Genomic DNA, 282,506 nt, shown 5'->3' with positions numbered 1-282,506 from the left:
CTTCTTTTTGGGACACAATTCAACCCATAACAGTGGATAAAATCATCCCTCTTGTTTTACAAACAAGACCTGAGGCTCCAAGAGGGTGTCCAAGGGCCCCTAACAGGCAAGCCTGGCCTGACACCCAGTCCCGTGCCTGCAGTGGATGCGGGTGGCTCGGCCAACATGAGGCGGAGCAGCTCCAGGTCCCCCAGGAAAGTCTGGTTTCTGAGGCTTAGTGGGCAGCTCCCCAGGGAAATGGCGGGAAACTGAGATCTCTTAGGAGTGGCTGAGGACTTCTGAGGTTGGCTCCTTCTACAAGGACAGACACTCACCTGAATCCTCGATATAACTGAAATTTTGGAAGGGGAGGCAGAGGCCCAGGAGGCCCAGTCACAGCATGCAGGCCTGTCCTACCCTGGGCTCCCCCCCTCCCCCGTTTACCTGTGCCCGGTCCCTCTGCCCACCAGGGCTAGGTGACCCTAGGCTGGCTGTCAGAGGAGGCTGGAGGCAGAAAGTGCTGCCCTGCCTGACAGAGGGGTGACGGGCACTGGCAAATTTTGGCTCTTCTCTTACTTGGACAAAGGAGGGCAGAAGCTAGAGGGAGTAAGCCTGTGGCTTTGGAGGTGCCAGGTCTGGGCTCTGGTTCTGGTTGTTTCCTCTCTCCTCTTGGATCCTCAGTTTCGTTACCTGTGAAGTGGGGTGACAACACCTGCTTCCTGGTGGAGTGGTGGAGATGAGGTCTTACCTAACTGGCCCCTTGGAAGCACTCAGCAAATGGCGGGTTGACCCGCTTCCCCTGAAAGAAAGCCAGAGTCTGCCAAAAATAGGGAGATTGGTAAATGACAGTGAAAGGAATGGATTGCATTTGTGGGAAGAGAGCATGGCAGGGCTGTAGATGGTGAACTGAAAGGTGAGGGCCGCCCTCCGGCCTGACCAGGAAAATGTGCCCAAGGATTCAGGTGGAGACCTAGGGGGCTGCCTGAGGCCGGAGCTGCATTGCTGAGGCAGTGTTGTCTGCTCACCCAGTGTGGCCGTGACGTAAGGGGCTGGGGCCCTGGCTCTTGGAGCGCCCATGGAAGTGTTGCCAGGCCCCACAGCCTTCATGGCAGGGATGGGCTTGGGTCTTCCCTGCCTCCCTAGAATGTTCCAGGAATGAGAAATGGCCCAGCCCTGCCTGAGCCTACATCCAGGCTCACTTCCTGTCCCGAAACAGCTAGGGGAGGCCCAGAGAAGCCCTGGCCTTATCATCCTGGTTCTGTTGTTCATGTCCCCGGTGCCCTCTAAGCCTTAGGCAGGGAGGTGAGGAGCTGGGTTCGGGGAAGCAGGGGGCCTGGCCCCTGGAGCCATCTGGAGGGCCGGAGCCAGAATTCCAACTGGAGCAACAGACCCCCCCCGCCCCCCCCCCCCCGCCCCCGGCCGCCATGCAATTCTCACAAGAAACCCTGTGCTGGGAGCTCGGTCCTCCAAGTGTTTGGATTAGTGTAGGCGTGGCTCCCTGTCTCTCTGTGTGGCCAAGCTGCAATCTCCTCCTGCAGGGCCACCGGGGCTCCACAGCCTGCGGCTTCAAGCTGCCATGGGCCTCTCAGTTTGGATTTCGGGGTATGTGTGCAGACGGTTGTCAGTGCACAGGGCAGGAAAGCCAGGCCTGCTCTTGAGGAGTGGGCCCACTAGGCGCCAATTAGCCGGGTGTTTGGAGACCTGTGACCTCCCGCCTGCCTGGTGATAGGGCTGTGGGATCTGCTCCCAGACCCCAATCTGCCCTCGCCCAGACAACTGCTGGAGTCCCACGCCCCACAGAAGCCTCCAGAAGGCCAGGGATTCTGTCTCCCAGCTCTTGGCCCTGTAGGGAAAGGGGCCTGCTGCTAACTTTCTGAGCAAGTCGCTGTGCCATCTGGGCCTTCGGCGGGGGGGGTCCTCTCAGAAGGGAGGGGGTTGGGGGAGCACAATGTCACACATGGCGTTAGGTTATGGCATGGTTAAATCCAGCCCCCGCCTTGAATTCGGGTTTTTTTTTCCTTCTCTACAACACCATGCCTTTGGCCGAAGGGTGGTTTCTAGGAGCCACATGTGAAACGTGATATGTTTCCAGGGAAAATTCACCCACCGTCCAGCCATTTTCACTCTAGTATGAATTAGCTCCTAAGACCAACTTGGACACAGAGCCGGGAGGGTCATTTTGATGAGGGAATCAGGGCAGGCTGGAAGCCACCCTGTGGTGCAGCTGGACGTCCCGAGGCTCCCTGGGGAAGAAGGCCCAGGAGAAGGAGGTAGGGCCTCAGTTTGGGAGATGACTTGGGAAAGAGGGGGAAGCCCTGGGGGATGAATACTGTGGATGACGAAAGCAGCTTCAGAACTTTCATCCCAGGCTAATGGGGAGCCAAGGAAGGTGTTAAGCAAGTTGGTGCCAGCAGCATACAGAAGTGTGTAATAGGGTGGGGGGGGGTGGCGAGAGGGAGGGAGGGAGGCCAGGCGGGGGCAGGGTCCTGAGTCCTTCAGTGTCCATGAACTGGCCGATAAGTGCTGAGGGGCAGGGGTGGGGTTGGCTGTCTCTGTCCAGAGGGCTGTCTTCCCCTGGGTCACCCGTTAAAGAGCGCTCTGCCTTTAGCTACAGCAGCAATTTGATGGGTTGGTGGCCCTGTCCACAGGGAAACACACCGAACCTCAAGGGCTCTGTATTGGGCTGGAGGGCTGGACCCTGGCTGCCCCTGGGCCCCCAGAAGCTTGCTCCTGGACAGCAGCTTCGTGGGACTACCAGAGGCTCCTGAGAATAGGGCTTTGGGATCAAGTAGGTGTTGGGGGCCCCGCCTGGATAAGCCCATTGTTACTCAGGCCATGTGAGTCTTTAGCCAGCCTGCACCTGACACCCCACCAAACAGAGTACAAGACTCCGGGACCCCCTTTGGGCAGCAATGACCTATGTCTGCCTCGAGAGCCTGTGTATAGAGGAGGAAGGGGAGGCCCGGTCACTTCCCGGGTCCAGAGAGGACAGCAGGTGGCTGGAAGGGGACTAAGGCACGTTGGGGTTATTTAGGGTGCTGAGTTGTGGCCCTTTCTGTGTGTGCTCTTCACCTCATCCTCGAGCTAGGCTATGACTTGAGGGCCATGGTGACGCCCATTTGACAGGCCTGGATGCCGAGGCCCCATCCCTCACTCTCTGCACCCCTCCAGATGCTCCCTGGCTCCGCTCCCTGGCCGGCTCATCCCGCATGGAGGGGGTGTGGAGCCGTGCCTCTCTCCCCCTCCCCAGCCCCAGGGCTACCTGGGCTTCGAGCCTCTCCTCTTTCTCATTGCTGGCCTGTTACTCTATCTTAGGAGTTGCTGGGTCCCCTGAGAGCCATCCTGCTTGCAGCTCCCCACCCCCCGCCCCCGCCCTCCGCACTCTGGCTCAACCCTCATTTCTCTCTCTTCCTTCAGTAGCCCCCTGGGGGTCTTTGCTTAGAGAAATTTCCCGAGGGATCTGAATGCCTTGCCGGTCAAGTTCCCAGGCCCCGGCACCTGAGCCTGCAGCTCCCACAGGTCCCGCGTGCAGGGCCGTGGGTCCAGGCCAGCCTGGCGGAGGCCATGGGCTGGGTGCTGGATCCATGTCCTCTAGCTGCTCTGGCTCAGCCACAGCCTTCTGAGGGCTGCAGTCGCCCCATGTGATGGAGCACACCCCTCGCCTGTGCATACCGTTTGCTCCCTGACCTTACCTACCGCCCTCTTCCTGCCTCCCACCTTCCTCCCTCCTTCCCGTCCCCAGGCTCCAGGCCAGCCCCTGCACGGACTGTATGGTATGGGACACATAGGGGACCTTTTGCAGACTTACCTGGGTGACGGTTGGCCCAGCTCCCAGGTAATGGGAGCGGCCACAGGTAATGTGTGTGTTGGCACTGAAGCTGACCCTGTCTGGGGTCTGCACCCCCAGAGTGTGGCAGCAGGTAAAGGTGCAGTGTGGAGGATCCCAGGGGGGTGGCCTAGCCCTGGCCTTGGGTGCCCCATCTGTGGGAAGAAGCCTCTGTGGCCCACGCCCTGCTTGTCACCCCTCCCCTCCCTGGCTCAGGCGGTGTGCTGCTTGCCTGTGTCACTTGTCCCCTAGGCCTGGGGGGCAGACGGGTGGAGCCTTGGATTGCGCGCCTCCAGGATTGCACTGCACACGTATTGATAGACATCCTCGCTGCGTGTCCCCATCACTTGTGGTCGCCAGGGCTGAGGGCTGGGGGGGCTCAAGGCGCATTGCCCCCTGCCTCCCCCAAACCTCTCCCTACTGCCTGGGGGGAGCGGGCCAGGCTGGCACGGAAACCGCCTGGTATTCCCCTCTCTCTCTGGCACTTCGGAAAGTGAATTCTTTGGGCTATGGTTTCTGAGTGGTTTTGGCTCACAGGTACCCAGTGGCTCAGTCCTGCTGAGGAGTCCCCGCCAGCTGCTATGAGCCCAGAGGGTGGACAGCCTGGCAGCCCTGGCATTGGTTGGCGATCGCTGCCTGCCTTGCTCCCTGAGCACCCTCCCCGGCAGCCACCCATTTCCCAAATGGGCTTCCTGGCCAGGATGCCTTCTGCTGAAGCCAGACCGGGAGACGCTCCTCCTTGTCCTGGGCTGCCCATGGGGCTGCTCCGGGCTTGCAGTTTGGGCTCAGATCAGGGGATTGGCTACCTCCTGCTGCCTGGTCTCTGAAGCACCCAGGGCAGCTCTACTCGAGGTTCATGCTCTGGGCTGCAGGGAGGTGTGAGCAGCACCTGGAACAGAGCAGACTGTAGGGACCAGGGACACGGCCCTCGCTTGGCTTCCAGACTTGGTCAGAAGCTGGTGGCACCAGCCCAGTCCTGTCCCTGCCAGGTTTCTTCCCGCCCACCCACCAGGGCATGGGTGCAGGCTTTGGAGTCAGTGAACGTGGGCATGTCACTCTGCCACTTCTTACCTCCAATCTTGGCAGCGACAGCCCCTCTGGAGGTCTGAGTTTCCTCCCGGTCTCTCACCAGGCGTTCACTGATATCTGTCTCAGCAGGCGTTCACTGATACCCGCGGAGTACCTGGCATGGCTCTAGCTCAGCTCTCCTGCTCTGTCTAGCCTCCCACGGCTTCTCGCCTCTCCCCAAGGCCTCAGCTCAGGCCCTCTCTCGCCCGGAAGGTTTTCCTGCCCCGAGACAGGCCGACGCGCCCCTGTGTCCCCCCCACCCTATACTTGGCACCTTGCAACAGCCTGGCTTGGTGTGGCTGTGGGTTGGCGGGAGGGGGGTGCTGATTCATGCTTTGTGGCCCCTTTAGCACCCAGCCCAAGTCTGCAAGTTGTCATGGGCTCCCAGGCGTTTGCTAAGTAAGCGATGATGGTCTGGGGAGGGAGTGCAGGGCGGGGACTACAGGGAAGGCATCAATCTCTGTTCCTGGAGCTCCTGGGGGGAAGCTGAAGCCCCACACAATAGGGAACAGGTCCCGCCTCTGGCCATGTGCCTCCCTCTGGTGAGGCAGGGATGGGGTGCTGGGGGACCTGTCCTCCCTCACAACAACCCCGGGAGGGACATGGTGACTGCCCGTTGTACCAATGACGAGACAGGCTCAGAGGACTCGATGACTTGCCCGTGGTGGACAGAGCTGGGCTGGAACCTGGTCTTTAAGCATCACCATGCTGAGGCCTGCGCCTCTTGGTACCTGGGGTTCATCCCCACAGGACTCCTTACACCCTCAGCACTGCTATTACCACGAACAACACTCCTGGGTGAGCTAAGAGACCGGCCCTGTGACCAGGTCCCCAGCCCCCAAGTGTACCACCAGCCTGGCCAACCTCACACAGCCTGGCTCCTGAAGACTCTGCTGCCCCGTAATTAGCTCCCCAGGGAGTGGGCACCCTGCTCTTCTATGCGGGCCCGCAGTCTGGGCGAGGTGAGCACTAACTATCTCCTCCAGGAGGAACTCAAGAGGAGGGCAGCGGTAAGGAGGGGACAGCTGGGTCACATACTGACACAGGGGTTTCCACGGCTCTCCACGGGCACCCCTACACCCATGGCTTTGCATGTTCACGTGCACACATGCAGAGGTAATGTGTGATGCCCTGACACATACATGCAGACACATACACACGTGCAGCACACCCTGGGCACAGCGAGCAGGGCAGGCACGCAGTTGCACACACACACAGTCACAAGTCTATGCAGCCCTACTGGGGCCAGGGCTGGAGGGGGAGGGACGGGTTGATGCCTACCCCCCCACCAGCAGCTGGCTCTCCTCCAGCGATTCTTGCATTTGTTTGCAGCCTTTATATCGCAAAGGCTTTCAAAACACTTTAGGGTTGTTTACTGAGCTGTGCGAGAACATTTTGTCTCTTCTCCAAAGCATCCTTCCAGAAGGATCACGAATGTGCCTGTCAGCTGGCTGGCCGACTGTGAGCTGTGCCAGCTGCAGCCCCCAGCTTCTTAAAGGGCCAACGGGCTCGCCCTTGGAGCAGGGAAGTGGACGAGGTACTTGGCTAGAGGCCTGCCGGTCAGCCTTGCACCAGCCACCCCAATGGCATTCTTCTCCTGCCCCCAACACAGGTCCCCGGTGAAGGGTTAAAGGGTTGGTGATGGGAACCAATACAGATGGGACTCAAAGGAGCCCCCTCCTCTGCAAACACTGAGTAAGACGGCTTAGAAGATGGCCCAGTTCGCTATCTGGTAACCTAGATCTGACACGGTATGCCCTGCCAGGGCCTCCCACCTGCACTCTCTCAGCCATGCCCGCCACAACCCTGTGGCCTCTTTGAGGGCAGAGCCTATCTGCCTCCTCTGGGGACTGGGAGCCACAGTCAGCAGGGGCCAGGTGCCTGTCTCCACAGGGCGGCCAGGGCCCACCCCACAGCAGGGTCTCCAGCAGGAGGTATTGGAGTAAGTGCTTGGGAAGAGCCCCCAGGTTTGATCCTAAAGGGACAGTTCTGGCCCCTTCCATGAGCATGCTGAGTCCTGCTTTTGAACAAAGGGTGGAGCAGCTCTGTGGAGTGGGTGTCCCACTCAGTGCCCCTCAGGCTGTCGGCAATTTGCAAAAGTGGCCTTGGCTTGGTTCTCTCACAGCCTCTCGAACTCTCTTCCCCCATCCCCAAACTCCCTCCAGGTTCTGGTCTTTAGGCCAACCACCCTCTGTCTGACACCCAGAGCCACCAATCAGCAAGCCCAGTGAGCCCTCCAGGAGTTTCCCTTCTTCTCATCAACATGCCCCCTGGGTCCTGCTCCCTACTGAGTTCGTTGGTGGGTGCAGCTCAAGACAGGTGGCTTGAAGCAAACGTAGGTTGACCCCAGCTGGCTCTTCTAAGGTCTGAAGAGGTTTGCCAGGAATGAACCCATATCCCCAGAAGTTAGGAGGGAGAAAGACAAGCAAAACCAACTTGAGGGCAGGGCAACAGGGGCAGAGGGACTGTGTGGTTAGCCTGACTGCAGCATTCAGCTTCCTGGCAGCCAGGGCAAAAAGGGAAACAAGACCAAAGGGGGCTCTCATAGGCTCTGCCAGTTGTTCAGGAAAGAGGTGTTTTAGGACATAGATGGCCAACAAAGCCAGGAGCTGCTTAGCCTTTATCAAACAAAGCCTTAAGTGATAGCACTGGGTGTGGCTCAGCTGGAAGCTGCTCAGACCAAGCAGAACCTGTCCCCCGTCCATTGTCCTCAGAGTGCTGGGTGTGGCTCAAGCCGGTCAAATCCAGTATACTAGCCTACCTGCCAAAGAAAAAAATGCAATTTGTCTAACTGTGCCTGTGCACCATGATGACCTATGTAGTCCATGAGGTTTGTATGCACGTCCTTGTGAGAGATGGTATAAAAGGTTCTGCCTCCCTTTGTTCCAGGAGCTTGATTTGTAGTAAAACCTCCTTGCTCCTTGCCTGCCCGCTTGCAAAAAACATTCTTCCTCCTTCCTGACTTCGCTGAGTCTTTATTGACGAGAAGCCGCACGGAGTAGCACCTGCTTTGGGTTATGACATCATTTATAAACCCAGGCCTAAAGGGGCACTGTTGTCTGGGGGGAGATGTAGCCAAGATTCTTCTCGGGGCTTCTGCTAAAAGCAGTTGTGTGTGGTGCCCCCGAGGGCTCAAGCTGTGGGTATTGCCATTTTAGCAGGAAAGGAAGCTCTGGGAAGGCCAAGCCTTAGCAAGGAGTGAGTCAGCGGTGGGACTCCATGCAGAGCTGAGGGCCAGGGGCTCTGACGACACAGAGCCTGGGGTCTACTGGACCTGTATGGATGTTTGTCCTGGGCGTGCAAGCAGATCCCCAGCGGTGGGTGCGGCTCTGACTGGGGTGGGGGGTGAGGGCAGGAACTGCCAGCATCTCCCTGCAAGGTGTGTGCCCTCAGCGTCACTTGGCAGCCTGGGCACCCATTCCTGGGTGGCTCTGGACAAGTTCCACCCTCTCTGGGCCTCAGTACCCTCTACCCCAACCTGTAAAATATGAAGTCTGGGACCCCTTCTTACCGTGCCAGGGGGATCCTGGGGGACAGGGCTTGGCCTGCCAATGCTCCTGCAGCCCCGCCTCACCTCTCCATGGCCTGGAACATGGGGCTGTGGGCCGAGCTGGGCTTCCAGGGTGGCCTATGCAAAAGGCCTTCCCAGCCTAGGCTGTGACACCCGGGGACCAGAGGCCCAGACACCAGATGGGCTGGAACCAGTTCCTGGAGGCAGGAGGCCCACAGACACCCCTGCCGCAGCCTCCCCCCTGCAGATGGAAAGTGTAACGTTTACCACTCACCCGGTCCACCTCCGTGACCCCACCCTGGGAGCCCCACTTGTCGGTGGGCCTGGCCCGCAGCGCCGTCATGGGGACAAAAGGCCACACTTTGTCTCCTTGGAGGCGCCGGTCCCCAGGCTCAGGCATAGCCGCCTGCCTCTCCCAGCTCCTGTTCTCCTCTCATTTCCTGGCCGTAATGTTTTCAGAATATTCCATCGCGTTTGCCTGCCGCCACCCGTTACAGCTCCTTTTCTGTCCACTTGGAGCATATGCTTCCTTTTAAAATCACCCAGCAGCTTCGTATTGGAAAAACAACAGCAGCGTGTGCTTGGGGCAGGCAGGCCCCAGCTGGTCCCAGGATGCTTCCGACCCCTCCGTCTCCCAGGTCAGGGGCAGGGTCTGGCCTGGCCTGGGTCCCCCGGTGGCTCCCAGCTCTGGCCTGGCCCTCAGGGGATCGGGGGATGCCCGGGACAGAGGCGGAGGGTCAGTCCTGCCCACTTGCCCACCCAGCCTGTCTCTGTGCCCAGGGCCCCGGGTCTCCTGCCTCCAAGGTGTTCCACTTCCCGGAAAGCCCTCTTGGCTCTCTCCTTATTGAGAGCAGGGCTGCCTCTCTGGCCCCAGGGGCCCTGATTACTTGGACGGCTTCGATACTTAAGGACAGAACATTAGCACAAGGGGACGAGGGGACGAAAATGCCACAAGCCCACCCATCTGTTGCTTTGTGTGAAGCCAGGGCAAGGGGGTGGGGCATGGTCAGGAGGCCTCAGGCTGGAGTCAGTCATGGGCTTTGTGCTGACACACCCCAGGTAACTCCTGCAATGCTCTGTGGCTTCTCTGTGCCTCAGTTTCCCTGGGTGTGAAATGGAGCTGGTGGTCTGCAGCTCGGGGGCTGGGGCGGTTCTGTGGGATGAGGCCCATAATTGTCTCACGCGAGGGGGCAAGAGCAATGAAAGCCATGGGGACCTTGGAAGCACCCCCTGCAGCTATCCTCAGTACCCTCCACTGGTGAGGCCCAGCTGTGAGGAGCGTTTCGGGGTCTAAGCCACACACGGCTGCTAAAGCCTCTGGTTTTGGTTCTTAAGCCAGCTCCGAGAGGCGGGTGCTGCCAACCCTGCCGGAATGAGCACACGCTGACTCCAGCACCTCGAGGGCTCATCTGGCTGATGGCCTTGGTGGTGGCTCCTGCATGTGCCTAGTGGCAGGAGCTGTGCTGTGGCCTGGTAGCCTGGGTCTTCCCAGCACACTCTGCTGTGGCCAGGTAGGCTGGGTCTCCCTGGCACTGTCTGCAAACGATTACTCCCCAGCCGTGCCAGTGGCGTCTCACCAGCTCCAGCTGGTGTGTTTACTTTTGTTGCTATGGCAATGTTGGGGGGCGGTGCTCCAGGGGACCCAGCCAGCTTGGCTGTGGTCCCCCCAGGCCTCTCCTCCCTACCCACCACCTTTCACTGGGGTGGGATCCAGGCCAGGTGAGTGCCTGTGGGGATGAGGTGTGGATGTCAGGGTTAGACCCGGCCCTGTTCCGGGCCTCTCTGCCTCCTGCTCTTTGGCCACACATCACCCCGGTATGCTGTCACCCCGGTCTTTTCCCCAGTTCCCTCCTACTCGGTCCTGCCCACTGGCCTTTTGGAGGCCCCCCCCAACATTCCTCACCTGAGCCCTGGACCAGGGACTCCAGCAGGGTGCCATCCTGGCCTGGGCAGAGGCAGCAGGCAACATGGTTTCCAGCTGGCTGCGGTGCCGGCGCTGCTCGTCTGGGCTGGCAAGGCGTGGGGGGGGGGGGGGGCGGGGGCCGAAGGTCTGAGGGGCAGGTCCACTCTGCGATGCCAGGACAGCAGTTCCAAGTGAGTCACCCGCCCCTGTGTGGGTGATGAGGACGGACAGGTTTGTGATGAGCTGTGGGAGCCGGGACTGTCAGTAATGCACCCGCTTGAGGGAAAAATACGCCCAACCTTTCACCACCTGCTTTGTTTGCAGCCCACTGGGCGGCTCCAGCAACTGACCAGCAGGTAAACTGAGGCCGGGAATTGCTGGGCAGCCTAAGCGAACTTCGGGCAGATGCTGGGAGGCAGCGCTGGGCCACAGACGCCCGGCACTGGAGGGGCTGAGGCTCCTGGGGCCACCTCTCAGGGTGAGTCATTAGATGTGGAGTCGGCCAAGCTGGCTGCACCCTCTCCCCCACCAAACTGCTGAGTCCCTGGACGTGTCTCGGGGAGCTCTGAACGGGACCTGGCGCCAGCCATGTGTCTGTCCTCCACACGTTTCCCTGTATCTTCATCTCCACAGGCTGCTCCCGCCTGGTTCTGATTTACCGCACAAAGCTCATCCAAACGGGCTGTGCCCAGGCCTGGCGGGCCTCCCCAAGCCTTTTATCTGGGAAACAGGAAGCTGCGAATTTTGCCAGAAGAAAAATAATGGATCAGCCTCGGGCCAGAGCTCCCTTGAAGCTGACCTCTGATTCAAACGGCCTCAGGATTGGGTTCAGGGCCTCTCCCTGTCTCCCAGAAGAGGCGGGTGGGGGCAGAAGCCTGGTTTTTGGTGGTGGGGCCTCTGAGGCCTTGACCGCTGCCGCTCTGGGCTGGGTTCCTGGCTGGGGTGGCCACTGGCACACCCTGAGCCTCAGTTTCCTCACCTGTAGGAGGCGTGTGGACATTTGATGCGCCGGGCAGACCACTGCCCAACCCCAAACTTGATGAAAGGCCAGGACTCTCCTGCCTGGAGGTCCCACCTCCTTTGGCGACGTGTCCGTCTGTCAGCCTGGGTGTCCGCGTGTGCTGTCCTGAGCGGGCCACAGGCGGGGCTCAGTAGGCTCGGCACACAGGTGTGGAGGGAAAGGGCCAGTCTCGAGGCTGAGTGCCGAGGCTGGAACTGGGTGACTGTGAAGGGAAGCCTGGGTGGACCTGTGGGATGAGATCTCATTGGATCAGTGCAGCTGTGCTGCAGGCAGAGACTATTATGGTTTCTGTTACAGATGATGAGGAAACCGAGGCTTGCACAGGGCGCAGAGGCGGGCCCCAGCCCCAGCACACAAGCACACTCTTGTTTCTAGAGAGTTCAGTCACGGAAAAGGAGCCTGTGACCATGTGATCGTGGCAGGGAGGGCTGGGATCACCCCCTAGTGGGGCTGGGGGGCTTTCACCATGGTGGGAGGGGAGGCTTTGTGGAATTCTGCTGACCTTAGCTGTGACCTTGGAGAGCCCTTTGGATGGATTTCCATGGAGGACGAGGGGATCCTGCTTTCTCTTGCTTCTCCTGTGGGCTTCTGAAGTGAGTGGGCATAGGTTTACCTCCTGGGTATGATCTGCAGAAGGTACAGCAGGGGCAAAGGTGTGGAGGCTTGGGGATACCACCAGAGGTGTTTTCAGGAGGGGTAAGAGAGTCCGCTGGTGAGATCCACAAGGCCAGCTCTGTGCACCTGCTGGGCTGAGTTCCAGAATCTTGACTTCCTCCTAGGGCAGTGGGGAGCCACAGAAGACTGCAGACAGGGGAGTGGCAGGGCCAGCTGTTTGTGCCAGACTCTCTGCCCCTGCCCAGTCCCCCTGCCCCCTGGCCCTTCCTGGGTGAGGATGGCAGGTGCTGGCAACAAATGTCCACAGGGGCCTCCAAGAGCCCCCCGAGCTCATGAAATGAGAGGCAGAAGTTCAGGGAGGCCCCACTCTGCCATGCTGGCCTCCTCTGTCCTGGAAGAGTGGGGAAGGGTACCTGAACCATCCACAGGGAAGACGGGGATTGGGCTCCCCTCTCTGCCACTTGCTGGCTGTGTGACTCTGGGCAAGTTCACTTCCATCCCCGGACCTGATACACACACAGAGGCATGTACTCATGATCATATGTGGGCATGTGCATGCATGCACGCACACACACATGCACACGCGTACATGTGCACGCACACACACTGGCATGCAAATGATCAGGGGGCCTGATCCAGCCAAGACCCACCTCGGCGTGGTGCCAAGGGAGGACGCTGAGACTGCCACGGCCCCGTTGGTCAGTTGTTTTTGGATTTCTCCAAGCTGGCTTGTTTCTGATGTTTGTGTGGTGGTTAGAAACTGGGTGTTCTGTGGGGGAGCTGGCGCTCTCCCGTCTGGGTGGGCAGAGCTGGGAACCAGCACGGCCGGTGGAAACTCTTTAAGTTGTGCATGACCCATGCGAATGAACCAGGCTCCAGGGAGTGTCTGAGTTTAATTAGCCCACAACCAAGAGGGATTTCAATCAAGGGAAAACTCGGTTCTAATGAGGCCAACAGCTTGGGTTTGATTTCCCACATGCCATTCAATTCAGAGAAGGTTAATTAGGTACCTTCCGTGTGCTCAACGCTGACTGACTTGGCATTCTTCCAAGAGCGCTGGTTCCGTAGGGAGACCACTACCAAGGGGCTCCATCTTCTGAAGGGTTCAGTGTGGAATGGGGGAGAAACGTGATGGATACCACCTGGCCAGGTGACCAAAGTCAACGTCACTGGTGCTGAGTCATGCACTTTTGATATGGAGTGGTGAAAAATGAGCTGGTATTGGCCATTTTGAGTCAGATACCCATATGGTCTACTACGCCAGGAACGCAAATAGAAGAGGGATGGCATCACATTCATCATCAAAAAGAACATTTCAAGATCTATCCTGAAGTACACTCTCAGTGATAGGATAACATGCACACGCCTAGAAGGAAGACCAGTTAATAAGACTATTATTCATATTTACCCACCAACGGCTAAGGCCAAACATGAAGAAATTGAAGATTTTTACCAACCTCTGCAGTCTGAAATTGATCAAACAATCAGGATGCATTGATAATTACTGGTGATTGGAATGTGAAAACTGGAAACAAAGAAGAAAGATCAGTATTTGGAAAATACAGCCTTGGTGATAGGAATGCTGCTGGAGATCACATGATGGAATTCTGCAAGACTGATGACTTCATTGCAAATATCTTTTTTTCAACAACATAAACAGCAACTACACACGTGGACCTCATTGGATGGAATACACAGGAATCAAATCAACTACATCTGTGGAAAGAAACAATGGAGAAGCTCAATATCATTAGCCAGAGTAAGGCCAGGGGCCGACTGAGGAACAGACCATCAATATGCAATCAATACGCAAGTTCAAGCTGAAGCTGAAGGAAATCGTAACAAGTCCACGAGAGCCAAAGCACGACCTTGAGTATATCCCACCTGAATTTAGAGACCATCTCAAGAATAGATTTGACGCATTGAACACTAATGACCGAAGACCAGACCAGTTGTGGAATAACATCAAGGGCTTCACACATGTAGAAAGCAAAAAGTCATTAAAAAGACAAGAAATAAAGAAATGACCAAAATGGATGTTAGAAGAGACTCTGAAAGTTGCTTTTGAACACAGAGTAGCTAAAGAAAAGGGAAGAAATAATCGCATAAAAGGGCGAACAGAAGATCTCAACAGGTGGCTCGAGAAGACAAAGTAAAGTATTATAATGAAATGTGCAAAGACCTGGAGTTAGAATACCAAAGGGAAGAATACGCTTGGGATTTCTCAAGCTGAAAGAACTGAAGAAAAAACTCAAGCCTCAAGTTGCAATATTGAAGGAGCCCTGCTGACGCAGTGATTAAGAGCTTGGCTCCTAACTAAAAGGTCGGCAGTTTGAATCCACAAGCCACAGCTTGGAAACTCGCATGGGGCAGTTCTACTCTGTCCTATAGGGTTAATATGAGTTGGAATCAACTCGACAGCAACAAGTTTATGGTCGAAATATTTGTCTTAGTCATCTAGTGCTGCTATCACAGAAATACCACAAGTGGATGACTTTAACAAAGAGAAATTTGTTCTCTCACAGTCTAGGAGGCTAGACATCCAAATTCAGGGTAGCAGCTCCAGGGGAAGGCTTTCTCTGTCTGTCAGCTCTGGGGGAAGGTCCTTATCATTAATCTTCCCCGATCAAGGAGCTTCTCAAGCACAGGGACCCTGGGTCCAAAGTATGCACTCTGCTCCCCATGCTGCTTTCTTGATGGTGTGAGGTTCTCTTGTCTCTCTGTTGGCTTCTCTTTTATATTTCAAAAGAGATTGACTGAAGTCATAACCTAATCTTGTAGATGGAGTCCTGCCTTATTAACATAACTGCCGATAATCCCACCTCATTAACATCCTAGAGGTAGGATTTACAACCCATAGGAAAATCACATCAGATGACAAAATGGTAGAATATCACACACTACTTGGAATCATGGACTAGCCAAGTTGGTACACATTTTTGGGGGAACATAATTCAATCCATAACAATATTAAACGATGAAGGAAGCATCAAAAGAAGATGGAAGGAATACACAAAGTCACTGTACCAAAAGGAATTATTCCGTGTCAAACATTTCAGGAGGTAGCATATGACCAAGAACTAATGGTACTGAAGAAGTCCAAGCTGCATTGAAGGCATTGGTGAAAAACCAGTCTCCAGGAATTGATGGAATACCAGCTGAGATGTTTCAACAAAGGGCTGCAGCACTGGAAGTGCTCACTCACCTATGCCAAGAAATTTGAAAGACAGCTACCTGGCCAAGCGACTGGAAGATATCCGTATTTTTTGTTTGTTTTATTTTGTTTCTTCACTCCTGTTATAATTTTTTTTTAATTGTACTTTACATGAAGGTTTGCAGAACAAACTCATTTCTCATTAAATAGTACAAACATTGTTCTATGATGTTGGTTAACAACCCCACGACATGTCAGCAGTCTCCCTTCTCAACACTGGGTTCCCTGTTACAAGCTTTCCTCTTCCCTCCTGCCTTCCAGTCCCTGGCCCAGGGCTGGTGTGCCCCTTTAGTCTTGTTTTGTTCCATGGGCCTATGCAATCTTTGGCTGAAGGGTGAACCTCAGTAGTGACCTCATTACTGAGCTGAAAGGGTATCCGGGGCCCAAACTCCTAGGGTTTCTCCAGTCTCTGTCAGGACAGCAAGTCTGGTCTTTCTTTTCGAGTTACAATTTTGTTCTACATTTTTCTCCAGCTCTGTCCAGGACCCTCTGTTGTGATCCCTGTCAGAGCAGTTAGTGGTGGTAGCTGGGTACCATCTAGTTTTACAGGACTGAGTCTGGTGAAGGCCGTGGTAGATGTGGTCCATTAGTCCTTTGGACTAATCTTGCCCTTGTATCTTTAGTTTTCTGCATTCATCCTTGCTCCGGAAAGGATGAGACCAGCGGAGTACCCTAGATGGCTGCTCACAGGCTTTTAAGACCCTAGACATTACTCACCGAAGTAGAATATAGAACATATGCTTTATAAACTGTTAGGGCAGTTGAGATATATGTTCCCCTAGATCATGGTCCTCACAGCCCTCAGCCCAACAATTCGGTCCTTCAGGAAGTTTGGATGTATCTATGGAGCTACCATGACCTTGTCTTGTACAGGTTGTGCTCGCTTCCCCAGTATTGTGTACTGCCTTACCCTTCACCTTTGTTTCCTCTTAACTATTGTTTATTAAGTGTTTTTCCACCCCCACCTCTTCCCTCCCTCTAGTCATCAAAGACTGTTTCTTTTTGTATGAAAACCTTTTCATGAGTTTTTACGGTAGTGGCCTCATACAATTATTGTCCTTTAGTGGTTGACTTATTTCACTCAGCATAATGTCCTCCAGATTCATCCATATTATGAGATGCTTCACAGATTCATCATTGTTCTTTATCGTTGTGTAATATTCTATTGTGTGTATGTACCACAGTTTGTTTATCCATTCATCTGTTGAAGGGCATCTAGGTTGTTTCAGTCTTTTTGTTATTGTGAGCAATGCTGCAATGAACATGGGTGTGCATATGTGTATTCATATTTCTCTAGGATATATTCCTAGGAGTGGGATTGCTGGATCATATGGTATTTCTATTTCTAGCTTTCTGAGGAAGCGCCATATCATTTTCCAAAATGGTTGTACCATTTTGCATTCCTTCCAGCAGTGCCTAAGAGTTCTGACCTCCCTGCGGCCTTTCCAACATGTGTTATTTACTGTTTTATCAATTTGTTCCGGTAATGCCAGGTGAGGTGTTATCTCATTGTGGTTTTGATTTGCATTTCTCTAATGGCTAGAGATCATGAGCATTTCCTCATGTGTCTGTTAGCTGCTTGAAAGTCTTCTTTGGGGAAGTGTCTATTCATTTCCTTTGCCCATTTTTTAATTGGATTATTTGTCTTTTTGTTTTAGAGGTGTTGGATTTTCTTGTAGATTTTAGAGATGAGACCTTTGATTTGTAATAGGCCAAAAAATTTTTCCTAGTCTGTAGGTTCTCTTTTTACTCTTTTGGTGAAGTCTTTTCATAAGCATAAGTGTTTAATTTTTAGAAGATCCCAGTAATCTAGCTTATCCTCTGGAGCTTGTATGTTGTTGGTTGTGGTTTGTATCCTGTTCATGCCCTGTATTAGGGTTTCTAGTGTTGATTCTATTTTTCTTCTATGAATTTCGTAATTTTTGGCTTTATATTTAGATCTTTGATTCACTTTGAGTAAGTTTTTGTATATTGTTTGAGATATGGCCCTGTTTCATTTTTTTGCAGACGGACATCCAGTTTTGCCAGCACCATTTGTTAAAAAGACTGTCTTTTCTCCATTTGATGGACTTTGGGCCCTTGTCAAAGATCAGATAACCATAGGTGGATAGATTTACATCTGGGTTCTAAATTCTGTTCCATTGTTCAGTGTGTCTGTCGTTGTACCAGTACCAGACTGTTTTGACTACCATAGATGTATAGTAGGTTTTGAGGTCAGGTAGTGCGAGTCCTTCTGCTTTATTCTTCTTCTTCGATAGTGCTTTATTTATCCAGGGCTTCTTCCCTTTCCATATAAAGTTAATGATAAGTTTTTCCATCTCTTCAAAGAGTTGTTTTGGTATTTGGATTGGTATTGCATTGTATTTGTAAATTGCTTTGGGTAGAATTGTCATTTTCACAATGTTGAGTCTACCTATCCATGAGCATAGTATGTTTTTCCATTTTTGTAGATTTCTTTTGGTTTCTTGCAGTAGTGTTTTGTAGTTTTCTTTATATAGGTCTTTTATACCCCTGTTGAGGTTTATTCCCAAGTATTTCCCCCCATGTCTGTCAGTTTGTCATACTGTGGGGGCTCGTATGTTGCTGTGATGCTGGAAGCTATGCCACTGGTATTCAGATACCAGCAGGGTCACCCATGGAGGACAGGTATCAGCTGAGCTTCCAGACTAAGACAGGCTAGGAAGAAGGACCTGGCAGTCTACTTCTGAAAAGCATCAGCCAGTGAAAACCTTATGAATAGCAGTGGAACATTGTCTGATATATTGCTGGAAGACGAGCCCCCCAGGTTGGAAGGCACTCAAAAGATGACTGGAGAAGAGCTGCCTCCTCAAAGTAGAGGCGACCTTAATGACGTGGATGGAGTAAAGCTTTCGGGACCTTCATGTGCTGATGTGGCATGACTCAAAATGAGAAGAAACAGCTGCAAACATCCATTAATACATTAATAATCGGAACCTGGAATGTACAAAGTATGAATCTAGGAAAATTGGAAATCGTCAAAAATGAAATGGAACACATAAACATTGATATCCTAGGCATTAGTGAGCTGAGATGGACTGGTATTGGCCTTTTTGAATTGGACAATCATATAGTCTACTATGCTGGGAATGACAACTCGAAGAGGAATGGTGTTGCATTTATTGTCAAAAAGAATATTTCAAGATCTATTCAGAAACACAACGCTGTCAGTGATAGGATAATATCCATATGCCTACAAGGAAGACCAGTTAATACGACTATTATTCCAATTTATGCACCAACCACTAGGGCCAAAGATGTAGAAATAGAAGATTTTTATCAGCTGCTGCAGTCTGAAATCGATCGAACATGCAATCAAGATGCATTGATAATTACTGGCAACTGGAACGTGAAAGTTGGAAGCAAAGAAGAAGGATCAGTAGTTGGAAAATACGGCCTTGGTGATAGAAACAATGCCGGAGATCGAATGATAGAATTTTGCAAGACCAACAACTTCTTCATTGCAAATACCTTCTTTCACCAACATAAACGGCTACTATTTTTTTTTTTATACACATGGACCTCGCCAGATGGAACACACAGAAATCAAATTGACTACATCTGTGAAAAGAGATGATGGAAAAGCTCAATATCATCAGTCAGAACAAGGCCAGGGGCTGACTGTGGAAGCGACCATCAATTGCTCATATGCAAGTTAAAGCTGAAACTGAAGAAAATCGAAGCAAGTCCACGAGGGCCAAAATATGAACTTGAATACATCCCACATGAATTTAGAGAGCATCTCAAGAATAGATTTGATGCGTTGAACACTAGTGAAGGAAGACCAGATGAATTGTGGAATTACATCAAGGACCATCATCCATGAAGAAAGCAAGAGGTCACTGAAAAGACAGGAAAGAAAGAAAAGACCAAGATGGATGTCAGAGGAGACTCTGAAACTTGCTCTTGAATGTCAAGCAGCTAAATAAAGCAAAAGGAAGAAATGATGAAGTAAAAGAACTGAACAGAAGATTTCAAAAAGCGTCTCGAGAAGACAAAGTAAAGTATTATAATGACATGTGCAAAGAGCTGGAGATGGAAAACCAAAAGGGAAGAACACGCTCGACATTTCTCAAGCTGAAATAACTGAAGGGAAAATTCAAGCCTCCAGTTGCAATAGTGAAGGATTCTATGGGGAAAATATTAAATGACGCAGGAAGCTTCAAAAGAAGATGGAAGGAATACACAGAGTCATTATACCAAAAAGAATTAGTCAATGTTCAACCATTTCAAGAGGTGGCATATGATCAGGAACAGATGGTACTGAAGGAAGAAGTCCAAACTGCTCTGAAGGCATTGGTGAAAAACAAGGTTCCAGGAACTGATGGAATTATCAAATGCGATGTTTCAACAAACAGATGCAGTGCTGGAGGTGCTCACTCGTCTATGCCAAGAAATATGGAAGACAGCTTCCTGGCCAACTGACTGGAAGAGATCTATATTGATGCCTATTCCCAAGAAAGGTGATCCAACCGAATGTGGAAATTATAGAACAACATCATTAATATCACACGCAAGCAAAATTTTGCTGAAGATCATTCAAAAACAGCTGCCACAGTGTATTGAAAGGGAACTGCCAGAAATTCAGGCTGGTTTCAGAAGAGGACGCGGAACCAGGGATATCATTGCTGATGTCAGATGGATCCTGGCTGAACGCAGAGAATACCAGAAGGATGTTTACCTGTGTTTTAATGACCATGCAAAGGCTTTCGACTGTGTGGATCATAACAAACTATGGATAACATTGCCAAGAATGGGAATTCCAGAACACTTAATTGTGCTCATGAGGAACCTTTACATAGATCAAGAGGCAGTTGTTCGGACAGAACAAGGGGATACTGATTGGTTTAAAGTCAGGAAAGGTGTGCGTCAGGACTGTATTCTTTCATCATACCAATTCAATCGGTATGCTGAGCAAATAATCCGAGAAACTGGACTATATAAAGAAAGGGGCATCAGGATCGGAGGAAGGCTTATTAACAACCTGCGTTATGCAGATGACACAACCTTGCGTGCTGAAAGTGAAGAGGACTTGAAGCACTTACTGATGAAGATCAAAGACCTCAGCCTTCAGTATGGGTTACACCTCAACATAAAGAAAACAAAATGCTCACAACTGGACCAATGAGCAACATTATGATAAATGGAGAAAAGATTGAAGTTGTTAAGGATTTCATTTTACTTGGATCCACAATCAACAGCTATGGAAGCAGCAGTCAAGAAATCAAAAGACGCATTGCATTGGGCAAATCTCCTGCAAAGGTCTTCTTCAAAGTGTTGAAGAGCAAAGATGGCACCTTGAAGACTAAGGTGCACCTGACCCAAGTCATGGTATTTTCAACCACATCATATGCATGTGAAAGCTGGACAATGAATAAGGAAGACCAAAGAATTGATGCCTTTGAATAGTGGTGTTGGCGAAGAGTATTGAATATACCATGGAATGCCAAAACAACAAACAAATCTGTCTTAGAAGAAGTACAACCAGAACGCTCCTTAGAAGCAAGGATGGCGAGACTGCGTCTTACATACTTGGACATGTCAGGAGGGATCAGTCCCTGGAGAAGGACATCATGCTTGGCAGAGTACAGGGTCAGCGGAAAAGAGGAACACCCTCACGAGGTGGATTGACACAGTGACTGCAACAATGAGCTCAAGCATAACATTTGTAAGGATGGTGCAGGACCGGGAAGTGTTTCATTCTGTTGTGCATAGGGTCGCTATGAGTTGGAACCGACTTGACGGCATCTAACAACAACAGCAACATTTTATTTTTTTAGGGGCTCTTATAAATGGTTTTGTTTTCTTGATTTCTTTTTCATTGTTCTCTTTATTGGTGTATAAATGGTATTGTTTTCTTGATTTCTTTTTCATTGCTCTCTTTATTGGTGTATAGGAATCCAACTGACTTTTGTGTGTTTATCTTGCATCCTGCTACCCTGCTGAATCTTTCTATTAGTTCCAGTAGTTTTCTTGTGGAGTATTTTGGATTTTCTATGTATAAGATCATAACGTTTGCAAATACAGAGAGTTTAACTTTTTCATTACCAATTTGGATGCCCTTTATTTCTGTTTCTTGCCTTATTGCTCTAGCTAGGGCTTCCAACACAATGTTAAATAGGAGTGGTGATAAAGGGCATCCTTGTTTTGTTCCTTTTCTCAAGGGGAATATTTTCAGCCTCTCTCCATTAAGAATGATGTTGGCTGTTGGTTTTGCATATATGCCTTTTATTATCTTGAGAAATTTTCCTTCTATACCTATTTTATGGAGAGTTTTGGAAGAGTCCATATTTGTGCTCATTCCAAAGAAAGGTGATGAAACACAATTTGAAAATTATCCAAGAATATCATCACTAGCACATGCAAGTAAAATTCTGCTGAAGATAATTCAAAAACTGTTGCACCAGTATATCAACAGGGAGCTGCCCGAAATTCAAGCTGGATTCAGAAGAGGATGTGGAATGAAGGATATCATTGCTGATGTCAGGTGGATCTTGACTGAAAGCAAATACCAGAAAGAGGTTTACCTGTGTTTTATTGACTATGCAAAGACATTCCACTGTGCAAATCACAACAAATTATGGATAATATTGGGAAGAATGGAAATTCCAGATCATTTAATTGTGCTCATGCAAACTTCTATATAGACCAAGAGGCAGGTGTTTGAACAGAACAAGAGGATACTGAGTGATTTACAATCAGAAAAGGTGTGTCAGGGTTGTATCCTTTAACCATATTTATTCCATCTGTATGCTGAGCAAGTAATCTGAGAAGCTGGACCATACAAAGAATATGCTATCAGGATTGGAGGAAGACTCAAACAACCTGCGATACGCAGATGACACAACCTTGCTTGCTGAAAGTGAAGAGGCCTCGAAGCACTTGCTGATGAAGATCAAAGACCACAGCCTTCAGTACAGATTACACCTCAACATAAAGAACACAAAAATCCTCACAATTGGACCAATGAGCAACATCATGATGAATGGAGAAAATGTTGAAGTTGTAAAGGATTTCATTTTATTTGGATTCACAATCAATGCCCATGGAACCGTTGTGAAGATGGTGCAGGACTAGGCAGTGTTTTGTTCTGTTGTACTTTGGGTCAGTATGAGTTGGAACCAACTTGACTACGCCTAACAACAATAAGAATGGATCAATATTGGTTTGTTAGTTGTGACAAATGTACCATAAAAAACCAAGGTAAAATGTTACAGTAGGGGACACTGAGTGCAGGGTACATGGGAACTGCCTGTACTGTTAACAAAAAAGGGGTTCCAGATCCAAGAACATGGGGGATACTGCAGCCCTGTGTCCCTTGAATAAACCACGACACAGCTCAAAGCTCAGAGATTCTGCAGCCAGGACCCAGGTGTCTTAGCTCTCTAGGGCAGCTATAACAGAAATACCACAAGTGGATGGCTTTAACTTAGAGAAATTAATTTTCTTACAGTTTAGGAGGCTAGAAGTCCAAATTCAGGGCGCAGGCTCTAGGGGAAGGCTTTCTTTCTCTGTTGGCTCTGAGGGGAGGTCCTTTTCTCTTCAGTTTGTTTCCTGGTTCCTTGGCAATCTCCACGGGGCTTGGCATTTATCTCTCCCTCCTCTGCTTCCGAAACAAACAAACAAACAGACAGACAAACAAACAAACACCTGTTGCCATTGAGTCCAAGTCACAGCGGCCCTATAGGACAGAGCAGACCTGCCCCATAGGGTTTCCAGTGAGCAGCTGGTGGATTCAAACTGCTCCCCTTTTTTAAACAGCAGAGCTCTCAGCCCGTGCTGCTTCACCAGGCTTCCTACTCTCTGCCTGATCAGTTTGGATGATATTCTAAAGGCGATCTGCTTAAGACACACCCTACACAGATATGGCCTCATTAACATAATAAAGAAAACCCTATTCCCAAATGGGATTACATCCAAAAACAAACAAACAAAAAACAAACCAAACCTGTTGCCCTGGAGTTGATTCTGACTCATCCAAAAGTATAAAAAACCTGTTGTCATCCAGTCGATTTTGAGTCATAGCGACCCTATAGGACAGAGTAGAACCGCCCCATAGGGTTTCCAAGGAGTGCCTGGTGGATTTGAATTGCCATCCTTTTGATCAGCAGCTGTAGCGCTTAACCACTATGCCACCAGGGTTTCCTTCCACAAGCATAGGGGTAAGGAATTACTACCCATATTTTTGGGGGGCACAATTCAATTAATAACACCAAGTTAACTAGGTGTTATGGATTGAATCGTGTCCCCCAATAATGTGTGTTATAAATTCTAACCTCTATGCCCATGGTTATAATCCCATTTGGGAATGAGTTTTCTGTTATGTTAATGAGGCAGGGTTAGTGTAGGGTATATTTTAAGATGAAACAAGAGATTAAACATAAATTTCTCTGTGTTAAAGCCAGCCACTTGTGGTATTTCTGTTATAGCAGCACTAGATAACTGAGACAGACCTTGGTACTGGAAGAGTGGGGTGCTGCTTTAACAGATACCTAAATTGTGGAAGTTGTTTTTGATTTGGGTAATGGGTAGAGGCTGGAGGAGTTTTAAGGTGCTTAATAGTAAAAGTATAGATTGCCTTGAAGAAACTCTTGGTGGAACTATGGACGTCCAAGGCAATTCTCATGAGGGCTCAGAAGGAAGTGAGGAGACCTATAGAGAAAATCTCTGACATCTTAGAGAATACATATGGTGCCAGCAACAGCATGTGGCTAGAAGTGTGGACGTTAAATGTGCCTCTTGTGCGGCTTTAAAAGGAGATGATGAACACGTGACTGGACAATGGAGGAAGGGCCGTGCTTTTTATGCAGTGGCGAAGAACTTGTCTGAATTCTGTTCAAACATTTGGTGAAAGGCAGAACTTGTAAGTGATGAACTTGGATATCTGGCTGAGGATATTTCTAAGAAAGATCTTAAAGGAGCCATATGGTTTCTCTTTGCCATTCATAGTAAAATTCGAGAGGAAAGAGATGGACTTAAATATGAACTGTGCAAAATGAAAACAGAGCTTAACGATTTGGAAAAAAAAATTTTTTTTAATAATTTTTGTTGTGCTTTAAGTGAAAGTTTACGAATCAAGTCAGTCTGTCCCATATAAGCTTATATACACCTTACTACATACTCCCATTTACTCTCCCCCTAATGAGTCGGCCCGCTCCCTCCTTCCAGTCTCTCCTTTCATGACCGTTTTGCCAGTTTCTAACCCTCTCTACCCTCCCATCTCCCCTCCAGACAGGAGATGCCAACACAGTCTCAAGTGTCCACCCGATACAAGTAGCTCCCCTGGAAAATTCTTCTGTACAAACTGAGCACACATGTCCTAGAATGTTCATCAAGGACGTGACTATGCAATCTTTTGTTAAACAGATTAAGCCTGTGACTGTTAGGTCTAGCCAACAACCATAGCAGAAAACTCATCAGCTTAGACTGAAGGGGACAGAGAAATAATGAATGGAAAGAACACTATTTGCCTCTTGGAATTCTACAGACAGGAAACAGGCTAAAAGAGCTACAGCTGTGGTGCTACGAGAAAAAAAAAAAAGAAAAAGAAGGACCAACACTGGGGCAGCTCAGAGACCAGCAGAACTGTTGGAAGGAGAATGGGAAACAGGGCCTTCTGTGTTTCAAAGGGTGGGGCCACAGTCTCCTGGGTTTCAAAGAGTCAGATCTTCACTAACTTGGTTCAGGAGTGTGGGAATGTCATTCAGCTCAGCCAAGAGGTTGGGGCCATTGCCAAACCTGAGGGGGTGGGATTGCCATGCCCAAGGGGGCAGAAGGGTGGGGCCTGCCAGGGCCAAAGTGGTGGGGTTGCCACTCAGATGGACTAGGAGAATAGCCTAAATCCAAGTTACCATCCCAGTGGGCTTGGAAGGTAGAGCCAAAGCCCAGGGCCAAGGGGCCTCCACCCCAAATCCAGAGGGTGTGGCCAACAAAAAGTCTGGAGGGGTGCAGCCATTGCCCAGATGGTCTCAGAGAATAGAGGATTATTTTCAAGACTTGAGAATTAATGCAATTTGTTCTGCTGGGTCTTGGACTTGCTTGGTGCTTGCTATCCCTTCTTTCCCTCTAATTTCTCCCATTTGTAATGGAAACTTCTACCTTGTGCCTGTTCTACCATTGTACTTTGGAAGCGGATAACTTGTATTCTGGATTTCACAGGTTCTCAGATGAAGAGGAATTTTGCCCCAGGGTGTAATACACCTAAAGTCTCACCCGTGTGTGATCTAGATGGTTCAGAAGGTGAGATTTTGGACTGGGAGTGGATTTAAGACTTTTGTTTATCTGGAAATGCCATAATTTCATCACCATATTTGAGAGACAGTTTTGCTGGATATGTAATTCTTGGTTGGCATTTTTTTTTTCCTTCAAGGCTTTATATGTTATCCCATTGCCGTCTTGCCTGCGTGGTTTCTGCTGAGCATTGCAAGCTTATTCTTATTGACACTCCTTTGTAGATGACTTTTCGTTTATCCCTAGCTGCTCTTAAAATTCTCTCCTTATCTTTGGTTTTGGCAAATTTGATTATAATAAGTCTCGGTGACTTTCTTTTGGGATCTACCTTGTGTGGGGTTCGATGAGCATCTTGGGTAGATATTTTCTCATCTTTCACAATACCACGGAAGTTTTCTGCCAATATATCTTCAACAATTCTCTCTGTATTTTCTGTCCGCCCCCCCTTTCTGGTACTTCAGTCACTTGTATGTTATTCCTCTTGATAGAGTCCCACATAATTCTTGGGGTTTCTTCATTTTTTTTTAAAAATAATTTTTATCGTGCTCTAAGTGAAAGTTTACAAATCAAGTCAGTCTGTCCCATATAAGCTTATATACACCATACTACATACTTCCATTTACTCTCCCCCTAATGAGTGGGCCCGCTCCCTCCTTCCAGTCTCTCCTTTCATGACCGTTTTGCCAGTTTCTAACCCTCTCTACCCTCCCATCTCCCCTCCAGACAGGAGATGCCAACACAGTCTCAAGTGTCCATCTGATACAAGTAGCTCACTCTTCATCAGCATCTCTCTCCAACCCATTGTCCAGTCCATTCCATGTCCGATGAGTTGTCTTCGGGAATGGTTCCTGTCCTGGGCCAACAGAAGGTTTGGGGACCATGACCGCCGGGATTCTTCTAGTCTCAGTCAGACCATTAAGTCTGGTCTTTTTATGAGAATTTGGGGTCTGCATCCCACTGTTCTCCTGCTCCCTCAGGGGTTCTCTGTTGTGCTCCCTGTCAGGGCAGTCATTGGTTGTGGCCGGGCACCATCTAGTTCTTCTGGTCTCAGGATGATGTAAGTCTCTAGTTCTAGGCCCTTTGTGTCTCTTGGGCTCATAGTTATCGTGTGACCTTGGTGTTCTTCATTCTCCTTTGATCCAGGTGGGTTGAGACCAATTGATACATCTTAGATGGCCACTTGTTAGCATTTAAGACCCCAGATGCCACACTTCAAAGTGGGATGCAGAATGTTTTCTTAATAGAATTTATTTTGCCAATTGACTTAGAAGTCCCCTTAAGCCATAGTCCCCAAACTCCTGCCCTCGCTCTGCTGACCTTCGAAGCATTCATTTTATCCCGGAAACTTCTTTGCTTTTGGTCCAGTCCAGTTGAGCTGACCTTCCCTGTTTTGAGTATTGTCCTTGCCTTCACCTAAAGTAGTTCTTCTCTACTATCTAATCAGTAAATAACCCTCTCCCACCCTACCTCCCTCCGCCCGCTCGTAACCGCAAAAGAATGTGTTGTTCTCAGTTTGTACTATTTCTCAAGATCTTATAATAGTGGTCTTATACAATATTCGTCCTTTTGCATCTGACTAATTTCACTCAGCATAATGCCTTCCAGGTTCCTCCATGTTATGAAATGTTTCACAGATTCGTCACTGTTCTTTATCGATGTGTAGTATTCCATTGTGTAAATATACCGTAATTTATTTAACCGTTCATCTACTGATGGACACCTTGGTTGCTTCCAGCTTTTTGCTATTGTAAACAGTGCTGCAATAAACATGGGTGTGCATATATCTGTTCGTGTAAAGGCTCTCATTTCTCTAGGGTATATTCCCAGGAGTGGGATTTCTGGGTTGTATGGTAGTTCTAACTTTTTAAGAAGATGCCAGATAGATTTCCAAAGTGGTTGTACCATTTTACATTCCCACCAGCAGTGTATAAGAGTTCCAATCTCCCTGTAGCCTCTCCAACATTTATTATTTTGTGTTTTTTAGATTAATGCCAGCCTTGTTGGTGTGAGATGGAATCTCCTCGTAGTTTTAATTTGCATTTCTCTAATGGCTAATGATTGAGAGCATTTTCTCATGTATCTGTTAGCTACCTGAATATCATCTCTAGTGAAGTGCGTGTTCATATCTTTTGCCCAATTTTTGATTGGGTTGTTTGTCTTTTTGTGGTTGAGTTTTAACAGAGTCATATAGATTTTAGAGATCAGGCGCTGGTCGGAGATGTCATAGCTGAAAATTTTTTCCCAATCTGTAGGTGGTCTTTTTACTCTTTTGGTGAAGTCTTTAGATGAGCATAGGTGTTTGATTTTTAGGAGCTCCCAGTTATCGGGTTTCTCTTTGTCATTTTTGGTAATGTTTTGTATTCTGTTTATGCCTTGTATTAGGGCTCCTAACGTTGTCCCTATTTTTTCTTCCATGATCTTTATCGTTTCAGTCTTTATGTTTAGGTCTTTGATCCACTTGAAGTTAGTTTTTGTGCATGGTGTGAGGTATGGGTCCTGTTTCATTTTTTTGCAAATGGATATCCAGTTATGCCGGCACCATTTGTTAAAAAGACTATCTTTTCCTCAATTAACTGACACTGGGCCTTTGTCAAATATCAGCTGCTCATATGTGGATGGATTTATATCTGGGTTCTCAATTCTGTTCCATTGGTCTATGTGCCTGTTATTGTACCAGTACCAGGCTCTTTTGACTACTGTGGCTGTATAATATGTTCTAAAATCAGGTAGAGTGAGGCCTCCCATTTTCTTCTTTTTCAGTAATGCTTTACTTATCCGGGGCTTCTTTCTTTTCCGTATGAAGTTGGTGATTTGTTTCTCCATCACCTTAAAAAATGTCATCGGACTTTGGATTGGAAGTGCATTGTATGTATAGATGGTTTTTGTAGAATAGACATTTTTACTATGTTAAGTCTTCCTATCCATGAGCAAGGTATGTTTTTCCACTTATGTAGGTCCCTTTTAGTTTCTTGCACTAGTACTTTGTAGTTTTCTTTGTATAGGTCTTTTACATCTTTGGTAAGATTGATTCCTAAGTATTTTATCTTCTTGGGGGCTACTGTGAATGGTATTGATTTGGTGATTTCCTCTTCGATGTTCTTTTTGTTGATGTAGAGGAATCCAAGTGATTTTTGTATGTTTATCTTGTAACCTGAGACTCTGCCGAACTCTTCTATTAGCTTCAGTAGTTTTCTGGAGGATTCCGTAGGGTTTTCTGTGTATGAGATCACGTCATCTGCAAATAGAGATAATTTTACTTCTTCCTTGCCAATCCAGATGCCCTTTATTTCTTTGTCTAGCCTCATTGCTCTGGCTAGGACCTCTAGCACAATGTTGAATAAGAGCGGTGATAAAGGGCATCCTTGTCTGGTTCCCGTTCTCAAGAGAAATGCTTTCAGGCTCTCTCCGTTTAGAATGATGTTGGCTGTTGACTTTGTATAGATGCCCTTTATTATGTTGAGGAATTTTCCTTCAATTCCTATTTTGCTGAGATTTTTTATCATGAGTGGGTGTTGGACTTTGTTAAATGCCTTTTCTGCATCAATTGATAAGATCATGTGGTTTTTGTCTTTTGTTTTATTTATATGGTGAATTACATTAATGGTTTTTCTGATATTGAACCAAGCTTGCATACATGGTATAAATCTCACTTGGTCGTGGTGGATTATTTTTCTGATATGTTGTTGAATTTTGTTGGCTAGAATTTTGTTGAGGATTTTTGCATCTATGTTCATGAGGGATATAGGTCTGTAATTTTCTTTTTTTGTGGTGTCTTTACCTGGTTTTGGTGTCAGTGATATCGTGGCTTCATAGAATGAATTAGGTAGTATTCCATCATTTTCTATGCTTTGAAATACATTTAGTAGTAGTGGTGCTAACTCTTCTCTGAAAGTTTGGTAGAAGTTTGCAGTGAAGCTGTCCGGGCCAGGGCTTTTTTTTGCTGGGAGTTTTTTGATTACCTTTTCAATCTCTATTTTTATTATGGGTCTATTCAGTTGTTCTACTTCTGATTGTGTTAGTTTAGGTAGGTAGTGTTTTTCTAGGAATTCATCTATTTCTCCTAGGTTTGCAAATTTGTTAGAGTACAATTTTTCATAATAATTTGATATGATTCTTTTAATTTCAGTTGGGTCTGTTGTGATATGGCCCATCTCGCTTCTTATTTGGGTTGTTTCCTTTCCTGTATTTCTTTAGTCAGTCTGGCCAATGGTTTATCAATTTTGTTAATTTTTTCAAAGAACCAGCTTTTGGCTTTGTTAATTCTTTCAATTGTTTTTCTGTTCTCTAATTCATTTAGTTCAGCTTTAATTTTTATTATTTGTTTTCTTCTGGTGCCTGATGGATTCTTTTGTTGCTCTTTTTCTATTCAAGTTTAGGGATATTTCTCTGATTTTGTCTCTTTCTTCTTTATGTATGTGTGCATTTATCGATATAAATTGACCTCTGAGCGCTGCTTTCCTGTGTCCCAGAGGTTTTGATAGGTAGTGTTTTCACCTCGTTGCATTCTATGAATTTCTTTATTCCCTCCTTAATGTCTTCTATAACCCAGTCTTTTTTGAGCAGGGTATTGTTCAGTTTCCAAGTATTTGATTTCTTTTCCCTGATTTTTCTGTTATTGATTCCCACTTTTATGGCCTTGTGGTCTGAAAAGATGCTTTGTAATATTTCAATGTTTTGGATTCTGCAAAGGTTTGTTTTATGACCTAGTATTTGATCTATTCTAGAGAATATTCCGCATGCATTAGAAAAAAAAGTATACTTTGCAGCTGTTGGGTGGAGTGTTCTGTATAAGTCTATGAGGTCAAGTTGGTTGATTGTAGCAATAGGTCTTCTTTGTCTCTATTGAGCTTCTTACTGGAAGTCCTATCCTTCTCTGAAAGTGGTGTGTTGAAGTCTCCTACTATAATTGTGCAGGTGTCTATGTCACTTTTCAGTTCTGTTAAAGTTTGTTTTATGTATCTTGCAGCCCTGTCATTGGGTGCATAAATATTTAATATGGTTATATCTTCCTGGTAAATTGTCCCTTTATTCATTATGTAGTGTCCTCCTTTATCCTTTGTGGTGGATTTAACTTTAAAGTCTATTTTGTCAGAAATTAATATTGCTACTCCTGCTCTTTTTTGATTGTTGTTTGCTTGATATATTTTTTTCCATCCTTTGAGTTTTAGTTTGTTTGTGTCTCTAAGTCTAAGGTGTGTCTCTTGTAGGCAGCATATAGACGGATCGTGTTTCTTTATCCAGTCTGAGACTCTTTGTCTCTTTATTGGTTCATTTAGTCCATTCACATTCAGCGTAATTATAGCTGTGTTTAGTGCTGTCATTTTGATGCCTTTTTGTGTGTGTTGTTGACAATTTCATTTTTCCACTTACTTTTTTGTGCTGAGACTTTTTCTTTGTAAATTGTGTGTTCCTCATTTTCATAGTAGTTGAATTCATATTTGCTGAGTCATTGTGTTTTTCTTGGTTTTTATTTTGAGTCATGGAATTGTTAGACCTCTTTGTGGTTACCTTAATATTTGTCTCTATTTTCCTAAGTAAAAACCTAACTTGTATCGTCCTATATCGCCTTGTTTTCCTTTCCATATGGCAGTTCTATGCCTCCTGTATTTAGTCCCTGTTTTTGATTATTGTGATCTTTTACATAATGACTTCAATGATTCCCTGTTTTGAGCATTTTTGTCTTTTTAAAATTAATCTTAATTTGTTTTTGTGATTTCCCTATTTGAGTTGATATCAGGATGTTCTGTTCTGTGACCTTGTGTTGTGTTGGTATCTGATATTATTGGTTTTCTGACCAAACAATTTCCTTTAGTATTTCTTGTAGCTTTGGTTTGGTTTTTGCGAATTCTCTAAGCTTGTGTTTATCTGTAAATGTTTTAATTTCACCTTCATATTTGAGAGAGAGTTTTGCTGGATATATGATCCTTGGCTGGCAGTTTTTCTCCTTCAGTGCTTATATATGTCATCCCATTGCCTTCTTGACTGCATGGTTTCTGCTGAGTAGTCTGAACTTATTCTTATTGATTCTCTTTGTCGGAGACCTTTCTTTTATCCCTGGCTGCTTTAAAAATTTCTCTTTATCTTTGGTTTTGGCAAGTTTGATGATAATATGCCTTGGTTATTTTCTTTTTGGATCAATCTTATATGGGATTCGATGAGCATCTTGGATAGATATCCTTTCGTCTTTCATGATGCCAGGGAAGTTTTCTGCCAACAGATCTTCAACTATTCTCTCTGTATTTTCTGTTATCCCTCCCTGTTCTGGAACTCCAATCACACGCAAGTTATGCTTCTTGATAGAGTCCCACATGATTCTCAGGGTTTCTTCATTTTTTAAAATTCTTTTATCTGATTTTTCTTCAACTACATTGTTGTCAATTGCCTTATCCTCCACCTCCCCCACTCTGCATTCCAGTTCCTCGATTATGCCCCTCTGACTTCCTACTGAGTTGTCTAATTCTGTAATTTTACTGTTAATCTTTTGGATTTCTGAATGCTGTCTCTCTATGGATTCTTGCAGCTTATTAATTTTTCCACTATGTTCTTGAATAATCTTTTTGATTTCTTCAACTGCTTTATCAGTGTGTTCCTTGGCTTTTTCTGTAGATTGCTTTATTTCACATCTGAGGTCACCCCTGACGTTGTGAAGCATTCTGTAAATTTGTTTTTTATATTCTGCACCTGGCAATTCCAGGATTGTATCTTCATTTGGGAAAGATTTTGATTCTTTAATTTGGGGATTTGTAGAAGCAATCATGGTCTGCTTCTTTATGTGGTTTGATATCGACTGCTGTCTCCGAGCCATCTATAAGATATTGTAATGATTTATTTTATATTTGCTCACTGAGTCTTATCTTGTTTTGTTTTCTTTCAATATATGTAGATGGGCTACTAGATTGCGCTGTCTTGATTGTTGTAGCCTTTGAATCACTTACGTCCTATTACCAGCTGGTTTGGGCTGTTACCAGATATATAAGACTAAGAGTCCATTCACTATTCTTGAGTAGAATCTGATTTGGGGTCAACAATTGTGTGGTGTAGACTGTCACCTATTCACTTAGAGGTGTAGTGGTGATAGTTGTGTGCACCAGATTCTAGTAGCAGCACGGGGTCACACTCCGGGGGAGGCAGAATGCTGACAGTCTTCCCCCAAGTGCCAGTGAGGTAGGTGTGTCTCTATTCCTAAAGCACTTTGGTGGGTGGGCTCTGCAGCTGTACCTTAGGCACCCAATGCATGTACTTCTACAGATTGGTAGGTGTCACTATCCTCAGACCCCTATGGCAGGAGGTTAGATGGTGTGGGTGGAGCTTCAGTCCTCAGTTCCCTGTTGTGGGTCAGTGAGGGCTCTGTTTAATAGGTAGAGATATCCGACCTGGAAAAGTTGTCTTTCCAGTAATCCGCTAAAACAATTACAGTCAGATCACTATCAGAATTGCCTTTGCATTATAATAGCCACCTTGTTCCCTGTAGGGATTCTTCATTTTTAAAAATTCTTTTATCTGATTTTTCCTCAAATAAGTTGGTGTCAAGTGTTTTATCTTCAGTCTCACTAATTCTGATTTCCATTGCCTCAATTCTGCTCCTATGACTCTATTGTGTTGTCTAATTCTGAAATTTTATTGTTAATCTTCTGATTCTGTTTGCTGTCTATGGATTCTTGGAGCCTGATAAATTTGTCATTGTGTTCTTCCATGATCTTCTTAAGTTCCTCTATTGCTTTGTCTGTGTGTTCCTTGGCTTGCTCTAGGGTTTGCCTGATCTCTTGAAGAGTTCTGTATATTATTCTTTTGTATTCTACCTCTGGTAATTCCAGGAAGTTCTCTTCCTCTGGAAGATTTCTTGATTCTTTGTTTTGGGAGCTTACTGAAGCCATCATGGCCTGCCTCTTTATGTGATTTGATATTGACTGTTGTCTTTGAGCCATCAATAAGTTATTATATTTATTTATTTTATGTTTGCTTACCGTGTCCTGGCTTCTTGTTTTGTTTTGATATGCCCAACTAGGGTGAGCCAGTTTAATTATTTGTGCTTTTGAAGCTCTAATGTCCTGTCACCAGCTGGTTAGATTTGTTACTAGGTATGTTTATGTGAGCACAGGAGTCTATTTACTTTTCTTGTATGGATTCAGCTCAGGTGTCCAGATAGTTGGTCACCAAGTGTGTGGTGCAGGTTCTCACCTACAGTACTAGATGGGCAGGGGTGATGGGAGTAGGGACAAGTATCTGGCTGTAGTAGGGGGTCATGTGTTGCACAAGGCAGGGAGTTGATGGCTGCCCCTGAGTGTCTGGGAGGAAAGCATGTCCCTGTTCCCTACAACGTGTAGGGGGGTGGGTTTTACAGCTGGACTACGGGCACCCAATGTTGTTGGCACAATGACTGGGAGGCATCACTTGTCCTTTGACCCTTTCCGAAGGTGGCTAGGGGCATGGGTGGAGCCACCAGTCCTCAGGCCCCTGATGTGAGTAGGTGAGGACCTTGCTTAATGGGCAGAGTGGTGTCAAATGTCACATACCTGCCACTCCACCATATAGCTGATGCAGTGAAGTTAGGCTTCAGGTATCTACCCTGTTGTACTGTGCTAATGAGAGCCTATGCCATTGAAATGGGCCCACACAGGTCTATTCAGGGGTGAAAGTCATTCAAAGTCCACGGACTCCTTAAGCTTGTGCCTAGGCAAAGGAGCTATATCTGCCCTGAGTTTCTGGCTTAGGTGAGCTAGCAGATTATTTTTTCCTGTTTGTTAATTTGTCTCCCCGTCCAGGCCAGGAGAATGGATCAGGGTGTTTGACGGACCCTACTTCCAGCTCAGGGGAAGTGGCAATTGGCAATCACTGATGGTGGCCCAGGACCTGGCACAAAACAGGGAGGGAGCAGGGAGAGCGGTTCTTCCCAAACAGGGTGTTTTTTGATCCACATGGTAAGTCAGATGCATGTACTTATCTTTTACTGATTGAGGGCTGCTTTTTGCTGTTTCTGGAGAGTTTGCAGATTTTCCGCCACTCGGTCTCTCCGGATGTGGAAAATGAGTCCAGAATGCCACTGCTTGCCTCATTGCGCTCATCAGCCAATCCAGCCTGCAGGGTGCCAGTTCCCACCAGGTCAGATCTGGCAACGCCTTGCTGCTTCTGAACTGTTTCTACCTTCCCCTGCCACTCAGTCTGATTCCTCAACTTGCCTTTGATGTTCACTGCTTCTAGATTGTCATATATAATCGATTCACTTGTCTTTTTGGGTCTTTGTTGTAAGAGGGACTACTGGAAGCATCTGACTAATCTGCATTCTTGGCCCCACCTCAGATTTAAGATTTTTGGGATGATGCGATGGGCTGAATGCTTTTTGCGTGTGGCAAGAACATGAAATTTGTGGGCCAAAGGGTAGAATGTTATGAATTGAATTGTGTTCCTCCAAAATACGTGTTGTAAATCCTTACCTCTATTCGACTCGTTGGCACTGGGTTTGGTTTTTTGGTTTTTTATGTCTGTGGTTATAATCCCATTTAGGAATGGGATGTTATGTTAATTAGGCAGGATTAGTATAGGGTATATCTTGAATCAATCTCTTTTGAGATGTAAAAGGAGAGCAAACAAGGGAGCAGAGAGAGAGAGATGGGGTACGATAGATGCTAAGACCCATGGAGATCTCCAAGGAACTAGGAAGTAGAGGCTGAAAGACAATAACCTTCCCCCAGAGCTGACAGAGTAGCAGGCCTTCTCCTAGAGCCAGCATTCTGAACTCAGACTTCTAGTCCCCTAAACTGTGGGAAATAAATTTCTGTTTGTTGAAGCCGTCCACTTGTGGTGTTTCTGTTCTAGCATCACTAGATGACTAAGACATTGGGTAACCCATGGTTTCCCCCATTTCATTTGACTGCTGAGTGAATACAAGCCTATAAAAGCCCGTTTTCTGAGCAACACCACTGAGAAGCCCTGAGCATTTGTGATAGGTTCCCCGCCCCAGCCCAATACTTCCCAGTGGGAAAAGGGACAAGCAGCCCCCACCAGATTCAGGTCAAGATACCCTGCCCTCGTATGCACCCCAGGCTTGCTGGGCTCATTCTTCTGTGCTTGCTGGGTTCAGCCAGGGAGGGCTGAAGTTAAGCACAAGCCAGACTTGAATTTGAATGTCAGCTGTGACCTTGACATGTGACTGAGCCATGCTCAGGACTTAGTGTCTTATATCCATCAGCTAATTGAGTCCTCTCGACCATCTGACAGACATGCAAAGTCACAGTGCTGGTGGCAGGTCTGGGAATCACAGCCGGGTCTTGCCAACTCAAAAGCCCAGGTTCTTACACAATTCCTGATGCCCCAGTTGTCGTGCAAGGATGGCTGTAAGAGTGTTTTGTGCAAAGGTGGACTGCAGGAACAACATGGCAGATGGAATGAAGCACCTGGTGGGCAACATGTCAGTGTGTTAACACGGCCCTGTGCAGGTTGGGCCCCTGGGAGCCTTTCACTCTACAAGTCACACACTTACGTCTTGCTGAAGTTTATATATATAAACACACTTGTTTTCATTTTTCTTTATGTTATCATTCCCCCTTTCACCACCACCCCGCCAGCCCCTGTTAACCACTAATCTACTTTTGTCTCTATGCATTTGCCTATTCTGGACATTTCATATAAATAGGACCATACAATATTTGTTCTTTTGTGTATGACTTATTTCATTCACTATCATGTTTTCAAGGTTCACCCACGTGTACTATGGGTCAGAACTTCATCTGTCTTTACAGCTGAGTAGTGTTCCATTGTGCAGATGTACCAGGTTATGCCTATTCATTCGTCTGTTGATGGGCAGCTGGGCTGTTTCTTACCTTTCGGCAATTGTGAATTGTGGTGCAATGAATACTGGTGTACAGGTTTCTGTGGGAGTCCCTGCTTGGAAGTCTTTTAGGTATTATTTATTTATAGTTTTCACAAGGAGCATACATTTTCGTTAAAGTCAGGAAAGGTAGTTCCATTGGCAGGGAGAGTTTTGAGTCAGCTTAAGACAGTTTTTTTTTTTTTTAAAGGGGCAGCCTCTCCAGGCCCAGCTCTCTTGCAGAGGTATCCTCCCTTTCCCTGCCCCTCTCTGGAGGAGGCGGGTTTCAGAAATCCATTTCCTGTGGAATTTCTGTTCTTTGGAAGAACCTTGAAACCCATCAAGGGCACCTTTGTTCTTCTAGAATTGCTGCCTGAGTGCTCTCTGGAGGATAATCGTGAGGAGAGAGAGGAGGCATGCCTGTCTGTGAGGGAAAAGCAGCACCCACCTTGAGAAGTCAGTTTGAGACTCAGCATGCCTCCATTCTCACACTGCTCCTGACTGTCCTGAGTGCTTTCAAATGTCACATCTCCAAGGGCATTGGATGCCCCAGCGGTATGGTAGGCAAGTATTAGGCTCCTCTTTTAGGGCCAAGGAAGCATCGGTCCAGCCAGGGGAAGTGAGAGGCAGCATGGGAGGAGAGTGTGCCCAGCCTGGGAGTTGGGAGGCCTGGGTTCTAATCTTTGCTCTGCTGCAAATGTACCAGGAGATCTCAGGTGAGAATATTAGCATTGAGGGGTCTTAGAGAGCACCCAGTTGTCACCAGAGTCCACCAGGGAGCTGGAGAGAATTTACTATGGGAAACTCATCCAAAAGGTGCTGGAAGAGCTGAAAGGCCAAACAGGGAGAGGAGGGAGGAGTGAGAACATTCCCTACAATGAGCCAGTAGGACACAGTGGCTCCGGGATTAAGACACGTTCCTGTTGTTAGGTATCATCTAGTCGGCTCCAAGTCATAGTGGCCCTATTGGGGATTAAGACATGTCCAGGTTCAAATCCCTACAGTGTCATTTCTCAGCTGTGCCCCAGGCCCCACACCTGGCAGCATAGCCACCTCCTAGACTAGCTGTGAGGAATAAATAAAAAATGTATAAAGAACCTAGCAGGTATTGGGTGATGTGCAAGCCATAGCTGTTATTACTGCTATTATTGCTGTCATTAGAGACACAGAAGTTGGCTGCCTGGGCTAGCCTCAGCTCTATGCACTAATTTTGCTGGCATCCTCTTCTCTGTGATGTCTTCAAGATTAATGGATTAATGGGGGCAAAAAAACCAAAAACTAAACTGTTGCTGTTGAGTTGATTCTGACTCACAATGACCCTATAGGACAGAGTAGAACTGCCCTATAGGGTTTCCAAGGCTGTAATCTTTACAGAAGCAGACCACCACAACTTTCTTCCATGGAGCAGCTGGTGGGTTTGAATGGCTGACCTTTCAGTTAACAGGTGGGTGTTTTGACCACTGCACCACCAGGGTTCTATTTAGACTATATAGTGCTGAACATATGGGCAGTATTGAAAATATCACTCAATGACTATTGTTTCTGTCTGTGATGGAGTGGCTTCCTGCAGATCAGCAGGTAGAAAAGCTATGTAAAATACTGAAATGCTCTTTGAAGACACTGGAGAGCAGTTGAGTCAATCAGGACTCAAGGGGCTGAGATCTCACAAGAAGGAGAAGTGCAGAGAGATGAGCTGACATCTGCTGCCTGCTTCTCCTTTGAGGAATCTGCCAACTCCTGATGCAAGACCAAAACCAAACCAAACCCAACCCAGTGCCATTGAGTCAATTCTGACTCATTGTGACCCTATAGGACAGAGTAGAACTGGCCCATAGAGTTTCCAAGGAGCGCCTGGTGGATTTGAACTGCCACCCTTTGGTTAGCAGCTATAGCACTTAACCACTACACCACCAGGGTTTCCATGATGCTAGACCAGGGAGAGGATTGTGACTAAGAGGCACAGAAGCCAGCAGAGATCCTGGCAGCTTCATGGAGATGAAACTGGAGTTTGAGTTTATCAGGGAAGCCAAAAATCGAGGGTCAAAGATTCTGGAAAGAAGAGAGGGGCAGATAAGCGAGGCTGATACTCAGAAGTGTTTCATTTTAGGCATTTGGTAAATTAAATTGTGCAGAGCAGGAAGCTCAGAAGCATAGAAGAAAACCACTAAAGTCTCAGAAGTTTCACAATGCTGAGGAGGCAAAAAGTGGAGCTTATAAGAAGTCATAGAAAACACTCTAGGCTCTTAGCTGAGATCCCTGGGAGGTTACTCACTAGGAGACAATGGGTACCAAAGATATAATTAAGCCTTACAAATGTAATTCAGCCTGCAGTCAGCACAATCTTTCATTGGACTAAGGTAATCTTCTCCCACTGTATCTGCATGGCAGAAGAAAGGGTGAAACCTCTCTGGAGGGACATGACATTATCCAGACCCTCTACAATTTTTCCTATGTAACGTCCAACATTCAATCAAAATCACCAGGCATACCAAAAATTGGACCAAGAAGAAAAACAGAGAATAGAAACAGACCCACAGATTGTTGGTTGTTGTTAGGTACCACCTAGTCAGTTCTGACTCATAGCGACCCTATGAGCAACAGAACAAAACACTGCCCAGTCCTGCGCCATCCTCACAATTGTTACTACACTCGAGCGCATTGTTGCAGCCACCGTGTCAATCTGTCTTGTTCAGGGTCTTCCTCTTTTTTGCTGACATTCTACTTTACCAAGCATCATGTCCTTCTCCAGGGACTGATCCCTCCTGAAAGTATGTCCAGAGTATGTGAGATGTAGGCTCACCATCCTTGCTTCTACAGAGCATTCTGGTTGTACTTCTTTGAAGACAGTCCATGGTATATTCGATATTCTTCTCCAACACCACAATTCAAAGGCGTCACTTCTTCTTTGATCTTCCTTAGTCACTATCCAGCTTTTGCATGCATATGAGGCAATTGAAAACACCATGGCTTGGGTCAGGTGTACCTTAGCCCTCAACGTGACGTCTTTGGTTTTCAACACTTTAAAGAGGTCTTTTGCAGCTGATTGGCCCAATGCAACATGTTTTTGATTTCTTGGCTGCTGCTTCCATGGGTGTTGTTTATGGATCCAAGCAAAATAAAATCCTTGACAACCTCAATATTTTCTCTGTTTATCATGATGTTGCTTACTGGACAAGTTGTGAGAATTTTTGTTTTCTTTATGTTGAGGTGTAATCCACACTGAAGGCTGTGGTCTTCGATCTTCATCAGTAAGTGCTTCAAGGCCTCTTCACTTTCAGCAACTAAGGTCATGTCATCTGCATAACACAGGTTGTTAATGAGTCTTCCTCCAACGCTGATGCCCTATTCTTCTTCATATGGTCCAGCTTCTTAGATTATTTGCTAGCATACAGATTGAATAGGTATGGTAAAAGGATACAACCCTGACATGCACCTTTCCTGACTTTAAACCGTGCAGTATCCCCTTGTTCTGTTTGAACGACTGTCTCTTGATCCATGTACAGAGTCTTCATGAGTACAATTAAGTGTTCCGGAACTACCATTCTCCATAATATTATCCCTAATTTGTTATGATCCACACAGTTGAATGCCTTTGCATAGCCAGTAAGACACAGGTAAACATGTTTCTGGTATTCTCTGCTTTCAGCCAGGATCCATCTGACATTAGCAACGATGCCCCTGGTTCCACATTCTCTTCTGAACCCCGCTTGAATTTCTAGCATTTCCCTGTCAATATACTGCTGCAGCCCCTTTTGAATGACCTTCAGCAAAATTTTGCTCGCATATGATATTGTTTGATAATTTTTGCATTCGTTTGGATCAACTTTCTTGGGAATGAGCATAAACATGGATCTCTGCCAGTCGGTTGGCCAGGTAGCTGTCTTCCAAATTTCCTGGCATAGATGAGTGAGCATTTCCAGCACTGCAGTCATTTGTTGAAACATCTCAATTTGGTAATCCGTGAATTCCTGGAGCCTTGTTTTTTGCCAATGCCTTCAGTGCAGCTTGGACTTCTTAAACTTCAGATTGTTTAGTTGTTGGCATTATGGTAATAAGTCAAGGATGTGTGTTATAATCACTAGGATAACCACTAAAAGTGTTCTGAAAACCTGTATGACTAACAAGCTAATAGAGGAAAAACTAAATAGTAGAAAAACACGTGATGAGTCCTAAAGCATAAAGGAAATAGAGAAAACATGATATAAACCAGGTGGAACAAACATAGGAAGAAAGGTAAACAGTAGATACAAGCCCAAATATACAAGTAAATGTAGATGGACTAAACATTCCAATTAAAAGCAAAAGCTATCAAAATGAGTTTTAAAGTAAACCATTACATGCTGCATACAGAGACATGCCTGAAATATGTTGTTGTTGGGTGCTGCTGAGTTGGTTCTGACCCACAGCGACCCTATGTACAACAGAACGAAACACTGCCCGGTCCTGCACCTTTCTCACAATCATTGCTATGCTCGAGCCCATCTTGGCAACCACCGTGTCAGTCCATCTCATCTAGGGTCTTCCTTTTTTTCGCTGACTCTCTACTTTAGCAAGAATGAAGTCCTTCTCCAGGGACTGATCCCTCCTGATAACATGTCCAAAGTATGTGAGACAAAGTCTTGCCGTTCTTGCTTCTAAGGAGCATTCTGACTGTGCTTCTTCCAAGACAGTTTTGTTCGTTGTTCTGGCAGTAGTCCATGGTATAGTCAATATTCTTCACCAACATCGTAGTGCAAAGGTTTCAATTCTTCTTTAATCTTCCTTATTCGTTGTCCAGCTTTCGCATGCATATGAGGCAATTGAAAATACCATGGCTTGGGTCAAGTGCACCTTAGTCCTCAAACTGACATATCAAAACTTATGGGGTGCAGCTAAAGCTGTACTTTTCTTAGCCTTAAATACACACATCAAACAGAAAAAGAGGCAGAACATCGATTATCTAAATATTTGAAATGAATGCTGTGCTGCACTGCCCAAGCTCTGACTTGAGACCCAGGGACTTGTTTTCCAGCAGTTTGCAGTGTTGGCTGTTGATGCTCATAGCCGAGTACTTCTCCAGGAAATGTCCTCAGCTGAGGGGAGTCTTTATCCAAGTTCAAGCCTGTGTTCAGTGACTGGTCCGTGTGGGAGTACAGAGACCTGCCCCTAACTGCCCTAATTGGGGGTAGCTCTGAGGATTGCCCCAGCCCCAGAGCTTCCGTGACATCTACTGAGGCTTCACTGACTCTTCCCTCTGCGCAGTCCTGCATCCCAACTCCTTCACAGGTGTTGTCCCCAAGAGTTCTACCCTGTAAGCCTCCTGTATACAAATTTCCATCTCAGAGCCTGTTTTCTGGGGACCCTGACTAAAGACAGTTGGTACTGGAAGTGGCCTGGGTATGGAATTCTAAAGTTGATTTTGCAGCTGGTGGTAGCTGAAGTAGTGAAAGACCCCGGCATGTGATGGTGGTGCAGTAGTTAAAATGTTTTCTGGTGGGGAACTGGGATGGGATACTCCCAAGTCCATGATGCCTTTCATTCACATCTCTTGCTGTCACCAGTGCACGGGGGCTCCCTGACTCTCCCACTTGCAGACCTTTGGGAGGGACTGCTCCATCAGGTGCAACAAGTCAAGAGTTTGAAATTTTGGGGGGAATAGTAATTATCCAAGGAGCCCTGGTGGTACAGTGATTAAGTGCTCAGCTGCTAACCAGAAGGTCAGCGGTTCCAATCCAGTAGCTATACCAAGGGAGAAAGATGTGGCAGTCTGCTTCCGTAAAGATTTACAGCCTTGGAAACCCTATGGATCAGTTCTACTCTTTCCTATAAGGTCACTAGGAGTCAGGATTGACTCGATGGTGACAGGTTTTTTGTTGGTTTAGTAATTATCCTCCACCTGTCTGTCATTTTGTCGTATTGTGGTGGCTTTTGTGTTGCTATGATGCTGGAAGCTATGCCATTGGTATTTCAAATACCATCAGGGTCACCCATGGTGGGCAGGTTTCAGTGGAGCTTCCAAACCAAGACAGACTAGAAAGAAAGGCCTAGTGACCACTTCTGAAAATTAGCCAATGAAAACTCTATGGATCACAACAGAACATTGTCCAATACAGTGCTGGAAGCTGAGCCCCCTGGGCTGGAAGGCACTCAAAGTACACAATGGCTGCAACAACAGACTTGAGCATACCAACGATTGTAAAAATGGCAGGACCAATCATTGATGGTGTTCTGTTGTACATGGGATTGCCATGAGTTGGCGCCAAACTCGACAGCAACTGAGAGCAATAATTACGAGGGCCACAGAATTGGACGGCTATTGCTGGGCACTATCAGTGGATAGGAGAAAAGCCAATGAAGGGCTGAGGGTGATTCCTCACCAGTTTAAGATTAAGTGTTGAATGATGTAAGTGAACATGGTGGCATAAGGAGCTCCAAATTTTGCCCCTCCACAAAAGCAATGAAAAAAAATGGGCAAAAACTGTCAGAATAAACTTTTCTTAGAAACTCAAAAAATAGAGCTCTGGGAGTTAACTGAAGTCTGGCAGCGACCCAGGAAATGCTTATCTGAAAAAAAAATGACTGATTCTTGGTAAGAACAGTGAACTTTTGGTGTTTAATCTTACTCCAGTCCAGTCCTCTACTCCCTAGTTCAGCAGTAGCTGTGAAAATAATAGCTCACACTCCCAGTACCAAAGAGAGTAGATTGGGCCTCATTCTCAAATAATTTTAATAAATTATTTGTTCTGACCTGTCTGGTGGCACCCTAGAAGACCAGCTCAAAAGGTTTATCTTTACTTCACTTAACTGAGAACTATGGAGTCCTGGTGGAGAAGTGGTTAAAAGTGCTTGACTGCTAACTGATAGGTTGGTGGCTCAAACCTACCAGCTGCTCTGCAGGAGAAAAGATGGGACAATCTGCTTCTGTAAAGATTACAGCCTTGGATACCCTATAAGACAGTTCTACTCTGTCCTATAGGGTTGCTATGAGTCAGAAATGACTCCACAACCAAGGGTTTTTAACTCAGAACTGGCCTACAGCGTTTGTGGAAAACATTTACAAGGTAATGTCTTAAGTTGCTGCTGCCTCAGGCAATAGACAACAGTTGGGGTAAACAACAGACTAACCAAACAGCTTGGGAGGAAAGACTGAGGAATGAAATGTGCATAATGGCTTTGAAAATCTCCACCATATTCCTGGGTGTCTGGTAGGCCAAGTGTATGCTCACGGCTGTATGCATGCTCAGGAGAGATCCAAGAAGGGCCTAGATACTCACATCCTGCTGACTTTAAAACTCTAAAGAAGCAGGAATTGAAGGCTAAGGCAGAGTTTTAAACTGCCTGGCTGAGTGTTGAAGCGTGCTGCAACACAATACACACACTCAGAGCTGCTCTGCAAAGACTGGAAGATTTTTTCATTCCAGGTGTTTAAGGAAATCTCTTTCTAATAGTTAGCTGACCATGGAGACCTCAGAGGCCACAGGTGACAAAGAATACAGACTTTACAGAATTAGTGTGAAAAAGTCACTAAACAGACAAACAACACCAACTACAGTAATAATAATCTCTGTCCTCTCATTAGAGTGGGGCATAAGGGGCCAAGTAATAAATGGAGTCCTCACTGGATCCACTGGCTCATAGACCTGGCTGGTGGTCATTTCCCTGGTCCTTGGATAAATCATTGAAATGGACATATTTGGTAGTTGGCCAAACTTCCATATTGATATCTTTGATCTGTAGAGTAAGAGGTAACATTGTGGGGAAGGCCAAATGTAAGCTTCTGAAACTGCCCTATCCCTGCACCAAAATGGTAAATAAAAATGATTGCATCATGGGTGGGCTAAGGCAGAATCGCAGAGATTTGTACCATCTTTAAAGGCCTAAAGGAGGTAGAGTTACTAGTCTCCATCACAGTCACATGTAATGCACCAGTCTGGCCTCTCCAAACCCAGATGAATACTGGAGGATGAGAGTGGGATACTATAAACTCAACCAAGAAATTGCTCCAGTTGCAGCTGCTGGGCCAGATGTGGTGTATTTGCTAGAGCAGATTAACGCAGCTGCAGGTACTTGATACCTGGCTGGTGAATGTGTTCTTTTCTATCTCCACTTGGAAGAAAAGTTTAAAGCAGTTTGTATTTACCATGGGATGGACAACAGGATACATTTAGGTTCTTTCCCACAGAGCTATGTTAATTCTCTCACTCTCTTCTGTAATATCACCCAAATAGGGTGTGAATTTGCCAGATGGAACACAAGGGAATCAACTCCACTACATCTGTGGAAAGAGACCACGGAAAAGCTCAATATCATCAGTCAGAACAAGGCAGGGGCCGACTGTGGAAGAGATCATCAATTGCTCAGATGCAAGTTCAAACTGAAGCTGAACAAAATTATAACAAGTCCACGAGAGCCAAACGATGACATTGAGTGTGATCCATCAGAATTTAGAGACCATCTCAAGATTAGATCTGACCCATTGAACGCTAATGATCAAAGACCAGATGGGTTTTCGAATGACATCAAGGACATTATACATGAAGAAAGGAAGAGGTCATTAAAAAGACAGGAAAGAAAAGACCAAAATAGATGTCAGAAGAGACTCTGAAACTTGCTCTTGAACATCGAGCAGCTAAAGCAAAAGGAAGACATGATGAAGTAAAAGAGCTGAAGAAAGACCTGGAGATTGAAAACCAAAAGGGAAGAACACGCTCGACTTTTCTCAAGCTGAAAGAACTGAAGAAAAAAATCCAAGCTTCGAGATGCAATACTGAAGGATTCTATGGGAAAAATATGAAATGACGCGGGAAGCATCAAAAGAAGATGGAAGGGATACACAGAGTCACTATGCCAAAAAGAATTGGTCAACGTTCAACAATTTCAGGAGGTAGCATATGAACAGGAAACGATGGTATGGAAAGAAAAAGTCCAAGCTGCACTGAAGGCGTTGGCAAAAAACAAGGCTCCAGGAATTGATGGAATATCAATTGAGATGTTTCAAAAAATGGATGCAGCGCTGGAAGTGCTCACTTGTCTATGCCAAGAAATTTGGAAGACAGCTTCCTGGCCAACTGACTAGAAGAGATCCGTATTTATGCCTATTCCTGAGAAAGGTGATCCAACTGACTGCGAAAATTATCGAACAATATCAATACCACGTGCAAGTAAAAGTTTGCTGGAAATCATTCAAAATTGTCTGCAGCAGTATGTCAACAGGGGACTGTCAGAAATTCCAGCCACATTCAGAAGAGGACGTGGATGTCAGACAGATCACAGGTGAAAGCAGAGAATACCAGAAAGATGTTTCCCCGTGTTTTATTGACTATGCAAAGGCATTCGGCTATGTGGATTGTAACAAATTATGGATTATATTGCAGAAAATGAGAATTGCAGAACACTTAATTGTGCTCATGAGAAACCTGTACATAGTTCAAGAGGCAGTTTTTCGAACAGAACAAGGGGATACTGCATGGTTAAAAGTCAGGAAAGGTGTGTGTCAGGGTTGTACCCTTTCACTGTATGTATTCAATCTGTATGCTGAGCAAATAATCCAAGAAGCAGGACCATATGAAGAACAGGGCATCAGGATTGCAGGAAGACTCATTAACACCCTGCCTTATGCAGATGACACAACCTTCCTTGCTGAAAGTGAAGAGGATTTGAAGCACTTACTGATGAAGGTCAAAGACGGCAGCCTTCTTTATGGACTACACCTCAACATAAAGAAAACAAAATTCTCACAACTTTACCAACAAGCAACATCATGATAAACGGAGAAAAGATTGAAGTTGTCAATGATTTCACTTTACTTGGATCCACAATCAACACCCAAGACAGCAGCAGTCGAGAAATCAAAGGACAAATTGCATCAGGCAAATCTGCTCCAAAATATCTCTTTAAAGTGTTAAAAAGCAAAGATGTCATTTTAAGGACTAAGGTGGGCCTGACCCAAGCTATAGTATTTTCAATCATCTAATGTGCATGTTAAAGTTGAACAATGAATAAAGAAGACAGAATAAAAAGCGATGCCTTTAAATTATACTGTTTAAGAAGATTATTCAGTATACCATGGTCTATCAGAAGAACCCCCCATGTGTCTGTCAGTTTGTCGTACTGTGGGGGCTTGTGTGTTGCTGTGATGCTGGAAGCTATGCCACCGGTATTCAGATACCAGTAGGGTCACGCATGGAGGACAGGTTTCAGCTGAGCTTCCAGACTCAGACAGACTAGGAAGAAGGACCTGGCAGTCTACTTCTGAAAAGCATTAGCCAGTGAAAACCTTATGAATAGCAGTGGAACATTGTCTGATATGGTGCTGGAAGATGGGCCCCCCAGGTTGGAAGGCACTCAAAAGATGACTGGGGAAGAGCTGCCTCCTCAAAGTAGAGGCGACCTTAATGATGTGGATGGAGTAAAGCTTCCGGGACCTTCATTTGCTGATGTGGCATGACTCAAAATGAGAAGAAACAGCTGCAAACATCCATTAATACATTAATAATCGGAACCTGGAATGTACAAAGTATGAATCTAGGAAAATTGGAAATCGTCAAAAATGAAATGGAACACATAAACATTGATATCCTAGGCATTAGTGAGCTGAAATGGACTGGTATTGGCCTTTTTGAATTGGACAATCATATAGTCTACTATGCTGGGAATGACAACTCGAAGAGGAATGGTGTTGCATTCATCGTCAAAAAGAACATTTCAAGACCTATCCTGAAGTACAACGCTGTCAGTGATAGGATAATATCCATATGCCTACAAGGAAGACCAGTTAATACAACTATTATTCCAATTTATGCACCAACCACTAGGGCCAAAGATGAAGAAATAGAAGATTTTTATCAGCTGCTGCAGTCTGAAATCGATCGAACATGCAATCAAGATGCACTGATATTTACTGGTGACTGGAATGTGAAAGTTGGAAGCAAAGAAGAAGGATCAGTAGTTGGAAAATATGGCCTTGGTGATAGAAACAATGCCGGAGATCGAATGATAGAATTTTGCAAGACCAACAACTTCTTCATTGCAAATACCTTCTTTCACCAACATAAACGGCTACTATTTTTTTTTTATACACATGGACCTCGCCAGATGGAACACACAGAAATCAAATTGACTACATCTGTGGAAAGAGATGATGGAAAAGCTCAATATCATCAGTCAGAACAAGGCCAAGGTCCGACTGTGAAACAGACCATCAATTGCTCATATGCAAGTTCAAGCTGAAACTGAAGAAAATCAGAGCAAGTCCACGAGGACCAAAATATGACCTTGAGTACATCCCACCTGAATTCAGGGACCATCTCAAGAATAGATTTGACCCATTGAACACTGGTGACCGAAGACCAGATGAGTTGTGGAATGACATCAAGGACAGCATCCATGAAGAAGCAAGAGGTCACTGAAAAGACAGGAAAGAAAGAAAAGACCAAGGTGGGTGTCAGAGGAGACTCTGAAACTTGCTCTTGAATGTCAAGCAGCTAAATAAAGCAAAAGGAAGAAATGATGAAGTAAAAGAACTGAACAGAAGATTTCAAAGGGCGTCTCGAGAAGACAAAGTATTATAATGACATGTGCAAAGAGCTGGAGACGGAAAACCAAAACAGAAGAACACCCTCGGCGTTTATCAAGGTGAAAGAACTGAAGAAAAAATTCAAGCCTCGAGTTGCAATAGTGAAGGATTCCACGGGGAAAATATTAAGTGATGCAGGAAGCAACAAAAGAAGATGGAAGGAATACACAGGTAATTATACCAAAAAGAATTAGTCGATATTCAACCATTCCAAGAGGTGGCATATGATCAGGAACCGATGGTACTGAAGGAAGAAGTCCAACCTGCTCTGAAGACATTGGCGAAAAACAAGGCTCCAGGAATTGATGGAATACCAATTGAGATGTTTCAACAAACAGATGCAGCCCTGGAGGTGCTCAGTCGTCTATGCCAAGAAATATGGAAGACAGCTTCCTGGCCAACTGACTGGAAGAGATCCATATTTATGCCTATTCCCAAGAAAGGTGATCCAACCGAATGTGGAAATTATAGAACAATATCATTAATATCACATGCAAGCAAAATTTTGCTGAAGATCATTCAAAAACGGCTGCAGCAGTATATCGACAGGGAACTGCCAGAAATTCATGCCGGTTTCAGAAGAGGACGTGGAACCAGAGATATCATTGCTGATGTCAAATGGATCCTGGCTGAAAGCAGAGAATACCAGAAGGATGTTTACCTGTGTTTTATTGACTATGCAAAGGCATTTGACTATGTGGATCATAACAATTTATGGATAACACTGCGAAGAATGGGAATTCCAGAACACTTAATTGTGCTCATGAGGAACCTTTACATAGATCAAGAGGCAGTTGTTCAGACAGAACGAGGGGATACTGGTTGGTTTAAAGTCAGGAAAGGTGTGCATCAGGGTTGTATTCTTTCACCATACCTACTTAATCTGTATGCTGAACAAATAATACGAGAAGCTGGACTATATGAAGACGAACGGGGCACCAGGATTAGAGGAAGACTCTTTAACAACCTGCATTATGCAGATAACACAACCTCGCTTGCTGAAAGTGAAGAGGACTTGAAGCACTTACTAATGAAGATCAAAGACCACAGCCTTCAGCATGGATTGCAGCTCAACATAAAGAAAACAAAAATCCTCACGACAGGACCAATAGGCAACATCACGATAAACGGAGAAAAGATTGAAATTGTCAAGGATTTCATTTTACTTGGATCCACAATCAACACCCATGGAAGCAGCAGTCAAGAAATCAGAAGACGCATTGCACTGGGCAAATCTGCTGCAAAGGACCTCTTTAAAGTGTTGAAGAGCAAAGATGGCACCTAGAAGACTAAGGTGCTCCTGACCCAAGCCATGGTATTTTCACTCGCATCATATGCATGTGAAAGCTGGACAATGAATAAGGGAGACCGAAGAAGAGTTGACACCTTTGAATCGTGGTGTTGGCGAAGAATATTGAATATATCATGGACTGCCAAAAGAATGAACAAATCTGTCCTGGAAGAATTACAACCAGAAATGCTCCTTAGAAACAAGGATGGTGAGACTGCGTCTTACGTACTTTGGACATGTTGCCAGGAAGGGTCAGTCCCTGGAGAAGGACATCATGCTTGGCAGAGCACAAGGTCAGCGGAAAAGAGGAAGACCCTCAATGAGGTGGATTGACACAGTGGCTGCAACAATGAGCTCAAGCATAACAACGATTGTAAGGATGGTGCAGGACCGGGCAGTGTTTCATTCTGCTGTGCATAGGGTCCCTATGAGTCGGAACCAACTCGACGGCACCCAAGAACAACAACCACAACCAGAAGAACGAACAAATATATCTTGGAAGAAGTACAGGCAGAATGCTCCTTAGAAGCAATGATGGCAAAACTTCATCTCACATACTCTGGACATGTTATCAGGAGGGCTCAGTCTCTGGAGAAGGACATCATGCTTGGTAGAGTAGAGGGTCAGAGAAAAAGACGAAGACCTTGATGAGATGGATTCATATAGTGGCTGCAACAATGGGGTAAGCATAACAATAATTGTGAAGATGGTGCAGGACCGGGCAGTGTTTCCTTCTGTTGTACATAGGGTCACTATGAGTCAGAACCAACTTGACAGCACCTAACAACAGCAACAACAAGAGCACGTGGTTATTTCATAGAACATCATGCTGGTCCATTACATCAATGACATCGTGGTAACTGAGCCAAATGCCCAGGTGTGCAAAGCATATCGGAGGCTTTGAAGTAAGAAGAGTTACAGCTCTCACAGTGTGAAGCAGTCCTCTGTGGGTGAGAGGGGCACTTTGCCCCTAAGATAATCCCTGGGATCCGAATCCACATTGTGAACGTGTGCACAGTGGGGGGTGTGCAAAGACGAAGTCTATGTTAATTGGAGCAGAAAGGTTCATGTGCTCCTGTTTCTCCAGAGATGGGAGAAAAACTGTATGAAGATTCAGGGCCTATCACGTGATTGAAACTTTTAGGGGTCAAAGTGGCCTGGGACATGTCGGTGCATCCCCTCCAAATAAAGGACTGATGATTGTATCTTGGACCTCCAAGCAAAGTGCGTGGTAGGCCTCTTTGGGTTCTGGGTAGCATATTCCAAGCACCATCCCCAGATCCCCTAGGACTTCAACTGGAGCCCTGTTTGCCCTTCGTTAGTACCCCTGGCTGGAGCGGGTGCACTGGGGTTTCCCGACTCTCCCACTGGCAGACTTTCAGCTGGTCCTGATATTGGGAGCCCACCCATGTCCCCTTGACTCCTGGCTCCCAGACCCTGTGCCTCAGGGGCTCGTTGTACATCTCTGTTCTGGATTTTGAGGGCTAAGAACCGTGAACCTGGGCACGAAGGAGTAGAAGCAGAGACCACATTCTCGGTCTTTCCCGGCTTCTGCAATTAAAGCACAAACAAACAGCAGCGGGCTCCTGGCTTGCCATCTTCCTGCAGCAAATAAATAAATGGATTAGCCTCGCAGCTCTCAGGGCGGTTGACGCAGATTATATTTGTGCGTTGGGTGGAAGGGATTTTTCTGAACTTAATTATAATTTAAGTGTAAAATACGCTCCTTCTGCAGTTTTGTGTCTAGTGTGTAATTACTCCTCCACACTCTCCAAATCACACTCGTTACGACGCCTCTGTGTGCTGTGAGTGATTAATTTATAGGCTGGTAATAGGCTAAAACAATATTTAAAGTCGTTTTGCCCAGTGTAGCTTTTAAGGAGGGATGGAGATAATAATTATTTAAAGATCCATTTATCGCCCCTGAGTCGTTGTGGAATTGCTCCTGTCTGGCTCCTCCCAGGTGCATGCAGAGCCCTGGCTGGCTCTCCACCCCCTGGACCTCTTCATCCATTATCAGCTGTGCCAGCTCCTCGCCACCCTAATTTGGCTGCAGTGACACTAGGTAACGCATGGGCCCCTGGTTGGGAGTGGGATGCCTGCGAAAGATGGAAGCTTGGGGCTCCACTAGCGCCTCGTTAAGGAAGTTGGAGAGGGACTTATCGGTCACTCAGGAAGCCGAGGATTTGGAGGCCGAGTTGCAGGTGAAGTCATTTCGCTGCCTGCCCCAGGCCTGTGGGAGGGGCGAGGCATCAGGTGGAATACACAGCGATGGGCATGGAGGGTGGTCCCATGTACCTCGGGGAGGTAGCTCTGTTTTTATGGCTCTGATGTGGCCAGATGTGGCAGCAGACAGAGAACAGCCAGAGTCATCTCAGGAAATCCACACAGAACCGCTGGCCACTGTCACTGGCTTCTTTCTCTTCCGTAGGGTTGTGGTCATGAAGGGCAGAGACAGGTTGAGAAATGGGTTAGGAAACAGGGCAAAGAGGCAGAAGGGGGAGAGGTGGCTCTGAACGAACCCTGCTGGCAGGAGGGAAAGCTGGACTTCAGGGATAGCCAGCTGTCCTGCAAATGCCTGCTTGGTTCCTGGTGAAAGGCCCTAATCGCCCTGTTCGCTAGGCCTAGGGCCATCTTTGCGAGATGTGGGGGCTGAGGAGGGAGGCATTCCTTCTTGCTCAGGAAAGACCTGGGCTCTGCCCAGATGGGGTTGGGGCTGGATTCCAGCTTTGCCCCTTACCAGCAGGGCAACTTTGGGAATCTCACATAACCCCTCTGTGCTGTACCCTGGGTGATGTAAGTGGGGGTTCTAGCCTGTGTCCTGGGAATCCCAAAGGCCTTTGGGTGAGCTACAGGGTCCACAAGCCCCTGGACGTAACACGCACTCCTGAGGAGCACTCATGGGTTTCATCAGATTCTCAAAGGGCCCCGGAATCAAAGAATAAAGCATCTGTTAGTCTAGAGAAGCTGGATTGGTGTGGGCTGGGAGTCCGACTGCCCCCTGAGAGTGAAATGAAGGTGGGAATGAGATAGGTGCCGGCACCCTGAGATAATTCCTGGCATCTGAATCCGTAGTGTAAATGGCAGCGTGGTGGGAGTGCAGCAAAGACATGTGTTTATGTTGTTTGGAGCATAAAGGTTCATATACTGCTCTGTGCTTCCTGAAGGTCGTAACTTTTATTACTGCAAAATCATTATAAAATGACTGGGTGTGTCTGGTAATGTTTTTGGCCTTCATTTGATGTTTCTGTTGCCGTGATTTGGTTCACATTTCAATGAGTGAATAAATGGTTAAGGAAATGAATGAATGAATGGATCCTGGCATCCTATGTCATCCATAAGAGGTTTTTGTCTGGGGGCAACCAGAAATCTGAGGTTTTGGCATTTCTTGAAGGATGACCAGGTGCATAGCAGATTCTGTCACTAGAAGCAGGAAGTGGTGGATTCTGGGGAGAGAGACACAGCGAGAAAGGGTGAGAGAATTCTTCCTCCTTCCACTAGGAAGTCAGTCTGGTGGGAGAATGGTGGCCTGGGCCAGAGGGCAGTGCTCTTGCCTGTAGGTAAGAAGATTCCATGGGAAGACTCCAGCTCTGTGCTGTCTCTTCCTCCCACCCCACCTTGCTCCTGCCCTTGGCAGTGTGGTCAGCCCAGAGCCCCACAGCAGGAACGAGTGACTTGAGAAAAGTCACTTCCCTTTCCTGGATGTCAGTTTCCCCATCTGTAAAGTGGGGTGAATGAGATCATCTCTAACTTGTCTCTAAGATTGTCTCCTAACTCCGACATTCTAGAATCCTAGAGGAAGGGGGTGGTGGGCGTGGGGACAGGGTGGGGCAGAGCCGCTGGAGGCTTTAAGCAGGAAATGATGTGGTGTTTTAGCATCTGGCTGCCTGGGTGAACCAAGACCCCTAGATGCAATGCTAGCGTCTTGGGAGAAACGTGCAGGGATGTTCCTTTCACAGCGTCCCACCCCCGGGCCGCTGACCTACCATCCATGCGCCATCCCTCCTTCCCTTTGGGGTAATTTCTTCGGGCCCTGCCCAGAGAGGAGGGCTGGCTGCTAAAAATAGTGGTGGGCCGCATCAATGTGTCTTCTGCAAAGAGCCTCATAAAAGGGACCCAGACTGAAAATCAATTCTTTAAAGCTGAAATCAATAACAATAACTAATATTAATACTGATTATCCTTTCTTTATTGCACTTTGCAGTTGGGGATGAATTGTTTTTAAGGATTAGCAGAGGTGGCTCCACAGTGCTGCGTGGAGCCGCATTCCCAGGAAGGCAAGCCAGGAGGGAGCCTGGAGAGCCAGCCTCTGCAGCAGCCGGGCCCATGCTGGGTGGGATGGTCCATGAAGGGGCCTGGGCGGCTGGCAGCTGCTCCGTCACTGCTCGAGCTTCTCCAAGGCCTGATTTCCCGCTTCAGTCCCGAATACCTGGGTTCATTGGTTGCAAGCATTTGCAGCCCTGTGGTGGGAGGGAGCCCAAGTCCTCCTCCACTAGGAAGGGCTGCTGCCAGGGGAGGAGAGCCTGGACTGTCCCTGTCGGGCCTGTACATTCCTGGTGTTGGGTTTGGCCCCTGGGGTGGTACGGGCAGGCACCAAGGGCAGGTCCCTGCTTCCAGGGAGCCCCGAGTTTGCAGGGCAGGAGGACACCATGCCCCTACCCAGTATCCCCACCCAGTACCCCAAGCCCAGCACCCCAAGCCTGGCAGCCCAGGCTGAACTCGGCCTGCCCTTTGTGGGGTGCATCTCTGCTGGGACCGCCCAGGGCTTTGGTCAGAGTCTGAAGACATGGAAGCTTGGACTCAGGAAGGTGACATCACTGACGAGAGTGTCCGGTGTCAGCCCCTTGCTCAGGGCCCCCCCGCTTCACTGCCTTGAATCTGTTCCCCTCCCAGTGGACACACCGTGGACTCTCGTTTCCCAGAGGGCCACTGAGGCTGGGCAGGGGTGGGGTCCCCGAGCAGGCCAGGCAGGAACATGGGGCTCCTGTTGGACGGGAGCCTGGTGTGTGATTGGAGGAGTTGGGCCAGTCTCCGGGGTGGGGTGGTGACCTTGGTGGCAGTGCCCTGACCAACCAAGCAGACACATGGGCTGCAGACTGGGGGCCTGTCAGCTCTGACTCCTATTGTAAATACTGGCCTGGCAGGGGCAGGGTGGGAGAACTGAGGCATCTTTCCAGCTGGGCTACTGCCTCCCGGGCCACCTTGTGCCATGTGGCCTCACACCAGCCTGCTTCCCTAGCTTGGTGGGGTCGGGGGTGTGGTGGGGAGAAGGCCACCCTCTGCAGCACCCACATCAGTTGTCCCTACGTTAGAATCACCTGTGCCCCAGCAGACCTTGGTGGCCAGAGGGCAGGCCTGGGCCTCAGTTGCCCGGAAGTGTCCAGAGAGCTGGCACAGCGTCTGGCAGAGAGGAAGTCCACAGCAAAAACACTGCAGAGTTGAGCCAACATTCTCTCCACAGTTGTTTGGACCACAGCCTGGGGCCTGAACTGTGGGTGAGGTGGGGTCACGTGAAGGCTACAGAAAGCAGCAGGGCACCCCACCCCCCCAGGCCTCAAGACTTGGGGCTCCCTGCCCACAGTCTGGAGGCCTGAGTTCCCAGCCTGGCTCTGCTCCTGATAGGTGGTGATGTGTTTCCACTGTGTTCCAGGCTCCTGTTTCTGGGCCTGGTGTTCCCATCTGTGGAATGGGTACATGGGGCATGGTCCCCGGGGAGACAGCTCCAGGAGGACCTCTGAGGCTAAGGAGGCTTCCAGCCATGCCTCGCCCTCCCTGGAGGTGGCTCAGTCCTCCCATGGGCCACAGTCCCCATTCCTAGCCCACCGCATTCCCATGCCCAGCTTCTGCTCAGGCTTGTTCCCCAAGCTGCCCCTCAGCGGGCTGGCCCCCTGGGCTGTGTTTACCTGGCTGTCCAATGCCTGGACATGGGCAAACAGACTGAGGATAGACATGGGGTGAGAGATAAGGCCCGATTGATTGAATCAAAGGTTAAGGGGCTCGCCTTTTCCAACTCCCCTTCATTTATTTACTGTCTCTGGATGTTTATCTGCTCTTCTCTTTCAACATAGGTCAAAACCACAGGGCGTTTTGGAAGGCCCAGGATGGTGGTTCTGGCCATCCCAGGGCCTCAGCTCATCTGTGCGGCTGGAGAGGGTACAATTAAAAATATGGAAGTAAAATTAGTACGACCAGCAGTGATGCCTCACACTTGCCGCTTACTCTGTGCCAGGCTGGGCTTCTGCGTCACTCAGGCAGGTCTCTGAACACATTAGAATTCTGTTAGAGTTAGGATGATCTCCATTTTATAGACGAAGAACCCAGGCTCAGAGAGGCCCAGCGGCCTGGCCCAGGGCACACTTTTCGTAAAGCTTTGGGATGGGGGTTTTAATTCACATCTTCTGAGCCCGGAGTCCAGGCTCTTCAGGGGAACTCAGCACTGTCTCTGAATCTGGAGAGAATGGACGACAGCCGCTGGCAGCGCCCCTGGCAGGGGTGGCTGAGGTTGAGGGGACAGTCCTGGGGGCCCGTCCCATACTGGGCAGGGTGCAGCAGTGTGGGTGGGCTGTGCCAGGAGGCGCTGACTCATGTGCTCAGCGCAGTCCCTGCTGTGTGCTGGGCTCTTGGAGGACCCAGAGATGGTCACCGTGCTCCCAGGGGCTCCTGTCCAGCACCTAGAAAGCAGAGCTGTCACTGCCTGGGGCTTGTCCTGGGCTCTGGCAGGGCCTCCACCTGATGCCCTCTGGCTAGCTCCCATAGCCTTGCCCACTCACAGAAGCAGAGCCTGCGCTGCCTGAGGGGCTGGACCACCGAGGCCCTGTGCTGGCCCACAGGGGCTGGAGCTGGCTTTGGGGCTGCCCAACCGCTGAGCCTGGTCCTGCCCGGGCGGCAGCAGGGACAGCAACTGATTAACTGCCTTGAACAGGGCAGGCTCTGGTGGTGGGGTTTCGGACCCTCCGCTGAGCAGGCGCTGAGTCAGCAGCAGTGAGTGGGCAGGAGATGAGGTCTGAGAGGAGCTTCTAGAGTGCTAGGAGGACCAGTAGGGAGGGTGAACCCTGGGCTGCCCCACATTGTAGCTTGAGGCCCAGGAAACCCCACACCCAGTGCCCTGGGGGCCGAGAGGGCGCTGGAGGCTCGGTGCCGCCCGGCACACATCTTCACCTTCATCCTGTTTTCCCCATTGGTCAGGAGCCCAACTCCAGCCCTTGTGTGGGGGCAGACTTCAGCACCCAACACTGTGGGTGGCTTGATACTTCTCAGCCCGTTCTGGGGAGCCGAGACAGATTTAGCCTGGGATCTCCCTCTGGGTCTGCATCGCACCTACCGAAGCTCCCCTACCCTGACTGGGGGCTGCAGGGTGTGGACTAAGAGGCCAGGTTGGGGGTGCCCAGGCGCTTGAGTGCTGGAAGGACAGGGCCCTCATGTAGACACCGCCCCATCCCTGCCAAGGGGCAACCTGTGGTCAGGCGTGACCCTGAAGGCCCTGGACCCTGTCCCGCAACTGGCCCTCATGGAGGGGGAGGCAAGACCTGGACCAGAGTGTGTGGCCAGGACGAACGCCTGAGCAGGGTGGGGGGTGTATTTCAGAGAAGAGTGGGATTGAGGAAGGGTGGCGTGGGCCTCGGCCCCCAACACTCCTGCCTCACCAGAGAGCTGAGCGTTGGTGGGGTGCGGGTGGGCAGGGTTGGCCTTGGGTGGGCTTTCTGGGAAAGCCCCCACTGTACCCCCCACCCCCCTGCCACCTCTGAGAGCCATAAATCAGGAAGGCACTCTGGCGACTTTACCTCTCTAGAACTAGCGAGCTGAGGTCCCCACGGCCAGAGGGAACGTGGCAGCTTGGCCTTAGCTGGGGTCCAGTCGGCCCCTTTGAACGGCTTATTTGCGCCGTGAATGTTGTGTCATTAGCAGATGAAACAGCTCACGGAGTCAAACATTAACTGGAGCCCAGGGCACACGGTCAAGGTTGTGGCCCTTGGTCTTGGCTGGGGGTTCTCTTCCCAGTGAGCGTTGTTGAAAGGTGACAAACCAGGAGCTCTGTCCCCTTGGGGGGCTATAGTGGGCCCCAGGAATGGACCAGTCCTTGAAGAAACTCCCATATTCCTGGGGGAAGGGTAGTGGGAGCCTCTGGGGAGGGGCCCATGGGTAGGGTTTAGTGAAGGCTCTCTTCCCCAGGACCCCCGGGGACTGGCCTGGGCAGTGTGGAGAGGAGGGTGTGGGACTTGGCGGGCCTGGGACAGGGGTGGGAGAGTTGTCCTCAAGGCAGGCACAGGTCTGGCCCTCACAGAGGGGAGGAATGGCAGGAGAGGCAGCAAGTCCCCAGCCTAGAGGGACAAATGGTCAAGGACTGAGGGCCTTGGTGGGTAGGTCACAGAAGGGAGTGCTGGTCATTTGTTGGTCCATTCATTCATTCATTTAACAAACACTTCTTGAAAGCCTAATACTGCATCAGCCCTTGTGTCGGCTTTGTGGCGGGATTCCACAGTGAGCAGAATCCCCAGTCTAGACGAGGACAGACAATGACAGACTGGACGTGGTATGAAGAGCTTCCACGGAAACACGCAGGAGGCATTATCTTTGAGCTGGGCCTTGAGGGCAGGCAGAATGTGGATGTTCTCACAAGAAGGAAGGGCATTGCTTCTAGAACTTGCAGAAGTCGGGGGTAGGAAGCACGGAGTGCATCCAGGGGGCACCTGGGACAGGCTGGACAGGGCTCGACAGGAAGCCCCTCATGAGGTGGTGAGGGAAAGCACACTCATGGCGAAACCCCATGAACCGTCCTGTGGGTTAGGTCCTACCCATGGGGAATGCCCTGTACCCTGGCCATTTTTGTGTCTGTGTTTGTCCTCAACGGCAAGCACCAGGGCGGTGCATTTGTACCCTCTGGGAGAAGAGGACAGTAAGACACGCGGTGGGTGCTGAGTGAGTTCTGAATGGGCAAATGGATGGGGAGGGTGGGTGGGTGGATGGATGGGTGGATGGGTAGGTGGGTGGGAGGGTGGGTGGGTAGATGGGTAGGTGGGTGGGTGGGTGGATGGGTGGTTGGGCGGTTGGGTGGATGGATGGTAGGTGAGTGGATCTCAGTGTTTCCCCCACCTCACAGACCAGGGTTGGGTAAGACAGTGCAGGACACCGAATGCCCGGGGTCGTCCAGCACCCAGGCCTCAGAGCACCAGTGTCCTGGGCCTCCTGAGGCTGCACCAGGCTAGAGGGGTCCATCCAATAGGGGCTAAATTCAGCTGCCTTGGACCTGTGCTGCTGACTCGCCATGCATGTCTGAGTGGCGAGTCGATCCTGGTCAGAGGTCTCTCACGTGTGGCTGCTCCTCCTCGCTCTGTGAACTCCAGGCTCCTGCTCTCATTCTGCCCTCAAACCCTCTTCTGTCTAAACACAGAACATGCTCACCTTAAAAACCACGGAAACGCGAGGCAGGTGTTCCCTTCCCGCTTCTGCAAGTGGACCCTAGATAAACCTGTGGGTCCTCATTTCCAGGGGTGACCACACTCGCTCCCAGTCTGGCCGTGGAGAATAGGACTCTGTGTGTCCCTGAGAGCGGTGCCAGGTCGGTGGGAGTGCAGTGAGGGGAGCAGATCTGAAATCAGCACCCACAGTACTTCCTTTCAGAAGAGTATCCCAAGATGACCCAGCTTTGGGAGGTAGTGAGCACCCCCAAACTGGTGGTAACCAAGCAGAGATTAGCTGGCTGCCCCTCAGAAGAGTTGTGTCAGGTTGAAGGAGGATGTGAAATGACCTCTGACCACAGCCTCAGTATTGACCTCACCACCCAGAACCCTGTACTGCCCATGGCCCTGTAAGGATGGCAACAGAAACAGGCCTCCTGGGCATCCCTCGGGAAACCTGACCCTTGAGTGGCTTGAAAGATGAGAGGAGTCTGGGCTTGATGTTTTGAAGAAGTGGTTTTTTATCAGAAAACCCTGGGATTCTGGGGCCACAACCAATGAAACAGTATCTGTTGTTTCAGGGAGAGAAGAAAACTTGGGCTGATGGTTATTGAGATTTATGGCTTCCCCTGAGCCTAATTGCCTCAGAATCTTCTTAACAGTTGGGCTAAGTGGTGCTAAGAAGGACGGCAAGGCTGGTGGCAGCGCTGTCTCCCTCCCATTTCCCTCCCTCTCCTCCTCCCTCCCTCTTGCTCTTACTTCTCTCTCAACCCTCCCTCCTTCCCTCCCTCCCTCCCTCTCTTTTTCCTTGGCTACTCCCAGGGGCTAGCTGGGGATACAGCCCCCAGATGGGCTAGAGACCTCACCTATACCTGGCTAGCATCTACAACATTTGGAGGGGTCACTGGTGACTGAGAGGTTGCTGGGTAGACCCCGGGATGGGGACAATGTAGGGGTGCACCCCTCCCTGAGACTGCCTTCTGTTAAGAGCCAGATGGTGGTACAGGTGGGCCAGGGCAGGTGGGGCTGGGGGACCCAGCAGACCCACAGAGGCCCAGTGGTCATACCAGTGTCAGTCCTGACTGGTTTCCTCCAGGCAGGGCTGCTGGTGGCAGAGGCAGCTAGTCCAGGCTCTCCTGCAAGTACACTGGCTTGGAGGACCCTGCATGGGGTCCACTGGGGACTGGGGGAGGGGCATCTCAGAGGGCATCCTGACCATCCCCCAGGCCCACAGGGGAGCTGGCCTGGTTCTGGAACTCATTCCAGGTGAACAGGGACCCTGCTTCTCTGCGGAGCAGGGACAGCTCATGCATCCTGAACCCGCACGGCTGTCAGACCATGCTGGGGACCCGGCCTGACTCGCTGCTTCCCCAGCAACCCATGATGACCATGTGGCCTTGGGTAGCGTGTCCAGCCTTCACGCCCTCTAATATGGCCACAACAGGGACCCATGTGTTGCGGTCTGCAGGCACTGCCCTGCCTCTGGACTTGCAGGTTTTGTGGCCACACACCAAGAGCTGGCATGTTTGTCTCCCACGTACTTCTCAGATTGCCCCAGTGCCTTGGCCTTGCCAGGACTCCCCGCTCTGCCCTGAATCACCGTGGTGGCCCCACCCAGCAGCCCCAGGGACCTAAGTCACCCATCTGACCCTGCCACACTCTGTGGCTCCCCGGTACCTCAGGATGGATTGCTGACACCTTATCATGGCCCTCGGGCCTGCCGACTTGCCACCTGCAACCAGACCTCTCTCTCACTCACACTCACGCACATACTCACACACCATACACACATATACACTCGTGCACACACACTCATACACACTCTCACACATGTATCCACCACCTATACACACACTCACACTCTCACATACATACCCACCCACATGTACACATACTCACACACACAACTCTCATACACACATGCCCACACTCACACACCATGCAAACATATACACTCACACATACACTCACACATATACACACTCACATATTATATACACATATACGCTCACCACATGCGCGCGCGCACACACATACACTCAGCCTCCAGTTCCAGCCAGGCTGAGCTCTCGGCTCCTGGAGCACCCAGGTTTGCTCCATCTGCTCTTCTTCTACCAGGAATGCCCCACCTGTCCCTCAGCTTACCCATGTCACCTCCTCCAGGAAGCCTTCCTGGCAGCATCCCTCCATGTTCCCAACCCCAAGCACTGCCCATATCTCTGTCGACATTACCGTTTTTCCGTTGGTTGTGGGTACTCGTGCCCGGGACACAGCAGGCACTTAATCAACACTGACTGAATCACCGTTTAACTCAGGGGGCTGCCCTGGTTCTCAGCTGTCCCCAGGAAGAAGGTTTGATCTCCACTGGCATTTTGTAATATTTTAATAGTTTTATTAGATATAATTCACATACCATGCAATTTATCCGTTTAAAGTGTACAATTCAGTGTTTTTTGGTCAGTTGACAGGTGTGCAACATTACCACAATTGAATAATTTTAGAGCTTTTTTGTCCCCCGCAGAGGACCCCCATGCCCAGGTACAGTCGCTCCCCATTGCCCCATCCGGCCCCCGCCCCAGGCCGAGGAGCCACTAGTCTTTCTGTCTCCATGGCTGTGCCTGTTCTGGATATTTCTTAGGGGTGGAACCACACAGCTTGCGGTCTTCCGCGACTGGCTTCCTTCCCTTCACTCGATGCTTCCCAGGTCCATCTGTGTTGTGGCGTGTGTCGGCGTTCCCTTCCTCTTTGTTTGGAACAATGTCCCATCGTGTGGATGTGCACATTTTATTTCTCTGCTCATCACGGCTTGATGAACATTTGTGTTGTTTCCATTTTTTGGCTGTTGTAAATAGTGCCGCTCTGGATGTCTGTGTACAACTTTTTGTGTGGACATAGGCTTCGTTTCTCTTGGGCGTGTACTTAGAAGTGGAATTGCTGAGTTTTACAGTAACTACAGCCCTCAGTATGGACTACGCCTCCACATAAAGCAAACAAAAGTCCTCACAACTGGACCAATAAGCAACATCATGATAAGCGGGGAAAAGAAGGAAGTTGTCGAGAATTTCATTTCACTTGGATCCACAATCAAAGCCCATGGAAGAAGCAGCCGAGAAACCAAGCAAACATATTGCATCGGGCAAATCTGCTGCAAAAAACCCCTCTCAAGATGTCACTTTGAGGACTACAGTGCACCTGACCCAAGCCATGGTATTTTTAATCGCTTCGTGTGCATGCGAAAGCTGGGCAACGAATAAGGAAGACCAAAGAAGAATCAACGCCTTTGAATTATGGTGTTGGCAAAGAATACGGAAGATACCATGGACTGCCAGAAGACCGAACAGATCTGTCTTGGAAGAAGTACAGTCAGAATGTTCCTTAGAAGCAAGGATGGTGAGACTTTGTCTCATGTAGTTTGGACATGCTATCAGTCCCTGGAGAAGGGCATCGTGCTTGGTAAAGTAGAGGGTCAGCGAAAGAGAGGAAGACCCTCAGCAAGACGGATTGACACAGCGACTGCAACAATGGGCTCAAGCATAACAATTGTGAGGACGGCGCAGGACCGGGCAGTGTTTCGTTCTGCTGTACACAGGGTCGCTAGGAGTCAGAACCGACTCTACGGCACCTAACGACAACAGGGTGACTTTATGTTTCAGCTTTTGAGGAACTGCCAGACTCTCCCACAGCAGCTGCACCGTTTTACACTCCCACCAGCCGTGTATGAGGTTCCGACCTCTCCACGTCCTCACCCACACTTGGGTGGCAAAGTGGTCTCCGAGTGTGCTTTTGATTTACATTTCCCTGATGGCTAAGGATGCTGAGAATCTTTTCATGTGCTCGTTGACCCTTTCTATATCTTCCTGGGAGAAACAACTATTCAGATCCTTTGCCCGGTTTTAGTTGTGGTCTCCTCGCAAAGGAGTCTCCCCAGACCTGGTCTCTCTGGGCTCACTGGGATTCCTGGTCTAAGACTCAGCACCAGCCAGGACCCAGGGAAGCTGTGACTGTGGAGTTTGTCCCCAGGGTCTCTGCTCCCCCCACCCAGCTCCCTGTGGTCACCCGGACACTCACACTCATACACACTCACACACACACACACGCAGGACGTTTGACTCTATTTCTCCCTAGGTATAAAAAAAGTTCAGAAAATCCATTCCCGCCGAGATCCAGAAACAGCTGATGAGTAGAAGATGGAATCTGGAGACCCAAGTCCCCGTGGATTTCCTTGCCGTATAGCCCAATAACCAGGGTACCTCCCATTAACCACCGAGTGCCTTGGTTTCGGTGACTGGTGGATGGCAGCAGCTAAGCCTGTGAGGCCTTCCTCAGATTCAAGGTGCCAAGGAGTTAGTGGGGCACACCTTGCAGTAAGCCCAGGGGAGCACAGGAAGATGACCGATGCTGTCTCAGCCACTCCTTCCCTTTCCAGGGATAACTATGCCACAGGGGCGGAGCGGGCATGGATCTGACCACCCCCCTTCCAGGGGCATTTCCAGATCTGCCCCTTCTGGGTGCAGAGGGGTCCAGTGAGGAAGAGGTGGGGCAGACATGATCCAGTGGCTCCCAGGGGCCCCGAAGACCCTCCTGTTCATTCTCCACGGGGGCAGTGGAATGATCCTGGCGTTCCTGCCCAACAGGTGCCATGGGCAGGGCCGGTGGGTGGGGTACCTCACCTTCAGGGAGACAGAGGGGGAGGGCAAGGAAAGCCGAGGGATGGGTGGTCATGGGTGTCCTTAAAGGCTGAGTCACTGGTCTCTGAATCTTGGCCTGACCTGGTACTCCTGGGTCACTTCTCCTTGCTTAGGGAGGATAACAGTGACCAGACAACATGGACCATCTTCCTGCAGCGTCCCCTTCACAGCTGTGGGAAGGGAGCGGAGGGGGAGACTCAGGGCCCCAGAGTCAGTAAACCCAGTCCCTGCACCCGCCCCACTGGCTCACCTCCTGCCCACCGGCCTCCTTCCATTTCCGGAACCAGGCCAGGCTCAATCTGCCAACAGGGCTTTGCACATTCTGTTCCCTCCACCTGGAACACCTGCTCCATACTGTTTTGCACAAACACACTCATGTACACACTCTTGCACAAATAGTCATGTGTACACTCACGTACACACTCACACTCATGTACACACATCATATACAGACTTACATTCACATACATAGTCATGTACACACTCATGCCCACACACATAGTTATGCACACACTCATTTACACACTGTTGTGTACACACTCACACCCACTCATGTGCACACTCATGTATACTTAAGTCATGTGCACACTCATGTACACACGGTCATATACAGGCCCATTCACAGTCATGTACACACTCATGCACACACTCACACACGGTCATGTGCACATTCATGTACACACTCACTAATGTATAGACCCACTCATGTACACACACTCACGTACACACTTGTGCATATTCTCACTCATACAATGCTCACATACTCACACTCTCCTATACAGACTCACACTCACATATATTCTCACGTATGGTCATGCACACACTCACACTGACTCATGTACAGGCTCACACAAACTCATGTATATACATATACTTATGTACACACTCACTCACACACTCATACAGACTCACACTCACATATATACTCACGTGCACACATGTTCTCATGTACGCTCATGCATACACTTGTTCATTTACAGACTCACACGCATTCTCATATACACACATATACTCATGTACACACTCAGACTTATCCTCATGTGCACTCACACTCACATACATACTCATGCACACTCATCCATGTACACACTCTCACACACTTGCGTATACACATACCCATGCTTGTACACACTCACATGCTCAGTCATGTACACACACACTCATATGCAGACTCACACTCACATACATACTCATGAATATACAACAGTCATGCACACACTCACACTCACACTCACTCATGTAGACTCACACACATATTCATGTATATGCACATATTTATACACACACTCATACTCATGTAGACTATTACGTACACATGGATGTCCACACTCAGGTGCACACGCTCATGCACATGCACTCACACACAGACTCACGCTCACATACACACCCGTGTACACACTCACACCCAAATACGCTCAATACACTCATACCCAATACACACGCCACACAGTCACTCACACGCACACACCCACACACATTCACTCTCTGACTCTCTAAGACCCGTACACACTCACACAGAAACTCTCACACACACTTCTATAATTACAACACTCATATACATTTTCGTACACCTGCATGCTCACACACAAACTCACGCATCCTTCTCCCAGGGAGATCTCACCATCGTTCAGCTCTCAGCTCAGACGTGCTTCCTCCAGGAGAGCTTCTCTGCCTCCAGCACAAACCCTCGTCCTCCACTGTTCTGTGTGACTGGGGCGGCTTCCTTAGTTCCCCGGCCCCAGACTGGGCAGCCACACAGCCACATGTCACTTGTCTGCAGCTCACTCAGCTGGCAACCTCAGCCCTCTAGACACTCCCTCAAGGTGCAGGTGGCCACTGTCCCATTTGCGTCCATGGAGCCCCTGCGGCCCAGCTGGTGAGAGACCCCAGGCTATCACCAGTGGGTACTTCCTGGATGGCCTCCAGGTGCTTCCTAGCCTTCTGCTCGGAGCCCGGCAGGTGAAGGTGGGAACACTGTTGGGTGGCCGTGATTGGGCAGTGGCGGACCTCTAAGTTAAGTGCGGGCAGCTGGGGCCACCTGGTGCAGGACAGCTAGGACATGTGGAGACTTGGGGTGCCAGCGACACTGATCCGGGGTCCTCCAAACTCACAATCTCTGACTTCTTTCCCCACAAGGAGGTCCGGGATCTGGGAGGGAGATGGCAGAACACAGAGCTATGCACCAGCTGGGGGTGGACAGTGCTTCGGGCAGCTTCCTGAGGTGGTTGCCTGGGGGTACATAGGCCACTGTGAGCATGGGCCGAGTGGGAGGGGGTTAGCTCTGAATGCGTGGCCCCCAGGCAGCCAAACAGGGCTGAGACGGACAGACCTGGGGGGCAGCCCTTTGTGGTGGAGTTGCGCCTGAAGCTTGGGCAGGGGCCAGCTGGAGATCAGAGGCGCAGGCAGAGCAACGGATCCCGGGCAAGAGAGGGCAGTCAGTGCCAAGGCGGGGGACCTGGGCAGGGGCTGCATGTCCCCTATGCACAGGGAGCCCACGAGAGCCTACCCCCGCAGCACTCTTCGGCCCCCTCTGCCTCCGCTGACGCCCTCACTCCCAAGGGCCCAAGTGCAGAAAAGTACAGGCCACTTCCTCTTTCTATCAGCAGCCCAGCTCCCTGGCTTGCAAACATCGGGGAAAAATAAAAAATTCAACCCAGTGGTGCTGGACTGAAAACTCGCCATTCAGGTGAGCCTGGGTGCCCGCCGCGTGGTGTGCACGTGTTTGTGTACATATGTGCACGTGTGCGGAGCCCATACAATGCACACAATTGCCTCTAGAGAAATGGGGACATTCTTTAGAAAGTGGCTGCCTTGTTGAATTTCAATGGGCTGTCACAACAATGTCTGTTTAATTAGTGTGTTTTGAAGAGGAAATGAAGGAAAATTATAACTCAGATGAGAAAATGGTTTGGACGTGCTCAGCTGTTCTGGGTTCCGGAGGAGCTCCTGGGTGCGGTGGAGCCCGGGCCCACCATATCCAGGCCAGAGCCCAGGCTGCCAGGGGAGAAGAGCTGGGGAGTCCCAGGGCTTGGGATGAGGGGAAGGGTGGCAAGGTGGGCACAGGGATGCGGAGTGGAGGGCTGGAGCTGTCCTCCCTTGTGGGGGAGTAATCCGGGGAGCCTCAGGGCGGCGGTGCTGTGGCTCAGTAGAAGGGAGCAAGGGCCCAGCGAGGCCTGGGTTCAAATCCTGGCTTTGCCCTGTCCTCTGTCAGAACTCTCTGAGACCAGGTTGGTTTCTTTATTGGTAAAATTTGCAAAATGGCGGTGATGAGTGGGAAGCAAATAAAACGTTGGCCAAGAAAGGGCTTTATAAGGCATCAAGTCCTGGAGCAACTCCGAGTCTTGGCGAAGTCTCTCTCCAAGTGCAAACCCACTCCTCCCTTCTGTGGAGGTCCCTAGTCTGTGGGGGCAGGGCGTGGAGCCCAGCTCGCTGGGGGCTGGATTGTTCCAGGCCGGTTCTCTGGGGGATCTGCTGGTGCCTCCCAAGGCACCCACCCCCAACAATGGGCCCCAGGGCCGAGCCTCCCAGGAAGCACTCTGGGGAGGGAGGCTGAGTGGAAACCACATTGGTCTTGCTCTGGCCGGCAGGGTGGCGCCAGGCTTCTCACACCCAACAGACCCCAACTCTCCCCACCGGCTGTTCACCGGCCAGCCAGGCCCCTGGTGGTGCCTGGGGCCTCAGGCTATGCTGGGGGGATTGGGCTCCTCCCCAGCAGCCTCCCACTCGCCCGCCCCTGCCCCTCTGGCGCCGGCCTGGAGAAGCGTGCCAAAGGTCTGTGGGCAACTGTTGCCCAACGCACTCAGGAGTCCCGCTCGGGGGCCAGCGGGGGTGTGAGGAGAAGGGAAGGGTAGGCCTGTTTCCAGGAAAGCAGGGCGTCTCGCCAGGAGGGCGCAAGGCTGTCTGGTTCCAGGGCCCCCAGGAGCCCCTCCACCACACCGTCCGTCCCCTCCCTGCGTGCCGCCTGCCAGCCTGGCCAGGCCCTCTGGACTCCCGTTTAGTGTCAGAACTCTGGCCGCCCTGTGGAGACTCATGAGACCACATGCCAACAGGCTGGGGTGCAGTCCACATGCCACCAGGCTGGAGTGCAGTCACCAGTGGTTGGACTCCAAAGCTTTCGCCTGGCCCTATGCTGTAGGGTGGCATCCCTCTGTAGAGCCAGAGTTGGTGTGGGCAAGACCAAGGGGCCTGGGACATGGGAGACCCGGAGCGAACATCCCCCATGTGCCACAGCAGCCGGGATGCCATGGTTGGACACCCCCCCACCCCCATCATCTCTGCCAAGCGCTGTGTGCTGATGAGGTCCCCCAGCTGTGCTCCCAGCCCCTGGCTCTCTGCTCCCATTGTTGGGTGCCTGGGAGGGTTCCAGCTCTCTGCTGTCATGAATAGCGTTGTTATAACCATCTTGGCATAAGCGGCTTCTTCCCTCCCGATCACGTTATTTCCCTCTTGCAAGAGCTTTGGCACTTCCCCGACACATTCTCTGACGCAGCCAGGAGCCACGGGGCGGCCCTGAGGAGGAGAAGCTGGCGGCTGCCTGGGCTGAGCCTGTGTTGGGGGTAAGGGCTGCCACCTTCAGAAGAGTGTGTCCTCTGCAGAGCTCAGGCTTTCTGCTGTGCCCTGCACGCCCAGCACTTTGCACACATGCTCCTCAGTGTAACCAGCATCCCCCTTCACAAGTGAAGAAACTGAGGCTCCTGAGGCTCAAGAACAACACAGAGGTAGCAGGAGGGAACTGGATTTGGCCAGGTCTGCCTGACTGGAGGCTGGTCCTTGTGACCAACACCTTCCCAGGGACCCCTTCCCTGCTGTCCACTTCCTGTGCCCACTCCGGTCCCTTGGTTCCTTTCCTGAGAAGCGTGCCCTCATCTTCGACCACCACATGATCCATGCTTCCATCTGCTGTCTCTGCCCCCAGAAGGCATACTCAACCTGTGCCACCCCACCCCCATTACATAGACCCTTTTGGTGCTTGTGGGTGCCGCAGAGTCCAGTGTCTTCTGTGATTCCCCCAGAGCTCTGGGGTATGTGCTGCCAGCACCCTGGAGGTGGACCATGGCTGGGTCCTTGCTTTGCCTCCTGCCGTTGTCCTGCACAGGCCTCATATAGAGCTGGTCAGATGGGCAGACAAATGAATAGCTGGCTGGCTGACGAGTGGTAGGACGGGTCACGGAGCCTAGAAAGGGCTAAGGAAGCCTGGACCCCAAACCCTTGCCTCACGTCAGCAGGAGGACCTGCACAACGCTGGCCTTATGGGGATGGAATCTCGCATGTAGAACTGGGCACTGCAAATCCAGGCCCTCCACCCCTGGCCCCTGCTGCACCTGTGGCAGACAAGACTAATTGAGCAGGCCCCTGCTGCACCTTGGCAGACATAACTAATGGACTGGGCCCCTGCTGCACCCATGACGGATGTGACTAATAGAGAAGATGGCCTCTGCTGTGTCTGTGGCAGACATAACTAATTGAGCAGGCCCCTCCTGCTCTCATGGCAGACAAGACTAATCAACCAGACCCATGCTTATCATGGCAGACATGGCTAATTGACCAGGACTAGCTCTCCGACTCAGCCAGGAATGGTGGATTGCGGCTGGCACAGGAGGTGGACTCTGCCATCTCAGTTGTTAGCTGTTATTTAAAATGCAGTCACCAGGCAGCAGTGACCAGCTTTGCAGCCAACCCTCGTGACTCTGAGCTCAGCTCTGCCTCTTGGAGTTGTGTGGTTTTGGGCAGTTACTCAGCCTCTTGGAGGCTTGGGCCCCTCCTCCGTGAAATGCAGAGTCACAGGCCTACCTTTTTTAGGAAGGGTGGGAACTGCACAGTGCAGAGTGGGCCCTTTTACTGCGGTCGTGTGAACCCGTGGTGTGGGGCAGCCATGCCCTCTGTGCGCTGCTGAGCGCCAGCAGGGTGCAGGGCACAGGGCACGGCCCTACCACAGACACACTCTGGGCTGGAGCTGCCGCCTGCCCGCCACCCAGGACGGGGTCCTCCCAGGCCCGCCGTGGCTGCCTGCACGCCGCCTTGGCCTGCCAAGCTCCCGGCCACACACCGCCCTGGATTTTTCCTCCTGAAAGTCAACAGACCCATTTTAGCAAATGTGGAAGCCACAGAAAAGCAGAAAGACGTAAACACACTGTCCGAGGGGCCTCCCCGCCCCCAGGAGCTCTGCTACCCTTTGGGTTACAGGCACTGCCCAGATTATCAATGAGTTTCACTCCTAAATCTGTCTATAAGGTGAATTTGTATGTAAGTCAGAACAGTTAGCGACAGTTCATATCTGAAGTCAGTTAGTCAAACATGTGTCTTAGTATATAGTGTACAGAGTTCCTTTCTATCTGTGAAAAACGCTAGAGAAACACTCTCTCCCCCAGCCTGGTCTTGGGGCCCCGGGCCCTGCAGCAGCAGCTGTCCCTGCTCTGCCCCCTCCCCTTTCCTGGTCTGGTGAAAGGATGGGAAAGGAAGACAGGGGCCCACCAAAGACCGCCCTGCAGGGTCCCTCCTTACACCCTGAGCTGCCATAGCCTGAGGAGAAGGGCTGTGGGATAAAGGGTCAGCCCAGCCGAGGGGTGGTGGGATGGAGGGACAGGGGCAGAGGGGAGGGGCCAAGCAGGGCTGAAGGTCAGGGGCCAGGACCGACGACCCCAGGGTCAGGGGTCTGGGGGGCGAGCAGGGCCGAGGAATGGAAGCCGGGGATCAGGCCAGCACAAGTTTCCCAGGAAACTGACAAATTGATGTGCAATGCAAAGCAGCACCAGGTTATTAGGAACCACTGTATGTACCTGGAATTCTTAATACAATAGGCGTTACGTGGGTTGGCTCGTAACTACAGGTTGTACGGAAGTAGTAACGTGGGACTGCCTCTATTATTCCTTTCCAGCCCCTTCTATGTGTAATACCGGCGATAATGAGCCCTCTTTCTGCACCAGGTGCCACGACAGGGACCATAGGTACAAGGGCCCTCTCCATCCTCCTGTCACAGATGAGGAAACCAAGGCCCTAGAGGCCGAGTGATCCAGGTGGTGCAGCCAGTGAGCAGAGGCCCTGGTGTGAAAGGAACCCCCCGACCCTGGGCGCTGAACCCAGACCCAGGAGTGAGCTGGGTCCCCTGACCTTAGGCGCTGAGCCGAGGCCCCCTGTTCCTGATGCTGAGCTGAGGCCCTGGCCTGAGTGGGTCCCCAACTCCCGACTGAGGCTCTGAGCTCTGATGGACTGAACAAAGGTGTGCGAATAAGCAAGTGTGTGAAAACAGAGGAGAGTACAGGAAGTGTCCAGATGGTCCCGGATGTTCCCCGTTCCAGGGGACCGGGCCTGGGTGAGGCTGCAGAGGCTGGACAATGTTTGGAGTCCTGCCTTCCGGGCTGAAGTCCCTGCACTGTTGGGTGATATGGTAGTGCCACTGTGATTTTCAAGTCTGTGAGACCATTGCGAAAGACCGGTGCTGCGCTGTGCAAAGGCCACCCACCTCCCTGGCCGGCCACCACCCCAGCCACCACTGTCCACCGCCCTGGCCGCCCACCGTCTACCCAGAGGGCAGCTGGGCTTCATGAGGCCAGTTTGTTTCGGGCTTTCTCCTCCCGACCACAGCAGCAGGGTGGGTGTTTGCATCCAGTGGGACAGGGCAGGGCTCAGGAGCTCCCACATAAATTACCCCGAGGCGGCAGCCCACAGCGAGGCCGACGTTAGGCCGGGTGCCTCCCGCCTTCTCCCAAGCCCCCCTGGGCCTGCCTGCCCCCGCTCGATTAGCTGACAGCCGAGGAGGGGGCTGTCTTCCAGGTGGACATTTCTTAGAAAAATGACTTCATTATCACCCTTGCGACTTGGAGCTGGGGGAGGGATGTGTGTGGCCTGCCGGGGGCAGGTGGATGGATGTCACCTCCCGTCGCTCCTCAAACAGCTGGGCGGGGGCGGCAGAGAGGCTTGGTGCCCTGGCCGGCGGGGACCCCCACCCGCAGGCCTGACGGAGACAGATCTCTGGGACCAAGGAGCTGGAGGAGAAGATTACATTATGATAACAAATCACTCTGCTGATTGGAACTTAATTATGTCTCTTTTATCTTGGTGACAGTCACACACCTGGGCTCCAGGCTGAGTGGGGGAGGGGTGCAGCCCTGGGGACTAATGAGGTCGAGCCTCCCCACCCCCGCACCACAAAGCCAGGGGCGCTCCCCTCACCCTCTGCCCGTTGCGGGTGGGGGAGACACAAACGGGGCTTCTCCTGCGGAGAAAGGGGCCACTAGGACCTTAGGGAGACAGTGGGAATGGGGAGGTCTGTCTGGTGGACCTGCCCAGTCCTCCCCAAGTGGATCCAGGAAGTGTTGGCTGCCCTTGCCCAGACTGCCAGGAGAGTGAGGCTGTGCTGGGGCCCTACGCTGCAAAAGGCAGGTCCCTATCACCATAACGTACAGGGTGCCATCGCCAGCAGCGTGGTAATGAAGGGGTCATAGTGGGGACAGGGATGCCTCCGGCTGTTACCTTTGGGCTGGGAACTGGGCTCACATGGCTCAGTGAACCCCAGGGATGGGGCTGGCCCTGGAGAGGTGGGGGGCTGGTGGCTGGGGCCTCAGGGGAGCAGGGACAGGTCAATGGCCAAGTCCTGCTCCAATGGCAAAATCCTGATTAAAAAAAGAGGGGACTACCTCTTTTTTAGAGCAAACATACCCCTCGGGTTTTTCTGGAATGGCTTCGATTTTAGAAAGATTTTCCCAGGAACCGATGAAAGTCCAATATTCTGGAGTTACTGTGGGCTCCTGGGGCTACGTTTCCTTCTGGGTAAATTCATGTCCCTGTGTGTAAGTACTAACCTCCTGAGCTTCGGAGACCATTGGCCTAGGTCTGGATCCCAGCTCTTTCTTCTGCCAGCAGCAAGGCCTTGGGCAATCCCGGGTCTCAGTTTCCTCATCTGGAGAATGGGTGGTGAAGAAGGTCAGCTCCCAGGGCTGCCATGAGGCTGGACTATGTGACAAGCCTGCTTGGAGCCCTCCCCTCGGCCAGACATGACTCTAGGTGCTTTACAAATACTACCTCAGTCAAGCCTCATGAGGACCCAATGTGGAAACTGAGGCACAGGGAGGAGAAGCCACTTGCCCATGGCTGCTCAGCCCGAAGTGGCCAAGCCAGGATTCAAGCTCAGGGAGCCAGGCCCAGATGTCTGCTGTCCTGCCGGTAGGGCCTGGCTAAGTGCAGGTGCCCAACAGATCCAGCACCGTTACTGCCCCTATCATTTATAGGATGCTGGTTGCCCACCCAACTGTAAGCACTGTCTCTGTACCAGGCAAGACGTGGGATAAATGTTGAAAGGTGTACATTTGGGTTGGAGAATATGGTTCCCATGCCAGGCCCTGCTCTGGACTCTCTTGACCCTCTCGGGGCCCCCTATTGGGTTGGGGTTGCTCCAGGGGCTCCCTTGTTCCCTGTTAGAGCATCTGGGGCTTGGGGGTTGTCATTACGGGGGAGGCTGCCCAGGGTTCTGGGCTGGAGACCCCCGGCGCCAGCAGTCCCTCACCCTTCATCAGCTCCCAAAGACTGCCAATTTGCCGCCTGAGCCCATCCTTTGATGGAAGAGCTGGGGTCACCCCTCTGCAGAGTGAGCGGCGTTTCATAGACTGGCTGATGGCGCTGAGTCATCGGGCAAAGCCATCCATCAGCAAATGCAGATGGCAGGAAGGAGAGCCATGCCACTGCTTTGGGGACGGGAGGGGGCAGGGCGGTCTCTGTCTTCACCCACTTCCTGGCAGGAGCTGGATGGCTGCGGTGGGGGAAGTGGGGGAGGTAGGAGCTGTTCTGCTCCAGTGTCACCGTGGATGGGGCACACGTGTGTGAGGTTGTTGGTGTACACACCCGTATGTGCACCCCCTGCACCTCATAGCTGTGGTGTGCACAGGCTGGGGTGTGCTCAATCCTATGCACACATGTGCTTGCATGGCGCCGTGGAACACGACTGTTCATCCTCTGTACATGGATGTGGTCCCGTGCACACTCGAGTGTCTGCCTGTGGGCCATGGCACCGAGGTCACTGGGGGCACCCACTCTGGTGGGAACCCCGGATCTCTCATTTACTGTCCCTGGTGAGCCTGGTCCTCACATCTGAGAGTCGTGAAGACTCAGAGCCAAGCTCACCCGCTCGCTGTGAGGGTTAAGTGGACGCTCACAGGCTTCATCCTGAGTGGATGGAGCCACCACTCAGACCTGTGTGTGCACGTGGCCATTCGTGAGCGCCTCTGTTACTGGGCGGACGCGTGTTCCTATCTACACGCCTACACGCGTGTGCCCCAAGAGCTCCAAGATCATCCAATGAAAATAATGCTTTCAGAGTAGTAACGATTTTAATATTTCATAATAATAACGATTCTTGCTGGATGACCTTGGAGTTCTATTAGGAGAAAAAGAATCTTTTAAATCTTAAAGACTTCAAGCAAAATACAGGTTATAAGCTTATTTTAAGTCTCACTGTTTCCAGTTAGTGATATCATCATGCCTACTAAAGCTGTTGAAAGGAGCCCTGGTGGTACAATGATTAAGCAGTTGGCTGCTAATGGCAGGGTCAGCGGTTCAAACCCACCAGCGGTTCCATGGGAGAAAAGACCTGGCAATCTGCTTCCATAAGACGACAGCCTAGGAAACCCTATGGGGCAGTTCTGTTCTGTCATACAAGGTGGCTATGAGGTGGAATGGACCCAATGGCACACAACAACATGCGTACTCACACACGTTAGTGCGGGAGGGTGGCTGTTCAGGCACGGAAGTGTGCCCGGGAGCTCTGCTGGGTGGTGTGTGCACGCACTTTTGTGCTTGTGCATGCTTGTGTGTTCCCGTGGGGCTCATGCGTGCAGACAGGGGACCTGGGTCTCTATGTGGCCCCTGGGGACCTCTGCTTCCTGGCAGGATTGCTGCCCTCTGCTCCAGTAAGGCTGGCTGCACAGGCGCTGGGGCTGGGCTCGGGGATCCATGGGGTCCTGCCAGCCTTCACTGTTCCCACCAGCCTGTGGGGATGGAGATGCCAGTCTCTGACAGGGCACCTCGCTGAGATAAAGGATGTGACCCGGGTTTGCAAAGGCCTGGAGGCCACTGGAGAGGCTCTATCTCCGCCGAGCCCTTCAAACGCGGTGGGCGCAGATGTGAACACAATTGGGTGGACTGGGGCTGGGGGCCAGGGAGGGCTGGCAGCCCACGCGACCCCACACCCAGCGCTGCCTTCCGTGAGTGGTAAGGGGAGCCTTGCCAGCACCCGCACCATGTGTTTACCGTCCCACTTTGAGCTGCTAAATTTGTCCTGGCATACAAGGACTCTCAGTCTGGGGCAGAGGCTGTCCCGGAAGCTCCTCTAGGCCAGCCCCGCCACACAGGGGCCAGAGCTGGCACCCAGAGCCCCCTCCACCTGAGAGACCAGAGACCCCTCTGAAGAGAGGAGGTTGTGAGCAGCCTCCCAGAACCAGGGGGCCTGGGGTTAAATCCCGCCACTGGCATCAGCCGGGTGAGGGTGGAGGGTGGGTGAGGGATTTGGGCAAGTTTCGTCACCTCTCTGTGCCTCAGTTTCCCTACCCTGACTTTGAAGCCGGGGGACGGGCGTCAGTGGCCATGGCGTTGTGGGGCGTGGTGGAAGCTGCTGGGGTCTCTCTCCATGGGGCTGTTCCCCATCCCATCGTTGTCCCTGGATGGGTTTTCTCTGAACGTCCATTCAGACACAACCCCCCCAACCCAGTGCCGCCTGCCCCCCAAGCCCCGAGTGGAAGCAGGTGTGTTGGCTTTTGTGTACCAAGCACACCCCACGGCTGAAGCATGCCACTGCATTTCCAAATTTCTGTTTCAGCGAGAAAACTACAAGTGGCAATGAGTAGAGGGAATCTTTCCATTTCTAAAAGCCCAGCGGCCTGCACCCCTGGAGGCCCAGAGGAGTGATTTGAGTGCGGACGACGGGGCCTTTCCTCCTCTCCTGAGGGTGCAGCTTGGGGCTGCCTGGGGTGGCTGGACCAGTCGGCACCATCACAGAGTGACAAGGCCAGCTCTGGTGTGGGGTCTGGTGGAGTCACCCCTGACTTCCAGACCATTTGCTCCCTCCAGTGAGTTGACTCTGGCTGACAGAAGGGTGAGGCTGCCCCTCTCAGACCCTCTGCCTGGTCTGAGGGGCTGTTCTCAGCCCTTCCCGGCCTACGAAAAGCAGGTGCATCCATGGAGGGCCAGAGAGGGTGTCCGGGGCTGGGCAGGAGGCCATAGCTGGCCTCCCCTCTTGCAGCGTTTTGCCACCCTGGTCACAGCTGTAACTGAATCATTACACTGTGACAAGACAGGAGGCTGTCTGGCCCCAGACCCTAAACTCCCTGAAGGTAGGGCTGCGTCCGTCTGATGGTCTTTGTCCCCCAGCCCCATCTCCATGCCTGATGCTGAAACGACGGCAGTAAATACTGGCCTAGTGACTGGGGAGGTCTGATGACCCCCCACCTCGCAGCAAAGACGAGAGGTGAAGGGAGTTTATCCAATACGTGTGCTAGTAATGAGCTCAGGGCAATCTCTGGAACCCTAGCCCAGACTGGAAACGGAGCTTCCGATGATTCTCCGGGATACTTTTCACAGACACCTGATCCCTGAGCATCAGACGAAGGTTCCCACCCCGCCAGGTGGAGGTGGGCAGCGTGGGTGGACAGGCCTGGCTTCCATCCCTCAGCGGTGGCCGTACATCGGGCTGTGAGCTGTGTTGTCTCTGAGCCTCATACGGCCAGCTATGAAGTGAGGGGCCTGAGTCTTGTGCAAGCCATGGGTGTGAGTCTCAAACATGTCGTGTGCAGAGGCCAATGGAGGAGCAGATAGACAGAGGCGCTCTCTGGTCCCCTAGGGGCAGGGACTTGCCCTTGTGCCCAGTCCTTCTTTCTCTACAGCAGCCCCCAGGGCACCCCCACCTTGCAGCTCCAGGACCCCATGGAACAGAGTGGCTAGGGCTGGGCCTTGGGTGCGGGGAGGCAGAGGGGCCATGGGTCACTGAGCCCCCACCTCCCACACACTGACCCGGAGCTTGGCTGCTAAGCCAGTTCGCCTCCGGGATTAGAGATTCGTTTATTCTGTGGGTGAACAGCCCACCACCCACCTGTCAGTGTGTTGTACTGTGGAGATGTGTGTTGCTGTGATTTTGGAAGCTATGCTCCAGTATATCAAATACCAGCAAGGTTCCCCACCCCAGCAGAGCTTCCAGACTAAGGCAGGCTAGGAATAAAGGCCTGGTGATCTACGTCTGAAAATTAGCCACTGAAAATGCTATGGATCCAAAACCAAAAAAACCAAACCCAGTGTCGTCAAGTCAATTCCGACTCACAGCGACCCTATAGGACAGAGTACAACTGCCCCGTAGAGTTTCCAAGGAGCACCTGGTGGATTTGAACTGCCAGCCCTTTGGTCAGCAGCCGTAGCACTTAACCACTACACCGCTCCCCTGTGGATCACAACAGAATGTTGTTGGATGTAGTGCTGGGAGATGAGACCCCTAGGCTGAAAGGCACTCAGAATACACAGTGGCTGCAACAATGGACCCGGGCGTACCGATCGTGAAGACGGTGCAGGACCAAGCAATGTTTTGTTTGGTTGTATGAGGGTTGGTTGCCATGAGTCAAAGCTGAATCAGAGGCAACTAACACCACAAAGGCAACATGAACAGCATCTGTGAAGCAAGCATAAACACGGGCAGGGAGGAGAGTGAGTTGGGGAAGCACCTACTGGTCATGCTGGTACGGAGGAGGGCTAAGCCAGGCTGGGGACCCATGACCGCGGCTTGGCAGCCAGGTGTGGGAGGACACCCTCTCCCAAGGACAGCCACAGCCAGCAGGAACCTAGAACAGCACCTTTCCAGTATGGCGCCTTTCCAATATGGCGCCCAGCCAACCTCCTCCAGGGCTTGTCACCTACACATGGTCTGGTTCCAGAATGATGACAGCACACGGGCTGCCCACCATGCCCTCTCCTCCAAGGTTACAACACCTGTCGTTTTAAGGGCGCAGTTTAGCGTGAGTGGGTGCCACTGTTATGATGATGGAAACTCAACTGACTCCCAGAGTGACCCCAAACCCACGGGGCTAATGAGGCCTTGTCTGTTTCTCAGGAAGAAGCCTCTGACAGTGTTGTGTGTGCCTGGCCCCCAGCACGGCCCTGCCCTACCTGCCACCCCAGGCTCCAGCAGCTGACGTCCAGATGCATGGGAAGATGACACTGGGTGCAAAGCTACTTGGGTCCGGTCGCTGCCCTTGGTGGAGAGCCCTGTAACGTGATCCGCCGAGCCTCCGTCCTCATGAAACAAAACCTGCTCCCCTTCTGGTGCCCTTTCTCCCCAGCGCTGACCCTGCAATGTGTACCAGGTGCACCTCTACCCCTGCACAACCACAGGAGTGATTTTCTCATAAGGACGGTGCAGGGATTTGGGAGGGGCTTCCTGCCCCTGCTGTCCTGACTGCTCTGTGGATGTCCAGCAGGCCCCTGACGCAGTGCCTAGGAGGACATGACCTCATAGCACGCCTGGAGGAGATCACCGAGAGTGTGCAGACAGAAAACCCAAATGCACACACTGTGCCAATCAGGAGCTGGCCTGTCCACCTCGGGAAGGAGGCTTGTCTCCCCTCAGCAGCAGTGTCCTGCCAGTAAGAGAGTCCTCACAGCTCCCCTGGGGTCCCTGCCTCCACAGCCATCCCTACATCTCCACCTGGTCTCCAGAGCATCTTCCAGAAGTTCACACCAGACCATGTCTCCCTCCAAGCTCTTCCACGGCTCCCCAGTGCCCTTGGACTCTACAGAGTGACTGACCAGGCCCCGTGGGCCCTGCCCTGCCCCTCCTGTGCCTGCCCCCTACCCTGACTCTACCGACCAGCCCTACCCAACTACCTGCTGCTCACAATGGGCCTTGTCCTCTCCACAGCATAGGCTCTTCCTTCTGCCTACACAAACACACACGTTCTCCTGACCAGCCTCACCCAGCCTTCAGGCTCCGTGCAAGCCACATCTCCTCTGAGAAGCCTCCCCTGACCCCCCAGGCCAGCCAGGGCTCAGCTCTGAACCTTCACTGTCCCCAGTACATCAGGCTGTGACCCCCCGCCCCCTGCCGTGAGTCAGGCCCCACGAGGTTTCACGTTCACCCGAGAGGCACGTCTAGATACGGGAGGGACAGATGCACGGATCGAGCCCAGTGTCCGAGTGGAGAGGGCCCTACAAGGTCACGCACAAGGAGCTCAGGTGGCACCAGGCCTTGCCTCTCCATCCCGAGCGAGCCCTCTGTTTGAAGCTGGCCTCAAGTCTTGGAGACCACGTCCTTCAGGATGGGCAGGCCGGACACAGTTTGCTGGTCGTACTGAGTTAAGGCTAACTACCATAGGATGCTCTCATGGAAGATAAACACATTTCAGCACGAAGGCTGTGTCCGGGCCAAGAGGCCCCTGGCTTGCGATTAGCCAGTGAAATAGGTGCTTTGCCCACGCCTCTGCGGCCAGCCGCACCTCTGCCACGAGTGTGACCAGCAGCGCCTCCCATGGGTGTGGCCAGACTACAGGCCGGGGGGCCCTGGCACAGGTTTAGCACCCTGGAGTCCACAGCCTTGGGCCTGGAGACGGAGAATTCTCAGGGTGCCTGAGAAGGGACCATGGGACGGAATCCTAGCTCCCACTTTCTGCCAGCCCCTTGGCCTCTGGCTTCTGAGATACAGGCTCTTGCCCGTCTATACGCTTCACGTCTGGGCCAGGGGCACTTTTTCCTCTACCTGACAGCTGGACACCTGCTGCACTGTGCACACCTTCTTAGGGTATGCCTTTGAGCAGGGTCTTTTTTCCTCCTCCAGAGTGACTGCCCTGAGCCTGAGCCCTCACCCCCAATTCTGCAGGGCACAGCCTCCACCCCTCTGAGCTCTGTGCCCAGTGGCCTGGGGGTGACCAGGGGTCTCTACTCCCTGGTTCTGGGCTGAGTGATGGGACGGGGGGCGGCCAGGGCTTTGGGGGACGAGCTGAGGCTCTGGGGTCCTGGCCCAAGAATGGTTCTGGGCAGCAGCGGAGACTTTGCTTCTGAAGGGGGCCTCCCGGCCTTGCTTGCAGTGGGCACCCGGGCAGGGAGTCAGGGCACTGCTCTGGGGTTTGGCTTCCTAACACCCCATGTGGCTTCCCCTGCTGTAACGGGTGCCCCTGTTCCTCGTGCATCAGGGCGTCGGCTCTGTGGTTGCTCCCCCGCCCCTGTCACCGCACTGCAGGCTGGTGGTCCAGGGCCCCATCTCTGGGGCAGACACACCATGGGGGTATCACCTGTGGGCACTCCTGGGGCCAGCTGCTGGGACAGGACCTTTCCAAAGCTCCGTCCTTGGAACCAGCTAGATGCTTTTACTGGCAACCTGTCCTGCGTCCCAGATGCAGCCCCGGGCCTCATCTGCCCTGGCCCCAGACCGTCTGGGGCAGGCTTAGGTTGGTGTCCGAAATCATGCTGCTGTGGGTGCCCCAGCAACTGTAGGGTTTGAGGGTGCAGAGTTGTGGGGGAGGGGTCGAGTGGGGGCAGATGTGACCCATTGTTCCGGCTTCTTCTCACCAAACTCCTCCCTTGAGCTTCTGCAGTCCCTCCGAGAACAATGACCCCGAGGCTCCCTATTATCTTCCGTCCCCGAGGTCTTGGGGGAAAAGGCAAACAACGGCTTGAGCCACCTCATTTTTCTCCCCCTTCACTCCTGTCCCACGCTTTTCTGCCTTGAGAATGTGCATTAGCTGGCTCAGACCAAGACGGGAGACCCCCAAGTGCTGGGAGGGGCAGCCCTGCATCCCCGCCCCCACCAGCACCCCTCGGAGGAGCCAGGCAGGCAGGGCCCCCAGGAGGAGTGTGCCAAGGGCTGGCGGCGGGTGCAGGTCCGACTGTGCCCCGGTCACCCCTGCTCCGCCTCCTGGAGTCTCTTGCGAAGCCCAGTCTTCAGTACTCCCCGGGGCAGCACCCTCAGCCCAAAACCCAACTCCAGAGCACTCTGCTCTCGGCTGTGCCGCCCCTCCCAGTCGACATGGCCACGTGTGGGCTGAGGGGTCCAGCCCTGGAGGGAGGGCAGTGGGACCTCAGACTCAGCTCCCAGTCTGACTGGGGGACGAGACAGGGCCGACATGTGGCACACCCAACAAGGCCCTGTCCTTCCTTCCTCCCTCCCCCCCGCCCTTCTTTCCTCCCTTCCACCTTCTCTCTTTTGTTTTATTGTGGTAAAAATATATATAACAAAACGTTTGCCAATTCAACAGTTTTTACACGTACAATTCAGTCATGTTGATTACATTCATCATGTTGACCTGTTGCCGCCGAGTCCGTTCAGACTCACGGTGACCCTATAGGACAGCGTAGAACTGCCCTGTAGGATTTTCACTGCCCTGTAGGATTTTCAAGGAGTGGCTGGTGGATTTGAACTGCCGACCTTTTGGTTAGCAGCCAAATGCTTAACCACTGCACCACCAGGGCTCCCCGCCCCCGGTAACACTTCTGAGCTTTGGTCTCTGTTCTCGATATTTCATGTAAGCGGGATCGTTCAGAATTTGTCCTTCTGTGTCTGACTGACTTCACCGTGCTGCTCTTTCTTTATTTGATCACTTATTTGCCCCTCAATTCACCACTGTTTGCCCCTTGCTTTTCCCTCTGGCCTCCCTACTCACTGCCGCATGAACAGCAGCGAGCCTTGACCCAAGCGCTCCTCAGACTCCATCTCAACGATTTCTTCTGCAGTCCCGCGACATATACGCCATTATCCCCATTTTGCAGACAGGGAAACTGAGGAGCGACGATTCAACAGCCGGGCCAAGACCACGCAGCTGGTAATAGGCAGAGCCTCACCCCAGGCCCAGCAGCCTGGCTCGCTGTGAGTAGGGAAGGGCAGAGAGGCCTGGGAGCCGTATCAGGGATGGACAGTGAGGTCAGGGGAGCCTTTGGCCTGGCAACGGGCCCTCCCTCACCGACCCCTGGGAGTCTTGGGTGATGTCATGTGACCCACCTCTCATGGTGGAAACTGAGGCCCAGGGAGCCTTGAGAACCTGCTTGTGTCTTTGAATGTCGAGAAAGTGGGGACCAGAACTGGCAGCTCAGGTGTCTGGTCTCGGGTGAAGACAGCGATTCCGAAAATCCAAAGGGCATACTTTTCCTCCTGGGGTCAAGTCACAGATTGAAGTTCATCAAAATGTAAATGGAGGGATTGATATTTCCCCTGATGACAGGACTCTGCAGGTCGATGTCGCCCCCGATGACAGGACTCTGCTTTGGCTTGTTTCTCCTCCTGGGGTCTAAGCCACCTCAACCACGACTCAGGCTCCGTCGGCTGCCTTTTAGTCAGGAGGCTTTTCCAGAAAAAGACAGACAGCACAGTGCTGGTGTTAATATAGATCTTTATTATCTTTACTAATCAGTGTAATGGGCTCGTTATCGAAGTTGAAACGTTGCCCCACACTTAACCTAGAAAGCGCAAGTCCCACTCCTGGGCACAAGCTTGATGAAGTTACACTTTTTGAGGATTTACTTTTCGAGCTTGAGAGGGCTCTTGTTTTTCCTCCCAGATGCTTAAGAGTAAAATCCAGAGCGATTCCTCGGAAGCGCAGGGTCTGAAAACAAGTTGGGATCTCCTCTGTTCTGTAAAGCTCAAGGGACTTCCAGACTCTGCGGCTCGTTAAAACAGTAATTTCCCCCTCCGTTTACAAGAGTGTAGCTTGACTGGGTGTAATTTTAAACCTAAAGCACATTTGTGAAGACAGAGACCCCGGGACACCTCCAGCAGGGGCCGGGTTTGTCCACAGCGAGGTCCGACAGAGAGGCCTGCCCAAAGGACATCACTGGTGTCCAGAGGGCTTATGCCATCCTGGGACCTCAGCGAAATCTGGGCAAGTGCTCTCCCGCTGTGGGAACCTCCCGTGGGCTGGGGAGATCTCCCCCAGGAATACTGAGGTCAGCCAAAGAATAAAAAGCCAAAAGGGGGAGAGGTTGGCCAGCCAGGGGTGATGCTCTGCTCTCTGATGACATAAACAGCCAGGTGGAGCTCCCTCCTGGTGCTTTCAGGATTGGGGCTCAGGTGCTCCCCTGGCTCAGCCTCTGGAAGGGAGGCAGGTGGCAGGAGCAGGATGGGAGCTGCTGTCCGTCACGACCCTGGAATCCCAGGTTAAGGCTGGGACAGTCCTTCTTAGCCCAAACCTTCATTTTGTAGGTGGAGAGACTGAGGCCCAGCAATCCCTCAGCTCTCAGCCTTCAGTCCAGAACCATCTTCCCAAAGACGGTGGCATGAATGATGCCCAGACAGTTCCTACATTGATGGGTTCACCCAGAGACCCAGAATTTGGACTCTGGATTAGTTTTCTGTGGCTGCCATACCAAAGTACCACAAAGTAGGTCCCCTATAAGTACAGAAGTTTTTTCTCTCACGGTTCTGGAGGCTAAAAATCTGAATCCAGGGTGTTAGCAAGGCCATGCTCTCTTCAAGATTCTAGGGGGAGGTCCTTTCTGGTCTCTCCTGGTTTTTGGTGGACCCAGGTGTTCATTGGCTTGCAGCATGACTATACTTCTGCCTCCATCTTCACGTGGACACCTTCCCTCTCTGTCTGTCTCTGTGTCTGTCCTCCTATAATAGGACATCACTCATATTGGATCAGAACCCACCAGTGTGACCTCGTGTTTACTGAACTGATAACATTTGCAAAGACCCTATGTCTAAACAAGGTTACGTTCACAGGTCCAGGGGTTAGAATTTCCACATATCCTTCTGGACACAATTCAATCAATAATAGACACCACTCTTGATTTCAAACTGTCCTACGGGTTTGCAGCTGAGAATTGTATTAGTTATCTGTTGCTACATAAAGAATTACCCCCAGAGTTTAGCAGTTTAAAACAACTATAACTGTTCATTATCTTCTGCAGTTTTTGGGGGCCAGGAATTTGGGAGCAGCTTAGCTGGGCAGGTCTGGCTTGGAGTCTCTCAAGAGGTGGCAGTCGAGATGTCAGCTGGGGCGGTCATATGAAGGCTTAGTGGGACTGAAGACCTAGCTCTGAGGGGCTTGCATGCATTGCCGGCAAGTTGGTGCTGGCTGTTGGCAGGAGGCCTCTGTTCCTCTCCGAGTGGATCTCTCCACAGGGCTGCTTGAGCACCCTCACAACATGGTAGCTGGCTTTCCTCAGAGTGAGTGATCTGAGAGAGAGCAAGGTGGAAACCAATGTCTTTCATGGCCTAGCCTTAGAAGTCATGAAGCATCATTTCCCCAATATTCTATGGGTTACCCAGGTTAATCCTTTTCAGTGTGGGAGGGGGCCACACAAGGATGGGAACACCAGGAAGTGGGGATCATTAAGCACCATCTTGGAGTCTTTCTACCATCAGCATGAACTCATGAAGTTTACCGTTAAAATCAGAATCTTTCTGGAGCTGGAGGGTGCTGCCACTTCAACCCTTTGGTATTGCCATATTTAGTGGTTGCACATAAACTGATGGTAATTCCCTGTGATTACCCATGCTGCACTGAGTTGCGGGAGCATCTGCCTGCCCGGGGCACTATTTTTAAACCTGCCTAGCACTGTATCTTCAGCAGGCAAGACGACCACAAACCCAAGTCCCAATAACAAAAGCATCCCCCCACACACGTGTGCAGCAGACATGCAGCTCAACGAAGAGAGCCGGCTGCACCCTCGGTGCCCACCGAGAGGTGGCTCCATGATGGTCAAGACTGTTTACAAACAGTAGGAACAAGCTGGCTGTGCTGCAGGCCCTGTCCCTGCAGACCCCTCTTCCTTTCTGCCATGTGGCACGTGGCTCTGGCCCTGCAGGGTGGCCTGATGGGTGGAGTGGACAGCCCCCTGCCCTCCAGCTTCAGCGGGCAGAAGTAAGGCATGATAAGGGCATTCTTTCTCCAGCCCTTCTCTGCGAGGCCACTTTGGCTGGCCGCATCACAGCGTCCTTCATATGTCCCCAGCCCCCAGCATCCTCTCCTTGTCCCTTCAAGCCTAGGATGGTGACAGTCCCTTGTTTCTTGTCCTGGGTACTGCCCGCCCCCTTGAGGTTCCCCACACCCTGCCCACGCCTTTGCAAGGATCTCTTTTGTAAACATTCCGCAGATCACCCACACTTTGGGAACCCCAACTGGTCTGCACCTGAAGGAAAAAGGTCAAAGGACGGGTGACCAACTGACCTGCTCTTCTTGTAAATTAACGTCTGTCTGCAAGGTGGCACTGAGCCCTGACCAGTATTGTGGACAGTGGGAGTACGAAAAATGGTTCAAATACCCCGATAACGAGCACACGTAAATTGAACCACAAGAAGACACCCTCCCCCTGAAAAAAGCTCTTAAGAATGTCTTGAAAGGGCACGGACAGTCCCTTCCTGAGTCTCCAGGCCTTTCTGGTGCTGCCATACCGGCCCTCATCTTGACAGCTGGTGTCTGCTTAACACTGCAGGTACCTCAGACGCAATTAGCCCACTTCAGGGAAGGCGTCCTAAGGAAGGAACCCAAGACGCCCGAAGACGCTTGGATAAGGACACTGCTCAGAGGTACTCAATTCTTACAACTCGTCTGCTGGACTCCAACACAATCACTGTAATCAATACTTCAGGAGTATTTATTGAGACAGGAAAACGTCCACAATATAACTTCAAGTGAAAAAACAGAGGCGTTACTGTTAGCTGCCATTCAGTCGGCTCTGACTCATGCCACCCTTATGAACAACAGAATCAAATGTAGCTTGATCCTGCACCATCCCACAATCGCCAGAAACAGCAAAGTATAGTATGGTTCCAATTATTTTTAAAAAAGTGTAGATACAAAAAAGACTAGAAGGAAATAAAGCAAAGTATTAATAATGTTTATTGCTTCATGGTAGGATTATTGGGATTTTTATTTTGTCCCATCCTTTATCTTCCTACATTTTCCACACTTTCTCAAATGAGTTACTGTTTTAGTTTAAAAACAAAAGGCCTTAAAAATTCATTTAATGTAAGACAAAATGCCTCTCAGGCAGACTGTTTGGTGCTGTGGGGACAGGGCCTTGCCCATGTGTGCACTTCATTCTACAGTTTGCAAAAGGCTGTTCTTTGGTGTGGAAACCTTGGTGGCTTAGTGGTTAAGAGTTATGGCTGCTAACCAAAAGGTCAGCAGTTCAAATCCACCAGGTGCTCCTTGGAAACTCTATGGGGCAGTTCTACCCCGTCCTATAGGGTTTCTATGAGTCAGAATTGACTTGATGGCAATGGGTTTTCTTTCAGTTCCTCAGCGTGTTCAGTGGAGGAAGACCCCTCCGAGACTCCGAACATCCTGGTTGTGCCCCAGCTCTGGCCCACCTCACTGTGTATACTTTGGAAATTTCCTCTGTCCAGGTCCAGGTCATTCTATCTCCTCAGGTGAGAAGAGCTCCCCACTAAGCCGTATAGACTCTGCTCTGCATGATGAATCCGCCCAGCTGCACCGCAGAAGGAAGGCCTGGTGATGTACGTCCTTAAGATTACAGTGAAGAAAACCTGATAGAGCACAGTTCTACTGTGACACACATGGGGCTGTCCTGAGTCAAAATTGACTCGACGGCCATGGTTTGGTTTTGGGGTGAATGAAGCTTAGGTGTCTCATCCCTCATTTTAGGGACCCCCTTCTATGGCCCTGGAGCTCATTTCGTATTTGTAGTTTTGTATCCCTTTTCTTCACACGAGCCTGCAAACTGTGCACGCCTCCAAACCGAGGCAAACCCATTGCTGTCGAGTCGATTCCGACTCATAGTGATCTTATAGGACAGAGTGGAACTGCCTTGTAGGGTTTCCAAGGCTATAATCTCTATAGAAGCAGAATGCCAAATCTTTCTCCCACGGGCCGGCTGGTGGGTTCGAACTGCTGATCCTTCAGTTAGCAGTTGAGCGCTTTAACCACTGTGCCACCAGTGCTGCTTGTACATGCTTCAGAGCCCCCAACCTGGACCTGTGCTGACAAAAATGTCTGTCCCAAACTCCTGGTAGAGAATCCCAGGGTTGGGGGGCAGGCCCTCCAACCCTTGTCACCCCTTCCTCCTCTGCCCCCCACCCCCAGCTCTAGACCTTCCTGCCTGCAGCTCCTTCAGCGGAGCCTCAGGCTGCACCCCTTCCTTGGTGACCTCCTTGACCCCCCAGCCTGGGCGGTGTCGGTCCAGGTGGCCCGCTCCCTGCCAGAGCCCGGCCCCGAGGGACCCGGATCCCATCATCTGTTGCTGTCCTGCTGAGCCATCACCTCAAGAATGGGTCAGCCACCTGGTCAATGCGTGTCCCTGGCCCGGGTGTGGCGCCTGGCTCGTGGGATGTTCAGGCGCTTTTTCCTAAATGAATAGACTTCAGGGTAGGGGTGGAGAAAGCCAGCCTTCCCATCCGGGGAGCCCAGACAGGTCCCTTAGGCAGACAGCCTGTGGGGGACCTAATGGGGGGCGTGCCCCCAGGTGGAGAAATGCCTTGGCCCTGGCTCTCCCACCCCCTCTGGCTGGAGCTGGGTGTGGGCTCTGCAGGACAGGGAGTCCCTGCTTATTTCTTTCCTATTCACAAAGCAGCCTCCCCGACCTCCCAGCCGCCCTCCTCTCTGCCTGCACCAGGGAGGCCGCCTTACACCTGTGCTTGGAGCTCCCTCAGAGGCTGCCGGCCACCCTGGTCTTGGCGGAAGGGGCGTTTGTTGGGCCTGTTCCCCCACTGTCCCCGACGCCTGGCCGCCAAGATCACGTTCTGCAGCCCAGCCCCACAGCCAGATGGGCCTTGCTGTGTTACTTTTGGCTTTGTCCCCGTCAATACCACCCTATTAAAAGTTGAAAATACATTTTCCTCCTGCTGATACTTTTCCTTTTCATTTAGCAAACATTGATTTTTCCCTCCTGCAGACGGAATAGGAGTGAAATCACACACGTCTCTTTGGGGTGATTTAGTCATCGGAGCCAGAGGCAGGGGCAGACAGGCCCTCTTGTCACCTCATCCTTGGGTCGTTTCCTGACCTCAGCCGGTCATTTAGCCTCTCTCCTCCACTGCACTCCCCCTGGCTAGAAAAGGAGGCCCCGGTGCCCCTCGCCTGGGAAAGCAAGAGGCTCTGTCCACCAGCCAGAGGAGAAGGTTCAGATAAACGCTTTCATAGAAACGCAAGTTCAAGGTTGTGTCAGCATCAAACACCATGAAGTGGCAATTATCCAATAAACTTGATTAGTGTAGACAGCACCGCCAACATCTGCTCTGCATACCCCTTCCCATCGGCTTCCCGAGCTCAGTCAGCTGCCGCAGAAGGGAGAGAATGCTGGAAGCAAGAGATGGGGCCTCCAGTCCCTCTCAGATGTCCCTCTCTGAGCCTTGACATCCCTGACTCTGGCTTGGGCTGAACAAAGCTCCCCTCACAGGCCACAGCGAGGATCCACAGAGCCGCCTAGGTAAGAGCCCCTGGGGAGACTAAGGGAGAAAGCACTTAAAGGAAGAGCACAGGAGAAGGGGCGGGGCAGACCTGGACTTGAACCTAGGGTCTGATGCTTCTCTCAGAGCCTGCCTGGGCAAGTGCCTCAGTTCCTTCATCTGCTCCGTAGCAGGGTTCGGCACCTAAGTCAGAGAGACACAAGCACAGGGTTGGTTTTCTCTACAATAAAGGTGGTTGCCGTGATGGTGATGAGGGTGGTGATGATGGTGATGATGATGGTGATGGTGGTGATGATGGTGGTGGTGTTAATGATTGTCTTAGTCATCTAATGCTACTATAATAGAAATACCACAAATGGATGGCTTTAACAAACAGAAAAGTTATTCTCTCAGTTTAGGAGGCTAGAAGTCTAGATTCAGGTGCCGGCTCCGGGATAAGGCTTTCTTTCTTTGTTGGCTCTTGGTGAAGGTCCTTGTTATCAACCTTTCTCTGGTCTAGGAGCTTCTCAGCTGGGTCCAAAGGATGCTTTCTGCTCCTGGCTTTTCTTTCTTGGTGGTAAGAGGTCCCTGTCCTCCTGTCTGCTCGATCCTCTCCTTTATATCTCAAAAGAGATTGACTCAAGATACAACCTAATACGGTAGATTGAGTCCTGCCTCACTAACATAACTGCCTCTGGTCCTGCTTCATTAACATCATAGTGGCTGGGGTTTACAACACACAGGACAATCACATCAGATCACCAAACGGTGGACGATCGTACAATACTGGGAATCTTGGCCCAGCAAAGTTGACAAACAATTTTGCGGGACACAATTCAACCCATGACAATGATGGTAATGGTGGTGGTGACGATGGTAGTGATGATGGTGGTGGTGATGGTGGTGGTGATGGTGGTGGTGGTGGTGATGGTGGTGGTGGTGGTGGTAGTGATGATGGAGGTGGTGATGGTGATGATGGTGGTGGTGGTGGTGATGGTGGTGGTGGTGGTGGTAGTGATGATGGAGGTGGTGATGGTGATGATGGTGGTGGTGGTGGTGATGGTGGTGGTGGTGGTGGTAGTGATGATGGAGGTGGTGGTGGTGATGATGGTGGTGGTGGTGATGGTGATGACGATGGTGGTGGTGGTAGTGATGATGGTGGTGGTGATGGTGGTGGTGGTGGTGATGGTGATGACGATGGTGGTGGTGGTGGTGATGGTGGTGGTGGTGGGGTGATGATGATGGTGGTGGTGGTGGTGGTGGTGGTGATGATGATGGTGGTGGTGGTGGTGGTGATGATGGAGGTGGTGATGGTGATGGAGGTGGTGGTGGTGGTGATGATGATGGAGGTGGTGGTGATGGTGGTGGTGGTGGTGGTGATGATGGTGGTGGTGGTGGTGGTGATGATGATGATGGTGGTGGTGGTGAGGATGATGGTGGTGGTGGTGGTGATGATGGAGGTGGTGATGGTGATGGAGGTGGTGGTGGTGGTGATGATGATGGAGGTGGTGGTGATGATGGTGGTGGTGGTGGTGGTGATGATGATGGAGGTGGTGATGGTGATGATGATGGTGGTGGTGGTGGTGATGATGATGGTGGTGGTGGTGGTGATGATGATGGAGGTGGTGATGGTGATGATGGTGGTGGTGGTGGTGATGATGGTGGTGGTGGTGATGGTGATGATGATGGTGGTGGTGGTGGTGATGATGATGATGGTGGTGGTGGTGATGACGATGGTGGTGGTGGTGGTGATGGTGGTGGTGGTGGTGGTGATGATGATGGAGGTGGTGATGGTGATGATGATGGTGGTGGTGGTGGTGATGATGGTGGTGGTGGTGGTGATGATGATGGAGGTGGTGATGGTGATGATGGTGGTGGTGGTGATGGTGATGGTGGTGGTGGTGATGATGATGGAGGTGGTGATGGTGATGATGATGGTGGTGGTGGTGGTGATGGTGGTGGTGGTGATGGTGATGATGATGGTGGTGGTGGTGGTGATGATGATGATGGTGGTGGTGGTGATGACGATGGTGGTGGTGGTGGTGGTGATGGTGGTGGTGGTGATGATGATGGAGGTGGTGATGGTGATGATGGTGGTGGTGGTGGTGGTGATGATGATGGAGGTGGTGATGATGATGGTGGTGGTGGTGGTGATGATGGTGGTGGTGGTGGTGGTGATGATGATGGAGGTGGTGATGGTGATGATGATGGTGGTGATGGTGATGACGATGGTGGTGGTGGTGGTGATGATGATGGTGGTGGTGGTGGTGATGATGATGGAGGTGGTGATGGTGATGATGATGGTGGTGGTGGTGGTGATGATGATGGTGGTGGTGGTGGTGATGATGATGGAGGTGGTGGTGGTGATGATGATGGTGGTGGTGGTGGTGGTGGTGATGGTGGTGGTGGTGGTGGTGGTGATGGTGGTGGTGGTGGTGATGATGATGGAGGTGGTGGTGGTGATGATGATGGTGGTGGTGGTGGTGATGATGATGGAGGTGGTGGTGGTGATGATGATGGTGGTGGTGGTGGTGATGATGATGGTGGTGGTGGTGGTGATGATGATGGTGGTGGTGGTGGTGATGATGATGGAGGTGGTGGTGGTGATGATGATGGTGGTGGTGGTGGTGGTGGTGATGGTGGTGGTGGTGGTGGTGGTGATGGTGGTGGTGGTGGTGATGATGATGATGGAGGTGGTGGTGGTGATGATGATGGTGGTGGTGGTGGTGGTGGTGATGGTGGTGGTGGTGGTGGTGATGATGATGGAGGTGGTGATGGTGATGATGATGGTGGTGGTGGTGGTGATGATGGTGGTGGTGGTGATGGTGATGATGATGGTGGTGGTGGTGGTGATGATGATGGAGGTGGTGATGGTGATGATGATGGTGGTGGTGGTGGTGATGATGATGATGGTGGTGGTGGTGGTGATGGTGGTGGGGGTGGTGGTGATGATGATGGAGGTGGTGATGGTGATGATGATGGTGGTGGTGGTGGTGATGATGATGGAGGTGGTGATGGTGATGATGGTGGTGGTGGTGGTGATGATGATGATGGTGGTGGTGGTGATGACGATGGTGGTGGTGGTGGTGATGATGATGGTGGTGGTGGTGGTGATGATGATGGTGGTGGTGATGGTGATGACGATGGTGGTGGTGGTGGCAATGGTGAGGATGATGAAAATGGTGATGATGGTGGTGATGATGGTGCTGGTGAGGATGGTGATATTGGTGATAACACACCTTTCTCAGGGGCTCACTGCACGGCCAACCGAGGAAATAGAAAGGTTTTCCAGAATGGTCCCTCTCCCATCGAGAGATGGAGTCTATCTCTTCTTCCCTTAAACCTGGGCTGGCTTTGTGGCTTGCTTAACCAATAGAATACGGTGGACACGACGCCATATAACCTCCAAGGCCAATCAGAAGAAATCTTCAGCTCTGTTCCCCCTGGGCCCCTTGGAACATTGTGGGAGCCATGAACTGTCAGGTAAGAAGCCCGACTACCCCAATAGCACCATGCTGGAGAGGCCATGCTCTCCACACTCATGCCGTCTACCATTTGGGTGACAGTCCGAGCTGAACCCAGGAACCGGGCATGTGAGTGAGGCCATCGGAGACCTCCAGACCAGCCCAGCTGCCAACTGACCACCACTGAGTGAACCCCATCAATGCCACATGGCACGGAATTGTCCAGTTGGACCCCAAAGGAGTTCCTGACCCACATGATTGTGAAACATAATAAGACGATTGTTGCAAGCTGGTCAGTTTTGGGGGTGTTTGCTGTGCAGCCTTAGCCAACAATAGCAATACATCTGAACAGCGCTGACTCTCAGTGTGTCCCGGATGAACTTGGGTCTATGGGGGGCTGCCTGGCTAGTCATCATAGGCCTAAGCCTCTGCCTGGGCCCCGCCCTGCTTTGGGGTCCACTGGAAGCCATGGACTTTTCCTTTTGACTAAGAGCAATTCAGACCGCTTGCTTCTCAGCATGAGGGAAGGCAGGTGTGTTTTGAAGCTGGTGTGCAAATAGCTGGAAAAAGTCACAGAAGGAAGGTGGTGTATGGGCCTCTGGAGAGAGTCTCAAGAGGTACCCCAGGGGTCACGCAGGCACCCCAGTGGCCCTGACTTCACCTATTCACAGGACAGGGCCGGCCGGTGGTAGCATCCGGGCAGCCCTAATACTCCCCAACTGGGTGGGGGGTGCTGACCATAGCCAGCAACTTTCTCCTGCCAGGCCCTGCTAATGGGGAGCCACTGTGCAGTCCTGGTTTGAGGCCTTTGAGGCCTCCCTGAGGGGAACATGGAGCGGGCAGTGGAGAGGGAGCAGGGCAGCGCACCTGCTTCCTCCTGGTCCCAGGTCAGAGGACAGGAGGCTCCCATACCCCTGAGCACCAACTGTGTGCCCTTCCTTGCTCCCTGAGCCTCAGAAGTGATCTGGGGGCTTCCTCCCCCACTCACTTTAGAGAAAATGACTCTGGGCTCAAGTGTCAGGGACCGGCCAGAGTCACAATGCTGGGGCAGAACTTGAACCAGGTCCCCTGACTCCCAAACCCAGGCCCTATTACTTCATTGGGCTACCCCCAAGAATCTGAGGGGTTCATGGAAAAAGGGTGAGCGTGCTTTTCTGAACTTACTCCTCCTTGAAGGCCCCAGTTGCTGGCCATGGCCTGGGTTCCACTCCTTTAATCTTGGAATGAACTTCCAACTGGACCCTCCCCTCCTTTATCAGGGAAAAATCAGCTCCCCCATCATGGGTGAGGTTGAAAGTCTTCTCTGATCAGAAAAATGCAGCACAAATAGTTGATTTGGTTTGGATTTGGGGGCTCAGAGAGAAATACAGCCGTATGGTCAATGTGGGTGTGGGGAGCAGGGAGCCACAGCAGAACCCATTGTTTGCTGTTTGGGGGGTCATCTTTTCGGATCCTAGATGTCATGGGGTCCACGGCCCTGGCTACAGAGCTGGACCTGGAGGAGGTAGGGATGCTTATAATTTTAAGTTGTACATGTCATTCTATGGTCCATTTCACGTTAATTTCTGTCCATGATGTGAGGTGGGCGTGAATGGTATTTATTTATTTATTTTTCATACAGATATCCAGCTGATACGGCACCACTAGTTGGAATTCTTCCTTTCTTCATTGGATTGCCATGGACTTGTGTCGACAATCAGTTGACCATATATGTATGAGTCTATTTCTTGACTCTGTTCTGTTCCATTGATATACACACTTTAAAAAAAATTTTTTAAACAAATACCACAATGTCTTGATGTAGTTTTACAGAAAGATTTGAAATCAGGTAGGATAAGCCCTCCAACTTTTTTCTTCTTTTTAAGAATTCCTTTGGTTATCCTATAGGCCTGGTGGTGCAGTGGTTAAGAGCTCAACTGCTAACAAAAATGTTTGTTTGTTGTTTGAATCTACAAGCCGCTCCTTGGAAACCATATGGGGCAGCTCCACTTTGTCCTATAGGATCACTATGAGTCTGAATCGACTGGAAGGCAACAGGTTTGGTTTTCTGGTTTTGGTTATTCTAGGTCTCTTGCATTTCTACACAAATTTAGAATTCATTTGTAAATTTCTATTAAAAAGCCTATTGGAATTTTAATTGGGACTGTTGCCTCTGTGGGTCAATTTGAGGAAATTGTCAACTTCTCCAATATCCAATCTTCTAACTCAAGAAAAAATCTCATGAGCATAGTATATCTCTCCTTTTACTTAGATACTCTTTTTTTTTTTCTCAACACTGTTTTGTACTGTTCTGTATGGAGGTCTTAGATATATTTTGCTAGATTTATCGATTTATATTTTTGTGCTATTTTAAGTAGAATTTTCAAATTTTAATTATCCAATGCTTTTTGCTAGTATACGAGGGCAGTTGATTTTTTTTTTTATGTTAACCTTGTATCCTGTGATCTTGCTAAATTCATTTATTACTTCTGATAGTTGTTTTGTACAACCTCAGGGATTTTCTATGTAAATATTAATATCATCTGCAAATAGGGACAATTTTATTTCTTTTGCAATCTTTATGTCTTTTATTTCTTTTTCTTGGCTTGTAGCAATGTCTGGGACCATTGGTTTAGGAGTGGCGAGAGTGAACATCCTCGCCTTGATCCCGACTGCAAGGGGAAACAGTTCCGTTTTTCACTATTAATTATGATGTTGGCTGTAAGCTTTTTGTGGATTCCCTTTATCAGTTGGAGGAAGTTTCTTACTATTCCTACTTGTCCAAGAGTTTTTTTTCTTTTTTTCATCGTGAATGGGTATTGAATTTTGTCAAATGCTTTTTCTCAATCTTTTGAAATGATCATACAGTTTTTTGACTTTAATGTGTTCATATGATGGATTCTACAAATTGTTTTTAAAATGGTAAACCAATCTTGTGTTCCTGGGATAAACTCCATTTGGTCATAATGTATGACCGTTTTTCTATATTGTTAAACTCAGTTTATTAATATTTTGATGTTTTTACCAAAGATGTTATCCAGTACTTGATCAAAGATTTTATCAAATAATTGATCAAGGAGCTTATGAAATCTTTGATAAAGGATTTGAATGATTAATAGAATTCACCGGTGCAACCACCTGGGCCTGGATTTTTCTTTTTGGGAAGACTTTTGATAACAAATCCAGTTCTTTGGTGGCTTACACAGGGCTGATCAGATTTTCTATTCCTTCCGTGTCAAGTCAGGTAAGTTGTATTTTTCAAGAAATGTGTTCATTTCATCTTGCTTGTGCTCATCGTCACACAGCTAATTTGTGGACAAGCTGAAATCAACATGTGTCTTACCTTTTCCTAAAGCTGTGACCTTCCCAGACCAACGGGGCAGGCCCTCTGAGTGCCGGCAAAGCTGGTGGCAGCTGCGTGGCATCGGGGTCCTATTGCTTTAGTGGGAAGTGAGGGGGTGCTGGCGAGGACGGCTTTGTGGCGAGGGGGCTGGGCGCACGGCCTCTGGGGGAGTAGTTCTCACCTCCTCAGCACATGGACACCTTGGGGGTTCTCTGAGAGGGCCCTTTCCTTCTCCCCCCAGTCAAGTGGGAAGCAAAAGTGTGTCAGAGCGTACTCTGCGTGTGCTCTTTGGCTTAACAACCACCCTACGTGGGGGCTATAATTGGTATACATTTTACAGGTGAGGAATCTGAGGCTCCAAGACATACTGGGTGACCTGCCCCAGGACATATTGCCAAGCCACAAATGCCTCCATCACTTGGGGCTCCAAGCCACCCTACTGTGTCCTGGCAAATGCCAGTAACTGAACTACAGAGGTCTTCCCTTTGGGCTCCATTTGGGATAGTAGGGACCAGAGGGTGCTACCCTGGCTGGTTGGGGGCAACCTTGTGAGTGCTTTCTCATGACTTCTCAGTAGTCCCCAACAAAGGCCCCAGGGCTTCTCTGGGAGAACCAGCTGGGGCCGTAGACGGAATGCAGCCATGGTGCTTGTGGACATTTCAGAGCAGTGCCATCCCCTCAAGGGTCAAGGTTTACAGGAGACCAGGTTCTTGGTGGTGGGCAGCACCTCAGGGCCCTTGTGCGCAGGAGAGGCGATGAGACCCACCAGGTCTTGTGAAACTGCAGTGTGCTGACACTCTGCCATGGCGGCTCCCGGGCATCCTGGGCTGTGCCGGGGGTCGGGGATCCTTGTCTTAAAGTGGAGCAGAGAGGTCAAGGCCCCCGCTTGGCCCCATGGACTTGTGAAAAGCAGAGCTTTAATCAGACTGCTGGGCTCAGAGGCCCAGCAGTGTTGCCGGTGGGTCCAGCAGCTGGGCAGGGGCACAAGAGATGACTGACTGTCTGTCCAGGCAGCCTTTGCCCGTGAGTCCTGCTTAAAGAGGCTCGGTGTCTAGCTCAGCTGCACATCAAAGCCCTCCTGGAGCCACTGGGGCTGGTGGTCTCGGCAGAGGGGGTGTCAGCATTAATCCTCTTCAGACAGCTGAGGGGGTGACTCAGGAGTGACGGGGCAGGAGAAATCCTATTAGTCCTTTATTCCGCGCCCTCCGCGGGCCCTGTCAAGGGGCCTGCACAAAGGCACTGAGAGCTTCTGGAGGTCTCAGAGAGCTGCGGTCAGGGGGACAAACACGTGAGGGGCAGCCCCAGAGCACTAATCCCTACCCGGGGGGAGCTGAAGGGAGGCCAGCAGCTCACTTCACTACCAGTCCGCTGGAAGCCTGGGAGTCCTTGCAAGCTGGGTGGCCCTGGGCAAACCCTTCTCTCCTTCTAGGAGGGCTGAAGAGTCCCCTTGAGTAAGACTGGGGGGAGGGAGGAGGCCTCAAAAGTGTTGAGGGTGGCCTGGTGGCATCTCGAGTCTTGAAAGGGACAGATGCAGGGAGAGCCCAGCTTTGCTTCCCTTCCCCGGGACAATGGCCTGGGTGGGTGAGGCCACCAGCTCTCCTGGGGCTGAGGGCATCACAGGTGGGGGTGGGGTGGGTACATGCAGCATCCTGCCTCCTCTGCCCTTGAGGCCCAGCCAGCTTCGCCCTGGTCAGAACCCAGCTCCGGGCTCCGGACCAGCCTGCAGCTTCTAGCTGAGCCTTCGAGGGAAGCAAGCCCCTGGTTGCATCACTAAGCCTGTTTTCCTCCTGGGCAAAATGGGGCCATGACAGCACCCACTTCATGGTGTATGGATGGGAACGCCCTGAGCGGAGCCGTCGCTCTACGAAGGTCAGGGCCTCTGCTTACGGTCACCAAAGTGCGGGTCACTCTGGGCTCAGACCCTTCTTAGCAGGCATTCAAGCCCCTTCCAGACTTGCGCAACCCTGCTAGGGGGAGGCTCCTTCCCTACTCCCCGCCAAGCACCAAACCCTCCACGTGCCCACCCTGCAGCAGCCCCTCCCCTCCTGCCCATGACAGACCCTGGCCCTGCTTCCAGGCCACCTCCGAGGCCTCTGATACCTCCTCTGGAGGCCTTGGAACCCCCTTGGGTGTCTGACCCCACACTCCCACTTTCTCTTTGGTCCTGTGTTTAGGACTTTTGTGTCCTCTCTCCCTTTGAGTCTGGCTCCCCACGGAGACCGCAGGTTGGCATGGGGGACCTGGCACACAAGCATGTGTCCAACGCCTCTGCGCCACCTGGAGTAGAGGAGAGAGGGCCCGAGCTCGCTGTTCGCCCTCCACCCTTGGCTTGCAGGAGGTGCTGAGCGGTCTCAGCGTTTCAGGCTGCTGGGGTCTAGGGTGCCTCTGTGCTCAGCCCCTTGGATGATCACAGCCACTCTGCTGTCTTGGCCACGGACAGCCTCGAAGAAGAGCTAAGCCGCTTCTGCGTCAGCTTTTAAACCTACGTGTGAGCTCACTTGTCGAGCTGTGGGCCAAATGTTTTGACCATTTAGAAGCAACCTTCTGTGCTTGTGAAATTAAGTGTATTATTAATCTTGCCTGGCCCGGTGACAGAGGGCAGTCCAAATAAATATCCTAGCAGGGGAAGGAGGGCAGAGTGAGCTCATTTTTATGGGCTCAAATCGACGCAGGACATTTGGGAATGGCACTGAGGGATGGAGCCTGCCCAGGGAGGGTGGCTGGACACCAGGGGGCTGGGGGCACCGGGCTGCTTAGACAGGAGAGGAGAAGGCACTGGAGACATGGCCACTGTCACAGAGGGTGACACGAGGCAGAGGAGGGTAGGGGCCCCTGTGGGGGTCTTCCAAGCCAGGGAGGCAGGGCTGGCAGGGCTGTCTACAGGTCCCAAGGAGCCAGATTAGATGGGCTTCAGACAGGTCTTTTTTTTTTTTTTTTTTGTAAATTCTATCTATTTTGTTGTTGTTGAGAATATACATAGAAAAACATACACCAATTCAACAGTTTGTACAGGAACCATTTGGAAACCCTGGTGGCATAACAGTTAAGAGCTACAGCGCTAACAAAAAGGTTGGCAGTTCTAATCCACCAGCCGCTCCTTGGAAACCCTATGGGGCAGTTCTGCTCTGTCCTATAGGGTCGCTATGAGTCAGAATTGACTCAATAGCAGTGAGTTTTTTTTTTACGGGAACCATTCAGTGACATTGATTACATTCTCCGAGTTGTGCAACCACTCTCACTCCCCTTTTGTGTGTTGTTTCTACCCCATTAACTCCCTGCCCCCTAAGGTTCCCATCCAATGTTTTGAGTCGCTGTTGTCAATTTGATCCCGTACAGATAGTTCTTGAAAGAGATATGCTTAAGGCAGACCTTTTTTCACTAGTTAAGCTAAACTGTTGTTTGGTTTTAAGTAGCCTTCAGGGGATATTTTTAGTTTAAGGTTTCAAGATTATCTCAGGGACATGGTCTTGGGGCTCATCCACCCTCCATGACTTCAGAAAATCTAGACTCCATGAGCATTTGAAATTCTGTTCTGCATTTCCCCCCTTTTGGTCAGGATTCTTCTACTGAATCTTTGATCAAAATATTCAGTAATGGCAGCCAGGCACCATCCAGTTTTCCTGGTCTCATGGCAGAGGAGGCAGCTGCTCACGGAAGCAATTAGCCACACTTTCCATTTCCTTCTCCTATTCCTGACTCTCCTTCTTCCTCTGTTGTTCCAGGTGAATAGAGCTCAATTGTTGGGGCTTGGATGGCCACTTGCAAGCTTTTAAGACCCCGAGCACTGTGCAAAGAGCTAGAAGGTAGAACAGAAGCACTAAAGACGCTATTAGGCCAATTAACTGGGATGTCCCATGAAACCATGACCTTAACCCTCCAAACCAAGGAACCAAGTTCCGTGAGGTATTTGGTTGTATGTAAGCAGCCTCAGTGGCTACTCTTTTTAGACAGGCCTTTTTAAGCCCAATTTTGTTCTGATTGTAAAACTCATAAAGGCTCGTTACAGAAAGCAAGGAAAATCTCCTAGCGCTCACCACAGTCCCTAGTGAGGGAGGTGTTTCTGTCTGGATGTTTGTGTATACAGTTATAACTGGAATCCTCCCATATATAATTTTAGGCAGTGTATGTTGCTGGAGGTTGCATCCATGACTTATTTAACAGGATGTCCTTGATGGCTGAGGGTCCTGTTACCATTCTTTCCAGCTGTCAGGCAGCCTCGAGGAACACGTTTGCAGCTGGATCATTTTCTGAGTTTCTTTTTAGGGCCCGTCACTGGTGGGGATAATGAGCCGGGAGCAGCTCCGGTTTCCCCTGGGAGACACTCCTGGAATCACATGCCCTAGGGTAAGTGTTATCCTACAGAGGCAGAAACTGAGGTCAGGGAACAGTCAGCCACAAGCTGGAGATGCAGGTGTCTCCCTGGGCCTGAAACCCAGGAAGCCCCTGCTGTCAGGGTGTCAGGCTGTCAGGGGGTTAGTGTTCTGGCCAGCTAACGTTTCTCCGAATCCACAGAGCAGGGAGGACCAGCGCCGGGCTGCCGTGTGCCCCGAGCTCTGGGGCCATCCTGGCCACCAGCTCCTCAGAATTTGGGTCCTGGGCAGTGGCTGAGGTGGAGCACTGCTCTGTGCTGAGTGGAGGATGGGCGAGGACAGCCAAACTGTGGGTGCTCCGGGGACCCAGGTCCACCAGTCGTCCTGAGGCCTCGCCCTGGTCTGGGGTCGCCTCTGTGGCACACCAGCTTCACTGGCCCCTGGAGCCGCAGCTAGCACCAGGCCTGGTCGTCTCGCCAAGGGCTGCAGAACTGTGCCCCAGGCAGAGGCTGGCCTCTCTTGCTGGTGATGCGGGTTGGGGATGAGTGGCATTTTTCTGTCCAGTTCCCTCTGATGCAAGCCCCCAGGAGCACAAGGCAAACTCTTGGTACTTTTCCCATTCTTCAATGCAAACGACACCTCTTTATGGCCGCCATCAATAACTGCTCCCATCACCCCACTGCCACAGTCGCCACATATATATTTAAACCACATTGGAGGATGACAGAGATGGACGGATATTTTTAATCCCAACTGGCTATTATGGCTCATATCATGTCTGTCAAATAAATATTATGAATCCTTTCCCGTTATCTTTATGGGGCAAGTTGACTTCGCTGGTGCGGTTGGGGTGGGTGTCTCACCCCGCATATTTATCCCATTGTATGTATATGCATGCGAGCGGAGGGAGACAGCCGTGGCCATTGTCAATAATGCCCCCGATAAAGCACATTATCTTCCTGCTTGATAGGTGGCATCTGGAGAGGGCCATGGTGGAGAGAGCCCCAGGGAGCAGCCATATCCCTGGGCCCAGGCGAGATCTGTGCCCCAAGCTTGGTTTCTCAAACTTGGCCCTTCTCCTTGGTCCCTGGGATGCGTTAACATCTATTTCCCTGTTGTTATACTCTCGTTCGGTGCCAAAAGGCCCCAATGATTGGCTGGCTATTTTCTCTCCTTGCATAGAAGAACAGACAGAGATCCAGAAAGGGCCCTTGTTCAAAGACCAGATGAGAACTGGTGGCAAAGGCAGGCTATGGTCCCCACCTCCTGTTATCTGTCCCAGCCTCTGGCTGTCCAAGCCTGTCTCCTCCTTCTTCTCTCTGGACTCTTGTCTCACCAAGCGCCTCCTGGCCCCGGTGAGAAGCAGGGGGTGGTGCAGTTCACAGCAGCCAGGGGTCCAAGGCCGGTGGTTGCCCAGAGGCTTTCTGGAGGTTCTGACTGCCAGCCTGGGCCCTGGGCCTGGTGGTGGCATGCTGTGTGACCTGGGGCCAGTCACTGCCCCCTCACCTGTTTCTCTGTCAGTGACACGGGGGAAGCAAGAGTCTTCATCTGTAGGGTTGGTGTGGGGTCAGGGGAGCTGGTGCATGGCCAGCCTGGTCCCAGAGGCCCCAGGAAGCCTCAGTGTCCTCCTACCTTCCAACCCGGAACTCAGAACCACCCAGCACTCTGTTCAGCCTGCCACCTCCACCCTGCCAGTCAGGGCATCGTGGCGCCTTCCAGTGGCAGGCGTTTCTCAAGAGCATCTCTTCAGAGGCCCCTGGAGGGGACCCCCAGCTCTTGCCCTGGGGCTGCTCCACAATCCCAGCCCTTCTCCTTCAGCACTGGTCTGCTCAAACCGCCACTCAGCCTTGGGGTTTGGAAACAGGCTCCCCTTATGATGGTGGCCAGCTGTGGGCCTCCAGAGGGCCCAGTTTATAGGGAATCCCAACCTGATTCTTCCCTGGGAGCTGGTTTGGGGTGTACAGCCAGCGGGGACTTCTCTGAGGGCGGGGACTGCCCTCCTGACAGATGTTCTCAGGGGACCATGGGCCTGCTGTGGATGTTTTCGTGGAAGACCAGATCCAGGGGGGAGGCCTGTCCTCCCCTCTCCCCCTCCTCCCCTCCTTCCTTTCCCTTCTCCTCACTTTTCCCCTCTACTCTTCCCCATCCCCTTCCATCCTCTCCTCTCTCCTCCCTTCTCCCCTCCCCCTCCTCTCCTCTCCTCTTCCCTTCTTCCCCTCCCCTCCCCCTTCCTCTCCCCTCCTCTTCCCCTCCCTTTCTTCTCCTCCTCTCCACTAAAGGGGTGCCCAGTGGGGACCAGCAGCTTCTCTGAGGGAGGGAAAGGGGTGTGAGTGGGGGCTGGAAGCCCTGGGTCCCAGTTCGGCTCCACCTGGCCTCGCCTGTGACCTCAGGAGAGCCCCTGGCCTGTCTGGGTTCCCTCCTCCACCCCAGCTTGAGTCATCTGTCACCGCAGGTGGAAAGCATTACCCCTAAAGGAGCCACATAGGAGGGTGGGATTCAAGGTGAGAAGGGCCCTTTGGGCGTGGCGGTCAGGGTGGAGAGCCAGCCAGAGGGGCCACCCTACCCACAAGCACAGGCTGGGGTGCTCAAGCTGTGCCCTGACTGGTCAGGGCCCAGAGCCCTAAGACCCTGTGAGGCCCCGATTGCAACCAGCTTAGGGGAATCACCCTGCTGTGGGGAGGAACTGAAAGCTGCCGGTCGCCCCCTTGGCAGCCCTGGCCCTGTGCAGAGACGCCAGCCTCACAGCACACAGCCCAGCACAGACAGGTCTTTAAAAATATTATTCACCCAGCGATTCAGAGACTGTTTACAAGGCTGAGCCCAGACAGGCACATGGAATAGCCAAAGTACCTTAAAAAGCATCCTTCAGGAAAATTAAAAAAAAAGCCCCACACAAAAAATAAAACCTCTTAGGTCCCAGGTTGTAAATAGATGGATATTACTATAAAAATATTTCAGGCCCTCAAAGTGCATGGCTGGGAGGCTGAGGCATTTTTCCATGGTTAGTGTGGACCTTGCCAAACGTGGCAGGCACCGTCCTGGCAGTCTCCTGTGGGATCATTTGTACAAAAGAGCCCCAAATTGAGGGAAGGGTGACAAACAGTGGGCCACAGGAATGACAGGCATTGTTTTCCATCAAGGAGGCAGCATGTGTTTCCAAGGACCCCCATCCAGGAGCGGTGGAGAACACTGAGGACCTGTGGGCTCCAGGGCTTCAGGGCTCTGGCCCCAAGAGCTCGCCACTGCCCACGTGGTGTCTAGGAGCCCTGGGCAGAGGCATAGGCTGGGGGGCCCCGGTGGGAGCTCCTTGGGAAGTGAGGCCCCTCTTGTGCCCTTGAGGATGGAGCCCACGTGGACCCTTGCCTGTGTGCGGCTCCTGTCTCCAGGCACCACAGTGCCAAACACAGCCCTGGAGTTTTCCGCTGTGGCAAAGGGTGGGGCTGGGGCACAGAAAGGGAGGGAGCCCAGGCCCGGGCTGCCCATTGGCCAGAGGTGATGTTCAGGCGCTTTAGCCCAGCCTTCAAAGCCCCCAGGACTGGCTCCCTCACTGCTGCCCAATGCACTCTGACCTGCCAGCCAAGTGGTGCTTTCTGTGCCTTCCTCCAGCGTGCCTGGCACCAGCTACCTCCAGCCACATCTCTCTGTCCCGATGTTCACCTTGCCCCCACCTGATCAGCCCCCACACCATGCCCACCTCAAGTATGAGCTGTGCCAGGCTCCCTGGCTGGACGGGGCCTTGTCCCCCACCCTGTCCATGCAGGTCCTTTGTGCCCATCACACTCCACCTTGAACTGCAGGGGCTGGAGGGTGTCTTACCTCCCCACTCGGCCTAATTCACCACTATCCCATTCACCACTATCCCGTAATAATAGTAATGATAATGCTAGCAGCTGTCACCTCCGGAGCTCCACCTGCTGGGTACCAGACTTGCTGAGTATTACCTCAGGAGAAGGGTATGTAAACTGAGGCACAGGACAGGGAGCAACCTGGCCTAGGCCACTGGCCAGTGAGAGACAGAGCTGGGGGCTGGCTTCCTGGCCTACAGCCTTTGCGTACCAGGACTGCATTTCCACCTGAGCACCCGGCCCAGAGCACAGGGCCTGACCTAGGTAAGGGTTAGACATTTGTTGAGTGAATGAGTGATTCAGGACATTGGAGAGCAATGGTCATTCATGTTCTCACTTCTCTGTCCTGAGACCCAGCTCCATGAAGCATGGCTACCACAGCCCCCAGAACCCATAGGACGTGGCAAGACAGTGGCATTGCCCGATGGTCACTGTGTGCACGGGGTGACCCAGAGGTTCCAAAGACAGACCCTGGGGTTAAGAGACCTCACTGCCCTGTGACTGTTTGATCTTGTCATCTCTCTGAGGCTCACTTTCCCCACCGGTCAGTAGTCCATAGTGCCTGTTGTCCACGCGCTACCGGAGGATTCTGGGAGGGATTCGCCAGAGAATGATCCTTGGGGGAGCTCCTCTCCTGCTCAGTTGTGCTGCGAGGCCTCCCCCTGATGCAGGCCAGACAGACTGATCATCCCCCACAGCCAAGGGCACTGTCTAGGTCTGGGAGATGGCCTGAGCACTGGGCCTGGCTCCGGTGCCTGCCCAGTCAGTGGCTCTGTCCTGCCCCTGTGTGTGTCCACCCCAGCCCTAGCAGGAAGAAATCATTTTTAGAAGCGCAGCAGGGCCCACAGTGCAGTGGGAAGTGGGGGAGTGGGTTTGTTGTGGCTGGGATGACAGGCGACAGGGGCTGCTGCAAGGGGGAAGGCAGCCGCTGGGCCAGGCTGCCCTGGCGGGGGGGGGGGGGGGGGGGGCAGGCTTCCCTGGGGGGACCGAGTGGGGGGCTGTGCCTGGGGCTCCTGCGCCAAGTAGAGTGAGGTCCCCTCCCCCAGGACGTAACAATGATATCTATGGGTCTTCCTTCAGCCAGCCCTCTCTCTGCAATCTGTCCTGCTAACTCTGGGAGGCTGGCCCTGTTGCTCTCCCATTTCGTGGATGAGGCAAGTGAAGGCCAGAGGGTTACGAAGCTCACTGGAGGGCACGCCAGTAGGGGCGGTGCCCCAGGTGGTAAGGCTGTTTCCTCGAGGGCTCGGCTTATCTCCCCACAGTAGGGAAGGCAGCCCCAGGGTTGCCTTTTTCTCCATCAGCTCAGCTCAGACCTGGGGGGCCACTATTCAGCCTGTGTGCATGGTCTGCCCCTCCGCTCTCCAGCCGGAGTCTTTACACGTGAAACATGGGTTCTCGGGACGCAAGCCCCTGGGGTGGGCGAGGAGGCGCGCTGCGCTGGGCCTGGCACAGGGGAGGCTGGCGGGGTGGCTAGCTTACGCCCAAACCCCACTTCCAGTCCTGAGAGGCGGAGGAGGCCAAGCTGTCCCGGAGTGGAGTGCTTCCTTTCGTTTTTAAACAAACAAATCATGAATTAAAAAGTCAGTACGCAGAACTACCCAAGGTATAAAAATAGCCACCGGCCACAAACTCAATGCAAACACCAGCAGCTCCTCTCCATCCTCGTTCATGTGACAACGGGTCCATGCTGAGCTGCGGAGGGAACCCCTGCCCCATCAGAGGGCCGGTGGGTCCGTCCGTGGGCGCCGGGGGGCGTGGGGACAGGGATGGGGTGTCCGGGGCCTCTGCTTTCCCTTGGGCATGAAGGAGACTGTTGAAAACAGAAAACGGTGCCCGGCCCGGGAGGCCGCCCTTCGCGTCGGGCGCTTTGTCACTCCGCGAACTCAGGCTCCCCACTTGCCAAGCGGGTAGGGGTCGAGGGCCCGGGCCCGGGACCCCGCTCGGCGGCGGCCGGCGGCAGCAGGGCTTTGTGTGGCCGCAGCCAGGCCGCGGCGCGCTCGGCCCCTCGCCCGCTCTGTTCCGGCGGCCGGAGCCCCGCCCCGGCCCCGCCCCGCGCCTCCCGCCGCCCGGTCCCGGGAGCCGAGCCGCAAACTTGCGAGTTGCTGGTCGCGCGCACCGGGGCGCCGGCGGTCGCGGAGCGCGGGGCGGGCGCAGGCGGGCCGGGCTCTGGCGTCCAGGCTCCGGGTCCGAGCGGGCCGGGCCGAGGCGGCGGCGCTGCGCCGAGTCCCCGCCCGTCGCGGGCCCCCCGCCGCCCCCCCGCCGGCGCCGCAGCGGCGCGGTCGGCTCGGGGCGCGGGCGCGCGGCGGGGGCGCGCGGCGGGGGCGCGGCGCGCGCACGCGGAGTTTACATTGTTGGGCGACTTTTGCAACAACTCGCCGCGCTGCGGCCTCCGCGCGCCGCCCGCCGCCGCCGCCGGCTCCCCGCGCCTGGGCCCGGCCGGCCTCCGGGGCCGCCGCCTGGTCCCGCCGGCCGGGCATGAGCGAGCCGCAGCCATGGACACCAAGCATTTCCTGCCGCTCGGTGAGTGTCGCCGCGGGCGATCGCGGCGGGCGGACCCCGGACCCGCGCCCCTCCGCGAGGTGGCCGCGCCGGGCGGGGGCCGGGCCGGCAACTTTTCCGGCCGCGCGGCGTGGGGTGGGCGGCGGGCGGGCCGGAGCGGAGTTGTCGCGGGCTGGAGTGGGCGGCCTGGGGGTGGCAGGTTCACTCGGGACCAGGGGATCCCCCGTCCCCCCGACTCAATTCAGCCCGGGCCCCCCCGTCGGGCATCGCGCTCGGAGCACTCCCGCCGCCGGGGTGGCTGCCGCCTGCCCCGCGCCTCCCGGCCGGCCGCCCGCCCGCCCGCCGGCCCGCCCGCCGGGCACTTCCCTCCGGGCCGGCGGGCGTCCTGCTCCGGCCAGCGCGGGCCCGGCCAGCAGGAGGAGGAACTTCTGTCCTCGGAGCCTCCCCTGCGCCCTGGCCCCCGCGGGCCGCCTTGGGCCCTCGCTGGCCTCCGCAGCCACAGGCCCGGGCCCTGGCCCCTTGGGTGTGTATGCCCGCGGAGAAAACAGACCGGGACCCACCCCCCACCCCAGAGCCGCCCAAGCCGGGTGGGCAGGTCACCCAGGGGCCTGTAGGAACAGGACCATCTGATCTGGGAAGGCCCATCCCAGAAATGGGGCCCGCACTCCCACACCGGGGTGCTCCTTGGAGCTGAAGATACGTTTGGGAGGAGGACACACACAGGGATTGTATCCTAGCTGGCTGTCCTTCTCCCCTACTGCCCAGTGCCCACTGCCCCCAACTCCAGGCCCTCCTAGTTGGAGGAGGGGGCATGGCCCCACCGCACTGCCCTCCCCAGGGCTTCGGAGCCAGGGGAGGCGGGGAGTGGGGACTTTATAAACGAGCCTGGGAAGGATATTAATTTGGTGAAGGGGCTGCCGCCAGCCTGTCAGGCTGGGTGACAGATTCCTGCTGAATGGAAATTAAAACAGCTGATTATGAATGAAGGCCACAGCCCGTGGCCCCTCCGGCCTGCCCACCCCCTGCAGCTGGGGTGCAGTGTGGAAGAGGCCCCCTGGCCTAGGAGGCAAAGGACCAGAGCCAGCGTAGGGTTGCCCCACGGGATGTTGGGGAGAGGGTCTGAGGTCCCCAGGATCTGTTCAGGATAAGTGTGGAGGGGGCCTCCAAAGTTTGTCCTCCTGGAGGCAATTCACCCCGGAACTTTCTGTACTAATGGAGACCTCCTCACTGCAGCCCCCAAGGGTGGGCTCGCTTCCACCCATTTTGCAGATGAGAAAACTGGCTAGGAGGAAGTGTCTTGTCTGAGGTTCCAGGCTACAGAGTGGTGGATTTGGGGTTCGAACCCGCAGCTTGTGGGTGCCGGCGTCTGCATCAAGGAGAAAAGAAAGTTGAGTTGTTTGGAACCTACTGCTGCCAGCCTCACATGGGGGTGGCTGGGTCCCTGTGTGGGCATAGCCATCTCCTTCCCCCCATAAAAAGTCTGTGTGTGTGCACACCGTGTACACACACACACACTCTCTCACACACTCGGACTCAACTGGGCTTCCCCTGAAGATTCCCTTTGGGACAGCGTGCTCAGCTCTATCTCTTGGGCCCTTGTGATGTTGATCAGGGCCTGGCTGTACGCCGGCTGGGTGCTGGAATGGGACAGATGCCTGTCCTGACGCTGGAGGGACAGGGCTGGCTCTAGGAGCTGGTGCAGGCTGCTGCGTGGAGGGCAGGCCCAGGCCGCAGGGTGGCTGTGCCCAAGTGCCCAGGACAGGTGGGGCTGTGCCTCTGACCCAGTGCCCATGGGCCCCGGTAAGCACTCCCACCTTCTCCAGGCTCGAAGGCCTATGCTCACTCCCAACCCAACCCCGCCCGCCCGAGGCCTCCCAGGCAGCCCACGCCCCAGGCCTGAGCTCAAGTCATGGGCTCTGATTACATTTTATTTTTTTCTAAGCTTGTGACCAGCTCTGAAGTCCAGTGGAGTTGAAGGTTCTTTTAAGAGGCTACTTGCCTAAGCCCTTTTGTCAACACGGCCTAATCCTTTGTGGGGGGTGAGTGTCGGCACGCCGACTTGCCCAGGGCCCAGCTGGTGACCCACTGCAGATGTGGGGCTGCTGGAGGCCTCGACCGCCCCTTGCAGGTCGGCCCCTTCAAGGCCTCAGGCAGGAGGGCTTCCATGGCCTTGGCCGGCTGAGGCACCTTGCCCTCACTGCGACTCTCCCAGCTACCACCCACTGAGCGGCTCAGCGAGCCCAATGTACAGATCTGGAAGGAATTGAGGCCTGGTGGCTGCCCTGCTTCCTGCTCCACCGCCCAGAGTGGGCTATTGCTCCCGCACCGGCTGGGGGAAGGCCCCATCTGCTGGGCTGGCCAGCCTGCGCCTCAGAGTCCAAAGGTTCCAGGCCACACCAGACCCTCTCGGCTGTTGTGGCTGTCGGTCTGTGGGAGGATGGGTGGCCAGCAGCAAGGCCGGAGGCCTGCTGACCGCCCCACCGGGAGCTCTGGGGGCTCCTGGTAACATCAGAGCCCTCGGGACCCAAAATAGAGCACATTCCGGGGCCTCCCAAAATAACAGGGTCATGTGACTCGGAGGCAGGGCTTGGAGTCCAGCTTGGGCCTGACAAGGCAGTTCTCGTTTCTGCCCGGGCAGTGCCGACTGTTGGGCGTCTGTTTTGGTCAACTCCAAGGGGCTCTGTTTGTTGACTGAGGAAGCGTGAGGGTGAGAAAAACACCCTCAGATGCTGGCCTGGCCATGGCCTCGTTGCCTGCAGCCTGGGGCTGGCCGGCCGAGGTGCCTGGGCCGGAGTGGGCAGCCCTCAAGCCCTCTGTCCAGACATGGCTGGAGGAGCTGGGGCCCCAGCAAGGGCTGGCGGGTGTCTCAGAGCCCCTTGGGGTGTGTGGGGTGCAGGATTGGGTAAAGAGTCTGGTCGCGTGGGCCAGCTGCCTGGCCACTGGCAGTTCCTCCAGCTGTGCCTGTCCTTCAGGGCTTCGTCAGGGGGTCACTTCCTCCGGGGAGCACCCCCGCTAACACGCTGCCCCTCCTGCCCCGTTGGTGGTTCTGGTTGGTGGTCGTCTTGGTTCCGTCTCCTGGAAAGGGTGCTGTTGTGGAATTACGTGGCCCTCAGCGGCATAGAGGAGGTGTGCGGGAGGGGGTTCTGACTAGGAGAGGGCCCCTGGGGATCCAGTGGGACAGACTTCAGATGCGGGTGGCGTGGGCTGCCGCCTGGGAATTTCCCTTTCCAGATTGTGTGGGGTCTGGCCTCGGCTCCTTACACTCCAGGGCTGTGGCCTTGAATGGTGAGTTGAGCCGGTCTCTCGAGAGAAGAGAGCTCCTGTGCCTGGCTGTCCCCACAGGCTCAGGACAGAGGCCACCAAGCTGGCCCAGGGCCAGGCACCATCATCGAGGCTGGACCTTGCACGCCGAGACCTGCCCTGCTTCCCTTCTGTGCGGCGTGGATGCTCTCATTTGTAGCTGGTTTTGGTGGCCAGGGTTTCAGGTGGCCTATGAACTGGGCTGCTTCCATGGAGTGGCTGTTGGAAGGACAGGCATGGGGCTGGGGGCTGGATCTTTCCACCTAGGTTCTTTTGGCCAACTGAGCTCATAGGGAGCCTGGAGGCTGGGACTGGGGGAGGCGTCTGCTGGGGGTCGCCTTCCTCCAGACCTTTGTCTGGGCGCTCATCAGGCAAGTGGACTTGGCGGATGCCGGCCTGCTGGAGCATTTACATTTATAAGGAACAGCTCCGTCCTTCTCTCTCTCTCCCTTCTCCTGTCCACTCGGGCCCCTTTGTCACTTGTTCCCTCCCACCCACGCTCTCTGAATGACCCGGAGTCCCTGGGTGGGGGAAGGGGATACAGGACCTGCACCTTCCTGATTCGGCTGCCGGCTGTCCTATCCCAGCTGCCTCCGTGGCCTTGGCTGTCCATCTGTAAAATGGACTCACTCTGGTCCCTTCCGGTGTGTGGGGAGGCCACCTGTCTTGTGGGCGGCTGGGGTTCGTGGTGCTTCGTTCGTGGGGCGTGCCTCCAGACGGACGGAGCCGTGTGCTCCCTGTGCTTCCCAGCTGAGGTCAGGGTGGGTGCTGAGATTTCGAGCCAAAACGAGTGCTGGTGTTATATATGGGTGCGGGTGCAGGCACAAGAGCTGCCCACCACCCTCCGTTCCTTGGTATGAGGTGGTCACTCGCAGAGCCCTTCTTCGGTGCCTGTGAAAGCCCCGGGCCCCAGTGTCCTCTGACCCCACCTCCTCCAGCCCCTGCTTGGCACGGAGGTGGGGTGGCAGCGCTGCTGTATCCCCGAGGCCCAGTCCTGCCCCTCCTTGCCGTGGATACTCCCCCGGGACCCGCAGGAGGTGAGGGACAGGCGCTGGTACACCCAGCCGGGCGGGTGCGAGGTGTTCTGAGCAGTTGTGCCCCAGCGCCTCACAGACGGGGAAATTGCACCCTAGAGTTACAAAGCAATTGTCTAGCTCAGCAGCTGAATGAGCGTGAAATGGAGCAGAAAGCAGCAAAGTAAATTTGGCCCCAGCCGACGCAGGCAAGGGGGGGCTTGCACACGAGTGTGCAGGCTCTGGGTGTGCGCACACTTGCTTATGGACACGCGCACTCATGCCCATATACCCGATCACTACCTGCACACACACACGCACGTACACACACGCACGTGCACACACACATAGCACACTCACACATGCACACACATGCACGTGTACCTGCTCATACTTAATGCTCACCGCTCACACCGACACGTTCATACTCGGTGCGCACACACATGCACATGCGCGCGCACACACACACATGCTCCCATACTGGCACGCACACACTTGTACACGCTGATACACGTGCTCACATGCCTGCAGTAACACATGTACACACGCACACACAGCTTGCACATGTGCATCCTACACACGTGTATGAGGTCATGCATGCACACACGCACACACACAGACGTGCTCACGGGCACATACATGGCCTGCATGCACACATGTGCGCACACACACACACACAGACACACACAGCCCATGCACCACACCATGGTCTGGACATACCCAGTGCTCTGCCCCATGCCTTCCCAGCGTGTCTGGAACGAAGCCTGGACGAGTCCTCTGTGGATTGGCTCAGCCCCGAGGACACCTTTCATCCCCAGGGACCTCACTGAGCACCTCCTGGGCACCAGGCCTAGCTCCTGAGCCCTGTGGAGGTGGGGTGCGTGGAGGGTGGGCCCCAGGCTCCTTGCTGGGCTGAGGGAGGGAGGTTGCAACAGGTGGTTGCTGGGGAGGAGCTCTGCAGGTGGCAGGGAGGTGAGACAAAGGCCCTGCTGGTGGTGCAGGCAGGCAGGCCTGGGAAGTGGCTGGAGCAGCCAGGCCTGGGGAGCTGAGGCAGGAGAGGCCCGAGAGGCTGGGAGCTCTGCCTGCCGGCATCCCGCATCCGCATCCGTGTCGGAATCATGCCTCTGACCGCAGTGTAGAAGGGGGGTTGGAGATGGTGGGTGGGGCGCTGGATAGAGGAGGTGGGGAGACCCGTGGCGGGGATGGAGTAGCTTAGCTGTAGCCCTGTCTGGCCAGCTCACTTGTCCCAGAGGGGCCTTGGCTCCCTGACCTCGTCCAGTCCCAGATGATTGTACCAGCCCTCCGGTGCAGCAGGCTGGGCTGGAGCTCCCAACTGGAGTGGCTTCCTGGTTGGGGGCTAAGCTGGTCCCTGGGGTGCATAGGGGGCCCACTTTCCTTAGCCAGAGGCCCCTTGAGCAGGAGTGTGGGCCCCCCAGGCTCCTTGGCACACACCCTCTCACAGAGAGAGGCCGGCAGGTCTGCCCTGCCTGCCTTGGGGAGACACCCTGCACCCCACCCCCCGTTAACCCATCTCGGAGCTCAGGAATCTGAACAAACGGGCCACGTCTCCCCCCATCCTGGGCCCCGGATCTCTGTAGAAGGTGACAATGGGCAGTTCTGAGGTTGACTGGGCGAAGGTGCCGGGCCCACATCACCTGCCCAAGTGGGGGTGGGTGCGGGCATCCAATGGGCAGCAGGGCGCCAGGCCACTGTGGGCAGGGTGGGGCCCCCAAAAATCTTGGGCCATGGTGGGGACCTACCTTGGGGCTGGGGAAGGGGACAACGGAGCCCTTGAGGGTCCAGCAGGCAGTGCCTGACTGTAAGGCCACAAAGCTGGAGCTGCTGAGGGCCTCTGTGAGGAGCTGGGGTCTGCCCTGATTGAGATGGTTGCGTGTGTTGTTCACGGCTAGGCCTTTGGCTCTAAGCTGCTCTGAGTTGGCAGCTAGGGCTAGGGACTCAGAGGGGCCTGAGACCCTGCTTCTGGGGTGACACAGAGCCTGCCGCTGGCCCCCCTGTGTTCTGTTGGCCTGTCTGACAACGGTGATGTCCAGCTGGGCTTCTGTTTCCTTGCCCTGCCCTAGCACAGGGCTGATGGCAATGATCTCGGCAGAGGCTGGCCCCTGAGTCTGGAGCCTCCAGGGTAGCGGGCAGGCAGAGTGAGCTGGGCCCGGGCCAGGCGTGTGTCAAGCCTCCAGTGGCCGCAGGAAGCCCCGTGGAGTTCAAAGCTGGCTGGGTGAGGCTGTGGGGCTGTAATGAGGTTACTGATTCAACAGGCTTCCTGGTGCTGCCCAGGGCGAGGGAGGCCGGCAGCCGGGAGGGACCTGAGTGTCCCGTAATTGACCAATTTTGTGTAAGTGTCTGTGCTGGCCCAGGGCAGAGGTCAGGCGGTGACAGCCTAGTGGTAGAGCTGCTGCGCTCATGGCTCCTGGGGTATTCAGGGGTCTGAATTGACAGCCCTGGTGTTGCAGTGGTTAAGAGCTCGACCGCTAACCAAAAGGTGGGCAGTTCAAATCCACCAGCTGCTCCTTGGAAACCCTGTGGTGCAGTTCTCCTCTGTTTTCTAGGGTCGCTATGAGTTGAAATTGACTCAAGGGCAGTGGGTTTGGTGTTTGCTTTGGTACCAGGCCCCTTGCAGGTAGGCGCCCCTGCAGTGTGCTCATGCTGCGGTCTCTGCCTAGAAAGGCTGTACTCCAGCGCGCCCCCACCATCCTCTGCACCTGTCCGTAGTCTCGGATCCATGGCCACGGCCGCGGCCATGTCCTTCCGGGAGGCTGCTGTCCGACTGTCCCCGGTGGTCCCACATCCCCCTTTGTGCACAGTGTAGAGCATGGTGTTGTGGGGTGTGTGGGGATTCAGTGACTTGGAGCCGTGGTGGGCTTTGGGGCCGTCCTGGAGGAGCAGAGGTCGGTGGGTGTGCCTGCGGGGCCCCACCTTCTCTTGTTTCTGGGGCCCCTTTGGGCAGGGCCTAGGAGCAGAGCGCCAGACCCAGGTGCTGCTCAGTTAGGGAATGGGACAGGGGTGACTGTAGCTCTGTCGGTGGCCAGGCGGGTGCTGGTGTGTGCACACTTTAGAGGTGAGGACCAGGTGAGGAGAGGTGTCCCCAGGGACAGGCTGGCGAGGAGCAGCCCTGAGCTCAGCAAGGCTGGTGCGCCTTGGGCCTCTGCTTCCTGCTGGTGAGGTGCTCATCGGGAGAGCTGGAGGATCTTTTCAGCCCTCCTGGTGCCCAGCTTCATGGGGTCGAGCGATTGTCCAGGTGGCATTGGGCTGGACTCATCCGAGCCTCGCTGCTGCTCCTGGGGAGGAGATTTTACATTTGTGCTCTGGAGAGGGGGCTCGGGGGTATCCCCTGAGCTGCCTGCTCCTGTCCCACTCAGGCAGGTGGGTGAGCTGGCAGGTGGGCAGGCGGGCGGGAGGGTGGGCAGGCAGGCAGGCAGGCATGCCAGTGACCATCCACTTCTGCCCTTGCCAAGTGCAGCTGAGGGCCAGGTGCCGGGCTGGTCGAGGTCTGCTGTCTGAGTAGCTTGCTGTGTGGCCCCGGCAGGCCGCTTCCTCTCTTTGGGCCTCAATTTCCCTGGGCCTTTTTTGGCTCTCAGAGGTGTCTGCCTTTCCCTCTAGTGCCCTGGCCTTTTCGATTGGGGTGGTGACTGCCAGTGGTACACTGGACTGGGACAAGCTTCCCAGGAAATGCCTCTGTGCCCTCCCATGGCTACAGGGTCCATGGGGGCTGGGAAGCCATGCTCTGAGCCGGCCAGGGTGGGGTGTATGGCCACTTCAGTGGGCCTGGCTCTGGTTAGAACTGGGAGTGCTGTGGCCAGCTGCATGTGGGCTGAGGGGTGTCTTATGGGACATAGTGGACCTTGAGAATGGGGGTGGGGTGGGCAGAGCAGGCAACAGTGGGCTGTAGCTGAGTGGGGTCAGTCCCAGAGCTAGCTACCATTACAACCTAGCCAGTCTAGCCCCTTCTCTGCCACTTGCCCTTCCTGGAGTGCTCCGTGGCTCCCCAGTGCCCCCAGCATGAAGGCCAGGGTCCTGCCTAGTGTCCTGTCGCCCTGCAGCCCCCACCTCACTGCCCCCTTCCCCCAGCTTTCTCACGTCTAAAACTTGTTGGTGAGAGAGGCCACCTGTGTGACTGTGAGTACGAGCTCTGGGTCGGGGTCTTCACCTGCGTGGGCCCCAGTTGCCTCACCTGTAAATCGGGGGTCTGGTGGGGTCGGCCTTGTACAAAGGCTTCCTGCAGTAATCCGTGTGGGGCCTTAGCACGTGGCCAGCTTGCACGGCTTGGGGGTTCTGCTTTTAATTGTTTCAGATCTTTGGGGAGGACCTACAATGTGCCAGGCACCCACTGCTGCTGGGGGCTGGCCCGAATGTCTTGTTCCAACCTCAGGGCACTCTTAGCCTGTTGGGGAAGCTGCAGGTGACCAGGGCTGCTCCTCAGAGCGAGGGTGTATCAGAGGCAGGGGGTGTTTGGAAGCTCAAAGCAAGGAGGTGTAACTGCCTGGGAGTCAAAGGAGGTGATGTTGTAGTTGGGTTTTGAGGGATGAACAGAAGTGTGTTGGGTTGGATGTGGAAAGAGAATCAAGTAGAGAGAATGAGTGGACTGTCTTCAGGGAGTTCTGGCCGCAGTCAAGTGTATGGGGAGGGGATGCTCCAGGTGGGCACGGGGTGGGGTTCCTTCCTGGAGGGTTTAGAATCACTGGCTGCCGTGGCCAGGCTCCTGTGGCTTGCCCCTTTTTTGCTGGGCTACAGGTCTGGACTAGTGGGGACGTGTGAGCAGAAGCTGGGTTCAGCTGACCTGGGAGTGATTAACCCTGTGAGGGCTGAGGCTGTGAGTGGGCCTGCCTGTGACGTGGCGGCCCCAGCTCCTCTGAGCCAGTCCTGGAATGCCTGGTCTGGAGTGTGGGTGACCCTGCCTGGGCTGGTACAACAGCTCAGGGCCCCTGCTGCTGGGGTGGATGCACTGTTGGGTGACTTTCTGGGTAGAACCGCTGAGATTTCAGTATGGATTACACCTCAACATAAAGAAAACAAAAATCCTCACAACTGGACCAGTAAGCAAAATCCCTTGTGTCCCTGGTCCTGCCATGGTCTTGCCTCACCCTCCGTGGGCTGTTCACTTCCCCAGGAGCCTCCTTTGTATGCGCTGTGCTGATCCCTCACTGTCCTCTCCTCCTGGACTGGGGAAACAGCCCCGGCAGGGACCAGAGTCCATGGGGTGGTGCCACCACCCCACCCCACCCCCGGTTGGTGGACTTACCACCCAGGATCAAGGTCGGGGAGGAGGGCTGGGAGGGGGGCCGGGAGGGGGGCCTTAGTCACCGTTGCCCAGCCCTCGGGGCCTAGACGGTGGGGAGGCGGCCTAGGCCCTGGGGCGGGTGGTGCATCCTGGGTCCTAGTGGAGGACTGACTCCAGGAGGGGGTCTGGATCTTCCCTCTCCCCTCTCCTCCATCCCGAGTATTCACCTCATAAGGTGGGTCCCCGCAAGACTGTGCCCAGTAGCTCTGTCCTGGCTCTGCCACGTGGACTATGTGACTTTGGTGAGTTACTTCCTCTCGTTATCTTGGTTTCCTTGTTTGTGGAATGGAAGGTGGACATTGGACCTGGCTGGAGGTGGGAAGTGCAGCAGACTCGACCTGCAGCGATTCCCAGCACAGGGCCCAGGTGCCCCTCCCCCTGTAATCAGTGGCTGCAGGCTCCCAGGCCTTGTTTACTGCTGGCTCCCCAGCTCCAGGGAGCTCAGGCCCATAAGCAGAGTAAATGAATGCCCCCTTCTGACCACCCCCCTCCCCGCCCCTCAACTGCAGCAGTGCTGTGAAAGGTGGGCCTGTCCCTTGCAAAATTGACTTTGAAGTTATTATCATCCTTGAATTACCCTTCTTCAGGACCCCTCCTGATTTCAGAGGGCAGGGAAGTTCTGCTGTGTGTCTACTGGATGCTGACTACTGTGGGCCTGGACCCTGCCCTAAAGGAGTCCCTGGCCCAGCCCTCGCAGCTGGGGGCCCTGGGGTCCTCGGAGGGGGCTCCCATCTGAGGCTGAGAGCCCCGTCTGGCAGAGCCCCCACTGTAGGTGGGCCCTTGGTTTAGATGTGAACCTGGGTGAACCTGGGATTTCCCTGGCACTCAGGAAGGACTGATGCCTTTGAATTGTGTTGTTGGTGAAGAATATTGAATATACCATGGACTTTTGGGATACACTAAAAAAAAAAAAATCCCACCTGAATTTAGAGACCATCTGAAGAATAGATTTGATGCACGGAACTCTAGTGACCGCAGACCAGACGAGTTGTGGAATGACATCAAGGACATCATCTATGAAGAAAGCAAGAGGTCACTGAAAAGACAGGAAAGAAAGAAAAGACCAAGATGGATGTCAGAGGAGACTCTGCAACTTGCCCTTGAGCGTCGAGCAGCTAAAGCAAAAGAATTGATGAAGTAAAAGAACTGAACAGAAAATATCAAAGGGCCTCTCGAGAAGACAAAGTAAAGTATTATAATGACATGTGCAAAGAGCTGGAGATGGAAAACCAAAAGGGAAGAACACGCTCGGCGTTTCTCAAGGTGAAAGACCTGAAGGAAAAATTCAAGCCTCAAGTTGCAATAGTGAAGGATTCCATGGGGAAAATATTAAATGACACAGGAAGCATCAAAAGAAGATGGAAGGAATACACAGAGTCATTATATCATAAAGAATTAGTAGATGTTCAACTATTTCAAGAGGTGGCATATGATCAGGAACCGATGGTACGGAAGGAAGAAGTCCAAGCTGCTCTGAAGGCATTGGCGAAAAACAAGGCTCCAGGAATTGATGGAATATCAACTGAGATGTTTCAACAAATGGATGTAGCGCTGGCGGTGCTCACTCGTCTATGCCAAGAAATATGGGAGACAGCTTCCTGGCCAACTGACTGGAAGAGATCCATATTTATGCCTATTCCCAAGAACGGTGATCCAACCGAATGTGGAAATTATAGAACGATATCATTAATACCACACGCAAGCAAAATTTTGCTGAAGATCATTCAAAAACGGCTGCAGCAGTATATTGACAGGGAACTGCCAGAAATTCAGGCTGGTTTCAGAAGAGGACGTGGAACCAGGGATATCATTGCTGATGTCCGATGGGTCCTGGCTGAAAGCAGAGGATACCAGAAGGATGTTTACCTGTGTTTTATTGATTATGCAAAGGCATTCGACTGTGTGGATTATAACAAACTATGGATAACACTGCAAAGAATGGGAATTCCAGAACACTTAATTGTGCTCCTGAGGAACCTTTACATAGATCAAGAAGCAGTTGTTCATACAGAGCAAGGGGATACTGATTGGTTTAAAGTCAGAAAAGGTGTGCATCAGGGTTGTATTCTTTCACCATACCTATTTAATCTGTATGCTGAACAAATAATATGAGAAGCTGGACTATATGAAGAAGAACGGGGCATCAGGATTGGAGGAAGACTCATTAACAACCTGCATTATGCAGATGACACAACCTTGCTTGCTGGAAGTGAAGAGGAATTGAAGCACTTACTAATGAAGATCAAAGACCACAGCCTTCAGCATGGTTTACACCTCAACATAAAGGAAACAAAAATCCTCACAACTGCACCAATGAGCAACATCATGATAAACGGAGAAAAGATTGAAGTTGTCAAGGATTTCATTTTACTTGGATCCACAATCAACAGCCACGGAAGCAGCAGTCAAGAAATCAAAAGACGCATTGCATTGGGCAAATCTGCTGCAAAGGACGTCTTCACAGTGTTGAAGAACAAAGATGTCACCCTGAAGACTAAGGTGTGCCTGACCCAAGCCATGGTATTTTCAGTCGCATCATATGCATGTGAAAGCTGGACAATGAATAAGGAAGACGGAAGAAGAGTTGACGCCTTTGAATTGTGGTGTTGGCGAAGAATATTGAATATACCGTGGACTGCCAAAAGAACGAACAAATCTGTCTTGGAAGAAGTACGGCTAGAATGTTCCTTAGAGGCAAGGATGGCGAGACTGGGTCTTACATACTTTGGACATGTTGTCAGGAGGGATCAGTCCCTGGAGAAGGACATCATGCTTGGCAAAGTACAGAGTCAGCGGAAAAGAGGAAGACCCTCAACAAGGTGGACTGACACAGTGGCTGCAACAATGAGCTCAAGCATAACAACGATTGTTAAGGACGGAGCAGGACCTGGCAGTGTTTCGTTCTGTTGTGCACAGGGTCGCTATGAGTCGGAACTGACTCAATGGCACCTAACAACAACAACAACCATGGACTGCCTGAAGAATGAACAAGTCTGTGTTATAAGAAGTACAGCCAGGATGCTCCTTGGAGGCAAGGATGGAGAGACTACATCTCACATACTCTGGACATGTTATCAGGAGGGACCAGTCCCTGGATAATGGTATCGTGCTTGGTAAAGTAGAGGGTCAACGAGAAAGAGGAAGACCCTTGAGAAGATGGACTGACACAGTGGCTACAACAGTGGGCTCAAGCATGACAACGATTGTGAGGATGGTGCAGGACCGGGCGGTGTTTCATTCTGTTCTGCGTGGGGTCACTGTGAGTCAGAACCGACTTGACGGCACCTAACAACAACATCAAGGGTCCTCGGTTCAGAGAGGGGCCACCTTCAGGCCCCGAGTGGCCCCCCTGGCTGGACTTGTTTCCTCTTGCTGCTGTGTACATCGTGGTAGATCAGGACCAAGAGGTTCCGAGCAGACCTCCTGCGTACCTGCCATCCATCTGTCCATCTGACCCACCACGTGTGCACGTCCGTCTGGTCCTGACCGGCTACTGGGGAGGCAGACTAAGTGGGGCCCAGCTTCACAGAGTGGTGAGCAAGGTGCCTGGGGTTGGACAGACTGGGATGGAGGCCCAGGCTGCCACTTGCCATCTGCGTGACCTTGGACAAGATGTTTTTAAACCTCCCTGGGCCTCAGTGTTGTTATCTGTAGAGTGAGGCTATCCGTTTCCCATAGGGGGTGAAGCAGGCAGGCTTAAACAAGAGAATATAAGGGCACCTCACCCATAGTGAGCATGGGAAGGAAGGCTGACTAGTGACATCATCCCTGCCCCTGTCTGGTGTCGGTGACAGCGTAAGTGTGGTGTCAGGAGGCATTGGGAGCACAGAGGAAGTTTTTCTAGCTCTCTCTAGTCTGCAGTGGGCTGGGGATGTCTGAGTTGGGTTGTGAAGGATATGTAGGAGTTCACCTGGGAGAAGTCAGCATCCTCAGACTTGTGTCTCAGCTGTGCATCTTCAGAGCCTGGAAGGCAGAGCTCTCAAGTCCAAAGTCCTCTTGCCCCGCACAGAGTTGTGTGCCTTCCCCTGGGCGGGACAACCCCTGACTCCCAGGTACCCCTGTTGCTCAAAGCCTGTAGCAGCTGTGTTCCTGACCATATCTGAAGTGGGGCGGTTGCAGAACTTGACCCTAAGAGAAACACAGCAGTGGGTCTCGTTCAGCTCAGCCACTTTTGTTGTGCACCGCTGCGTGCTGACCCAGGAAGGTGCCAGGAGATGAGGGGCGAGGCTTAAGAAGTGCCCACTTTGCCAGAAGCTGCTTTAGGCCAGCCATCTGGGCTGGTGGTCCAGGGGGAGGGAGGGCAGTGGGTAGCATGAGGAGTGAGGCAGGAAGAGGGGCAGAGTGGGGACATAGGGATGGTGGGACTGGTCCACAGGTTTGTAGAGGAGCTCCTATCACAGGACCACCAGGGAAAGGGCATCTGGAGTGTCTGAGGAGGAGTGGGGGGCTGTGAGGCTGGAGCCTACCGCAGGAGGCTGAGGTCTCCTACTCCGAGGGGCTGGAGCCATCAGAGGGTCTGGCCTGGGAGGGTGTGTTGGACCTGCTTGGGAGGCTCTGCTGCCGAAGATGAAGTGGCTTTGGAGGGCAGGGTGGGAGTCCAGACTAGAAGTGGGGGCAATGGATTGGAGTGGGGGTGATATGGTGAGGGGTGTCCAGAGCCTTGCACTAAATTGGGGAAAACTGTGGAGGGAGCGGGTTTGAGGACAGTCAGGACCTGGGTTTGGGACGGGGTGAATCTGAGCTGCATCTGGTACCCACAGGGAAAGGCCAGTGGGCAGAGCCTGAGAAAGAGGCGGGGTCCTCTGGACTGGATTACGTGGGTTGGGGGTGTCTACTCAGGGATGGGACCCAGAGGGACGGAGACCAGGAGGGGGCTCTGGGGGCTTTCTCTCACCCGATCTCTCAGCCCTGGCTCATACTGCTGGGTGGGTTATGTCCCCTGCCCTGGTGGATGGTGACCCCGAGCACAGCGGGAAGTGTGCGCCTGGCCGCAGAGAAGGCGGGAAGAAGACCCTGGTCTCCTGGGGGCCCTTGACCTGCACCCTGAGGAGGGGGTGGCCCCTCTACTGTGGGGTGGGCGGCTATGAGACCCTTCATTGGCTCTGGCGGGCGCTGCAGATTGTCCCCTGTGCGTCCTCCGGCCCCACCAGCTGCTCCGTGATACTTCTGGGAGGGAGGATCCTGCCCCCTGCTGCAGCAAGGGGCTCCAGGTGGTAGCATGTCCCATCACCAGTGTGTCTGCTGTGATCGGGCCCACGCAGGACTGCTCCTTGGTGGTTATAGCTTGCCTGGCCCTGTGGCAGGGTGATGAGCTGGACCTGGGAGCGGGTGGCTTAGGGTATGGCATTGGGCTCCTTTGGCCTGGCTGGGGCAGCTCAGTGCCCACATCTGCACATGGGACCATGCTGGCCTGCCCCTGGGCAGGCGGCTTGGGGGCCCAGGACACTGCGTGTCCTCATAGTTCAGCTTCCGGCCTCCTCTGGGGCTCACTCCTCAGACTGGGAGGGGAATAGGTGTGTGGTCCCTCAGCCTGGGACCAGCCTCCTCTAGACCTATGCCATCTCCGCCGACGTGTTCTTGGCTGCCCTCAGCAGGCGAGGGCCGTGGTCTATAAAAAAAGAATGCTTTTGGAATTTACGGGCCTCCTCGTGCCTGGGGCGTGATCCCATCCAGTGGCTGCAGGACGTGTGGATGCTCTCAGTCCAGAATGGTCGGCTCCCAGCCCAGGTGAGGCACCTGGCCCCTCTGGCCCAGGCCAGTGCCCCAGGTCGCAGGGTCATCAACTGCAGGCAGCGCCTGCCCCCACTGCCATCGCTGGCCTCGTTACACGGGGAAGCTGCAGGCTCGCCTATCAGCAGTAGGCAATCTGGGCACTGAGCTCCCTGCCTGAAGCCGCCTGTGTGCCTTGTCTGCTGGTGAGCAGTAACTGTCTTGGTGCTGGTCAGGGCAGTGCCCTCGTGCCTGCTGGCGGGTGGAGTGCCTTCAGGATCCCGAGCTGGCCCTGGACGGGGCTGATAAGCTGTGGAGCTCCTTATTGGAGCCTTCCCCCCGCCTCCTGCCATCACGGAGGCTGGACCGCTTGTTCCACCCAACTCAGGGGCATGTGGGGCCAGGGGCCTGTCATGGCTTCAGGGAGCCAGCAGACCTCCGCGGGGCTCAGGGGGTTCAGGGGACCTCAGAGTGGACGGAGCCCTCCAGGACTGCAGAGATGGCCGCCCTGAGTCTCCCCCGTCCCCTGCTGACCCCTGCCCCTCTTGGCAGCCGGCTTGCCTACCACCCTCCCTCCCCATTTCCCTGGCCGCCTTCTGAGAACAAGGAGGTGATTGTTGTCACCATCATTGTCTCGCTCTGGACTCCCCTGCTGGGCTCGCAGCCCACGCCAGCCAGCAGCCTGGGGACTCTGGCCTACCGAGATCTGGGTCACCCACCCCCGGACCCAGTGTCTGGGTGGGTCCTGTGGAGGCACACCCTGTGGGTTGGGCCTGGAGCCCCAGCTCTGTCCTTGTGTCTTCCTCCCTGCCATTTGTCCCTTGTCCGTGGGACCCCACCTCGTGCTCACTGGTCCCTTTGCAGAGTCAGTGGGCTGGAGGGCACTCGGCAGAAAGACTGAGACCGCTGTGGTCTTGGGCTCTGTCCCTCCTTCCCTCCCTGGCTGCCTTCCTCAGGTACCTGGTGCCAGGCCCACATGGAGTGAAGGGACAGGCCAGTGTGCTCCCGCCACCGGGTTCTGAAGCTAGAGTGTGTGCCTGTGAGCGTGTGTCTCTGTGAGCGCCTGTGCACGTTTGTGTGGGTGTGTGTCTGTGTGCCCTCTGACCCCCACCCCTGCTGTCCAGGTTTGAGATTAGTCCTCACAGCCTGTGTGGCCTGGCTCCCTCAATTAGTGAAGGGCCCCAGGCAGAGAGGGGAAAGCCCTGGAGCTTGTGTGTGTGCGCATCCAAGGGAGTGCAGGAAGGTCAGTGTGTGTGTGTGTGTGCGTGCACGCAGGGGAGTCCAGGCAGGTCTGTGTGTGTGTGTGTGTGTGCAGGGGAGTCCAGGCAGGTCAGTGTGTGTGTGTGGGTGTGTGTACACATGGGAGTGCAGGCAGGTCATTGTGTGTGTGTGTATAGGGGAGTCCAGGCAGGTCAGAGTGTGTGTGTGTGTATAGGGGAGTTCAGGCAGGTCATTGTGTGTGTGTGTATAGGGGAGTCCAGGCAGGTCAGAGTGTGTGTGTGTGTGTGTATAGGGGAGTCCAGGCAGGTCAGAGTGTGTATGTATGTGTGTACTCAGGGGAGTGCAGGCAGGTCATTGTGTGTGTGTGTGTGTGTGTGTGTGTGTGTACAGGGGAGTTCAGGCAGGACAAAGGCTCGGTGTAAGAAAAGCAGCAGAGAAGGGTCAGTGTTGGCTGCAGTGCTCGACTTCCTGCTGAGTCCAGGAGGACCAAGAGTCATAGAGGCTGAGAGCAGGCGTGTGTTTTGGAAAGACCTCTGTCTGGAGAGGCTGGCTTGGGGCAGCCTGGTGCTGGGTCAGACCAGCGATAACACCCTAGAGCTCTCTGGCCGTCCCTCAGAGCCCACCCAAGTCCCTAGGGATAGGTGAGGGGATGCTGAATGTTTGACTCAGTAGAGGGACTGGAGAGGCCCAGGGGAGATGAGAGGCACTGAAATCAGACAGCATGGGCCCCTGGGTGCATGTACATGGCAAGTGTCTCCCTGTTCCCAGGCTCAGACTGGGTAGACATCATTAATCAACTGCAGCACTCAGATTACCTTTCAGCAGGTGCCCTGAGCAGACTCTACCTATTGATAAACGTTGAGCCACGTGTCAATCTGCAACAGGTGCCTTAGAGAATGAAGCCGGTAGTGGAGAAAGACCACCACGGAGGATGGGGAGGTGTGTGGCTGCACCCTGGCCCTCCAGCTGGGGCAGATGGGCTCCAGGAGCAGGGAGTCTCTCTTCTGTGGAGGTCTGTGCCCTGGGAGATTGAGGTGGTCCTGAAGCAGGGTCAGTCATGCACACTAGCACGAATGAGCCTAGCCTGAACCCGGAAAGGCCTAACAGGAGAGGATAGGAGGGAAGGCTTCATCTAATTGTGCAGATGGGGAAGTTGAGGTCTGAAGGGCACACAGCTAGTTGGGGCGATTTGGGAGTCAGGCTTGGTCTCTGGGCTCTAAGTCTGGTGCTCTGCCTCCTGATTTCTCATCTTTGGGGGAGCGGAGTGAGTGTGTGGACAGGAGGGCCGTGGAGAGGAGCCCAGCAGACAGACGTGGGTGCTAGGCTGGAATGGGGGCCCTTATCAGCCCCCGCTGGAGGGTCTTCAGTGGGGAAGATAGTGTCCCTGGAGTGGGTGGTGGCATAGTGCCGCACGCCCGCCATGCCCTCACTCTTTCTCGCTGTTGAGGAAACCGAGGCACAGAGGCCCTCTGTCCCTTGCTTGAGGTCCCACAGCTGGTTAGCGGCACAGGCAGGATTCGAACCCAGGCTCTTGGGGCTTTTCATTGAGAGGCTTCCTCCCATGCCTGGTGGCAGCTGGGGGAGGGGAGACACCCCTTGCTGGGAACGGACTGCAGCCCAGCCACCCTGCTGGCCAGGGAGATGCCTTGTTTCCTACACAAACATCCCCGCCTGCTGCAGTGTTTGTATTTTTATTTCCTATTTTTACTTCCCTGTTGGTTCCTTTTAGCAACTTTGGTTAGATAGGCCCCAGCCCTCCCATCTCCACCCAGCTGCCTGGCCGCGCACGAGGTCTCGGAGATGCGCGGCGTGGCGTCCTGGGGATGGGGATGGCTGGCATGCAGCCGGTGATGGGGAGCTCACTCCCTCCTGGGTAGTTGTGAAGGGCAGCCCCTCCTCATCCTCTGGGAGCATTCTGGGACCAGCCAAGGGGAGCGGGAGGAGGTGGTGGGGGGTGGGGGGCCATGGACAGTGACTCAGTTTCCTCACACCTGGTTCTTGGTGGAGAATGAGCACTGGGGTGGCTGTGACGAGGAGAGAGGATGACGGTGTGGGTGTGGGTGCTGGGTGGGGTGGGCCATGGACCTGTGGGTAAATAAATACACAGCGTTCATGCCTCGGACTGGCTGGGCAGGTGCTACGGGGCAGGGCTAGGCTTGTTCAAACCTTGTCCACTGCTGGCTCTGGCTCGACCTGCTGAGGGGCTGGCCACCATCTGCAGGGCCATTGAAGCCTACCGGGGTGGGGGTTGTTGGGAGAGCCTGCCCAGCCCAGGGTCTGCCCTTGGTGGGTGCTGCTGAGTGTGCGGGGCATGGAGACCCCACAGTGGGGGAGTGTCTCCTGAGGGCTCTTGGCCTGGCCTGGGGGGTCCTTGTTTGTGACGTGATCACAACCCAGGCCGTGTGTGGCATTTGGCCTGGAATGGGGTGTTGGACTGTGAGATCCAGGCTGGAGAAAGCTGCAGCCTGCTGTGGGCCTTGGGATCCAAGGGGTGGGCTTCAGGCCCAGGACTGAAAGCTGAGCACCCTTGAAGCCGGACCTGTACCCAGCCTGCTGCCCTTACCAGCCCTAGGGGAGGTTTTTGCCCCATCAGCAGCTGAGGAACAGGTTCAGCGAGGTGCAGCCAGACTCCAAGGTTACAAGCTGATGGGTGGTGGTGGGGCCAACCCCTCTTTTCCAGTAACTTCACTGTGAATAACCCTGCTTTTGCAGACAAGGAAACTGAGGCACAGGGAGCTGGAATAACTTTGCCAAAGCAGCACAGGGGCCCGGGCCAAGAGCCTGAGCTCCTGACCACTGTATTCTGCTACCTTTTCCAGGTTTGCAGTTGTTACAGCAAAGGGGAGCATGCTTCCTGCCCAGGCAATCCCAGCAGGCTTCCTGGAGCAGGTGGCATTGCTCTGGGCCTTGGTTGTTGTTGTTGTTGTTAGGTGCTATCAAGTTGGTTCTGACTCATAGGGACCCTATACACAACAGAACGAAACACTGCCTGGTTCTGCTCCATCCTTAACAATCGTTGTTATGCTTGAGCTCATTGTTGCAGCCACTGTGTCAATCCACCTCGTTCAGGGTCTTCCTCTTTTCCGCTGACTCTGTACTTTGCCAAGCATGATGTCCTTCTCCAGGGACTGATCCCTCCTGACAACATGTCCAAAGTATGTAAGACCCAGTCTCGCCATCCTTGCCTCTAAGGAGCATTCTGGTTGTACTTCTTCTGAGAGAGATTTGTTCATTCTTTTGGCAGTCCATGGTATATTCAATACTCTTCGCCAACACCACAATTCAAAGGCGTCAACTCTTCTTCCGTCTTCCTTATTCATTGTCCAGCATATGATGTGATCGAAAATACCATGGCTTGGGTCAGGCACACCTTAGTCTTCAGGGTGACATCTTTGTTCTTCAACACTGTGAAGACGTCCTTTGCAGCAGATTTGCCCAATGCAATGCGTCTTTTGATTTCTTGACTGCTGCTTCCATGGCTGTTGATTGTGGATCCAAGTAAAATGAAATCCTTGACAACTTCAATCTTTTCTCCATTTATCATGATGTTGCTCATTGGTGCAGTTGTGAGGATTTTTGTTTTCTTTATGTTGAGGCGTAATCCATACTGAAGGCTGTGGTCTTTGATCTTCATTAGTAAGTGCACTTACTGGGCCTTGGAGGCTGGGTAAATTCCTGTCAGGGATAAGGGGGAGAATACCATGGTGGTGGGTCGTGAGTGACGCCAGCTGCTTCCTGAGTCCTGAGTTGGGAGAGATGGGTGACAGTGGACCTGGAGGCCTCCAGAATAATCTGCAAGCGCCCCGTGTCCACACCATCAGGGGCGGTGTCTTTGGGCCGTGGACAGCCCACTGCCTACTGGGAGTGGCCTCAGGCTCTCTGGGGGCAACAGGACCTGGCCCTAGCTGTGTTGGGGGTGCGGGATGGTGCTGACTTCCTTTGACATTTCATATTTAAGTGCCTCTTATCGCTTAGCTGTTGGGCTAGGGAAAGCTCTAGAGCCTTGGCCTGTAGGAAGGGCTGAGGTGGGGTGTGAGCTTGAGGTCACATAGTGGGGAGCGTCCGGGCAGGGGTCAGGAGGCCGTGCAGTGGGGAAGGGCTGACCCTTTCCAAGAAGTTTGGAGGACACGGTGGTTGGTGAGCGGCCAGGTGGCAGGGGGTTAGGTGGCAAGGCCAGCCAGACTGAGGGCAGGAATCTGAGATCAGGCCTCTCAGGGATGGTGGGCAGGCAGGCTCTGTGTGGATGGGGTGCTCTAAGGGGATGGCCACCTGCTGTGAGCTGCCCGCCTGCCCTGGCTGGGCCTGGCTTCCTTCACATGTTGCTCTGGGCACTTCACCAATGGCCTTTGCCAAGCCTCTGCCTGGGGGAGTCTTGGGGCTGGTGGTGCCTGGGGAGAGAGGGCGGCTCCATCAAGGCCTCCCCTTTCCTTGTGCACTGGGCAGTGGAAGTGGCTACCCCTCCCTCTTCCAAGGGACACAGTGACACCCTGAGGGCCCTGCACAGAGCCATGGGGGTAATTGCCTGGACTGAATCCAGGCTAGGGCCTGGCTGTGCTGTGCTCTGTTCTCTCCTATCTCCCTGGCTAGCTTACGGCTGGCACCGAGGCAGTGACCCCTCAAGTCTGCTCAATACTATGGGTGAGTACAGCTCCGAGTCAGACCTGACCCCTCCCAGCTGGGGTGAGTGTTTGTGCCCTGCCACGGGTGCTGGCAGAACAAGGGCATAGTGCCTGAGGTGGTCCAGTGGGGACTTCCTTCAGACCACAGCGTGCCCAGAACCATGTGGTGGGGGGCTTACCTAGAAGCGCCCACTCTGGTCTGTGCTGAAAGCAACGGCGATGCCCAGAAGCAGCCCAGGAGACCTAGATAGAGGGTCCCTGGGTGCAGCCCAGTGGTCACTCAGGTGCACTGGGTGCCTGGGTTGGCAGAGCCGCCAACCTGGCTGCAGGGCTGAGAGGTCAAGCTGAGGCCCACCTGCTGGTGGGGAGTCCTGCCCGAGGGCGCTGAAGGTGGCTCCAGGTTCTGCCAGCCTCTCTCCTGTCCTGCTGCCGGCTGGCCTTTGTCCCAGCGTGAGTGATGCGGTGGGCAGCATGGGTGTGCTGGCGGTTTGTGCACTGTAGGCCTGGTACTGCCAGGTAATCCTCTCGGGGGCTGAGGTGGTGGGGGGAGCACCTCCTGCTTGGAGAGGCCGCACAGATGACAGGATCCCACTGACCTGTCTTGGGAGGCCCCAGGGCAGAGGGCATTTGGCCAGTGGGAGCTGCCTTGTCACTGCAGCCAGGGGCCCAGGATCCTGCAGCGCAGGATGAGGAGCCCCGTGGGCCTGGTTCCTCCACCAGCCAGGCCCCTCTAAGCCGTGTGACCTGCGGTGGGCGCTTCCTTCTCTGAGCGCCTCTTCTTCTCTGTGGGGGGGGGGTGTTGCCCTGGCTTCCTGGGTGCTGCTGAGGGGCAACTGAAATAGGATCTGACCTTTAGTTCTCGCCCGGGGCAGGGAAGAGCCGTAGCTGGGGTGTCCCTGTCTGTGGTGAGGAGACAGGTGTCTCGCTCTGGGTTGCTGTGGGCTCACAAGGGCCCATCAGCGCCCTGCATCTAGAACGTGGAGGGCTCCCAGAGTCGGCCTGGGCACCGCTCTGAGTGTGGAGAATGCCCATATGAGGGTCTGCTACCTTGGGAAGGGGGTCTCAGGGCAGCTGGTTCCAGAACCATTTGGACCCCAGGAAGCCAAGACTCGTGGCCGGTGCAACCTCGATGTCGACTTGGGGGCTTTCCTGAGTCCCCACCGTGTCACTCAGAGCAATCTCTGCCTGCCCAGTGATCGGGGCAGGCATGTGGGTGTGCCGTGTCAGGGACCCTGGTCTCGGGGACCGAGCCTGGGAGTAGCGTGACTCTGGTTCGCCTTTTTCTTCAAGCGAAGAGGATCTTTCGTAACTGTGGGAACAAGTGCTTCCTCCCCAAGCTGGGGTGGGGCAGGGTGGTCAGCACATGTGACATCCAGCACCCTGTCACCCTCCTGCCCGAGTCACCCATGGCCCATTGCCGACCCTCTGAGTGCTGTCTAGTGGGGCAGGCACTGCCCAGCCTTGTGTCCCCACCTAGCCCTCACTCACACCCTTCCAGGCCTGACTCAGTGCCCCTCCTGGAAGCCCCTCTTGAGGCCCAGCCAGCATCCCTCCGTGGGGGAGGTTCTCACATGTGGCCCTCGGGCTTGTCTGTGCAGCGTGGGCATGGACAAGCCCACCCCACCCTGCCCTGAGCTCAGTTTCCCCGGCCCTCAGCGTGCCCTTCCAGGGTGATGCTCGAGGGCGTGGTGGTTTATTTCGTCCCATGAAGGGGGTGTTCGCTGTGTGGGGCTGGCTGTTGTGTTCGGCCCAGGCTGGGCACTTGGTGGGGGCCGGGGGCCGTGGATGTGTGGGGGCGGTGGGCCCGACAACCCAGCTTCCTGCCTACGTGGTTGAAGGAAGGGGGCTGTGCTCCTGACTCAGCAGCCGCAGGCTGGGGGAAACCGGAGGTTTCTCGACAGAAACCCCAGCCCTGGCACCTGCCCGCAGCCCAGATTTTTCTTATGAAGGTGCCTGACTCTGGGTCCCCAATGGGCCTGTGGGGTGTGAGGGTGGCAGTGGGGCTGAGACAGGACTCCAGGCTCCTGGGCCTCTTCATACACTCCCCAAGGTACACGGCTAAAGACGGTTCCCCCTAATGTCCTCTGTGCTCCCCAGGACCACGGGTGGTCCTCTCAGCAGGTCTGTACTGCTCTCCTGCCAGCTGCCTGCACCCTGCTGGGCCCCAGTGGACGCCCCTTGGTGCCCTGGAGTACCAGTCACTACCCCCCGACCCCGGTCTGTGCTGTTCCTTACGGGCCAGCTCCCCATGTCTGCAGGTCTCGCCTGAACGCTGCCTTCCCTAGGAGGTGCCTCCAGGTTATGTCCCCTGTACCCTCATGTCCAGTGGGGGTGGTTTCTGGCTTGGGAGCCCTGGAACCCCCAGAATCCATGCTGAGGAGGGCCTGGTTCCCAGCTCCGTACAGTGTCAGACAAGTGAGTGTTGGGTGGCGGAGAAAGGGGGCTGGTAGCAACCCCATGGTGCCTGAAGCCTGCTCCCAGCCTCTGGCAATCGCTATGGGCAGGCAGTGGGGCGGGCGGGCAGGCAGAGGGGCGGGGGAGAGGTGGGTCACAAGGCCTGCACTTGAGCCGCGGTGTGGGCGTGACGGAACCACAGAGGGTGTTGAGAAAATGCAAGTGGGTGCGTCAGGAGGCGGGCACCTAACACTCTGCTTAGGGTAAAGTCTGGGGCAAGGGCTGTTCTCTGGGCCTCAGTCTCCCCACCTGTGAAATGGGGATAATGGCTCCCATGGGGCATTGTCTGGAGCTGATATTTGCACAGTGTGAGGTTGTACGGGTCTGGGTTGGGGGTCGTTAAGTGTATGCTGGCAAGGTGTTGAAAATTGAGATGAAGTTCAGAAGTGGGCTTTCATCTCCTCTCGGGGGCCAGAGGTGGGTTCCCTGCTCGGCCCTGGGGCACCCTGGCTCACCTTGCATCCTGGCACAGTCTACCACAGGCCCAGCCTCTCTCCCGCCAAGTCTTAACTCAGCAGCTGAAGCTAGCCCGGAACCTCCTTCCTGCCAACAGCACCTGCCTTCTCCCCTTCAGGGGTTTGTGGAACCCAGAGCTAAAAATGTCTGCGCCTGTTGTGGGGAGCAGCCTGAGGAACGGTGGAAGCCGAAGTTGATTGTGCCTCCTGCTCCTGCTCCCCTGGCTGCTGGTGTGGTGAAAGTGCAGAATGACTGGCCTCTGCCGCAGCCAGGTTCATTCATGCCTGAGTCTGGGTCGCTCCTGGCAGAGCCAGAGCAGAGCCGGTGCGCCATGGAGTCGCTGCCCTGCTGCTTCTGCTGTGATGCACCGTACCTAAGTGCCCCCTCTGGGAAGCCTGCCTAGGTTCCCCATTCAGAAGGGCCTCTCCCACGCCAGGACTCCGGTCCCTCAGCCGTCTTATGGTGTCTTATTCCACCTTTCTCACGAGGTGCTGCTCCCCACTTGGCCCATTGTGGGGCTCCATCCTTCCCCAGGAGGTGGGTTGGAAGAAGGGCTGCAGCCTGGGCAATGTCTGGGAATGGGACCATGCAGGTGACAACCTAAAGAGGCGTGACATTGTGGACCCGCAGGACCTCCTGCGGCCCCACCTCAGGGTGCTTGCTCTTTCTGTGTTCCACCCAGATCATGCTGCCCCCGTCCTTGGCTGTAGTCCCACCCTGCCCGGCCCCCCACCCCCTGTGGTCCCTGGGTGAAGTTGGAGTCCTGGCTGGCCACTGCGCCAGCTCGGCTCACCAGGACCAGCCCTTTGGATGATCTCCTTCCTGTTGCTGGGTGCCGGGTCCACCCCCCACCCCTGCAGGGCCTGAGCACGTGCTGTTCCCCTGTCTGGACACCCTTCCTGCTCCTCCCAGTGCCCCTCCCACTGCCTGGGCCTTAGCGGGGCCACCTGCACACTGGCTTCCTGGCCTCGCCTTCATCTGTCGCCACCCTGTCCCCACTGTCTGCTGGCTTCCCCCCAGGGCCCGGGTGGGAGGAGCACCCTGGGCAGGAGAACCCCTGTCAGGAGGGCCCTGGGTGGCCACTGTGGACGTGGAAGGCAGGTGGGCTGGGGGACCTTGATGTTCACCTTGGACAGTGTGGGGTGGCCTTGTGAAGAGGAGGGAGAGAAATGGTTAAGGAACTGAGGGAAGTCCTAACGTTTCTATTTTTCCCGTGTGATTTAATAAAAATGTAAATCGTTGGGTGGAGGATGCTCACCTTCTGGGTGTTGACCGAGATTAATTGTGACCCTCGGTGGTTAGCCTGCCTTTGTCTCCGAGCCCCTGTGCCGCTGAGGATGCCAGATGCTGGGAAGACACCGGGCCCCTTGGCCTGGGTGGGTGGTCGGAACTTTGAGGGCAGCCCAGCTGGTGCGGAAGCAGGCTTCCGCTCTGACCTGCTGTGCCCCCCACATCCGGAGGTGTGCAGTAGCTGAGCCAGGATGGCCTGGGACCTGCGCTGATGGCGGTCAGATCCTGGGTATGTGGAGGGCTGGCCAGGGCAGTCAAGAAAACCCTCCCTGCAGGGTGACATCAACGCTGAGGTTAGGGGTGAGAAGGAGCCTGCCAGGCAGAGACGTCGAGCGGGGACATTCCTGGCTGAGCGAACAGCATGTGCAAAGGCCCTGAGGTGGGAGTTAGCTCGCCGAGGTGAGGGTCAGTGCAGAGCCAGGCGTTGGGTTCTGGCAGCAAGGGGCGTGGTGTGGTTGGTGCTGGTGAGCAGAAGGCAGCCTGTCCTCACAGGGACTTGGGCCTTTGGTTTGGGCCTGGATGGAGAGCTGGTTGTGGGGTGGGAGCGAGGCACAGAGGGGAGTGGAAAGTTCTGGGCAGCAGGCACATTGGGAGGCCTGCGTGGGGAGAGCGGCTCGGAGACTGGGGGAGCTGTGCACTTGACCCTGGGTGTGGGGAGGTGGGGGTCTCCAGGGGGTGGAGCACGGATGTGTGGTCAGAGCCTGGAACATTCCAGGGGCGGCATGTGCAGCTGGACCAGGGATTAAAGGGCCGGAACAGGCACTTGCTGTATCCTGGTGTACAGTACCAGAGCCTTGCTGGGTGCCGAGGGTCAGCTGATGGCTGTAGGCTCTAGGGATGGAGCCCCAACTTTGCTCCCTGACCTTGCACCCTGTCCCTGCAGTCCTGCAGGGTTCCATTGCCATTACGCCACTGCAGATCAGTGGTTGTCAGAGGGATGGGGCTGCCTGCAGGGGGCTGCCTGTGCCAGCTGCTGCGGACTTGGTGGGTGGAGGTCACCGTCCCCCCCATGGCAGTCACAGCCCCCAGGCAGAGCTGGCTTCTGTGTGTGGTACCCAGACACCGGGCTCACCCTGCCCTGGGAACCCCAAAGGATCCATGCTGACTCTGAGCCTGAGTGGAGCCAAGGTGTCTCGTGGCAGGCACGGAGGCTCCCAAGGAGGCGGCGGCATGTCTAAGGCCCAGTTCTGTCACCAGCGATGACTGCAGTGCCCTGTGAGGTGTTGGAGATGGCATGGCGTACACCCAGGAGGAGGCCGTGATACCTCTGGTCCTGGCGGCGGGAGGAGGATCCCACTGCAGGAGGAGGGGTCCTGGAGAGGTCCAGGCCGGGTGTCATGGGGGCCCTCCGCATTGCACCCCAGCCTTTGCTGGATGCCTGCGTGTGGTGGGTGGCCCTACTTAGGGAAGCCCTGGGTGGTTGCCTTGGCCTGGGTGGGGACGCAGCTGGGCTTGGTGGGTGGGGCAGGAAGGCATTCCCAGAGGGGGCAGGGACAGGCTCTGGGAAGCTGCCAAGAGGGGGGCACCCTGGAGTGAGGAGTCTGGCTGTCGGGTGGATGAAGGAAGGGAGTGCCTGGGTTGTGAGTCGGGGGCTTCAGTGTGTGGGCTGGGACCCACCCTTGTGGCCCTGGGTGCCCAGATGCTGGCCATGTGGGTATTGCTCCTTTGGCCGATGTCTGCCAAGTGTTCTGAGGCCCCAGTGGTTCTTGCCTTTTGGGCAAGGCTGGCTCCCTGGTGGTGGTGAGGGGCAGTGGGGGCTAGGGCAGGAGGCTCCTGGCCCCGTGGAAGTTCATGGTGTTTAGGGAGCATGAATGGACTTGGACCCTAGCATCTAAGTGGGCTCAGGCAGGCAGGCGCAGTGGCTTTCCCTCAGGTGGCCCCGGAGACCCCCACGTGGGCTGGGCCATCTGTGCACCCTACAAGTCTCATGGGGCTCGGGGTCTTCGTTCCCACAGAGGCTGTCTGGGTTGCATCAGCTCTGTGCACCCGGTTTCCCAGAGTACGACCCCTCGGGGTGGTGTTCACCTGGGGGGCTGCTCCGAGGAGGGTCAGTGTGGCTTGCAGGGTGGGTGGGCAGGGGGCGGGCACAGGCTGCCCATGATGGGAACACTGTCCCACAGCACACAGCACCCGCTCTCCCTCAAACCCTCGACCCCTCGGGGTGGTGTTCACCTGGGGGCCTGCTCCGAGGAGGGTCAGTGTGGCTTGCAGGGTGGGTGGGCAGGGGGCGGGCACAGGCTGCCCATGATGGGAACACTGTCCCACAGCACACAGCACCCGCTCTCCCTCAACCCCTCGACCCCTCCTGTCCATCCCAGCCGGGCCACCGTTCCCCATTCCCTGTGCCTGGGCTCCCCACTGGCCTGCCCTGGACCCCTGATTCCTGCCTCTGACCAGAGCACACACAGGCCCAGTACTGGGAAGACTGGGTCCACCAGATGGCTGGGCGGGCGCATCTGCCCAGTGAGGCCAGGAGACATCGTGCCGATTGCTGCTTTGATGAAGCGACCTGTCTGAGAGCCGCTGGGCAGCTGGTCAGTGTCACGCTCGCCTGGCAGGATGCTGTAAGCTGGGCTGCGTACTGCGCACTGTCCTGGGGGAGCTGAGGGGGAGCTGGCAGGGGAAGGTCAGGGCCTCAGGGGGCTCTGGGAGGGGCGAGGGGGGACGGATGGAGGAAGGGCAGGGCCTCAGGGCCCCTGGGGGGCTGGCACCAGAGGAGGGGCGTGATCACAGCAGCATGGGAGGACCCAAGCTTACGCCCTGCCCCTCTGCTTACCTGCTGCGCACTCTTGGGGCATCCTTTGCCCCTCCAAGCCTCAGTTTCCCCATCTGTGGAGGAGGTGGTTGCTGTCCCTGTCGGGTTGGTGGCTCAGGACACAAGGTGCAGCAATCATGTCAGGCAGTGTCAGGGCTGTGGGACTCCCCTGGGGAGGGGTCCCGTGCTCCCTCTCAGAGGCCACATGCTGTGTGCCCAGCCCCTGAGCATGTCACTACCTGGTCAGGAGAGAGGGTAGGCACCTGCCCAGTGAGGAGCCGCGTGCCCACCACCCACTGCCCAGGGTTCCCATCCATGGCTGGCTGGGCCTTCCTGGGGTCTTCCTCTAGCCCTCCCGTGATACTCTCACCTGTAGGGAGCTTTGGTTCTTTGCCAGGGGGTGGGCCAGGCTGCGCTCCTCACTGCCAGCCCATCGCATGCGGCCACATTTGAGGAGGGGGAGCTCAGAGGTCAGGGCCTGCATCCAAACCCCTCTGCCAGTTTAGCTGCAGGCCTTCGTGACCAGGCACCCCCTCACCCAGGCTCATCTTTGTCTGCACCCAGAAGTGGCAGCAGCCCCCTGTCGAGCGCGATGGCCTGTCTCACACACCCCTGCCACGCCGTGGTGAGCCTAGGTGAGGGTGGGCAGGTGCCGGGGTGGCTGGAGTCCAGTTCGGGTAGGCCATGGGGGTCCTGTCTCCTTGCCCGTTCACTGTGGGAGTTTGGGCAGCAGTTCCTCCTATGAGTCTCAATGTCCCGCTTTGTAAAAGAGGGGCACCGACTTGGTACAAATGCCCCATTGTGCTCCTGTGTTGGTATTAGAGGGCTGGGCCCTGTGAGTACTTTGCTCAGGAAATTAAGATGCGGCTGCCTGGTTCTCCTGGGGGTGGGCTTGGCCCTGGTGGTCAGGATAGATGGCAATACTGGGGCCCAGCGGGAAGTTGCTGGGTGACCTTGGGTGAGCGTCTGAGCCTGCCGTGTCCCGCTCTGTGGAGGGCATTGGTGAGGTCGCCCTCAGAAGGCCCCTGTGCCTGCAGTGGGGTCTGTGATGCGGCTGGCGGGGAGGAGCAGGGGTGGGGGGTGGGAAAAGCCGTAACTGAGGGCAGGGGTGGGTGATGGTCTAGGGGAAGGCAGGTCCCAGCCCAGCCCCCTAACGAGTGCTCCTCCAGACTGTCCTGGCTTTATCACCCCAAAGCTGGTGTCTTCCTCTTGGGGAGCCCCTGGAGTGGGCAGGGATCCTACCTTGGGAAATGCAATCCTTCCCAGCCTGTGAATATTTCATCAGCGGATTAAAAATTGAAGTTGACCGTCCCTGCTGCTGGGGTGGGGGGAGGCTACGGCTCTGTTTCAGGCTCGTTTGCGTGTTTTTCTTGATAATGGAACCATGTCAACTAGAAAACGATGTTGCTGCTTAAAATGCCATTCCGGGCCCTCTCTAATTAAGGCCTGGATGTAATAACGAATCTGTGGCTGAGAATGAATTTTTAGCCATCAGAAGGAGAGGTGCCTGGCGCGCAGCAGGGTCTGTGGGTGGGTGTGGGGGTCTGCAAGAGCTGTATGGAGGCCACGCAGCGGCTGCGGCTCTGGCCAGATGCTGGCGTGTGTGTGTGTATGCGTGCATGAGTGTGTGTATGCCTGGTGCATGTGTTCGTGCATATGAGTGTGTGTCTGTGTGCATGTGTGTGTGTCAGGGGGTATGCATATCGGGTGGAGAGGGCTATGTGTATGTGTGTGTATTGGGTGAGTCGTGGTACCTGTGTGTTGGGGCGAGGAGGGTCTGGTGTGAGTGTGAGTGTGTGTGTGTCACAGCTGGGCTGGAGTTTGAGACCTGCCCTGTTGTTCAGGACTCTCCGAGTCGGCTTGGCCCTGATGTGGGGACTTGAGGCCCCTGTGCCCATCTGCCTGCCTCATGGGAGGGAGGCGGGAGCGAGCTCACATGGCCAGCCTGGGGACAGGGCCCAGGAGCCATGTCTTAGGTGCTCTGAGGGACCTGCAGAAGCCAGTTGCAGGCAGGGGAAGGTTCTGGGCTCTGGAGGTGAGGAACCAGGTCTTCAGAGACACATAGTAGGCATCGGGGCTGCAGACGGGGCTAGGCTGCTGGCGAGGGTAGGGGTGGGCAGCTGACGCAGGGCCCAGGCAGAGGGAGAGCTGGGCCTGGAGCCATTGGCAGTGGGGAGTGGATGGCACGCAGGGAGAGCCCTGGGAAGGATGCTGGGCCACGTTCCTCCCCGGGGCTCCCACTCCCGCTCTGGGACAGTCAACATGGAGCTTGGCACTGTGGTCCTGCCTGGCCCTGCCCAGCAGTGGGCAGGAGTGGCCGAGTGCCAGAGCAGCAAACTGGGTGAGGACAAGTGTCTGGACCACCCAGGCTTGTGGCTGCACTCCCACTTTGCAGCGCTTCTTTTCCTTGGGTGGCTGGAGCGACCCACAGGTACAGACGACCCTGGGCAGCCTTCCCGGCCCACATTCCGCCAGCCTGCTAGCACTGGGCCCCCCCCAGGCAGCAGCCCCCTGCCCCATGGTTAGCAGGGGTGGGGGTGATGGCATGTGTGGAGCACCAGTGTGGTGGGAGTTGGCTCATTCGATACCTGTCAGGCCACCTCCTGCGCACATGATGTTTGCCCCAGCTCAGGCCTGCCCCAGGCTTACCTCATATAAACAAACCTTCACCCGCTTTCAGTGTTGGACTCATTCTTGCTGGGGGCCTGGGGAGGGACAGCCAGTCACTCCCTGTGGGGATGCCGAGGGCCCAGTGGCTGCTCTCTGGGGTGGAGGTGCAGGCTGACCCCCCAGGTGCTTTTGGGATGGTTGCCTTCTTCCCACCCTCCTTGGCATGCAGCAGTGAGTCTCAGCCTGATCCTGCTCCTGCCTCCTCTCCCTTGGGGACCCACAGCTGAGCCCTGGAGCCCGGGTGCCTGCCAGAGGCAAGGAGGCTGTGCCTGGCAGGCCCTGTGCGTTTTGTTGGAGCTCAGCGACCCAGTCGAGGAGAGGGTAAACACCTTCCCCTGTGGACACAGTGTGGGCCCATCCCCTAGGGTCCTCTCGGTCTCTGGAGTTGGGGTGCCCAGTCCTCCTTGGAGCTGGAAGGAAGGAGCAAGAGCTCCCAGGTGGCTGAGGGTGCAGCCCACAAATGAAGGTTCTGGGGTCTGAGGAAAAGCTGAAATCTTACTTTCAAAATGAGAGCAAACACCAAACTGGGCTGCCCAGCCGGGAGGAGGCCTGTTTATTTTCTTAAATGGATTGGGAGTGCTGTCGGCATGGCTCACAGTGATCTGCAGAAGATGGGATTTTTGACAGCCTGAGGTGCGGGAGGCCCGGGCCAGCGTGTGCGATGTAGTGAAATCACAGGTGGGCCTGAGCTTTGTGTGTGTGTGTGTGCGCACATGGGTGTGCACGCGTGTGTGTACATGTGCGAGTGTGAGCATGTATGCACAAGTGCGCCCTGTGCATCTGCGGGTGTCTGTGTGTGCATGCATGTGTGTACATGTGTGAGTGTGTACATGTGTGCATCTGTGAGCATGTGTTGTGCGTGTGGGTGACTGTGCACACGTGTGTGTACTTATGTGCATGTGTGTGTATAATGTGCCTGCATATGGTTGCATGTGTACTTGGGTATCTGTATGTCCTCAGTGCGTCCAGGCGGACCTTCCAGTCCCTCCTGAAGATGGTGGCCCACAGTAGGGGGTAAGGCTGTCACCAGTCAGCCGGCCCCTCCCCGCCTTCTCCCCAGGCTTTGGGAATGGCAAGGGAGCTGCTTACACGTGAATCCCCTTTTGGGCCATTTGGAACATGACTCATTTACAGGTCTGAGGTGCACCTGCTTGGTAGGCCACACCATCTGCGGTCTCCCCACATATTCCTGACCATTGTGTTGCGGGGATGACTTCATACCTACCCACGAGCCTTGCTGGGATGAGCACAGAAAACTCCGTCTACTCTTGGAGGCCGTGACCCCAAGGTGCTAGCGGGAGTAGGGCTGGGCAGAGCGAGAGGGTGATGTTTCAGAGATCGGGGGCCTGGGTGCTTGGGCCTCTTCTCACTGGGGAGGGACAGGAGACCACAAGGTCCCTGGCAAAGGGCTGGGGGACAAGTGTTCAGACCATAGAATCACCATTTGGCCCATGCCTGGCGTCTCAGTCACTTGGTGCTGCTGTAACAGAGATACTACAGGTGGGCGGCTTTAACAAACAGACATTAATTTTCTCAAGGTTTAGGTGGCTTGTTGCTGTTAGGTGCCGCCTAGTCAGTTCTGACTCATAGTGCCCTACCTACAACAGGACGAAACACTGCTTGGTCCTGCACCATTCCCACAATCTTGGCTATGCTTGAGCCCATGGTTGCAGTCAGCGTGTCAACCTATCTCATTGAGGGTCTTCCTCTCCTTTGCTGCCCCTCTGCTTTACCAGGCATGATGTCCTGGTTCCTGGTTCTTTGTGTGAGACGAAGTCTCACCATCCTTGTTTCTAAGGCGCAACCAAGACAGATCTGTTCTTTCTTCTGGCAGTCCATGGTAGACTCAATGTTCACCAACACCGTAATTCAAATACATCACTTCTTCCGTCTTCCTTATTCATTGTGCAGCTTTCATGTGCATATGATGTGACTGAAAACGCCATGGCTTGGGTCAGGCGCACCTTTGTCCTCAAAGGGACGCCTTTGCTCTTCACTTTGAAGAGGTCCTTTGCAGCAGATTTGTCCAATGCTCTTCGTCTTTTGATTTCTTGACTGCTGCTTCCCTGAGTGTTGATCGTGGATCCAAGTAAAATGAAATCCTTGACAACTTCAATCTTTTCTCCATTTATCATGATGTTGCTCATTGGTCCAGCTGTGAGGATTTTTGTTTTCTTTCTGTTGAGGTGTGATCCACACTGAAGGCTGTGGTCTTTGATCTTCATCAGTAAGGGCTTCAAGCCTTTTCACAAGCAGGGTTGTGTCATCTGCATATCGAAGGCTGCTAATGATCTTCCTCCAATCCTAGTGCCAAGTTCTTCTTCGTGTAGTCCAGCGTCTCGGATTATCTGCTCAGCATAGGAAGCTGAAAGTCTAAGTTCAGGGCGCTGGCTCTGGAGGAAGTCTCTCTCTCTGTCAGCTCTGGAGGAAGGTCCTTGTCTCTTCAGCTTCCGCTTCCTGCTTCCTTGGAGATCTCCATGTGTCTTGGCATCCATTCTATCCTGCCTTCGCTTGTCCACTTGCATGTTTAAAAACCTCTTTTATATCTCAAGAGAGATGGACTGAAGACATACCCTGCACTAACCCTGCCTGATTAACATAACAAAGATAACCCGTCCCCAAATGGGATTATAGCCACAGGCATAGAGACTGAGATTTGCAGCACATTTGGGGGGACACAGCTCATAATACATGGGAAAGCCCTGAGCTTTACCCCCCTCTGCTTGCCTGTGCCCACGGACTGGCTGTGGCTGCTGGAGCTCCTTGTGAGAAGTGTGGGCACCTCAGAGAGAAGGATACGAAGATGGACGGGGATGCCTGCAGGCGGATGGTGGGCCACGGTGGGTGTGTCGTCCACCACGGAGCTGTTTCTGCTTCTGCACCCAGCATTTAACGTCGGGCTGTGTCTGTCTCCAGCACAGTTCCTGCAGTGTCCAACCCACCGCTGCATCTGGTATCCTGGCTCCCTGCCTTGCACAGGTGTGGTGTGGAGGGGGCTCAGGCCTTGTGGAGTGGACAGACTCACCTGGGATGTAGCGCAGTTGTGCCTTGACCTCCACCCAGGGGCAGGTTAGGATCTTTTGGGGAGCGGTTAGAACTCGGTACCCAGGCCACACGCGGCCTGTCACCCCAGCACCTTCTCATCGCTCCCTGGGTCATTCTGATGTGCATTCGGGGTACGGCCACCACACACATCGCGTACGCTCTGGCATGTTCTTTCCAGCGGCTTCTCTCATGTCTCTGCTGCATCGGCTTTTCCTGTGTCTGGGGTCTGAATGTTTGGAAGCTCTGCTGTTGCTAGAAAGCCCCAGACCCGGGCACCCCTCCCTCCCGGGCCCAGGTACCTGTGTTCCTCAGATGTGAGTATCGGAGTCCCTGATGGCCCCTGAGACCTGATCTTGCCTTGCCCCACAGACCTTGCCCTTCCAGGGCTGGGCTCTCGGTGGGCACGGGGATGTAGCAGCTGAGTAGCCACCAGGAAGTCTTCTGTCTGGGGCTGTGGGAGCTGGCTCCAGAGTGCTGGGGGTCTGACTGGCTCTCCTGTTCCTGGGGACTGCATGAGGGGCCCTCTGTTCTAGAAGGGTCTGGGACAGGTGGTTCCAGAGGGATCATGTCTCTTGCCTGCCCAGGTCTGCCTCTAGGGCTCAGGGCTGGCCCACGCCTCTGAAAAGGCTTGGCTGGCTTCCTTCCTTTGGGACCTGGAAAGGTGAACTGTGTGTCCTCCCTTCCACCCATGGGGGCCGGGTGAAGCCTTCTGGGGAAGCTGCCCCACCTTAGCCTCATGTCCCAGACTCCCATGGGGCCAGGCCGCAGCCCGAGGAGGGGAGGGGACAGTGCCAGGGAGGAGCCAAGATGTCCTGAGCCCTCCTGGGCCCCTTGCCCTGCCTCACCAATTCTTGGGTTCCACCCAGGGTGTGGGGACAGGGGACTTTCAGGGGGAGGACTTGTCCGTCTTTCTCCTCAACCTTGTTCTCACCTGTGGGAGGCCTGAGTCCCAGGGTTGGATGGTGGATCCACTGGGCCTGTGTGAGGGGAACCTGTGTGCCAGAGAGGGGCATGGGCACCTGGGATGTGAGAGGGTCTCCTGGGCCGGGGAGGGGTGCAGACCCCAGGGATGTGTGTGAGGGTCTCTGCGTAGGTGGCTCACCCCTGGGAAGGCGTTGGGTCTGACTTGGGGGCCGGAAGCTCCCCCCAGCGTTAGTGACTGCACAGATCATTCCCATGTCAGAGGGTTGTCAGCAGACCCCCTGGGCCCCTTCTGGCCTCCCCATGCCCCTCAGGAGTTCTGGGGTGTGAAGTGAGAAGGTGCATGGCAGGGGCCCACCTGGCACACAGTGAGTCTCAGTTGCTTATTTTTTGGTTAATCTTTTTTCTCTCAGGCCAAACCTCTCAGGGTGGGGCCAGGAGGACTCAGGCCCAGACCGTGGCAGGGAGGAAGGGTGCCCCATGGGGAGGGGGCTGTGTGCAGAGAGGTGTTCAAAGCCAGCGAGGCCCAGGCTAAGTGCCGGGGGGAGGCGGGGAGCTGCCCGGCCTGCCGAGTGTGGGGGCCCTCGCTCCTTCGCCAAGCTTTCTGCAGCCGGGACCTTGTGGGGGCTTGCTTGCAACACCATGCAGGCAGGTAGGGGCCGGCCCATTGTGCAACTAGCAGTACTGGGAATTCCCCCCAGGCCCCGGGCCTGCCCTGCCCTAGGAGTCTGCATTTTTTTGGAAAGCTTCCTAGCACCTGGCCCCAGGGGAGTGGAGGCCTCAGGAGGCAGGTGCGCAGAGACCCTGCGTCTCCCAGGCTGAGGCAGGCTGCCCTCCTTGCCTCCCCCTGCAAGGCTGTGCCCCCACAGGAGACAGCAGAGAGGAAGTAGAAGTCACAGCCCAGGGGGCTTGCTCTAGCCGGGCCCTGCCGAGAGCTCTGGTTGTGGGGCTTGGCTGGCTTCCTTCCTTTGGGACCTGGAAAGGTGAACCGTGTGTCCTCCCTTCCACCCATGGGGGCCGGGTGAAGCCTTCTGGGGAAGCTGCCCCACCTTAGCCTCATATCCCAGGCTCCCATGGGGCCAGGCCGCAGCCCGAGGAGGGGAGGGGACAGTGCCAGGCCTTCCATAGCGACCCTCACTGGGGGCAGTGCCCAGTGCTGGGCTTTGGGCAAGTTACCAAGCCCCGCTCTGAGCCTTGGCTCCTGCTGAGTGGAGTCAGAGTCTTCATCTCTGTGAGCTTTGTACAGGTGCACCATACCTGGTCACAGCAGGGTATGCCAGTGGGTGCTGGGGTCCTGTGCTGGCCTAGGGCTGGAACCAGGACTACGTTCTCTCTGGAGGCCATCTGGCCCTGGGAGCCTCGCTTATTCCACACGGAAGGAGGCCCTGTTTTCTGAGCACCTATGTGTGCCGGCACAGCAGTGATTGTCCTGGTCAGGGGCCCTTTGGGCAGGTGTCTCAGGGGGCAGCAGGGGAAGGATGGTCTGGGGAGAAGGTATTGCTCAGCTGGCCTGTGCTCCCCAGCAGTAGGAAAGGAAAACTTTTCTTGGAGCCTCACCCTGCCCCCAGGCCTCCTCAGCCCCTGCGTGCACAGAGGGTGTCTCTCTGGGGCCCGGCCTTCTCTCCCTTTCAGTCCCCCACCCCCATGCCGACTGCCCCCGGGAAACCTCGGGGTCCCTGAGCGGGGCTTGGAACGCAGGCGCAGGCACGGTCAGGGCAGAAGGAAAGCAAAACCAAACCCACCCCAGCCCACCCAGCCCACACCGAGCGTCTTATCTGCGTCCCCACAGCCCTGTTGCAATCTCATCTCTGAGCGGGTTGAGAAATGCCGGTGGAGGAGCAGATAGTCGCCCAGGCGCTGAGCTGTCTGGCAGGTTTGGTTCCTGTTCCCCAGGAGAAACCTGGCCAGAGTTCACTGCCTGGAGAGCGCCCAGCCACCTGCCCCTACCGGACTTCTAGCTGGTACCTGGGAAAAGGCAGGGACAGAGAGGGGATGTTGGACACCTGGCCCACCCCGCTCCTCTCCTGGGCACTTGCTGGCCTCAATTTCCTCATCTGTCGGGGACAGGGATGAAAACGGTCTGTGTCTACGAGGATTGTCAGACTGTGAGCACAGCACAGAGAATCTCTCGGCCAGGGGTGGCTGCGTCGTGGTGGGAGTGGATGACTCCAGGCCTTAGGCAGCCCCTGCCGCACTGTGGCCCTGGGCTCGGGGCCTTTGAGGCCAAGGGATCAGCGGTGTTGGACAGGAGCCGAGAGATCAGATCTTAGGGAGGGAATGCCCCACACAGCCAGAAGTCAGACTTGTTAGCCAGAACCTTCTGGAACACAAACATGCCACAAGCAAGCAGAAAGGCCTACCCCCAGGTCAGAGCCTGTATTCTTAGAGAGTTGTGTGTAAATCATAGTTTCTTACTATGTTTATTTCAGGTTTGCCCTGACGACCTTCAACATATCATATTGAAGGATGAGATTGGGGGTAGCCGACCAAGGAGGGGTGGGAAGTAGCCACTTTGGCTGGCTGTTCAGCCGAGGTGCAGATAGCCCTGTGAGGGCTGGGGACGGGGAGTGTGCGTGGTGCCCCTGGAGAACTCAGGGAGGGGTGGAGAAGTAGACTGTGGAGAAAGGAGGTCAAGGGTCCTCCTGACACTCTGGGGTGTGGGGAGTGACGTGTGACCCCCAGATGTGGTTCTTCAGCAGAGCCTGCCCGCCTGTCCTGTGGCCCAGCAGGACCCAGTGGGAGCCTTCTCCCCAGATCAGAGCTGACAGGGTGGGCCAGCGTGGGTGTTTGCCTAGTGAGCGGGCCTTGAGCCAGGCACACGGCCAGTCAGGCTGACCACCGTGGGGTGGGAGGTGGGCAAGGGGCAGGGTGTGGTGGGACAAAGGGTCAGAAATGGCAGTGCCCTCTTGGGAAGGAGGGGGTAGGCTGGGGCTTAAGGGCAGGCTTCCTGGAGGCAGAGACAAGGAACAGTTCTTGCAGAGCCCCAGCAGAGAGGCTGCACTTCTGGAGAGAGACTGGGGCTCAGCTTGGAGAGGCCAAGAGCTGAGGCCGGAGGGCCAGTGCTGGTCTGGGTGATAGGGTGGCCCAGAATGGGGTCTGGACTTCGCCCTGTGGGTTCTGGGGAGTACAGAGGCATTGCAAGGGGGAGCTGACAGTTCCAGAGACTTCTGGGAATCGGCTTCCCAGGTTCTGTTTGGATGCTGCTCTAAGAGAGCAGCTGCCCCAGGCTCCCGCGCTCCCAGCCCTCTCCCTGCTGTCGGCAGGATGGGGCAGGGCCGCTGAACTTTGCCAGGGACAAGCAGCTCCTGGGGCAGGCCTGGGCCCAGGCTGGGGTCTCTGTGGATGCCGACAGCCTCGGGAATGTTTGCAGGTCTGAGCTGGGCCTGTGAGCTGAGTGTGTGCCGCGCTTGGTGGGTGGGAGGGCCACAGGCACAATGCCAGGGCCCCGGTATCCCCGGCAGTGGGCTTAGGGGCAGGGGTGGGGGTCCCAGCACAACCCAAGCCCAGTGGAAACAGAGTTGGGCAGGCGGAGCCCTTGGTGGGTGGGCTGGAATGGCCCAGGTTCACACCCCCATGTGAGGGGGCCATCTCTGTGAGGCGTTGCATTCCTCCTCCCATTTTGGGGGAACCATGCCGGTCGGGGGGACATCAGTTCAGGGAGATTTATTGGGAACCCCTGGGCCGGTGCTGTGAAGAGACGTTGGGGTGAGGCCTGGGGTGAGACTTGGGTCTGTGGTGAGAGGGAAAGAACAAGGAGCCACTGAGGACAGCTAGGCCGGAGGGCGGTGGCCGGCAAGAAATGGCGGCAGAAATCAGCCTTCGACCATCTCAGGCCATCAACAAGTCGGAGAGGAAGGCAACAGTGTTGGGGTGGGGGCCCCCTGCCTGCACCTGAGGGTGCCTTAGGGTGCGATTTGAAGGCTGCAGAGCAGCGAAGCTTAGGCCTGCAGAGCCTGGGGCGGAATGGGGCCTCCCTGCTGGTGGGCCTGCCCAGTCCACTCCTCCGCATGGGTGCCGCGGGGGCCTGGGGGAGGCGTGTAGGCAGGCTTCTGCCATCTCTGATGGGCTGCCTGGGGCCTCCCTCTCGTGTTTTGGATCGGCTTCATCGTAATTATCCAGCAATAACGAGCTAATTAATCGCTGTGGGTGTGCAGGGCACCCCCCTTCTCCGGGCATTTCTCCCTTGTGTCTTCACTTCCCCTTCCTCCTGGGGCTCTTGTTCCTTCGTGGCTCAGCGCTGTGCCTGGCCGCCCCACCTGGCCCTGCCCACCCCCTTGCCACTGCCCCCCAGCCCCGTGGAGAAGGAATCTCATATGTCACCCTCCAGGAGACGAGCGTGGCCCATGTGTCTGGGGCGAGGGTGCTGGAGCTGGGGGGAGACCTTAGACTCCGGGGAGCTGGCTGATCCCCCAAGTGGGCTTTTCCTGAAATTGGCAAAGAAAACACCCCTCCCCTCTGCCCAGTGAGTTATAGCAACCAGGGGGCGTTTGTGGCTGGGACCCCGGTAGATAGCGTGCACAGGGTGTGGCCCTGGAATCGGGGGTCCAGGCCCAGATGATGTCAGCTGCTCCCCCCATGGGTTGCAGCCCTCCCCCCCAGGGCTGAATGGCCTGTTATGGAAGGCGGGTCTGGGAAAGTGCTTGGTGCCCAGCCCTGCTGTCCTGCCAGCTCCTTGGGTCCTGCTGAGGTGGAGAGTCTAGCCCTGTGTTGGTGTGGGCTTGGGAACTGAGTGGCCTGAGTAGTGACAGGCTGCAGGCCTCGCCTGTCATCGGGCAGGTGGGTAGGGGGCGGAGAGGCAGGAAGCAGCTACCCTCCTTCCCCATCCTGCAGCCACAGATGGGCTTGGAGGAGGAGGAGGGAGAGGAGGAGGCTGGTTGCCTTGTGCCAGGCCCCTGGGCTGAAGAGCCCTCCTCTGGGTGCCAGAGTCAGGAGTGCTAGGTTTGAGTCCCTCACTCCATCAGGCCTTGTGGGGCCTTATGTCCTCCCAGCCTTAGTTTCCTTCTCTGAGGTGTTGTGAGGCGGCGTGGTACCTCCTGCTCGGGCCCTTGAGAGTCCTTTGGAAACGGGGGTCCCTCTCAGGTCTGGAAGCCCTCCACAGTTCTCTGACCTGCTGGATCTGGAGACTGTATCAGGGAAAGCCAGGGTCCCCTTCTGGTGCAGATGTCTCCTCAGAGCTGGGGGTGGACACGTGGGCATGTGGGCCGCTCTTGGGAAGGCTGAGGACTCCGATGACCTGTGCGTGGCAGGCTTGCTGTAGGGGACAGGGTCCCTGACTGGTCCCGGGCCCTGCCCCTAGTGGCTGTTGAAGCCTGAGGTGAGCCCTCATCTCTTCCTGCCTGGGGTCCAGGAGCCCCCTGGGGTAGTCTGGGGACCCAGGAGGTCCCAGAGGGCCCTGAGCTGCCTCCCGCTGGGGGGGCCCCTGGCTTGGCTTGGCTTGGGCTGTGCGTCTTCCTTGGGCCCCAGATGAGGGGCGCGAAGCTGGCCTTGCCCAGAGAGAGCAGGCTTCTGGGTGTCAGAACGACACCCAGGCCCTACATCTGACTTGTCAAAGTAATGCAGTGGCCATTTTGCTAATTAACTCATTAATGAATTCTGGAGCCTTTGATGATCACCTTCTCAGTGTCAGAGACCAGTCTCAGAGCCATTAGGGAACTTGGAGATTCTATTGAATGTTTTACAGATGGGGGAACTGAGGCCTCCCTGGTGCTCTCACTCTGGCCCTGCCTTTGCCCGGGTCCCCAGTCCTTTAGACCAAGCCCTCGACACTACCCTGGGTCCCTTGACACTGCCCTGGGTCCCTTGACACCACCCTGGGTCCCTCGACGCCGCTCCAGGTCTTGATGCTGCTCTGGGTCTCGATGCTGCACTAGGTCCCTCGACTCTGTGTGCATTTGGGTACACGGTGGACGTCTCGTCCTCTTGTGCCCACAGTCGGGGAGGGCATGGAGGCCCGTCTAAGGACCGATTGAGCTTACTTGGTATGTCCAACTCCACCCAATGCTTCCGAATCCCCCGACACCTCTCCCAGTGTCTCCAGGGGAGTCCAGCCCGGCTGGGATGGGGCAGGTGGGGTGGTGGTGTGCTGAGGTGCTGCAGCTCCTGGAGACAAGGCACCTCAAATGCACATGTTCCATCAAGGCTCAGTGCCGTGAGGGCCGTTGTGCCGTGGGCTGGTCTGTCGTAATTTGTGTGCCCTAATTGCCCAACGGGCACTTAATTGGTGTGATCGGAATCGGAGTACTCACAGGCTCTCGTTTGGGAGGCCAGCCTTGGTGAGACAGACTGTCCTGGCCCAGGGCTTGGGGCACAGCACCTGCGCCTCCTCACTCGAGCTCCAGGGTCCAACCTGGGCAAGGGTTCTACCTGTCTGCCCTCAGTTTCCCCATCTGTGGAGTGGGGGCAGTGGTACGTCTGTCTCCTCTGAACAGGCCCTGTGGCACCCTGGTGGCCATCACGCTGGGCTCCTGGGCTCCGTACATGTCTTTGCCCCTTGGGCCCTCTCAATGCCCAGTGGGGACCACCTCCACACAGGGCCCCCTTCCCCCACCACTCCTTCCGCCTGGAGGGCCCCGTTCACCTCACCTGTTTCAACGTCAAGGTCTCTTCTGGAGAGGGCGCCCTTGGGCCCCCTGCCTGGGTTGAGGTTCCCCTCGGATTCTCTACAGCCCCTGTGTTTTTCTCTTCACCCCACAAGCCCCACGCTTCTGCTGACTTGTCCGGTGGCTGTCTCGCCCGCCCCCACTAGACTGTCAGCTTGGAGTGCCTGGGCCCTGCTGTGACCTCAGCAGGTTTGTTGAGTGAGTAAACGATGGTGGTGTGGTTTCTGAGCGTCTGCTCTGAGCCGGGCACAGGGCTAGGCACGGAGCTGGCCAGTTGCCCCCACTTAGATTGCGGCCTCACAGACAGTCCCACGTGACAAGCACTGCCACTGCCTCCAGACAGAGAGGCCCAGAGGGCCTGCACAGACTGTGTGACAAGCACTGCTGCTGCCTCCAGACAGAGAGGCTCAGGTCTGCTTGGCCCTGTGTTTGCAGGCACACCCTGACTCCTGTCTGCACCCACCCGCCTGGGGCCTCTGCCTGGCCAGGCTGGAGGGGCTTCTCCTTGGGCGGGGGCCTGGCCTGGAGCATTCACTGTGGCAACTGTCCCCTCCTCCGGGCCCCTTGTCCAGGACAGAGCTCTGAAGTGAATCGGAGGTGTAGACTCCCCTCCTCCGGGAGCCAGCAGTAGGGGCCCCTGTCTTCCCACCCCGCCTCGGGAGGAGAGGAGAGATGAGGGAGAATCAGTTTAGAGAGTCAACTGATCTCATCACTTGAAGGTTCCCAACTAAGCACCCAATCCTAATGGCTGGTGGACCCATGAGCCTGCTCTGCCAGGTGCGTGGTGTGAGCTCCTGACCTCCCTTCTTGGGGCTCAGCCTTTCTCCTGTTTCTGAGCCTTGAAGGCATCGTCCTCCAAGGAAGGCCCACGTGGCGTGGGCCAGTGTGACACTCAAGACAGTGTAGTGGCAGCCTGCGAGGCCCTGTGCTGTGTCAGCTTCAAGCTTGCTGACATCTGGACTTGCAGGAGCAGCCTGCCTGGCCCACATCTACAGATGGAGGCCCCAGGCTCAGGCATGGGACCTCTCGGCAGTGGTGGCCTGGGTCTGCGGGCAGGCCACCGAGCATGTTGCACTGCGGGTCTCTGCATTTTGGTGATGGGCCCTGAGCGCAGAGGGCTCTGTTGGAGTGCAGGCAGAATGATTTCTGGGGGAACACGAGTCATATGTGCCTGTGGCCTGAGCCCCTGGGCTCCTGACATTTTGTTCTCTTCCTCTGTTTTAGCAGTTCTGGGGAAAAAAGCTGTCTTAGTTCTCTAGTGCTGCTCTAACAGAAATACCACAAGTGGTGGCGGTTAACAAACGGAAATTTATTTTCTCATAGTTTAGGAGGCTAGAAGTTCGAGTCCGAGGCTCTGGCTCCAGGGGAAGGCTTTCTCTCTCTGTCGGCTCTAGGGGAAGGTCCTTGTCTCTTCTGAGCTTCTGCTCCTGGGTGATCTTCATGTGGCTTGGCATCTGTCTTCCTCCATCACTGCTCTGCTCACTTGTTTAATCTCTTTTATATCTCAAAAGAGATTGACTCAAGACACACCCTATACTAATCTTGCCTCATTAACATAACAAAGACAGCCCATTCCCAGCTGGGATTATGACTGAAGGCATAGAGGTATTACTGGGGGACACAATCCAGTCCATAAGAGCTTAGCAGCTAGAAGATGGCACATCCCAGGGAAGAAGGGGCATTGCAGAGCCAGTGTGGTGGAGCACCGTCCCCGACACCTCCAAGCCTGTTTGCTGGACTTTTCCTTGGTGGCAGTGTTTCTGAGTCTCAAACTGAATTAAGACATCTGCCCACTTACCTGAATTGTGAGGTCCAAACATCTTGTTTGTAAAGATCAGGTGTTGAAGAAAACAGTGTAGGAGAGTTGGGGCACGAGCATGTGTGTTTGAGGGTGCGGAGGGCAGCGAATCTGTTAAACACTGCTCCCTGGGCACAGGTTTGCACCTAGGTGTGAGTGCATATGCACAGGTGTGTGTGCACTTGAACACGTGTGTGCACGTGCACAGGTGCATACACGAACACAGATGCTTGTGCGCACTGGCGAACTCTGCCCCTGTGTACGTAGCGTGGACGGGCAGAGGTGGGCCCAGGAGAGGGCCTGATGCTGGCGTCTCTGCAACAACGGCTCCTTCTTGAGTGCTCACCTGTGCAGGTGTCCTGGGAGCCCTTTGTGCGCATGGCCCTTTCAGATGCTCCCAGCAGCCTGAGGAGGGCAGTGCACAGCTGTGAATGCTGAGGCCCAGACTACTCAGGTCCAGGTCCTCCCTGGCCTTGGGGCCCCTCTGGACTCCCTGGGCCACCTCCTGGTCCTGGCGCCCACATCAGGAAGTGCGGCAGGCAGGGGCACAGGTGGGTCGGCTGGACGTTCAGCCCTCTGCGGCCCCAGCACCCTGCCCCTGCCTCAAAAGGTCTTGATCAGGCATGGCTGAGGGGTGGCAGCCAAAGGGCACTCTGGGCAGTTAGGCAAGAAATTTCTGGGGCCTTGTTGGCCCCTCCTGCCCCTGGGGCACAGCTGGCCCTGGTATTGGGGTGTTGGGGGAGGGGGAGCAGGGCGTCCATGCTGGGGCTGCCTCTCTGGCCCCTGGCTTGCAGTTGCAGCTTTTAAAACATTACAGATCGGCTGTTCTGAATCCCTCCCCCTTCTCCCTCTTACGTATGAGAAACCGAGGCTGGGGAGGGTTATGCCTGTCCAAGGTCACACAGAAGGGAGCGGCAGCCTTGCAGTGTCTGGGGGCGTCACCTGTGGTGAAGGTGGTGGACTGTTGGGGGGTGAGTGTGGTGGCGCTAGGAGCAGGCTGGGGAGGGGGTGGTGGGCTGGCGAGTCCTGGGGGCAGCCTAGAGACAGCGTCCTGGCCTTGGACTAACCATGGCTAGGCTCCAGCTTTAACAGTCGGGTACCTGTGTGCCCCACCAGGCAGCGCCCAGGACAGGACCCCTTTCAGTCCTGACTAGGGTGGAATGAATGACGGGGGGAGGTCTTTCTGGCTGAGACGTCTTCCCCTCCATTCAGGGAGCCTGCCGTCCCGTCCCCTCCCTCACGAAGCCTCTTCGGGGGAAGAAGTTGTGGGGTGGTCTGCATGGTCGTGGTTGGGTCCGGGGAGGGGCCTCTGAGCCTGCCTGCAGAGCCTTAGGGGTGGCGGGGCCTTGTCCAGTGCCCTTTCCTGGGACAGGCTCGGCCTTTCTTAAGCATCTCTTACTAGTATCCTTGGGTTCCAGACAAGGACAGGGTTCCCAGGGGCCCGGGTCCCAGTGAGGCAGTGGTATGTTCTCGGCCGGGTCTCTTGTCTCGGTGGTCCACTGGGTGGTCTCCTGTGCCGGCAGCGTGCTAGAATCCGGGCTGTACAGGGAGCGCCCTTGGCCCCGGGAAGGGGACTGCCGTCTTCCGCTCGCTGTGTGCGCCTCCCCACCCAGCGCGCCCTGGCACAGCCTCAGGAATTCCACGTTATCGCTAACGTCCTGGCTTCCTCAGCAGGGTGCAGGGCTGCTTCTGTCCTCCACCGGCCACATCTGGAACGTGTTACATCTGTGTCAGCCGCTGAGCGGCCTGGCTGCAGTGGCTCCCGCAGGCAGCGGAAACGGCCCCCTCCCTGCGCCCCCGTGGCCCCCCTGCCCTGCGCCACATCGCCCTCAGTGAGCAAGAGGGACGGGTCAGCTTGGCAGAGCCTGGCGGGGGTGGGGTGTGTGGATGGTTCCTCCCCAGTGGTCTGGGGCTCCTCGGAGGAGCCAGGTGGGGCTGGAGAAACCATCTCCGGCAGGCAGCCCTGGCTCTTCCTGGTTCCAGAAGCCTGGAAACACAGAGTTGGAAAGGCCCTTAAGGACCAGCCACGTGACAGCTTCCTTTTCCATGTGGGAAAACTGAGGCCCAGGGAGTCAGGGTCTCCTGCCCAAGGCCGGGCAGTGCTCTAGGACCAAGGGTGGAGCCTTGCCCCCAGAAGCCCAGCTCCCTGTGCTATGGATACGATCTCTGCAGGTTGGTGGGCTCAGATTTCTGAGGCTGGTGGGCAGCTGGACGGGGCAATTTCCAGGCCCGAGGCGTGGCATGGGGCCGTCTGCTGTCACTGGCCGAGTTGAGGCCTCCAAATTCCATGCAGACCACCCTCAAAGTTACAGATGCGCTGGGGACAAGGGTCTGTTTGAGCTGAGATGCTGGACTCAGGACTCTTCCCCCAGTGAAACACGCTGACAAGGCAGGCCGGGCCCAGGAGGCGCAGAGCGGTGGGGGTCTGTGTCCTGAAGCGGGCCCGGTCCCCGCCCCCAGGGAGCAGGCACATCAGCAGGGCAGAGCACCTGGCCATGACCGCAGCCTTCGCTGGGCCCCAGACGCAGATGTGCTGCGTTTATGAATGAACTAATTTTTGTTGAGATGTATTTCACATACCGTAAAAGCCACTGTTTCAGAGTGTACGAGTTAGTGGTTTGTCATATATTCACAAGGTTGTGCAGCCATTCCCACAGGCAATTTAGAACCCTTTTGTCACCCCAAAAGAAGCCCCATCCCTTTGGCAGTCACCCCTGCCCCCCAGGCCTGGCATCTCCCTCTTGGCCTCTGTCTCTGATTTGCCTGTTGGGGTTTGTGTTTCATTTGATCTTCAGAACAAGCCGATTGGTGTACGGGGCGGTGAAACTGAGGCCGCAGCCTGTGTGAGGTGGCGTGGCCCCGGGCCCTTGCAGTGGCTGCCCTCGTTCTTCCTAGGGAAAAGGGCCTTTCTGGGCCCAGACAAGGAGCCCTGAGTTCCCGTTGCATTGCGAGTACTGTGTCCCCAGGCGCAACACGACATGTCAGGCACCACTCCACACCCTGCACTCTGTGTTCCCGTTTTATTGGCGGGGAAGCTGCCAGAGAGGTCAGGGAGCTAGCCACCTGCACAGCTGGTCTCTGGACCTCTTTGCCAAGCTGATAGGACTACGTGGTGGCCCCGGTGGAGGGTTTGGGGGCTTCTCCTTGCTGGGGCTCTGGGGCGTGCATTGTTGGTTTGAGAGCTGCCTCTTGGCCCCGGCCTACCCTGGAGACCACCACCTTCACACCTCTGGCCTCCTCTGGTAGGGGCAGCCTGGGTTGCCCTCCCTCGCCAGGCCCCACCCCGCCTCGCCGGATCCCAGCCCGGCCCAGCCGGCAGTTTTGTGCTGAGCCTGCAGGAATGGCTAATTAAGCTAATAGTTCCCAGAGCTCCTGACAGCAGCCGATGGTATCGCTTTGCTGAGATACCAACTGATAAGACACCCTGCCTGCTCGGTGTCGCTTGTTATTAAACAAACATGCTCGGTTCACCACAAAGCCGACTTGCTCCTCTTGGCGCATATGTGGCCGGCTCCGGGCCCAGACAGGCGGCCGTGATCCAGGGGAGCTGGCACCACGGTGTGGCCCGCCCTCCTCAGCCCCCTCAGCCAGCTCCCCCTTCCTAGGGGAGGGGAGGGGCTTCCCCCGCTAAGGACCGCAGCCCTGGGACTCTTCATTCTCACCTAGAGTTACAGGGTGCTCATTCCCCCCAGCTGCCACCTGGTCAATAGTTGGGGTGGTGGCAGTAGAGAGACACCCCCTCCCGGGCTCCTGTCTCTGTGAGCCTCACGCTTCAAGAAGCCCCTTGGTGGAGGAGGACAGGTGGGCGTGCGGCTTGGGCCTGCCAGCTTGCCGACAGAGGCAGTGCCTGGGCCATCAGGGGCCCGGCAGATGGCCATCTGGCTTCAGCAGGCTGAGACCAGGTCCCCCTGAGAAGGCCAGTCCGTGTGGCATGGGGAGCGTGGTGCTACATTTGTGCTGATGATCCCAGGGCTCCAGTGAGGATGCCCTCGCCAGCCCCTCCCTCAGGGTCTGTGCCCACCAGCCCTGCCACAGGATTTCCTGGCATCGATGTGCTGGCACATGCCCTTTGGGGTGAGATGGCAGGTCCTGGGGAGCTGGCTGTGCCATAAGAAGTCAGTGGTGTCACTCCATGGATGATGCCTGTGTGTGCACGTGTGTGCATGTGTGTATGTTTGCAGGTGTGCACGTCTGTGTGCATTTGTGTATGTATGTGTGGGCACGTGTGTGCATGTGTGCACGAGTGTGAGTGCATGGGTACCACACTTCCAAGGGCCTCTGTGGGCTCCTCACCCTGTTGCTGTGAGCTCTGACACCCCAGTCCCTTATTTTCCTCCCAGCCTGAGGCCGGAGGCCAGTACGCTCCCTCTCCAGGGCCTCCCTGCCCAAGGGTGCCCGGGGAGACAATGTGAGCTTGGAGTCAGGAGGCTGGATTCCAGGTCCAGCCCAGGGAGCCTGGGTCCCTGTCTGGCTGAGTGACCTGGGACAGTCCCACTCTGAGCCCCAGAGGAAGTCCAGAAGAGCTTGGGAAAGCAGAGGTGGGAACTGTCCCCTGCTGGAGACCCCCGGGTGTAGTCCTGCCTCAGGGCCTCCGTGCCAGCTGGACCACATGAGGAACATCTCTGAGGGTGACGGCCTGGGGAAGGGGCTGGAAAGGCAGCCGTGCTGGGAGCCTCTGGAGCTAAAGGCCGAGGGGAGGGGGCAAGCTGTGGTGGGGAGCTGTGAGATGTGGCCTGGGCCGCTCACAGGGACTCTGGGCCCCTGCCCCCTTATCCGGCGGAGGGCACATGGGGGGCCCAGTTCGACATCTGAGGTTGATTGCCTACCCCCTCCTGACTCCCTGTCCCAGTTAGTTCTTCCTTTCACTGGCCCAGTGGGGTCAGCCAGGCTTTGGGGCACCCTGCTGGACTGTGGATGGCCTTGGTTTCCCCCGTTGTGGTGGGGTGTTGCTGTGGGGGCTTGGTGGGACCATTTCCTGAGCCTGGGTTGCCTTTGAGTGGTAGTTGTCACCAACATCGTTTTTACTTAAAAGTCAGCAAAGGCCTGGTGGCTGCGATGCCCTTGGTGGTGGGGTGGGCACATGTTCTAGCCTGGCTGGGCGGCTGCAGGGCAGTGCACTGGCCTGCGTGTAGGAGGGCAACACCAGGCTTTCCGGGCCGTGGTGGCTGACAGTGGCCCCCTCCCTGACTCGGCTGTACTTCCCCTGCTGACGAGGGGCCCCGAGCTCCAGCGAGGTGCCGTCTCCTTCCAGAATATTCTTTCCCCTGAGCCTCGTCCTGGCTAGTTGGTGGGGAAGTCTCATCGTGTCTCACAGCCTTGGAGCCTGAGGCTTGGAGCAGAGCCGGCACTGATGGTGTCCTGGCACCTGGCTCATTTGGCCAGCGCCCCAGCCTGGGGTGATGAAAACAGGCTGCTGCCTTTGCACCTACGAAACGGCCCCACCCTTGTCCCTGCCTGTCCCTGCCTATGACTGACGACGAGGATAGGTCCCCACGTCGGGAGGCAAGGGGACCTGGAGGTGCTATGCTGGAGGCCTGGCCTCTCTCCTCCAGTGGCAGCCCGGGCAGGCTGGCTAGATGACCTGCTGCGTGTCGAAACCCGTCACTGACGCGCCGGTGGTGTTGAAATGAGTGAGTGCGGGTTTCCCAACATCCTCCCTGTCACAGGGCTGGTGCCCGGAGGCCTGGTGCCAGGCCGGGCCTGGCCCACCCTCGGGGTCCCGTTTCCTCCTTGGGAAGCGAGCAAAGGTCCCCTCCCCTTGCTGCTGAGGGCACTGGCGGAAGTTGTGATGTGAGGGCAAAATGACCTTGTAATCCTCAGAACTTCCCCATTGTACGGAGGGAGAAACTGAGGCTCGGTGAGCTCAGGTAGCTGGCTGTGGGGTGGGGGATGGGATTTGAGCCCAGGCATTTGAGTCTGTGGCTTTGCTGATAGAACGGGCAGGAGCAAGGGAGGGAGGGGATGGAGGAGACAGAGGCCGTCTGGGTACCTCCCCTGCGTGGGGGGTGCCAACAGTGGGTGTCGAGGGCAGTGGCCAAGGGCCAGCACCCCTCTCTTCCCTGGGGCTTCCTGGGGACTGGCCTGTGCTGCCCTGGACTGGTGGTGGGGGCTGAGTGCTGGAGACGGTAGGGAGGGGAGCCTTGGCAGCCCCTAGGAGCATGGCTGGATCAGGGCCTAGCACATGAGGGTACCTGTGGGTGGCAGACAGCAATGGCTATGGGGGTTGCCCAACTCAGTGACCACCAGTGTGTTCTAGGCATTAGGCTTAGGGGCAGAGTGGTATCCTGCCTGTAACCTTGGAGGTGGGCCTCCTGTATTCAGAGGACTTGGAGGCTCACAGAGGCCGAGTGTCCAGCCTGGGGGCACAGAGGAAGGGGCAGCAAGGGGACCATGGGCATGTCCGAATTCAGGTGAGCGCCAGCTCTGCCTTCCTCACCTGTGTGGCCCCAGGTGAATTGCCAACCCTCTCTGGTCCCCGAGGGCACTGCTGGCCTAGGCATGGTGTGCTGGCAGTCACTTCCGAAGTCTGGCTCTCGGGCTGAAGGGTCAGCAGGAGGGGAGTGGGCTGAGGCTCCCTCATCAGCCAGGTCAACACTGCAGACCCCTGCTGGGTGGGGCCTATATTCTAGGAAGCCCTGTGGTCAGACCTCGCCCAGGCTGCGGCCGCAGGGAGGGGCTCTGGAGACCGTGTCCTGGATGAGGAAGCAGCGTCCAGAGAGGGCGAGGGATGAGGCTTGGCCACATGGGAGATGGCCGAAGGACCAGGCCTGCGGAAAGGCAGTGGGAGTGGACACAGTGCTCTGGTAAGGTCGGGTGGGGCTGGGAGTGACCATCATGAAGGATGGGGGTGACTGAAGCAGCTCTCCTTTGCTGAGCACTCACAGCGTGCTGGGAACATGGTCTGGGGCCCAGGAGGGCCAGCACTGCCAGGGTGCCCAGCATGTCAGTGGTCAGAGGCTGTAGATCCAGGCCTTCTGTCCCCCAGCCACTTCCTTCTTAGGTGACATCATTTTGCAGAAGAGGAAACAAAGGCTCCGACAGGCTGGGCAGCCTGCTGGGGTGGCACAGCCTGCCGGTGTCTAGGTTCCTGCTGGGGGCTCTGTAGAGCCTGCCGCTAGTTTGGCTGGTCCTGAAGGATTCTGGTGAGTTCCGCAGCCTGCCCTGGCCCGTCTTGGGGGCCCTACCCCAGCTGGAAGGATCCAGGAGGGCTCCCTGGAGGAGGAGGGCTGCCTCCTGAGCCTGCAGGGCTGAGGTGGAGTGAGCCAGGGCAGAGACAGGGAATCTCAGGCCGAGGGAGCATCCCTTCCAAGGCTAGAGGCGAGAGCCTGTGCGTTCCTAGAAGTGACCCAGCTCCCAGGTGGGCGGGGAGTGGGCAGGGCCAGGCCACGTGGCTGGCATGGAGTGGGCAGGGAGGGGTGGGCGTGGCTGCCATCCTCCTGATCTTGGTGGGGTGGCTGTGGCTGGCCTGGGTCTGGAGGAGGCCAGGTCCCTGTGATGGCCTGGCTCTTTTTGGAGCTCTGGAGTCTGCCTGTCCTCGAAGTGGGTGGAGGATTCCAGGCAGGTCCTGGCCCAGAGTAAACCCGGTTCATCTTGGGGTCAGCCCAGGCTTTTTGAAGGGTTAGTGTTGGCGCTGGAGGGGCTGGAGTGGCTGCTGGGTCAGCCGGCTCGGCTTACAGCTGAGAGAGTGGCCCGGGGTGGTGTGTCCAGCGGGTGGGTGCAGGGCTGTTCCGGCAGCTGCAGGCCTTCCGTGGTGGGTTGCCGCTCATGCTGGGGGAGGGTAGAGGGGCTGCGGGGTGGTAGTCATTCTGAAAAACTCAAACGGGGGTTGAGGACACGAACATTTGCCCTGGGCTTGGAGAGCACTTGGTGAGAGCTTGTGTTAAGTGGCTGGTTGGGGAAATGCTGCAATTCTGTAAAACAATTACCTTCTCCCCAGAATGAACCCAGCGCCCTTCAGCTAACAGCAGGGAGAGTGGAAGCCACCTCAGCCCAGAGCCCCGGCCTTTTGCTCTGTCTGCAGGGGGTGGTGTGTCTTGGTGTTTATCGTTTCTAAGCAAAAATGGAATACAGAGTTTCCGTTTCTGTCAAGGTTGGGCTGTCCTGTGAGGAGGGGGGATTGCCCCCACATTCCCTGCCTGTTTTTTGGGGGGAAGAAGGAGGCCTTTCCCCGGGGCTGGGCAGCTAGAGGAGAGGCTGCGGGTGCTGGATGCTGGGGACACTGGCTCTGCCACGCTTCTGCTCTCCGGGCAGCACTGGACCACTAGGAGGGCATTCTGAGGGGCTGGGGGATTCTGGGCCCCCCACAGGGTGTGTGTGGGGTTGGCCTTGTGCCTTTACCTCCACGTGTGCCAGCGTCTGTCTCGTTCATCTGTGCTGCTCCCGTTGTCCATTACCTGTGTCCCCACTAGTGTTGTGACACCAGCCCCCCTGCTGCCCGCTGTGGCCAAAGGGGCCAGACACAGGCTCTGCTCATCCCTGACAGCTGCCTCCCTCCTCTCTTCCTTCCTCCTCCTCTCCTGGAGTGCAGTCTGTAGTCAAGCAGCCACTGCTGACTGGCTTCATGTCTGTGAGCCCCCTGTTCCCTTTCTGTACAAGAGGGTGATGCCTACAACATGGAGTTGTTGAGAGAACTGAGGGGGTCTATTGTGAAGCGCCCAGCACAGGGCCTGGCGTGCCGTGGATATCAGAGAACCCCCCCCAGCCTGGTTGCCATTTGCTGGTGGGGCTGGGGCTCAGGGCATCTGCCTTCTTCCCTCCCTTGAGGCAGGGGCTTGGAGGTGGCTCTTCGAAGCTGAGAGGAACGAGGGGCCGGGCTGCTCAGCAGCCTGGTGCGGACCGTGTGGCCGAGGGAGACAGGACAGGTGCATTAGAGGAGGTGGCCTCTCTGGCGTTTGTGCACCCTGCTGCATCCCAGGCAGGCCCCTGCTGCTGGTCTTGAGCCCTGAGCTGGGCAGGCGCACAGGCCCTGGGCAGTCCCAGAGGGTACGTGTGGGGTGGCCTTGTGTGAGGTCTACCTGCAGCAGTGCATGAATCAGGGCTCGGTTCCCTGAACATCCCTGTAGGAGTGTGTCTGTGTATCAGTCCACCCACCTGTGTGGGCCTTGGGCCCTTAGGGTGGCCAAGGTGGTCACTCTGGGCGGGTCTTGGTGGGCACAGCACACACTGGCTTGGTTGCAGCCCTGATCAGACTAGCCCATCGATGTGGGGGGGGGGCGGTGCCCAGGGCATTGGTTTTCCCAGGGGGCATCCAGTTGACACTCCCTCTGAGCTCAGCACTTTCCTGGCGCCCTCCTCCCTGGGGTGGTGGGTGGGGTCAGCTGTCTTCCCATTTGCGCAGTGATGGGCAAGGCCTCAGGCTTTGGATGACTTGCTCAGCCCCGGGCTGATTCAGGATGGAGTTGGGGTCGGGACCGCAGCTTCGTGTGGTAGATTTTGGAGGGAGTGAGGAGCACCCCAATTCTTGTAGAGATTTTCATTTCTCCTGCCGGGAGCCTGCGGCCGCCTGCTGGTCTCGGGAGCCACGCCACTGCGTGTGGTGAGCAGGTTTCACCCCGAACTGTGTTTGGGGATTAGGCGGGAGCCCGGCAGGAAGCTGGCAGCCACAGAGCTGTGGGCAAGGCTGGGAGGCGGTCAAGAGCACGTTGAGGCCCGAGGCCACCCCGGCTGCTTCGGGAAGGGGTCTGTGCTCACTGTTGTCACAGGGAGGGGGCGTGTTCTCGACGGCATAGGCAGTGTGGGGCCCCGTAGGCGCTGCTGTGCTGTGGTTTTGCGCAGGGACCCGGCAGTTTAAGTCTCTGGAATATGGGGCTGGGGATTGAGGTTGCCTGCCCCTGTGGGGGACCCTTGGCCTGGAGGGGAATGTGGGTGCTTACTGGTTTGTTTGCGCAGAGCCAGGCTCTGGGTGGCCCACGGAGCTGCCCTCTGGGTGGATGCTGCCTAGTCAGAGCACCTGGTGCTGAGGGGCAGGGGCCCAGTGGGGGCTGTGGCCACCACAGGCCTGGTCAGTGGCTCTGGGTCACACGCCAGGGGGTGGGGAGCTCCGGTGGCTCTGGCAGGCAGCCTGGTCTTGGGGTTTGCTGAGGGAGGGGCGGCGACTCTTCATCCTCAGAGTGGCCCCAGCCCGGCCAGTGGTGGTCCTGCCCCATGGCAGCTCAGTCCCGCCTATGGCTGCAGAGGACCCTGGAGTGGCGCTGGGTGGGCTGGGCGGTCCTGGCTGTAACTTTGTTTCATTTCGTCCAGTCGGCTTGTCCTCCGTCCTGTGCGGAAAGAGAGGCCCAGCCCTATCTTGGGGTGGGGGCACCAGGAGCCCCTGCCTTTACTCCTGGCCAGGGAGGGTGGTGATGAGCTCTGAGAGCCTCTGCCGCCGTCTTCCAGTCAGTGAAGACACACAGCTATCCCCCGCTCCTCCCAGCGATATGGCTTCTGGGCTCTAGTTCCCGCCCTGAGGCCCACGATCCGCCTAGCCCTCCCACCCCCAGCTGGCGGCTCCCTTTAGGAGCACATGCACGAGGTAAGCCCCTCCTCAGTTCTCTCCTGTCCCTGGGGGCTCCTGAGGATGGTGTCCTGGCCTGTCTCCTTCACAGCACCTGCCCATTTTACAGGTGAGGAGACTGAGGCCCGAGACAGGCAGACACTGGCCTGAGGTCCTCAGGGTGTCCGTTCAGAGCAGAGGCCTGAGGCCCACTGGCTGACCTCCCTCCTGGGTGAAGCTCTGTCTTTCCGGAGGCCTCCCATGGGGAGGGGAAGTGGGCCTGGATTGAGAGTCCCAGCCTCCAGTTCAGCAGAGCCCACAGGCTGGCCAATGGCTTCTGCTTTGGTGACCAGAGAGGGTGCAGCAGGCTTTGTCTGTGCTCCAGGGCCATTTTCGGCTGCGGGGGCTCCAGCGCAGGGCCTGGTGTGAACTCAAGTGGTCTCTTGGGCCTTTCGAGGACTCCAGCCCTGTGGGGGCTGTGCAGCTGCTTTCTCAGTGCCCCCCACCCCCAAGGGCATTGCCTGGGCTCCCAGGTACCCTCTCCTGCTGCCCAGCGTCCTGAGCGGTCTGGCATTGCTGGCGCTGTCTGCTGTCAAGCCTGGGCAGGTGCGTGTTCAGAGGGCGGCCTGCCTGCCGGTATGGACGGGGGCGTCGTGCCGGCCCCATGAGTCATGCTTAGCCCAGGGAGGGGGTGGGTGGGGCGGGCTCCAGGCCGGCGTGCCGAGGCCTGTGTGTGGCCTGCCTGGGGCCTGGCTTGGGAACCTGGGGGCTGTACATGGGCACAGGGCGGCAGCTGGGGGCTGCCTGCTCTCCCCTGTGAAACAGAGGGCTGGATTGAGGGTTTCATGTCCTCAAGATCAGGTCTCTCCCTGCCCTTCGGTAAGCCGGGAGGAGGGTCTCAGGTTCCTGTCTGTGAGGTGGGGTGGGCAGGCTGGGTGGACTGGGGGTAGGAGCCCCTTGTACAGGCCCTACACCACTCAGAGCTCGCCCAGGCAGCCTGTGTCCCGGGGTCAGTTTAGAATGGCCAGGAGAGTTCAGCCAGGAGGCTGAGGGTGGGACGCAGATGGAGTGGTCAGAAGCTCGGCACCCAGGTTCCTTTTCTGGCAAGGGGAGTGCCTGAGGACCAGATAGGAGAGGGATTGTCCAGGGCCGATGGCCAGTGACCTGCCACTGTGGAGTATCTGCCACCCCTGCCCCGGCCTTGTTCTGTCCAAACTCCTGCTCCTGGGCAGCGTGGGAAAAGGAAACTGGCTGCCAGCCAGCTCCCCCAGGATCCGAGCACCTTCGGCCAAACCCTCACTCCAAGGCTGGGAAGGTCTGAGGCCAGAAGAGGGCCCTCTGGGGCTGCAGAGCTGCCAGATCAGGATCATGGAGCTTTGAGCCATAGGGGTCTCCCATGTGGCCAGTAGCCTCCACCTAGTGTGAGGTCTGCAAAGTGGAGGTTCCCCTTATCAGAGACAGCAGAGCCCTGATCTCAGGAGGGCCACCTGGAGGACTCGGGGGCTCCTTTTCTTGAGGACGGAGAGAGGTAGCCCGGGGCTCCCAAGGAGGTGGGCCAGCTGTGGCGGGGCTTAGAGGGTTCAGAGGCCTTGAAGTGAGACCAGGGGTGGGGCCAGTCTTGGAGCCCACAGTTGGGTGGGGGACGCAGACCCACAGAGGTGTATTGAGGGGAAGGGTGGGGGGGGTACTTGCCCACTGACACAAGTCTAAGGGGGTGGCAGATGAGATGTGGAATGATATTCTGAGGCGCCACAAATAGGAAAGGTGCCCGCCTGAGACAGCTGGACAAGGGGGGGAAGGTGTTTCCGCTATTAACGTCTGCTCATCTTGAATTGGCAACTTAAGAGATTGCCCCCGGGCACTTGTTACCCTCACCAGGCCCCTGCAGACCTGGCGCCTGCCACAGAGCTAGGGCTGGATGCGCTGAGAGTAGACTGCCTGCCAGCGGCAGGGAAGCCTTCCTCGAGGAAGCGTCCCTGGCGGGAGCCGAGAATAACCAAGGGAAGGACATGTTCGTGCTTTTTCTGAGGCTAGGACTTCGTCCGGCAGGGGCAGATGGCTACTCCCACACGCCGACCTCAGCTGATGTGCAGAACGGAGGGGTTGGCCCGGGCAGGCACCTGATGATGAGCGGGCAAGCAGCCAGTGGAGATCCCTGGCGGATTCAGAGGTTCTTCCGGCTGACAGGGCCTCCTGGCCTTGCCCATCTTTAGGGATTTTTTCCTGGTCAGCAGCTTCGAGGGGTGACACCGTGAATTAGTGGGGTACCCGGGTGTCCTCACCAGCCCAGCTACTGAGAAGCAGGCAGCTTCCTCACCTATTCTGGGTCCGGACACAGAGGTGCCCAGTGGTGGTTGGGCTGCGGCTATGCCTGGCACCTTTTTGTGCTCTGGGGTGGGGGTGACGAAAACGTGTCTGGGGCTTGCCCTTCGTCGTACGGTACATCCGTGTAGTGGTCAGTGGGGCTCTCCTGAGGTAGCCCCGGGCCTGTGGTCTCTCTGCTGAGGCTCCCAGCCCCCCTGCCGAGATAGGGCCAGAGGGATGGGGCAGCTGGCCAAGCTGAGGTGTGGAGGGGAACTGTGAGCTGGGCCTCATTTGCCTGCCCCCGCCCGTGCTGGGCCTACTCGTGCTGCTGGCTGAGGGTGTGAGGAAGGAAGCTGGGGGTGCTGTGTGTGTTTGCTGACTGGGCCCGGAGGGCTCCAGCCAGGGCGAGGCCCGGGGGAGGGCAGTGGGGGCTGCTGGGGGCCCGTAGGGCCTCCCAGGTCCAGGAGCCTGTGCTGAGGAGTCCAGAACAGTGCTGTGGCAGGGTCCAGGCGGCAGGAGAGAGGCCTGGCCTGCAGGCTGAGAGGAAAGGCAGGAGCCCTGGGAGTTCTCCCCAGGGCTGCCATCTTGGATGCTGCTGCCCTGGCGAGTGGACCCGACACAGGGGGCTGGATACCAGGAGCCCCTTGGGCTTGGGTGGGGCAGCAGGTCTGCGGACTCCGGGTCCTGGGGTAAGTGAAGGGTGCTTTCAGCTCACTGGTCTAGCTCTGTCCAGCCGAATGTGGGGAAACCAAGGCCTGGAGAGGGGCAGCTGATATAAGCTGGTGCACGTTTACCAGCTGGCCCTGGGGGTGGGGCTTCTCTGTGGTGTTGGCCGATTTCCGTGGTGGGAAGTCCCGTCACGGCCAATTTCAAGCCACCGACCTGACTCCCCTGAGTGTGGAGTTGCTGGGATACGTGCCTGAGAGTGGGCAGCTGGGATCCCGTGGGGAATGTGTCTCTGCCCATCCTCAGAGAGGCACATGCGTGCTTGTCACGATTCTGCACTGGGCCTGGGCTCTGTGCCTGCCACATTCTTGGCTCTTGCTGAATGTTGGGAGCACTCTGGTTGGGGGCCAGGAGGCATTAGGCCACGCCCAGGTGCAGGCTCAGACCCTCAGGGCTTGGTGTGACCTGCAGACAGGGCCTGTGTTTGTGCAGAGGTGGGGATGGGTGGGTGGGGGCTGGGAAGAGGAAGACGGCAATTGTGGAGGGTTGTTTTGTGGGGCCTGAGGCTGGTCCACACGGGTCTGAGGGGGTGGGTGGGCTGGGTGCCAGGCCCCTGGTCAGGACGAGCCCCATTCCCCCAGGGCTGGGTCGGCTGAAGAAGCTGCACAGTCCCCGGCCCGCCTGCTCCCTGTGAGGCTGAGGTTAAGCCTTGGGAGCCCTGAGGTCTTCTCTTCCCTGACCCCTGAGGACTCAGGGGTTTGTTTCCAGGTGATGTGGCTGGTTGGGCACGAATGAACCTATTGGGTGAGGTGAGCACCAAAAGGACTCCACAGGCACCTCCCCACTTCTGCCCCACCCAGGAGCACAGGCCCTCAGGCAGTTGAGGAGGATCTAGGGGTCATGGATGACCACCAGCCACAGCTGAGTTGGCTTGGCTTGCCTCTTGGGAATAAAGCTTTTGACTTGGGCTGGGCAAGGAGGAAGTAGGCTGGGCCCTGATCCTTGATCCAGGCAGGACTTGACCACACCCTCCTACCTGGGTGAGCTGGCCCAGGTGTGGTCCTGGGCCCTGAACCAGCCGTGGACGCAGCAGGGGAGGTCAAGGAGGAAATGGGGTCTGTCTGGCCAAGGTCTCGCCGAAATCGGCTTGGGGGGTTGTGTCATTGTTATGAAATACCACGTCCAGGGGACACAGAATCCAGGCCAAACGAAGATGCAGAAAAGGGCACACTCTTGCCCACCAGAACCGAAGCCTGTACCCGTTCACTCCGCAGTGTAACCCCTTGTCATTCCTGAACCCCACTCTGGGCAAGCTGAGCGTAGGTGCCTGCTCCATGTGGTGGGTGTGGGTTCCCAGCGGACTATGGTGAGCCAGGAGCTGTGCAGGTCTGCAGGGAACACGAGGGGGCCTAGGACAGCCGGGTGGGGAGAGGCCTGGGACTTGGGGATCTAGTGAGTTCCAGTGGTGTGTGCCTTTATAGGGGTGGGGGGCAACTGCCGCGGGTCCCACAGCCACTGGGGTTTCAGGTGTCAAGAGCAGTGTGAGCAGATGGTGGGTGCGTGCATGGCGCGGCCTGGATGGAGTGACCAGGGGCCTGGAGGGAGACCAAGGCCACGTGGCTGCTGAGTCCCAGGGGCTGTCGGCTTGGGCGTGAGGCTCTGTGCTCCTTCTCTGTAAGTTTTCTGGGAGCATGGACCCCTCCCAGTCCGCCCTGCTCCTCAAGCCCTGGGGCACTGGGGCAGCGCCAGCCGTGCCTCGTGAGACTGACAGCCACAGCTGAGTGCAGCCTGGGGGCTGGGTGTTGGGTGGGCTGGGAGGGCCTGTCAGGTGGCATGAGACTTCTGCTGACCCCCCCAGTCCTGGGCCATGTCACGGCCACTCGTCCCCTGTACTGGCGTTGCTGGGTGGCAGGAAGTGTCCAAGGCCTGGTGATGGGGCAGTGGGCAGTGTGCCCTGCTTTGAGCTGTTCTGGGTAGTCTTCCTTAGCCCCTGTGGCCTGGGCAGGGCAGCCTAACGTGTACAGGGTTTGTTGGGCCTTGGGGCTCCCAGGGTGAGGACTGAGGACCCCCTACTTGTGAACCAGGGAGTTTGTTGTGCCCACTCCCACTGCCCGCCCTGGACATGGCCACTGGGTAACGGCTTCCAAAGGCATCTATGCCTCGAAGAAGGACCCTGGTGTGTGGCTGGAGGGGGGATGGGGCTACGCAGGCCTCTGAACCTACCTCCCATGATCCCTCCAAGGTGTAGCCCCTCCCCTGCCCACAGCCGCAGAGGCCAGGTGCCCAGTCCTGCTCAGGCTCCTTCTCCCTGGAACGAGGACTCCGCTTCGCTCCCCTGATCCTTTCCAACATTCAGAACTCTTTTCTATCCACACCTCTGCCCCTGCTCAGTGTGGGGACTCCCCCCGTGTTGTAGACCCTGCTCGGCGTGGGGACTCCCCTGTATTGTGGACTCTGCTTGGCGTGGGGACTCCCCCGTGTTGTGGACCTTGGCTTCGTGTGGGGACACCCCCTGTGTCATGGACCTCAGATCCCAGCTTGGTGTGGGGACTACCCCCATGTTGCGGACCCCAGACCCCAGCTTGGTATCGGGACTCTTCCTGTGTCATGGACCCCAGACCCTGGCTTGGTGTGGGGATTCCCCTCCGTGTCGTGGATCCCGGACCCAAGCTCGGTGTGGGTGCTCCTCGCTGTGTCCCAGACCCTTCCCCCCATTGACCTCTGCTGCTTGCCTCCCCTCCCAGGCCCCTGCACACAGTGCCTTTTGCTGGAGAGCAGGCGAGGGTCCTGGGAGGAGTGGGTGTGGGGCCCACCAGGCCTGCTGGCTCTTCTCCTTGCCTGGTTGCTGGCACAGACCAGGAGTAGCCGTCACATAGGTTATTGGGCACTCCTGGGCGCTACCTGGCAACCTCGCTTTCGCAAGGTGGTGGGCTCTGCCCCCTGCTGCTGGCCTGGCCTCTCACTCTGCCCAGCCCCTGGGTAGTTGTCCAGCTGGCTGTACGTCTGTGGGCAGAGACAGACACAGCTGGATTGAGGAAATAAAGCTGGAGTCCTTGTCCTCTTCCCAGAAACTCTTGGGTTCGGCCAATGGGAGCCGCCTGTGGTCACAGGTGTCTGGGTGAGGGTGGTGGGCCGGGCGGGCCCTGGGAAAGGGGAACTCGGGCAGTGCAAGCTACCCACTCCAGACGCCAGCCGCCTCACTTGGGACGCTGCCGCCTGGTCTTCCTCCCTGTGCCCCAAGCCGCCACGCTGCTTCCCCGGAGGCTATGGGACCCCAAGCCGGCAGGCCGGCCACTGCGGGGCCTGGGGCCGCCCCTGTGGTGGGACCTGACGCCCACGCTGGCCATGCGGCTGCATCTGCTTGCCTCACTCTCAGGTGGTGGCCTGCCCTGGCGGGTTGGGGACCGCAGGTGGCCGGCAGGCGAGGGCCAGGTCTGGGAGGGTCCCGGGTGTGCTGCCTGCAGGGGTGTGGACTTGTGGCAGGCTTGCAGGGGAGCACGTGGGACCCCAGGTGAGAAGTCTGGGCCAGGGGCTAGACACTGGGCATGGGACACTCACCATGGAGCACGCATTTCTGACTCCCAGGGGCCATAAGCTGAGCAGCAAGGCACTGCTGAGGGTACATTTCCCTGTGTGCTCCTTATCCTGCCTCCCAGGTAGCCACCCACCGTGCGGGGCCCTGGCTGGTTCTTCTGCCTCTGGGCCACCGAATGGGAGCCTGGCTGGTTCTTCTCCCTCTCGTCTTGAGGCCCCATGGAGGGCTCCTTGGGAGCCGGCATCGCCCCTGCTTTAGGGAAGCTGAGTGGGGAAATTGGTGGGGTGGCCCGGGACGCCTGCTTGCTCCAGGTCTCTGCTTTGGTCCTGGAAGCCTGTGCCTGCAGTGTGGGTGTTGGGGAGGGGCAGCTGTGCGCAGGGTCTGGTGACCTCTTTTGGCCATAGCCACAGAAGGTTTCAGGCTGAAAAGGTCAGTGATGGGCCTGGGGTCCAAGTCCATGCCCATCCAGGGCCCATACTCCGCCCTGTCCTTTCTGACCAAGCTCTGAGGACAGGGATGTCTCTGTGAGCTGCTCACTGGGCCTGAGTGGGGTGCTCTCTCATCTCACAGACCTCCCTAGAAGGAGTCCTCTTCTGTGTTCCAGGGGAAATGGAGGCTTGGAGTTGAAGTGACCGGCCCAAGGCCCCCCAGTGGGTCGGGAAGGGGCTTTAACCAGACCTGGCCATGCAGTGCCAGACCCTACCTCCTTGATGTTGTTCTTAGGTGCCGTCCAGTTGGTCCCGACCCATAGCGACCCTGTGCACAACAGAAGGAAACACTGCCGGGTCCTGCGCCATCCTCACAATCGTTGTTATGCTTGAGCCCATTGCTGTGGCCATTGTATCAGTCCATCTTGTTGAAGGTCTTCCTCTTTTTTCCTGACCCTCTGCTTGACCAAGCATGATGTCCTTCTCCAGGGACTGGTCCCTCCTGACAACATGCCCAAAGTGCTGAGATTAAGTCTTGCCATCCTTGCTTCAAAGGAGCACTCTGGCTGTATCTCATACAAAACAGACTTGTATGTTTTTCTAGCAGTCCATGGTATGTTCAGTATTCTTCGCCAGCACAGTAATTCAAAGGTTTCAATTCTTTCGTTTTCCTTATTCATTGCCCTGCTTCCGCGTGCATATGCCCCTCGATGCCCCAGGCCTTTTAAAATACTTTTGCAGTTTCTAAACGTTTAACCGTTCACACACGGGTGCCTTGCCTATTCCCCGTGGAGGGACCCCGGCCTGGCTGTCCTGATACCCGTGTGGATGGTGGTGGACAAAAAAAAGCTGAAGGCACGATAGGCACAGCCTGAAACAAAATTGGTGTGTGCCACTGGCCGCATGCCATCCTTGACTGTGGACCGTGGCCTTCAGTGTGCCATTCCTTCTGTCAAGTCCATCATTGGGTGATAGGTGCACAGCTGCACACGGCTCAGAAGGCTTGGTCCAGATCTGAGTCTGAGCTTGAGGCAGCTGGAAGATGCAATCCTCTTGTCAGGCATGTGGTTTGGATCTTGGAGGAGGTGACGGTGGGTGGCTTGGGCTCACACCCTCAGTAACTTCTTCTGCAGGGCAAGCACTGCCCACCCATCCCCCAACTCGTGGCGACCACACCTTTGTAGTTCCTTCCTGAGCACTGGCTCCCTCTCTGAGTGGTGCAGAAAGGGTGCTCTCCAGGCCAGCTCGTTCTGATGGCCAGAGCCATCTGAAATCACATACAATTACTTTTGTATAGAAACCACCGGGGTGGTTTGCCTGTCCTGTGTCCTTACAGAGAGTGGGGTCACCTCAGTGGCTTGTTTGGGGCTCTCACTGGGGATGGGGTGTGTTGTGGTGTTGCAGGGTGTGTGTTGGGGGGCCGTGTGTTCTCCATGCCCCATGACGCAGCTGACAGTCTCACTGTGAGTGACTCGGGGACACTGTTCCTGCCCCATGGTGGGGACAAGCCCAGGGTCCCTAGTGGTGTCTGCTTTCCATCTTGGCGTCGGCCGCGGCCTCTTGACATGCTTCAAGGCATTTAGAGAGTAAATCCTGGTGGTGTAGTGGTCACGAGCTGTGGCTGCTAACCGAAAGAAAGGGTGGTGGTTTGAATCTACCAGGCGCTCCTTGGAAACTCTATGGGGGCAGTTCTGCTCTGTCCTGAAGGGTCGCTATGAGTTGGAATTGACTTGATGGCAGTGGGTTTGGTTTTTGGTTATGCTTGTTTGCTGTTGGGGGTCAGGGAGCAGTCTGTTAGGGCTGTGTGTAAACTGAGGCAGTGGGTGTTCAGTGAGGAGGTCTCGTGGGGGTCCAGGGCACTGTCTGAGTAGCTTCTGGACTGGGAGTGTGTGGAGTGTTCCGCGCCTTCCCGCTCGTCTCCATGGTCTGCGTGGGTGTGGAGAGGAGGTCGGCTTTGCTGTCCTCTGTCCGCACCCCCCTGACGGGCTGGTTTTGGGGGCTCCCAAGGCGATGGTGGGCTGGGCCTTCTCTGGAGGGGCCGGACGCTCCCCATCCGCATGTGGCTGCGGCTCCAAGGCTGGGGTGGGCTGGGGAGTTGGGGTGGGTATGAGGCCTGGGAAGGCATGCTCCTGGGCCCTCTCGTCAGATGCCCAGGTGGGCAGCTCCACTCCTTCAGCTTCCTATGGGCACCTTTTCCACGGCGGCTGTGGGCGGTGCCCATGGTGGAGGAGCTACTGGCAGCCCTGCCTACTCCCCTGGGCTGAGGTCTAGCCTCTGTGACTCCCACCCCTACCCCCATAGCTGGGTCCCTTCCCTGTCTCCCAGCCACTGCAACGCAGCCTCCTGTGCTGGCTGAGCTCTAGTCCTTCTGGGGAGGGTGTGACTGCCCAACCCACCCTACCACCTGACTTCGCCTTTGGGGGAAGGCTCCTTGCCCTGCGCCCCACGCTGCAGGGCGTGCAGACACACAGGCTGTCCACCTTTCGTGGAGCTGTCTGGGGTATCCCCAAGGAGAGGAGCTACATACAAACATTCTTTCCTGATTTCTGACCCCACCTGGATGCTGACCTGGGCCCCGCCCAGAGCCTGGAATACACATGGCATGGAATGTCTGGGAGCAGGAGTCAGGTGCGTGTGGGGGAGGGCAGAGAGTCCACTGTGCGCGCAGCCAGCTCCGAGGGCTGTGACTGAGCCTTGGACAGGGATCCATGCCAGTGAGGGCAGGCAGCAGGAGGGTAGAGCGGCAGAGGCCAAGGCCCCTGGTGGTCAGAGCAGAGGGCCCAGGAGGGCTGGCCAGTCTGACAGTGCTAGGGCTTGGGCCGCCTTGGGCTGGGCCACCTTGGGCTGGGCCACCTTAGGCTGGGTCAGGGGCTTTGACCTTTGTGGGGAGCCACTGACAGTCACAGCTAGGACAGCATGGAGCCTTCTCTGACCACCCTCAGTGCCAGTGCGTCCAGCCCTCTTCTGATCTAGCCCTGCTCTCTTCGGCGTGGCCTGCAGCCCTTGCCCAGAACGGTTGTCCTGTCTAGGAGGGGAGAGGGACTTCAGGAAGCCATCTCATGGGCTTGTGCCACGTCGGCAGTGCCAGGAACCTGGTGGGGCCTGGCACAGTGCTGGGATGGTGGTCGGCGGCCGGACCTGACCTGGGGTGTGGAGGAGGGTGCGGGGAGCACAGGCAGGTGCAGGCATGTGCTAAGCCCTGCGGCAGGCAAGCTCCTGTGCATTTGAGACACAAAGAGGCTGCGTGGCTGGGGCACTGGACGGGGCAGGGGTCCTGGAGTGGGGAAGCTGGAGGTGGGAGGGGGCTGCCCTGCGCAGCCTCTGAGGCTGCTGGGCAGAGGTTTTCTGGCCCGAAGCAGTGGACGGGTGGGAGCTCGATATCCTGGGATTGTTTGAAGAGGTTGCTGTGGGCGTGGTGGGGGCCTGTGGGTGAGGAGGGGTGGTGGGGCGTGGGCGGGCTGCCGTCCTGGTCCCCTGAGCCCCACGGAGGCCCCAGCCTGCAGGCATGGCAGGCGGCAAGGTGCTCACGCCAGCCGTGTTGGGGAAGCCCCACTCCAGGGTATGGGCGTCCTGTTCTCGGTCTGTGTCATGGGTAAGGCTCCGTCCTCCCTCGTCTGCAGAGGCTGGGCCCCCAGTTGGGATGCCGCTGATGACTCAGGGACGGTGTGCGTGGGCCTCAGTCAGGGGAAGGCCCCCTTGTGCTGGTGCCTACAGTGCAGGGGCAGCGGGGCTCTTGGAAAGCCCAACTGACCCTTCACTCCTGGCAGACCCACGTGAACCCATGGGGAGGCAACAGCCTGCCCTCCCGGGACTCTGGGTGGCCCTGCCCTGTCCTGCCGCCCTCGGCCCTGGGCTGCCCCACACCCTGCAGGTCTGTGCAGTGGCAGTGCAGGCAGTGGGAGGACTCTGGGGTGACCCCTTTGTCCCTGATCACTGCAGGATCCTCTGGCTTCCTTGGCTTCGAGGCCACCTAGCGTGGAGCCCCCTCACACTAGCAAAGGTGGTTGGGGTGTGGGATAGGGCTCCAGCATCAGAGACAACTGGGAGCAGGTAAGCAATCAGAGGAAACACTGGGGGTGGGGAGCACGCATTCCACGACAGAGCAGACGGCAGGTGGCCTCCAAGCCGCCCAGACAACATGGCTCAAACTGAAAGTGTTTCTTGTTAAAAAGAAACCGCCTCCCGGAGCCCACAGCCTCCAGCCTCCTTCTGGGGCCCAGGCCGGGCCGTGGAGTGGGGATTTCACCAGGAATTCCCCGCCTCTGTGGTCCGGGCAGGCGCCCTGTGGTGTCGGGACAGTTCCGGGGGACGGCCTGGACAGGAGGCTGCGGCTGGTGCCTGGCCTGGCAGAGGTGAGCGCCCTCCAGCCTGCTCACGGTGAGGGGGCCCTACTGGGCCACGGGGTCTGTGCCCTGAGCTCCCAGGGCCCGTGGGGGGTCTTCGTGCAGGTGAGGGGTTGTGGGGTCCCCTCGCTCTGCGGCATCTGCCCTGAGCCCTGCCCCCTTGCAGGGTGTGGTGTAGAAGCACACCTCCTCATGCGAGGCCTCCCCAGGCTCCTGTGACAGGACGTCATGTGGACATGCGCAGTGGTGCGCTCATGGGGGCTTGGCTGGCGGCCGCCCCTTGCAGTAGGTCTTGATGCCATTTTAGCTGCTGCTCTTTTCAGGGGGGGTCACCCTCCTCACTGCTGCTGCGTCGGGGACAGGCCCACGGGCACCAGGGTCTCCATTTTGCAGAGGTGAGGGGTGGGGACACGCCCAGTGCCATGCAGCAGGCCAGTCAGCAGGCCAGTCATGGATGCGGACCCCCAGGTCCTCCATGGCCCCTCCTCGTGGTCCCCTCTTTGTCACACCCTTCTGTGGCCGGGGCCCCTCCCACTGGACTCCAGAAGGCCTGGGGGGCGACTTCTGGCCCTCCCCCATCTCTCCCCGGGGCAGCGTGTTTTTGGCCACATGGTTCAGCGGTCTCTCCGAGGGGGGGCAGCTGCAGGAGGCGGGCCGGACCCCTGGCATCCCTCTGGGTGGGTGATCCTGGGTTCACCTGGCAGCCCCCTGGCAGGTGCTCCTCCTGGGGCCAGCTAGAGGGAGCATTGCGGGTGGGGTGCTGACCCTTCCTCAGAGTAGCCAGTGGGCCGCCCTCACCCATGGGCCCAAGAAGGGGTGGATGAGCCAGTCGGACCTCCTCGCACCTGAGGTGGGCAGGTGATGTGGGGTGCCATGTGGCACAGTCAGGTGGCTTGGAACTCTCAGAAGGACCAGTCTCAGATCTGGGGGCCCTGGGTCTGTATCTCTATCTCATGGGCACCCCATGTGGCCTGCACCTTGGGGCCATGCTGGCCGTTTGCAGTGGCATCTATGAGCTTTTGTCCACTGGGTTGGCAAGAAGCAGTACGGAGTCGGTAAGTGGCCCCTGGACCTCGTCGCCCGCCTCTGGCACCCCATGGCAGGGGCCAGCCCTGCCCCTGAATTCTCACAGAGAAGAGTAGGTGAAGGAGGAGCTGGTGCCTCCTGACCACATTTGGAGTGTCTGTGCAGGGCCTGGCCCATTCGCCTGAGGCCATGAGTGACTGTAGGCTCTTTCCCCCAACCCTGATGCAACAGAGTGGCCTGAGAGGGTGGGGTGGGCACAGCCAGGGGCTGGCCAGCAAGGGAGGGCCCTTCTAGAGTCAGGCCGGAACCTTCAGCTGCCTGGCCAGGGAGTGCCTGGTGCCCCTCCCCCGCGGCTGTGACAGCTATGAAGGGTTTGGGGTGGATGCTCCAGGACAGTTTGCCCTCTCCATGGTGTTTGGGCATAGCTGCACGCCACACCTGGGGCACCCCCAGACAGGGGCTGCCATGGTCATCTTGGAGCCCCGCTGCCCTGGGGTGGTGACCCTGCCTTGGATCCTCAGGGTGTTACCAGAATTGGGGGCAAACGCATGTGGCTGGCCCTCTCTGTGGGCAAAGTGGGCTTCTGCGGTGACCTCCAGCAGAGACCCAGCCCTGGTGTCCCAGGGTGCGGTGCCCTCACTCCATCTTTCCTTGGTGCCCCTGGGAGGCTGGTGCTGGTCGGCCCTGGAGAGCCCCTCCTGGCCACCCCTTCCTCCTGGCTGTGTTCAGTATTTCCCACTGTGGTGCCTGGGCTCTGGCTGCACCTGCCAGCCACTCCACCTGCCTCAGGGCCTAGCCACAGGCTCCCAGGCTGTGTGCAGGCCGGGGGCAGTCTGGGCACCACTTGCCACCCCACCCCCCCGGTACGGCCAGTGGAGCCCCAGAGCACCATCCTTTTGCCACTCAGAGTAAAATGCCGCCGGCGTCACCACCAGCCTCTCTGGGCTCAGCCTCCGTGAGCTGGGGTGCAGGACGCCTCTCTCAGGTGACAGTAACTGCGTGGAGGGTTGGTCACTGGCTCTCGTCCATGCTGCAACCTTTGTTATTGAGGGAGTGCGCTTGTTTGCACCCTTGGAGGCTTGATGGAGTGTGTGCCCTCTGACCTGGGCTGGAGGGCTGTCGGGGCCAAGGGCCAGAGCTTGGTGTCTCCTGGCTGGGACGTGGAGAAAGTTGAGTGAGCTTTGTCCCTGAGCACTGGCAGGCCGAGCAAGAGTTGGGCAGATCTGGGTGACCCTGCCTTTTTTTCTCTGAGGACCAAGCTGCCTAGTCGAGAGCCTCCTGGCCATGCTGGATGCCCCCTCGGGCCGAGCCCGGCGGCCTAGGCAGCACCCTGGGTTCTCTCCACCACTCTACTCCACAAACCCCTGAGCCAACTCTGATTCAGTACTGGGAATCCCTGCCATCGAGGCCCTACCAGGCTGGTCAGGTGGAGGGGGGTGAGAGTATCTGCTGAGCTGATGGAGGGAGAGCTTGGCCCTGGGGCTGCTCCTAGGGTGGAGGAACGGGAATCAGAGACCCCCTTGTCCCTGGTTTGGGCAGGTTGGTGCCCACAAAGGGGGATTTGGGATTCCAGAGCCCCGGAGGGTCAGAGCTGGCCTGGATCTCATCGTCCCATGGAGACTGGGGCCAGAGCCCCCAGAGGGGATGGGGACAGTGCTGGACAGAAGCCCAGGGCTCACCAGCCCTACCCCCTGGGTCCCTCCTCAGGCCTTGACACCTGGGGCACCGCCTGTCTGTCTGGTTGGTGATGCTTAAGAACCAGCTTGTGAAAGGGCTAGGTGGTACTCATGGGGCCTGAGGGAGATGAAGTCCCTGCTGGTGCCCATGGCCCGCAGCCTTAGGGCCACTTTTGGGGGCTGTGAAGGAGATGTGTGTCTTGTTTTCCATCCTTTACTGGGTCTCCTCCTTCTCTGGGGCAGGGCTGGCACCCACCTTCAGGGTAGGCAGGGATCTGAAGGTAGGCTGGCTCTGCAGGCTGGTGGCCTGGTGGCTGAAGGAGGGGCTGCGACCCACTGGCTGGCTGAGGGCCTCTCCACAGGGACCTCCTGAGGCTGTCTGCCATATGGAACCCTGATTTGGGGCCTCCCGACCCCCCCATGAGGACAGAGCCAAACCTGAGCCCTCCTCAGTGGGGGCTGAGATTTGGGGCTGGGGCCACTGGCCGGCCAAAGGTCAGGGTGACTCGAGAGGAGCTGAAATTTCAGCCAGAGCGCCTGAGCCGTAAGCCGACACTGGGCCGGGAGGCAGTGGGTGGGTCATGCTGCCCTAGGCCAGAGGTCACAGGCCCTGGTCTTGGCTCCCCTCCCTGGAGGGTGGGCAGGGAGGTGGGAAGCAAGCCCCTTGGCCTGAGACCCTGACACAGTTCGTGCTGGAAGCCGCTCTGCTGAGGGCCTTACAGGGCCCACTCCATTTTACAGAAGGGGGAACTGAGGCACAGTCACGTCAAGGGACTGTCCTTACCCTTGGCCAGGGAATGGTAGGCCCAGTGGTCCCCAGGGTGGCACTCCCGTGTCGGGGAGCAGGTTTGCCTGCCCACCCGGTTCCTGAGGGCCCCTCACCCCATGGAGCCTGTGGACACTTCGCGCTTCCTCCCACCTGGTGCTTCAACCACCCCTAGCCTCCTGAAACCCCATCGCACCGTGGTCCTTGCCACGTCCCTACCACAGTCCCTGCCGCCGCTGCCACTTCTCCCCCTGGGCGGCAGGGGAAGCAGTACTTCCGGAAGGCGGGGGCTGGAGGTGGGCGCCCCAGGACGCTACTGAGGGCCCGCTGGCTCCCTGCCATAGTGTTTCAGTTCTGGGGGAGTCCCCAGACAGCGTGGGGGAGTGGCGTCAGGGTGTCGCTTGCTGCCTGGCCTGTGCTGGCTTCCTGGCCGCCCTCCTCCCCCACCTCTTTCATGCCTTAGAGGGTGTTGCCTCCTCCTGAGGCCCCCAGCCCGCCCTAGCTCCACACTCCTTGGTGTGGAGTTTAACAGATCAGATCGCCCATCCTTGCCCACGCCTGGGCTTCCCACTGGCTCCCCTGGAGGGCCTTACTTTCCTGGTCTGTCCCATTGGACATCTGCCCCCAGCATGTGGCCTCCCAGGACTTGGCTGTGATTGGCCTTGCAAACTCAGGACTCTGGCAGAGCCTGAGAGCCTAGCCAAGAGTGGGGTTCCCTGACTGTGGGGGAGGAGGATGGCATCCTAGGGGCTCCATCCCCCCATAGTTGGGCTGGCATTTCCTGCCCTCTCACTTGCCTCCCCCGCCTGCCAGGCAGAGGCAGGAAGGGAGTTGGTGGGGGTTCCCCCACTTCCTGCTGAGGGGTCCATGCGGAGGGAGTCTGTGCGGCCCAGGGGGGCCCTGTGCAGGAATGTGGGTCAGTGCGGTGTCCCCTCCCTCTTCCGAAAGAACCTCAGGGTCACCAGGTCGGCATGTGAGTGCACCCGGGGCCATTCTCTTGAGTGGTGGTTGTTGTTTTCTGCTTGCATGCTATTACCATGGGGAACTCACCACTCAACAAGCAACCTGGGCCTTGCTAGGCAGCAGTCAGGATGACAACAGACAACAGCCTTTCTTTTAACTTCATGCAATGTAACTTTCACATTGGTGTCCAGGCTCTGCCCTCGGGGCCCAGGGAGCGGTCCAGCCCTGCTCTGAAGGCCGAGCCATCCTAGTGCAGTCTGTGTCTGCTCCAAGGCCTTTGTCTCTGGTCTCCAGATATTTGCATCCTTGAGTAAGTTTGGTAGCTTGGCAAGCTTTTAGTGGCAAGGGAGGGGTCTGTGCAGCCCTCCTGGCCTGCCACCCAGCATCCCTTGTAAGCGAGGGTAGAGTGCTGGGCATCTCTGCCTGGACTCTTCCCTCTCTGTTCTCCTGTCCTAGGTTGTCTGCTCCAGGCTGCTCTGTGCACACTGGAGCCCTTTCCCTTCTTTTCCGCGAGCCCCGGGTTTCCTCGATGGCCGTGAGGCTCTGAGGCTAGAGGCCACTGACTGGTTCATAGGCTCGGAGGTGTTGAAATAGGGTAGTTTGGTTTTGCCACTCAGCCTCCCCCCCCGAAGGCCCTCTGTGCCCCTTGGGCAGGCAGGTGGAGGTGCTGTGTGTTAGCTGGGTGCTGAGGCTGGCATCCTGCAGCCAGGGTCCCTGCCCCCAGCCTGGCCCGCCAGCCCCATCAAGCTGTGTCGGAGTGTGCAGGGTGCAGCAGATAAGTGTGTGGCGGCCCCTGCAAGTCCAAAGTATGACTTTGTAAGAATAAGGCCTTATCGCAGCTCCTGCGTATCAGTGGGTGGGGACTGATAATGGTCTGGGAGAGGCAGAGCTGGTGCCGGTGCCGCACGTGAGGGGCCAGGCCCTGCTCTGCAGGCCAAGGATGTTCAGACACATTCTCCCTTTTCTTGTCAACAGTCCCTTCCTGGCCAGAAAGTGTCTCTGTCCAGAAGCGTCCAGAAAACACACCCAGCCCATTGTCACTGGGCGCTGGGAAAGTGTCTGCTGTGGACACTGTATGTAAACAGGAAGCGCTTGAGAGCGGAATGTGGGCCACGCTGGGATGGCTGGCCTGGTGCTGGGCGCCCCCAGGGGCCCAGAGTCTGCCGTCCGCCTCCTGTTGGAGAGCATTTGTGGACACTCCCCCTGTGCATCTCGGCCCAGTGGGCTGGGGCAGGTGCAGGGAGGATGGGGAGCTGTGCCTGAGAAATTGGGTGCTCCGCCTTCATGGGGGGGACCAGCGGCACACAGAGGCTGGAGGCTGGGGCTCGCTCTGGTGGCTGAACCCCTGCCCTCACTTCCCCTGTGTCCACCCTTGTTCCCCAAAGCTCCTTCCTGCCCCCGGCCTTTCCCTTGCTGATCAGTTCCCCCTCTGTCTAGTTGGCTCCCACCTCCTCTGAGGTGCCTTGGGGTTGGGGGGCTTTCGGGTGCAGCCTGCAGCAGGCAGCCAGGCAAGCGGCCTCCGTCCCTCCCTCCTTCCTTCCGCCTGAAGCTCTGTCCTTCTTCTGCCTCCCCTTCCTGCTGGGGAGGCCCAGCCAGGCCAGAACACAGCCATGAGCCCAGTGGGTTCTGAGCGGCTGCAGCTTCAGGAGCTGGTGCTTACTGCTAAGAAATCACCCATCCTCCCCAGGTCCTGCTGTCCAGGTGCTGTGGACACTGCTGGTGGGACTCTGCCCCTTAAGGGGAGCAACACTGGAGGTGGTCTGGCAGGCTGTCTCTTCCCCCACAAAAAACCCAAACCTGTTGCCGTTGATTTCGACTCATATTGACCCTATAGGACATAGCAGAGCTGCCCCCATAGGGTTTCCAAGGATCAGCTGGTGGATTTGAACTGCTGAACCGTTGCTTAGCAGCTGAGCTCTTAACCACTGAGCCACCAGGGCTCCAAAGCCATCCCTAATTCAGATTACCTAGAGAGGGAGGAGAAGGGGGAGGGGCAGGAGGGAGTGGTGGGAGCTGGGAGAATCTAGGAGTAACTGACCCCCCAGGCCGTGAAATCCTCGTCTTCTTCTCAGGCCAGGGAGAAAGGTTCCCAGCACCTGGGGCTGCCAGGGCCTGAAGGTTTGGCGCTCTGGCCCATCTTCTGAGTATACTCCCGGGTCTGGGTCCCACCCGGCCAGCCTTCTTCCCAACACTGCGGCAGTGCCTTGGCCTTCTAGCGTGTGCTGTGGTGGAGATGACTACAGAGCCGACTGGTGCCCAGTGAGCCTTACTTTCCTCTTGGGATTGCACCGGAAGGGGCGGGAGGGAGTCCCCTCTGGTCCACTGCCAGCCTGTGCCTTTCTGTGCTGTGTCTGCTCCCACCAGCTCACTAAGAGTGGGTGTGCCTCTCTGCATTTGGCAGGTGAGGAGACTAGGCGTGGAATGGGAAGAGGCTGGCTCAGACCTCCTCATCCCAGGCAGCTGGAAGGCAGGGCAAGGCGATGCGGTGATGGGACCAGCCTGTGGCCACTGGAAGCCCCAATAGTGGCCCAGCCCAGCAGCAGCTGCAGGTTTCTGGGGGCGTGACTTTAGGCATACCTCATGCCTTCTCTGTGCCTCAGTTCCCTTGTGGGTCACAGGTGGGTGGTGGCAGCTTCTCCAAGATACAAAAGTGCTTCACAGACCCACGTGATCAGCCTTGTTCTGTGTTGTCAGTCCCAATCTGGGGATTTTTCCTGGGCTTGGGGACTGCCAGGCTCAAAGTGTTTGACATTCACACATGGATACTACTGTCCGTGTTCTGGGAATTTAATGACTAATAGAGCTGATCTGCAATACCATCCTTCGCCAGTAGGTGCCACCATGATCTGGCTCTGGAATTCCATAAGTTTGCATTTTCTAGTTCAGTGAACGGTTTATTCCCTCCTTTGGGATTGGTGGATGTTTGAAATGTATCACAGGAGGCTTGCTTTGCTGGTGGTGACCATGTCTGGGTCAGACAGGGCACTAGTGATGGCCAGGCTCATCTGCCCTATGGCAGACCTCTTTGTAGAGCCATGATGGATTGAGGATGGATTGAATGGTAGCATTCCAGGCCCCTTCCCTGTGCCTCCTCCTCCCTCAGAGGGGAAGGTGACAGAGGAAGCACCCAGCAGGCTGGAGGCTCCAGGATGGGAAGCGGTGAGCCCTCCCCAAGGAATAGGTAGGCATGGGGTGGTGCAAAGCCTCTTGTTGGCATGGGCCGACTGCTGGAGTCACCCAGCAGGACTAGCACTATCCAGTGTCTCCATGGGTAGTTTCCTAAGACCCTGGAGAAGAACACAGGCTTGGCTGGCGTCGGTCTGCCCATGTCCCAACGCTAACGTCAGTAGTGATGTCCCAACATGTGAGAGGCATCCCCCCAAGACTCACTGTGCACAGCTGTCAAATGAAGGTGATGGCGCGGAGTAGGGGACGTGGGGATGGTGCATGGACAGGGCTGCTTCCTGCTCCGGACCCAGTGCTCAGCCCACTCAGGGCCTGGTCTCTCACTGTTGGCATCAGTGGGGCTGCTCCGAGGGTAGGGGTGCTCAGGTGTCACAGGCACAGCACATGAGTGGAGGCACACTGAGCCCTACAGTGCCCCAGAAAGGTCAATACTAGCCACCCCTTGTCCTGTGAGACTTCTCAGGAGCGTGTAGAATGCTGCTGGTGGTGCGGGAAGGGCACAAGACCATTTTGCAGAGGGGAAGGCTGAGGCCCAGAGAGCTGGAGTGACCTGCAGCTGCCAGCATGCTCGGCCATGTTTGGGCTCCTCTGAGGGTCTCGCAGTGGTCGGACCAAGGCCATGGGCCGTGGCTTCGCATCTCAAGAGGCTCCCTCCCAGAGAAGTTTCTGCCTGCAGTCTTGGGGTGGGGTGGGGGGCCTGGTCAGTACACCTTAGAGGCAAGGATGGTGAGACTTACTTACGAGTCTCACATACTTTGGGCGTGTTATCAGGAGGGACCAGTCCCTGGAGGACATCATGCTTGGTAAAGTAGAGGGTCAGCAAAAGAGAGGGAGACCCATAATGAGATGTATTAGCACAGTGGCTGCAACAATGGGCTCGAGCATAACAATTGTGAGGGTGGTGTAGGAGCGGACATACATAGGGTTGCTATGAGTCAGAACCGACTTGATGGCATCTAACAACAACAACAACAACTGGGCTTTGAAACACCCAAGACGAAAGGCTGGGTACGTGGTAGGTCCTGCCTTCCCCCACAGCTCCTGGCATAAACCCCAGCTGCCTCCCGAGGCCTACCTGGAAGCTTCCTACTACCAGGCCACACCTGCTGCCAGGCCTAGCACACACAGGAGGTACCACTTGGCCCTCTGTGCACCCTCCCTGCTCCCCTCCTACCCCACGAGAGCCAAACAGACCCTAGACCACGGGTTGGAGGGGCCCCAGGGGGCTCTGGTCTCTGCCACCACTGCCACAGTGCCTTTGGGGTGGGTCAGGGTGCCAAGCAGGTGTGGGCTCTGCTGCTGGTCAGGTATAAGGACTTGATTTCCTCATCTGTGAAATGGGGGTGATAACAGCACCCACATGGCCACCTTAGGGCCCACTGGTGGCAAATGTCAATGTGACTTTTCCCAAGCTGAGCCATGTGGAAGACAGTGCGTGGAGGAAGCTCAGTGCAGCTCTGGGCACCCCTGCCTTGGGCACTCCCGTCTGGCCTTGTGTTGGTGTGAATTGGGCTGAGTGTGACAGGGCCACCATGGGGCACCTGGGGCCCTGCCTGGGCCCATCTTTTGCTTTCTTACCTCTGTGTGTCCATTCTTGGCCTGAGGGGAGGGAAGAGAGGGCCCTGGCATGGATCCGTGGCCTCTGTCTGTCCTCTGTAGCCCGTGGGGAGGGGTGAGGGCTGTGGCATGGATCCCTGGCCTCCGTGTGTCCGTCCGTAGCCTGTGGGGGGTGGTGAGGGCCGTGGTGTGGATCTGCAGCCTCCATGTGTCCTCTGTAGCCTGTGGGGTGGGGGAGGGCTGAATTGTGGATCCGTGGCCTCTGCTCTGACACCGTTCTGTGGATTCTTGTCTTGCAGACTTCTCCACCCAGGTGAACTCCTCATCCCTCAACTCCCCGACGGGGCGTGGGCCCATGGCCGCGCCCTCGCTGCACCCACCCCTGGGGCCCGGCGTTGGCTCCTCACTCGGCTCCCCGGGCCAGCTACACTCGCCCATCAGCACTCTGAATTCCCCCATCAATGGCATGGGCCCACCCTTCTCGGTTATTAGCTCACCCATGGGCCCGCACTCCATGTCGGTGCCCACTGCACCTGCCCTGGGCTTTGGCTCGGGCAGCCCCCAGGTGAGTTCTGGGCTAGGGCAAGGGGAGTGCGTGGGGTCTGGGGAGTGGAAGGAGCCAGAGGCAGGGGCTGGGTCAAAGAGGTGGAGCTTATGATCAAAGGATGGGAGGGGCCATAGGTAGTGGGAGGGCCAGAGTATGTTGCCTGGGATCTGGGGGTGGGGCATGGGACCCAAGGGCTAAGTACACTTACCATAGCCGAGGCAAAGGCTGGCACCTGCTGGCTCTCAGCCCCAGGAAGGCTCTTGTTGGCCTGCAGTCCCCACAGCCTCCACCTACCCTGGATACCCAGTGGAGCTTGGTGTCTCCATTTCCATTGTGGGCAGAGATGTGGAGCTGGGAGGGGTCTGTGCCCACCCGAGGGTGGCAGTAAGGCCCCCAGAAACCTCGGGGTGCATGGTGCCCCACAACAGCTGTTAGCCGTCTGCAGGCAGTCAGGGTGGGTGGCGCTGGAGGAGCAGGAGGGTTTTCGGGGTGGGCTCTGCCTGCTGTAACTTCCCCCTCATGGAGGCCTGGGTGGGCTGGGTTGCTCCACGGGCCTTAGCCCAGCCCTCTGTGCCAGCCCCCGGGGTGACAGTGGGTGAAGCAGGGCATCTCAAAGCACAGCTGCACATCTTGCTGCAGCTCCCAGTCTAGCTCGAGGGGTACAGGACCTTTGGCCACGTTGAGCCCTGTCATCCCCAACACTCTTCACAGCCATTGATCCAGGGCCCGAGGGCAGCTCTTTGTGGTTAGTACGGTGCCCACTGCAGCTGGTGCCTCTATGCAGCCAGTGCCCCTCTGCCGTCAGTCCTGTGGTTACCCCATGTGGTCAGTACTGTGCCCCTCTGTGCTTGATATCCCTCTGTGCTTGGTACTCCTTTGCGGCCCATACTATGCCCCTGTGTACTTGGTACCCCTCTGTAGCTGATATTGTGCCCCTCTGTGCCTGGAACCCCTCTGTGGCCAGTACTGTGCCACTCTGTGCTTGGTATCCCTCTGTGGCCAGTGCCCGTCTGCTTAGTACTCATCTGAGGCCATTACTGTGCCCCTCTGTGGCTGGTACTGCACCCCTCTGTGCTTGGTACTCCTTTGTGGCCAGTACTGTTCTTGTCTGTGCTTGGTACCCCTCTTTGGCCAGTTCTGTGCTCCTGTGTGCTTGGTACTTCTCTGTGGTTGGTACTGTGCCCCTCTGTGCCTGGTACCCCTCTGTGGCTGGTGCTGCTCTGTGTTTGGTACCCCTTTGTGTTGGTACTGTGCCCCTCTGTGCTTGGTACTCTTGTGGCCAGTGCCACTCTGTGCTTGGTACCACCCTGTGGCTGGTGCCCTCTGCTTAGTATCCTTCTGAGGCTGGTACTTTGCCCTTCTGTGCTTGGAACCTCTCTGCATCTGGTACTGTGCCCCTCTGTACTTGGTACCCCTCTGTGGCTGGTACTGTGCCCCTCTGTGTTCAGTCCTGTGCCCTTCTGTGCTTGGTACTCCTTTGTGGCCAGTACTGTGCCCCTCTGTGCTTGGTACCCATCTGTGGCTGGTGCCCCTCTGGCTTGGTACCCTTCTGCAGTTGGTACTGTGCCCCTCTGTGCTTGGTACCCCTCTGTAATTGGTACTGTGCCCCTCTGCACTCAGCCCTGTGGTGTGGCCCTCTTTGAGTGGAGGACCTGAGGCTCAGGGAGGCAGTGGAGGCTGGGTTGGGTCTCAGAACCTGTCCATTTGGCTCTGAAGCCCCAACTGTGCCCAGCCCACTGCAGCGCTGCCACCCTCCATGAACACCTTGCCATCTCCCCGCTGGATGGCTGTCCATGAAGCCAGGCAGTCTGTTCTGCTTTCTGTTGTCCCTGCACACACACAGTTCCTGGTCCGTAGTAGGTGCATGCTGAGTACCGGTTGCTTGTAAATGAGTGACTCCAAGTTCCCACAGGCCAGTGAGACAGGGGGGGATCAGGCAGGGCCAGGCCTGGGATGGGTGTAGCAAGCTCAGTTTGCCCCAGCTTCACTCTGCTCCCGGTCAGCTGTCCATCCATTTGTCCGTGGTCACCCCCACGTGGGTTTTGCCATGGTGTGTGCCACGTGATTGGTCTCTGTGTACTCCACATACATTTCTGGGAGGTGCCTGAAGTTCCCTTGGTCCTTGGCCTCCGCCTCCCATGGCGCCTTTCCTGGGGACTGAGTCCAGCCTCTAGGCTTCAGCAGTTTGTCTAGAAACCCAAGGTTCCCCATATTCATGGCAGTGTGGGTGGAGTTCAGGGGGGGATATTCCCCCACCCCCAAAACCACAACCGCAAACTTAGAGTTGCCGGAACCAGCCAGGATCTCTGACTTCTGCTGTCGCTGGGGAAGGCCTGGCATTCTGCCGAGTGCTGCCCGCCCAAGTCCACAGCTGGGAGGGAACGTGGGTGTCTTAGTTCTCTAACAGATCTACAAGTGGACGGCTTTAACAAGCAGAAATTTATTTTCTCACAATTTAGGAGGAGACTAGAAGTCCGAATTTAGGTTGCTGGCTCTAGGGGAAGGCCTCCTCTTGTCTGTCGGCTCTGGAGGAAGGTCCTTGTGTCTCCGAGCTTCTGCTCCTGGGCAGTCTTCATGTGGCTTGGCATCTCTCTTCCCCCATCTCTGCTTGTTCATTGCTTGTTTAATCTTTTTTATGTCTGAAAGAGATTAAGTCAAAACACATCCTGTACTAATCTTGTCTCATTAACGATATAACAAAGACAGCCCATTCCCACATGGGATTATAACCACAGACATAGAAATTAGAATTTATAATACATAATTTTGGGGGACCTAATTCAATCTTTAACAGTGAGCATCACCAGGCCCACCCTCCTCCCACCCGTCCAGCAGAGAAATGAAAGCCTGGCGAGGGTCTGGGAAGAGCCAGGCCAGACCACGGCTGTCAAGAGTCCGAGCCATCTGATGTCTCTCCCCTGGCCTGCGTGTCCCAGAGCCTGCCTGGCAACTCCCCACATGTGTGGCCACCCTGTGGGTATTGATTGAGGAATGGTGCCTCCCAGCCAGAGCAGCAGAGCCTGGGGGCGGGAGCGAGTGTGGAGACTGGCTGGTTAACGCTGGTCCCGCGTCGGGCACAGGAGGCCTGCGGTGGGCCCCGAAGGAAGGACGTGGGGGGTGTGGGTAGGAGCAGCAGAGGTGGGCTGAGGAGCCGGGCGGGGCACTGATGGAGCGGTGGCTATTTCAGTAAGTCCTGTCGGCTGTGGTGGGAACTGAGATGAGTGCCAAGGATCTGAAAGGGGAAATGGATGGGGCCTCCACCCTGGCCATGCCATGGCGTCTCCTAGGAGACGGGGCTGGGAGTCCAGGGGAGCAGTCCCCGGATGGATAGGGAGCTGCGGAGCCCTGTGGGAGGGGTGTGTGTATGGTAGGAGGACGGGGCCACCTTGCTCTGTGCTGAGAGCTTTGGCGCGGGCACAGGCCCGCCAGTTCGGAGCTGAGGAAGCAGGCAGAGCGCTCCGGGGCGACCTCCCCTGCCCTGCACAGCTGGGCCGGGACTGTCCACCTATCGGGCACCCCAGCTGCCAGCACCCAGAGCAGCAAAGGGAGGGAGGAAGGGGCCTAGATCACTGATGGCCGCCAGGGTCAAGGTGGACTGATGGCCGCTCTCCCAGCTGGGAGCGGCTCGGCCACTGATTCCGGGGGGGTGGGGGTGAGAGAGGGGGTAACCACTCCATCCCATCTGCCCGAGAGGACCTTATCTGGTGGGGGCCGCAGCCACCCACCTTGCTGCTGCAGCCCTGCCTCAGTTTACCTAGGGCAGACACCAGGCCCAGGGCTGCACTCAAGGGGCCTTTACCACCCAGTGTGGTTTTGGGCAGCCTGAGAAAGAGGAAATGAGCAAGTCCTTCCTGGTGGTGCCAAGTCAGTCCAGTCTACCACGGCCTCCGGGCTCCCCCGCCATGGGGAAGGGCTGGCTGCCCACAGAGTGCCTGGTGCCCAGCCTCGGGCCTGAGGGACTCCTGCCCACATGCTCTCAGTGGCTCCCTACTGCTAGGACCCCAGAGCAGGCACCTACAGTCCTGGCCCCAGATGGTTAAGGATGGGATTAGGGTCAGCCCCCCCAGCTGTTCCTGTATGCAGCTGACCTGCCCCCCCTTTCCGAACTTTTGTGTTCCCACCTCCAGATGTTAGCCTGGTGGCTCTCTGCCTGGGATGCCCCCTGCCTGTCCTTGCAGGCTGCCTGTCCCCTTGGGGGGCCACTGTGGACTGCAGTGCTGTGGGGACCTCCTCCCAGCTGGCCTGTGTGGGGTGCACCGTGGGCCAGGTGCTGCTCCGAGCAAGGCCGGGAGTCCTCTGAGTGCACACTGGCACTCTGCCTGTTTGCAGAAGGGGAGACTCGGGGTAAAGTGGTGAGATGATCCCCAGAGTCATGAAGTTGGGGGAGGTGGAACCCAAAGCCGGGGCCGTCTTCCGTGGAGACACCTAGCTGGGGTAATCGGCCCACAGCCTGTACCCCTTTGTGACCCTTCTCAGAGGCCTTAGGGTTGTTTCTGTATGACAGCCCCCTCCCTCCTACATGGTACATCTGAGATGGCCAGGCCTTGTCCGTGTACTTAGTGGACAGTGGATGAGGTAGGACTGAGGGGTGCACACCCCTTCCTTACTGAATGAGGTAGGGATGAGGGGTGCCCCTCCCCAGCTGAGTAGCTCTTCTGCAGCAGGGGGACCATGTGCTTGGTAATTGCTTCCTCTCCCCCCACTCAGCAAGGCTGGATGCCCTGCTTTGCCACAGCCAGTCCCAGCCTTAGCGTCCTCATCTGGGAAATGGGCAGGCAGCACGTCCCCAAGCTCCCAGGCAGTGATAGGCGAGCGTGCATGCACGGTCCAGCATGTCACGGTGCTCAGCAGACTCCGGGGTCTGCCCCGGCACCTTCTCAGTGCCTCTGACACCCAGACGGTGCACGCGGCGTGTTTTAAATCACAGAAGGGCCCCCACTTCTGCAGTGGACACCCTCCGCCCACCGTGGCTCCTGACTCCTGACAGCCCTGACCTTCCCTGCAGATGCTGGCAGCCCAGGGGAATTCCACATCCACGCCAAGCCCCCCACCCCTGCCACCCTGGGCCCCCAGACCCAGCCACGCCAAGCACCTCAGTCCCTGGCATCCTGGGCCCCAGACCCAGCCATGCCGAGCCCCCCAGTCCCTGCACCCTGGGCCCCAGACCCAGCCACATCTGCCTCAGGCCCCGGGCGGATCCTTCCAGGCACTGAGGCTGGTATGCATGAAGCTGAGGGGTGGCTTCCAGCCACGTTCTTCCTGTCCATGAGAAGGGGGGTTGGGGGTTGGGACTCTGGGGAAGGAAGGGGGAGGTGGCAAGAGGGTCCCTGGGGCTACCAGGGGGCAGCGCGGGTGGCTGCCACCCACCCCAGAGACTTCCGCAGGCTCCTGACTTCCGCCTTTGCTGGGGGTTTGCAGAAGTGGGGGGGTGGGGACTTCCTGGCCTGGGGTCCTGACGCCCCGGGACACCGGCTGGTGGGGGGGTGCAAGGATACGCCTGGGCCCTTCGTGCTGATGGGAGACTTAGGCGGAGGCAGGGGAACCAAAACTGCTGTGTCATTGCAGCAGCTGTTGCCGGGGTGACTGGGTGAGTTTCCCACGCCTCTTCCTGGCACGAACTCTGCGCTGTGCTGTGCTGTCCGGACGGGCGGAGGGCAGGTGGTGGCCACAGCCACCAGTGCCTGGGTCAGTCCACTCCCCCTCCACTTTGTGTCATGCCATCAGAGACCCCAGGTCTAGCCCACCAGCCTTGGGCAGGGCAGTGTAGTGGGAGGCTGGGACATTCTGGGGCCCCAGGTCTCCTCATTCCTAGCTGTGATGTGGACCTCGGTGTCCTTACCTGTGTGCTGGGAATGCCAAGTGTACCTCCCTCATGGGTGGCTCCAAGTTCAGGCACCCAGAGGGCATACCTCCCCCAGGGTGGGCTCATAGTGGGGGCTCAGTGATGGGAGGTGGCTCTCATTAATGTCCTCTCAGGATGTCCTGCAGGGGAGGTGTTGATGTGGGGTCCTTGGCAGTGCTATGGGGTCCTTGGTGGTGTCATGGAGTCCTCGGTGGTGCCATGGGGGTCCTCGGTGGTGCCATGGAGGTCCTCAGTGGTACAGTGGGGTCCTCGGTGGTGACATGGGGTCCTTGGTGGTGACATGGGATCCTCAGTGGTGACATGGGGTCCTCGCTGCCACACGCCAGGTTCACAGAGAAACAGGCTGGGCACACACAGCTGAGTGCCAGCAGTATGCTCAGCCCCGACTTACTCAGCCAGGCTTGTGGAGGCTGCCCTGCCCTGGAAGCTCCGTTCTCCCACACCAGGGGTCCTTGCTAGTTCCATGGGGTCCTTAGCAGTGCAGTGGGGTCCTCAGCAGTGCAGTGGGGTCCTCAGTGGTGACATGGGTCCTTGGTGGTACTGTGAGTTCCTCAGTGGCACTGGAGGTTTTGGGCACGATGGTGGGATCCTGGGACCTGGTGTGGGAGAACAGAGCTCCCTCTACGAGGGAGCAGGGTAGCCTCCACGAGCCTGGCTGAGCAAGTCGGGGCTGAGCATACTACGGGCACTCCGCTGTGTGTGCCCAGCCTCAGTTTCTCTGTGAAGCTGGGGCGCGGTAGTGCCCTCCTTGCTGGAGAGCTGTTGGGGGGTGCTGGGCGTGGCGCCCCTCACCTGCCCTGCCCTGCCCTGCCGCCCCTCTGCAGCTCAGCTCACCCATGAACCTCGTCAGCAGCACTGAGGACATCAAGCCCCCGCTGGGCCTCAATGGCGTCCTCAAGGTTCCCGCCCACCCCTCAGGAAACATGGCGTCCTTCACCAAGCACATCTGTGCCATCTGTGGGGACCGCTCCTCAGGTAGGCCACCGGCGGGGGCGGGCCGCTCTGTCCACCCGGCAGAGGGAGAGTGTGGGGAGGGCCTTCCGCCTGAAGGTGTGTGGGGAGAGACCAGACGTGGGCAGGGCATCGGGGAAGCTGCTGGAGCGGAAGATGCTGTCTGCGGTGACAATGGCAAGGAGGGCAGCGTGGCTGTGCTTCTTTTCTGGGTCACGCGAGGTGTAGGCCCCTCGCGGGACACTGAGCCTCGAGAGGCAGGGACAGCACTGGCCTGGTCCAGGGCTTGCTCCCTGCCCTCCACCCCAGGGCCGGCGCCATGAGCAGAGAGCCAAGCTGGCGTGTGGAAAATGGGAGGCCATGGTGGGGAGAAAGGCCCTTCGTGGGGACCATGGGTGGCGGGCTCGGCCCCTGGGGGTCACTCACCACCCACAGCCCGCCGCCCACCCACCTGCCTGCAGGCAAACACTACGGGGTGTACAGCTGCGAGGGCTGCAAGGGCTTCTTCAAGCGGACGGTACGCAAGGACCTCACGTACACCTGCCGCGACAACAAGGACTGCCTGATCGACAAGCGGCAGCGGAACCGGTGCCAGTACTGCCGCTACCAGAAGTGCCTGGCCATGGGCATGAAGCGGGAAGGTAGGGCGGGCAGGGGGCAGGGCAGGGAGTGGGGGCTGAGGCAGGGCTGGGAGGGAGGGTAATAGACAGGGACAGAGGGCCTAGGTCGGGGACCTGGGAGCAGCTGGTAGTGGAGGAAAGCTGTGCCCCACCCACGGGGCCTCCTTGTGCCCTACCTTGGAGTTCTGGGGGGGTGGGCCTGAGGGTCAGAGACGATTCCTGCACAAGGCAAGTCTGCTGGCAGCTCCCAGAGGTGGCTGGCCAACCTGTTTTTTACCCCTTTGGGCTGGGACAAGCTGCCTGCCTGACAGTCCAGGGTGTGTGCCCTCCAGGGCGCCCCCGGGGGCTATGCCCTCCAGGGCATTCCTCCCCCCCCCGGGCCATGTGCAGGGGGCTGTACACTCCAGGTCGCCCCCCAGAGCCATGTGCAGGGGGACTGTACCCTCCAGGGCACCCCCAGGGCCATGTGCAGGGGGGCTGTGCCCTCCAGGGTGTCCCCAGGGCCACAGGGAGGGGGCACTGTGCCCTCTAGGATGGCCCCTAGGGCCTGCATGCTGCCTGGTCTGTGTTGGAGCCAGGTTGAGGGGTGACCAAATGCTGCCTTCTTTTCTAGGTGACAGCCCTTTGCTTTCCTCTAATGGGGTGGGGCCTCTGGGACCTACCTGGAGTCTGGCTCAGTGCCAGCACCTCCCCCCACAGCCTCACTTGGCTCTCACTAGTCTTTACTGAATGCCTGCCTTATGCCTGACCCTGGGGTTCTGGAAGAGACAAAGCCAACTGGGGCCTGCCACTAGTCAGGTGGGGCCAGGTGGTGATTGGCAGGGGCGGAGTGGGCCTGGTCCAGCAGGTGGCCAGGGCAAGGGGCTTCCTGGGCAGACACTTAGTGAGCCAGGGCTGCAGGTGAGACCTAGGCACCTGGAACTCAGGAGGGCAGGTGCCTTGGGGCCTGCATGGTTGGTTCTGGTGGGCAGATCAGAGACCATTAGGACATGTCCCATGTTCAGGTGGATGTGGGATGGTCCTGGCCTTGTTCCAGTCCCTGTCCTTGGGGCAGCAGGGCTCAGAGGCCCTTCATCAGTGGGACCAGAGCCTCGGGCGGGCCACATTGCCTTGGATGTCTGAGCCCATTTTACTGACGGCCGTTCTGCGGGTGATGGAGGATGGGGATCACAGAAGACATACTTGTGTGCTCGCTGAGTTTGTCACATTCCAGCCGGACCTGTGTCCCAGCCCACGTCCCAGCCCTTGCTGTCCCTGGGCCTCAGTGTCCCCATCCGGTATTCCGTTTCTCCCTTAGGCTTGGTAGCTCCTCACTCTGAGGAGATTCTTTTGTGTGTGGTTTGCACGCACTCTTTGATGGCTGGTTGTGGGTACAGGGCAGTCATGGTTGACCTGTGGTTTGTCGAGCCCAGGCTCAGGCCCTCGGCCTTGTGGGATTGGAAGGTTCTTCAGGGACCAGGGTGGTCTGGCTCTCCTGTGGTGGCCTGCATGTGGCTGGCGGTTCGTCTCACTTTCCGCCCCCCAGCCTCCACGGGCCGAGCGTGGCCTGATGTCCCACCCTGAGGTCTCTCCGCACCCCAGCTCACAGGAGCTGACGTCTCACCCTGGGGGGCAGCCTCACGCGCGTTGGTGGGCGACTGGATTTTTAAGTGTTTTTTCTTTTTGGATTTTTTCGTGCTTGTACAACCTCAGTTGTTCTTGCTGAGAAGCTGAAACCCCAGCTGGGCCCTGTGTTCCTGAGGGACTTCCTTCCTGAGGGGCTGCCAGGCTGGGCGGGGACTGTGGGAGGGGGCAGGAAGTGCAGGGTGGCCCAAGTCTCTTTGTCGCCATGGTCCCTGGCATGACCAAGTCAGGGCTGCAGCTGGCAGTGCTCGAAGGGGCTGTGGGAGGGTGGCTGGAGGGCTGTGGACCTGCCGTGCGGAGCCCGCAGCGAGGGAAGCCCGTGGGCCTGGGCGGGGCTTTTCTCACTGGGACACGGGGTTCATGGGGTGCTGAGAACTTGTCAGGCCTGCCCTTCACTGTGCAGATGGAGAAACCGAGGCCCAGAGGGGCCAGGGGCTTGCCCAGGGTCACACAGCTGGGTCAGCTCCCAGTCCACATCTTGTCCCTTTTCAGTGGTGAGAGGGCTGAGGGGGTGTCTGGCTGGGAGGTGTGCGTCCACCTCCAGCTCCTTGGGCTCCCTGTGTCAGGGAGGGCTGGCCACATGTGTGAGGCAGGCCACGGTCTCATGTGCACATGGGCAGGGAGGCAGGACCTGTTGGGTGTCCAGGGTAAGGGGAAGAGCATGAGTGTGTGGGAAGGAGGCAGACCCTCGTTGAGGTATGGGCCCTAGCCCCCTGTGGCCCCTGTGGTGGGGAGCGTCAGCAAGGCCTGGGCAGGCGGAGGGGTGTCTGGCTGACGCCTGGAGGATGGGGTGTCAGGCAGGGGCTGCATGTCGGTTGCGGGGAACAGGCTCTGTACAGGCCCCAGTGTCCACAGTGAAGGGGAACAGTGCTCCTCAGCCTCAGACAGGGACCCTCCAGGGGCCAGGGGCCTGTGGGTGGAGCCCCGTCACACCCAGGGGACTGCAGAACCAACCTTCAGTCCAGCCCTGCTCTGTGTCCCTGGCCTCGTGTCACACCCAGGGGACTGCAGAGCCAACCTTCAGCCCAGCCCTGCTCTGTGTCCCGGGTCTCGTGTAAGCACGTGTAGGGGCCCATGCCAGGCCCCAGCCGGACCTCCAGGCCCTCCTGCTCACTGTGGGTGCAGTGCCGCTGCCACCACACAAGGCCGAGAGATGGGATGCAGAGAGGTGGGTACCTGAGCAGGCCCCCCCACCAGCACCCTGCCGGCTGCCCTGAGCCCTGGGCGGCCCCCACACCGTGCCTTGCCTCCAATCCACGTCTGATGGGCACCTCTGGTGCGCTGGCCGTTCCCTGGCAGTGTGGGCAGCGAGACCTGGTTTATGGGCTGTGAGATAAATACCTGGTCCAGCAGGGATCCCGCCTTTTGTCTCAGCTAGATTTAAAAGTCGTGAATGTGCAGTAAAAATCCTTCCACGAGGCCCTTTCACGCCCCAAACACAGCCGTAAAACGGTGCCTCCCCAGCGGGGGTGCCTCTGGTGGCCCCTACTCAGTGTGGGCGGCCAGGCATGGGTAAGCCCATGTGCTAAATGGGCTCTGTTGCCAATGTCTGTCCTTGGCAGGGTGGGAGCACCCCCCCACCACCACCACTGTGCACTGCAGTGGCGGCTCCACGGTGCAGCCCATGTGTTACCTGTAGCCTGCAGCCACGCGGCACCTCGGTGCTGCCAAAGCACAGGACATGGGTTGGGAGGTGGTCGGGTGGTGCCTGCGGCCCCCCACAGAGCAAGGTCTGAAACGCAGACCTCCTGTGCCTGCTTCCTGGGCCAACTGTTTCGAGGAGGGCTCCAGGGGTAGTCAGGGTGGCTGGCTGCATAAGGCATGGGGTGTCAGCCCTGAGGTCCTGCCTACTTTCTTAATGCCAGTCAGGTGGCCAGCTGCGCAGACTGGCCTTGATGCCACACAACCCCCCAGAGGCCTGGTGATCACACCCCGTTACAGTTGAGGAACCTGAGGCTTGCACAGGGCACTGTGGCCTGGCACAGTGTGAGGTGGACTGGCCGGGGCAGGCTGACTGCAGGAAGGGCCCTGGGATGCATGGGTCAGCACTGCATAGGAGGGGCTGCGCTGCCCAGGCTCGGGCAGGCAGACCTCTGCCCCACCTCTGATTGCACTGGCTAACAAGGGCTGTCGCAGGCCGATAGCATCTTGGGTTGGGCAACGGCAGGGCCTGTGCACACAAGCAACCACCCTGGACTCGTTCTGCAGCATTCCGGGGGGCATGGTGGGGAGCGGGCCTGAGGACAGGGAGCTGAGACCTGGGTCTAGAATACCCTGCATGGCTTTGAGGGGGCCTACAGGCACCCCCTGGAAACCCTGGTGGCGTAGTGGTTAAGTGCTACAGCTGCTAACCAAGAGGTTGGCAGTTTGAATCCACCAGGTGCTCCTTGGAAACTCTTATCGGGCAGTTCTACTCTGTCCTATAGGGTCCCTATGAATTGGAATCAACTCGACTGCAGTGGGTTTGGTTTTTTTTTTTTTATAGGCACCCCCAGAGGCGCCCTGGTGGTGTAGTGGTTAAGTGCTCAGCTGCTAACCCAGAGTTTGGTGGTTGAAACCCACCAGTCGCTCTGCAGGAGAAAGGTGTGGGGGTCTGCTTCCGTAAAGATTACAGCCTTGGAAAGCCTGCGGTACAGTTCTGCTCTGTCCTCTAGGGTTGCTAGGCGTTGAAATTAACGTGACGGCAGTGGGTTTGGTTTGGTGTTGGTTTGCAGGCACCCCAGTCTTATGGGAGAGATGAGCCCTACCCTCAGGGGGCTCCTGGCCAGCTCGGGGAGACCTGGCTCCTGCCCTGGGCTGACACTAGCCCTGGCTCCTCTCCCTCTCCTCCTTCAGGATGGCCTCTCCCTGTTTCCTTCCTGCCTCCTTCTGCTTCCTGCTCCCTGTGCCCTGGCTCTTGAGAACGCCAGTGAGGAAGCGGCAGTGTCTCTGTGTGTGTGTGTGTGTGTGTGCGCGCGTGTGTGCGTGCATGTGCACAGGCTTTGTGTGGCCCCACACGCTTCTGCTATGGGGAAGCCCTGGCTGGCCTTGAGGGCCACCGTGGTGCTCTCTGGCTTGGAGACATCGCACAGTAACTTTGCTGCCGTAAGCCTCAGTTTCCTCATCTGTGTGGTGGAGTGACCAGCAAGGTCCTCACAGGCTTGCTGGGAAGACCCCGGGAGGTGTGGCACTGTGCGTTGTCCATGGTGGGTTGGGTCACAGTAGCCACGCCTGTGCGTGTACCCTTCTCATGTGCAGGTGCGTGTCTTCCCTTGGGGGGAGGAGGGATACGTCCTCGGAGCCGACAGGACGGGAACTCACTGTGTGAGTTTGCGGGACACCCCTCTCTGGGTCTTAGTTGGCTGTTCTGAAGTGGAGCTGTCGTGGGCAGGTCTAGTCCTGGCCTTCCCAGGGCCCGGCCCTGGCTGTGACCCAGTGGGGCCTGGATAAGTCATGGGGAAGGACCCGCCCAGTGGGCGGTCTCTGAGGACGCCCCAACCAGGGCTTTCTGCTCATCACCTCTGGTGTCCTGCTTGGCCCCAGGGAAGTTAGTGGTGGGGGCGCCAGCGGGTGGAGACACCACACTCTGGCCGGGGGGCTGCTGTGCCGAGTCCAGTGCCAGTGTGTCTCCTGATGTCAGGGATCTGGTTATAGTGGGGTCTTGTCTACTACGGAGGAGCCACCCCCGTCCCGGGCACATGCTTGGCTGACGGCTGCTGGAGGAGCAATCCTCCTGGGCCGGGGTCCGGCTCGCCTGTCTCGTGGACCTCCATGGGGAGGACTTAACCCAGGGCATCCCAGCTGCCCAGCAGTGCCTTTCTGGCCCCTTCCCCTGCCACCCTCCGCCCTCGCACCCAAGGCTGGGAGCCGCAGGATAACACGGTGCTGTGTTTACAGACGCCTCCCGCCCGAGGTGAGGCTTCCCGGCGCCAGTGCAGCAGAAGTCAACACGACTCTGTCTCGAAGGTGATTGAGCTGGCAAAGCGTAAGCCCGCTCTCCAGGCCTGCCGCCCGCCGTCTATAAATAAAACCATAATATTTACAACGATGCTGCTCAGGGCTGCGGGGCTCTTGGTGGCTTCAAAGTGCTTTGCAAAACATTTGCTAATTAATTCCCGGCCGCCCTGCCGAGGATGCAGGTGCCCAGGAGCCCCACAAGCTGCCCGCTGCCCCTGCCAGCTCCAGTGACCCACACCAGTGGCCACCCTCACCTGGGCTCCTATGCCCTAGGTAAGCCCCCTCAGGCCCAGTGACAAAGTGATGGCCACCGAGGCCTGCAGCACGCCTGTGGACTCATCCGGAAGGAAGGTGCCGTGGCTCTTGTCCTGCAGACAGGGAAGCCGAGGCCCAGAGTGGTTAGGGAGCACCACATGGCTACCTGGGGCAGAGCAGGGCTGGGGGGGTCCGACTACAGCTTCGTGCTCCCTCTGGGCTGAGAATGAAGCCACACTTCCTTGGGTTTCTGGGCCTCAGTTTCCCCACCTGGTGGCATGAGGAGCTAAGACGTATGCCTCTCAGCTGGGGCCCACCTTCAGGGTCTTCGTCTGGTCCCTGTCGCCCTGAGTGCTGTCCCAGATGTGTGGGCCGAGGTCCACATGTGCAGGGGCCTCTTGCCTCACAGGACGCTCAGGTCGTGGGGTTGGCTGTCCTGGATCCCATGACCATGTCCTCCGTGGTGACACTGGGGAAGGTGACATGTTAGCCCTGCTGTGCTTGAGCGGCTGTGGCAGGAGTGTCTCGGAGGCCTGGGCGGGAGAGGCCAGGCCAGACTGGCCTTCTGAGGTCTGGTGGGCTCCTCACCACCTGCCTGCTGGCTCCAGGCTCCTGAGCTGCCCAGCTGCTGCCAGATTTTCCAGAAGGGCCAAGCTTACAAAAGTGCCAACTCCGGGCTCGTGCTTGGCGCCTGGGCCCAGCTGGTGTGATGTGCAGGGTTGGCGCGCCTCCTGCCCTTGAATCTCGCCACGTGGATGGAACTTCTCCCCCTCAAGCTTGTCCTGTGGGGGCTTGTGGAGCTCGGACTGTCAACTCAGGAAGGATGTGGGGCCCGCTCTGGGGGACTCTGAGCAGCCGTGCGGTGCAGGCTGGATGCAGGTGGATGAGGCCACCCTGGAGGGCGGGGAGGCCAGTGAGGCCTCCCTGCAGCTCAGGCCTCAGAGCCCAGGGCAGGGCTGGAGGTTCTGCAGGGTGGACGGTGGACAATGCTGCCGTCGACAGAGAGGTCCTGGGTGGGGAGGGACGAATCTGGCCTGAGGCCCAGAGAGGTTAGGGCGCGTGAGAAGCCCTGTCGAGGCTGCATGATGCCCTCTGGAAGGCTCTGTCCTGGGACTTGGCACCAGAATGGAGAAGGGGGCGTGTGTCAGGGATCACTGCCCAGGCAGGCTGACAGACAGTGTGCAGCAGGAGGAGGGGCAGTGTCCCGTGTGTCCCCGGTTGTTAGAGAGTACTGGTGGCCGCGGAAGCAGGGGCTTTCCCGGGAGCGAGCCAAGAGCCCTCACTGAGGGGAAGTGAGGTGTGTGGATTCAGGGCATGCTTTGGGGACCCCTGGGGCCTGGCTGCTTCTCCAGCTCTGCCAGTCACTCGCTCGGACAGGTCCTTCTCCTCTCTGTGTCTCGGATTCTTCGTCTGTAAAATGGGGGTGATGAAGGGCCTTCCCCCCAGAGCTGTGGGGTGGTGTCGTGAAGCAGCAGAGGGAAGGGTGTGGTGGCATTGGGGCAGCTCGTTCACAGCCATTGCCCATGGGGGTCGGGAGCACCAAGGAGAGGGGCGCTCCTTGGGGGCTCTGTAAAGTACCGTCCAGGCTGTGTGCAGCCTGGCCCTCCTGGACTCTGGTGTGGATGCCCCAGACGAGCTGGGAGCAGTCCCAAGTGCCTGGAGTGCCTGTGGGAGGGAGGTATGGCCAAGGGTGGAGTCCTGGGAGGGGGATGGGCCCACCGGGCAGTGGGTGGGACTTGGGGGCTCCCTGGAGGTGGGCCTGACAGAGCTGGGGTTCAATTTCACAAGGAAGCTGGAGAGCAGGTGCCCCTGTGAAGGACAAGAGGTGGGAGGTGGGAGGTGGGAGGAGGGTGGTGGCCATGGTTGGCAGTGGACAGGTTTGGCAGGTGGGAGTGGGCGTCTGTGTCCGGTGCTAGGGAGTCAGGGTCGTAGAGTGCAGGGCAGGGTGGCAGGATCGGGGGCGTGGAGGCTGGGATTCGGCTGTGGGGACGTAGCTCTAGACAGGTCAGACGTCCAGGTGGGGAAGGAGAGGCAAGTCCATGTGGGTTGGGGGGTGGGCTGAGGGAGGTCAGACCCCAGCCTCCAGCCTACCCGGGTAGCGTCTGGCTGGGGGGTTGGGGAGGCTCCAGCCTTAGGCCTCTTCTGTGAGCCCTGTCTCCAGAGCTGGCCGGAGGCCGGGCAGTGGGCCGGAGCCCAGCTACTGTCGGCATCAGCTGACCTGAACCTCGCAGGTGGGCCTGGAGGTCTTGTTTCCTTCCCTGAAATATCGTAGTATTTGCTCCCTGTACTCTGCCTGGACCCCTGGAGCTGGCTGTTTCCTGGCGGCTTCGCCATGGTCACACCCTGCTGCTGCTCAGGGGCCAGGTGGAGCCAGCCACATAGGGGTGCTCTCTGCTCAGTCCTACTGCACCCACCAGAGAGCAGAGGGTGGGCATGGGGTCAGCCCAGGGGGCTCAGGGCCCTGTAGCCATCACCGTGGCCTGTGGGTGCTCTGGGTGGGGGTCTGCAGCCTGGTGCTATGCTCCAGTGCTGGCTCAGGCCTGCTGGGGACCCCCTCCTGGGAAATAGGGACCTGGGCTGCACAGGCTTGGAAGTCTGTGGCCTGGAAACGCCCATCAGAGATGCCTTGGCCTTTCCTCCTGTGTGGGGCTCTGAGGGGTTGGTGTTGAAACGAATCCTTCCCTCTCGGTCTGCTCCCCACTGGCTTTTCTTCTTGGGATACCGGAAACCGCACCACAGCCTGACTAGTCCTCTGCATCCCGTCCCTGCTCCCCCTGGCCGGCCTGGAGCCTACCCAGGCCACCGCCTGCCTCATGCCAAGTTTGGCCCTCCAACTCTGGTCTCCCCATAGCGCCCCCACATGTAGCTGGGAGGCTACATATGGGAGCCCCATATGTTGCTGAGACACACTCACGCATCCTGTTGCCGTCGGACCTTACCCTGCTTAGAGTCCTGTCCCTGTCCTGTCTCCCCGTCAACTTCTGCGCGGGCTGATCCTTATAAGGAGCGTGTTCTGCCCCGGCTCCGGGCTTTTGTGCAGGCTGCTTCCTCTGCGTCTACGTTGTCCCTGTTTGGCCTCCTTCTCCGGTCTCAGTGCCACTTCTTTCAGGAAGCCTCCCTCACTTTCCCTGACTCTATGCCCATCAAAGCTCTTCTCCCTCTGCTGGGATCGGTCCTGAACTGCTGGCTCCGTAAGAGTGGGGCCCTCTCCCCCAGCCTCCGGCTGGCCTGGGGGCTCCTGGCATCAGTGCTGAGATGGATTAGCATGAGGTGGGTGGGACAGTTCTGGGTTCTCTGAGGATGTGGAGGAGGTGGGCTGGGGTCCGGGGCCCTGTGGGGCAGGTGCTGGGTGCGTAGGCTCAGAGCTGGCACTGACCGGCCTCGCTGGGTGCTGGCGTTGGGCACAGGCTAACCATCCCCCTCCCCACCCCCCTTGTGGTTGTAGCTGTGCAGGAGGAACGGCAGCGGGGTAAGGACCGCAATGAGAATGAGGTGGAGTCCGCTGGCACTGCCAATGAGGACATGCCCGTGGAGAAGATCCTGGAGGCTGAGCTGGCCGTGGAGCCCAAGACAGAAACATACGTGGAGGCGACTGTGGGGCTGAACCCCAGCTCGGTGAGTGCCTGTCCCCCACTCGGGCCCCCGCCCCCGGGGGCCTCTGTACCCCACCGGCTGTGCACAGCCCCACCGGCCCTGCACAGTGCTTGCCCTCCCCTGGGCCGCTCCGTGGGCAGGGCTTTCTCGCCCTGGCCGTGTCCAGGTGGCTCAGTCGGTTCTCGAGGGACTCGGTTCCTGCCCTGCAGCCCTGCCCTCCCTGTTGCCCCTCTGTGATGCCTGGGCCCTGTGTTCACTGACAGCCCCCCAGGGCCCAGCAGGACCCTGCTCCGAGCTGAGTGGATGCCCTTCTGGGGAGGCCAGGTGGGGGCCTGCAGGCTGCTGGGTCACATGTTGCTGTCAGGCAGTCCTAGCCCCTCACCCTGTGCCCTGAGCCCCCTGTCAACAGGCACCTGGTGTAGAGGGAGCTCCTGACAAGCAGCCCTGTGAGCCATAAGAGCAGGTGCCCGCTCCACATCTGCCCAGTGGTCACCTCCCTCTAACTACCTGCCCCAGCACTGGCCCCTTTTCTTGGGTGTTCTGTGGGAGGTGTCCTTGGAATTGCCTCCCTGGTTGGGCCTCTGTCCTCCCAGACCACCTTGCCCCCTCTGTCCCCAACAGCCTCAAGGTGATAGGTAGGTGGGCAGCAGCCCTTCCCCCAGGTGCTCTCCTGGGCTGAGCCAGAGCCTCTGGCCCTCACGTGGGGGTCCCCTTCCCATCACGGTGTCTGCCTGCAAACGAAGCTGCCCTCTGGCTTCCACTGTGCCATCTGAGCACTCCTGCCCCAGGGCATTAGGGGCCTGGTGGCTCTGGGGTCAGGGCCCCTGGTCAGCTCTCCCGGGGCAAGCCCTGTGGACGTTTGCTGCAGGCCTGTGATGGGGCCATCCCCAGCCGGGCAGGTGACATTTGTCTGCATTCACCCTCAAGGCTCCTGCTGCCTTTGGCCTGTTGTGCAGTTGGTTGGGGGCGTTGCTTCTGCCCCAGGTTGTGGTCAGGGTTGTGCCCAGTCTTGTATCTGCCTCTCTCACTTGAGTTTGGAGCTGGGTTTAACGCTCTGGCTGTCACGGAGATCTTGTCCAGGCCGACCCTGAGTCCGTCAGCCTCACTCCTCCTGCCCCCAGGGACAGATGCGCCCACTCCTCTCAGGGCCTCTGCTCGCAGCACAGGGCACTCAGCCCAGGGGATACTTCCTAGGGAGCGGCCCTGTGCCCCTGCCAGGGAGCCTAGCCCCTGCTTCATGGGCTCAGAGCCTGTGTCTCCCTTCGTGGCCATTAGCTCCTGGCAATTGCAGAGTGAGGGGTATGGCCTTCAATCTCCCCCATGAAGCCGGGGGTGGCAGCTGGTACCCACTCTCCTCTAGGGGCCCAGCACCCCGACCCCACACTGCCCTCCAGAGCCCCCATGGTTCTCACCCGACTACCCTGTCCCATCTGAGGTGAGCCCCCCATCTGCTCTTGAGGCTCCTGCAACCTAGGTCCCCGTGGCTTGGTCACTGCCCACCCGTGCTTCCCTACGCCCCATGAAGGGGCACTGGTGCACCCAGGAGCACAGCCCCTCTCAGCCCTCCACTGGTCATGAGCCAGGACAGCCCCCCAGAGAGGACACATGGGTCCCCGCAGCCAATCTCTCTGGGAGAGCTGCCTTCTGGTTGCAGAATGACCACCCCACCCCAGTTGGTGACCAGAGCAATGCCCAGCCCTGGTTTGACCATGGCCAGGTCTGCCCAGCCTGTGGTCCTGCCCAGCAGACCCAAGGCCGGGGCCCAAATGTCAGCTGTGAGGCCCTCCTGGGCCAGGTGCTCTGAGGAAGAGTGAGAGTCCGACGGGGTGCCTGCTCTGGCTTGTGCTGAGCAAGGATGCTGTTGGGAAGCCGTCTGCCACCTGCTCCAGTCGGAGGAGGATGGGCAGGCCCAGAGCCCAAGCCGGGCGGGCTGCTCTGAGTCCAGGCTGGCTTGCTGCCTGCTCCATGGGTTTCTAACCTCAACCGAGTCCTCCTTGTTGGTTGGCCAGGGTCCTCCTTCTGGGAAAGGATGACTAGGCCCCTTCCCTGTTGGGCAGGCTGCGCCAGGGAGAGGTAGCCCCTAAGCATCACGGCTGCAGTGGTGGTGTCCCTCGAGCTCCGGGTCCTGTTATCATCCCTGGGGATGGGCAGTCAGTTCACTCACCAGCATTCCCTTCGAGTTATCACCCCTTGTGACAGGTGAACAGTCCACTCACTGACTTTCCCTGGTGTTATCACCCTGGGGGCGGGCTGTTGTTTCACTCATTGGTGTTCCCCTAGCATTATCACCCCTGGGGACAGGTGGACAGTCCACTCACTGACATTCCCCTGGCGTTATCACCCTGGGGACGGGTGGTGGGTCCACTCACTGATATTCCCCTGGGGACGGGTGGTTGGTCCAGTCCTGAGCACGGGCTGGGGACTCTTTTCACACTTGCTGTCCAAGGAGGCCCGTTTGGTCTCTGAGTGAGAATTCCAGCCCTTGCTGGGCCACACAGCAGAGGTGGCGGGCAGTGCTGGGGCTCCACAGCCCCTTCTCCACCAGGGAGCCTTAGCCCTCAGTACCCCACTTGGCCTGGATACCCCTCCTCTGGGCCACCCCTGACCCTGTCCGCTGCCCACTCTAGGGGCTCCCCGTCAGGCCTACCACTTCTCCAGGTTCCCTCTGTCACCTCAGCCCCTCCCCCTCAGCCCCTCCTCTGCCCAGCCCCGCAGCAGCCTTGACACCCCCGTTTGTCATTGGCCACTTCTTGAGCCCCCCACAGTCCTTTAAGCAGGCTCAGCGTGTTTAGACTGAACGTCTGCTGAAGAACAGATGGTTTCTGTCACAGGAAGTCTTGGAGGGAGGCGTTTTCTCCTCTGACCAGCTACCCTGCGGTCTCTGGAGTGAGGGATTCCTGTGTCCGGTTCCTGGGTGTTGACCCTGCAGCCGCACCATCGGGGATGGGGGTGTATCTGTCCTCTCCCCACGCCCCGGACCTGCTGGCCAGGAGCTGGAGAGCAGTCTCCTTGTCCCTGAGGCCCGCGTGGGTTCCCTTGTCTGTGAGAATGACTGGATGGTTCCCTCTGTCTAGAACGTACCGGGAGTGCCTCTGATGCTGCCTGTCTGACGGCCCTGTGTCTTGGCTGTCACTGGCCTTCCCTGCACTCTCACCTCCTCGTCTGTTACAAACCGTGGACACAACAGCTGTCCCCTGCCTGCATGGTGGGCCACATGATGGACCAGAGGTGCTGTGGAGCCTGGCCTGCCCAGCTCTGCCTGCGCGTGACCTCAACTCATCCCTCAGGCCTCAGCTTTCTTCTCTGTACATGGGTCCCCGTGCCCCTGCCCCCAGAGCTGCGATGGGCATGACATGGGTCATATCAGATCCTATTGCCGCTGTAACAAATGACCACAGAATCTGAATATAAAGCAGTACACCTACATTATCTCACAGTCTGGAGTCAAGTTAGAATTTAGCCTCACTGGGCCGGAGTCAAGGCTGGTTCCTTTGGAGACTCCTGCAGACAATCTGTGTCCTGACCTTATCCGGCTGCGAAAGGCTGCCCACACTGCTGGGCTCAGGGCCCCTCAGTCCTAGAGGTACCCACAATCCTGGGCTCAGGGCCCCTCATTCCTAGAGGCACCCACACTCTTGGGCTCAGGGCCCCTCAGTCCTAGAGGCGCCCACACTCCTGGGCTCAGGGCCCCTCAGTCCTAAAGGGTTCCACACTCCTGGGCTCAGGGTCCCTCATTTCTAGAGGTACGTGCACTCCTGGGCTCAGAGCCCCTCAGTCCTAGAGGCGCCGACACTCCTGGGCTCAGGGTCCCTCATTTCTAGAGGTACCTGCACTCCTGGGCTCAGAGCCCCTCAGTCCTAGAGGCCACCCACACTCCTGGGCTCAGAGCCCCTCAGTCCTAGAGGCCACCCACACTCCTGGGCTCAGGGCCCTGAGTCCTAGAGACACCCATACTCCTGGGCTCAGGGCCCTGTCCCACACCTTCCAGGCCAGCAGCACAGCAGCTCCTCTTCTCCAACGTCTGCTCTGTCCTCCATCTCTCTGCCTCTGCCCCTCCTGCCCCCCTCTTACAAGGACCCTCGTGATTGTTGGGCCCACCAGGTGATCCGGCACACCCCCATCTCAGGATCCTAGTCTCCTCTGCAAAGTCCTTGTTGCCGTGAAAGGCGACACAGTCACAGGTTCTGGTTCAGGACGTGGTGTCTCTGAGGGCTGCTGTTCAGCCTCGATGTGGGTGAAGCTGTGGGACAGGGCCTGGCCTGGACTCCCGTAAATGCACCAGTGTGTGGTCCTGACCGTGGTACTCTCTCTCCATGTAGCCGAATGACCCCGTCACCAACATCTGCCAGGCGGCAGACAAGCAGCTCTTCACCCTGGTAGAGTGGGCCAAGCGGGTCCCGCACTTCTCGGAGCTGCCACTGGACGATCAGGTCATCCTGCTGCGGGCAGGTAGGTGCTGGCGGCTTGGGGGCTGGGGTGGGTGTGAGGAGGATGGGAGAGGGGGACATTCTTGGAGCTGCTGTGGCCTACCTCAGGGGCTGAGGGAGGCACATCCTGGTCACTCCTGCCACCTGAGGCTATTGGGGTGTGAGGTTAGGGCGCTGGACCTGGCTTCTGCCCCAGCCACGATCACATGGGCTGCATGGGGAGGGCGGGTCCTGACCAGTGCTTGCCGGATGCCCGGTGGGCTCCTGCCCTCTTGGGGCCAGAGGAGCATGACCCCGTGTGACCGTGGGTCCCAACTCCTCTCAGAGTGTGCTGCACGTTCTGCCCAGAAGGTATATGTCCACCGGCTCTGCCTCAGTTTTGGGGTTCCTATCTGCCCCCCGAGGCCCCAGGTTCAGAATACCTAATGTTGCGGGTCCTCGGGGCTCAGCTAACCCTCAGGCTCTCTAGAAATGCCCAGCAGGTGGGGAAAGCCTTGTCCGTGGGGAGGGTGGTGGTGTGTCTTTGCACCTGCCAGGGTTCCCCAAGCCCACTTTGGGAAGCTATCTGCCAAGATGGGCCTCTGATGGCTCGTGCTGCGTGGGGGCCGGGTAGGGGCTGGAGTGGACGGCCCTGAGACACGGTGCCCTGTCACCCCCAGGTTGGAATGAGCTGCTCATTGCCTCCTTCTCCCACCGCTCCATCACCGTGAAGGATGGCATCCTGCTCGCCACCGGCCTGCACGTCCATCGCAACAGCGCCCACAGCGCAGGCGTCGGCGCCATCTTCGACAGGTGGGCGGCGGTCACCGGGCAGCACACGTTCTGTGCTGGGTCTCCATGGTCTTCCTGGGGAATGTAGGGGCACAGAGACGCATGGGGAGAAGACGACGCCCTCCTGATCGGGCATCTGGGGAGACTCGATGACCACTTAACCAGATAACCGGTTAAGGTTCTGGTTTAGCTTTTTCCAATTCTTTTTTTTTTTTTAACCCTGTGTATTTATCCGTGGAAAGAAAATATGCACTTTTTTTAAAAACAGAAATCAATTCTACTGTAGATAATTTCCTAAGAACGTTTCTGTTTTGACACGTCCGTGGCTGTAAAGCCCTCGCAGCCCCTGGTGGCCTGGGCAGGCCATTTCCTTAAGCCATGCCCTGCTGCTTCGTGCCTGTGTCCTGGCCCTGCACACATGGCTTCTCTGCCAGCATCTCTGTGCCTGTCACCCAGAGGGTGGGCTGGCTAAGGCAGGCACATAGACTCCAGGGTCCCTCTGTCTCCAAGTTGCTCTCTGGAGTGCTAGCCCCCCTGAACCCATGGCCCATGCACCCTGGGCATTCTGGGCCTGATTATCAGCGGGAAGGGCCGAAGAGGGGCATTGCTGGATCTCCGGGGTGGGGCGGGGGGGAGGGGGGCTCGGCAGTGGCCTGACCCCAGCATCTAGCCAGGCTCTCCTCTGCCCAGCCACCATGAGGCCCCCCTTGATCCCCAGGTCTGGCAGGTAGAGACTCAGGAGTGAGAGGAGGCCCACCCCTGCAAGGTCTGGACGGTGCTGGCGCGGCGACGCCTCCCTCTGGGTCTTTCTGGGCAGGATCCCGGCTCGGCCTCGCCCTCTCCAGCTGCCCCGCAGTGCCACGCCGCTCCCCAGGTCGTTTTTCGCGGGTCCTGGCGAGGGCGTGGGGCCACTGACTGGGCGTCTGCCTCCCGCAGGGTGTTGACGGAGCTCGTGTCCAAGATGAGGGACATGCAGATGGACAAGACGGAGCTGGGCTGTCTGCGGGCCATTGTCCTCTTCAACCCCGGTACGTCCGCCCCTCCTGACCCCGCCTCGCCCGCCCAGACCTCACCCCGCCCAGGCCCCGCCCAGCCCAGCCCAGGCCCCGCCCCACCCAGACCCCGCCTCACCCCGCCCAGACCTTACCCTGCCCAGGCCCCGCCCCACTCAGACCGCACCCCACCCAGACCCCGCCTCACCCCGCCCAGGCCCCGCCCCACCCCGCTCAGACCCCGCCCCGCCCCACCCCTCCCAGCTCCGCCCCGCCCCTCCCAGCCCTTCCCATCCCCCTAGGCCCCGCCCCACGGCTCCAAGATCCCGCTCCACCTCTCCCCCGCCCCCGCCCTTATCTCCAGGCCCCAATCTCCCGGCCCCGCCCCACCCCTCCCGGCTTCCCGCTTCTCCTAGGCCCCAACCCCTCCCGGCTCCCTGCTCTACCCAGACCCCTCCCGCCCCGCCCAGACCCCGCCCCTCCCAGACCCCACCCCACCTCGCCCCGCCCAGACCCCGCCCTCGCCCCGCCCAGACCCTGCCCCGCCCCGCCCAGACCCCGCCCCGCCCCGCCCAGACCCCGCCCCGCCCCGCCCGGACCCCTCCTCGCCCCTCCTAGCACCAATCTCCCCGCCCCTCCCGGGCCCCCTCTCCCAGCCCCTGCCCTGACCTCCCGACCCCTGCCCGGCTCTACCGGACGGCCCCCCTCCGCCCCATTCGCGGGCTCCCTCCTTGGGCAGTGCAGCCCCCTGAGCCTCTGTGTTCTCTTTAAATGGGCAGAGCCCCTGGGCCTGCGTCACGAGGCTGCTCAGTGAACATCGACGCGTTGGTTTGTGTGGAGCTTTGGTGGCCCTGCAAGGAGTGGGGGCCAGGGACCCCATTGTCATTAGTGGCACCAATGGGGTCTCGGCCGAGTGTTCTGGGCCCAAAGCGCCGCCTGAGAATTCCCACCTTTGGGTGGGCAGTGCTGAGGTGCAGAGACCCCGTGGTTTAGGCCGATGTCCTAACGGTGCCAGCCTTACACCCCAAACAATGCTTCGGGGGACAAGTGGGGTGGGGCCCTTCTCAGAGCCCCCCCCCATTTCTGGGATGAGACTCCATGGCCCGTGGACAGAGCTGCGCTGGGGAGGGCCCCTCTAGCCTCCATGGCTGTTGCCATCTCTGGGCTGGGCAATGTGCCTGACCTCATGGCCTACTTCCACATGGCCTGCTCCACATAGCTTGCTTTTAACAAGCACACCTGAGAGTGACAGACACCTGGGTGGAGAGGCGCGGGACCCCTGGGGCGCTGGGCACTCCCTGGTGAAGTGGCATTTTGGGGAGGACTCAGGTCATAAAGAAGAGGCTGCCCTGGGCCCCAACTTGAGACAATTTGAGTATTAATAAGGATGATAACTGCAGCTAATTGAAACACATTGGTTAGGTTTAAATCCCTGAGTTCATCGTGGTTTAACGAACAATAGCAGGTCTTGCTGGTCACCTTCAGGGAACTAGGGAACTCACTCAGTGTTTGGAAAGCTAGTAAATAAAGGGGGGAGTGGAAAAAAAGGAAAGAAAGGCAGGAGCCACACAAAGCAGGGGTGCCTGCCCATGGACTGAGAAGCCTTGCAGGTCTGGGCACTCTCCTGGGGGCCCTGGGTCCAGGGTGGGCCCTGGAGGGGAAGCAGCTCAGGTTTCTGAGTTTGGAATTCCGAAAATAGGCTCCCTGTTGTATGTGGGCACCCAGGGAGATGGAACCGCCTGGGTCCCTGGGACCAATTTGGGGGGCTGTTACTGCTAACCTGTGTTCTTTCCCGCTCCAGACTCCAAGGGGCTTTCGAACCCGGCTGAAGTGGAGGCGCTGAGGGAGAAGGTCTATGCATCTCTGGAGGCCTACTGCAAACACAAGTACCCTGAGCAGCCGGGCAGGTGAGTGCTCGCCTGGAAGCCAGGCTGCCTGACCCTGCCTTAAAGCACTGTGTGTGGGCGGGCATGTCCTGACCTCCTGTCCAGGCAGGCATGGCACCCACCAGAAGGGTTGGCCCGGAGCCCCCACATGGAGAAGGCACTTGTATTTGCTGCGTAGATGGATGAAGCTGCCTTCCTCTTCTGCGCGTGGAACCTCTCAAGGCAGCCCGTGGCGTGTTCACGCCCTGCACGGATGCCGAGAGAGCGCGCGTAGTAGGTGCTTTGTAAATGTGTGCAGAACGGATGGTCCCAGCCCATGGCCCACCTGTCCACTAGAGGGCGCGCAGGGCTGGGCTGTGTTTCCCTCCTGGTCCATGGTGCCAGCGCGCAGTGTGCAGTCAGGGAAGGCTGTGAAGCTTAAGTGGGTTCACGGGGTTCTGAGCCTGCAGTCTCCTGAGGGTGTCTCCCCTGGCCTCTGGATTATACACTGGGTGGGTGGGGGGCTAAGCAGACAAGGAGATGGGGCCCCACCCTGCCCTGTGCTGGCGCACACATGGTTAACTGTGTCCTGCTCAGTTCAGCCTCATCTGGTTTGGTTTAAAGTGAAACTTCCCGAATTGAGGGACTGCAGTGGGAGGGGTGGCAGGCCCTTGTTTGTCCTGGCCACCCGCCCTCCGCGCAGCCCACCACGCCAGCTCAGCGGAAAACAGCGCGTTCCCTGGCTCTACTCCAGCCTCTGGGCTGTGTTTCTGCCTTTATAACGGGGCTTGTGTCTCAGCCTGCGCAGGCTGCTTCCCCTGAAGTGAAGCACCTTGTTAATCGCAACAAACCCCCCAGGGCCCTGCGGGGAGACGGGGCAGTGCCTGAGGGCCAGGCAGGCAGAGACGGCCCTGGAGGCATCGGGCCTGTCCCCACTGTGCGTGCTCGTCCCCCGACCACGGACACCCGACATCCTCAGCAGCTGCGGCCTCCGAGCATGGAGCCACTGACCCTGATGTTCTTCTTCCAGGACACCCCAAACTCTCCCCCTTCCCAGCCCCTCCCCAGGAAACGCACCAGAGGGGGCAGGGCCTGAGAAGAGGTGCCGCCCGCTGTCCCTGGGCATCAGCTGACCTGCTCAGAGCCTGTGCCTCTGGCCCCATTTCCAACAGAGCTATTTCAGGGGAAGAGTGGGCCTGGCAGGGGCCAAGGGGGACCTTCCTGAGCACCCCCTAGCTCTGTGGAGGTGCTGGGGGTGGGGCTTGCTGAGCACAGGTCTGCCACCCTTCTCAGGAGCAGCTCCACCTGCAGTGGGATGACTCCTCAGTCACCCACCGTGCCCTGTGTCACTTTGGGGGCTGCCCACTCAACCCATCCCGCCACCACTCACACCAGCCCCTTTGCCTCTCCCGGTTGCCTGCCACGGTCTGTGTTCTCTCTGTTGCAGCCAGAGGGCTCTCTGGTGCTCTGATCCATTCCTGCCGCTCTCTCCCCTGCAATAAATCCTGCTGTGGCTCCCCATTGCCCTTAGAGAAAGCCTACATTTCTTAATCTTCACATGAAGCCTAGATTGGCCTACCCCGGCCCTCTGTTTCGTCCCCAGCCCCTTGTCATTTTTCTGTCCCTCTTCCAGATCCTCCCTTGCACCCTTCAACCCCTCCTCTGGGTCCCTGGTTCCTCTGCTTCTCTGCCTAGATGCCCTTACTCCCCCTGGAAGGCTCACTAGGCAGGCCTCATGCTGCACACCGGGGTCAGGGAGACCCCGCCAGGTGCCAGGGTGCAGGGGGAGGAACCTCACATGCCCACCCCTTGCCCACAGGTTCGCCAAGCTCTTGCTCCGCCTGCCCGCCCTACGCTCCATCGGCCTCAAGTGCCTGGAACACCTCTTCTTCTTCAAACTCATTGGGGATACGCCCATTGACACCTTCCTCATGGAGATGCTGGAGGCCCCGCACCAAATGACTTAGAGCCCGGCCGGCCTCCGCGCCCACCCGGCCCCCGCCGGCCACCAGCTGCTCTTCTCAGCCCGAGCCCTGCCCTCTCTGCCTGGCCTGTGTGGACCTGTGGGGCCGCCTGTCACTGCTACGCCTAAGAGATGTGTTGTCATCATTGTTTTTACTGTTCTTGTCTATGGACCGAGGCAGCAGCCTCCCAGGGTAGCAGCAGGAGCCATAGGAGCTGGAGCGAGGGGTCTGCTGCTCATGGGTGTCTGCGAGTGCCGTGAGTCGTCCTGGCCCTCAGGGCTTCTGGAGCTGAAGATGCTGGGAGGGCAGGTGGCTTGGTCCTGTTTGTTGCTGGTTTTTAAGCTCAAGTGGCCTTCCTTTGCTTGGAGTGGCCCTTTCTTTGCCTCCTCTCAGTATTGGCACCCAGCCAGCCTGTGGGTGTCCCCGGGGTCAGGAGGGGACAGGTGGGGGTGGTCGGTATTCCATGGCTGAAGACTCCACTTGGTCCCAGGAAGATGAGAGGGCGCTGTCTGGGGCCAGCATGCCTCCCTTCTCAGACTGCTGGGGCGAGTAGCCCTCTTTCCAAAGATAACTTGCAAGTTAGCCGAGCTGACCTTGGGATGCGGAGTTTTGGCGGCCACTCTTCCACCCGCTCAATTTTCTCTCTGCGTCGTCCTGGTTCCCTCCATGTATTCATGTCTAGCCTGTGGTTACCAGACTGTGGCTTCCGGCCTCTCCTTCCGTCCCAGAATCTTCTCTTCACCTGCATGGTGGGCCAAGGCTAGTCCCTGGTTCCCAGGGGGCTAGCCCAGTCTCAGTGGCTTCCTGGAGGGACCTGGGCCCTTCAGAGGTGGGTTCCCCTGGCTTGTCAGTTGGAACTTCCTCTGCACAGGTCAGCTATCTTGCCAGTCACCTGGAAGGCTCCAGGGAACCAGCGGTTGCTGGTCGGCTTTCCCCAGAAGGTCTCCAAGCAGCTGTGGGCGTCTGGAGGGAGGCAGGAGGTGTGGGGCAGGCGAGGGCCTTATGGCACAGGCAGAGTGGGGGCAGCCTGCAGGGAGGGCTTGGTTAGGGCGTGGGCCCACTCTTGGCCCCTCCTTTCCTGGCCCTACCTGGACGACTCATGGGACCCTGGGACCACTGAGCCCAGCCTCCTTGGGGCTGTTGTGTATGGGTACCATCTGGACCCCTGCTTGGGGTGGAGGCGCAGGACACCTAACCTCCTGGGCCCAGCCCTGTCCAGCCTAGGATCTCCTTCCACGGAGCCTGAGACCCAGCCTGGGTGGGTGCACTCTGCCTCCCGGGGTGGGGCTCTGATGCTGTGGAGGGCTTTCTCAGGTGGGCTGGCCTCTTTGCACTGTAACCCCTTCCCTTGGGCCTCGGCACCGTCCATATTTGAGTCTCAGACCCCGTGAGTCCAGCGTTTGTCAGCGGGGGTCCCTGGATGGGGGACCACAGGGGGCTGGCCTTTTTGGTCCCCCACGGGGTGCTCGGTAACAACTGCCTTCACTCTGCAGCCCCTCACCAGTCCCCTTTCTCTGGCCTGGGCCTGTGGGATGGGGTGGGGGGCTGTTTCCCCATCTGGTGCAGAGGTGCCCCTGTGGGGGCCTCCTTTGACTCAAGGGGGAGGGCAGCGGCTGCTGGAGAGGCTGCTTTCCAGGGGGGAGAGAAAAGTGTCCATTCTCCACCTGCCAGGCATCCCCACCCCAGCTGAGTGTGAAGCCCAGCAGAGCCCAGGCAGATCCCAAAACTCCTCGTCCCTCTGATCTGCCCCGCCCAGGAGAGACATATAACTGTGGCTCCCTGCTTGCCTTGTCCCATGGTAGGATGCCCCTGGCACCCTTGCCCCCTTGCCTCCCCACCCCTCCAGACTCCATCAGGAAGCCTCAGCACCTTTGGAAGTCACCTGTGCCTGGAAGATTGGTGCAGGCACTCTTGGGGGACTCCATTTTGGGATGTCCCTCTTGTGGGAGAGCCAGCTCCACACCCAGCTCTCTGGTGCCTTCTGCAGCCACGCCCACCACCCTCCTTCAAGCCTCGCACCAGCCTGGGCCTTCCCCGAGTATCCCACACCTCACTTGGACTTGGGCGGGGGGGCACTGGCGGGATGCAGGGACAGGGCGCTGGGCGGGGGGAGGCTGGCGCCTTCTGGGGAACTTGGATGCTGGCCCTGGGCCAGCTAGGCGTCCAGCATGGTGACCGGGGGCCCCCTTGTGCCACCAGAAATCCCGCTCAGCCCTGTGTGCCCCCCGTCGTGTCCGTGTCGTTTGCCTCACTTCCTTCAGATGTCCCCCCCAGCCCGTGGTTTTGTCGTCATAACTACAGTGCTGTTTGAAAAGGTGGCGTGTGGGTAAAGTGGCACGTTACTCAGTAGAGGTAGGACTTCTATTTAACCAGACTTTTAGTACCCTTACAAATCTGGTTCCATTACGGTGATTTTTTTGTAATTATTATTGTTATTATTATTATTTGGTGGGACAATCTTTAATTTTCTAAAGATAGCACTAACATCAGCTTGTTAGCCACCCTGTGACCGCCCCCTCTCAACCTGACTGGATGACGTGGGACTCAGGACTGCCGCTTCCCGTCCGCCAGCTCTGACATCGGATGGTGGCTCCCTGGCCAAGGAGGGGACGACTGCATCGGGCGGCAAAGCCAGGCTTCCCCCACATCCCCCAGGAAGCTGGCCTGCTGGTGACCACTTGACAGCGGAGGGCCCTTGTCTCAGCGCTAGCCCTCGTCACCGTAGGTGTGGCCAGAGAGGTCCTGGAAGCACGCGGCCTCTGTGGGGGACAGCCCACACCCTGGGTTTCCTGGAGGAGACGCCCTGACCCCGTCCTTGTGGTGGCTCTGGGAGGGCCTGGCGGAAGGTGTTGGCAGTGGGTAGCCAGCTGATGTTGTCCCCATCACGGATGAGGGCGCACCATCCAGTCCTGTTGCACAGGCATGTGGCGTCAACACGCATGTGCCATGCAGAGAAGCGCCGTGTTCAGAGAGCCGCACGCCTGGCCTCGTGGCGTGTGCAGCCCATACCAACTGTTCATTTTTAATCGAGACTGTTTCCTGTTTTCCTACACATTTGCTTCGTGTAAGCAAGTACGTAAGGACCCTTCCTTTGGTGAAATCTGGGTTCGTGTGACCATCTGAAGGCGAGGAGGTGCATCTATTTTAGGGTGCTTTGGAGTAGGCAGCTTTCGAGGTTCCCAATCTCTAGCCATGCCTTAGCTGGGACACACAGCTGTCACTTTAGAGAGGGTCACAAATGCGTAAAGAGAGTAAAGAAAAGATGTCTAAAGCATCGGGAAAGGTAAAAAAAAAAAAAAATCTATTTTTGTACAAATGTAATTTTATCCCTCATGTATACATGGATGATGTGGTGGGGGGAGGGTGGGGGCTGGTTTCGTTTCTGCTCCCAGAGACCGAGGCTTTCGAAAGCGTCCTCGAGAAAAGTTGGGACGGGGAGACAGCAGAGGGAGGGGCCCTTGTGACACTGCATAAAGGCTTTGTACGAAACCGCTTCAGATACGTCTTTTTTCCTTTGGGGGCAGGGGTGGGCCTGAAACTGTAAAAACGGGTTTTCTTCCCCTTTCGAGTACTTTCTCAAACCTTGTTGTCCTGCCCTCATTGCCAGCGGTCTCCCTGCGGCTCTGTCTGACTGTGAAATGACTTCCGAACGTGATTGCTCTCTAAGAAATTGTGGCCACAGGCGCCAAGGGTTTGACGGACAGTGGTAGTGGGATCGTGGGGGGAAAGAGAAACGTGAGAGAGAAGCAAACAAAGTATGAGCGTTTAAAAATACATTGCCATCCGGCTCTCGTCTGTTCTGTGTGGGGTTCTCATGTGTGGGTTTGGAAGATGCCTGGAGCCGGAGGGTTTGCTGCCCAGCCCCCACCACCCCAGCCCTGACACCCTGACCAGAGAAACTGCCCGATTGGCTGGTGGTGGCCAGGCCTGGCATGGCCAACCCCAGGACATCAGGTCCGGTGCCCACTCTGGGCCACCTTACTACTTGTCAGCTCTGTCCCATGGCTGTCTGGGCAGCCTGGGGTTTGGGGCCACACTTGAGGGCTCCCCCAGCCCCGCTAGGGCACATGGCGTGAGGACCCTTGCAAAGCAGAGAGCCGCCACCGCCCTTGCCCTGGCAGCTCAGGCCCAGACCCTGTGCCCACACTGGTCTCCATGCTGTCTGGAGGCTATGCTGCACTGGACCCTCATGGACCTCCATCCAGCGGGGGCTCCGGAGGCTCTGGCATGCCCTGGAGCTGGGAGCTGGGCCTCTGGGTGATCCAGCCCCATGGCATCTGATCGTGACCCCGTGCAGGGTCCCAGAACAGGTGTGGCTCCTGGCTGGAGGGGAGGGGCCATACAGCAGAGAGGTGACCATCTGGGAGGCAGTGGTTTTCCCCACGTGCCCACACACACATGCACACTCACACACACACTCACAAAAGCACCCACACACACATCGTCCAAGGCACATTTAAACCCCAGGAAGATGGGCAGTGAGCTGTCGGGGAGGAAGGGCCTGTCCTTAACCCTCCGGGAGCGGCAGGTGGAACTGAACCAGCCTCCCTGGGTCCTGTGGGGACTGCTCCTTGGCTCCCACCATGATTTGCCATCTAGTTAAGGCACTTTACCAACCCAGCTGCTGATTCCAAGGGGTCCTCACGATTTCCTGGAGAGTGGTGCTGCCCTCCCATTCACCCTCAGTGCTGGGGTTCCTCCTTGCAGTGCAGCCCCCCATTCACCCTGGGTGCCAGGGTCCCTCCTGGTGGTGCTGGGGCCCAGCTGGGCGGTCCCTTCAGCTTGTCTGAGGTGAGGGGAAACAAGACCCAAGCAGGGGGGTGATAGAGATGACCTGGGTGTGGGCCACTTCTTCCCAAGCCAGAGGCCTCTGGATGTTCTCCGGAATGCTCCCCCATGCAGGGCCCACCTGGGGCAGACTGCCTGCAGGATGGGTGGGGGCACAGGAGCCAGTGGGCTTTCATAACCCCCAAGGACAATGGGGCAAGATGGCGAAGAGGTGGGTGGCACCCTGGTGGGTCATGGCCCTAATAGCGACATCCCCCAGTGAGCAGGGGCCCAGTGACCCTCCAGGGGCCTGAGTGCTGGCCAGATCCCGAAGCTCCCAGCAGCCAAGCAGGAACCCTGGGTGGCCTGTGGGCATCGTATAGCAACCTGGCTGTGGGCCTCTCCACTGCCTCTGGTTGCCATGGCAACACCCACCCAGGGCAGTCCCTCTGGACCAGCAATGCTGGGCTTGATAAGTTGATCATCACGGTGGAATCAGGCTGTGCAGGGGCTGGCCACCGGGGGTTGGGGGTGAGGGTGGGGACAGGTGCTCAGGCCCGGGGGGCAGGAAGGTGGTGCTTTTGGATAGGACATTACTATGTACCAGGCCCTGTGCCTGGTGCTGGGCTACAGTGGGGAGGGCCTGTCCCTGCCAACACCAGGAGAGTGGAATGGGAGGAGGGAGGTGCAGGGGAAATGGGATGTCCTGGAGGGGTGGTCGGAGTCCAGGCCTCCTCCGGAACGAGGAGGCAGACCCACAGCCCCTGGAGGGGCATTGGGAGAATCCATGATGAGGCGTGACCCCCCCCCCCCAACAAGAGGCCCTGGCAGGAGGTGGAGTCGACACTTAGGACAGAAGAGTCGGTGCCCTTGCCGTGACGGAGCCCATTGGGACAGTCAGGGAAGTCTTGGGGACCTCAGGCAGGGTGGGGCCTGAGCCCAGAGGGATCTGGGAACGGGGTCCATGACAAGACTTGGGTCCCACCTTAATGCCCACATGGTCTCATTGGTGCCCACAGGGCTTCCAAGCAATGGCCAGGACTGACCCCAGCCAGGGCAGGGGAGGGGGAGGGGAGGGCAGGGCTTTGCCAGTGTGGCCGGAGGGGCCCAGTCCAGTTCCTGGGCCAGCAGAGGGGCAGAGGCCATCCGACGCAACTGGGGGAAAGGGCCAGCCCTCTCCTACAGGCTTTTATTTTTTTTTAATTTTTTACTTATTTTTAGTGGACTTTATTTTTTAGGGCAGTTTTAGGTGTACAGAAAAGTTGTACAGAAAGCCCGGAGAGTTCTCATGCTGCCCTCTCCCCTATACAGTTTCCCGTTATTACCGTCTTGCACTCGTGAAGTGCGTCGTTACTATCATGAACCCGTATCAATGCACCGTTGTTAACTGAAGTCACAGTTCACATGAGGGCTCATTGTATTGTCCAGTCCCGTGGGTTTGACAAATGCATCGTGTCCTATGTCCACTATGACAGCATCACAAGGATTAGGTTCTTTCCTTTGTGTTCTCGGGGGAGGAGTCTGGGGACCTCAAGGACTCAGTGTCAGGCGGGATGGGTCACTTAATCTAACATTTTCCACCAACTCTTTTAGCAGGGGAACCCCTTCTACACAGATGCTGAGACAGAGCAGATGGGGCTGGGCAGGCTGAGCCCCCAGGTGAGCACCCCCACCGCACACATACCCCAGAGCCCCTGAGGAATCCTAGTGGTACTAGTAGGGGTACCGGCCCAGAGATGGGCGGGCGTTTCCCCGGAGGCCAGGCCCAGGCAGGACCAGACCAGTTCCTTGGGTCCTGACTGACCCACTCCCTCCAAAACCCGAGGATCTTGAGGTGGCACTGGGCACCCTGGAATGAAAGCCCAGCAGCACCCTGTGCCACCTGGGACCTGCCTGGCTGCAGATGCAGGATGGGGCTGAGTCACGAGACAGCACTGCCCCCTGCTGGAGAGCTGGGGCAGCACTCGGCAATTCCTTCCAGCCCCTTCCAGCCCTTAGGCATTTCCTGGAGCCCCCATTACACTGGTTCCCAATTTCCTGACTGTCAGGATCACCCAGGAGCCACATGAAATCTTGATGCCAATTAAATCAGGGTGTCTGGGGTGGAGCCGGCATCGGGGTTTTAAAAATATCGCCAGGGAATTCCACCATGCAGTAGAATTTGGAGCCCACCCTGCTGTGTGGTCCCTGGCACCAGGGGCATTCTGCCCTGGTCTGGGCTGCAAGCTGGGTGGGCAGGTGAGGGCTAGGAGCTGAAGGGCGGAGGCCTCAGTTTCCCCATCTCTGCAATGAGCACAGAAGGTCCACTTCCCAGGGCGATGGTGATGATGGTATATGAAGACCTTGGTTATCCACAAAGACTCAGTGTTGCTGCTCCCTGTTTGCTTGGTGGGGAAGAAGCACCACCACAGGGCATGGAGTGGGGCAGGCAGAGGGCTCAGATACCTGCTCCCTGGGCAGGCTGGGGGTCCTGGGGTCCACCTCTGGAGAAGGCCAGCTATGGGCCAAGTTTCTAGGGCCTGGGGTCAAGGAGAGGCCTCCTGGCTCTTGCCCACCATGGGGTGGAGGGTGGGAAGGTGCAGGGACCACTGTGGGGATGAACACCTGAGTTCTTGATTGCAGGGCAGGTAGAGCCGGGGGGCTGGCAGCATGGGGTGGAGGTCAACCTGGGGCTTTTGGGAAGTCAGGGGCATAGACTTAGTGGGTTCTCTCATTCTTTCATTCAGTACCTGTCAGGTCCTGGCCCTGCCTTAGGGACCGTTATCTAGCCAGCAGGGCAGGGGAGCCAGGAGGAGGGTGCAGCAGGGCTGAAGTCCTGGACACTTGGGTCTGAATCTAGAGTACCCCAGTCTCCTAAGCCCCCTCCAGCCCTCCAGCCCCCTCTTCCAGCCCCCACCTCCACCTGGGCAAAGCTGTCCCCCTCCCTGACCCTCAGGCTGACCTTGACAACTGGGGATCCTAAGACGTTACTTCTTGGGCTGGGTGTGGGCCCCCAGCCCAGTGCCTGTGCGAGGCCGCATTGCGCTCCATGTTCAGCGAGGTGAACAGAACGACCTTCCTCTGTTGACCAGTGTCAGTTCTGAAGCTTCCATGTCAGAAGCCTGCTGGGAGCATCCAGGTTCCGGGATGCAGCCCATTGGACATATGGGGTGGGGGCAGGAATCTGCTCTGCCCTGCTGTCCCCCACAGGGGTCACCTTGATGCAGAGGGTCCGGGAACCCACTTTGAGAATCCCAGTGGTGGTTCTGGGAGACAGCCTCCAGAACGAGGCAGAAGAGAGAGCTGTGCCCTGGGGCAGCCATCCACAATGGTCCACGGTCCCGCCTTCTCCCTCCAGCCACTGTGAATGCCTGTCAGCCAGAGGGGAAGGGCATGAGAGGGCCCCCAGGCACGGACTCATTAAGTCAGGCTGTGCCAACCCCAGCAGGAGGGCGGTGGGCTGAACTCTGACCTCTCAGCCTCGGTTGCGCATCTGGGGGGCATTTGGGGTGAGGTTTAGGGAGATGAGGCCCGGGCCAGACTCTCATTCAAGAGCACCAATTCTTAGCCCCACTGCTCAGGCAAAGAAATTGAGGCTGGGAGAGGAGGCGGTTGCTCAGGGTCAGCTGGAACAGCCCAGGCCCCAGGCCCGACTCCAAGGCCAGTGCTCTGGACAGAGCTGGCTCGGTGCCTGCCCTTGTGGAGCTCTCAGTCTGTCAGGGGGATGGAACTGTGCAGACGAATCACTGAGGCTGAGCTGGGTGTGGGGAGAGCCACCTGCTTAAAGCGGGGACACCTGGGCTGGGGCCCAGGCTGGACTGAATGTGCAGGTGGAACCCACAGTTGCTGGGAGTGCAGCAGCCAGGTGAGAAGGCCTGTAGGTCTCACCTTCCTGTTAGCTGGCACCCTCGGGGTGGTGGGACAAAACGTGGTGTCCCTGGGGCCATCTGACTGCTCAGACAGTGGAGATGCTGCTGGGAGGGGGCAGGCTGGAGCAGCTTCCGCCAGCACTCCGCCTGCCCCCTGCCCCCCGCCCACAGAGAGCCGGGTACGGCCACTTTGGAATATGATTTGGCAGTACTGTACAAAACTCCACATAGTCCAGCAATCTGGCTTCTAGGCATTTACCCAACTAATCCGTAAACTCAAGTCTGCACAAAAACCTCCGTGTGAACATTTATAGCAGCTTTGTTTGTAACTGCCCAAACCTGGAGGCAACCAAGGTGCCCTTCAGTAGGTGAAAGGATAAGCAAAGAGTGGTACTTCCATACAACGGAGTATTATTCAGCCCGAAAAAGGAACAAGCTATTAATTTATGAAACAACGTGGACGAATGTTAAATGCGTATTCTTAAGTGGATGAAGCTAGTTTGAAAAGGCTATGCTCTGTGTGATCCCATTTATATGACTTTCTGGAAAAAGCAAAACTATAGAGAAGGGAAACAGATCAGTGGTTGCCAGGAGAGGTTGACTAGGTGAACACGGGAGATTTAGGGCAGGGAAACGATTCTGTGCTGTTGTCGTTAGCTGCCATCCAGTCGGTTCTGACTCATGGTGACATTACAGATGTATGAAGCCACCTCACTGGAGGGCTGGAGAAAAGTGCTGGTCTCAGTCGTGTTGGACATCAGTGCAGCCAGGAAGACTGAAGGCAAAGGGACATACCCATAGTGCTGTCCTCTGGTTGTTAACATTGCTTCCCACGGGGTATGGGTTGACCATTCTGAAGCCATTATACACGTGTACTGGAACTGAACAGTTGCGTAAATGGATGGCAGGTGGTAGGGGCCAGGTTTCTCACTGTAGGAGCTGGAGGTTACAGATAAGCAAATGAAGAAGACTGGGATGATCCATGAGGTCAGTGGGTTAGAGCTGGAGTCATTAATATGAATGCATGTTTAACTTAAAATAATTACAAATGGTTACATGCAGGAATCTTTATAGGTGTGTGTGTACATGGGCTAGCAGACACGCACCTGTGTCCTGGCTCTGTCATATGAAAGGGCCTCCTAGGCAAAGACACCCCAGCAGCATCAAGCACACCTAGAGCTCAGATCTTGGTTTCTAATGTTGTTGTTAGGTATTGTCGAGTTGGTTCCGACTGTAGTGACCTCTTGTACAACAGAAGGAAACACTGCCCCGTCTCTCACCATCTTCACAACCATCGCCATGTTTGAGTCCATTATAGTAGCCGCCGTGTCAATCCATTTCATTGAAGGCCTTCCTTTCTTTCGCTGACTCTCTGCTTTATCATGTTACCCTCCTGACAACATGACCAAAGTATATGAGATGCAGTCTCACCATCTTTGCTTCTAAGGAGCATTCTGGCTGTACTTCTTCCAAGGCAGATTTGTTCATTCTTCTCACAGTCTGTGGTCAACACTGTAATTCAAATGCCTCAATTCTTCTTTGGTCTTCCTTGTTCATTGTCTAGCTTTGGAATACCTGTGAGGCAACGGAAAATACCATGACTTGGGTCAGGTGCACCTTAGCGCCATCTTTGCTTCTGAACACTTTGAAGACGCCTGTTGCCACAGATTTGCCCAATGCAACAGGTCATTTGATTTCCTGACTGCTGCTTCCATGGGTGTTGACTTTAGATCCAAGTAAAATGAAACGATCGACAGCTTCAATCTTGCCTCCGTTTAATCATGATCTTGCTCATTGGTCCAGTTGTGAGGATTTTTGTTTTCTTTATGTTGAGGTGCAATCCATACTGAAGGCTGTGGTCTTTGATCTCCATCAGTAAGTGCTTCAAGTCCTCTTCACTTTCAGCAAGCAAGGTTGTATCATCCGCGTATCGCAGGTTGTTAATGAGTCTTCCTCCAGTCCTGATGCTGAGTTTGTCTTCATATAGTCCAGTCTCTCAGATTATTTGCTCAGTATACAGATTAAATAAGTATGGTGAAAGAATACAACCCTGATGCACACCTTTCCTGATTTTAAACCATGCAGTGTTCCCTTGTTCTGTCCAAACTACTGCCTCTTGATCTATGTACATGAGCACAATTAAGTGTTGTAGAATTCCCATTCTTTGCAATGTTATCCACAGTTTCTTATGATCCACACAGTTGAATGCCTTTGTATAGTCAATAAAACACAGGGAAACATCTTTCTGGTATTTTCTGCATTCAGCCAAGAGCCATCTGACATCGGCAATGCTATCCCTGGTTCCATGTCCTCTTCTGAATCCAGTTTGAATTTCTGGTAGTTCCCTGTTGATGGACTGCCACAATTGTTTTTGAATTATTTTCTGCAAAATTTTACTTGTGTGTGATATTAATGATATTGTTCGAAAATTTCTATGTTCTGTTGGATCACCTTTCTTTGAAATGGACACAAATATGGATCTCTTCCAGTTGGTTGGCCAGGTAGCTGTCTTCCAAATTTCTTGGCATAGACAAGCGAACACCTCCAGAGCTGCATCTGTTTGTTGAAATATCTCAGTTGGTATTCCGTCAATTCCTGGAGCCTTCGGTGCAGTGTGAATTTCTTCCTTGAATGCCATCGGTTCCTGATCATGTGATACCGCCTGAAATAGTTGAATGTCAACCAATTCTTTTTGGTACAGTGACTCTGTATTCCTTTCATCTTCTTTAGAGCCTTCTTGCATAATTCAATATTTTGCCCATAGAATCCTTGAATGTTACAATTTGAGGCTTGAATTTTTTCTTCAGTTCCTTCAGCTCGAGAAATGCCAAGCGTATTCTTCCCTTCTGGTTTTCTATCTCCAGGTCTTTGCATATTTCATTCTAATACTTTACTTTGTCTTCTTTCTTGAGCCACCTTTTGAAGTCTTCTGTTCAGCTCTTTTACTTCATCATTTTTTCCATTCACTTTAGCCGCTCTACTATGTTCAAGAGCAAGTTTCAGAGTCTCTTCTGACATCCATTTTGGTCTTTTTTTTTTTTTCCCCCTGTCTTTTTAATGACATTTTGCTTTCTTCATGTATGATATCCTTGATGTCATCCCACAACTTGTCTGGTCTCCCTTCGCTAACGGTCACTGCATCCAGTCTGTTCCTGAGACGGTCTCTGAATTCAGGTGGGATATACTTAAGGCTGTACTTTGGCTCTAGGGGATTTGTTTTAATTTTCTTCAGCTTCAACTTGAACTCGCATATGTGCACCTGGTAGCCTGTTCTGCAGTCAGCTCCTGGCCTTGCTGTGACTGATGGTATTGAGCTTTTCCATTGTCTCTTTCCACAGATGTAGTCAATTTGATTCCTGTGTATTCCATCCGGCAAAGTCCACTTGTACAGTTACTGTTTATGTTGTTGAAAAGAGGTATTTGCAATGAAAAAGTCGTTGGTCTTGTAAAATTCTATTGTGCAATCTCCTGCATAGTTTCTATCACCACGTGCATGTTTTCCAACTACCCATTCTTCTTCGTTTTCAACTTTCAAATTCCAGTTGCCAGTGATTATCAAAGCATCTTGATTGCATTGATCAATTTCAGAAGTTGGCAAAAATCTTCAGTTTCTTATCTTTGACATTAATGGTTGGTGTGTAAATTTGAATAATAGTCTTATTAACTGATCTTCGTTGTAGGCATATGGATATTATCCTATCACTGACAGTGTTGTACTTCAGGATAGATCTTGAAATGTTCTTTTTGACGATGAATGCAATGCCATTCCTCTTTCATTTGTCATTCCTGGCATAGTAGACCATATGATGGTTTGATTCCAAATGACCAATACCAGTCCATTTCAACTAACTAATATCTAGGATCTCAATCTTTATGCATTCCATTTCATGTCTGACGATTTCCAGTTTTTCTAGCTATATACTTTATACATTCCACCTTCCAGTTATTAGTGGATGTTTGCAGCTGTTTATTCTCACTTTGAGTCGTGCCACATCAGCAGTTGAAGGTCCTGAAAGCTTGCCTCCCTGCACATCATTAAGGTCAATTCTAAGGAGGCAGCTCTTCCGCAGTCATCTTCTGAGTGCCTCCAGCCCGAGGGGCTCATCTTCCAATGCTACATCAGACAGGATTTCGCTGCAATTCATAAGGTTTTCACTGGCCAATTTTTTTCAGGAGTAGATCTCCAGGTCCTCCTTCCTAGTCTGTCTTAGTCTGGAAGCTCTGCTGAAATCAGTCCACCACGGGTGACCCTGCTGGTAGTTGAAATACTGGTGCCATAGCTTCTTCCAGTATCAAGCAACACGTGAGCCACCACAGTGCAACAAGCTGACAGACATGAGGGATTAGGCGAGGTTGTTGGTTGGTTGTAAATGAGGACTTTGCCTTTTCCATATTCTGGTTGGTAGAGAGAGAGAGAGAGGGAGAGCAAGTGAGTTCTGGGGTCTGGAGTGACCAGCTGGCTCCCCTCTTCTCCTCCCTGGCCTCACTCTTTCCCCTTCTACCTCCCTCCCTCTCTCCTTCGCTTCCAGAGGTTGAGGCTGGCCTGTCATGGGCTCTGAGTGGCCTGGTGCTCAAGGCAGGGAGGGAGACAACAGCTGCTTTCCAAAGCCACTGCTGCCCTGAGGGTTCTGAAATGAGCCTTGGTCCTGGTGGGGGTGCCGAGCTCAGCCAGGCAGCATTCCTGAGTGCCCACTGTGTGCAGGCCCTCTGGGTGCCAGCGCTTGTCCTCTGCATACCCGCTCCTGCCCAGCCACCAACATGGGTCTCGTGGGCGCCCCATCTCCCCCACAGCTCCGTGACACAGGCAGGACAGGGTGCGGGGCGGGAGCGGGGAGGTGCCAGTGTAGGCAAGGAAGCAAGGTGGAGCAAACGGCTGGGGTGTCAGGGCTACCACGTCAGGAGCCCTGGCTCCGCTGGTGTCCTTGGTGGTCTGAAGGGGCCTTTGGCCCTTTGAGGCAGTGCTGGGGCACTTCCCACCACCAGCGACTTCTGCTTCTTGGATGTGGCTCTGGGTCCAGGGTGGCTGACAGCTCCTGGGAGGGCTGGGGAGGGCCTGGCCTTCAGGGTGTCACAGCCAGGGTTCAGTTCCACCAACCTGCTGTGCATACATCTGTCCCTGGCGTGTGTCTGTGGCTCTGGAGTGGAGGCCCGGGTGGCACATGCCAGGGGTGCCTCCATCTGGGTCTCGCAGACTCACCTGTTCAGAGACCCAGGGAGGTGGTTTCCTGTGTCCTGTGAGGCCTGTGTAGAGGGTGCTGGGGCCCCAGTGAACTGCTCCAGCCACTTGGTGATGTCTTCTGGACCCACCCTCACCCTCTCGGTTGGGGGGCGGGGGCAGGAGTCAGTGGGTGAAGCAGGGTGCACAGGGACTGCACCTCCCCCTGGCCTCCTCTCGCTGCTCCCCCTGCACAGTGTCTTCTTGGGAGCAGAGGGAAGGTGTGGGCGCAGCACCTGGTAGAGGCAAGGACAGGTGCAGGCTCCACCTGGGAGACACAGAGGGGAGACTCCACATGACCGGGCACAGCTGGGCATGGGAGGGGCGGCCCAGGGAGGTGCCTGGGGGTCGGGCTGAGCCTTTGCAGGGGCCCACCAAGCTAGGGGGCAGTACCCTGGGCATAGGTCACTGTGGCTTGTGCCCAGAGCCACCGTTTCCCCAGGCTGGCCAACCCCTCAGGTGTGCATGTGACCGAATCACGGTACTGGTTTAGCTTTTGTATTCCTTCCTGAGGGACCCCCTCAGTTCAGCAACCCAGGAGTAGCCTGTGAGCTTTGGAGGGGGGTGCTGGGTGGAAGCTGACACCTGTCTCACAGGCACGCCAGCCCAGGAACACACCAGGGCTTGCAGGGGCTGTGGGTGTGGCCTAATGCCTGAGCTGCTTGTATCTTATCCCTGTGGCTGGGACTCCAGGTCTTCAAAGATCACCAGGTGTTCTAGGTGGGCAAGGCCTGGCTGGGTTAGAGAGGCCCCCAGGGCCGGAGGCCTGAGGGTGACAGTTTCCTAACAGAAGAGATGCACTTTCCAGGGACTTCTATCTGCCAGGGGTGGGGCAGAGGCAGGCAGAGCCTCTGTGGGGACAGGAGGGGCAGGCCTGCAGAGCCTGAGTGACAACTGCAGGCAGGAACTGGGAACTGGGAGGCTGAGGCCCCACTACTGATGGCAGGGTCAGGCTGGAACCCAGTGTCTGGCCTCTTCAACCTGCTCTTGGTGGATACAAGTGTGGGCTCTGGAGTTACCCACCTCAGCTCCCCTTGCTCGCTGAGTGATCCGACGTCTGTGACTCAGGGCGGATCCCAGCCCTACCCACGGGTGGCTAAGCTTAGCTCACAAAGCATGGGCTGGCATCAGCCAGGCACGTGGTAGCTCTGGACGGCGACGACAGAGCCCCCACCAGGGGTTGGCTTTGCAGCCTCACGGCTGTTTTTCACAAAGTCCTCTCTCCAGGTGCCTGGGCGGTGTGGGGTCTAGCTGGGAATGACGTCGTGTGCACAGAATTCATGCCAAATGTGGGGCCTATGTAGAACTAACCTGCTGTGTTGGAGGGGCTGGGAGGATCCCGAGTGTGTGTGTGCGTGTGTGTGCGTGGTGTCTATCCTGACTGGAGCTGGGGGTGGAAGGCAGGGCTCACCTGGTCTGCAGGATCCTGGGGTGAGCAAAGTGGAGGCCATGCAGGGGCAGGGGGCACGATATCAGGGTCCCTGGGGTGCCACAGGCAGGGGGCCCTGGATGGGGACAGGCTGACGGGGAAGAGTCCGATAGCTCGGCAACAAGTGCAAGCCCAATGAACTTCAGTTGCGATAAACACGCGATACCTTCATTAGTACCAAGCAAGCAGTTTAGGAAAAAACTCGCAAGTGAGTGGGGACAAATGGCCTGTGGATTGAGGGGCCCGTTCTGAGCTATTCATCTCAAGTGCCAGCTTTTGCCAGTTCCAGTCAATGGCAGGGGCTGAAGCACTGTGTTAAGGGTTCTGAGGTCTTGTCTGCCCACAGTAGACAGATGCCCTGAGGGATTGGTTCTGTGGCGGCTTAAGGAGAAAGCTGACAGGAGAACTGTCAGTGTGCAACAGTATGCTTTAATGGGTGATTTGGAATGTGGGGGTGTGAGAGGAGTGGCCGGCTTACAGGTCCAGGGCTAGACAACTTCACCCCATCATCCCCCTGCCATTGGTTGGCCACATCAGCTCCCCTTAAAGAACCCCATTGCTGTCAAGTCAATTCCGACTCATAGTGACCCCATAGGACAGAGTAGGACTGCCCCATGGGATTTCCAAGGAGCAGCTGGTGAATTCAGACTGCCGACCTTTTAGTTAGCAGCCGAGCTGTACACCATTGCGTCACTGGGGCTCCCAGCTTCTCTTAGGGATCTAGAAAGTCTCCCAGTCCCTGGACACCTCTCCTCTTCCACACAGCCCACACAGGCTAAGACCTGTTCAAGGAGTTACAACAGCTTGTAAAGCTGGGCTGCAGTTCTCTGGCTCGACAGTGGATGGCACTCTCTAGTTCATCACATTTGTAACATTCACACAAAACATTAGGTTTTATAAAACCAAAACCACTTATTGAGTGAACAAGTTCGATAAAGCCGAATCCCGTGGGCCCTCTCACTAAACGAGGTCTGATTCAGGGAGGGAGGCATTCAGGGAGACAAGAACTCTGCTTTTTCCCAGCAAACAGGTCAGGTAACTACAGCAAACCGCCATACAGGGTGGCTATGAAACTCGTCAGGAGCCCTGGTGTGTCGTGGTTAAAGCACTCGGCTGCTAACCAAAAGGCCAGTGGTTGAAACCCAGCAGCCACTCCACAGGAGAAAGACGTGGCAGTCTGCTCCTGTAAAAATTTGTAGCCTTGGGCAACCGATGACTGCCCTGACAGGGAACACGACAGAGAACCCCTGAGGGAGCAGTAGAGCAAGGGGATGCAGACCTCAAATTCTCTGTAAAAGACCAGACTTAATGGTCTGACTGAGACTAGAAGGACCCAGAGGTCATGGTCCTGAGACCTTCTGTTAGCCCAAGACAGGAACCATTCCCAAAGCCAACTCTTCAGACAGGGGTTGGACTGGACTATGGGATAGAAAATGATACTGGTGAGGAGTGAGCTTCTTGGATCAAGTAGACACCTGAGACCATGTGGGCAGCTCCTGTCTGGTGGGGAGATGAGAAGGCAGAGGGGGCCAGAAGCTGGCTGAGTGGACACAAAAATAAAGAGTGGAGAGAAGAGGTGTGCTGTCTCGTTAGGGGGAGAGCAACCAGGAGTATATAGCAAGGTGTATATAAATTTTTGTGTGAGAGACTGACTTAATTTGTAAACTTTCACTTAAAGCACAATAAAAAAAAAAAAAATCTGTAGCACTGGAGACCCTGTGGGTCAGTTATATTCTTTCCTATTCTATGGCAGTGGGTTTGGGGTTTTTTTAATAGGGTCCCTATGCGTCAGAATTGACTGGGTGGCAAAAGGTGTGAAGCTCTCCGCCACTTAAGATACTCAGCTTCCTTCCCCAGAGAGGCCCATGTGAGCTGGGCCAGCCCTACCTGGATAATTTGAGTATATATAAAATGAGGGGAAACACCATCAGGTGCCTCCACAGGGTGTCAAGAGTTGCCAATCCACTCAACGGCACCTAACAGCAGCAGTGCCATGGTTGTTAGCACCCCTTCCACCACCAGAGGGCAGCATCGCCCCGCTGGGAGAGCCATCTCCCGGAGCAACGGTAGCCCGTGCTGATTGGCTAAGCCCTGCCGTCTCTTGGCAACCGGCTCCCAGCCCCGCCCTCCTACAGTTCCAGGTCCTGGGACACACTGGTTTGATGTCCAGACACCCGCTCTCTCTCCCTGTGCTTAAGGGCCAGCCGCTGCCCCCAGATGGAGCGTGGGGGACAGTGGGGGCAGCGAGGGTCCCACATGCAAGCATCTCTTAGCTCGTCTTAGCGTAGGGCCCTCGTTCCCACGCCCTGCTCTGGAGACAGCGAACAGGACCAGGGAAGTTTCAGAGCCAGGGTCGCAGCCCCCATGCCTCCCTTCCCCACACCTCCCCCCCACACCTCTCTTCCTCCCAGGTTGACCATCTCTTGCCCCGTGGCCTGGAGTGGGGCGGGGAGGATGCTGAGGGCACCAAGGTGGTGCTGACTCGGGGGTTCAGGGAGCCCTCTCAGTGGCCATACCTTGTAAAGTGATTAGGAATTTTGACCACCTGGCCCCGACGTGAAGCCGCCTCCCCTTCTGTCCCCAAAGCCTGCAGGAGGTGCCTTCTGAGTTTAAAATGAGGTGGTAGAGAAGGGGGGAAAGACAACTCCTCAGCTTCCTTCCTGGTGCCTGGAGTTCCTGAGGCTCAAATCATCTGAAGAAGTTAGGACTGCTGTTCTCTCTTTGGCCCCCTCCCCTCCAGGTGCTCCTGAAGGAACCCCTGCTCTAGATCACCTCATTTCTGCCCTGGTTGCACAATGGTTGAGCACTTGGCTGCTAACTGAAAGGTTCGTGTTTCAAACCTACCCAGTGGCTCTGCAGGATAAAAGACCTGACCATCTGTGCCTGTAAGATTAAAAAAAAAAAAAAAGCTTAGGAAACCCTATGGGGCAGTTCTACTCTGTGACATGGGGTGGCTGGGAGTGGGAACTGACTCCGCGGCACCTCACAACGTTTCTGCCCCTCAGGCCAGCACGATGGCTTTCCTGTTCTATAGACACAGATGTGGAATTCTGCGGATCGCCAGCTGCTGTGTGCCCAGAGCTCCGTGCTGTGGGCTGCAGGGATGGGGCTAAGAGAGCCCCCTGAACAAGCCTGTCTTTGCTCTTGGCTGTGAGCCCTGCTTGGCGAGCGCTCTGCAGGCATCTCCAGGTGGTGCTCCAAGGCCCTTCACGCCACCTGGTGCCCAGACAACGCTGCCCGCTGCCCTGAGCAGTAACTGCGCTTACCCCCTTTTCCCATAGATGGCGCCTTCGTGACCCTGCCCTGCCTCCCCACTTTCCCAGTTAGGGTAATAGAAGGGTGTCACCTTCCTGTCTGGTTATCAGAGGCTGGGAGAGGCCATTGCTTCGGGCTAGGGAGGCGGCCATAAATCTTGAGCTATGTGTGCCGGGCCATCGGGCTGTGTTGCCAGGGCCCAACCACTGCTTATAAGGAGTCCTGAGGTCACCGAGGCTGTTACCCGCCACTGTGCAAGGTTGTGAGCCTTCCAGAACCTTCACTTTCCTGTTAGAGGGAGGAGAGGCAAGTGGGGGTTTGTAACCAGTCATGATCACTGCATGGCTACCACTGATGGAGCCTTCCTTAGGTCTAACTGAAATCTCTCCTGCTGCTGACTCCACCCCACCCCACGTGGTTGGGCCCCAGGTGAGGGCTTTGCAGCACTGCTCACAATGCTGCCCAAAGGGATTGCTGTGACTGGGCATCAGCCTGGTCTCTAGAAGGGCGGCAAGGCACAGCGTGGTGGTGCTCCAGGGCCCTTCACGCCAGCTCTTCCAGAAGTTGCCCGGGCCCCCACAGCCCCTGGGTCCAGCCTCTGGTGCTTTGCTCAAACTGCTTCATTTGTTTGGAGTACCATTCTCTGTCTCTCCTGGGGACACTGCCCCTCTTCAAAGCTCAGATGCCCCTTCCCCAGGAGCTCTCTGGAATTGGCCTCTCCCTCCAGTTTCAGTATATGCTTGGTGACCTCACCGGCCCCAGGTGAGCTGGCTGGCTGATGTAGTGGGGCCAGAAACCCACTTGCCCCTGTCTTCTAGCTCCAGGCCTGGGGCCGAGGGGTGGTGCTGACCAAAGCTGGCTCTACACAGAGGCACGATGTCAGTTTCAACTGTCTGCATCTGTACGGAAACTGAGGCTCCACATGGAAACATGACTCCCCCACCTCCCCACATGTGTAAGCCATGGAGCTGGGGGTTGCAACAGGCCTGTCTGAGCCCACAGCCTGGCCTTGACTGCTCTGGCCTGCTTTTTCCCTGGCCACACCCTCGCTCAGCCCTGAGGCCTGGGCCAGGACACCCACATTCAGTGAGGGAGGGGCTGCCCCTAACACCCTCTGGTCCCACAGCCCTGTCCCCTGCGGTGTCTGGTCCTGAGGCTTGGGGAGGCAGAGGAGACAGACCCGAACTGGAGCCTGAAGCCTCACACTGGCCTGCCGACGTGGCAGCCCCCGCCCCGCCACGTAGGCTTCCACCCCAGCAGGCAGGAAGCTGCACTCGATTGCTTTTTGCAAATTTTTGGAGAGTTGTCGCAGGAAGCGTCTGGACATGGTCCAAGGAACATAAAAAAGGGGGGGGGGAGGGGGGTGAAGGAGGAACAGGGGCCGGGGAGGTTTGGAAAAGCCATCTGAATTCACTTTGCAAAGACAACTGCAATTATGCCTCCGAGAGCTTCGCAGTCACTTTAGATTCAAACCATGTTGGGTGATGTCAGTGGGAAAGAATGAAGCTGTGCTGAGGGCTTCTTACACACAACACCAAATGGGTCCCAGGCCGCTCCGGCCGCTGGGCTGACACAGCCTCGAGCTGCTGGGAGCTTTGTCAGCGGGGAAATGCAGAATCAGGGTGTGGGGAATTGGGGTCCCCCACTTCGAACTTGCTGGGTGTCTGTTCCGGAACATCTGGCCGACCCCACCGGGCCAGCCTGCCCACCGTGGGAGGAGGTGAGATCTCCTCCAATCCCCCTCCTGAAACGTTCCGTTTCTATCCATCCCCCAGCCCACTGGCTGCGGGGAACGAGCTTGGCCTTCCGCTCGACATGCCCTGCCATGCTGTTCCCTGTGGTTGGAGTGACTTCCTTTCTCTCACTGCCAAAATCCAAGCCCGGGACTGTGAGGGCCCCTCGCCTACTGGGGCACCATGGTTTGGCCCTCAGTCTGGGGAACCACCGGCACTCTGGCCCTTAGTGTGGCCTGTGAGTACTGGTCCCACAGGGGTCCCACGCTCCTGGCCACCGCAGGCCCTGGGTGTCAGTGGGAGTGACAGTGTGGCCTCTGTCCTTACTGCTCCTGGGATGTCCTGACCACAGGTGTGGCACCTCCTGACAGCCTGGTCCCCAGAGGGTGCTTCCTGAACCGGGGTCCCGGCCAGCTCTGAAACAGCGGAAGTGAGTGCTGTCATCATTGCACAGAAGAGGGTGCTGACTCCGTGTCCCGGAGGTCCTGGGATGTCTGTGGCTGGAAACCCGGGGGTCCCCATAGATACCCAGAGCCCTGCCTCTGTGGACTGCCTCAGACCCTGTACCTCCAGAGCCTGGGACCATGGTAAAGCAGTGTCAGCCCTATGCTCTCTGAGAATGTCACGGCCAGGAAGGTCCTTACACTTGGCCTATCTGAGTGTCACCTTCGTATTCAATCTCAAAAAAGCTTCTTGAAATAAAATCAACCAGAGAAGCCCAATTACCTGGCAAAGAGGAGCAGGCATCTGCCTGATGCCAGACATGAGACCAAGGTCCTGCTCTCAGAGCTCAGCCGGGGGCTGGCCTGGAGCCCACCCTCAGGCTCCCAGCAGACCTCCTGTGGACCAGACATTGTACATGCAGGGCATTCAGGCTCCTGGGGACGTGCTACTTGCCACAGGGCTGTGCTGGCCGGGCTCTGGCTGGCTCTTGTGCGCACTGCCAGTTGGGGCAGAGGGTCCAGGGGCCAGCTGCGGGGCCTCAGGGTCTGGCCTTGGGGCTCAGCCTGAATGTGGGAGGGGGAGCCTGGCTTTGACAGAGGGGCGGCCGTCTGTCTGGGAAGCCATTCAGCGGCGGCAGAACATGAGTCATGGGCTGGGCCCTGGCCTCTGGGGGCCTGAGGACATTTTTTCCGTGGAAAGCAGCTGCTGGCGCTCTTGCTGCAGGGAGCTCTCTGTCCCCCTCCCGCCGCCTGCTGGCCTTGGCAGGGGGCTGCACTGTCCCCGCTGGTGCTCTGTGCTGGACTCTCCACCAGCTGGGGGGGGGGGGCAGGAGCCCCAGGAGGGGTCGGGGAGCTGGGTTCTGGCCCGGTTCTGTCTCAAGCAAGCAGCCTGCCCTCTGAGCCTTGTGCTGCTGACTGCTTCTGGGGAGGAGGGTCTTCAGGGTCAGGTGAGGGGATGAGTGTCAAGGGCCTGGGTGGGAAGGGGGGTTCCCATCATTAACCCCTCAAAGGAAAGATGGGGTGAGGGTGCACTGAACCAAGGAAAGTCTAAAGACGAGGGAGAGGAGAGGGGTAGGGCCTTTGGGTGTGTGCTGATGCCACTGAATTTAGGAGCAGCCACCCCCAAAGTACCCTAGGAGCCCTGGCCTCTGAACCCAGCCAGCCCCACTTGCCTGCATGTCACCCCCTGGGCTGGCTCTCTGCTGAGGACCCTGGCTGGGAACAGGATGGACTCATGGCTCCCCACTGGAGAGGAAGCTGAGGAAACAAAAGTAGCCCCAGGCCCTGGGAAGGCCCCTAACCCAGGACTCTGGCCATGGGGCCTTGGGCCTCAGGGGTTACATCTGGCTCGGTGTCAGCTGGCCAAGCTCAGGGACCGCACTCTGGCTCTCCCCAGCATGGGGGCAAGTAGGAATGAATGATGGGAAGATCTACCCCCGGCAGTGGATCTCCAACCTAGGTGGTGACAGGTGTCACGTTCCAGGCAGCTGTGACCCCGCAGCTGTGGCCTAAACCCAGCCCTACCAGGACTGGGGGGCCAGGTACCACGTCCTGGTCCCCGTGCAGACTGGGAGCAGAGAGCAAGCCCTGGGGTCCCTGGGATGGAGCGTGGTGTCAGTTGGGCCTTATGGGGGCCCAGCCCTGAATGACCTTCCGGGTGGCCAGTGGGGAAACTGAGGCCCAGCAAAGCCAGATGTTGGCTCAGGTAGCACAGGTAGCTAGTGGCCTCTGATTCCTGCAGGTTGGGTTTGCACTGAAGCGTGAGTGCGTGTGTGCGTGGGTGCGTGGATGTGTGCGTGGGTGCGTCCATGAGAGAAGACGCTGCCCGAGTTCCGCCGGCCCCCTCTGATGCACGGGGCTCGCCCTTCCAGAATGTTCCCAAGCACGTACCACCTGTGACACACCACTGTCTGTGGCACACCAATGGGGCCACACTGGATATCCTTCTACAACTGCTGTCTTTCACCACAGAGAACAGCCCTCTCTCCTGACACCGTGTAGGGAGCAGCTCCTTTCTTCTCACTGGCTGCTGTGGGTGCCGCCCCAGCCCTCGTCAGTGAGGATCTGGGTTGCTTCCATTTGGGGGTCTCACCAGGCTGTGCTGCCCTGAACATCCTCCCACACAGCATTTTGCAAGTCGTGCTCCAGGGTGGGGCTTTGGGAGCTTCGCTGGGTCAGAGAGCCCCTCTCACAGGCTACGAGTTGCAGGGCTTTTGTTTAAGAATGAGAGATTTAAGCGTTTGCATAGGTCGTTGTTGTTAGTTACTAGGTTGATTCAGACTCACAGTGACCCCATGTGTGCAGACTAGGACTGCTCCACAGGGTTTTCGAGGCCGTGACCTTTCAGAAGCAGACCACCAGGCCTATCTCCCAGCGCACCTCTGGGTGGGTTCCAACTGTCAGCCTTTCGGCTAGTAGTCTGAGTGCTTAACTGTTTGTGCCCCCAGGGACTCGCAATTCCGTGGAACTTGTTCCTTGAGGAAGAAAAAGTAAGCTGAGTTCTGTCAGAAGCTGCTCTCCTGAGTTACCATCTAAGGAGGACCTGATAAATTGGGCCAGGTCTCTGCCTCTCCTTCTAGAAGGCACCGTGGGCAAACAAATGGCTCTGCACCAGCCTCTGGGTGGAGAAGCTGGGAAACGAGGCTGCAGGGGCTGCAGGGGTGTGTGATGGCCGCCGGCCGGAGATTGACGGTGCAGGCTGGGAGCGGAGGCTTCAGAACACCCATCTCTCAGAGAAATCATGTCCCTGCTAGTTACAGAATAAGTTAGACTCGTCCTGGGCACGGCGGCCGTCAGCAGGCTCCGATGGCCTTTAAGTGACAATTCTGTTCACACTTGTCATGCACTCTGCCTCGCGCTGTCCCTGGGGTGAGGGATGCAGTGATGCCATGGGCCCCAGAAGGTGGTGAGGGCTGGCTGAGGAGGGAGCCGGGTATGATCGGTGCAGCCTCCTCTTCCTCGCCCCTGGGTGGGAGCTGCTCCGAGGCTCTCCCGGAGGCAGGCCACACCACGTCTCCCTCATTCACGCTGTTCTCTGTCAGCAGGTCTGGGGAGAATGGTTCCCCCATTTTGACTCATTGTCCCTCCCCTGAGCCCCCCACTTGGAGGGGACCCCGACCTGTGCCCCCAGGGGCTAAGTGCCCACTCAGAAGGGTTGCTTCCTGGGGGATGGGCTTCCACCTTCTCTTTCTGGGTGAGGAGGGCATGCAGGGCCAGTCTGTGTCTTAGTTCTCTGTTACTGTGTAACTCACCACCCCAAAGCTTAGTGGTTTACAATAAACAGTTGTTTGTTAGCTGCAGTTCTGTGGTCAGGAGTCCAGATCAGCCCAGTGGGTGGTGCCAGCTCCGCCCTCCCTGAGACTGCTGGCCCATGGCAGCTGGAGATCCAACAGCGGCTGGAGGACGCTCGCCCAAGGCGGCTCGCTCTCATGGCTTCCGTCCAGGTGGGGCTTCCCATGGTGGCTTGAGCGGCCTCACAACATGGCGGCTGGCTTCCCTCAGTGCAAGGGATCCAGCAGGCCGAGGCGGGCTGGCCTCAGAACTCACCTGCTCCAGCTCAGCCGGCTCCCATACTGGCTCTTCTCCAACGTGACTCTCGTGGCACTGTCTTTTCTCACAGGGCAGCCCTGATGCATTGTGGGAGAAGCTTACCCAAGATGACCCAGGAGGTCAGGGTCATGGGGCCTTTTTGGAGCTTGGTGACCCCAGCCAGGGTACCCTGCCATCGTGTGCATGGCGTGTGTTGCCTCTGGGGAGGGTCTGTGTTTTCATCCTATTATCAAAGGGGTCCCTGCCCCCACGTAGTGGAGTCCCAGAGGTAGAGTGGTTTCCTTCCCAGGAAGCTCCTCAAGACTCCAGTGACTTCCTGCCTGTGGCTGACCCCGACCCCTCTGATTGCCCACTCTGGCTCAGTAGGGTCCTGGCCATGGCCTTTCATGCGAGAGCTCTCATGCTCTGTTCCGTGGCTCATCTTCTCACATGCCTGGCTCCCCTCCTCAAAGGTCCCAGTGCCCAGCACTCAGGGCACGCAGTTAGTGCTGTTGGGGTTGGGCTAAGCCCATAAGCCCCCAATTTGCCCTCAGCCCAGGGTGACAGACCTAACGGGGCCACGGGGGGCTACATGGGCCCTTTTGTGCTTTGGGAGGAGTGTTGCAGTGTGGTGGTGTGCAGTGAGATGGACATGCATCCCAGCCCTGGCTGTGTGGGCTTGGCATGTCGCTATGCTCCCTGGGCCTCAGTTTGCCCATCTGTAAAATGGGGATAATAGCAGAACTGCTCATGTGGACATAAAGTGTGTAAAGCTTGCAGCACAGCCTTGGCCAAGAGCTGATGAGGGACGTTGGGGGTTGTTGCTGTGGCAACCTGTTAACGCAGGCTGCCTCCACACCTGTGTGTCTTGGCCTCTGCTTTTGGGGAGCTGTACCAGGTGTGCCCAGTGTTCCTGGCTGTAGGGGAGGGTGGAGATGAACAAGCCGAGGGATAGGCACAGAGGCCAGGGAGGAAAAGGGGGTAAACAGACCCCACCACAGTCAGGAGGCCTGGGTAAATGCTATGCTTGGCTGCAGAGGAAGGCAGGGCCTCGAAGTGGGAAGGGGACAGAGGGTGGCTCTCAGACATGGGGAGCAGGGCCAAGGGGGCAGGAGAGACCCCTGAGGCCGGAGTTTGCAAGCACATGGAACTCCTGCCTGCTGTCGGGTTTCCAACCCTCTCTCTGCCTCCTTACCCGGCTGCTCCTGCTGCCCCCCTCACATAGACAAATCGGACAGTTCCAGGGCTCCCCTGGTGCCTGGTCCTGCCTGGAGACAGCCTGAGGAGTAAGGGCATCAGTTCTGTTGGAGCAAGGGGAAGAAATAAACTAAAACAGCTCGTCAACAGAGAACCCAACAGACTGAGAGCCCAGCTCGGGCAGTGCACATGGTGGGGAACGGGTGCCGTGTCCTGCCCCGCGGGGGCTGCCTGGGGGAGACAATCGTGGCCTCGGTCAGTCCCGAGCAGTATGGCTGACCATCACGGTGGGTCACCCCACGGCTCTGCCCCTGAAAGTTCTGTGTTTGTGCAAATCAGTGGGCTAGAGTCTGTCCCAAGCATGTGCACAGCACCGGCCTTCCTTGCCAGCTGCCCAATGCTCCTTTCAATGTAATAAGAATAAAATATGTGAAGAAGAGAGAAGGTTCACACTTAAGGCCCGTTTCGGCCCCGGTAGATGCTGAGGAGTTTACCCGTGAGGCTCTAGCAGGGCTGGGGGGAATGGCCCTGTCCTGCCCATTTCTCTCCATCCCCACAGCCTCCTTCATGTAAGGCCACCATCACCACCCCTGGAATCCTGCAGCAGCGGCACCACTGGGCTCCCCGCTCCTGCCCACACCCCCTTCATGATCCATCCCAGCCCTAAACCCATGGCGAGGCTGCCAACTGAGTTCATTGCTCCCTGCCCAAAAACCCTCCAAGACCAAGTCCAGATTGATGCTGAAGAAGGTTCTCAAGCCCAGCTCAGCTCCCAGAGTGTACCCCACCTTTTCTGTCCCTCTGTACCTCTTCACCTCAAACTTCCCTGCCATCTTTTTACCTGCCTGTAGGGTTCAGTTAACTTTTCCCACAGGATTTTGTTTTTGTCCTTGGTTCCTGAGAGAGAACCTCTAAAACCTTGGAATTCCTCAGTGGTGGGAGTCTTTGCTAATAAACTGACTCTTGGGTAGGGGCTGGCCAGGCCAGAAAGACCCACCCTTTAATATCAGCCCGACCTCAGGATAGGGGGCTGGGGGTTGAGTTCAGCCATGTGGGCAGTGATCCAGCCCTTCATAGGGGCTGGATTCGTAGCCCTGATATAAAAGCTGTGGACACGGAATCTCCATGAGCCTCCTGATTGGTGAGAGATGTTGATTCACGGGGAGGTAGCATGTCCTTGGGGGACATGGAAGCTCCTTGGTGGGGATTCTCCCAGAGCTTGCCCTACCCGTCTCTTCATTTGTATTCTTTTTGCTGTAATAAGACTGTAGTTGTTAGTGTTTTCCTGGCCTCTGTGAATCGTTCTAGCAAATTATCCAACTCAAGGGGATAGTGGAAATTCATGAATTTGTAGCCAACAGGTCGGAAGTCAGGGTGTCCTGGGGTCCCCCAAGCTTATGGCTGGCATCTGAAGACTTGGGCAGGTTTGGCAGTCTGGAGGACGATGTCTTTGGACTTGTAGGGCCTGTCCCAGCTCCGGTGGAGAGGGTCAAAGGGAGAAGAGAGGGGACGTAGAATTGGTTGGTGTGTGTGGAGATGGTGCACACAGAGATCCCAATACACTGCCTCTTTCTTCCTCACCTGGGGTGCCTTCCTCACCCTGGGGGACCTTCCTGGGCACTGGCTGGGTGGTGCACCTCTGCTCTGCGCCACAACTCCCTGTGTTTCCCCTGGCGCTACAAGGCAATGGTCTACTTCTGCTGCGTGCCACGACCTACGAAGGAAGGCCTCCTTCCTCCTGCGTTTCCAAGGCTTGGCCCAGAGCAGGTGCTCAGTGTCTGAGTGGACACTGCTTGTGAAGGCCTGGCACCCACTGGGGCCAACTCGAGACAGGGCACTGGTATTGCTTAGCTCTGATGGGCCATCTCGCAGGCGTCCTGGGCAGGAAGGGCAGTCCAGCTGGGCCTCAAGGGGTGTCTTAGTTTGGGTTCTTTAGAGAAGCACAGCTAGTGAAGCATAAATAGATATATATATAGAGCAAAATTTACTTGAAGGAAATGTCTCATGTAATTGTGGGAGCTGGCAAGTCACAAATCTGTGAGTCAGGAAACAAGCTGAAAATCTCTGCTGGCTTACATGGTTGCAGAGGCCGATGAGCCTGGGATCTGCAGGTCAGGTGGTAGGCTGGAGGCGTCTGCTGGCTCACGGGGTTGTGGAAGCTGACATGTCCAAAATCTGCAGTTCAGGTGTTGTCTTAGGCTGGATTCTCTAGAGAAGCAAAACCAGTAATGTATAGAAATATATATAGAGAGATTTATATCAAGGAAATGGCTAACGTGGTTATAGAGGCTGGAAATTACCAAGTCCGTGGGTCAGGATAGAGGCTTCTCCTGATTCACATAGCCACAGGGGCTGGCGAACCCAAGATCCGCAGGTCAGACAGCAGGGCTCTGGCTCACAGGCTTTGAAGACTGACGAATCCCAAGATCGGCAGGCCTGGCCAGAAAGTCCACCTATATTGGATGTAGGCAACACTCCCAAGGAAGCGTCCTTTTAACTAATCGGCTACTCACAGCAGAGCTCATCCCGGAGGTGATCATATTATATCAAATTTCATCATGGAGGTGATTACATCATTACATAGCTGCCAAACTACATTGTAACTGCCAAACCACTGAGAATCATGGCCCAGCCAAGTTGACACACAACCTTAATGATCACAGGCAGCAGGCCAGAGAGTTGTGCTGGCACATGGCCCCAGAACCGGAGGTCGGGTGACAAGGAGAGTGGGGTGGAGGGAGAGAGTGAGCCTTGCCAGAACATCCATTTATACACTGGAGGCAGGTCACACCCACAAAGAAAACCCCCTTCCATTTGATTGGCTGCTCACATCAGATTACAAAAAGGAAGGTGATTACGTAGTGTCTGAGTATTATGGCCTAGCCAAGCTGACACATAGCAGTAACGATCACAGGGGGCTAGACTGGAAGCAAGAGCTCTGGGAAGCCTCATGGGGTCACGTCTCTGCATTGCCCTGTGACTCTGCTCCCTTGGGCTCATGTGGCTTCCTCTGCTCTGCCCTGCCCATGTCTCAGGTCACACGTCCATTCCAGGTCTGGGGCTGGGAGACATGGTCATCTGGCACTGGGCACCTTAAAACATGGCATTGATCTTGGGCCCCAGGAGCAGCTGAGCTGAGGGCAGGCAGGAAACAGAGCACCTGGGGGTCACCTGCAGCTGTCCCCCTCACCCGTACCCCCATCCAAGGGCCACCCTCCACCGCCATGCCCATGGGCACACAGGTTCGTGACCTCTAGTCCAGATATGCCCTGGGGGGGGGGGGGGGTGGAGGAACAAGAAGACCCCTGGAGTTTGCTCGTGACCAGTAAGCCACAAATTCCAGGGGCTTAATCAGCAGAAGCTCATTTCTCACCTGCACAATGTGCTGTGATCTGACAGCCCTGTGTGGGGCGCTGCCCTCATGTGGCAGCTCAGCAGCTCTGGGGACACCCACAGGGTGCCCCATCTCAGCACTATGGTCCCATGTTCCTGTGGGAGGGAGGGCTCACCCACGGCTCGTCCCCAGCCCATCTTCTGGCCAATGCTGGGTGATGTGGCCATCCTGTTGGGCAGGTGTGAGTATCCTGAAGGTGCCTCCCTTGGGGCCTGAGCAAGCACCTAGCCCTTCTGGGCCCGGTTCTCAGCAGGAAGTGGGATTAGCGATGCCCAGTTGAGAGGTGGTGGCTCTCACCGGTCACCGGTGGTGGACCAGTGAGAGCCACTGCCCCGAAGCCCCCTGCACACTGAGGGGGGCCAGGAAGGGGTAGGCCTGCTCCTGCCCAGGGTGACGTCTGACTGGCCTTCCTCCTGACACACTCTAGGTGGCCTGGGTCCCTGTCCCTGGCTGGTTGGCCTGGTGAACTCTGTCTCACCCTTCAGAGGCCACCTCACTTCCAGAACATTCTGCTGGGTTTTGTCTGCCCTCCATGAATCAGACCCCAGGCCAGGTAGTTTAGGTCCAGTGAGGTAGTCAATGTCTGTGTGTAGGAGCTATCGTTCCTGTTTACAGATGGGGAAGGTGAGGCTTATGGGGGTAAAAGACTTGCCCAAAGTCCCCCAGCAGGATTTGAGGCCCGCTTCCTCCCTCTACCTTGGCTACCTCAGGCCCCTGCAGGCTGAGGCCAGGGTCCCTGCACCCACCTCCAGGGCCACAGCACCTAGAAGGCCCCTCCACATATGGGCAGAGCTTACACTCTTCTCTCTGTAAAGTGTGGCAGGCAGGGCAGCCTGACAGCCCCAACACCAGCCCCACGGAGTCCCAGCTGGGATGGACCAAGGCCACGTCTACCCCGGAGTCTCACCTTCCTTGTCTGTGAAATGGAGGCAGCATGGCTGCTCGCCACATGGGGTTGACACCAATGGACATGAGAGAACACAGGAGGGGAGGTGGCTGACCTGTGGGGCTGACGTCGCATCCCCTCCCAGACAAGAGCACTCCGATGTCACCTCACCCACCTGTTAGAGGCAACACCTGGGACCTGCACCCAGCTTGGTCACACCTCTGAAACCCTGGCAAGGCCCCCCCGACCCCGGACTCGGTTTCTCCCCTGGCACCATGGAGGTGTATACCAGTTGACCAAGAGCCTGCAAAGCAGGAAACCCTCAACCTGGGCGTCACCACAGAATTTCAGATGGTGCCATGTTGCTCTTCAGCAACCGCAGAAATAAAGTCATTGAGAGATGCGTTTTGTCCCTGAGAAGGCCGGCCTCCTCCTGCGAGCCCTGGAATCTAGAAGCTGGGCAGGCTGGGGTGCTGGGGTGTCCCGGGGAGGAGGTCACTGGAGGAGTGGGGTGGCCTGGGAGGGGAGGTGGGCAGCTGGGGAGCCGGGCTGCCCCAGGGGAGGGGAGGTGGGCAGCTGGGGAGCCGGGCTGCCCCAGGGGAGGGGAGGTGGGCAGCTGGGGAGCCGGGCTGCCCCAGGGGAGGGGAGGTGGGCAGCTGGGGAGCCGGGCTGCCCCAGGGGAGGGGAGGTGGGCAGCTGGGGAGCCGGGCTGCCCCAGGGGAGGGGAGGTGGGCAGCTGGGGAGCCGGGCTGCCCCAGGGGAGGGGAGGTGGGCAGCTGGGGAGCCGGGCTGCCCCAGGGGAGGGGAGGTGGGCAGCTGGGGAGCCGGGCTGCCCCAGGGGAGGGGAGGTGGGCAGCTGGGGAGCTGGGCTGCCCTAGGCAGAGGGGAGGTGGGCAGCTGGGGAGCCGGGCTGCCCTAGGGGAGGGGAGGTGGGCAGCTGGGGAGCCGGGCTGCCCTAGGCAGAAGGGAGGTGGGCAGCTGGGGAGCCGGGCTGCCCCAGGGGAGGGGAGGTGGGCAGCTGGGGAGCCGGGCTGCCCGGTCCATCACCGGGCCTGGACCAAGACGCTCGGTCAGGCTTGCATGTCAGAATGACTCGGAGGCCGTAGAGGAGCCGAGGTGCTGCCAGAACAATGTTTAAAACCTCTCGGAAAATGTGTAGCCGTTTCTTTTCCATGCGATGTGTGCCAGTCCTCCCGCTCACCGTGGGGCCGACAAAGGGAGGCGACGCCAGGGCTACGGACAGTGAGAGACCAGGGCTGAAACCCGCCTCCATGTCTGCCCCTCTCTCCTGCCCCACACCACCCATCCCAGGGCCCAGTCTCCGCTTACTTCACCTCCCAGACCACCCCGGTACCAGGCGGGAAACCCATTGCCCAGCTAGGTGCCAAGCCTGGGTGGAGAAATGGCGGTGTGCAAGCTGGGAGCTAGGTTGGCTACAGAATCTTGGGGGCCTGGTGGAAAACGAGAACAGGAACCCTTGTTCAGAAATGATGAAGGCATTCAAGACGGTAGCCACAGAGCAGGGGTCCAAGTGCAGGGCCCCGAGTGCAGGGCCCCGGGTGCAGGCGTGGGGTCCAGAACATGGAACGGGCTGGGCTGAGTGTGGGCTTTTAGCCTCCAGCTCCCCTCCACCATGGCCACCCAGCACATGGCTGGGCTCCTGGTTCTCAACGCACTCTCGCTGGGGTCCCAGGCCCCCTTCTGCCTGGCTGTGGCAGACTGCTCACGGACCCCCTCCCCCAGGACCTGGTGGGGCCCTGGGAGAACTAAGGAAAGGCCCTTGGCTGCTCCAGTGAGGCCTGGTGGACAACCGGAAACAGGCAGAAGAAACGTCATGTTTGAACCCCATGGGGGACAGGTGGAGAGAGGTGGGCAGAAGCAGGGCTGCAGCTTGACAAAGGATCTTCTGCTGGCTTATAAAGGATGCCAGATGTCACCAAGGTCCCCAGGTCAGTCCCCTTTGGCAGATACCTCTGCAGGGACTAGTCAGGGTAGGTAAGGCCAAGCCGTGGTGGCCAGTGACCCTCTCCATCTCGGGGGCTGCTCACCCACACCAAGTCTGCTGACACTAGGGGGCAGAGGAAGCCCGCCCAAGACAGGACCTGGCCTGGGCAGCCCAAGGGACAAGAGGTGGGGGCACTGGGCTGGGGCTGGGGTGAAGAGACCCCTGCTCAGGGCAGCCAGGCCAGCACCCTGACCTCAGCTTTGGTGAAACAGTCTGGAGGCCCAGGGGCAGGCCTGGAAGCTCTTGCAGACTGGCCCAGGCCAGGCCCTGCCCCTCCTGAGCTTCGTGTCCTGGGCAGTCACTCAACCTCCCTGGCCAAGCAGGATGGTCACAGCACATCTCCACAGTGGATTTGAGGCTTCGCAGTCCACAGCCAGTCAGCACCCGCCCCATACCAGGCGTGGTTCTCCCCATCTTGTTGTCTAGACAAGACTCTGGACAGGGCCTGTCCTCTCAACCCTTAGCCTAGTGGGGGCAGTAAGGAGGCCATGTCCACGTGGCAGAGGGCCTGGGGCTCCCTAGCATCCCTAGGGTTCCCAGCATTCTCGACTAGACTCCCAGCCCCTGGCCCTTGGTGCCTTGAGCTATCACATGCTGGACCCTTCCATTCTTGCCCCAGGAAGTCAGGCGGTCTGATCATGGGCTTCGTGGATCCTGCTGCTTTGATCGTGTGAGCAGCATCTGACCGTTGCCGTGCCCAAATCCACTTTGGCTCCAATTCAGCATTAATTGAGCCTCACTGTATGCAACGTACAGGCCCTGGGCCCCATATGTCTCCCATGTCGTTCTGTCTCATCCTCCCTGTGTTCTTCTCTGGTGAGGGAGGTGGCCTGTCTTCCCTGCCCAGTGAGGCCCCTGTAGCTGGGACTGACTGCTTCATGCTCCTCTCCTGGTGGGACCAGGTGAGCCGAGCCCACCTGGGGCTTTCCTAAGGCACTGAGGCCTCGCAGGAGGGAGGGGGACCCGAGAGATCTGGAAGGTGGGGGATGGGTATGCATGCACGACTCTCCACCCCTCACCGCGGCAGCAGGAGGCTTGTCCACTCTGCATCAGCCCCTGGTCCCAGGCCTGACGTTCGCAGATGAGCGGTGGCCTCCCCGACTCCTCTTCAGAGCCCCCTGGCTGTCTGGGTGGCTCGGGCTGTGAGGCTTGCTCTCCCTGCAGGCTCCAGGGGCTCCTATCAGCGCACACAGCTCATCGCGCTGCAGTGGGTGTTTTGCTTAATGGCACTTTGGAATTCAACCTATTCTGCTATAATGTCCAATTTAATGCCAATTAGGTTTAGAATTGAGCGAGCTTGTTCTCGAGGAATCCCGAGCACCCGGCTCCTTAGCAGGCTCTGCTTCTCCTGAAGCTGGCCCGCACAGGGCTTTGGGCTCCCTCGCCAACCACCCCTGTGCCACCTGTGGAATATGCCGATGAAGCGGGCAATGGGTGGGTGGGAACGTTCTGGCTGTCAAGTCGGTTCTGACTCGTGGCAACCCCATGTGTGCAGAGTAGTACTGCTGTATCTATAGGGTTTTCAAGGTTGCAGCCTTTCAGAAGCAGATTATCAGGCCCGTCTTTCGAGACACCTGCGCTTAACGGTTTGTGACACCCAGCTGCCCTGAGGCCAGGCGGGGGTGTGGAATATCCCTGAAGCCCACGCCCAGTCTCCACGGCTCCATCAGGATCCCTGTGCCCTGAGCTCTCTCCCGGGACCCTGGGCGGGAACTTCTCCTGTGTTGTCTCGGCTGTGGCCCTGGACCCAGTGCAAACCCGGCCCGTGGGCACCGGGCATGTCTGGAGGTGGCAGGGGTGCATTTGAACACCTGGCCTGGGACCAGGGGCCAATGCAGAGAGGATCAGCTGCTGGCTGCAGGGGTGAGGGATTGACCTGGGGTGTACCCCGACACTCCGCCAGGCGGGGGGACCCCTTTGCCTGCTGTCTCACGAGAGAGGGAGAAGCCACAGCAGATTCCCCAGGGAGGGGAGGAGAGAGGATTTGGGAGGAGCCTGCAGGGAGGGAGCCAGAGGGGAGAGGATGGGGCGGGGGCAGAGGTTCAAGCAGGGCCCCTCCCCCACTGTCCCAGCTGGCTGCTGGAGGCTCCAGCTCGGGTGCTGGTGACGGAGGCATTTGGAGACTGCCACGTGGACCAGCCTGCGCCTTCTCCCTCTCTCCAGGCTTGTTCAGGAAATGAACCTTCCCCTCCTCCTCTTCTGGGCCGCTTCCCAGGGAGGCTGGGGCTGGGGCTCTGGGCGGGGAGGGGACTCTGGCCAGAAGCTGCTTCTGAGTGGGTCACAGGCGGGGTGGAGGGGGGACCCTAGCTGTCCTCTTCTCCTCTTAGTCCCCTCCACCCAGCCCAGCTGAAGCCTCCCCCAGGTTGCTCACCCCCAGCCCAGGAGCCCGATGGGGGTGGGTTTCTTGGAAACTTGGGTTTGCGTATGGCTGGGCAGCTGTCCTTCCAGCCCCCACGTGTCCCGAGGAGGGTCCCAGAGGACCTCTGGAGCCTCTGGAGCTCCTTCAGCACTGAGCAATGACATACCCTGTGCTGGGAATGGGAAGCCTGGGTCCTGGCCTGCGTCCCCATCTTGTGAGTGGTTTCTGTCCCCAGGCCTCAGCTTGCCCATCTGTGTAGGGCATGCGGACCCTGGAGTTGTTGAGCAGGAAGATGGGGGAACAGGGTGGGTGGGTTAGGACATGGCTTTGGTGTGAGGCAGGTGGAGTCAAAGTCCCAGCTTGGCCGCTGCTCAGCTGTGCAGCCTTGAGCAGATGGCTCTCCCTGCCCCAGCCTCAGCTTGCCTGCCTGTGAAATGGGAGAATGAGATGGTTCTTTCAGCCTGGTGCTCACTAGATGGTCAGTAACTGGAAAGAGTTAGTCTGGCTCCTCCACCCACGTGGAGCCTGGGGTGCCCATTCTCTAGGGTCATCCTAGGGTGTTCTATAGCCCAGCGGCCAGGCGGTGGGGACCATGGGTGAGCCGTGAGCTTGCTCAGTCACGCTGGGGCCCAGGGCCTCTGGAAGGGGGAGGAATGTTGAGGGCAGAGACCCCTTCCCACCACATCCGGCACCTCCTGCACCCAGCTTCTCGGATGTCAACCCCCAGACCAGCCACCAGCCCTGCCATTAGCAAGTTGAGGTTGAGCTGTGGCCTGGATGCCACCATTTCACCCCCACCACCCACTGACTCAGCCTGTGGGGAGCCCAGGAATAGGCAGGCGGGGACGGGGCGGACTTCTTTGGTCCTTGGCCTTGAAGAGCCACGTGCCCCACTGGTGGGGAGCCTAGCTGTGCCCAGAGCTAGGAATATGGGGCAGCTAAGGCAGGACAGGACAAGGTCGGGTTAGAGTGTGAGCCGTTTGCCTGCTCCTGGATTAGACTCATGTTCACATTCTCGCTTTCTCTGTCTCTCTCTCCCTCTGCCGCTCCCTGTCTCCCACCTCTTTCTTTTTCTCTTCCCTCTCTCTTTCTCTGCTTTTCTCTCTCTCTTTGGTTCTCTCTCTCTCCCTCTCTCTCTGTCTCCCTTCCTCCTCCCCCTGGCAGGGTCTGACTCTATCTGCCCTTGTAAATGTGCTCTGAGCACACTAAGGAACCAGAGAACATTCTGGTTCTGTGTGAAGTTTTATTTCAGAAATATAGACCCACATGGACAAAATTAGCTGTGTGTAGGCTTCAGAACAGTGCTGACATGTATTAAAAATGCTTCGAATGCGGTTTTTGATACTCTATTCGAGGGAAATGCAAAAACAATTTTGCAGTCAGTATTTGAGGAAAATTCAAGGCAAGTCCCTTGGGGTGTAGTTGTTTCTCTCCTAAAAGGTCAGTAGAAGGAGCTGTTTGAGGGGATGAATTTGCTTCCTCCTGATAGGCTGAGGGGAGCCCTGCGGGCGTAGTAGTTAAGAGCTCTGGCTACTAACCAAAATGTCGGCGGTTGGAATCCACCAGCTGCTCCTTGAAAACCCTACGGGGCAGTTCTACTTTGTCCTATAGGGTCACTATGAGTCAGAATCGACTGGTTGGTAATGGGTTAGGTTTTTTTTGGGGGTGGGCTCAGGGAGGGAGGGGTACGGGGTGGGCTCAGAGTAGGGGTGGGCTGTGCAGGGCTTTCCTTCTTTACTGCCCTTCAAAGCCACTCCTAGTGGGCTGTAGTGGATCCGATGTCCGTTTTCAGCATGTGCCCAACAGGCGCCCACCTACTGAGCCAACCCTCTGGCCACCTTAGCATGAGAATTACCTCCTCCTCCAGCTAATTGTGTGGAATACCCCAGCAGCCCAAGGTGTCAGTGAGGAAGGGTGCTGTGCACACTTGTGGGTGCCATGGGGGCCTGGACACCCTGCTCATACAGTTCACCTGTGCCCCTGACCCTGCTCATGAAGATCACCTGTGCCCCTGACCCTGCTCGTACAGCTCACATGTGCCCCCTGGTCCTGCTCATGAGCAATCTAGAAAGTACTACTTCCATCTTATGAAGGATTATTGCTGGCACACCCAGCCCTACGACTTGGAGGGCCTGTGTCCCATGGTCAGGTGTTCAGTCTCTTCCAGAAGCTGGCTTTCCAAAGGCATGAAGCTCAGATGGCTGTTATCAAAACAATGGAAAATAACAAGTGTTGAAGAGGATGGGAGACCTTGGAGCCCTCATCCATTGCTGGCGGGAATGTAAAATGGTGCAGCCACTGTGGAAGACAGTTTAGTGGCTCCTCAAAAAGTTAAACATAGAATTACCACGTGACCTAGGAATTTCGCTCCTAAGTATACACCAAAAGATGAAATCAGGAACTCAAACAGATGCTTGTACGTTAATGTTCATTGTAGCACTGTTAATGGTAGCCAAGAGGTAGAGAAAACCAATTGTCCATCAACAGATGAATGGATACACAAAAGGTAGTCTGTCCTGGTAACGGAATGTAATTCAGCCAAAAAAATGAAGTTCTGATACATTCTGTGTTATGGACGAACCTTGAAAACATGATGCTGCTTGAAATTAGGCACAAAGGGACGGATATTGTATATTGTGCTTATATGAGGTGTCTAGACTAGGCAAATACATAGAGACCAAAGTCTGTTGGAGGTTACCGGGGGCAGGAGGCAGGGGAAGCCAGTAGTTATTGCTTGAGAGGTACCGAGTTTTTGCTAAGGATGATGAAAACCATTTGGAAATAGATCGTGGTGACAGTGGCACAACACGGTGAGTGTAGTTAATGTCATTGAATTGTACTCTTAAAATGATTAAAACAGCAAATGTTTTATTATACATATTTTACCACAATAAGGTTTTAAAAAATGGTGTAAAATTACCCCCAGCAGATGGCCTTGCTTCAGTACCCGGTGGGTCCACACCGTGACTCCCCTCTGGGGCTTCTATCTTTTCCGACTGCTGATGCCTCCAACACCATAGATTCTGCCAGACCATATGGTCCAAGCAGCAGGGCTATGTGTCGCTTGTCCCGAAGCCCGGACCTGCTGCAGAGCCCTTGCTTGCTCACCGTCCCTCTCCACGCGACCAGCCTTTTATGTAACCTGGTAAAATGGCAGGAGCAGTAGATGAAATGTGCTGCCTCCCGAACTTGAAGAATCCCCACTATTGTGCTTCCTTCTTCATGGAAGGAGGTGTGAGATGCGATGTGCGTTGGAGGGGAGATCTCAGCATGCCTCTACCACTGGAGCCTAACATTTTTACTGATGTGGCAGGTCCCTGAACCTTCACAGGGTTTATCTCCTACCCTCTGGAAAGTGCGTGTCTTACCGAGGCCTCCAGCCTGCTAGCCACCTCTTGCTCCTCTGACCCAGTCATCGATGTAGCGGAACAACGTGAAATCCAGCGAGACAGGTGTTCGGGAACAAGGACGTATGGATGGTCTAGATATCTTCAGACCATGTTATGACAGAGGGCATGAGCACTGATACGGTCGTGCGGTAAAACTGGAAATGTGTATTGTTGCCCATCCCAAGTGTGTGCGAACTGTTCCTGATCTTTTTTTCTAACTGGGACAGGAAAGAATGCATCCACAAAGTCAATGCGCACATGGCTGGTCCTCGAGGCCTTGCTAATCTGCTCTGACAAGGGTACCACATCTGTCCTGGTGGCCATGCCAGAAGCCACCAGTTGCACACTCAGAATACTATGGTCACCTCCCAGAGCCCCTTCCACTTCCGAAGGGGCTAGGCCGGTGAGTTAAACAGGGATATGATGGGGGCCACAACCTCTGCACCCTTTGGATCCTCAAGGGTGGCACCCATCTTTGCTATTCTCCTTGGGATGTGGTATTGTTTTTAACTGACTGTCTCGACGGGGGGTGAAGGGAGTTTCTGAGGCTTCTACTTGGTCTTCCTCATTATGATTGTTTTGGCCCTAAGACTAAGGTCTCAATGTGGCGGCTGTGCCAATTGTCAAGTATGAACCCAGATTCTCCATTTGGGAACTGGGAAATGACCATTGAGCGGGCTCATGGATCCAGTGCCCTCGCTGTAATCTGCACATTGGCCAGGGCCTCGTTTATGACCTGTGCTCCACACGTCCTCACTCTCTAACATGTCTGGGTCATCAATGTCAGCTCAGGCCTTGTATCCAGCTGTACATAGCTTCCCGAGCAAGTGGCCATGATTTCCTTTGGGGAGGCCTGGGAGTGTCATTTCCAGATATAGTTGCCAGAGGGTTGCAGGATCTTTCCCATCTACCTCCTCAGTTACTGGGCCTGGTTCTAAAACCGATTCAAGTCTGGCAACTGACTGAGAAAGGAGATTGTGACTTTTATTGGGATGGCCATCCTCAGTCTCCCAGTCATCCATCCTTGGTTTATTCTGATGGTACCAGCTGAGTAGTGTCTTTGTAGGCTGCCCATCTATTTTCCTCCTAGGGATATTTTGTCCTGTTAACTCTCTGTGGATTAGGTTCCATTGACTGTCCCTCCAACCTTGCTGGCCATTCATTATACTTGGGACCTGGATTTTGATGGTTAAGCACCTTCTCCTGGCTTCTGTTACTGGTTCCATCAGCCCATTGCTAAATAAGCCAAACCCTTATGGCTGTTTTAGAAACGCTGGTACCTTCTCATCAGCACATTCCTTATGGATTTAATGAATGGTGTGTCCTGGGCTTCCTGTAGAACAGAACTATCTGGCGGTCTTCCCGCCACACATAGTATATCCATTCCAGCCTGCCCATAGCCCTGAGCTTTATAACCCCTTCCTTTATCATCTGTGCAGCAATCCAGGCATTTCAGTGTCACTTGGAGTGGGCCTTCACTTTCCCCATGCTTCTAGAAGCCATTCTAGTAGTGAGTTTACATCATCACTTAGCGTTCTTGCCAGGGTATTGAATCGTGTGCTCCAACTTCTAGGATTTTGTGACCTGCCCCCCGGTTAAGCATCCTCAGAATTTACACGTGGTACGCCCCTAGTGTCTGCTGGTACGTGCTGCTTTGGCCTCCCCACAGAGTCCCCTTCCTCCCATATCAGTCCTGGTGTGTCCCCAGGTGGGCTGTAATGTGCTCAGCCCCAGTTACAGAACTAACTGGAAGGGCCAGGCCAGGGAATTAGACAGAGAGATGATGGAGGGGCAGCAGGGCAGGCCATGATGGTGGCATGTGGTACATTGTGGGGAAGGGGCCTCTACCACCTTCCAGAGGGGCAGGGGTGGGGCACAGTGGCTCTTGCAGGGATGGGTGGGCTGTGTTTTCAGGCCCAGAAGGGTCAAAGGAGTTCATCCATTGCTGTCGAGTCAACTCTGACGCATAGCGACCCCACAGAATGGAGTAGAACTGCCCCGTGGGGTCTCCAAGCTATAAATCTTTATGGAAGCAGACTGCCACATCTTTCTCCCATGGAGCAGCTGGTGGTTTCAAACTGCCAACCTTTTGGTTAGCAGCCGAGTGCTTAACCACTGTGCCACCAGGGCTTCTGAGGAGTCTGAAGAGTCAAAATCATCCACGTGTTGCAGTTCCGGGGGTCCAGGCCCCGGCTGTGACTTAACAGAATTGCCTTGGTTGGATATTTCACTGTCTTTGCAGTTCAGCCACTCTGACCCTCTTGTGTTGGGTTTGGTCCTGGGCTTTCTCCACGCTCCCTCTGCAGGAGAAGAGAGCTTCTGTGCAGAAAACCAGCGAGGATTCCGAGCTCCCACTCCTGAGTTTCAGCATCTGTCCTCACTCGTGTGTTCGTTATCTTTATCCAGAGCATCCGAGTGCTTAGCAATATCCGTCTACTCCCATTATCCTTGTAACTACTCTTGTGATCCTTCTAGAAGTCCACCCTCCCAACTCTTACCTGGTTAAAGTTTTAAAGATTGGTCCACTTGTTTGGAGTGTTTAGCTCCAAGCCCTGTCTAGGACTGCCTTCCCAGACCACTCCAGAACAACTGTCTCAGGCTGGGTTTTCTGGAAACACAGGCTGAGCCGGAGTTTGGGGTGCCAGATGTATGGGAGGGATTTATGTACACGGGAGAGGTGGACCTGGGTGGAGGATGTGGTTGATGGTGATGCAGGCCTGATGAGGCCTTGGCCAACGTTGCGGGGAGCTCAGTGCAAGAGCTGCCCAGTATCCAGTGTCACACTGCAGGGCCTGGCCCTTCATGCCCCTTCTCGCTCACCCACTGGACATGGCTGCCCAGGAAGAGCATGAGCTCTCCAGCTAAGGCTGACCCTGAAGGAGCTGACCGCTAGGGGCTGCAGACTCTAGCTGGGGGCGGGGCTTCTCGAAGGGGCATCTGGGTGGTTCTCTCTGTGTAGCCACAGCAGGGCCTGTAGAGAGAACAAGAGTCAAAATCCAGTTGTCATGGAGTTGACTTTGACTCATGGAGCATCCATGTGTGTAAGAGTAGTACTATGCTCCATAGGGTTTTTCTCTTTTCTAAAAAATACTTTATTGTGTTTTCAGTGACAGTTGGCACAGCGAATTAGGTTCCCATTAGTTATAATTTTCACAATGTGTCAACGTTCCCTTTGTGTTCTGTTTGTTTCATTTCCGGTACTCTAGTTTCCCTGCCTCCTTATCTTTGCTTTAGAGTAATTGTTGACCTATTGGTCTCATACAGATTTTTTTTTTTAAATAGACCACTCTGCTCATGGGTAATATCCTTTATTTTGGGTGCCGCTCTGTTATTTTGCTAAAAGGTGGCCTCAGGGGACAGTTTTGGTTCAAGGTTTAAAGAGCATCTTAAGGCAATATTCTCAGGGAGTCCTCTAGTCTCAGCTGGCCCAGCAAGTCTGAACTTTTTAAGAATTTGAGCTTTGTTTCATGTTTTTCTCTCATCCTATCAGGGCCTCTCTACGGTGGCCCTGATAAGATTCATCAGTAGTGGTAGCTGGGCACCATCTAATTCCTCTGATCTCAGGGTAGGTGAGGCCGTGGCTCGTGTAGTTGATTAGCCCTGCAGACGAGTTTCTTCTCTGAGACCTTGGTTTCCTTCTTTCTCTTTTGCTCCTGCTGAGTAAAGACCAATAGTTGTATCTTAGATGGCTGCCCACAAGCTTTTAAGACCTCAGAGCTACTCACCTCACTAGGATGTAGAACATGACCTCCGTGAGCTATGTTATGACAATTGACTGAGTTGTCCTATGAGACTAAGGTCCTGAGCCTTCAAACCCAGAAAACCAATCTCTTAAGATGTTTGGTTATGAGGGTCTATGGGGTTTTCAGTGGCCGACTTTTTGGAAGTATATCTCCAGGTCTTTCTTCTGAGACACCTCTAAACCAAAAAAACAAAACAAAACAACAAAGGCATTGCCATCGAATAGATGCTGACTCATAGCGACTCTATATGACAGAGTAGAACTGCCCCATAGGGTTTCCAAGGAGCAGCTGGTGAATTGGAACTGCCAACCTTTAGTGAGCAAATACTTAACCACCTCACCACCAGGGCTAGGTAGACTTGAACCTCAAAACTTTCAGTGAGCAGCTGAGTGCGTGAACTATTTGCACCACCCGGGGACCCTATCATGAGCGAACCGCTCTCTGAAACTACCCCTCATCATTTTCCAGATACCAAAGATTAAAAAGTAAGAGCACGTGGTACATGCTTGGCTCAGGGCTCGGTGGTAGGCATGCCCAGTGGATGGAAGGATGCTCACACGTTGCCCTGGGCTGGTTGGTTTCTTTATTGTCTGTCTTCCTCCCAGGCTGCCAGCTCTGCGGGCTGGGTCTGTTTAATTTACTGCTGGAGCTACGTCTGGGCACTGCTCGTGTGTCTATCTTGAGTGCCAGCCTTGTGCCAGGCTCTGATGATTTGTCTGGAGAAGGGGTGGTGAGTGTGTGGCGGGGTCTCCCCACTCCTGTAGGGGCTCCTTGCTCAGCTGCTCCTCTAAGCCCCAGGGCAGCACTGGAGAAGTGGGTACAAGGCGAGTGGGTGAAGGTGAACAGAACGTCCACTGCTTGGTCTCACCCAACCCCTCGGGGCAAGAGCCTTTGCCTGTGTGCCTGGTGGCCTGGAGTTGTGAGTCCAGGTGGGAGCATGGTACAGACACGGGCATTGGTTGCCCTTGCTAACAGAAGAAGGGAGGAAAGCTCTTGGCGTCATGTGCTCCTGAACTGGCAGAGAAATGGCCTTTCAGGCTATTCATGAAACAGTAATAAAATGTGGAGCAGCCAGAAACAGGCTTAGAAGAAGTGCAAGATGGGCGGGGATGGCGGTCTCACTGGGCAGCTCCCTGGGGGCCTATCTGTCTGCTGGAGGAGGCAGTGACTCACTGACGGGACAGTGGGGCCAGGGCACAGGAGCTGGACATGGAAGGGCAAGGGACCAGGCTGTGTCTGGGCTGCTGACACCATGGCTCACGCCGGTCATCCAGGGAGAATCATCCCTTACAGAGCCACGGCGCCGTCCTGTGCTGGAGTCTTGAAAAGCCTCTCCCACGTGCTTTAAGCCGAAGGTCCCAAACCTATCCGACCGCGGGAGCCTCTTTGCTTAAAACACTGGTTACTCTCTTGTGTACAATGGTGTTTTATGGGAAACATTTTGGGAATGGTTTTGGCAACACTCTTTATTGTCAAAGGAACTGAAGGAAAGCCCCAGGATATGCACTATGGAGAGAGAAAGAGAGAGAAGGTGAGAGAGAGATTTAATCCTCTCTGCCAGGGCCAAGAAGCAAGGTGAGCACAAGCTGATTTGCGCATGCTTACTAATCTGTAGTGACTGAAGATCTGAGATGTGGTGAAACCTGTGTGAAATGGGTAGCTACAGTTTAGTAAGTACCACAAACCAGCCCGTGCTTACCTTGCCAAATGTAAGCCCATGCCTACCTTGCTTACTGGTTCATACGCCCTGCTCTGCAGACAGATGGCCGTGGACATCCAAATGGCCAAATGCTCCTCAAACCGAATCCAGCTCCAGCAGCCTGGAGAGCCAGCGTTTGGTTAAGCAAACAGAACAAGGAGCCCTTAAATGGCGGCCCTGAGAGAGCTGGGCTGGAGAGCATTTTGGGTGATCTGGAAACTTGGAGAAAGCAAAGGGCACGTCCCCAAATCACAGGCGGCTGGGAAATCTGGGGCGTAAGTGTGTGCTTTGGGGTTTGCTCTCTGGCCTGTTAACAGGCCGGGGGTCCCGGGGACCACAGTGCTCTGCAGTGTTGGAGTAGTCCTCTGTACCTGTTAGGGGGGCAGGTAGGGGTCAGCGGTAGAATTCTCACCCTCCATGCAGGTGACTCGGGCTCTACTCCCGGCCAGTGCACCTCACGCAGCCACCACCTTGTCACTGGAAGCTTGTGTGTCACCGTGATGCTGAACAGGCTTCAGTGGAGCTTCCAGACTAAAAGCTTCCGAAAGTCAGCCAGTGAGAAGGACATGGGTCACAACGATCAGCTGGGCATGGCGCGGGACCGGGCGGCATTTCCTTCTGCTGTGCACAGGGTCGCCGGGAGCTGGGGGTGACTCAGCAGCGGCTAACAGCAACTGTCCTCACTGGCACTGTCACTTCAGATGCAGAAACGACTCTGCTTCAAACGCCTCAGCATGGCGAACCCCTCCAGGAGAGCTGCCGGTGCTCGCCCACCCTTCGTGGGGAGCGAATTACCTGGTGCTTCCCGCAATATCGCCACCACCAGCAGCTCCGAAGCACACACGTTTATTGTCTCGTGGTGCCTGTGGGCCAGCAGTCGGGCCTGGCTCAGCTGGCCCTCTGCACGGCTGCCCCTAAGGTGTGGGCCAGGACTGCGTTCTCATCGGAAGGCTCGGCTGGGGAAGGAGCCACTCCCAAGCTCACTGGAATGTGGGCAGAAGTGGTACAGGCACTCTGCTCCCTGGTCCACGCAAGCCTCCCACATGACCTCCCACATGACCCCGAGCTTTCTCCCCTTCACCTACTAGATGCGTGTTGATATGACACTGATGCCCAGGGTGACTTTGGGATGCCACTCACCAAAGATGGTAGAGTCTCCATCGGCCCGGGTTCCTGAATGACTTTGGGGTCTGAAATATCCCACCCTGTCCCCCATGTGAGTTTAGGCTTTCTATGATCAAGAAGTAATTTTGTTTTCTCAAATCACTGTTATATGGGGTTTATATGTTACTGAAAGGTTGGCGATTCAAATCCACCAGCATCTCGAACCCACCATTGGCTCCGTGAGAGAAAAAACCTGGTGATCTGCTCCCATAATGATTACAACCTAGGAAACCCTGTGGGGCAGTTCTACTCTGTCCTATAGGTTCACTATGAGTCAGAATCGACTCGAAGGCACGCAACAACAATGACAACATATGTTACAGCTGGGGTCAGCTGTAACATATGACCCGGGAGTTGCATCTGGCCCTTCACTTGTTTTTGTATGGCTCTGAGGTAGTATGATTTTTACATTTTCCAAGGGTTACATTTTAATTGGTTATATATGTTCTCTTTAGTTTCTCAGCCCTTAACAAAATACCACAAGGTGGGTGGTTTCAAAGAACAAATTTATTGTCTCCGAGTTCTGGAGGCTAGGAGTCTGGACTCGGGGCATTGGCAGGGCTGCACTCTCTCTCTCTGTTGGTTTAGGGGAAGATCCTTCCTTGTGTCGTTCAGCTTCTGTAGCCCTGGGCGTTTCTCCCTGTTCCTTGGCTGCTTATTGACGAGCCTGCCTCCGTCGTCACACGGCGTCTGTCTTCCTCCTGTGTGTCTGTCTCCGTCTCTGTTCTCGCCTTTTATAAGACACCAGCCAGAAGGTATCAGTACCCACCCTACTCTGGTATGACCTCCTCAACCTGTAACAAAAGCAAAACGCTACTTCTAAACAAGGTCACATTCACAGGTACGGGCTTCAGGGCTTTAGCAGATCTTTTTGGGGAACACAATTCCGTCCACCACAGGTATCTACACAATATTGTTAACTTTGCCTCTTGGCTCATACATCTTAAAACAAGTACTCCCTGGCTCCCTAAGAGACAGTTTGCAGGCCCCGTGTCCATGGCATCGTGCATGACTGTCTAAGGCTGGGTTCCCTCAGAAGCAGTCTCCTAGACCAGGAGTTGAGCACAAATAGTTTATTTGATGGGAAGTGGGGAAATGAGCCAGGGAGGGAAGGAGCCAAGACAGGTGTGTTTTTAAGCAGGTCACCACTGTGAGTTACAGCAACGACAGTTTTCAGAGTCTCGTCCAAGGAGCAAGGAGCTTGGGTGTGTATCCACCACTATTGTCCAGCACTGACTGAAGGCTTCTTCTGGCCTGCCCTGCATGGTGGACTGTGCTTGATGCTGCCACGGAGAAAGCCCAGGAGAAAATCCATCCAAGGGGGCAGACCATGCCTGCTACAGCTACCCTAACTGATACACCTCTGTTGGGCAGATGAGGAAAACGAGGCTTAAGAAGGCTGAGGAGTATGCTACAGACAATAAGAGCAGGAAGAGGTGGGGGCCCGACTGGAATCCGGGCCTGGAAGAGTCCATTTCCCGGGCTCATAGCACACACGCCCTCCTGCCTTGGTGCAGTCCTGTCTCTGGGTCCAGGGCTGGGGCCTGCCACAATGTTTTGAGATGGAACGGCCTCTCCCGGCGCTAGGGATCAACATTAGGAGCTGGCCAAGTGCCTGTGCTCCTTCAAAGCTGAGGAGACATGTCATCGCTTCAGGAATAAATTCACTGGCCTAGGACTTTATTAAATCTACTCAGACCCAGGGCCCAGAGCCTAATGAGTCCCAGATGCCCAGCAGAGGCCTTTGGATGTGAATTTTCCATGTAAGGCAAGGGTGGCTTCATCCCAGAGCCAGAGCATGGCTGGCATGGTGGGTGCGTCCCTCACGTCTCTATGTAGATCCTCGGTTCTAGAATTAACCTCTCAGTTCACGATCCTGTGGCCTGGAGGGTTTATCCAGGGATAATAACCATGGACGCATGAAATCATAGGTTCCTGGGCTGGGTGGGACCACAGAGGGAGCCTGATCCATCACCTCGTTGTACAGAAGGGGAGAGTGGCCAGAGAGCGAAGGGTGTGTCCAAGTCTCACAGCCACTCAGGGGTGGAATTGAGGCTAATTCACATCGGGAAATATTTCCCAGCAACTACAGAGCCAAGTGCCCTGTCTAGAGCCTTCTGTGTCCTTCTCCAGGTCGGGGCACTTGGGGAAAGAGCTCAGGGTAGCCGTGCTCATGGTGAGCCTCGAACAGGTGGAGGGAGGTGCTGAGGCTGGGTGGGTGTTGGCAAGGACACTGGGAGGACCAGGGCTGTGGCCCTGTCCAGCCTCTGAGGGCATCTCTTCTGGACCAGGACTGGGCTGTGTCCTGTTCTGGATGTTCATGCCATTTTGCCTCAGCCACCTTCTAGGTGACTTCCTCAGTGATCACCTCTTCTGCCAACTCATTTAAAAACAATTTCTTCTATCGAGGTAGTGTGTGCTCATTGTAGACAATACAAACAATATGGCCAGGTTCATGGTTGAAGGTAAAATGCCCCCAAGTCAAGCCACCAGAGACAGCCCCAGTGGAGCACCCAAGCCTGGAAAGAGATAAATGGACTAACTCTCTGGGTCATGGCCCTCTCTCTATTCAAGGCACACATCTATAACAGTGTCGAAGCCATGCCGTGCCATTGAGAGGGCATTGTAAGTCTTTAAGGCAGGGAGCTCTCAGCACTCTCCCTCAGCCTCTGTGAGCCCTTTCCCAAAGGTCAGAGGGAAAGTCGGTATTGGGGTCATGAGTTGGAGGAGGCTGGCCCTTCCTACACTCTGCACAGGGAGATCTGTAAGCTGATCCTGGATGTCATCTTGGGACTTGACCATCTTGCTCTGTTTCTGCTCTATGGCCGAGTATGCCGGGTGCCGCTCTGGGTTTCTGTACCGTGGGGTTAACTGGAGCGTGGTAACACCTCCAGATCAGGGTTTGTGGCTAAGTCATGGGCCTCAACCTGCTCTGCAGGAGCTCTGCATCGACGGTATGGAACAACAGCCCGGATACCAAGGAGCTGGTATGCACAGGTCCTCCTCTGCTCCTTTTCCACGTGTACATGCCTTCCGTTGTGTGAAGGAATGATGGGTACAGCTGCATTTACTCATTCCTAGGTGTTCTAGAACACCACCTTCAAAGACAAAGTTGTCCAGTCCTGCGCCATCCTCACGATAGTTGCTGCGCTCAAGCTCATTGTTGCGGCCACTGTGTCAGTCCATCTTGTTGAGGGTCTTCCTCTTTTTTGCTGATTCTCCGCCAAGCATGATGTGCTTCTCCAGGGACTGGTCCCTCCTGATAACATGTCCCAAATATATGAGATGAAGTATCGCCATCTTTGCTTCTAAGGAGCATTCTGGCTGTACTTTTTCTAAGACAGCTTTGTTATTCTTCTGGCAGTCCATGGAATATTCAATATTCTTTGCCAGCACCATAATTCAAAGGCATCAATTCTACTTCAGTCTTCCTTATTCATTGTCCAGCTTTTGCATGCCTATGAGGCGATCGAAATTACCATGACTTGGGTCAAGTGCACCTTAGTCCTCAGTGTGAGCATAGAAATGCTCTATAGCCACGAACGAAGCAGACTGTTCGCTCCTTCCGATCTGCTGTTGAGATCTCGGAGTGACCTTCCTTGTGTTATCAGTGCAAACAATGCTTTCGTGAGTGTCCTGTGTCTCTGAGAACGGCTTCCTAGGGCAGCCACTGATTTTGACTGAGTGCCTTTTCTTGCATTTTGATGTTGTTCTTGTTAGCTGCCTTCCAGTCAGCTCTGACTCATGGTGACCTTATATATAACAGAATGAAAAGTTGCCCGGTACTGTGCCATCTTCCTGATGGTTGGCAAGTTTGAGTCCATTGTCGCGTCTGTTGTGTCAAGCCATCTTGTTGACAGTTTCCCTTGTTTTCGTTGGCCCTTCACTCTAACAAACAATATGTCCTATTTTGATACATATTGTCAAATCGACCTCTGGAAAAGTGACCCAGTCTCACCTCCACTAATAGTGGGCAAGGATATCCATTTCCCCCATACTCCCGAACACAGGGGCTTTTCCATTTTGTTTTTTGTCTCTTCTAGTCAGACAGAATGGGTGTTTACTTTTCTTTCCTAAACTCCTCATCTTCAGATGTGTGACTTCTATCGCTGTGAGGGGCTAGTCGGGGCTGCTAACCCAGCTGCACAAGTGAAGGTCAAGGCTTGCTCCAGCGGAGCCCAGTGCAGGTGCTCCTGGTCAGGCAGTTCTCCGGCAGTTACTTGGGAGTCCAGGCTCCCTTGGTCTGGTAGCTCCATCCCAAGAGCTTACTCAGAGTCCTCTTTACAGAGAGAGACCATGGAGGCGCTTATACCTACACTTAACTAAATCGACCTGGAAGTGCCTCACATCACTTCCTCTTACATTCCATTGGTGAGAACTAGTCACACAGTTCCACTCAACTACAAGGGAGGCTGGGAAATGTCTCTGGCTGGGCAGCTGCTTCCCAGCAATGAATCTACACAATGGAGAGGGAGTCAGGCCTTTGCTGGTCAGCTGGTCATTGCTGCCACAAACCCAGTCATGGATCTTGGCCTGGTTCACTTCCTTGAGTGATTTTAACCATCTATGATCTCATCCACTTTGTGTTGGTTTTATGGTCATATTACCAGAATTTGGAGGCATCTACTGTCTGCCTTCAGAACTTCTGTGTCTTATCTTTCATTCCAGTGCTAGAAGAGGGGAAAGTGGAAGACTCTGCCAAGTGCTGAGTTGTCCTTCTGACTAGGCTTTGTGGTGAGCAATCTCTTCTGTCTCCCCCACCAGTTACTGTTCCTATATTTCCACATGGCCCAGTGGGACCAGGGAAGCAGAAGATGGGCATTTGGACAGAGGCAATTTCCTGGCTGAAGCAGGAGGAAATGCTATAAGAACATGGCAGATTCTTAGCACACATGCCTTTGCCCACGGACCGTGGTCATGGCAGTTCCAGTATCAACGCCAGTTGCCATTAAGTCAATCATGACTCATGGAGACTGTTATGGATTAAATTGTGCCCCCCTAAAATGTGTGTCAACTTGGCTAGGCCATGATTCCCAGTATTGTGCGATTGTCCACCATTTTGTGATCTGATGTGATTATCCTATGTGTTGTAAATCCTAATCTCTATGATGTTAACGAGGCAGGATTCAAGGCAGTTATGTTAATGAGTCCAGGCTCAATGTACAGGATTAAGTTGTATCTTGAGTTAGTCTCTTTTGAGATATGAAAAAGAAATTGAGCAGAGAGGAGAGGGACCTCATTACCACCAAGCAAGAAGAGCCAGGAGTGGAGCTCATCCTTTGGACCTGGGTCCCTGTGCTGAGAAGCTTCTAGCCCAGGGGAAGATTGATGACAAGAACCTTCCCCCAGAGTGAACGGAGAGAGAAAGCCTTCCCCTGGAGCAGGCAACCTGAATTTGGACTTATAGCCTCCTGCACTATGAATGAAAAAAATTCTGTTTATTAAAGCCATCCACTCGTAGTATTTCTGTTATAGCAGCACTAGAAAACTAAGGCAGAAATCCATGTGTGTCAGAGTAGAACTGGGCTCCATACGGTTTTCAGGGGCTGATTTTTTGTAAGTAGGTCACCAGGCCTTTCTTCCAAAGTGCACCTGGGTGGACTTGAACCTCCTACCTTTTAGTTAACAGCCAGATGTGTTAACTGTTTGTGCCACCTGTGGCCATGGCAGACATTGTCTATTGACCACTGAGTCCAGAAGGAGCCTCAGAATCTGTCTTAACATAGTGCTCTGGGTGGTCACTGCCTCTGGGTTGCAGGAAGCACCCCAGATAAAAACTACCCACCATTCCCACTGAAAGGGAGCACATCTCCCTTGGTGCAGTGCACTGGACTCATTTCTCCAATGAGTTCAAAGTCTTTGTTGAATACTTACTTTGCTTCTAGCCCTGTGGTGGATACAAACCTAACCCATTGCCGTAGAATCGATTCCAACTCAGAGCGACCCTACAGGACAGAGTAGAACTGCCTCATAGGGTTTCCAAGGAGCGTCTGGTGGATTCGAACGGCCAACCTTTGGTTAGCAGCTGAACTCTTAACCACTGAGCCACCAGGATTTCCATGGTAGATACAGGGGGGATATAAGGTCACAAAATAGAGGGTCCTGACTTTGACGAGCTTACATCCAACTGTAAAGAGAGACCTCAACTTATGACAACCCTATCCTGGTGTGGCCCTCCCCAAAGGAAATAAGCTATGAAGAGAACATCCCATGACAAGTGCTGAGGGGCAATAACATGAGGATACCCTCATCCTTGGAGCCACCAACTTAGGTTCAAATCCAAGGTCCACTGCCTAAGGTCAGGTCCTACGTGAATCCTGTGTCCTCCTTGGGTAAGGCCACGTAACTTGAAAGGTCTGGGAGGGTGAAAGGAGGCCAGCAGTGCAAAGTACCTGGCAGGTGGTAGCTGCTCACATCATGAATCCTAATCCCTGATTCCTGGATTTCCTCCTCGGCGCCCCAGAGTATCCTTTGTAACAGCTTGGAGGGCTCACTCAGCATAGATACTGGTGCCTGACACCATTTGAAGGAGGAGTTCCCTCTCTCGGGATTTCCAGGGCACAACAGAAGTTGTGAATGACTGAACCCACACCTGGGCATGAAAACTGTGTGCAGGACATGCTGACATCGGCTCAGACATGGTCACAGCTACTAATTCAGAAGAGACAGGCAGCGGGGACCTGAGAATAAACGTCCAATTCCTTCTCACCCAAGAAGCTTGGGCTCCATCAGCCGATGTCGCTGAGGACAGGTCTCTGCTCTGATCTGAGTTCCCTTCTTCCTTGTGAGTGGTTCTGGGAGTCACGCTCCAGCCCCTGGGACCCTGGGAAGGTTACTGAGCCTTCAGATTCTCTCATTTGTAGAACTGGGATGCTAGTGGTGCCTACCGTATTCGGTTGTTGGGAGGAATCCATGAGATAATGGACAAGGAACATTTATCCTGGGATCTGCCCAAGCAACCACTCGACAAGGATGGCCAAGGATAATAAGGGAAGCAACAGTGCACCTTGTTATTGCATTTCTGCATGTGCCATGCTGACCTATTCAGGCCTGTGTGTGCCTGGGTAGCTCTTCAGCTTCATCTCTGCTTAAGCACTCTCTGGAAGAGCCTTCTAGCACAGTGTTTGTGTCTTTTTGTTTCCTCTAATAAGCTTGGCAAAAATAGTGGCTGCCCCTTCTGCCCATTCCTGGGTAGTGACTTTGCTGCCTACACATGGTCATGATTCTTCCTGTGCTTTTTTCTTGGGTGCATGGTCATCTTCCTGGGTCCCTATTCGCTCCACCAATGAAGAAGGGCCTTCATTAGGATTCCAGCTAAAAACAGAATCCCTGGCCCTCAGCACAGCGATCATCATGAGACCAACAGCCATTGAGCCCAGACCCTAGTATACAGTGGGTCCGTAACAAAGTCATTCACAAATATTGAGTGCCTAATGTGCCAAGAGCCTGGTGGCGTAGTGGTTAGGAGCTCAACTGCTAACCAAAAGGCCAGCAGTTTGAATCTACCAGCTGCTCCTTGGAAACCCTATGGGGCAGTTCTACTCTGTCCTATAGAGTTGCTATGAGTCGGAAGCAACTCAACAGCAATGGGTGTTTTTTGTGGAATATGTGCCGGGGACAGTGGTGGTTCTGTGGTAGAATTCTCGCCTTCCATGCAGGAGATTTGATTCCAACGCCCCTCGTGCACAGCCGCACCCTGGTCTGTCAGTGGAGGCTTGCACGTTGCTATGATGCTGAACAGGTTTCAGTGGAGCCTCCAGACTAAGACAGACTAGGAATAAATGCCTGGCAAGCTACTTCCAAAAATCAGCCAGTGAAAACCCTAGGGATCACAACAGTTTGATAGTAGTCCAACAGGGGGTGGTGCAGGAATGGGCAGAGTTTTATTCCGTTATGTATGGGGTTACCATGAGTTGGGGGCTGACTTGCCAGGCTGAATGTTAAGGCAAATGTTTGTTGATACCATGTAAGAAGAGTTTGTTTTTTTCTTTTTTATAGATGAAGGCTCTGGGGAGTCAGTGATAAGAGGACTTGCTCTGGGTCACGGAGGGACAGAGGAGGGGTAGGAGAGGTTTGAACCCACATCTGACTCCCACCCATTGCTGTGGGGTCAATTCTGACTCATAGTGACCCTATAGGACAGAGTAGAACTGCCCCATATAGTTTCCAAAAGGCTGTAAATCTTTAGGAGTTGCCACTGAGTCCATTCCGACTCATAGCGACCCTATAGGACAGGGTAGAACTGCCCCATAGGGTTTCCAAGAAGTGGCTGGTGCATTCGAACTGCCGACTTTTGGTTAGCAGCCAAGTCTGTAACCACTGCTCTGCCAGGGCCCCCACTTAACCACTCGGGTGCCCTGAGTGCCTTTGTGGTGGTCAATTTCACTTCCTCCCGCCCTTCTCCGTCCTTCCAGTCCTCCAGCTGCAGTACAGTAAATGGGAGGTCAATACCTGCCACATAAACAAAGTGGCAGACAAATCGTTGCCAACTTGGGCAAAATTCCCCACAAGTTCTCTGAGTTAGAACAATGGACTGTGGGTGGGAGTGGTTGTGGAAGGTGCTGGAGAAGGAGGGACTGGACTTTTTTTTTTTTTTCAAATTTTTATTATGCTTTAAGTGAAATTTACAAATCAAGTCAGTTTCTCATACAAAAATTTATATACAGCTTGTTATATACTCCTAGTTGCTCTCCCCTCAATGAGACAGCACACTCCTTCCCTCCACTATCTTCGTGTCCATTCGGCCACCTTCTGACCCCTCTGCCCTCTCATCTCCCCTCCAGACAGGAGCTGACCACATGGTCTTACGTGTCTACTTGATCCAAGAAGCTCACTCCTCACCAGCATCATTTTCTATCCCACAGTCCAATCCCTGTCTGAAGAGTTGGCTTTGGGAACGGTTCCTGTCTTGGGCTAAGGTCTGGGGATCATGACCTCCAGGGGACTGGAGTTTCCTTGAAGGCTGGTTGTGGTGCCCCTTGCCTCGCCCGTGCTGGTAACGCTCCCTAGGACCCAGCTGAGAGCCAAGAGAAGGACCCCAACCGCAGCGACCTGCCTCATTGGAGGGGCGGACGCTGTTCCCAGCCCTCCCAGCTCTCAGGGCACCAGTGAGCCCAGATCTGCATGCGGAGGCTTTTCACCATCAGCTTTAAGAAAGAGTCAGCAGGGTTCAGAAGAGCCTGCCCCACCCTTCCTTCCCAGCCTCTGCTGCTGATTAACGATCAGTGAGTTCATCCCCCAGGCCTCTGGGCACGATTGGTTTGCATCTTCTGTAAACGGACAGTCAGGATTAAAGCGAGTGGGTTCCAGGGCTTTTGCAATCCTTTAAGATAAGAAGTCCAGTTGGGATTTTGAGCAGAATTCTCTGTGCAGCCAAAGCATTCCTGAGAGTCCTGGCTACAGCAAGCCGGTTTCTCCCATAATTGGGTTGAAGCTGACGGAGACTGTCGGCGCCCACGTAAAATGTTCTTTCGTCCACTCCTTCATTCATTCACTTCACAAATAGCTACTGAGTTGTGCTCCAGGAGGGATGCCTTGTGCAGCGCTAACACAAGGGTGAGAAAAACTCAGACCTAGTCCCTTTTCCTACCAGAGGAGAGAGAGAGTAGCCGAGTGACCGCAGAAGTTAGAGCGCATTACCAAATGGAGAAGTGCGGAGGATAGCACAGTAGCTTGGGAAGAGTTAATGAGGCCAGGACTCGTCGAGGGAGTCTGAGAGGAGTGGCCTTGGAGACAAGATTTTGGTGAATGAGTAGAAAAATTAGTGAGGTGGAGAGCTAGGGCCACAGACTTGGAGGCAGAGGGGACAGACATCCTGAGCTGCCTAGTGCCGGGGCTCCAGGGCTTTGAGCTGGTTCATTCCGGTTTGAATCCCTGCTGAGAATTTGCACTTCCACCCCAGATACACAGAATCAGAATCTACGTTTTAACGAGGTCCCCAGGTGACTCTTCTGTATAATACGTTCTGAGACCCACTGCTCTGCTAGTGCTTCTCAGAACTGGTCCCTAACCAGCAGCATTGGCATCGCCTGGGAACTTGTCAGAAGTGCAAATTCTCAGCACGGGTTTGAACTTGAAGGAACTGATGTGAAGCTCTGCAGGGCTGGGGCGGGGGGTGGGGGGGCTGCACAGGAGAGGGAGGGTGAAGAAGAGGAAGAATGGGGCTCGGAGGCTGATCACGGTGCCCTTTGCCTGGCCCACGCTGGTAACTCTCCCTAGGGCCCAGTGAGGCTGTGAGCCGAGAGAAGGGCCCCAACTGAAGCCCTTCGGGGCAAGAAGAGGACTCTCTGGAGGCCAAGCCTGGGTGACACTCAGTGATCGCCAACCCCACAGACCCTGGAGAAGCAAGGGAAGCCAGGCTGGAGCAGGCTTGGATTGATGCCTACAGTTAAGACTTTAGTCTCTGGGAGATCCTGTTGTTTGGTGGGGGTGGGGGGGTGGAAAGTCACTGTTACTGACCAGTAAGGCGATATTTCAGTATTTTAGACACTGGCGCAGTGGACCCAGTGTACCAGCTACATTGCAGCCCTAGGAAGCAAACAAAGGATTTTAAGGGGAACTACCGTTTGGGTGGGTTTGGGTAGAGTGTGGGGTAGGGTGGGGGGCAGGGTGTAAACACATGCCATCAGACGAGGACAGGTGGGCACGGATGTGTGGAGACCAGGGGCAGGCTCCTGTGTCTCCCGGGGGAGAGGTGATGGGGGAAGCTTGGACCAGGGTGCACTGGTGGGGACAGGGAGGAGGGAGACATTCCCAGCTGCTCAGAAGATGGGGTCAGTGCTTGGTGATGTGCTCCTGGTGGGTTCCAGCTCTTTTCCTGAGGCCCATCTAGCTGAGCTGGTCCTGGAGTTTCCACTTCTCAGCAGAGCCTAACTAACAGCTGCATTCAAACAAGCTGGGTTTGGTCAGTCCCGGCTGGCATCTGCTGTAGTCTCTTCTTGGGCCTCTAACTAGCCTCCAAGCCACTCATTACTGCCCAGGAGTCATTGTACATCCTAGCCTCCTACAAGCCTCCTGCACCCAAAGCTGGCGCCAAGCTTCCTGCTCAAAGCTCTGCTGTTCAGGGCCACCCCCAAGTGGGCTACAGCAGGGTCCGTGTGGAGGCCTGTGACTAGCATGAAGGCTCGAGGCAGTGATGGGCCATCAGTGGGAAATGCGGAAAGTTATATGTGAGGAAAGCATGTAATACGAGTCACTGGGTGATGCGGATGGTTAACTTGCTCGGCTGTTACTTGAAATGTTGGAGATTTGAGTCCACCCCGAGGCACCTCTGAAGAAAGGCCTGGCAATCTTCTGAAAAACCAGCCACTGAAAACCCTACAGAGCACAGTTCCACTCTGAAACACATGGGGTCGCGTGTGTTGGAATCGACTGGATGGCGGTGGGTGTAGTACGTGTCGGGTAATCTCAGCTGCTGTTGTGCTGTTGTCATTTATTCAATGGCGTAAGCCCACAACTATTTTTATATTGTTTGGTAATGAGTTTATTATTTTGCAATAAGCCCATTCAGCAGCAATCAGCACGGAAAATGAAAGCCAGGCTCAATAAAAATATCCAGTTTTTGTTTCTTTGTCTCCAGAAAGTTGATGAATATTGCATTTACGTAAAATGCCTGTGAACATCAACTGTCCAGTGGGGGCTGTCGTGACCACTGAGTGCACCAACCTCGGCTGCTGAGGGAGCGCAGCTGCTCCGGAAGTTAGAGGTTATTTTAAGGAGACAGAAGACAATGGTTCCACCTGTGCAGGTACGCTCACGTATGATTTTTATTTAGATTAAATGGCTGTACTTCCAGACTGATCTTACTTGTTTTTTATTCCACGGATTGTCAGGAGAAGTTTGCAAACCGTTCACTGAAGCTGGCTTAGGTCAGTGTCCTCAGAAATTTCAAGTAGAAAATCAGTTAAACTAATTCCGATAATGTTTTGATTTTTTTTTTTCCATCCTATTGAAGGACTCAAAAGACAGCATCCGGAAGTTCATGTCATCAAACGCAAAACATCTGACATCACTGTTGCTACTACTGTACGTTTAGCCGTGGTGGCATGGTGGTTAAGAGCTATAGCTGCTAACCAAAAGGTTGGCAGTTCGACTCCACCAGGCAAGCACTCCTTGGAAACCCTATGGGGCAGTTCTACTCTGTCCTGTAGGATCGCTATGAGTCGGAATCGACTTGACGGCAACAGGTTTGCCTTTTGGTTTTGTACATTTAGCAGAAAAAAAAAAGTTAAATGTTGAGCTTTCACTCATTTTGATGGTAATAACAAGAAGATAAATTTAGGGGGTCATCACAGCACCACGGTAAAAAAATACGGTTATTCTGACGAAATTAAGAAACCCATTACTGGGGACTGGTGTGGTGTGTGCAAAACTCCTAACTGCATTTCAGCCAAATTTGATATTCAGCCAATAGAAACAGAAGGTGTACTTGTCATACTACCTAATCTCGTAGACCTCGTCAATATAACTGCTGCTAATCTATCTTATTACATCACAGTGATAGGATTTACAACATATAGGAAAATCACATAAAATGGTGGACAATCACACGATACTGAGAACCATGGCCCAGCTACATTGACAGATATTTTGGGGTGACACAATGCAATCCATAATATTCCACCTTTGTCCCTCAAAAATTCATGTCCTTGCCACATGTAATACATATTCACCCCATCTATATTATAGCAAAAGTCTTAAATCAACTCCAAGTGCGAAATCCAAAAATTCTTCCTCATCAGTGAAACCGAGAATACAAGTTACTTGCTTCCAAATGTACAATGGCAAAACAGGCACAAACTAGACATTTCCACTACAAATGGGAGAAACTGGAGAGAAAGAAGGAATAACGGGCACCAAGCAGATCAGCGGAACACATTATATTAGCCCTCAAGGCAAATTATCCTCTGTCCTCTGAGATCATTTACACAATGGCCTTGCCCTTCAGACTCCAGGTATTAGCCATACTCTCCAGATTCTGAGTGGAGGCCCTTCGGCCCTGGGCTTCCGCTCTGGCTTCCAGGCCCACTGGAACGGCAACTCTGCTCCCTCGGCTTTAGGCACACCTTTCTCCTAGTGCATCTGATTGGCAACTCCATCTTAGAAACACCAGAGGCCACAGCACCACCCTTTGAAACCCCAGAGGTTCGGGCCGTACCCTTTGAGACTGAGGCAGTTCTGCTTCCTGTGTTCCTTGTCTCTTCAGCTTCTGCTTCCTGGTTCCTTGGCCTCTCGGCCCTTGGGCCTCACACTCTCATCTGCCCTGGGAAAATCACACAAAATGGTGGACATTCACACAGTACTGAGAATCACGGACCAGCTAAGTTGACAGGTACTTTTGGGGGAACACAAGTCAAGCTATGACAGGTAAATACATTTTAACTGTGGGAAATTTCATATATAGAGAAGACTGCCTAAATATATAAAAAAAAAATATAGATAGTTTTAAAAATAATTGTAACGGGAAAAACCATATAAATTCCGCTCAGGTTAAGAAAAATAATATTGCCCTCGTTCCACATGTACCTCTTCCCCCTCCCCAAGGGCAGTCTGGTCTCGTCTCCCAGAGGTAGCCACTGTCCTGTCCTTGTTAATGATCCGGTTTCTGTTTTTCTTTATAGCTTTATCACCTATGTCTTCATTCATAAACAATTTTATATATATACATAAATGTGTTCTTGTTAGGTGCCATCGCCATGATTCTGACTCATAATGACCCTACCTACAACAGAACAAAACACTGCCCTGTTGCACCATCCCCCACAATCGTTGCTATGGTTGAGCCCATTGTTGCAGCCCATTGTTGCAATCCGTCTCATTGAGGATCTTCTTCTTTGTCCTCTACCAAACATGATGTCCTTCTCCAGGGACTGGTCCCTCCTGACAACATATCCAAAGTAGGTGAGGTGAAGTCTCACTACCCTTGCTTCTAAGGAACATTCTGGCCTTACTTCTTCCAAAACAGATTTGTTCATGATTCTGGCAGTCCATGGTACATTCAATATTCTTCACCAACCTCATAAATCAAATGCATCAATTCTTCCTTGGTCTTCTTTATTCATTGTCCGGTTTTCACACGCATATGTGGCAATTGCAAATACCATGGCCTGGGTCAGACGCCCTTTAGTCTTCAAGGTGACATCTTTGCGTTTTTTTTTTTTGCAGCAAATTTCCAGTGCAATGTGTAGTTTCATTTCTTGACCGTTGCTTCCGTGGGTATTGATGGTGGATCCAAGTAAAATGAAATCCATGACAACTTGAGTCTTTTCTCCGTTTATCGTGATGTTGCTTATTAGTTCAGCTGTGAGGATTTTTATTTTCTTTATGTTGAGGTGCAATCCATACTGAAGGCTGTGGTCTTTGATCTTCATTAGTAAGTACTTCAAGTACTGTTCACTTTCACCAAGCAAGGTCGCGTCATCTGCATATCACAGATTGTTAATGAGTCTTCCTCCAATCCTGATGCCCTGTTCTTCTTCATATAGTCCAGCTTCTCGGATTACTTGCTCAGCATACAGATTGAACAAGTATGGCGAAAGGATACAACCTTGATGCACAACTTTCCTGACTTTAGACCATGCAGAATCCTCTTGTTCTGTTTGAACAACTGCCTCTTGATCTACGCACAGGTTCCTCATGAGCACAATTAGGTGTTCTGAAATTCCCTTTCTTCCCAATGTTATCCATAATTTGTTATGATCCACTCAGTCAAATACTTTTACATAGTCAATAAAACACAGGGAAACATCTTTCTGGCGTTCTTTGCTTTCGGGCAGGGTCCATCTGACATCAGCAATGATATCCCCGGTTCCGTGTCCTCTTCTGAATTTGGCCTGAATTTCTGGCAGTTCCCTGTCGATGTACTGCTACTACTGTTTTTTGAATGATCTTCAGCATGATTTTACGTACATGTGATATTAATGATATTGTTTGATAATTTCCGTCTTCTGTTGGATCACTTTTCTTTGGAATGGGCACAAATGTAGATCTCTTCCAGTTGATTGGCCAGGTAGCTGTCTTCCATATTTCTTGGCACGGATGAGTGCACACTTCCAGCATTGCATATATGTGGAATCATACTATAAATACTCTTTGTGTCTTGCTTTTGTTCAACATTTTTTCCCCTGAGATTCACCTATGTTATTGCAAGTATTGTAATTTATTCTTTTTCGTTGTGTTTTAATATTTCATTCTATGAATAAAAAACAATTTAATCATTTTAAATTCATTTAAAATTTTCCATTTTGGGGATATTATGAATCAAATAGTTGTGGATATTCTTGTACAGGTTTCTTGGTGCAAAAGTATGAGAGTATCTCCAGGGTTTGCTGGGCTGTAAGATATCCACATGTTCAAATGTGAGAGATAATTCCAAATTCTTTTCCAGAGTGGTTTTTACAAACTTACAGTCATGCCAGCATTTAATGAGAGTTCCCACTGTTCTGAAACTACCAATAATGGATGTTTACATTTTTTGCTAATCTGGTGAGTGTCTAATGGTGGTTTTAACTTTGATTTTCTTATTAGTAATGTGATAGAGCACTTTTTTCTATGTTTATTGAGTACTAAGCATGCATTTTCTCAATGCACCCGTTCAATTTTTTGTCCACTTTTTTCCTGTTTGAAATATTGCTCCATCAAAATAAAAAACCAAACTCAGAGACCCTGTAGGACAGAGTAGAACTGCCCCCCAGGGTTTCCAAAAAGTGGCTCGTGAATTTGAACTGCTGACCCTTTGGTTAGCAGCCAAAGTCTTAACCACTGTACCACTAGGACTGACTTATAGGACTTCTTTATATATCTTGGATTTGTGCCTTGAGTAAGTTATATTTGTTGCAAAGATCTTCTCCCACCTTGTGGCTTATCTTTTCACTTTTTTAATGGTGTCTTTTGATGAACAGAGTGACATTTATCTTCCTCTTCAAGGTTCGTGGTTTTGATTTCTTATTTAAGAAATTCTTCCGTATTCTGAGTACCTGGAGATAATTGCCTAAATCAGCTTCTAAATGCTGTATGTTTTTTTTCATTCCTCCTGGAATTGATTTTTGTGTGAAGTGTGAGGTCGAGTCCTGCTTCCTTTTTTTTCCCCATATGAGTACCCATTTATCCCAGCATTATTGAAAAGCCTGTCTTTTTGCCACTGATCTCAAATGGCATTTCTGTCACATATCAAGTGTTCATATTATGTCTGCTTTCTCTTTCTAGTCTCTCTAGTATGTTTTTCCTAGAGATTTATTTATTCTTGTTCCACTTCTACATTATTACAGCTCTATTATAAATCCTGATGTTTGGAAGGGCAGTTTTTTACCTTGTGCTTCTTCAAGGACATCCTTTACTTATACCCCACCCCTAAGGAATAGCTTTACAGTTTCATTTTTAAGCATGGTTCTACTACAGGTATTTTGTAGATATCCTTTATTAGTTTAGAGAAGTTTCCTTCTATTCCTAATTTGTTGAAAAAAAATTAAATAGTAAATGTACGTTGAATACAAATTGCTTTTTTCTGCATGCACTTCAATGACTCTTTGATTTTTTATTGTTAATTTGTTAATGTAGTTGTTGTCGTTGTTCGTTGTCCTCCTGTCTATTTGGGTTCATGGTGACCCCACGTGTGCAGAGTAGAACTTCTTCATGGGTATTTCAAGGCTGTGACCTTTCAGAAGGAGATCTCCAGACATACCTACTGAGGTGTTCCCGGGTGGGTCCTAACCACCAACCTCTCAGCTGGAAGTCAAGCACTTAACTCTTTGCACCACTCAAGGACTCCCCATTAATGTAGTAGTTTGTATTATTTTTTGAATGTTAAATTGGTCAACCGTGCATTCCTTGAATAAACCCAACTTGATCATGACGTATCATCGTTTATATGCAGCTGGATTTAGTTTGCTAAAATTTTGTTTGCATTTGTGTTTGTGAATGAGATTGGCCTCATTTCCCATGTAGCATTTGTTAGGTTTGGGAGGGGAGCAGTGCTTCCCCTTTTTATATTGTCTTTGAAAGGTGGGAAGCCACTGGTGAATTTTTTTAGGTCTGGGGTTTTATTTGTGTAGACATTTTTGACGAGTGATTCAGTTTCTTTAATTGTAATAGGACTATTTACATTTTCTGTTTCTTCTTGAGTCAATTATATTTTTATAGGAACATGTCTATTTTGTCTAAATCTTAAAAAATTATTAGAATATGGTTGGTAATATCATCTTATTATGATATTGTCATATCATAATATGTGTAGTGATTTATTTTCTATTCCCAGTATTAGTGATTAGAAGCTTTCCTCTTTCTTCTTTTGATTAATCTTGCCAGAAGTTTGTAAAATTTAGTTTCAAGAAACAAACTTTGATTTTTTGATTCTTTCTAGTGCATGTTTTTCGATTTCATTAAGTTGTTTTTATTTGTCTCATTTATCTATCATTTCATTTATTCACTCATTTCATTTATTTCTTCTACTTTGGATTATTTTGGTGGCTTTTTTCTTTCTTGAGGTTGAGACTTAGCTTGGTAATTTTCAGTATCTCTTTTCTAAAAAAATATATACACTTTATGAGTCAGTATTGACTCGATGGCAGTGGGTTTTTTTTTTTTTTTTGTAATTACTATACATTTCCTCGATGTATTTTATCGCTTTCCCTTCAGTTTGGTATGTAGTATTTTTTATAATTTAATAAAAATGTTTTCTAATATTCACTATTTTTTCCTTGAAAAACAAATTATCTAGAGATGTTTTTCAATTTTTAAACATATGAGAATTTTCTAGTCATCTCACACTGTAATCAGAAAATATTTCCTGATTATCTCAATTCTATGAGATTTTTTGAGTCTTGCTTCATTTTTCGGGATGTAGTCAACTTTCCTAAATGTTCCATGCGGTTGTTGTTAGGCATTATTGAGTCGGTTCCGACTCCTAGCGGTCCCACGCACAACAGAACCAAACACTGCCCGGTCCTGCGCCGTCCTCACAACTGTTGCTGTGTTTGAGCCCATTGTTGCAGCCACTGTGTCAATCCATCTTGTCCAGGATTTTCCTCTTTTTCACTGACCCTCTACTTCACCGAGCGTGATGTCCTTCTCCAGGGACTGGCCTCTCCTGATAACATGCCCTAAGTACACGAGATGAAGGCTAACCACCCTTGCTTCCAAAGAATACCCTGGCTCTCTTCCAAGACAGACTTGTTCCTTCTTCTGGCAGTCCCTGGTATATTCATTATTCTTCACCAACACCGTAATTCAAAGGCACCAATTCTTCTTTGTTCTTCCTTATTCATTGTCTAGTTTTTGCACACATAGAAAAAAATTTTTTTTTGTTTTTGGCAATTGAAAACACCATGGCTTGGATCAGGAGCACCTCAAGGTGACATCTTTGCTTTTCAACACTTTACAGAGGTCTTTTGCAGCAAATTTGCCCAATGTGATGCGTTGTTTCATTTCTTGACTGCTGCTTCCAGGGGCAGACGTGTGCTGGAAATGTTCCACACGTGCTTGAGTACAATGAGGCGCGTATGTCAATTAAGTCTAGTTGCTAGTTGTTTTGCTCGGTTCTCTGTTCTAGCACATCTCTCTCAAAATCTTCCACTGTGATTGTTGTCTATTCTTAGAGGCTTTTGATTTTTACCTTTGATTTTGAGATTCTGTTTTAAGTACATGAAAACTGATCTTATTTTCTCTTCCTGGTGAATTAAACTTTTTATCATTATGAAGTGACTTGATTTGTAGTAAGGCATTTTGCCCTAAAACCTTTTTTTTTTTTTCCCCCAGATTCCTTTGGTTCATTTTTGGTTTGTTTTTAATCCTTTCACTTTCAACCTTCTTGAATTTCTATGTTTTCAATTTTTTCTGTAAAGATTTTTCCTGTAAACATTATGCATTTCTTTTAAAATCCAGCCTGTTAGCTTTACCAGCATTTTTTTTTGTTGTTGTTAACGAGCCAATAATCTTTGACACATATCCATTTTATATTTGCATGAGTGTCATGTTTTACATTTTCTGAAAACTATACTTTGACACCCTCTAAGAACAGCGACCAAACCTGTAAGTATTTACAGCGCTATACATGCTGTGAAGGCCTGGTGGCATAGTGGTTAAGAGCCTGGCTGTTAGCCAAAAGGTTGGCAGTTCAAATTCACCAGTCGCTCCTTAGAAGCTCTCTGGGGCAGTTCTACTCTGTCCTACAGGGTTGCAGTGAGTTGGAATTGACTCAGCAGCAACAGGCTTTTATAGATTATGTGTTTGAGTCCATTTTGGGTGTTGGCCAAATTCCCACTCTATCCTTTATGAGCTGTGGGTCCCTGGGCACATCACTCAGCCCCTCTGTGCTTCAGTGCCCTCATTTATAAGTGGGGCAATTATACCATTAATTGAAGGCTTTTATGAGGCTCAAATGAGATCCACGGAAAGTCCTCCATTTTAGCCTTAGGAAGTACAGTATTAGTAAGAATAATGACAATAACAGCAAGCTGTTAGTCTCTGCAAATCTCCACTGACAGCAGGGCTGCCTATTTAAATGCAGAGGGTCAAACAGATACCGCCTGGCTTCCACTACCTGAACGAAGCTTTATAGATGGGTGGTCCTTAGAGCTGGGATCCCCAGGTTACCCTGCACCAGTCCCTGGACCTCCTTTGGCTCATCTGCCATCTGGCTCATGACTAACAGGTGACCCCTTCTGGAAGGTCAGAACCCCAGCCCGGCCTGGCTCCAGCCAAAGCCCGCCAGTGCCCCCTCAGCTTTGTTCTTCTGATCTGGCTACCTGGTGTCAGCCTTGATCTGACTGCTGTCCCCCTGCCTGTCCTGTGTCTGTCCTGTGTCCCCGAGGACAGCCCCATTTCCCAGTTGCTCCCTACCTGGCTGGCCATGCCCTGCTCAGGCCCTTCTGCACCCTGGCTAGGGGATGGCGGGGTGGAGGCAAAACCTGTCTCTGTTCTCAGAGTGCTCATGCCTGGCAGGACTTCTTGTTCCTCTGTCTCTTCAGTCATCAGCAGGCTCACCTTGTTCCTCCTCCACGGTAGGCCAAGTTGGGGGCGGGTGGCAAGTGTAACTGCCGGGACCCTGGGGGAGGGGACCCAGGGGAGAGGACCCAAGGGAAGCGACCCAAGGGAGGGAACCCAGGGGAAGGGACCCAGGAGAGGGACCCCAAGGGAGGGGACCCGTGGGAGGGGACCCACGGGGGGGGCCAGAGGAGGGGACCTAGGGGAGAGGACCCATGGGAAGTGACCTATGGGAGGGGACCCAGGGGAGGGTACCTATGGGAGGGAACCCAAGGGAGGGGACCATGGTTTCTCCTGTCATCCTCGGGGAGAGTAGGTGGCCTTCCATTCATCTGTCAGCATTTCCTGAGTGCCCACCATGTGCCAGGTGCCATGCTATGTGCTGAGGACACCAGTCAGCAGGACGGTCCCCAGCCCACCCCAGGCCAGAGCACGTAGCCTGGTGGAGGAGGCAGAGGTAGACAGTGTTACAACTTAGTGGGGTGGGAACTGTGCTGAGCCGATAGCCGAGCAGTGTCCTGGCTTTCCTGGCCCTCTCGGGTGGGCCCATTGGGTAGTGAAGAGCGTCCTGGCCTGGACAGAGTGTGGCCTGTTTCTACTTAGCTGCCTCTCGAGCCAGGTGATGTCATTGCTGTTCTCTGGCCTGGTTGTCAACCCTTACTGGCTCTGGGCAAGGAGCCCTGGACAGGGGTCCTGAGCCCCGGCCTGTCTATACTGTGTGGCCCTGGGGATACAGGTTCTCTAAGCCGAAGTCTTGTCTCCTTACAAAGGGGTGGTGACACCTTCCTGGAGGGCTAAAAAAGCTGCTCAGGGGTTATTCTAAATAACACTGCAAAGAACGTGATAGCTTGTTGAGTACAAGGGCCCCAAATGCCCACTGGAGGGGGCCCGTGGCTGCTCAGGCCTGGGGCTGCCGGATCTCATCCCAGAATGGTGGCCTTGTTCATGAAATCCTGGCTGAGCGGGGGACTCAGGGCTGGCAGGAATGTGGGGATATCTTCCCTGAGCAGGGAGTGAGGGGGACTGAGAAAATGCAGGGTGTGGAGCAGGCCCAGCTCAGGGCTCTTCTCTACCAGTCAGGGAACCCTCCTGGTCTCGGGCCTGGTGGATGGAGGATGGTGCTGTGTGTCGCTAATGCCAGACTTGCAGGCTTGGGCTCCTTGAGCCTGGCTGGGCCCCAGGCCTGGGGTAGAAGACTGTTATCTCTGCTCCCAAGTTTGGGGGTTGGGTATTCCTTCCCCCACTGTCTGAATGTTACGCAAACCTCATGGGGGTTTACCTGGTGCAGAGCAGCAGAGGCACCTCAGGTAGCCGCACCAAAGCTGTGAGGCTTACGAGGTCCCAAGTGTCTAAGTCTCCCATGGAGAAAAGGAGGTACCACCCTCCTGAGCCTCCCCGACTCAGTGTGGGTGGATGGTTACAGCTGATCTGTAGTGAGCCCCTACCACATGCCAATGACTTTCAGGGTGTTGCAAGCGATTAATGAACTTGGCTGCTAACTGAAATTTCGGTGGCTTGAGGCCACCCAGAGGTGGCTGAGAAAAAGATCTTGGTGATCTGCTCCCAGAAAACCAGCCGTTGAAAACTCTGTGGAGCATAGTTCTACTGTGACACAGTTCTGCTTTGACACACGGCAACCGGTAAAAAAAAAAAAAAAAAAAAATACACATGACAATGAACACGCTATGAATCACAACAGTAGGGTCCAAAACCAATCATGGGGATGGCGCAGGACCAGGCAGCAGTTTTCTCCGTTGTGCACAGGGCTGCCGTGAGTCAGGGGCCAACTCGATGGCAGCTAGCAACAACAACAACACTGCGTGCCAGCTGGGCGTGAGACAGTGAGAGTCAACGGTCCCATTTCATCCTTTCAGCCACCGGATGAAGTAAGCCGTGCTGCTACCCCCATTTCACAGAGCAGAAAACTGAGGCACAGAGGCACGCACGTCCTGCTGACCCAAAGCCACGTTCCGGGCCACTGCTCACTCAGTCCCGCTTCTTCCTTTCCGTTCAACCCTTACTGGCTCTGCCAAGGAGCCCTGGACAGGGATCCTGAGCCCCGGCCTATACCATGTGGCCCTGGGCATGCACCTTCTCTGAGCCGAAGTCTCCTCTCCTTACAAAGGGGTGGTGACACCTTCCCGGAGAGCTGCTCAGGGGTTATTCTAAATAACACAGCAAAGAACATCTTTAAAAAAAAAATTTTTTTTTATTGTGCTTTAATGCCAGCCTTGTTGGAGTGAGATGGTACCTCATTGCGGTTTTGATTTGCATTTTTCTAATGGCTAAGGATCGTGAGCATTTCCTCATGTGTCTGTTATCTGCCTGAATGTCTTCTTTGGTAAAGTGCCTGTTTGTATCTTTTGCCCATTTTTTGATTGGATTATTTGTCTTTTTGTTGTTCAGTTTTTGCAGTATCATTTAGATTTTAGAAATCAGACGCTGATCAGATTTGTCATAGCCAAAAACTTTTTCCCAGTCTGTAGGTAATCTTTTTACTCTTTTGGTGAAGTTTTTGGATGAGCGTAAATGTTTGATTTTTAGGAGCTCCCAGTTATCTAGTTTCTCTTCTGGTGTTTCTGCACTGTCAGTAATGTTTTGTATATGGTTTATGCCATGTATTAGGGCTCCTATTGTTGTCCCTATTTTTTGTTCCATGATCTTTATTGTCTTAGACTTTATATTTAGGTCTTTGGAAACCCTGGTGGCTTAGTGGTTAAGTGCTATGGCTGCTAACCAAAAGGTCAGCAGTTCGAATCTGCCAGGTGCTCCTTGGAAACTCTATGGGGCAGTTCTACCCTGTCCTGTAGGGTCGCTATGAGTCGGAATCGACTTGATGGCAGTGGGTTTGGTTGGGTTTTGGTTATTTAGGTCTTTGATCCTTTTTGAGTTAGTTTTTATGCATGCTGTGAGGTATGGGTCTTGTTTCATTTTTTTGCAGATGGATATCCAGATATCTCATTTGTTAAAAAAAAAAAAGAGACTGGCTTTTCCCCCATTTAACTGACTTGGGACCTTTGTCAAATATCAGCTGCTCCTGTGTGCATGGATTTATGGCTGAATTCTCAATTCTGTTCCATTGGTCTATGCATCTGTTGTTGTACCAGTACCAGGCAGTTTTGACTACTGTGGTGGTATAATGTGTTCTAAAATCAGGTAGTGTGAGGCCTCCCACTTTGTTCTTCTTTTTCAGTAATGCTTTACTTATCCGGGGCCTCTTTCCCTTCCATATGAAGTTGGTGATTTGTTTCTCCATCTCATTAAAAAATGTCATTGGAATTTGGTTTGGAATTTCATTGTATCTATAGGTCACTTTGGGTAGAACAAACATTTTTTTACAATGTTGAGTCTTCCTATCCAAGACCAAGGTATGTTTTTCCACTTATGTAGGTCTCTCTTGGTTTCTCACAGTAGTGTCTTATAGTTGTCTTTGTATATGTCTTTGGTTAGATTTATTCCTAAAGATTTTATCTTCTTATTGTAAATGGCATTGATTTGGTGATTTCCTCTTCAATGTTCTCTTTGTTCGTGTAGAGGAATCCAACTGATTTTTGTATGTTCATCTGGTATCCTGACACCCTGCTGAACTCTTCTATTAGTTTCAGTAGCTTACTTGAGGATTCTTTAGGGCTTTCTGTGTACAAGATCATGTCATCTGCAAATAGAGATACTTTTATTTCTTCCTTACCAAGTTGGATGCCCTTTATTTCTTTATCAAGCCTAATTGCTCTGGCTAGGACCTCCAGCACAATGTTAAATAAGAGCAATGATAAAGGGCATCCTTGTCTGGTTCTCGATCTCAACGGGAATGCTTTCAGGCTCTCTCCCTTTAGGATGATGTTGGTTGTTGGCTTTGTATAAATGCCCTTTATTATGTTGAGGAATTTCCCTTCTATTCCTATTTTGCTGAGAGTTTTTATCATGAATGGGTATTGGGCTTTGTCAAATGCTTTTTCTGCATCGATTGATAAGATCATGTGGTTCTTGTCTTTTGTTTTATTTATATGGTGGTGAGATGTCTCCTGGCATTCCTCTACTCCTTGATTTATATAGAAGTCTATCTCACTGGGTCCATGGTTAGCCTCCCTCCCTCCCCATCCCCCACCAATCAGGATGGAGGAATTTGGGCACAGCTTTGGTTTGAACCCTGGCTTTTCCTGTGGGTAGGAAAGGTAATGTCTCTGAGCTTCGGTGCCCTCACCTGTAAATGGGAAAACACCCCTGAGTGGGGCCATTGTGTGGATCACCTGAGGTGCTGTGTGCTCCCCTAGGTGTTGGTACTTGCACTTCTTCATTTCCCTCCCCTTAACACTGTGGGCCCAGGATATGGACACAAAGACCTTGGGCTGGAAGGGGGCCCAGGGTCCTGGTGAGGAGCCTCAGACTCTGTGGGTGAGTTTGTCCAAAAGCCCAATAGCTTAGGAAGGTAAGGGAACAGGATGTGAGGGGGGATAATGTGAAGATAAGGAGGTGAGGGTGAGGTGGAAGGGGTGAAGAGGTGAAGGGTGAGGAGGTGAGGGGTGAGGAGGTGAGGGTGAGGGTGAGGAGGTGAGGGTGGAGGTGAAGGTGAGGAGGTAAAGCGTGAAGAGGTGAGGGGTGAGGAGGTGAGGGTGAGTAAGTGAGGGTGAGGAGGAGAGAGGTGAAGAGGTGAAGAGTGATGAGGTGAGGGTGAGGAGGTGAGGGGTGAGAAGGTGATGGGTGAGGAGGTGAGGGATGAGGAGGTGAGGTTGAGGAGGTGAGGGATGAGGAGCTGAGGGTGAGGAGGTGAGGGATGAGGAGGTGAGGGTGAGGAGGTGAGGGATGAGGAGGTGAGGGTGGAGGTGAGGGTGAGGAGGTGTGAGGAGGTGGTGGGAGGAGGTGAGGGGTGAGCTTCCATGTCAGGAGGGAGGCTCCGCATGGAGGGATGCTCCCTGCAACAGAGATATTGGCAGGTGGAGGGCAAAGGCCACTGGCTCTGGGAGCTCCTTCCGGTCCCCAAGAACCTGTATCCTGGGAGGCAGCCGCGGGCTGGAGCTGCACAGCCTGGACCCTGCTGGGAGCCACAACCATACGCTACATCTCCCGCTGTGCTCCTCATTCCAGCAAAGCCCGCCAGGAGTCTTGGCTTGAACCCATTCCTCAGGTTGCTACTCAGCCCTTCCTGCCTGCTCCTCCCTGTCACCCCCAGCTCTCCTGTCCCACGTTCACCAGATGGACAAGGAGGGTGCCAGCTCTTGGCTGTTGCCTTTCCTCTCGGTTCCCAATCTATCAGACTCAAAGCCCCCTTTTTCTAACAAATGTTTTTCACGGTCTCTTATTATTCAGAAATGCAATTCGTAGATGCGACAGCTACCCTATAGATCCTTCCCTGGGTAGTGCAAGTGATTTGCAATTGGCTGCCAACCTAAAGCTTGGCAGATCAAACCCACCCAGCAGCACCATGGAAGAAAGACCTGGCGATCTGCTTCTGAAAGGTCACAGCCATGAAGAACCCTATGGAGCAGCTCTACACCTTCTCTGCACACGTGGAGTTACCGCGAATTGGAACTGAGTCAATGGCAATGGGCGTAGCTGCTGACACGGAAGTCCAAATACACCAACTGGTAGAGAGAAGGAGAAAGATAACTGCAGTGCAGGGGAGAAACACAAGGAAAGTGATTTATAATGAAAGAGGCATCTCAACCTGGAGATACAGCCATAATGCAGCCCTGGACACACCGTCCCCAAGAATGGCACAGCCAGGAAGGCCTGTGGCACTGCCACAGGGGACTCAGGGCTATGAGTGGTAAAGTTCTGAAGAAAACAAAGACATAATACTTCCCTTTATTTACCTGGTGCTTGCAACCCTGAAAATCTCAGTATGAACTGCACTTACGTCTGCCTTTTTTTTTTTGGACATCTTATCATTAGTACAGCTTCCTGGGGGGAAGTTATGGGGAAAATGCATTCAGGGACTATGGAAAAAATTGCTGAGTTATGTGAACATGCTCCAAGCATTAGATCAGGATAATATGATGGCAGAGATCGGTGGAAAAATTGTCCACGTGGCAAGAAGGCTGAATTTAGAACCTGATATCGCCTGTGTGGAAGAGATCATAGATCATAAAGAAGGGGAATTGACAGATCAGGACTTCATCGATTTTGAAGAGGAAAGACATGCTGAAGAAGAAAGTAATGAGGAACAGGAAGGAGAGAAGTTGTCGAAAAATTTTACAGTGGAAGGATTAGCTAGAGTCTTTTCTAAACCAAATCAGGGGCTTCAGTTGCTTGAAAACGTGGACCCAGACTCTGACCGCTTTGCTAACGTTGATTTATTTATTTATTTTAAATAATTTTTATTGTGCTTTAAGTGAAAGTTTACAAATCAAGTCAGTTTCTCACACAAAAATCCATATACACCTTGCTACACACTCCCAATTACTCTCCCCCTAATGAGACAGCCTGCTGTCTCCCTCCACTCTCTCTTTTCGTGTCCATTTCACCAGCTTCTAACCCCCTCTACCCTCTCACCTCCCCTCCAGGCAGGAGATACCAACATAGTCTCAAGTGTCTACCTGATCCGAGAAGCTCACTCCTCACCAGCATCCCTCTCTAACCCATTGTCCAGTCCAATCCATGTCTGCAGAGTTGGCTTCGGGCATTGTTCCTGTCCTGGGGCAACAGAAGGTCTGGGGGCCATGACCACCGGGGTCCTTCTAGTCTCAGTCAGACCATTAAGTCTGGTCTTATGAGGATTTGGGGTCTGCATCCTACTGCTCTCCTGTATGTATTAAAATATATCTGCATGTTTATATGTAAAGTTTCTGTCATGGATTGAATTTTGTCCCCCCAAAATACGTGTCAACTCGGTTAGGTCATGATTCCCAATATTGTGTGGTTTTCCTCCATTTCGTGATTGTAATTTCATGTTAAAAAGGAATTGGGTGGGACTGTAACACCTTTACTAAGGTCACATCCCTGATCCAGTGTAAAGGGAGTTTCCCTGGAATTTGGCCTGCACCACCTTTTATCTTACAAGAAATAAAAGGAAAGGAAAGCAAGCAGAGAGGGGGACATCATATCATCAAGAAAGCAGTGCCAGGACCCGGGGCTCTTGTGAGGAGAAGGTCCTAGTTCAGGGGAAGATTGATGACAAGGACTTTTCTTCAGAGCTGACAGAGAAAGCCTCTCCCTGGAACTGGTGCCCTGAATTTGGACTTCTAGCCTACTAGACCGTGAGAGAATAAACCTGTTTGTTAAAGCCATCCCCTTATGCTATTTCTGTTACAGCAACACTAGATGACTAAGATGGTATCCAGATCCTGTTGTTGTTAGGTGCTGTCGAGTCGGTTCTGACTCATAGCGACCCTGTGTACAACAGAAGGAAACACTGCTGGTCCTGTGCCATCCTCACAATTGTTGCTATACTTGAGCCCACTGTTGCAGCCACTGTGTCAATCCATCTCATTGAGGATCTTCCTCTTTTTCACTGACCCTCTACCTTACCAAGCATGATGTCCTTCTCCAGGGACTGGTCCCTCCTGAAAACATGTCCAAAGTATGTGAGACGTAATCTCGCCATCTTTACTTCTAAGGAGCATTCTGGTTGTACTTCTTCCAGGACAGATTTGATCATTCTTCTTGCGGTCCATGGTATCTTCAATATTCTTTGCTAACACCATAATTCAAAGGTGTCAATTCTTCTTCAGTGTTCCTTATTCATCATCCAGCTTTCACATGCGTATGAGGCCACTGAAGACAGCATGGCCTGGGTCAGGAGCACCTTAGTCTTCAAGGTGACATCTTTGATTTTCAACACTTTGAAGAGGTCCTTTGCAGCAGATTTGCCCAATGCAACGCATCTTTTGATTTCTTGACTGCTGCTTCCATGGGTGTTGATTGTGGATCGAAGTAAAATGAAATCCATGACAACTTCAATCTTTTCTCCGTTTATCATAGTGTTGCTTATGGGTCCAGTTGTGAGGATTTTTGTTTTCTTTATGTTGAGATGCAGTCCATACTGAAGGCTGTGGTCTCTGATCTTCGTCAGTAAGTGTTTCAAGTTCTCTCCACTTTCAGCAAGCAAGGTTGTGTCATCTGCATATCATGGGTTTTTAACGAGTTTTCCTCCAACAGTGATGCCCTGTTCTTCATATAGTCCACCTTCTCAGATTATTTGCTCACCATACAGATTGAATAGATACGGTGAAAGGTTACAGCCTTGATGCACACCTTCCCTGATTTTAAACTGCGCAGTATCCCCTCGTTCTGTCTGAACAACTACCTATTGATCTATGTACAGGTTCCTCATGAGCACAATTAAGGGTTCTGGAATTCCCATTCTTCACAGTGTTATCCATAGTTTGTTATGATCCAAACAGTCAAATGCCTTTGCATAGTCAATAAAACACAGGTAAACATCCTTCTGGTATTCTCTGCTTTCAGCCAGGATCCATCTGACATCAGCAATGATATCCCTGGTCCCACGTCCTCTTCTGAAACCGGCCTGAATTTCTGGAAGTTCCCTATCGATATACTGCTGCAGTCGTTTTTGAATGATCTTTAGCAAAATTTTGCTTGCTGGTGATATCAGTGATGTTGCTCTATAATTTCCACATTCGGTTGGATCACCTTTCTTGGGAATAGGCATAAATATGGATCTCTTCCAGTCAGTTGGCTAGGAAGCTGTCTTCCAAATTTCTTGGCAGAGACAAGTGAGCACTTCCAGTGCAGCATCTGTTTGTTGAAACATCTCAACTGGTAGTCTGTCAATTCCTGGAGCCTAAAGACAAATAAAGATGGTATTTATAAAGACACTGGTAATAAAAGGCAATAATAATGAAAACTAAAAACAATAAAAATAAAAATAAGACATCGGACTTATGTAAGAAGTGACTTATGACAGAGTGATAATGGAGCCCTGTCGTAAGTCAGGACTACCTGCATAGAGCTGCAAAAACTCTTTGTGTTTATACATCCAGTGGCCCTGGCTCTTGGCTTGGATAACAGTATGCAAGGTTTTCATCCACATGTTTGTTCAGCGGGATGTTTACTGTCAAGAGGGAGGCCGGACAACCCCTTGTCATGAGGGCAGTCCTGTATCCCTGGCCACGAATGGTCAATACTGTCCCCATCATAGTAGCTACCAGCAGTGGTCACCCCCCACAAACTTCCAACCCCCCGCCCCTGGCCCCGGGAGGCTGGGACCACCCCTCAGAGACCTACAGCCTTTGGTCAGCTCTGAGCCCAGATTCATCTACGGCTTTCCCCCAGTACTGCTGCCCCCATCAGAGCCCCCCCAGGGGGACAGTTGTGATCTTGTGGACATTCAAACTCTCTGTTTACTTAGCACCGCACAGCCTCCTTCCAGACCCTGCCTGCTTTGTTTTTTAAGTGAAGATATGCCGTGTTTTATTACAAAAGTAATATGGACTCACTGCAGAATTTTTGGACCATACCAGAAGCATAAAGGAGGCGAGAGAAGTCCCTTGAGACCCACCACTCAGAAACGTCCCTGGGTGTTCGGAGGTCCTTCCTGTGTGCGGCTCTGTGTCCATGCCTACATGTGGTGCTCATGGAGTGAAAAGAGAACAACCAAACTCTTGAGCTGAGGTCTTCTTGCCGGGTCATTTGTACCCTGGCCTAGCTCCATTTTTGATCACTCTATACTATCACTTTGTGGGGTATCCCATCATTTATTTCACAATTCCCCTTTTAGTGGATATTTAGATTGTTTGAAATTTCTAGCTATTAATAGTGCCAGGAGGGAGACTTTTATGTGCACCTTTGCCCGAGGGTTATTCCCTGCTGACAAGGGGTCAGGAAGGTGCTTGAGGAACAAAGGGGTCTGGGGGGCTACTTGGGCAGGTACCTGATATCAGATTTATAGGAAATACCCACCCAGTGAGTGAGTGGTGGGGTGGTGCAGACCCAGGTGGACGATTGGTCACAAAGGACGCAGCCAATGTGGTCCAGCCACTATCCCCAAGAGCCCTTCGCAGGGAGCACACTGCCTGGTCTTCTACTAGTGTATGGGAGCCCTTCTTTTCCTACAGTCTTGGTGTCCTAAATCTAAAACCTGCAGACAGTAAGGTCCCTGGTGTCATCAAGTCCTGCTTTATTTATGAAAATAAAGTTTGGGGAGAGTCCACAGTTGACTCTAATTGTGGAAAATTCATATCATACTAAAAGGTAGAGACAAAAACACAAAAATCCTTCACAATCCAAACATGCCCTGGCCCCTACTCTCAACCTCCTGGTGCACACTCTTGAAGAGCTTTCTCCACGTAGTGCACAAGGATAGAAGTGAGTGTTAGGTACGCAGGCGGCTGTGACTCCAGAAAGCTGCCAGTCCATGGTATATTGATGATCCCCTCACAGTGCAGAGAGCCTTCCCAGTTGTCTTGGGGTGCATTCGGTGCTTTGTCACAGTGCACCTGCAAAGCTGTGATGAGCTCCAGGCATCAACGCAGCCTCTGTACAAGATGGAGCCTAACCTGTCCTGGGTCACACAGCAGGGAAAGGGCTGTGCCTGGCCAGGGCTGTCTGACTCGGGCTGCCCTCAGTCTGTCCATCCGCTGGTGGATTTCACCCACAGTGCAGGGGTGGGGAATGCAACGTGGGGGTGCTTGCACCTCCTGCTCTCAAGCCCCGCTTCCTCCCCACGTGTGGGGGAAGACTGCATGTCTCCTCTGGCTGTCCCCAGCCCCTCCCCTCTTTATGCTGTGGCTTCTCCAAGAGCCTGGGCTGTGTCTGCTCACCGTGTGGACGCCTGCCCAACGGATGAGGTCAGTGCTCTGGTGCTAAGCAACCAGGACACAAACGTGAGCCCCTAGCCCGGCCTCCCACTGGGGAAAGCAGGCTGCCAGCCCTGGCCCTCCTTGTGTCTTGGTCCGAGCGGGGTTTGCTTGTCCTTGGTGTCTGTGTGGCAGCCTTGGGTTCCTGAGCTCTGCTAAGCGCTGTCGCTCTGAGGTCCTGCCAGAGCTGCTCCAGAGGCCTGAAGCACAAGGCCGGTATCCAAATAAAAACGTCAGGAAGCCGCAAGACAAGTGTGGCTGCACCTGAGGGTTTGGTTTCTCCTACGACATGTGTTTTCAGAAACCCTTTTGTTCATAGTTTTTCTCTCCCGGTCGAGCTGGCCCTGGGCCCTCCTGCCCTCCAAGACTCCCCTATCTTCCTGTCCCCTGGACCCCCGGCAGACTGCTCTGGGACCCCTGAGCTGACACCCCGCGTGTCCCTGGGGTCCTCAGGCAGATGGGGCTGGGAGACGGGGCTGCGACTTCCTCCCTGGCTCATTTGAGGCAGGGTCCGAATTCCACAAAGCTTCTTTCTTGATTTCTCCCTCCCCCCATCGTATTTTTAGAAAGTTATCAGATATTTAATATTTCAAACAAATATTGAACAAAGAACCTCAATCACCCGTATGGCCCCCTCCCAGATTCCACCATTTACTCAGAGCTCTCCTCCTGCCACCCGCCTCATGGGGTGGCCCGGGGTGGGCGTCACCCTAGTGGAGGCCAGGCTCTTATCAGGCAGCCCTTCCATTAGCCACCTCTTCAGTGTTCAGAAATGACGCCCCCTTCTGGGTCAGGATGGGGAGGAACAGCTTCCGCGGTGGCTAGGCCTGGGCTGCTCATCCTTCTCTGGTTTCCCCAAAGCCGGTGCCGACTGTTTGTATTATAAATAGTCCCTTCACTTCATGCCCCCTGATGCCACCTCGCTGTCCGAGGCCGGATCCCTGCGCGGCTCCTCCGGCTTCTCTCCTCTCCTCCTCCCCTCCTCCTCCTGCCCCTGCTTCTTCTCTACCTCCTCCTCCTCCTTCATTTTTCTTCCTCTTCCTCCCCCTTCCCTCTCCTTTTCCACCTCCTTTTCTGGTCTAGGAGCCATTTGAACAGAAGCTGCAAACATTGTGACACTTTACTTCCAAACACTTCACCATGTTTGTCCTAAAAATACAGGCAATTTCCTTCAAACCCACAGTGCCGTCGGGACACCAGGGCTTTAACAATCCGCTCGTGTTGCAATCTGTCCCGTGTTTACGTTTCCTCCATCGTTCAGAACTGCACCTTGTAGCCCTTCAGGAAGCTGAGGGTCGCGTGACACATCGCTTTTGGTCAGGTCTCTATGAATCCAGAACAGTCCCATGCTTTTATTTTCCCACGACATTGACTGTGGCCTGTGAGATGGC

At 55.0% G+C, this 282,506-nt stretch overlaps 1 protein-coding gene across 4 annotated transcripts; it reads left to right on the top strand.

Annotated features, from left to right (window-relative positions):
- The first annotated feature begins 104,749 nt into the window (after positions 1 to 104,749).
- On the top strand, positions 104,750 to 211,614 carry RXRA (retinoid X receptor alpha). Of its 4 annotated transcripts, none has more exons than XM_049896367.1 (10): positions 104,750 to 104,879; positions 179,222 to 179,487; positions 186,157 to 186,307; positions 186,745 to 186,924; positions 196,163 to 196,332; positions 200,631 to 200,760; positions 201,398 to 201,530; positions 202,446 to 202,537; positions 204,303 to 204,408; positions 206,186 to 211,614. In XM_049896367.1, exons 1-10 carry the CDS (start codon positions 104,852 to 104,854, stop codon positions 206,331 to 206,333), a joined length of 1,404 nt encoding a protein of 467 aa, XP_049752324.1. In that variant the 5' UTR covers positions 104,750 to 104,851; the 3' UTR covers positions 206,334 to 211,614. The 4 variants fall into 4 exon arrangements, with proteins under 4 accessions (XP_049752324.1, XP_049752321.1, XP_049752323.1 ...); XM_049896364.1 differs by lacking the exon at positions 104,750 to 104,879 and adding an exon at positions 160,239 to 161,465; XM_049896366.1 differs by lacking the exon at positions 104,750 to 104,879 and adding an exon at positions 169,592 to 169,757.
- The last annotated feature ends 70,892 nt before the right edge of the window (positions 211,615 to 282,506 follow it).

The sequence above is a fragment of the Elephas maximus genome, chromosome 9, assembly GCF_024166365.1.
Source record: "Elephas maximus indicus isolate mEleMax1 chromosome 9, mEleMax1 primary haplotype, whole genome shotgun sequence".
NCBI lineage: Eukaryota > Metazoa > Chordata > Mammalia > Proboscidea > Elephantidae > Elephas > Elephas maximus.
This window is presented reverse-complemented; position numbering and strand designations above follow the sequence as displayed.

What these genes read in the sequence shown, in the direction of transcription:
- RXRA (XM_049896364.1), top strand. Translation starts at nt 161,366, where the DNA reads ATGCTGCTGCCCTGGCGAGTGGACCCGACACAGGGGGCTGGATACCAG. An exon ending in GGTCATCCTGCTGCGGGCAG is followed by an intron (nt 200,761 to 201,397) that starts GTAGGTGCTGGC and finishes TGTCACCCCCAG; the next exon opens with GTTGGAATGAGCTGCTCATT. An exon ending in TACCCTGAGCAGCCGGGCAG is followed by an intron (nt 204,409 to 206,185) that starts GTGAGTGCTCGC and finishes CCTTGCCCACAG; the next exon opens with GTTCGCCAAGCTCTTGCTCC.